Source organism: Callithrix jacchus, chromosome 19 (assembly GCF_049354715.1).
Source record: "Callithrix jacchus isolate 240 chromosome 19, calJac240_pri, whole genome shotgun sequence".
NCBI classification, from domain to species: Eukaryota; Metazoa; Chordata; class Mammalia; order Primates; family Cebidae; genus Callithrix; species Callithrix jacchus.
The window spans coordinates 48,984,082-49,230,202 of record NC_133520.1 but is presented as its reverse complement, the minus strand read 5'-3'; the positions used below and the strand labels follow the sequence as shown (position 1 = coordinate 49,230,202).

The window sequence follows — 246,121 nt, the reverse complement described above, 5'->3', positions numbered from 1 at the left end:
ATCATCCCTGTTTGACAGAGAAGGGGCATAGAGACCCAGAGAGGTTAAATCATTTTGCTAAGATCACACCGCTGGGAGCCTGTAAGTGACCCTAGGTGTCCTAGCTGCAAGGACCCCACTTATAACCACTGCATTAAGCGCCATCCGTTTACTACCTCTTACCCCTTGAAGAGTAACCAATGCTGCCTGCAATCTGTTGTCAAATACGGTGTTTTCCCTTCACTTCCCTCCCAGCAATGCAGCACTGGGAGCCCCCAGCCTGCTCCCCAGAAGCACTTCTGACTCTATGCCATCTGTGGTTCTGTTTCTGGGCTTCTGGGCCCCAGCAGTGCCCGTTCCAGCTGCTGCGAGAGCTGTGTATGGAGATTCTTCTCTATGTTCACCTGCACAAGACATGGGCTCCACGACTTCCCCACGCCTGTGGTTGAGGGAAACCCCAAGCTCAGTCCGTCTTTGTTTTGCCTGTGCCTCCAACAATCCTCCTTTGAAAACCCCCACCCCAGCCTCCGTCACACATCAGAGCTGTCTCTGAAGCTGTGGTCTGTGCCTGGAATGCTCTTACCCCTCTCACGAATTCTCTCCCTTTTTGGTACTCAGGCAGCTTCTGAAACTCCTATTGGTCTATCCATGAGACTTTGGTTGGCAAATACAGGAGGAGAGCAGTTCTCTACTTTGCTGGTTCAGCACAGCCTCCTGAGTTCAGCCTGGCTGAGGTCAGGGCTCCCCATTTACCAGCTGTATAAGAGTGGGCAGGTTTCTAAGCTTCAATATCCTTGATCACTTGTATGGGATGTTCATAATTAAAATCAAAGGATTGTCGTGAGGATTAGATAAGGTGATTCATTAAATGCTCCTAGCTGGGCACAAAGTGAGTGTTCATTAAACCATCGTTATTACCTCAATGTACAGTTTTCGTGATTCTTATTATGTCAACATTTACTGAGAGTCTACCATGAATCGGATACTATATTAGAAATTCAAAACGCCAGGACCATTAGGCACAATCCTTTCTTTGAGAAGCTCACAATCTATTAGGGAGACAGACACAATAATACAGTCTGATGCTTTAAGAAATACACAGGCCGGGCGCAGTGGCTCACACTTGTAATCCCAGCACTTTGGGAGGCCGAGGCAGGCGGATCATGTGAGGTCAGCAGTTCAAGACCAACCTGGCCAACATGGTGAAACCCTGCCTCTTAAAAAAATTTTTTTAATAAAAAAAGAAATGTGCAAGCAGCAACAAGAGATATCACTTGTTGAATGCGGCTTCTGCTGGATGCTTAATGTAGCATTCAATTTAATACTAATAACAGCTGCACAAGCTAGTAGCCCTATATGGGGAAAACAAGGTTTGCAGTGATCAGATAACTGGCCCAGTTTCACACAGGTAGTCAAAGAGCTAGGATTTGAATCCCAGTTTGTCTGACACCAAAGCTATTATTCTTTTTGCTGCACCATCCTGCCCTTCTATGGAAGGAAACATTTCTCCCTTTATTTCTGCCCACAAGATCTATTTGCTCTATTGTTTATACATAATGCCCATGATCTATTTGTGCATGCTTGTGCTCCTTTATTTCATCAGTATCTCTTGGTCTGAGTAAGTCCAGTATATACGGTAAATTCTCTGTCATATGCTATTTATAGCCCGGCACTCACCTCACATCGTCCAGTCCTTGTAGGACGTGATATTGATGCTGTGTCTCCTACTAGGACAGTGTGTCCCTGTCCCTCCTTTAGAATTTGTAGTTCCAAACACATTCATCATAGAATACTTATTTTTATATTGTGCTCTGGACATTTTCTAAGCGTATGTAATAATCTGGTCTTTTTCTCTAGTTATTGTGCTTGTTTTTCAGGGATATAAGCTTTTTGGGGCAAGCCCCATGGGCTTTGTTTTTCTGACTTCACAGAACCTATCCCAATGCTGCATACACATTAATAAAATGTACATGCTTCTTAACCGTTTAAAAATTCAGTGATATGTTTGAGAATCATCTGAAGCCGTCTGGGTGCGGTGGCTCACGCCTATAATCCCAGCACTTTGGGAGGCGGGTGGATCACGAGTTCAAGAGATCAAGACCATCCTGGTCAACAAGGTGAAACACCGTCTCTACTAAAAATACAAAAATTAGCTGGGCATGGTGACGTGTGCCTGCAGTCCCAGCTTCTCGGGAGGCTGAGGCAGAAGAATTGCTTGAACCCAGGAGGCGGAGGTTGCAGTGAGCCCAGATTGCGCCATTGCACTCCAGCCTGGGTAACAAGAGCGAAACACCATCTCAAAAAAAAAAAAAAATCATCTGAGGCCAAGTACAGTGGCTCATGCCTATAATCCCAGCACTTTGGGAGGCCAGGGTGAGCAGACCACCTGAGGTCAGGAGTTCAAGACCAGCCTGACTAACATGGAGAAACCTCATCTCTACTAAAAATACAAAATTAGCCAGGTGTGACAGCGCATGCCTGTAGTCCCAGCTACTTTGGAGGCTAAGGCAGGAGAATTGCTTGAACCCTGGAGGTGGAGATTATGGTGAGCCAGGATCGCGCCATTGCACTCCAGCCTGGGCAATAAGAGCAAAATTCCATATCAAAAAAAGAAAGAAAAAAAAAAGAATTGTCTGATATCTGCAGTAGCAATATCACCCACAATTATGTAATACACCAGCTTAAAAAAAAAAGAAACCTTGCTCTTTTGAGACTTGTCCTCTTTTCTTGACAGCTGTCATCCTGATAAGGCAGAAAAGACAAAATGTAACAAGCAGGTCTCAGGCTGCATGTCTGTAAGAAGCCATGGTAACTTTTCTTTTTTTGTTTGTTTGTTTTTTGAGATAGAGCCTCACTCTGTCACCCAGGCTCAAGTGCAAAGGCAGGATCACGGCTCACTGCAACCTCCACATGCCAGGTTCAAGTGATTCTCTTGCTTTAGCCTCCCGAGTAGCTAGGATTACAGGGTGCGCCACCACACCTGACTAATTTTTCTATTTTTAGTACAGACCACCATGTTGGCCAGGCTGGTCTCAGAGAAGGAATTCCTGACCTCAGGTGATCCTCCTGCCTCAGCCTCCCAAAGTGCTGAGATTACAGTTGTGAGCTACCACACCTGGCCCCAAGGTAACTTTTCTATCTGATAATTCAGACAGAAGTCCAGGTGGCTGAGCGGGAAAATAGTTCAATTGGCTATTTCATGGAAGGGGGCATTTGTTCTAATTTCACTCACCTGTGAGGACTGGAAACTGACCACATATGGCCATGGAACTTTCCTTTATTTCCCACATGTCATGTAGAGGCAAATGTATTAGTTTGTACATTCCAATTCCAGGGAATTCACCTAATTTGTGAATATTTTAAACAACTCACATTCAATTGTGATCTCAGATAAAAATGACATCCTGACAAAGGATGAGAATGAAGCAGGATCTGGTGCTCAGTTTATTTTGTTTTCAAAGGAGATTAGGATAAAAATTACTTTGTGAAAACACAATTATGTCCACTTTTGTGTTTGATTGGGAAGATGCCAAGCTTTTCAGGGTAAAGTTTAATTCCTATAGTTCTATATCCTGTTTTCCCATGAACACTTTCCTGGTTCATTGTCATCAGACCTCCAGCATTCGCTGCTGGGTTCTGTTTGCCTTTTGTTATTATTTTAATTTTTAATCTTGATTTATGTAATTTTAGCCTTACATAAAAATTGCAAAAAGAATACAAAAAAGTTCCATATACCCTTATATTCCCATATCCCATATACCCACATTTTCCTTAATATTAACATTTTGCCATGTTGGCTTTCTCTCTGTCACTCTCTGTCCCTGTCTCTCTCTCTTTACGCACTCACACACGCGTGCACCCACACACAGACTCATCAATACACACACACACACACACACACATATTTTTATCTGTACCATTGAGGGTAAGTTGTAAACATGATACCTCTTTATCTCCAAATGCTTAAGGATATGCTTCTTTAAAACTAGAACATTCTCTCACCTAGCCTTAACACAATTGCCAAAATAAGCAAATTACATTGATATCATACTATAATCTCATTGACAGCTCTTATTCAGAGTTCACCAGATGTCAAACTAATGTCCTGTAATAGCAAAAGAAAATACCAGATACAAATTGTATTCATTTGTCACGTGCTTTTAGTCTTCTTCAATTTGAAAGAGTTCCTCAGTCATTCTTTATCTTTCATGACCTTAACTTTTGTTGTTTTTTTTTTTTAGAGATGACATCTAGCTGTGCCCAGGATGGAGTGCAGTAGCTATTCACAGGTGTGATCATAGCATGCTCTAGCCTCAAACTTCTGGCCTCAAATCATCCTCTCACCATAACCTCTTTAATAGGTGGGACAATAGGGATAAGTCACTGAGCCTGGCCCTTCATATTTTTTAAGAGGATAGGCAAGTTATTTTATAGGCTGTCCCTCAGATTGGGTTTGTCTGGTGTTTCCTTCATAATTAGATCAGATTTTGCATACATTTTGGCAGCAGTAACATAGAAACGATATTGTGTCCTTCTTAGTGCAACATATCAGGAGGCACATGTCCATTTGCCCTAATGCTGATAGTATTTACTTTGATCGCCTGGTACATTTATACTTCCTAATTTCTCCACTGTAAAGTTACTACATTTTCTTTTCTAATTAATAAATATATTGGAAACAGATAATTTGAAACTATATAAATATTCTGTTTTTCATTAAACTGTACCCTCTAATTTTAACCCCATTGATGACTCTTACTAGAATCAATTATTATTGTAATGGGTGCAAATTTTTTTCTTTCTTTAGTTATTAAAATAGAATTTTATTAGGTAAACTACACATACATAATATCTCCCTTTTAACCATTTTTAAGTGTAGAGTTCAATAGTATTACATTCAATGTATTACAATGGTAGTACGTTAATACTATTGTGCAACCATCAACATCATCAATCTCTAGAACTCTTCTCATCTCACAAAACTGAAACTCTGTACCCGTTAAACAATACTTCCCATTCCTCCTTCCCTCAGCCTCTGGCAACCACCATTCTACTTTCTATCTCTAAGCATTTGACTACTCTACAAGTCATATTAATGGAGTAATACATTGTCTTTTTATGACTGGCTTATTTTGCTTTGCATAATATCCTCAAGGTTCATTCATACTGTAGCGTGTGTCAGAACTTCCTTTTTAAGGCTGAATAATATTTCATTGCATAAGCTGGGTGCTGTGGCTCACACCTGTAATCCCAGCATTTTGGCAGGCCAAGGCAAGTGGAGCCTAGGAGTTTGAGACTAGCCTGGGCAACATGGTGAAACCCCACCTCTACAAAAAAATAAAATATACAACATTTGCAAAATACAAAAATTAGCTGGGCGTAGTGTTATGCACCTGTTGTCCCAGCTACTGGGGAGGCTGAGATGGGAGGATCACTTGACTCTGGAAGGCTGGCATTGCAGTGAGTTGTGATCATGCCATTGCACTCCAGCCTGGGTGACAGAGCAAGAGCCTGTCTCAAAAAAAAAATCATTGCATATATGTCGTACCACATTTTGCTTATCCATTACTCTGTGTGTGGACACATGTTGTTTTCATGTTTGCCTGTTGTGTATAATGCTGTTTTGAACATGTATGGACAAATATTTCTTCAAGACCCTGTTCACAATTATTTTGGGTATATAACCAGAAGTGTAATTGCTAGATCATGTGGTAATTCTATTTTTAATTTTTTGAGGAACTGCCATACTGTTCTCCATGGCAGCTGTACCATACATTCCCACCACCAGCGTACGAGCATTCTAATTTCTCTATATACTTTGACAACACGTACTATTTTATACGTGTTAATAGTAGCCATCTACTGAATATGAGGTGTTATCTTATTGTGGTTTTGATTTGCATCCTCTAATGCCTGGTGATGTTGAACATCTTTTCATGGGCTTATTGGCCATTCATACATCTTGTTTGGAGAGATGTCTATTCTTGTCTTTGCTCATTTTGAATCAGTTTGTTTGGTGTTTTGGACGGTGGTGGTCATTTGCAAAGTTAAGCTGGCACAGTGGCTGACACCTGTAATCCCAGCACTTTGGGAGGCCAAGGCAGGTGGATCACCTGAGGTCAGGATTTCAAGATCAGCCTAGCCAAGATAGTGAAACCCTGTCTTTACTTAAATACAAAAATTAGCTGGGCATGGTGGCATGTGTTTGTAATCCCAGCTACCTGGGAGGCTGAGGCGGGAGGATCACTTGAACCCAGGAGGTGGAGGTTGCAGTGAGCCAAGATCACACCACTGCACCACAGCCTGGCAACAGAGTAAGACTGTCTCAAAAAGAGAAAAAAAATAACAAATAAAAATAAAAATTTTAAACCCTCATAAAATTTGGTAAAAAATACATCCAAAAGCACCAATTACTGGACATAGTGGTTCAGGCCTATAATCCCAGCATTTTGGGAAGAAGAGGCAGGAGGATCACTTGAGGTCAGGAGTTCAAGGCCAGCTTGGGCAACATAATGGGACCTATCTCTACAAAAAAAAAAAAAATATATTTAATTAGCCATAGATGGTGGCATGTGACTTGAGTCCCAACTACTTGGGAGGCTGAGGCAGGAGATCACTTGGATCCAGGAATTTGAGGCTGTAGTGAGCCCTTTTTGTGCTACTGCACTCTAGCCTGGGCATGAGAGCAAGACCCTGTCTCAAAAATCAAATGGAAACAAAATGCACCAATTGTTAACATCTTGCCATATTTGTTTTATCTCTTTGAACCTCTCTGTATGTTCCTCTGTGTGTTGTTATTGCTATTTGCATAACCACTTGAGAGTCCATTGCAGATATCCTGACCCTTCGTGCCTAAATACTTGTGGCTAGGCCTCCTAAGAACACAGACCTTCTCTTTAAAACCACAGTACACTAATTGTAGTTAAGAAACACAATTCTATTATCTAAATATATAATCCATATTTAAATTTTACCAATCATCCCAATTTGGTAAAAAATACATCCAAAAGCACCAATTACTGGACATAGTGTTTCCAGTTGTAACGTTTTTATTAAATGATCTATCATCCAACCCAAGATCATACATTGCATTTTGTTGTCCTCTTTCTTTTTTCTTTCTTTTCTTTTTCTTTTTTTTTTTTTTGAGACAGAGTCTTACTCTGTCGCCCAGGCTGGAGTACAGTGGTGCAATCTTAGCTCACTGTGATGCCTACCTCCCAGGTTCAAGCGATTCTCCTGCCTCAGCCTCCTGAGTAGCTGGGATTACAGGTGTGTGTCACCATGCCTGGCTAATTTTTGTATTTTTAGTAGAAATGGGTTTTCACCATGTTGGTCAGGCTGGTATCAAACCCCTGACCTCAGGTGATCCTCCAGCCTCAACCTCCTAAAGTGCTGAGCTTACAGGTGTGGGCCACTGTGCCTGGCCTGGCCCGCCTCTCTAGTCTTCATTAAATTGGAATCGTTTCTCGGCCTTTCTGTCTTGTTCATGTGGTTGACGTTTGTTGAAAGAACGGGCCAGTTGTTTTGTAGGTCTCTCAATTCAGGTGTGTCTAATTGTTCTCTTAGGACTAGATTAGGGTTATGCAATCTGGCAGGAATGCTACAAAACTCTCGGGGTGTTCTGCCCAGCACATCTCATCAGGAAGCCCATGATGTCACTGTGTCCCGTTATTGCTGAAGTTAATGTTGATTGATTGATTCAGTGGTATCTGCCAGATCTCTTTATCTCACTGTTTTAGAAAGTAAATCTATCTAGTAATAATTCTTTTAAATACAGGATTATTACTATTATTATTAACAACAAAGACATTATCTTTCATATTCATATAGTTTTAAAACATCTACATATTATTTAATTCTATTTTTGGAATAATGGAATTTTTAATTTCGTTGATATCAATTTTTTTTTTTTTTGAGACAGAGTTTCGCTCTTTTTACCCAGTCTGGAGTGTGATGGCGCGATCTCGGCTCACTGCAACCTCCACCACCTGGATTCAAGCGATTCTCCTGACTCAGCCTCCTGAGTAGTTGGAACTACAGGCATGTACCACCTCACCTGGCTAATTTTTATATTTTTAGTAGAGACAAGGTTTCACCATCTTGACCAGGCTAATCTCATACTCCTGACCTCCCCACCCACCTCGGCCTTCCAAAATGCTGGGATTACAGGTGTGAGCCATCATTTGGCTATTTTTAAAAAGCATCAGGAGTGAATATTGCTCTTTGTAGGGCTTCTTTCCTCAAATCCTCTTCTCTACAGTGGGATTGCTGGGTGAAAGGCCGTGAACATTTGGATGGCCTTTGATTGTATTGCTATTTTTGGGAGTGTGGGCAAGGGGAGTCCCGAGAGGTAGGACATGGGCAAATTACCATGAACACCAAAGATACAAGAGGCATGCCTTTCCACCCTCCTTCAGGTCCAGCTCCAAACCCCCTTCTGCAAAAATCCTTCCCCAATTCCCTGCCCCATACAATTCATTTCTCCTTTGCCTTCACCGTATTATACCAATGGTAGTAACAACACCTCATCTACTCCGCAAACAGATCTCTACAATCTCATGTAATCTTTGTCTCTCATTTTACAGATGAGGACACTGAGACTCAGAGTAATTGCCTTGCTCAAGGACACTCAGTCAGCAAGAGGCAATGCCAGCTCTTCAAATACAGAGTTCTTTCCATGGCAGAGCTATAAAACAGTGACTCAAATCCGCAGTGAACGTTCTATCTTTGTCTGAAGAGGTTGCTGCACCCAGAGTTGGAGATACTTGCATTTGAGCAAACCTGACGTCTCCTGTCCAGGCAGCCTCTTTAGCTTTCGAAAAACTCTATCAGGGCAAGGGAGGAGCTGTCTTCCAGAACATTCTTAGCGAGTAGACTGAAAGGTGGGGAGACAGAAAGGAGGAGGGAGGGGGAAATCGTGCATCAGAATTACTTTTCAAAAATTCTGATAAGCCTGAGCCTGTGCCAGGGTCTAAGGAGGGGTGAGGAGGGAAATGTAAATTGAAATTTGAAAGAGAATCTGATAAGCACCCTAGAGGGAGAGTCTTTGATGGAAGCTGAAGATCTGCTGGAGGTCAGACTGGGCTTTCTATTTCTTGGTTACAGCCCATTTAATCCTGATTACAAACTAGCCATTCCTTATCCAGGAACAAAGCTATGAGGATAAACAAAATGTAAACCCAGAAAATGCAAACAGATAAAAGAAGGGCCTTTCCACCCTCTCCTCATTCTAATGCCAGGAAGAAACTTGTACGGCACCTTGTCACAGGTCCGACTAATGGCTGAAGGGCCAAGTGGGAAAAGATCTGGTGTAGAAAACATGCCAGCAAATTTGGAACCCATCAGATGCTGTGACATAAACAGTTTGTTCGAAGATGCACCTGGAGTATCCTCTGTATTTACCTAGTGAGGGACTTCTGGGAAATTCTTCTTTTCTTCATCTGCTGCCTGGGATGCAGATGTGGTAATTGGAACTCCAGCAGCCAACATGAACCATGAGGCACACTTGGGGAAGGTGCTGCCATGATCTGCAGGGGTTCCTATGGGCAACACGAAGGTCTCCTCACTGTCCAAGCTCCTGACCACGCGGAGCTGTCCTCACTGCCTGAGCTGCTGACCTCTAGACTCTTATTCCCTGAGAGGGATTATAGTAGAAGACCAAGCTTTATACCTTCATAGGACAAATCACAGAAAGGGAGTCCCTTCCACAGAGTATAGGAAAAAAAGCAGCCAGGTGCCATGGCTCATGCTTGTAATCCCAGCACTTTGGGATGCTGAGGCAGGAGGATCGTTGAAGCCAGGAGTTCAAGATCAGCCTTGGCAACAAAACGAGACCTCATCTCTACAAACAAATAAAAATAAAATAATCAGCCAGGCACGGTGGCATGGGCCTATAACCCCAGGGACTCAGAAGGCTGAGGTGGGAGGATGCCGAGCCCAGGCATCCAAGGCTTCAGTGAGCCATGATCATGCACTGCACTCCAGCCTGGGCAACAAGTCAGACCCTGCTCTACAAAAAAAAAAAAAAAACAGTTATTTATCAGGGACAGTGGCATGTGCCTGTAGTCCCAGTCACTTAGGAGGCTGAGGCAGGAGGATGCTCAAGTCCAGGAGTTTGAGGCTGTAGTGAGCTGTGATCACACCACTATATTTTAGCCTGGGCAATAGAGCAAGACCCCATTTCTAAAAAAAAAATAATAATAAGGCAAAAACCAAAAACAATCAGCCTCTCATAGCTGATGGCACAAGCCTCCCTTGCAGGGCACATGCTGATTCTCCACTTTTCCAATGCTTGAGGGTTGACAAAATAAATATAGTAACTAAATTTTATGATCTGTAAGAAAAGCTGAGTGCTATGGGGAAAATAGAGAGGTGCAGGGGGTTCGGAATGTGGGGGTAGGTAGGAAATGTGAAATTTTAAATAAAGGGATCAGAGAAGACCTCTGAGAAGGTGGCCATAAGGGTTATTGCAGAGTTTAAAATGAGGAAACTGAGGCCAGTATAAGAAAATTAAATGCCAATTTATTCAGCTCCCAGGCGAGGTTCTCTGGTCTGGAGAAAGGGGGCCAGAGAAGTTGGCTGACTTCCTGGGGTGGGGGTTTTTATGGCTATGAGGAACGAGCAACAGCTGGGAGCTCTGATTGGCTCCAGGGGAGCAGGATTGGGATGGGGCGGGCCAGCATTGGTTGGTGGGTTGTTGGGCGGGTTTTCCTGTGCCAGAGCCGGCCAGGGTTGCATTAGCTGCAGCCTTCCGGAGAGCCATGTGGCAGAGCTGAGTGCAGAGCCTGGTGCCGGGTGCAGAGGCAGGTGCTGCGTGCAGAGGTGGGTGTGTCTGAGCTCCTGGCGAGCCAACCAGCCTTACATTCCTTCTCTTTTGATGATATATAGGACGCCGTTTCTTTCTGGCTACTTCCTGCTGAACAGGGGCGGAGTGAGGGAGAAGGGTCAGTTGGCTGGTGCCTCGGTTGGGACATGGGGTGAAGTAGTGTGACGGTTTACGGTCACCCTGGAAATTTCTCTCATGCGGGCCTGTAAAAACCTGAGGAACAGAGAGGCTAGCATTAACAGAAGACACACTACGATGATGGGAGTGATAATAGGGGTTAGCCAGGTTAGCATGGGGGATTGCCACCAGTTAAGAGGCGAGACTGATGCATTCTGCTTCTTGCGGAGGTCCTCTTGGAGGTGACAGAGAGTGTTGACATTTTCTTCTACAAGGCCTGTCATTGATGTAATAGCAGCACTGCTCCTGAAGAAACAGACAGGGCCCGTCGGTTCTGGAGAGTTACCTGGGCCAGTGACGTGATTTGTCGCTGGAGGGAGGCCAGGGATGCGGCCGGCACTTCAATAGCCACGTGAAGCTTGTCCTTTAGTTGAGTGGCTGAGGTGACACTGTAGCCTAGGACACTGCTACCCAGCCCGGCTGCCACCAGAGAGGATGCTAGAGAGAGACCAACGACCACTGGGAGGAAGACTGCTCGTCTGTCTCGGTGATTAGGGGAGGGTGGAAGGAGGGATAGAAATTCGGCCTGTCCGTACACTTCTAACTGGGGGACCAAGGTGACAGGCACGCAAGGGAAAGGGAAGGAGGCATTAATAACTTTAGTTAAGGTTCCATTACACCAGAAATATCCTCCTGATGGCGCGTAGAGGGAGGATTTTACCTTTACTGTGGTGTTACAGCTGGGACTGGAGCTGCTGGCTGTCTCATAGCAGAGAGAAAAATTTTGAGGGTGTACTTGGAACAAGCGGATATCCGTTAAGATGGTGCCGGGTCCCGTAGGTGATTGTGACAGATTGAACCCGGACCTGAGGGGAACTGCAGCTAAGGGGGGGTTGCTGAGAGCGGCACATAAAAAGCAGTTGGTGATATTCATGGCTTTAGTTAAATTTAACATGTTGGCTTCCTGCTGTACTAGAGTCAACCAAGAGAAGGACTGAGGGGTGTTATCTGAGGGTTTGAATTGGTTAGTTAAGATGGCTTCATTTTGCAGGATTGTATGGCTTACAGAACTGAGCTGTTCTATTGCTTCAGAGACGATGCCGGTATAGGACCGGAATATTAGCCATGTTCCCTGAGGGTGGCGCCAGGTATGATCTTCGTAGACTTTACCAGAAACTCCTGTATCCCAGCGGCTGTGCCAGGGGTCGCGGATGTTGAGGGCTAAGGAACCATTGCTGAAGCGAGTGAGCATGCGGTTGGGACAGCTTGGAGGCTGTGGCTTGTGAATAACACAAGAGCTGTATGGGCACCCCCCGTAGGTGGTGTTCCACCAATGACAGTAGTCCTTGGTTTGGTCATATAGAAAACACAGCCCGTGCCAAAAGTGAAACCCATGATCGTGACCAAGTACGACACTTTTACCGTGTGGGATGAGGATGGAGACAGTAGATTGGCATCTGCCTGTTTGGCAGTTTGCCTGTGCAAGATTATGGGTCCTGGTGGTGGGGCCCTCAGTCCAGGATTCCTGGGCTGCAAGGATCCTGGTTTGAGTTCTCAGAGGAGAACGCTGTCCCCCAGTTGGAGAGGCACCACTGGGTGGGAGTCCTCTGGTCCTCAAATGGTCTTTGAGGATGCCGTGAGCCCGTTCAACTTTACCTGAAGACTGAGGATGGTAAGGGATGTGTAGTTTCCAGGAGATGTTGAGGGACCTGGCGACCAGCTGGACTACTTGGGCCATAAATGCTGAACTGTTGTCTGACTGGGTGGTGGCAGGTAGGCCGAAGTGAGGGATAATTTCTTGAGTAAGAAGGGAGGCCACCATGTCTGCTGTCTCCCGGGAGGTGGGGAAGGCTTCAATCCAACATGCAAAGGTATCTACAAAAGTTAGGAGGTAGCGGAGCTTTTCATGAGCGGGCATATGAGTGAAGTCAATTTGCCAGTCTTGGGCCAATAGGTTGTTCCACATTTGGTGAGTAGGAAACTGTGGCCTTAAGCCTCCCTGAGGCGAGACTTTAGAGCAAGTAATGCATGCCTTGTGTACCTGCTCAATTGTTTGTTGCAGACCTGGTGAGAAAAAGAGGGGATGTACAAAGCGGTGTAACCCCTTAGGCCCTATATGTAAGGACTGGTGGATTTCAGCAATAATTTTAGGGGCCTGTTCCTGGGGAAGGACGATTCTGTTATTTAGGAAGATCCAGCCCTGATTAGATTCTGTTCCCCCCTTTAGTATAAGGGCCTATTTCTGATGGTGAGTATACAGGCTGTGTGGCTGTGGTAAGGAAGAGAACAGGGGTAGGGGTCAACCTGGCATTAGTTAAAGATCTTGCTGCTGTGTCTGCCCGTACATTGCCCCGGGAGATGGCATCATGCTGGGCTCGGTGTCCTCGGCAGTGTATGACTGCAACCTCCCTGGGCAGTGATAAGGCCTGTAAAAGGTTGGAGATCTGTGTAGCATTGATTATGGAGGACCCTTTTGTGGTAAGGAATCCCCACTCTCTCCAGAGGGCAGAGTGGCAATGGGTAATAAGGAAAGCATATTTTGAGTCAGTATAGGTATTTGCTTGCTTTCCCTGTGCTAGTGTGAGCTCGGGTTAGGGCAATGAGCTCCGCCTTTTGTGATGTGGTTCCATCACGGAGGCGACGTGCCTCAAGGGTGGCTGAATCTGTGACCACCGCATAGGCTGCCTTTCACCTCCCATAGGCTGTTATTACTGAACTTCCATCCACATAGAAAGTAAGGTCTGGGTTAGGCAGGGGAAGGTCGGATAGGCCCTCCCGAGGTTTGGCAAGTGCATCCATTAGATCAGGGCAGGAGTGGGCTGGGGAAGGGGGAAGGGATGGAAGAGGAAGCAGGGTAGCCAGGTTGAGTGGGGAAATAGGGTGAAGGCTGACTGAGGGATTCTCAATGAAGAGCAGGTGGAACTCCTGTAGATGGGAGAGCCCTAGGTGAGTGAGGGATTTGTGGGAGAGGAGGTCGGTAAGTCGGTGAGGAGAGAACACTGAGATGGGCTGGCCCAGGGTAAGTTTTAGGGATTCCTTGGTAAGTTCTATTGCTGCTCCCAGGGCCTGTAGGCAAGGCTGCCACCCCCAACCTTGGGGTCAAGTTGCTTTGATAAGTAGGCTACAGGGCAGAACACAGGACCCAGGGGTTGGGTTAGAACCCTGACAGCAATGTCCTGTTTTTCATCAGTGAACAGATAAAAGGGGTGATTGAGGTCCAGCAGATGAAGTGGGGGTGTGGTGGACAGAGCAGTTTAGAGGTTTTAAAAGCCCGTCTTACAACCTCAGGATGGGAGAGAGGTCCTGTGGGGGTGTCCTTAGCTGCCACATACAGAGGTTTAGCTAGAGAGGCAAAGTTAGGTATCCATTGGCGGAAGAATCCTACAAATCCTAAAAAGGAGAGAATCTGGTCAGCAGTGTCCGGGGCTGCAGTGAAAGAAGTGCCTTCTGATGATCTGTTGTTAGGCTTTTAGTTTTGGGGATGAGGCAAATGCCCAAGTAGACCACTGAGGTGACTGATAACTGTGCTTTGGAGGGAGATACTCGGTATCCGCAAGATCCAAGAAAGTTAAGGAGAGTGGCAGTATGCTGTTGGGATAGGGAGAGGGAGGGACTATGAAGTAATAGGTCATCTACGTACTGGAGAAGGAGACTAGTTTGAAGGGGGCAGGAGCCAAGGTCAGCTGCCAAGGCTTGTCCAAAAATGTGAGGGCTGTCTTGGAACCCCTGAGGCAGGACCGTCCAGGTGAGCTGTTGTGACAGGTTGGTGTCAGGATCAGTCCTGGTGAAGGCAAAGCGAAAGTAGGACTCAGGGTGAAGGGGAATGGTAAAGAAGGCGTCCTTGAGGTCAAGAACTGTAAAATGAGAGGTAGTGGAGGGAATGTTTGATAATGGGGTATGTGGGTTGGGGACTACAGGGTGGAGGGGTACCACCGCCTCGTTGATGAGGCGCAGGTCCTGAACCAGGGGGTAGCCACTGGATGGCTTTTGGACCAGCAAGATAGGAGTGTTATAAGGGGAACTGGTGGGAATAAGTAGTTCCTGGACTAGCAGGCGGGAGATGATAGGCTTCAGGCCTTGATGGTGGGCCTTTGAGATGGAGAACTAAGGACGTGAAGGAAAGTGGGTAGGATTTTTGAGAAGTATCTTAACTGGGGAATGATGCTTGGCCACTACAGGCTTGGTGGTATCCTATACCAGGGCATTAACTATATCAGAAGGGATGGGGGTTGGGGCGAGGAGTTAAGACAGGGCATGGCATTGGTTAAGAGTGGCAGTAGGAGGTGGGCGAATGATGGGCTTGAGTGTGGGGGGCCAGTGAGTTGGAGAGTGGCCCCCACAGTCTGGAGAATGTCTCATCCTAAAAGGGGGACTGGGCACGAGGGTATAATTAAAAAAGAATGGGAAAAGGGGTGTCCCTCGAGGACACAGGCTAAAGGATGGGTTTGATTAGGACAGGAAGGCTTTCTGTCAATTCCCATGACTGAAACCTGGGAAGGTATGCTAGGTCCTGAGTAGGAAGGCAATACAGAATAGGTAGCACTCGTGTCCACTAAGAAGGAAATGGACTTATCCGCTACCTGCAGTGTTACCCTGGGCTCAGCAAGGGTGAAAGGGGTCTTCAAGTCTGGGCTGCATCAGTCGTCCAGAAGGCCAAGAAGTTCAAGCGATGGGATTGCTTCCTGCAGCCCAGCCTGCCATCCACATAGAGGTGCAGGGGATGGGCCTGTAGTCTGGGATGGGTAATCACTGTGCCAATGTCCAAGCTGCTTGCAGTCTGGGCAGGGCTTGGTAGGTGGTCAGGGACATGGACACTGACATGCCCAATGTCCTGACTGCACTTGAAACAAGGCTCAGGCGGAATGCCTCCGGAGTTCTTGGCGGGTTTTGATGGACCTCCTCCACCAGGCGCCTGGTGGGCTGCTGGCCTCAGGGCTACCACAAGAGCTTGGGTTTGGAGGCTTACCTTTTGCTGTAGATGGGCCTGACAGGTGGCCTCAGCCTTTTCCTCTTGGCCATTAAAAACTTTAAATGCCATGTTTACCAGGTCTCATATGGGAGTTTGGGGGGCCCTCGTCAGCCATTTTAAGTTTCTTTCTAATATCAGCCACTGACCGAGAGATGAAATGGTTGGCTAGGACTGTAGCCCCTGGTAAAGAGGCTGGGTCCAGCCAGGTATGAAGGATCATAGCATTAGTTAATCGGTCGAGGAAGGCGGCAGGGTTTTCAGTAGAACCCTGAGTTATTTCCCTTAACTTATCATAATTAAGTACCCAAAAGGTACTTACGGCTGCACTTTGCATACCCACTAGGAGGCACTGTAGCATTTGGTCTCTGCAGCGGCAGCCATCTTGACCAGTTTGATAGTTCCAATTAGGTTCAGCCTCGGGGACCGCTGCCCCACCTACTGGCATTTGATTGTCTGTGAGATGTACCTGATCAGCGCGCACCCAGGCTGCCATACGGATGTGGTCACGTCCATCTGGGGTAAGGGTGGAGGACAGAATCACATAGGTATCATGCCAGGTGAGGTTGTAAGCCTGGGTGAGGTAGCAGAATTCTTTTGTGTAAGTGGTAGGTGGAAAATGACCCTAGGCGTTTTTCAGTGGCTGATAGATCAGAGAGGGAGAAGGAAACATGTACGCAAACAACACCTTCCACTCCGGCGACCTCGTGAAGGGGGCAAAGGAGGGAGGTTTCATCATTAGGAGCACAGTGTGAGCGGGTGTGAGCACTGACAGGAGAGGCTAGATTGGGACTAGGAAGAGGGGGTTGAGGTTTTGCATATGGTGGAGGGTTTGTGGGTCAGACGGGTGGAAAGGAGAGTTCTTTGGGCGGATTGGGGTCAGAAAAGGAGGAGGATGGTCAAGGGGCTGAGGGCGGTGAGGGAGTTTCTTTGGCCAGGAGCCCCTGAGCGGTGGTGTAAGAGGAACAGAGGGTGCGGCAGGAGTGAAGATACCAGAAGGCCTGAATGTAGGGGACCTCAGACCATTTACCATTTCCTTTACATAAATTGTCTAAATCGGTTAGAATGCCAAGATTGAAAGTTTCCTCCGGTGGCCACTTGGACTGGTTGTCCAGAGGATACTGGGGCCAGGCCATGGTGGAGAGGAAAAGCAGCCTTTTCTTTTTTATGGAGAGGCCCAGCTTGGGTAAATTTTGGACTAGACATCCCAATGGTGACTTGGGGTCTAGGTGGGACTCCTGATTACCCATAGTCCAATCTCTGTTGCAGAGCAGTCAGGAGTGAGGAACAGCATCCTAGACCTCAATGCCTGAGTACTGGAGATTATGGGGAAGGACAGGTGTATAAGGACGTCTCCACAATATTCCTGTCTTCCGGGACATCTCCACGAGACCCACAGCTCAAGACGGAAAGGAGTCCCTGACGCGGCCATGATTACAGACACAGTACCCCAAGGTTCGGAGAAAACAGAGGATGGGGTTATGGGCAATAAGAGTCTTACCAATTGATGGCTGCAGATGATCAGAGGGGTGGTGGCTCCCTGGTTTGGCTTATGGTACAGGAGTCAGTTTCCCCCAGGAGGGGGTCTTGAACTCCTCCCGGGTTTCGGCACCACTTGTAAGGGTTATTGCCGAGTTTAAAATGAGGAAACTGAGGCCAGTATAAGCAAAATTAAATGCCAATTTATTCAGCTCCTGGGCGAGGTTCTCTGGTCCAGGGAAAGGGTGCCAGAGAAGTCAGCTGACTTCCTGGGGTGGGGGGTTCTCATGGCTATGAGGAACAAGCAACAGCTGGGTGCTCTGATTGGCTCTAGGGGAGTGGGATTGGGATGAGGCGGGCCGCCATTGGTTGGCAGGTTGTTGGGCGGGTTTTCTGGTGCAAGAGCCAGCCAGGATTGCATTAGCCGGAGCCTTCCAGGGGAGCCATGCGGCAGAGCTAGGTGCCAAGTGCAGAGCCTGGTGCCGGGTGCAGAGTCAGGTGCTGAGTGCAGAGGTGGGTGTGTCCCGCCTTCTAGTGAGGCAACCAGCCTTACAGTGGCAACTAAGCAAAGTCTAAAAGGAATTGAAGGAATGAGTCATAAAGCTATGCAGGGGAAGAGTGTTCGGGGCAGAGGGAAGTCAGTGCAAAGGCCTTGGGGCAGGAGCAGGCCTGGCATGTCAAGGGGCAGGGAAAGAAGGCTAGAGTGAGAGTCATAGGAGGGTAGTAGGTGAGGTCAGTATGTGTGTACATATATGTGATGCATGTATGTGATGTGCGTGTGCATGCAAGTGATATGTGCATGTGTGTGGTGCACATGTGTACACGTGTCTGGTGTGTGCATGTGTGTGCTCTGTGTACATGGGTGCCTGCATGTGGTATATATGTGTGCTGCATGTATGTGTATATGGTATGTCCATAGTGTGGGGTGTGTGTGCATATGGGGATGTCTGGGTGTGGTGTGTATGTGTGTATGGTGTATGTATGTGAGTGTAAGTGGTACATGTATATGTATGTGTATGATATGCATGTGGTATTGGTATGTAAATATGTATATGTACATGTGAATAGTGTATGTATGTGTGTGCATGTGTGGTGTGTGCTTGGGGTGTGCATGGTGTGTGTGTGTGTGTGTGTTTACTTGGTGTTTGGGAAGTGGGAGAGGAGTGGCTGTTGGAGGGGCATACTCCTGTCATCACCTGGTCTCTGAACTCTCCCATTCCTAAGCCTCATCCCATCCTGCTCCTCCCTCTTAAGAAAGAATCTGGGCTGCACGAGGTGACACATGCCTGTAATCTGAGCACTCTGGGAGGCCAAGGTCGGTGGATCACCTGAGGTCAGGCTTCAACACCACCCTGGCCAACATGGTGAAACTCTGTCTCTACTTAAAAATACAAAAATTAGCCAGGCATGGTGGCAGAAGCCTGTAATCCCAGCTATTCGGGAGGCTAAGGCAGGGAGAATTGCTTGAACCCAGGAGGCAGAGGTTGTAGTGAGCCGAGATCACACTACTACGCTCCAGCCTGGGCGACAGAGCAGGACTCCGTCTCAAAAAAAAAAAAAAAGAAAGAAAGAATCTTGATATCAGCCCCTGTTCACGATCATTCTCTCTGATTCTCTCAGGTCTGTGCCATGACTCACACTAGGCTGGTCAGTCCTCCCGGACCATGCAGAAAAGCCAGAGGTGGGAATACGGACCAATCAGGGCATTAGGGGCCTCGGTTTAAGGAAGAGTTTAAAGTTGCATTGGATCATTCAGGCAACCTCTCTGATTTGAAATAAGAGTGGAGGAAATGAAGGATTTCTAATTCAAAATTAAAGGTTCTTGCTTTAAAAGAACCACATGGGAGAGGGTTGGGTGCTTTAGGTGGTGGTTTTTCAGGACTGGAAGTACTGGAGAAAGCAAAATTAAAAATTTCTTGAAAAAGGAAAGACACCTCCTTCACCTGCCAATCAACATCGATCAACAGGAAGAGGATGTAGGGGGCTCCTCTCTGAGCACGACCCAGGTGCTGTGTCCAGGCTGGCTGTGACTCCGCTTGCCTGAATCCAGGCTTAAGAGGATGACTTCTATGCTGAAATACAAACAGAAAGGGATGCAGGGAGCTGGGCCCCTATTCATTCTTTTTTTTTTTTTTTGACGGAGTCTTGCTGTTGCCCAGGCTAGAGTTCAGTGGTACAATCTCGGCTCACTGCAACCTCCACCTCCTGGGTTCAAGCCATTCTCCTGTCTCGGCCTCCTGAGTAGCTGGGACTACAGGTGCATGCCACCAAGCCAAGCTAATTTTTTGTATTTTTCATAGAGATGGGGTTTCACCGTGTTAGCCGGGTTGGTCTCCATCTCCTGACCTCGTGATCCGCCCACCTCGGCCTCCCAAAGTGCTGGGATTCCAGGCATGAGCCACCGCACCAGGCGGCTCCTATTCATTCTCGTCATGGTCCCCAGTTGTCTCCAGTCTGCTCATCACCACACAACCTCCATACCACTGTTGGGGGAGTTTTTAGAAATGAAAATCTTATCAATTATCCTATTTCAGTGAATCCCAGAATTTTGGACTCCCTCAACCTCTGAAAGTTTAAGCGGAAACTGAAGACACTGATGTAGAATGCCCAGCTTTTTATTGTCACATCATTTGATTAATGACCAGATGTTTAAACATCAAAATGCAGGAATGGCATAGTGTCAGAATCAAAGAGAGCCTTTTTTTTTTTTTTTTTTTGAGATGGAGTTTCGCTCTTGTTACCCAGGCTGCTGTGCAATGGCGCGATCTCGGCTCACCGCAACCTCTGCCTCCTAGGTTCAGGCAATTCTCCTGCCTCAGCCTCCTGAGTAGCTGGGATTACAGGTACGCGCCACCATGCCCAGCTAATTTTTTGTATTTTTAGTAGAGATGGGGTTTCACCATGTTGACCAGAATGGTCTCTATCTCTTGACCTCGTGATCCACCCGCCTTGGCCTCCCAAAGTGCTGGGATTACAGGCGTGGGCCACTGCGCCCAGCCCAAAGAGAGTCTTTTTAATTGAATATGGTTCATTCCAGGAAAAATTTGCTTCAGATAAATTATATACATCTATATAATTATAGATGTAATGTCCGATTATATGCATATATAATTATGTTATACAATAATATGCAATTATAATATATGTAATCTTTAACAATTTTACCACAGACGGATGAAAACTTTGTCATAGACCACAGCTGGCCCCAGGACTGTGCTTACAAGGGGCCTCTGGCCCATGGAGCAATCCTAGGAGCTCCCTAAAGGGGTTGGAGAGACCCTTGCCAGCCCTTCACTCCCCCACCTCACACTCCTGCCCCACTCACAGGTTCCTGAGCCTTGTTCTGTCTCATGCCTCCTTGTCCCAGTCTGTCCCTTCTGCCTGGGTGTCCTCCTCCTCTTAGCCTTTATAATCTCCTACTCAACTCCCAAATCTCTGCTCAGTTATTACCTCCTCTCTTGAGTTTCCTTTGTTTTTCTTCTGTGCTAAGAAGACAGAATTGCTCACTCATGCCTTAGAATGATGTCTTAGTCTGTTTTGTGTTGCTACAACAGAATACCCAAGACTGGATAATATGTAAACAACAGAAATGTATTTTTCACGATTCTGGAGGCTGGGAAGTCCAAGGTCAAGGCACTGGCATTTGGTGTGGGGCTTCTTGCTGAGTCCTCATATGGCAGAAGGTGGAAGGGCAGGAGAGGGTGAACGCTTTGTCCTCATATGATGGAAGAGCAGAAGAGAGAAAGCCCATGCCCACAAGCAACCCCCTCCTTTTTTCTTTGAGCAGAGTCTCACTCTATTGCCCAGGCTGAAGTGCAGTGGCATGATCTCAGCTCTCTGCAATCTCCACCCCTCGAGTGCAAGTGATTCTCTTGCCTCAGCCTCCTGATTAGCTGGGATTACAGGCACCTGCCACCATGCCTGGCTAAATTTTGTACTTTTAATAGAGACAGAGTTTGGCCATGTTGGCCTCAAACTCCTGGCCTCAAGCAAACCACCTGCCTCAGCCTCCCAGAGTACTAGGATTACAGGCGTGAGCCTGTGCACCCGGCCACAAGCCTTTTTTTATGGTGGCATAAATCCATTCATGAGGGCAGAGTTAAGCACCTCCACTAGGAGCCACCTCCCCACGTTATTGCATTGGGGATTACATTTTCAGTATATGGGGCACATTCAGACCATAGCAAATGGTATCACTTTCCCTTCCCCCGTTTCTTGCAATTTTAATCATTTTGATGAATTCTTCTCTGGTTTCCCCCTCTGGTTTCAGGCATCTTTGCAATCTAGACCTTGGTGCACAGCCAGAGTCCCAGGGCTCCTGGTGTGCCATTGCCAGTAGTAACCGCAGAAGCTAGGGCCTGGAATGCAGTGAGTCAAGAGTCCTGGCGTCCAGGGACCGGGTGGGAACTCAGGGTGGGCTGGGAATGGGCAGACAAACATCTTCTCTCCAGGCTGCTCGGGCTGGGGCTGGAAGGCAGTGGGCTTCCATCACAGAGTCCCCAGGCTCTGCTTCTGCCCAAAGCTTTGTGCACCACACCACTGCCCCTCAGAAAGCCTGGGGGATAAAAATGTTATTACTTTTCTATCTTCATCATTGTGTTGATTTTTAAATACCTCCTTCTTTCTTCACTAGACTCTGAGTTCCTTGTTTGCTGTAGGTCCCCGCACAAAATAAGTACACAGTAAATGCTCATGAAATGCTTACCAGGCCAGGCAAGATGACTCATGCCTGTAATCCCAGCACTTTGTGAGGCCAAGGTGGGTGGATCACCTGAGGTCAGGAGTTCAAGACCAGACTGGCCAACATGATGAAACTCTGTCTCTACTAAAAATACAAAAAATTAGTGGGGCATAACGGTGGGTACCTGTAATTCCAGCTACTCAGGAGTCTAAGGCAGGAGAATCTCTTGAACCTAGGAGGCAGAGGTTGCAGTGAGCCAAGATTGCACCACTGTACTCTAGCCTAAGCAACAAGAGCAAAACTCCATCTCAAAGAAGAAACGCTTACCAAACTGAACTGGTGTTGAAGAGAAGCCACCCTGCTCAAAGCAAAGTTTATTTCATGGAAATGACTCAGACAGGAGCCAACTCGATAACAAAACAGCTTCCCTGTGCTGTTACCATCAGGGACTTCAGGGGGCACCCAGTCATTTGTCTCAGTGTTCAGACAGTTCCTGAAAGATCAGTTCTGCAGAGATGTGTTTAAAACAAAGATCATTTCGGGAGGCTGAGGTGGGAGGAACACTTGAGCCCAGGAGGTCAAGGCTGCAGTGAGCCTGGGACTGCATTTCAACCCAGGGAACAGAGTGAAACCCCATCTCAAAAAAATTAAATAAATACATAAAACAAAGATCATTTACAATTATTTCCTGCAAAAAGTAGTCTACATTTGCCCAGATAACATTATTCCACAGACAATATCAAGGAGAAAAGACAGCTGATTATTACATTGATTAAAAAAAAAAAAAAGGCAAGTGATCACAGTGGCTCATGCCTGTATTCCCAGCACTTGAGGAGGCCCAGGCAGGAGAATCACTTGAGGCCAGCCTGGACAATGCAGTGAGACTGCTCCTCATGAAAAATAATTTTAAAAATTATCCAGGCATAATGGCGCCTGCTTGTAGTCCCACCTACATGAGAGGCTGAGGTGGGAGGATCTCCTGAGCCCAGAAAGCTGAGGCTGCAGTTTGTCTTGGTCGTGCCACTGCACTCCAGCCTGGGCGACACAGTGAGACCATATCTTAAAAAAACAAACAAAAAAAATCAGTAAAAAAATGATCATAACATCTGTACTAATACATCATTTTTTAAAAAAAAAAGGGAGCAATTATATTGTGGGTGGGCTTTTTTGTTTGTTTAACCTAAAACTTGTTCAGATCAGATCTTCTCTTCTCTCTCTCTCTTTTTTTTTTTTTTTTTTTTGAGACAGAGTCTCGCTCTGTCGCCCAGGCTGGAGTACAGTGGTGCAATCTCGGCTCACTGCAATGTCTGCCTCTCTGGTTCAAGTGATTCTTGTGCCTCAGCCTCCCGAATAGCTGGGACTACAGGCATGTGCCACCATGCCCGACTAATTTTTGTATTTTTAGTAGAGAGGAGATTTCACCATGAATGGCAAGGCTGGTCTGGAACTCTTGACCTCAGGTGATCCACCCACCTCAGCCTCCCAAAGTGCTGGGATTACAGGCATAAGCCACCGCACCTGTCTCAGATCTCATTTTCTTCAAGTAGTCTAGCTGAAGTGCAAAACACCCTTTGCCCCTTTACACTTCAAACATGCTGGCTCACAATTAGTCGGGCATGGTAGCAGGCGCCTGTAGTCCCAGCTACTTGGGAAGCTGAGGCAGGAGAATCTTGAACCTGGGAGGCAGAAGTTGCAGGGAGCCAAGACTGTGCACTGTAGCCTGAGCAACAGAGTGAGACTTCATCTCAAAACAAAACAAAACAACAATAAACCTTGCGGCCTCAGGCTGGAATACAGTTCCGTGTCATGTACGCACCTCCCTTTTCAGCCATGAAGCTTTGCAGGTTCAGAAGTGGGCAGAAACCCCTGAGTCCATGTATTCTTGTGGATGGTAACTGTATGGACCAAATATCCTTCGTTCCAGTTAAAAGATCTGAAACTAAAACAATCAGCAGTCCACTCATTTCAGACCAAATATGGTATGTTTTGGCTCAGAACGCGTGCTCCATGGGGCTGTCATCCACAGGGAAGTTTAGGAGAGACAAGCACTTATCTTCTTCCAGGAACTACAGGGCTAAATATTTACAAAAGCAAGACAGGCTGTGTGCCTGCGACCGTCTCAAGGGATGAGTGGTTGACTGAGGTATTTTTTCCCTCTTTCTGGGTTTACACTGAAGATATATTATTACCAAACAAATGATGAAAAATGAGAAACGTGTTCAACTGGTAGTGTGGCCCGTCTGCGAAGCATTTTCAGCTCTGCTCTGCTCGGCTCCACCCTTCACTCTTTCTCGTTACAGAATCAGGCTTACTGGGGAACAGCTCTCCTCTCTGAGAGGCCAGGTGAGCAACTAGGCCTGAGAGGGGAATTTTTTTCAGTTATACATATTTATTATTTTTTTTCAGGTATACTTATTTTATATATATATATATATGATTTTTTTAGACAGAATTTTGTCCTTGTTGCCCAGGCTGGAGTGCAATGGTGTGATCTCAGTTCACTGCAACCTCCCCCTCCTGGGTTCTCTGCCTCAGCCTCTCAAGTAGCTGGGATTACAGGTATGCATCATCACGCCCAGCTAATTTTTGTATTTCTAGTAGAGATGGTTTCACCAAGCTGGCCAGGCTGGTCTGGAACTCCTGACCTCAAGTGATCCACCCGCCTCAGCCTCCCAAAGTGCTGGGAATACAAGTGTGAGCCACCATACCCAGCCTCAGTTATATTTTAAACTAATATTACCACTCCCTATTACATTTATTTTCCAGTTAAATAGCTTGACTTTTACAATTTTTCCCTTTTTTAAAACTATAGAAGTAATGCATGACTTTTATAAAAAATTCAAACATTCAGAGAAGTATAATGTAAAAAAGAAAGTTTTCTCTCTCCCTTCCTTACATCCCATACTCCAGATGTAATTTGGGATCTCTATCTCCAGAATGGTTTTCTATGCAAGCAGACTCTGGGAGTCATACCACCTGGAAGCCTGCCCCAGCTCTGCCGCTTCTCCTAGCAGTGTGACCTTTCATATTACTTGACCTCCTCGTGTCTCAGTTTTCTCATCTGTAAAATGGGCACAATTACGGTACTCGCCTCCCAGGGTTGTTGTGGGGTTTAAATGAGTTATTTATGTAAAGTGCCTAGAACAGTGCTTGGCACATAACAAGCACTGTCATTATTAGCAAAGGTAATCCTATAAAGGTACATTGTATTACTTACTGTATGACAGTTCAGCTGTTAACAGTCCCCAGATTACAGTGACTCAAACAAGAGAAACGTTAATTTCTCTTTCTAGAAGCTGTTAGGGGAGTGGGACAAGGCAGGCAGTTGCCTCTGTTGCATGAAGATTCGTCCTGTAGCAGGGAGACCTTGTCTACATCCAAGAATTATCTCTGGGGTCCCACTGGACCCCCCACTGGAGAAGGGGGACAGAGAACGAGAACAACTCTCTTCCTTTTGAAGGATATGCCCCTTCGTTGCATTTATCACTCCTGCTCACATCCCTGTGGTCAGAATTGAGACCTTTTGCCAAAGCTGGCTAAAAGGGAGGTGAGGACTGCCCACTCACATGTAGGATTCAGCCATCTTGCCCCTGACCCTTTACACCCACCCAAGCCCAGCACTTAAAACGGGGCTGGAGGGGGCAGACTACTTCTACTAGATGAAAGAAAGGATCCTGGGGAACAGCTGGTGATCTCTGCCACACACTCTTTTTCTTTAGTAGGATTATTTTGTATGTGTTGATAGACACATGGGTTTTTCATTGAGCAAGGTACTGGGTGCTGTTCCCTAAGTTCCTATACACAGATCTGGTTTATGTTGTCGATCAGCTCTCTTATATTCCAGGAAATAGAATTCCCTTTGGGGAACGGAGTCTCACTCTGTCACCAGGCTGGAGTGCAGTGACATGATCTCAGCTCACTGAAACCTTTGCCTTCTGGGTTCAAGCGATTCTCCTGCCTCACAGCCTTCCGGAGTAGCTGGGACCATGTTGGGGGAAACAGCAATGGAGGGAGGGCTTACAGCGTAACTACATAAAATGGTTACAAGTACTGGAAACAGTAAACGGTGGCAAGCTGTGTTAGGCCTTTGGTGAGGCAACATTTTCTAAGCCTTTATGTTTCAGGAGCAAAGTAACCTTAACTTTGTTACAGTACATTTTATGGACTTAAAATCCCTTTTGTAGCATTACAAAGTAACCAAACTTGTAGGCTCCTTGTAAAACTTACTTCCTTCAGCTGTGCCTAAAATGCAGTTTATAGATAATCACCGCTGTCACCCAGGATGGAGTGCAGTAGCACCATCTTGGCTCACTCAACCTCCACCTACGGGGTTCAATCAATTCTCCTGCCTCAGCCGCCTGAGTAACTGGGATTACAGGCATGTGTCACCACGCCTGGCTAATTTTGTATTTTTAGTAGAGACGGGGTGTTGCCATGTTGGCTAGGCTGGTCTTGAACTCCTGACCTCAGCAGCTCTGCCCACATCAGCCTCTCAAAGTGCTGGGATTACAGGCTTGAGCCACTGCGCCCAACCAGAAAATGGAAATCTCTTAATCCACTTAGCCAAGACTTACTGATGGATGGACATTGAGGTTGTCTCCAAGTTTTGTTATTGCAAACAAAGGAGCAATGTACTTGTTTATTTATTTATTGAGTCAGAGTCATGTTCTGTTGCCCAGGCTGGAGTGCAGTGGCATGATCTCAGCTCACAGCAACATCTGCCTCCTGGGTTTAAGTGATTCTCCTTCCTCAGCCTCCTGAGTAGCTGGGATTACAGGCACCTGCCACCACACCCAGCTAATTTTGATATTTTTGGAAGAGATAGGGTTTTATCATATTGGCTAGGCTGGTCTTAAACTCCTGACCTCTTGTGATCTGCCCGCCTTATCCTCCCAAAGTGCAGGCATGAGCCACTGCACCTGGCCAAAGCAGCAATGTATTTCATTCTACATATTTTTTGCACATTTTTTTTTTGGCCAGCCTTTCTACACATGGGTTTACAGAAGCAGAAAGGGTTGGCACATTTAACATTTTGACACATATGAGAGTCTTCACATTGAGAGATTGCCCCTTTAGAGAAACATGATTTCCATCTGAAGACCTCAGGGGAGAGGTCCCTACCCATCAATGACAGTCTTGATTTATAGCTGGCTCAGACTAACAGTCTGGAGAAAAGAAAGGAAAGGAGACAGAAACTTGATATTTATTTACAGCTAGATATTGTTATCCTTATCTTACAAATGTGTGGAAATAGAACACTTACATAATCCATCCAGTTCAGATTTGGCCTTGTTCCCTTTTCTTTTCTGCTTCCCTGTGGGAGCCTTCCTTTTTGTTCTTTTTTTCTCTCTTTCTTTCTTTCCCTCCCTCCTTCCTCTCTCTCTCTCTCTCTCTCTTTTTCTTTCTTTTGAGACAGAGTTTTGCTCTTATTGCCCAGGCTGGAATGCAATGGTGCAATTTCAGCTCACCGCAACCTCTGCCTCCTGGGTTCAAGTGATTCTCCTGCCTCAGCCTCCCAAATACCTGGGATTACAGGCATATGCCACCCCACACCTGGCTATTTTGTATTTTTAGTAGAGACAGATGTCTCCATGTTGGTCAGGCTGGTCTCAAACTCCTGACCTCAGATAATCTGCCCGCCTTGGCCTCCCAAAGTGCTGGGATTGTAGGTGTGAGCCACTGCACCCAGCCTTCTTTTCTTTCTTGTCTTTTATTTATTTATTTATTTTTGAGACAGAGTCTTACTCGGTCACCTAGGCTGGAGTGCAGTGGTGTCAACTAGGCTCACTGAAACTTTCGCGTCCCAGGTTCAAGTGATTCTCCTGCCTCAGCCTCTCAAGTAGCTGGGACTGCAGGTGTGCACCACCATGCCCGGCTAATTTTTTATATTTTTAGTAGAGACAGGGTTTCACCATGTTGGCCAGGCTGGTCTCGAACTCTTGACCTCAGGTGGATCCACCTGCCTTAGCCTCCCAAAATGCTGGGATTACAGGTGTGAGCCACTGTGTCCAGCCTTCTTTCTTTTCTTAAATCAGCTTTATGGAGGTACAATTTACACACAATACCAACTTTTAGCATGTAATTTGCTACATTTTAACAAATGTGGACAGTTTTGCAGCCAGCACTAGAATCATGATAGGGAACACAGGATAAAACCCCTACAAGATCCCTCACTTACAGTCAATCCCTTTTCTCCACCTCAGCCCTGCCAGCCACGGATCCGCTTTCTGTTGCTATCATTTTGTTTCTAGAATTTCGTTATGAATGGAACCTTGTAGTATGTGGTCTTTTGTGTCTGACTTCTTTCAGTTAGTACACTGCTGAGCCCGCCCCACTTGCCAGCCTGCCCTCCTCCTTCTACCCTCCTGGCGCAGAGAATCGCACCTGCCCTGCAGGCTCCATGGTCATGGAGATCCCCGGGAGCCTGTGCAAGAAAGTCAAGCTGAGCAAGATGCAGAGAATGCAGAGAGCAACTAATGTCACCTACCAAGCCCATCATATCAGCAGGAACAAGAACGGTCAGGTTGTGGGGACCAGAGGTGGCTTTCGTGGCTGCACGTTTGGCTCACAGGCTTGTCTAGAGCCAGAAAGACTACGGTCAGCGTGGCTTTGAAGAGTACCTGGTTTGCCATGATATTGCAGGCTACACTCTGGATGGTGCCGATATTCGTCAAGGTCTCAATAAAAATCTAGGCTTTAGTCCTGAAGACAGAGAAGGGAATGTTCGACACGTGGCAGAAGTTACAGAGCTATTTGCAGGCGCTGGTTTAGTGTGCATCGCAAGTTTTATGTCACCTTATAGTCAGGATCGCCATGATGCAAGACAAATTCATGAGGGGCAAGTTCGCCGTTTTCTGAAGTATTTGTTGATGCTCCTCTGCATGTTTGTGAACAGAGGGATGTCAAAGGACTCTCCAAAAACCCCAGCCAGGAGAAATTAAAGGTTTCACTGGGATCGATTCTGAAGATGAAAAGCCAGAGGCCCCTGAATTGGTGCTGAAAACAGACTCCTGTGAAGACTGTGTCCAGCAAGTTGCGGAACTTCTACAGGAACTAGATGTTGTACCTGTAGATGCATCTCGTGAGGTAAAATAACTGTATGTGCCAGGAAATAAACTTCATTTGGCAAAAACAGATGCAGAAATGTTACCAGCACTGAAAATTAATCAAGTGGATATGCAGTGGGTGCAGGTTTTGACAGCAGGTTGGGGAACCCCACTGAGTGGCTTCATGAGAGAGAGGGAATAATCGCAGTGCCTTCATTTTGATTGTCTTCTGGATGGAGGTGTCATCAACTTGTCAGTACCTATAGTTCTGACAAGTTCTGCTACTCATGAAGTTAAACAGAGGCTGGACGGCTGGACAGCATTTACTCTGATGTATGAGGACCGCCATGTGGCCATTCTTCACAATCCAGAGTTTTATGAGCACAGGGAAGAGGAGCACTGTGCCAGACGGTGGGGAACAACATGCAAGAACCACCCCCACATCAGGATGGTTATGGAACAAGGAGATTGGTTGATTGGAGGAGATCTTCAAGTCTTGGACTGAGTTTATTGCAATGATGGTCTTGATCAGTATCGTCTTACTCCTACTGAGCTAAAGCCGATATTTAAAGATATGAATGCTGACGCTGTCTTTGCATTTCAGTTACGCAACCCAGTGCACCATGGACATGCCCTGTTAATGCAGCATACCCATAAGCAATTTCTAGAGAGCAGCTACTGGTCCCCATCCTCCTCCTTCACTCTCTGGGTGGCTGGACAAAGGATGATGATGTTCCTTTGATGTGGCATTTGAAGCAGCATGCTGCAGTGTTGGAGGAAGGAGTCCTGAATCCTGAGATGACAGTGGTGGCCATCTTCCCGTCTCCCATGAGGTATGCCAGACCAGCTGAGGTCCATTGGCATTGCAGGAGCCAACTTTTACATTGTCGGACAAGTCTCTGCGGCATGCCTCATCCAGAAACAAGGAAGGATCTTTATGAGCCAGGTCATGATGCCAAAGGGCTGACGATGGCCCCTGGTTTAATCACCTTGGAAATAGTTCCCTTTCGAGTTGCAGCTTACACAAGAAAAGGAGCATATGGACTGCTCTGACTCTGAACACCAGGAAGACTTTGAATTTATTTCAGGAACATGAATGCACAAACTTGCCCGAGAGGGCCAGAAATCACCAGAAGGTTTCATGGCTCCCAAGGCTTGGACCATGCTGATGGAATACTACAAATCCTTGGAGAAAGCTTGGACTGCTAACCCAGTCACTCCACCTTTGAAATGTTGCAGGAATGAGAAGGAACCACACAGTCTCGGTTGGCATTTTTCGTGGTGTCTGTCTGGGCATGCTTTCTAAAAACAGACCATCTCCTTAACTTGCATCAGCTTTGGTCTGCCTTATGAGATTTGTTTTGAATGAGTTCAACAAGCTGACGGTTTTAATGTATCTTTTCCATTTTAAAATTTTGTCCTATTATATTTATGCTTCTATCTCATGATTTTTTCAAGCTTTGTATTAGTTGTAACCAGTAGTACACACATTGAATCTCGCTTTTTTCCTTTTGAAAAAAGAAAAAATTACCCAACAATAAACTTGGCTAGACCTTGTTTTGGGAATTTTAAAAGACATCTGTAGCAACTAGATTTTTTTTCCTATATTGAAAATAGAAACCGCTTCCTTTCTTCTTTCCAGTCAGTTACTGAGCTTTTCAGCTGTTATAATCTGAAGTATTCTTATGATCTGTGTAAGCTCTGAACAAACTTCTTTACTCAATAAAATTAATTTTTTGGCTAAAAAAAAGCATACTGCTTTGAGATTCACCCACGTTGTTACACATATGTGCAGTTGATTCTTGTTTTTAATTGCTGATGAGCATTTAACAGCTATACAAACATTTGTTATCCAGTCACAAGTTGACGGGCGTTTGGGTTATTTCCAATTTTTAGCTATCACAAATAAAGCTGCTGTGAATGTTTATGTGAATACATATTTTCATTTCTCTTGGGTAAATATTTAGGTGTAGGATGGCTCGGCTGTATGGGTGATGTATATTGAAATATTTGAGAAATTGCCAAACTGTTTGCCAAAGTGAGTGTATCATTGTCCATTCCCAGCAGCAGTCTGTGGGAGTTCTCGTGGCCCCACATCCTTGCCAACACTATCCATCTTTTTCATTTTAGCCATTTTAGTGGATATGTAGATGTATTTCATTGTGATTTCAAATTGCATTTTCTTTTTCTTTTCTTTTCTTTCTTTTTTTTTGAGCCAGGGTCTTGCTCTGTCTCCCAGTCTCGAGTGCAGTGGTATGATCACAGCTCACTGATGTTGCCTCAACGTCCTGGGCTTAAGCTATCCTCCCACCTCAGTCTTCCATGCAGTTGGGACTACAGATGTGTGCACATCACCATGCCCAGCTAATTTCTTTGATGTGTGTTAGTTTTAGTAGAGACAAGGACTTAAACTCTCCTCCCACCTTGGTCTCCCAAAGTGCTAGGATTACAGGCATGAGCCACTGCATGCAATGTGATTTTCTTTTTTTCTTTTCTTTTATTTCTTTTTTTTTTTTTTTTTTTTTTGAGACAGAGTCTCACTCCGTCACCCAGGCTGGAGTGCAGTGGCATGATCTTGGCTCACTGTACCCTCCGCCTCCCAGGTTCAAGCAATTCTCTTGCCTCAGTCTCCCAAGTAGCTGGGATTACAGGCACCCGCCACCACACCCATCTAATTTTTGTATTTTTGGTAGAGACAGGGTTTCACCAGGTTGGCCAGGCTGGTCTCGAACTCCTGACCTCAGGTGATCCACCCAGCTCGGCCTCTCAAAGTGCTAGAATTACAGGTGTGAGTCACCACCCCTGGCCATAAATTGTATTTTCTCAATGATGAATGATGTTGATTTCCTTAGCCATTTGTGTATTTTCTTTGGTGAAGTGTCTATTCAAATATTTCACTTCCTCCCCAACACTTTTAAAGTATTTTAAAAAAAAAAATTTTTTTTTTTTTGAGACGAGAGTCTCATTCTGTTGCCAGGCACCAGGCTGGAGTGCAGCGGCACAATCTTGGCTCACTGCAACTACTGCCTCTGAGTTCAAGCAATTCTCCTGCCTCAGCCTCCTGAATAGCTGGGACTACAGGCACACACCACCACACCCAGCTAATATTTTTAGTAGAGACAGGGTTTCACCATGTTGGCCAGGATGGTCTTGATCTCTTGACCTCATGATCCACCCGCCTCAGCCTCCCAAAGTGCTGGGATTACAGGTATGAGCCACCGCGTCTAGCTTAAAAGTTTTAAAATTAGTTTGGCTTCTGATTTCTGAGTTGTAATAGTTCTTTATATATTCAGAATACAACTCCTTTAACAGATACATATTTTGCAAATATTTTCTCCCATTCTATGGCTTGCTTTTTTGTTTTCTTAACAGTGTGCTTTTTTTTTTTTTTTAAACAAAGTCTCACCCTATTGCCCAGGCTGGAGTGCAGTGGCATGATCATAGCTCACTGCAGCCTCAAACTCCTGGGCTCAAGCCATCCTCCCAACTCAGCCTCCCAGGTAGCTAGGACTACAGGCACATGCTACTTTGCCTGGCTATTTTTTTTTCTGTAGAGATTCGGGTTTTGCTATATTGCCCAGGTTGATCTCTAACTCCTGGGCTCAAGTGATCCCCCTGCCTCAGTCTCCCAAAGTGCTGGAATTACAGGAATGAGCCACTGTGCCAGGCGAACAGTGTACTTTGAAGAGCAAAAGTTTCAAAGTTTGATGATGACCCATTTGCTGATTGCTTTTTTTTAATGAATTGTGCTTTTAGAGTCATTTGTATTAACTACGGGTTCTTATTTTTGGTATTGTCGATGCTCTGACATCTGGGGCCTTTCTGAGCCAAAACGGGCTGCCCCTCCCAGGCAGAGTAAGCTAATACCCAGAGACAGCAAAGGACGTGCCTTCAGCATGCCTTTCATATGCTAACCTATCAACCCAGAGCTCACACCCCCAACCACGTCCCTTAGTGGGTTCCCACACTCTGGACCATTATCTACCTGCCCTAGTCACCCCAGAACCTGGTACCAGACCACCAGGGACAATACCTGTGGCCGAGAGCCACCAAAGTGTTCGAACTGCCCAGTACTAACCCTGACTAGCCTGCTTATCTTGCCTCATTCTATTTCCTCCTGTGAAAACCACGATAAAGGCTCCCACCCACAGCTCCCATCACCCCAGCCTGCTGTCTTGCCTGAGTACTTCTCCACGTGGGCCTGCCTGGGGACTGTGAGTATAACAAAAAACTTTTCCTTCCTAACAATTATTTTCAGATCTGTATGTCTTACCATACCCAATTAAAACAAACCTCAAGTACGATTAGAACCCATTTCCGAGAAATCTTTGCCTAATACAACCTCACAAAGATTTTCTGTATGTTTTCTTCTAGAACAGAGGTCACCAAGCTATGGCCTGCGGGCCAGCGGCTTGTTTTTCTAAATAAGGTTTTACTGGAACAAGGCCATACTCTTCATTTTTGTCATGTTTACGGCTGCTTTTGTGCCATGACAGAGTTAAGCAGACATGACAGAGACCACATGGCACAGAAGCCTAAATCTCTGCTACCTCACCCTTTAAGAAATAGTATGATCACCTCTGTTTTAAACATTTAATAGTTTTAGTTTTACACTTAAATCTAAGACCCATTCTGAGTTAAACATTTTTATGATGTGAAGTAAAAGTTAAGTTTATTTTTGTATAAATCCAGTTGTTTCTTTTTCAAACAAGACTATACTTTCCACATTGAATTATGTTGGTATTCATCAAACATTAATTGACCATATAGTTATTTCTCAACTTTTTATTCTGTTTCATTGATCTTCGTGTCTGTTCTTCGACCAATACCATCCTGTCACATTTCTAGTAAATCTTAAAATCATTCAATATAAACCCTTCAGTTTGACTCTTTTTTTCCTTCAAAATAGTCTGGCTATTTTAGATATTTGAATTTCCATGAGTTTTTAGAATTAGCTTGTCAAACTCTATTTTTTGTTGTTGTTGTTTTAAAGCCATCTCTAGTAACAAAAGAAAAAATAGGCTGGGGATGGTGGCTCACGCCTGTAATCTCAGCACTTTGGGAGGCCAAGGTGGGTGGATCACCAGAGGTCAGGAGTTAGAGACCAGCCCGGCCAACATGGGAAAACTCTAAGACCCATTTTCTATGGACTACATGTTCTTATTTTTGGTATTGTCGATGCTCTGACATCTGGGGCCTTGCTGAGCCTAAAGGGGCTGCCCCTCTTTTGTATACAAAATACTAAAGTTAGCTGGGCACTTTACAGGGATTACAGGTGGCTCATGCCTGTAATCCCAGCACTTTGGGAGGCTGAGGAGGGTGGATCACAAGGTCAGGGGTTTGAGACCAGCCTGACCAACATGGCGAAACCCGGTCTCTACTTAAAAATACAAAAATTATCTGGGCATGGTGGTGCACACCTGTAATCCCAGCTACTTGGGAGGCCGAGGCAGGAGAATTGCTTGAACCTGGGAGGTGAAGGTTGCAGTGAGCTGAGAGTGTGCCACTGCACTCCAGCCTGGGCAACAGAGTGAGACTCTGTCTCAAAATAAATAAATAAATAAATAAATAAAGCAAAATACTAAATTTTGTATTTTTAGTATCTACTAAAAATACAAAAATTTAGCCAGGCTCAGTGGTGTGCAGCTGTAGAGTCAGCTACTTGGGAGGCTGAGACAGGAGAATTGCTTGAGCCTGGGAGGCAGGGATTGCAGTGAGCTGAGATCATACCATTCCACTCCAGCCCGGGTGACAGAGCAAGACCTTGTCTCAAAAACAAAACAAAACAAACCTGCTGAGATTTTGTGTGGGTTGCTTTGAATCTATAGAGCAATTTAGAATTAACATCTAATACTACTGAGTCTTTCAATCCATTAACATGGTATTTCTGTATACTTTGGTCTTTCTAAACTTCTGTCAGCACCTTGGGAGGCCAAGGGGAGTGAATCACCTGAGGTCAGGAGTTCGAGACCAGCCTGGCCAGCATGGTGAAACCCCCATCTCTACTAAAAATACAAAAAATTAGCTGGGCGTGGTGGTGCGTGCCTGTAATCCCATCTACTCAGAAGGCTGAGACAGGAGAATCCCTTGGACCCAGGAGGCAGAGATTGCAGCGAGCCGAGATGGCACCACCACACTCCAGCCTGGGCAACAAGAGCAAAATTCTGTCTCCCTCTCTCTCCCCCAAAAAAGAAACTCAGTAGATCTAAAAGATACCTGTATCCCCATGTTTATTGCAGCAGTGTTCACAACTGCCAGGATAGGAAGTCATCCTGTGTTTATCAATGGATGAAAAGAGAAAGAAAATGTGGTATATATACACAATGAAATACTATCCAGCCATAAAAAAGAAATAAAATCCCATCATTTGTAGCAGCATGGATGGAAGTGGAGTTTATTATGCTAAGTGAAGTAAGCCAGGCACAGAAAGACAAACCTTGCATGTTCTCACTCACGTGTGGGAACGAAAAAGCAGCTCCCGTGGAGATGGAGTAGAATGATGGTTATCAGAGGTTGGGAAGAAAAGTAGTCGGGGGGAGGATAAAGAGAAGTCGGATGATAGTTACAAAAATGCAGTTAGCTAGAGGAAATACGTTCTAGTATTCTATAATACAGTAGGAAAACTACAGTTCATAATTTATAGTTAATGTATTTATGGTATATTTCAAAATAGCTCAAATAGAAGAACTGCAATGTTCCCAACACAAAGAAGAGATAAATGTTGGAATTACCCTGATTTTATCGTTACTCATCTCATACTTATATCAAAATACTACATGCATCCAAAAATATGTACAACTGTGATATATCCATTTTTTAGGTCCCCTTCAAAAAAGCAATCGCTTTTCTTTTCTTTTGAGATGGAGTTTTGCTCTTGTTGCCTAGGCTAGAGGGCAATGGCGCCATCTCGGTTCACTGCAACCTCCTCCTACCAGGTTCAAGCACAGTCTCCCAAGTAGCTGGAATTACAGGCATGCGCCATCACACCCGGCTAATTTTGTATCTTTCGTAGAGATGGTGTTTCACCTTGTTGGTCATGCTGGTCTTGAACTCCTGATCTTAGGTGATCTACCTGCTTCAGCCTTCCAAAGTGCTGGGATTACAGGTGTGAGCCCCCCACGCCTGGCCAAGAACAGCCTATCATTTCCACCTTGTCTGTGGCCTCCCAAACCAAAATACAGGTCTCAGCCCATTTCAAGGGCTTCCCACCTGGTCTTCAATCTCCTTGACTCCCCTTGGACCCAAGAAGTATGGCTTCTCTGCTTTTCCCTCTGGTGGATGGCCTTGGACAAAACCCACCTCATGCTGACAGAGACAGAAGGGGTAATCCAAGGGAGGTGAGTGAGAAGTTACCTGCAGAAGCGGGAACTTTTGAGAGAAGAAACCAGGTAGCCATGAGGCCTTTGAAAACAGAAGGCTGTCGAGGCAGACTTGAAGGGAGAATACATGTGAATTAGCAAGCGCAGGAGATAGAGCACTAAGTATTAGAAAGAAGTGAAAATGGGACCGGGCGTAGTGGCTCACACCTGTAATCCCAGCACTTTGGGAGGTTGAGACAAGTGGATCACTTGAGGCCAAGCGTTCGAGACCAGCCTGGCCAACGTGGCAAACCCCTCTGTCTCTACTAAAAATACAATAATTAGCCGGGCATGATGGCAGGCACCTGTAATCCCAGCTACTCAGGAGGCTGAGGCAGGAGACTCTCTTGAACCCAGGAGGGAGAGGCCATAGTGAGTTAAGATCACACCACTGCACTCCAGTCTGGGTGACAGAGTAAGATTCCATCTCAAAAAAAAAGGAGGGGGGGAATAGGAATAGGGAGAGGATAAAGAGATTTTTTTTTTTTTGAGACGGAGTTTCGCTCTTGTTACCCAGGCTGGAATGCAATGGCGCGATCTTGGCTCACCGCAACCTCTGCCTCCTGGGTTCAGGCAATTCTCCTGCCTCAGCCTCCCGAGTAGCTGGGATTACAGGCACGCGCCACCATGCCCAGCTAATTTTTTGCATTTTTAGTAGAGATGGGGTTTCACCATGTTGACCAGGATGGTCTCGATCTCTTGACCTCGTGATCCACCTGCCTCGGCCTCCCAAAGTGCTGGGATTACAGGCTTGAGCCACCGTGCCTGGCCTAAAGAGATTTTTAATTTTTTAAAAAGCTGTGTTAAGCTAATCGAGTTCCATGAGGACATGCAGAGATACAGCTACCATAGTATCTGAAGGCCTCTGAAGCGGGCAGCCTGCCGGGTTCGAACCCTCCCCGCCCCAACTCATTGACTGTGCAATCCTGAGTAAGTTACCCAAACTCTGTGCCTCAGTTTCCTCATTTGTGACGGTTGCTGTAGGGATCAAGTTATTGAATGTAAAGTACTTCAAACAACTCCTGGCCCTTAGGCACAAGAGACCTGTTTTTAGTTCTTCCATCCTCTTCCTCCTCATTATGTACCTATGAATTCACCCACCTGGACTTTACTGGCATTCCAAGATTTCCTTGCACGTGCCAGAAGTTACTGTTCACAGCTGTACTCACAATCTGTGCGTTCTTACTAGAATATGGGCAAGAGCTTGGATGGAGTTGCCTCCTAGAGAAAGTGGGCATACAGGGAGTATTTTAAAAATATTTGCATTGAGGTGGTCTTTCATTGCAGTGGGAGCAGAATTGGACAGGCAGTAGGGTGGGTGAGGTACAGCTCCACACTAACCAGCTGAGCCGTGTGAGCAAATATTGAGGACTCCTTTTTTATTTTTTTTTGAGACAGAGTCTCACTCTGTTGCCCAGGCTGGAGTGCAGTGGTGCGATCTCAGCTCACTACAGCTTCTGCTTCCCGGATTCAAGTGATTTTTGTGCCTCAGCCTCCTGAGTCCTGGGACTAAAGGCGTGCACTGCCATGCCCGGCTAATGTTTTCTGAATTTCAGTAGAGACAGGGTTTCACCATGTTGGACAGTCTGGTCTTGAACTCCTGACCTCTGGTGATCAGCCTGCCTCAGCCTCCCAAAGTGGTTACAGGTGGGAGCCACCGAGCCCAGCCAGCAGGCTCCTTCTAACATGTGTTACATTTAATCATTCGACTTGCATAACTCTAGCTTCCTGCCTGCCCTAGACATGTGCGGCTTTGTTGCAAAACTGACATGCTTTAAAATTAATTTGAAATGCATGCATCTTTTGCTATCCCAAAGATGGCAGTAGAGACTGCATTTCTAGAGACCACCAACACTTCCTTCCTTCCTGAGCAGAGCATTTAACTCTCTTCTCAAACTACTGACTATCTGTGGCAGTGTGCCATGATGCCCTGGGGAAGCTCTGTGGATCTGGGAGGCAACTTGGGACATCTGGTCTGGGCAGCCCACCCACGTAATGCATTCAGCAGACCTGCCACTTACACAGAGGGCCGAGCCTCTGAGCTCCCACAGGCTCTACCCTATAAGCAAAGACTGAAGATTCTTTGTTCATAAGGAAAAGAGAAGAAAGAAAAGAGGCAATTAAACAGAATGGCAGGAGCTCACAGAGTCTGTCAGTTTCTTGAGAGCCACGCCAGGGTCTCGCCTATCTTTGTAGGCTGCTCAGTAGAAGTGAGGCACCCAGTGGGTGCTGGCTGAGGTCTCCCTCCTCTCCTTCAGAAGGGTCCCTTCTGAGGGCCCCACTCCTCCATCTGCAGCAATCCCCCTCACCCCCGCGGGCTTCCTTCTTCCCGCCACCTCTGCGTGCTGGGCCCTCTGGGTTCTGTCTTCCTCCTACTGGGAGCTCCTTTCCAAATGACCTGCTGTCCTCTGTGAGCCCAGACCTCTGCTTATGTGCTGTGAATCCCCCATCTCCACCTCCAGCCCGATCTCTCTTCTCAATACCGAGTGGCCACTTCCATCCATGTCCCCCAGGCATCTTAGATTCAGCATTTCCAAGGCGGGAATTCACAGGTTTCCCAAATGCAGCTGCGCACCTGGGTTCCTCATCCGGCCCAGGACACCACCTTTCCCCGACTCGCTCTGGGTAAAACCCGAGTCTTCTTTGACTTCTCCCTCCCTTCCCTCCTGCCTAACGATAGTAATGGTGTTGCTAATATGTATTGAGTACATCCAGCGTGCTAGACAGTACACGAATCCCCAGCAGTTTCCTTTGATACACCTACTGCATGAAGTAGGTATTACTATCAGCATTTCGTAGATGAGGAAGTGGGGTGTGGAGAGCTGGCTCAAGGTGACAGAGCTGATGGAGAGCTGGGCTGAGACTGGGATCTGTTTGATTCCAGAGTCTGAGCCTTTTGTACCACTCTGCCCCACCCCTGATCGCCACATGCCCTAAAAACAAAACAAAACTCAAAACGCTCCACCACTCAGCAATTCTGGTGACAACTATCCCATTTCTGTGAGGGCCAGGAGTCCCCAGAAAACACAGAAGTAGCTCCCAGGCCTATAATTCACCCCAAGGCTTTTGGTTCTAAATCTGGTAAACAGCCACCTTGGCCCAAGCTGATGCCGCATGGCCCGGGTTCCCCTGGGCCCAGCAAGGCTGAAATCGAGTCTAGGAGGTGGAAAAAAGGGAAGGGAGGCTCCTCTGTCCTTGCTTCAGAGAAAACCTTCGCCAGTCTCAGCGTCATCAGCACACATGGGGCCTGCTCTTCAGCAGATCTCACAGGTATCGCCTTCCAGGATTTCAGGCAGAGATGGGGCCCCTGAGGCCACCCTGGGAAGCCTGAGGTGTGGAGGGGGATTCAGGATGTGCTTCTGTTTGTGTGTGTGCAAGTGTGAGTGTGAATGTGGAGGTGGCTGAGTGTATGCATGTGTGTGTGTGTGGATTTGAGTGTCATGTGGGTGTGTATGCATGTGTGTGTGTACGTGTGTGCATGTGTATATAAATATAATTTTGTGGGTGTGTGTGCATGAGTGTGTGTATCTGTGAGAGTGTCATGTAGGTATGTGTGTGTGAATGTGGACGTGCACTGGGTGGCTGTATACAAGAGAGTGTTAAGTGTATGTGTGTGGGTGAGTGCGGGTGAGTGTTGTGTAGGTGTGAGTGTGCATGTGTGTGGGTGTGAGTGCTATGTGGATGTGAGTGTGGTGTGTGTGTGCATGAGTGTGTGTGTATGTGAGCGTGTTTTCATGTGTGTGAGTGTAGATGTGCATGTGGGTGAGTATATACATGTGAGTGAGTGTTAGGTGGGTGTATGTGTATGCGGGAGGTGAGTGTGGTGTAAGTTTGTGTGCGTGGTTGTGTATGTTGTGTGTGGGCACAGAATTTATCTGATCCCAAACCATTTTCACACCCACTCTCCCATTTGAAGGCCCATTAAAGGCCCCAAGCACTCCCTGTCCCTCCCTGCCTGTGGAAGGGACACTCCTCTGCGGTCTCCTATGTGGAAGGGACGCTCCTCTGAGGTCTCCTATGTGGAAGGGACACTCCTCTGCAATCTCCTATGTGGAAGGGACGCTCCTCTGGGTCTCCAATGTGGAAGGGACGCTCCTCTGCCGTCTCCCATGTGGAAGAGACGCTCCTCTGCCGTCTCCCATGTGGAAGGGACGCTCCTCTGCGGTCTCCCGTGTGGAAGGGACGCTCCTCTGAGGTCTCGTATGTGGAAGGGACGCTCCTCTGAGGTCTCGTATGTGGAAGGGGCGCTCCTCTGAGGTCTCGTATGTGGAAGGGACGCTCCTCTGAGGTCTCGTATGTGGAAGGGACGCTCCTCTGAGGTCTCCTATGTGGAAGGGACGCTCATCTGAGGTCTCCTATGTGGAAGGGACACTCCTCTGCCATCTCTATGTGGAAGGGACACTCCTGGGCAGTCTCCTAGCACAGCCCACCTTGCCACAGTGGCCATTTCCTGCTTGCATGGGTGGTTATTTGTATCATCTTCTTTGCTCCTTCTAACTAGATGCCTCCTGAAGACACACAGCATCCAGTCTGTCATTGTCTTCCCAAAGCCACCAGCACACAGTAAGTGCTCAACAAATAGCTGGCAAAGGCCAGGCATAATGGCTCACACCTGTCATCCCAACACTTTGGGAGATCAAGATCCGAGGATCCCTTGAGCCCTCGATTTCGAGACCAGCCTGGTCAACATAGCGAAACCCATTTCGATTGAAAATGTATATAACTGGTGAGCTCGAATCAACCCAAGCCCCCACTCAATGCTCTCCACAGGGTCTTTGGGGTGTTTTCTCTCCCCTACATTTCTGCTTTCAGCCCCAGGAACACTTGACTTTTTTCAGCCCCAGGAAAAAAAAACAAAAAACAAAAAACAAATCACATCCTTTGCAGCAACATGGATCATTATTCTAGCAAATTAATACAGAAACAGAAAACCAAACACCGCATGTTCTCACTTATAAGTGGGAGTATTGAGTACGCACAGACACAAAGAAGGCAACAATAGGCACCGGGACCCACTTGAGGTTGGAGGGTGGGGGGAGAGTGAGGAATGAAAAACTACATTTTGGGTGTTAGGCTATTATCTCAGTAACAAAATTATCTGTACACCAAAGCCCCATGACATACAATTCACCCATGTAACAAAGCTGCACATATACCCCTTGAACCTAAATTAAAAGTTAGAAAAAGAAAAAAAAAAGTCACTTGACTTTTTTTTCCTGCTGCCCGCCCCAGCAGCCTGGGGTGGGTAGGTGGGTGGGTGGCACAGCAGCTCCCTGTCGGCTTTGGTGCGGGTGACCCTACCTGGAACTCCACATGACGTCAGCGTCCCTGGTCTGCAGGTCGTCACAGAGAGGCTAAGAACGCGGCTGAAGTGCTGGAGGGCGGTGCCCGGTGACTGGACGCGCTCAGCCTGCTCAGCCTCCGCCCTCTTGGCAGCACCTTCCCACCCACTTCACCTGCCTCTGCAAGATGACAGCGACGGCAGCGTTGGAACAGCTCTGAGTGGTATCAGACCCCAAGTCACAGCACTGTAAAAACTGGTCTAGTGTTTTCAGGGCCAGAAAAAGTTATTTTTCAGTGTGCTGAAATGATGTATGGCAAGTTGAAAATGGATTTGAATGAACTAAAACTCACAAGCCAAAGAGAGAAGGCAGCCTGCTGCACGGCCGACTCTGCGCTTTGATGCGGAAATGAAGCCGAGCCGCCTGGGGCCTGGCCTTTGTAAAGATCAGCCTGGGAAGATGGAACTTGCCAGTGAAGGCTTCTGCCCCCCACACCGGTGTCCCAGGCCGTGGCCCCGGCCCACAAAAAGGAGACACTGTTCAGCAAAGCTGCCGCTAGGCAGGGGCTCGGTGGTGACTGCGGCTGGTTCACCTTTTCTTGTTTCCATTTTGCTGTGGTCACTTGGCTTTAGAAGTTGCTGGAGGTATCTGTCCACCTCCTCCTCAGACCAGGGGCTGGGTTGGTTTTGCAGGTAGAATCACTTTCCCTTTTCTCTGGACTTGATTTTCAGGCCAGTGGACTTGCACAGCCTTCGTTTTGCCTGCTGTCCCTTCTCCAGGCCTTCGCTATGTTCCTGAGTATTAGGGCAGTATTGTAAGGGAGGGTGGGTTGGAGTAGAATGAAAATTCAACCATTTTTGCCTGCCATTGGATTTAATAGAGCTTTTAGTAGAGGAGCAGTTAGCATTTAACTAATGATTTATTAAATATGTTTTCCTTATGTCTTCATATAAGAGATTTTCAACATCAATCCTGTACTAAAGAACAGAATGTATGTAAAATTTCCGTTTTGTCAGTTTCACCGGATTCATCCCCATCATGCAGAAACAGAAGTTTCCAGCAGATGGCGCCAGAGGCCGTCTTTTCTCCGCCTCCCCGCGCGCTCCTCGCCGTTTCCGGATCAGCACGTTCTCTCGAGAAAACGACATTTCTCTGTCCGCGCCAGGCGCGCGCCGCAGCGGAAAACCCCAGCAAGACGCCTGGCAAGCAGCACAGCCCCAAGGGTTGCAGCCCTGGGCGTAAGACCAGCCGCCAGGAATCCCGGCTTCCAAATAGTTGATGGGTTTCGCGCCAGCTCCGCTTTGAAGCAGCGGCCCTGCAGGACCGGGGGTCAGGCTCGTCCCTCCCACGGACCCCCGTGGAAGCAGCTGCCCAGACGTCTTGAGAAGGTGAGTGCTGAAACTCCAGGGCAGGAGGAAGACTCTAATCTTGGTCTGAAAAGACCACAGAGCATGAGATCCCCCAGCCTGGGCAACGTGGTGAGGCTGCTAGACCCGGGCGAGCTGGAAGGAAAACGCCACACTCCGAGTTCCAATTGAGAGTCCTTTACTGCCGGCCACCCAGAGTCAGCTGGCGCTCAAAATCTCTCGGCCCCGAGGAAGGGGCTTGATTCCTTTCTATATCTTTCCTAAGTTAGGAGAGGGGAGAGTGTAGCTGAAGCGGAATCTACAGAAGCAGAGCAAGGAAGTTAGATAAGGAGGCTGGTCACTAGGAGGCAGGAGGTTCCCCTGATTGCTGATTACTAAGGAGAGTATACGCAAGTGGTTCCCTTGATTGCTGGTTTCCAAGGGTAATTGCCGTACAATCAATCAACGGGGTACTCAGAGTAGCGAGTGGGCCTGCTGAGCAGGATATGGCTGCAATGGTTATACGTTTCTATAGTTCTGAGTGCAGCACGACCCCCACAGCGGCATGACCCAGGTGTGCACTCAAGGGGGAAATGGTGGGAGGGGTGAGGCGGAGGTGAAGATGGAGTCTGTCAGGCTAACGTAGGGTAGGTTAGCACAAGGCCTTGTCTCTAAAACAAAATTTTAAATTAAAAAAATTAGCCAGACACGGTGGTTTGCTTGAGCCAGGGTGGTCAAAGCTGCAGTGAGCTGTGATCATGCCATTGCAGTCTAACCTGGGCAACAGAGCAAGACCCCATCTCAACAAACGAACAAATAAAAACCAATACAACACCCCGCGAGGTCCTGAGGTTCCCAAGGCCTCTCTTCTTGCATTGGGCCCATGACTCTGCCTCAGGGTGTGACCAGGACTTGAATGGAGAAGGATAGGGAAATGGTAAAGGGGACAGGATTGTCCCCAAGTAATTCCCCAGTTTTAGGGTGAGGAAACCAGAGAATGAGAAACCATGGCTGAACACATGTTGAGCCTGAACGCTGGTGTATTGCCATCTGTGTGCATAGCACAGTGTAAGCTGCAGAGAGATGTGCTTCTTGGCCTCCAGGAATTAACGATCAGGCAGAAAGAAAGTTCATTCCACCCAGGGATGCACTGGAGCCAGGTGACACCCATGAGCTGATTGCTCACATCTCTGCGCAATGACACCATGACATAGCGTCAGTAGTTTCAAATCTGCTATATAGGAGTATTCACACCACAGAAACCAGCACACTCCACAAATCAGGGCTCCCTCCTCCCCGCTCACCCAGAGCTGAATGGTAAACATTTCCCTGCACACTGGTGATTCTGCCTCACTATAGCACAAACTGCTTAAAAAAAGGTGGGATAGGACATTTTGTCACAGTCAGGAAGCAACTGAAAGCGTCATGGGCTTGTGTGTAAGGTCAAGTTCTTCCACTGATTGACTATCTGACCCTGATGATCTCCGCCTCGGCCCCTGCCTCTCTTTTATGAGACTAATGCTAGCTACCCTACTTAGTTACAGAGTGGCTGGGTGGCTCAAATGAGATCAGTCTGTGTGAATGCTATGTAAATCATAATAGATTTGATCACGGTAACAGAGGCAGCCTTAAAATTCATAAAAGTGAGAACGAGGCCTACCGAACAAATCCCAGTTTTATAAGGAATACATATAATAATGCATATTTGTTTCATTTCCCATTTATTTAATAGCACTTATTCATGCTTCGCATATACTAGACACTGCTAGTTGGGCAGTCTGAAGATGTAAAAACATTTTGTAGATTACAAAGATTTTTTTTTCTTTTTTTGAGGCAGAGTCTTACTCTCGTCACCAGGCTGGAGTGCAATGGCACAATCTCAGCTCACTGCAACATCCAATTCCCTAATTCAAGTGACTCTCCTGCCTCAGCCTCCTGAGTAGCTGGGATTACAGGTACTCGCCACCACGCCCAGCTAATTTTTGTGTTTTTAGTAGAGACAGAATTTCACCATGTTGGCTAGGATGGTCTCGATCTCCTGATCTTGTGATCCCCCTGCCTTGGGCTCTCAAACTGCTGGGATTACTGGCATGAACCACCATGCCCTGCAAGCTTTTGAGATAGAGTCTCACTCTGTCTCCCAGGCTGGAGTGCAATGTCGTGATCTTGGCTCATTTCAACCTCTGCCTCCTGGGTTCAAGTGATTCTCCTGCCTCAGCCTCCCAAGTAGCTGGGACTACAGGCATGGATCACCACGCCCAGCTAATTTTTCTATTTTTAGTAGAGATGGGGTTTCGCCATGTTGGCCAGGCTGGTCGTGAACTCCTGACCTCAAGTGATCCATCCACCTCGGCCTCCCAAAGTGCTGGGATTACAGGTGTGAGCCACGGAGCCCGGCTGACTACAAAGCTTCTATGCAAGTCTTTGGTAAAGCAGAAGGCATCATGCAAGGAAAAATATTGTTATTTTCTCAATTTTCTTCATCTCTTCCAATCTGGACACACTTGCATTTCCACTACAACACAACCTGCAGTGAATATTATACCCTGATGCTTTCACTTAGACCAAAATACTTGGCAGTGGTCACAAACAGTGGTGTAGAAATGAAACCAGTACAAGAAAACATCCTTGCAATATTTCGTTGACTGAAAAAGGCCATACCGAAATTTGTACAGCATAATTTCTATGTATGTCTATGTGAATCGAGAAGAATACACATTGAAATATTCACAGTGGCTATCTCTAGGTGGTAAGATCATTTTAATTAGCCTTTCTACATAATTAGCTCATATGTAATTTTTACTTTCTCTACAAGAATTGCCTGTGAAATTTTGGAGATAAAAACTGAGAAATAAAAGACCTCCAGGCAGCTGTTTATTTTGTAGAATTACAAACATGGCTTGAAAGGAGCTTTACAGATCGTCTGGTTTCATAAGATGGGAAACTGAGGCTGAGGAAGATGGAGAGGAAGTAACTGAGAATGTCCGGCCTTTCTCTGATTTTGCATTATCTTTTTTTCTCTCCAAATGTATGTGCAGAGCTTTCGAAATTAATCTAAACTTGTATATTCTATAATTAGATTCTCATCTTTCATTATCTTTCTGGCTTTTTGATGTATCTGCTTCCTCTAGTATGGTCATTTTTCTTTGCCTTGTTTCTAATTTTTTTTTTTTTTTTTTTTCTGAGACAGAGGTTTGCTCTTGTTGTCCAGGCTGGAGTGCAATGACATGATCTTGGCTCACCACAACCTCCGCCTCCCGGGTTCAAGAGATTCTCCTGCCTCAGCCTCCCAAGTAGCTGGGATTACAGGCATGTGCCACCACGCCCAGCTAATTTTGTATTTTTTAGTAGAGCTGAGGTTTCTCCATGTTGGCCAGGGTAGTCTCGAACTCCTGACCTCAGGTTATCCACCTACCTTGGCCTCCCAAAGTGTTGGGATTACAGGCGTGTGCCATCAAGCCCGACCTCTAATTTTTTTTTTTAAACGTTCAACTGACTGCTTGGTTTCTCTTCTTTTTGAAAGACTCTGGGTGTAAATAAGCCTTTTATTCCAATCAGTGACCTCTTTAATCATTTCTTCTCACGTTTGCCTTCTGGTCTCTACCAACTAATTTCTTAGAAATTTGCAAGGGTGAATCACAATGCCTCTGAGCCATGATACCCAGAATCAGAAAACTGCTCTTTAAATTTGATGTAGATTGAAGTGTTTGTCATCCATGTACACGATACAATGTAATATACCGGCCTTTGCTTTCTGGACCTCGGCGTTTACATTTGACAAGTCGATGTTTTCCCAACTTGTATTATGACTGCTTCTTGCTGAAAGCATCTTGGAAAATCGGAAGCCCTTTCCACCTCAACAGCACAGGCCTGGTGGGTGTGGAGGGCTCACCCCTGTAATTCCAGCAGTTTTGGGGACAGAGGCAGGAGGATTACTTGAGTTCAGGAGTCCAAGACAAGATGGCAACATAGTGAGATCCTGTCTCTATTAAAAATAAATTCGCTGGCCACAGTGGCACATGTGAGCTATGATCGTGGCACTGCACGCCAACCGTGGAGCTCAGGTGAGCCACCTGCTTCGGCTCCCAAAGAGCTGGAATTATAGGCATGAGCCACTGCACTTGGCCATTAGCAGCTTGATTTAAAAAGGTAAAAAGAAATATGGCAATAATTGTAATAATGTAATCAATATTAAAAATGATTATTGGGGGCCAGACACAGTGGCTCACACCTGTAATCCCAGCACTTTGGGAGGCCAAGATGGGTGGATCACCTGAAGTCAGGAGTTCGAGACCAGCCTGACCAACATGGAGAAACCCAGTCTCTACAAAAAAATACAAAATTAGCTAGGCATGGTAGCACATGCCTGTAATCCCAGCTTTTTGGGAGGCTGAGGCAGGAGAATCGCTTGAACCAGAGAGATGGAGGTTTCGGTGAGCCGAGAGTGCCGTTGTACTCCAGCCTAGGCAACAAGAGCGAAACTCTGTCTCAAAAAAAAAAAAAAAAAAAATTATTGTTGAAGTATTTTACATTCTTTTTCTCCTACTAAATCTTCAAAACCCAGTGTGCCTTTTACACTGAGGGCGCGTCTCTGATCCAACTAGCCACAGCGGACGTGGTCAGCAGCCGCATGAGGCTGGCGGCCTGCAGGCTGGACAGCAAGGGTCCGGGTGTATCCAGCAACGTACTGAGGATGGCAGGATGGAAAGGAGGCGCATGAAATCGTCCCCGGAATGTCCAAGCGGATTTAATGTTATTGGTTAAAATGTCCAGTAGGTGGCGCTACATTTAAGCAATGAAAATTTGCTACGTGGCTGGGATTATTAATATATCCAATTATTTGTAGATATAATTCAGCATTTCCACCATCCCTGCAAGATGAGTAAGAGGATCTTCATTTCGCAGATGAGGAAAATGAACCTGAAGTAACATCAGTGTCTAGTGAAAGGGTTTCCAGCTGGCAACCAGAGGAGGCAGGAATCGAGCCCAGTGTGTCTGGTGACGGAGCCCAGAGGCTTCCCAGATCTGCACCCTTCATACTCACCCATCTGCCAGCCACACAGAGGTCCTGGATGTCTGGTGGGTGATGAGCAAGTGACTGAGAGTCCATGTGATGAGGTTGCTCAGGCTGATGTGACAACAGTGAGAAGAGGCATCTCATCTCATCCCTGGCCAGACAGCCTTAGGGACGGCATCTTGGAGCCACCAGCTGGGGAGAGTGACATCCCTGATAAAGAGGCAGATTCACCGACCTCATCTTTTGTCAGTGCACAAAATGGTGCCCTATAGCCTACTGGTGACCCAGCTGCAGAAAGCTCTGGGTGTGTGGCAGAACCATGTGGGCTCAGTCCTGTGCCAATGGGCCAAGGTGGCAGTGAGCCACTTTGAGCCCAACAAATACATCCACTATGACCTGCTAGAGAAGAGTATTAACATTGTTCACAGGGGCCGGGCACGGTGGTTCATGCCTATAATCCCAGCACTTTGGGATGCCAAGGCAGGCAGATCACAAGGTCAGGAGTTCAAGACTAGCCTGGCCAATATGGTGAAACCCCATCTCTACAAAACAAATACAAAAATTAACCAGGCGTGGTGGTGCACGCCTGTAGTCCCAGCTACTCTCTTGGGAGGCTGAGGCAGGAGAATCACTGGAACCTGGGAGGCAAAGATTGCAGTGAGCTGAGATCACACCACAAAACAAAACAAAACAAAACAACAAACATTGATCTGGGGCTCTCAGCAGCCGTGGCCAAGCAGGCACTGGCCCATGGCCTCAAGTGCAAGTCCCAGTTCACCATCACTCCAGACGCCGAGCAGATCCACACCACTATTGAGCCGGACAGCTCTGCACAGGTCTTGAAGGATGAGGGCGGAATCGTCCTGGCCAATGCTTCTGGCCCCTGCATTGGCCAGTGGGGCAGGAAGGACATCAAGAAGGGAGAGAAGAATACAATTGTCACATCCTACAACAGGAACTTCATGGGCCACAACAACGTGAACTCTGAGAACCATGCCTTCATCATGTCCCCAGAGATTGTCACAGCCCTGGCCATTGTGGGAACCCTCAAGTTCATCCCAGAGACCAACTACCTGACAGGCAAGGATGGTGAGAAGTTCAAGCTGTAGGCTTCGGGTGCAGATGGGCTTCCCCAAGCAGAGGTTGACCCAGGGAAGGACAGCACCTCCCCCCAAGGACAGCAGCAGGCGACACATGGTCGTGAGCCCCACCAGCCAGCACCTGCAGCTCCTGGGGCCTTTTGACAAGTGGGATGGCAAGGACCTGGAGGACCTGCAGATCCTCATCATGGTCAAAGGAAAGTGTATGACTGACCACATCTCGGCTGCTGGTCCCTGGCTCAGGTTCCATGGGCAGTTGGACAGCATCTCCAACAACCTGCTCATCGGTGCCATCAACACTGAAAATGGCAAGGCCAACTCAATGCGCAATGCAGTCACCCGGGAGTTTGGCTCTGTTCTTGACACCGCCCTCTACTAAAAGAAACATGGCATAAGGTGGGTGGTGATCAGAGATGAGAACTACAGTGAGGGCTTGAGCCAGGCACACACAGTGCTGGGGTGACCTCGGGGGCCCAGCCATCATCACCAAGGGCTTTGCCAGGATCCACAAGAGCAATTATCAAGCACCCCAGTGGGACCCAGCAGACCATCCTCCTAAACCACACCTTCGGTGCCAGCAGTGCCCTCAACAGAATTAAGGAGTTGCAGCAATGAGGGTGGCACCTCCTGTTCCCACCCCCCGCACCCAGTGCTGGCATCATGTTCAAGTTCAGTTCCATGTGCCCCATCAGCAATCCGATCCATCTAGCCATGACTTTTTTTTTTTTTTTAATGGAGTCTTGCCCCATTGTCCAGGCTAGAGTGCAGTGGCACGATCTTGGCTCACTGCAACCTCCATCTCCTGGGTTCAAGCAATTCTCCTGCCACAGCCTCCTGAGTAGCTGGGATTGCAGGTGCCCACCACCATGCCCAGCTAATTTTTTGTATTCTTAATAGAGACAGGGTTTTACCCCATTAACCAGGATGGCCTCGGTCTCCTAACCTTGTGATTTGTCACCTTGGCCTCCTAAAGTGCTGGGATTACAGGCGTGAGCCACCACGCCTGGCCCCAGCATGGCTTCTTATCCCAAGATGGTGTGACCAGACATGCTTCCTGCTCCCTGCTCAGCCCACAGAGTGACTGTGGGTGGGTGGGTGAGGGAGGGTTCTTAAAATAACTTTCTTGCCCCTGCCTTCCTATTTTCAGTTTGGTTCAGATCTTAAGCAGCGCCCTGCAACTGTATTTTTGATGACAAGACTCCCATCTAAAGTTTTTCTACTGCCTGATCATTTCATTGGTGGCTGAAGGATTCTAGAGAATCTTTTGTTCTTGCAAGGAAAACAAGAATCCAAATTTAAAAAAAAAAACAAAAAAAAAGAGGCAGATTCAGCAAGCTGCTGCAGGGAGGTGTTGAGGGCAGCTCTGTGGAGACTGCACATAACCCCATGTGGCTAAAATATGGCCCCGAGTTTGCTGCAGTGTGAACGTGCAGGGTGAGAGCAGTAGAGATGTCAGTGGTGGGCACAGCAGCAAGGGTATTCGACCTCCAGGTGATTGATAGGAAGGGTTTTACTCCTTAGAGGGCTCCACACCCCGGATGCAGAGCCTTGAGCAAGTGAAGCACCCGGTCCAGGGATGATCCGGCCTTCACTCTGCCTTTACACATTCGAATGACAAGTTTAACCACACGCAGTTACCCTGCAGTGTAGGACCTGGCCCAGCCAACAGAACAGAGCAGGAGCTCTGGGAGGTGCTTGATGATTGCACCATATGATTTGGAGCCCCACAGATATAAACTCAAGCTCTGGTTTTGCCATTCACGAACTTCTGGCAACCCTCAATTTCATCGTCAAGCGGGGATAATGCTGGGATCCGTGGGTTGAGCTGCTGTGAGAGTAAATGAAGCGTTGCTTGCAAAGTCATGGTTAGCAAAGCAGTCCCACGGTGGAGCGTTCAGGGCCACGAGTGGATGGGGGCACCGGACTCTGAAATTCTCATCCAGGTCCCTTCCTGTGTCGCACACATGTCAGCATGTGGCCGGGCACGGGATACCTGCCTCATGAGCCGCGTGTTCATTCAGGAACTATTCCAACCTTACATACCAGGACCTGGGGAGGACAAGATGCTTCCCCTTAATGGAGCTGATAGCCTGGTGGGGAGATAGATGGTAGTTAAATGATACGGTGAATGTATAGATACAACGACAAGCGTCTCAGAGGGGAACTCTGTGTTCTAGTTGGGGAGGTGGAGAAAGCATTTCTTGGTGTGTTAGTTTCCCAGCACTGTCGTGACAAAGTACCACAAACTGAGGGGCTTGAACCAACAGGATTTTCTTCTTACATTTCTGGAGGCTAGAAGTTCAAGGCTGAGGTTAAGGAGGGCCATGCACCCTCTAGAGGCTCATGTCTCTAAATAAATAATCGTTCTATAGAATTGTATCAATTTAAGAAAATGTTCAGAATAGATTTACAAGCAAAAATTTGAAAAGGTATATATACGTGTGTGTTGATTTGTGTATGGAATAAGACATACAATTTTTTTTAAAAAATAGACTCAAATGCTAACAGTTATCCAGGTGGTAGGATTACGATTTTTTTTTTTTTCTTTCTTTCTATCTGAATTTTTCTATGTTTGCTGCATGGAACCATTATAATTAATTTTAAAAAGCAAATACATTTATTTCATTTTTTTCCTGAAAACTGAAAACAACTGTTCATAAGAAGGAGGCCCCTTCCTGGCCCTTCCCAGTATCTGGCTTTGCTAGACATTTCTCGGGTGGTGGACGCATCACTGCAGTCTCTGCCTTTGGTGTCACATGATTTTCTCCTCTGTGTCCCTGTCTGTGTGTCCAAACATCTCTTTCCTTAGGAGAACACCAGTCATTGGATGTATGTTCTTCCCTCCTCCAGCATGGCCTCATTTTCACCTGATTATATCTGCAAAGACCCCATTTCCAAATAAAGTCACTTTTTTTTTTTTTTTTTTTGAGATGGAGTCTTGCTCTGTTGCTGGAGGGCAATGACGCGATCTCAGCTCACTGCAACCTCCACCTCCCTGATTCAAGCAATTCTCCTGCCTCAGCTTCCTGAGTAGCTGGGATTACAGGTGCCTGCCACCACGCCTGGTTAATTTTTGTATTTTTTTCAGTAGAGATGGGGTTTCACCATTTTAGTCAGGCCTTATGGCACCTGACCATAAGGTCACTGTCATAGCTACTGGGGGGTTGGGACTTCAATGTATCTTTTGGGGGAACACAACTCAACCCACATCAGTTGGGGAAATGAAATTTGAGTCAAGATCAACAGCTTGAGAAAGGCTTATCTAGTCAAAGAGGTCAGGAAGCAGGTTCTGGGCAGGATGTGGCCTGTGCGAAGGTCCTGGGGCAGGAGGAGCACAGCACCTACAAAGCACTGAATGAGGGCAGAGAAAGGGAGGGGCTGTGGGCACTGATTATCTGTAGGAGTGAAAGAGTTGCTAGATTATGTTGTTTTTGTATAAAGGATCACACAGGACAGGTCTTGTTGCTCTGTCTGATAGGATTGTGCCATCTAAGCTGCCCAATCTGCTTTCCTGCTGTATGCCTTATACCAGTTCTTTCCCCATCACGTGTCATTCAGAGCAAGGTGCAACAGCAAATGTTTCTGAACTGGGAGAACCTGGGAGGATGATGTGGCCTGCCTTGAGCTCAGCGCACAGGCTCTGCCCCAGACACCACACCTGTGTGTCCGCATTCCCTGCAGAGCTGAGTGCCTCCTGAGGCTGGGGGGCATATTGATGTTAATATTTGTACATTCAACATTTCATGAAATGTTAGGCACATCAGAGGAGTTTTAGGTGTTCGCTAGATGTTACTGACTTAGATAATTTCAGGGCATGGCCAATTCCATCTCAGGGGCATTATTTCTCCTGTCAGTAACCACATCCTAGAGAAGTTGTTAAGCATCCGTCTAATTCAAAGAAAAATGGGTAGGTGGTAGGAGTTGGGAGGCAGGGGTGGAGGAAAGCCAGCTTGCTAATCAGAATGTCAGTGAAGGCTGGGAGTGGGGACTCATGCCTGTAATACCAGAACTTTGGAAGGCTGAGGCAGGAGGATCACTTGAAGCCAGGACTAGCCTGGGGAACACAATGAGACTGTCTCTACAAAAAAAAAAAAAATTTCTTTAATGCATTAACCAGGTGTGGCGGCGCACACCTGTAATCCCAGCACTTTGGGAAGCTAAGGTGGTCAGATTGAGCCCAGGAGTCTGAGACCAGCCTGGGGACCATGGCAAAACCCCATCTCTACAAAAAATACAAAAATTAGCCAGGTATGATGGTGTACACCTGTGGCCCAAGCTACTTAGGAAGGTGAGGTGGGAAGATCACAGGAGCCCAGGGAGGTCAAGGCTACAGTGAACTTTGATGGTGCCACTGTACTCCATTCTGGGTGACAAAGTGAGATCATGTCTCAAAATAAATAAATAAATACAAATAAAAATTGTTCTTTAGAATTTTATTGATTTAAGAAAATGTTCAGAATAGATTTATTTATTTATTTATTTAGAGAAAGATTCTCACTCTGTCACCAGACTGGAGTGCTGTGGTGTGGTCTCAGTTCTCTGCACCCTCCACCTCCCAGGTTCAAACAATTCTCCTGCCTCAGCCTCCCGAGTAGCTGGGACTACAAACGCCTGCCACCATACCCAGCTAATTTTTGTATTTTTAGTAGAGACAGGGTTTCATCATGTTGGCTAGTCTGGTCTGGGACTCCTGACCTCATGATCTGCCTGCCTCGACCTCCCAAAGTGCTGGGATTGCAAGTGTGAGCCACCGTGCCCAGCCTCAGAATAGATTCATAAGTAAAAAATTAAAAAGGTATATATACATGTGTGTTGATTTGTGTATAAAATAAGACATACAATTTTTTTTTTATAACAGACCCATATGCTAACAGTTATCTAGGTGGTAGAATTGCAAGTGGTGTTTTTTTCTATTTCTGAATTTTTCTATGTTTGCTGCATGGAATCGTTATAATTAATTTTAAAAAGCAAATATATTTCATTTTTTCTCGAAAACTGAAAACAACTGTTCATAAGAATTTTACATGTACAAGATGATATACTATGTAGTCATTAACAATAATGTTTAAAAAATATTCCATAATATGATAAAATATTCATGGTATATTTAGTGGAAGGAATAGTTTATATAAAAATATATGGGTTTTTTGTTTTGTTTTGTTTTGTTTTTTGAGACAGAATTTTGCTCTTATTGCCCAGGCTGGAGTGCAATAATATGATCTCAGCTCACTGAAACCTCTGCTTCCCAGGTTCAAGTGATTCTCCTGCCTCAGCCTCCCAAGTAGCTGGGATTACAGGTGCCCACCACCATGCCCAGCTAATTTTTTGTAGTTAGTAGAGATGGTGTTTCACCATGTTGGTCAGGCTGGTGTTGAACTCCTGACCCGAGGTGATCCACCTGCCTCAGCTTCTCAGAGTGCTGGGATTACAGGCTTGAGCCACCGTTCCTGGCCAATATACCATAATTTTTTAAAGGACATTTATGAAAAGACTATCAATAAGACTGATGTAATACTTATAAACTGTGAGATTACAGGAGATTCATATTTACTTCTTTATACTTTTCTGTATTTTCCAGATTTTTAATTATGAATATGAATATCAAGCTATAATAAGAAAATGTATTTAAAAATCAGATTATAAAATTGTTCAGGTTGTCATGGCCAGGCAGGGTGGCTCAGGCCTGTAATCCCAACACTTTTCGAGGCTGAGGTGGGCAAATCGCTTAAGCCCAGGAGTTCAAGACCAGCCTGGGCAACATGGCAGAACCTTATCTCTACAAAAACTACAAAAATTAGCCAGACATGATGGTGTACACCTGTCATACCAGCTACTAGGGAAGGCTGTGGTGGGAAGATTGCTTGAGCCCGGGAGGCAGAGGTTGCAGTGAGTCATGATTTCACCACTGCACTCCAGTGTGGGCAAAAGAACAGGACCCTGTCTCGAAAAAAAAAAAAAAAAAAGTCAGGTTGTGAGACAGTGGTTTTGTGGGGTTTTTTTTGTTGTTTTTTTTTTTAGAGACAGGGTTTCACCGAGTTAGTCAGGATGGTCTCGATCTCCTAACCTCATGATCCACCCGCCTCAGCCTCCCGAACTGCTGGGATTACAGGCGTGAGCCACCGCTCCTGGCCTGACAATGGCTATTTTACATTTTATTCCATGGTTTTCTATACTTTCCAAATTCTTCTCAATAAAAAATGATTTCATATTGTATTAATTAGTACAATGCAAAATCATAAGATCAGGGGACACTAAGGGTGGTCTACCTCGTGATCCTCTAATGCGTAGCATTTCACCCAGGGTTTTCACGTGCAGTTTCTCATTTGGTTCTTGGAGGACCCTGTGCCCAAGTGAGGATGGTGGTGCTGCTTCTGAGAAGTTGCTGCCTCCTCTTCTCCCTTTTGCCTCCCCCGCAAAAGAAGACACCTCGATTGTGGGGCTGCAGTCAGTTCTGACTCCCATATCTTACAGCACTTGGCAGGGACCAGCCTGGACCCATTACCTGAGTGGGATGTGGCCTCCTTTCTCTCTGAGCTTTCCCTACACCTCAAACTCTTGATCAATCAGCCCCTTACCTCTCCAAGCTTTCAGCACATGCCTCTCTGCCTCAACCTTCTAAATAAATAATCAACACCTGCACAAAACACTGTCGTTTTCAGTAAGCTTTTCTCCCCCTTTAATCATGCCTATAATCCCAGCACTTTGGGAGGCCAAGGAGGGTGGATCATGAGGTCAAGAGATCGAGACCATCCTGGTCAACAAGGTGAAACCCTGTCTCTACTAAAAATACAAAAATTAGCTGGGCATGGTGGTGTGTACCTGTAGTCCCAGCTACTCGGGAGGCTGAGGCAGGAGAATTGCTTGAACTCAGAAGGCGGAGGTTGCGGTGAGCCAAGATTGTGCCATTGCACTCCAGTCTGGGTAACAACAGCGAAACTCCGTCTCAAAAAAAAAAAAAAAAAAAATTATGGTAAAATATACATAAGACAAAATGTATCATTTAAATCATTTTAATTATACACTTCAGTGCCATGATATATGTAAGTCAAAAAGTATCATTTAAATCATTTTAAGCATAAAATTCAGTGCCTAATATGCATAAGGCAAAATGTATCATCTAAATCATTTCAAGTATACAATTCAGTGCTCTAATATACATAAGACAAAATGTATCCTTTCCTGTGATACACATAAGACAAAATGTATCATTTAAATCATTTTAAGCATAAAATTCAGTGCCTGACATACATAAGACAAAATGTATCATTTAAATCATTCTAAGTATACCATTCAGTGCGGTGATATACATAAGACAAAATGTACCATCTAAATCATATGAAGTATACCATTCAGTGCCGTGAAGTCCATTCATGATGTTGTTGGAACTGTCACCTCCACCCAGCTCCAGGACTTCCTAATCATCCATCTGAAAGCTTTTGAATCCAGTCTCAACGCATTTTATTGCTGTTCCCATTGTCAGGTGAGGAAACAGAGGCTTTCTTCCTGACCTCGCTTTTGTGTTTTCTGTTTAGCACTTGCAGTCTGGCTTTTGCCCATGGCTGCCTTAGAACTGATCCCCTTCAGGCTGTCAAAGACCTTCTGGGGGCTGAATTTCATGGGCTGCTTCCTGGTTTTGTCTTATTTCTGGTCTGTAGCATTTGACCATCTTGTTTTCCAGTCACTCTCAGAAATGGTCTCCTCCTGAGGTTTCCATAACACTCTCCTGAGTTTCCACTGCTACCTCTTGGGTCTTGTCTTGTTCCTTTCTTTTCATCTTTTTCTGTTTGATTGTTTTGTTTCTTTTTGGTGTTTTGAGATGGAGTCTCACTCTGTCACTCAGGCTAGAGTGCAGTGGTGTGATCTCAGCAACCTCTGCCTCCCGGGTTCAAGCGATTCTCCTGCTTCAGCCTCCCAAGTAGCTGGGATTACAGGCACCGGCCATCATGCCTGGCTAATTTTTGTATTTTTAAGAGAGATGAGATTTCACCATATTGGTCTGACTGGTCTCAAACTCCTGACCTCAGGTAATCTGCCTGCCTGGGCCTCCCAAAGTGCTGAGATCACAGGCATGAGACACTGTGCCCAGCCTCTTTTCATTTTTTAAAATCAGTCTCCCCTTTTTATTCATTTATTTTTAAATTAGAGACAGGGTCTCACTATGTTGCCCAGGCTGGTCTCGAACTCCTGGACTCAATCAGGGTCTTCTCTTCAGGCTTCTCCTTCTCCTGGCTCAGGAACTCATCCTTGCTCCCTAGAACATTTCAAGAACCACCTGCCTGGGTTCCCTGTCTCTGGCTTTGCCAATTAGACAAGTATGATCTTTCTACCAGGGAAATGTGATCCTGCCCTCAAGTCTACGAGTGCAGCCTGAGCTGACAGGATAACATCTAACCTCCTTAGTTAGGTATAGGATGTCCCTTGTCATCTGGCCCTGGTGACCTCTAACATTATCCTCACCCCACCCCTTGGCAGTCTGCAGTAGAACCATCTGCATTCCCAGTGCTGGAACCCAGGCTGCCCCATGCCTCCCTGTCTCTGCATATGTGGTCACTCTATCCTAAAATTTGTGATGTAGTCGCCTATGTGTCTGTCTATCTCCATATCAGGGCAAGGTCCTGGAAGTGGGTTGAGGAGGGAGGAAGGCGGATCTTGCTTGCCCTCTTTATGTCTCAGTGCTTAGTGTACCTTTTTTCTGGACAATAAATAAATGTGTGCTACTCTAGAAAAGAGATCAATGTCTTGATAAGGCGAAAATCAGCAAGGGGCAGAGCAAGGACTGGACATCAGGACTTGGTAATTTCTGACCCTTCCCACTATGTAAGCATCCTTTCTTTGGAGGGACCTCTCAGGGTGACAAAGCATTAGAGGAAATGCACGCAGTCTCTATATGTTCCTCAGAGTAAGTGTTGTAATCCTGGGCTGGAGTAGAGAGACTTCTTATGGGGGGCATTTTAAGGAGGGTGGAGAGTGGGGATGCTCTTCCTGCCTCCAGATCACAGACTACAAGAGCTTGCTGCTTCAGATGAGCTCACACAAGACAGAGAGGCAGGCGGAATGGTGCGGCTGAAAGACATCTCTGCATCAGAATGCTTGGGTCCTGGTTTTTTTCTAGATCTGCCACTGACTAGCCAATCTCAGAAGGCTCAGCAGCCTTCATGTGTAAAACAAAGGGGTAGTTTCCATGTCTTTCAACCTGAAAATCCAGAAAGTGGGAACATCTGTGTTTAAAGATTGTTCAACATTTTTCAGATTAAACTGATCCACACTTTCCAAGGTATCAAGGTAGTGGCTGCATCCTCTCCTGGTGCTGGGAATCATAGACTTCACCCTTCACCCTTGACCGTGACCTGATTCTAGATGATTGTTGCTGATAGAAATGTGCAAGTCATCCAAGGTGCTTCTCTAGAGGAAATAACTTTAGTTTCACTCTTGATTTTAACTATGTTTATGTTGTGAGTTGAAATAAATGGCCTTAAAGTTAATTCATTGAGGAGAGAGCGATTCTGCCTAGAGTTCTTTGAAAGCTGGCTATGCTGAGTGAGAGCCTAGGGCACTGCCGAGAGTGGGGAGGGAGGGAGGCTGGTTCCTTTCACAAACCCCGCTGGTCTCCTTAGCAGTTGTGTGTGGTTTCCACCCAACCCACCTATCACTTGGTTAGGACTGCTAATTAGGGGGCAGAGATGTGGACAGCTATCTGTAGCCCTAAAGATGGTTATTAACCAGGAGGCTGAGCCGGTGGTTGCAGCTGACACTGGAAATTCACCCAGCTCCGTCCCCGGGAGATGGGCCATCCCACATCGTAGACGGCTGTGCGCCACAGGCATTTCATTCTCCAAAAGCCTACATTCATTTAATGTTTCCAGCCACATAAGAAGTAGGAAACATATGACTTAATTTCCAGATTAGAAGACTGAGGATCGAACAGAAAAAATAACTTGCCCAATGTTACCCAGCTGGCACGCAGAGGAGCTGGGATTCAACACCGGTGTGTCTCTCTCCATAACACAGGTCTACCCACCTCGATTCCTTGCCCTGTCAGGCCTTCTCCATTTTTCCATCTGCTAAATAAGTCACACCTGGTTTCGTCTCTCCTTCTTTCTTCCCCTAACCCATGACACACTCTCTCTCTCTCTCTCTTTTTTGTTTTTGGAGATGGAGTTTCGCTCTTGTTGCCCCGGCTGGAGTGCAGTGGTATGATCTCGGCTCACTGCAACCTCTACCTCTGGAGTTCAAGCGATTCTCATGCCTCAGCCTCCCAAGTAGCTTGGATTATAGGCATGTGCCACCATGCTTGGCTAGTTTTTGTATTATTAGTAGAGATGGGGTTTTACCATGTTAGCCGGGCTGGTCTCGAACTCCTTCCCTCAGGTGATCCACCCACCTCGGCCTCCCAAAGTGCTGGGATTATAGGCGTGAGCCACGGTGCCCAGCCATATCCCATGACTCTCTAAAGCACTCTGTGGTTGTTTCTGGGTTATTTTCACTTCTCCAACTACGAGGTAAGTTTTTTGGGGTCAAAAAGCATGTTTTCTACTTTGTTTTCAACTTATCCCAAATTGACTGGTACCAAGCTGGGCACATAAGACGTGTTTGGCAGTTGATGAGCCAACAGGGAGCCCACGTTGTGTTATAAGACCACCGGCTTTGGGCTCAGGGAATGAATCCTTGTCTCATACAGTCCTGTCTACGCCTCAGCAGCCCTCTCTTAGCTCGGCAATCTCACAGAATGTCACTGAGCCAGAGCCTTCCCTGACCACCAAGCCAAGTGCTCCCCTGGCTATTCCTTCCTGTGCCATCCTTTTTCCTCTTTCATTGGACTTACTACAACGTGTACTCATAGGTTCATTTGAGTATCTACCTTATTTTCTCCACCAAAATGTGAACCCCAAGAAGCCATGTTCTTTGAGTGACTGATAATAGAAACTCCATTACCAACTTCTCAAAGGGCCAACCACAGATGCAGTGAAGAGGGTTCCGAATGAGAAATCAGGGACCTGGCCTGTGTTCAGGCGCAGTCCCCAGCTCACCGTGGGGTCGCATCCACACGCTCTCTCTTGGCCTCCGTTCTTTACTTGCAAAACACAGATGGTGGGTCTAGTCCCACGTACTCTCACAGGCTCTTGCCTGAGGAAGTGAAATCATTTAGCCTTGCCGTGTTGTTCAAATCAAGGCCTGATGCCAGCAGGACTAGTTCTAAGCCCCTTGAGGAAGGGCTCATGTCTGACAACCACTCCGTCTCTCTCTCCCTCTCAACATAATTTTTGTGAATAGGCCAAGTAGATATACAACTCAAAAATATAACAATATACAAAATGCATGCAGTGACAGTGCTCCCTTATTCGTCTGTCCTCACCTCCCCAGGTCCCACCCTTAACCATTGCTATTAGTTTCTTTCATAGGGTTCCAGAGTTTCTTTATATTTTATTTTTTTATTCTTTTTTCCCAAGATGAAGTCTTGCTTTGTCACCCAGGCTGGAGGGCAGTGGCACTATCTCAGCTCACTGCAACCTCCACCTCCCAGGTTCAACTGATTCTCCTGCCTCAGCCTCCCGAGTAGCTGGGACTACAAACGCCTGCCACCATACCCAGCTAATTGTTGTATTTTTAGTAGAGACAGGGTTTCACCATGTTGTCCAGGCTGGTCTCAAACTCCTGAACTCATGATCTGCCCACCTCGGCCTCCCAAAGTGCTGGGATTATAGGTGTGAGCCACCACACCTGGCTTTTTTTTTTTTTTTTTTTAACATTTTTGTGGGTACATAATTGAGGTACATTTATATGGGGTACATGGGATAGTTTGATACAAACATGACATGCACAATTGTATCATGGATTATTGAGTATTCATCCCCTCAAGCATCTATCTTCTCTGTTACAAACAATCCAGCCACAGTCTTTTAGCCATTTTATTTTATTTATTTATTTTTTGAGACAGAGTCTCACTCTTTTGCCCAGGCTGGAGGGCAGTGGCACGACCTTGGCTCACTGCAACCTCTGCCTCCCAGGTTCAAGCAATTCTCTTGTCTCTTATATCCCAAATAGCTGGGATTACAAACATGTGCCACCATGCCCAGCTAATTTTTGTATTTTTAGTAGAGACAGGGTTTTGCCATGTTAACCAGGCTGGTCTTGAACTTTTGACTTCAGGTGATCCACCTGCCTCAGCCTCCCAAATTGCTGGAATTACAGGCATGAGCCACCGCCCCTGGCCGCCATTTTAAAATATACAATTAAACCATCATTGACCACAGTCCCCAGTGTGTGATCAAATTCTCAGTGTTCTTCACTCTTTTTTCAATGTTCCAGAGTGTCTATATTCACCTACAAGTAATCATGAAAGCACTTCCCCCACCAGATCATGTCTTACCCTTGCAAGCTTTCCAGCTGTCTTGTTCCATGTACAACACCAAGTAAGTCTTTAGCAAATTCAATACATTTAGTAAATCTGTTGATGAATTTGATTAGCTAAATGATCTTGTAACCAACACACTGGGCAAGCAACAATGTGAGTTTGCAATGTGCCTTAAAGACAGATGAAAACGCAGGCGGAACGGGGCCTGCTCCAGCCTATCATCCTCTCCCTGCACCCTTCCTGCTCCGGTCTGAAACCAATCCGGATACCTGAGCCTTGTTTTGTTTTGCTTTTCTTGGGAAATGTCAATGTAAGGACCAATGAAGGTCCTTACAAGGATAATAGGGGTTACTTCCGGACTGCATGAAAAGTACATAGAACTGAGCCTGGCACAAAGAGAGAAGCCAGTGAGGACCAGGAATGATGGTCACAGGCAAGCTCACCTCCTGCCGCCACTCACCTCGGATGACCTGGTAAGCTTGTGTTACGGGCTGGATATTTGCCTGGGATTTACATGTCAAAGCTCTAACCTGCAGTACCCAGAATGTGACTGTGTTTGGAGGATGGATGGAGGTAATTAAGGTAAAATGAGGCTATCAGTGTGGGTCCTAATCTGATGTGACTGGTCCTGACAAGAAGTGGAGATGAGGATACTGACACGTGCAGAGGGAAGCCGGTGTGAGGACACAGGGCAGGGTGGCCGTCTGCAGCCAAGGAGAGTGGCCTCTGGAGAAAGCAGCCCTGCCAACACCTTGGCCTCGGACTTTCAGCTTCCAGAACTAGAGATCGGTGTTGTTGAAGCCTCCCAGTCTGGGGCACTTTGCCATGGCAGCTCAAGCCGACTAACACTCCTTGCTTAGCCCTGCATTTCTCAGATATATTCAACTAGAGAAGTTGTCTTGATTGTTTAGAGCCAACCCCTGGGCCATGCTGCCACAAAGGCAGAGGCTGAACCAACTGCTTGTCAAGGAGTTTCCATCTAGGAAGGGGTGAAGGAGGCTTCACTCTAGAGGGGGCCCATGGCCCTGTCCCCAGGAATTCTCCAGCTACGCCTGGGGGTGGAAGCCGCCTTCCTGCCTACTCTTTTGTTGTTGTTGTTTAAGAGCTGGGGTCTCACTCTGTCACCCAGGTTGGAGTGCAGTGGTGCAATGACAGCTCACTGTAGCCTCGAATTCCTGAGCTCAAGCGATCCTCCTGCCTAAGCCTCCTGATTCACTGGGACTGCAGGTGCATGCTACCATGCTGGCTAATGTTTTTGATTTTTTATAGAGACGAAGGTCTTGCTATGTTGCCCAGGCTGGTATCAGATTCCTGACCTCAAGCCAACCTCCCACCTCAGCCTCACAAAGTGCTGGGATTGCAGATGTGAGCCACAGACCTGCTCTCCTGGCAGGTCTTTGAAAATGCATGCAGGGCTGCAGCAGCCACAGCCCTGCGGGGGGGAGAAGCCCCACTTGGGGGTTGTCGGGGAGCAGGCATCTGCCAGAGATTCTGCCTAGTTTTGGCACATCTTAGGCCAACCTGGGCATTGATTCCTTGGCTAATCTTTCTTCCTTTCTTGCTGAAGTTAAGAGATGTGGTTTATGATGTTTGTAGCTCAGACAGCCTTGACTGATAGTCTCTACGGAGTCAGATCCTGACGTTCATCTACTCTTGATCAGTGACTCCTGCTGCGGCTCTGGCCTGCCTCTCACTCCTGCAGTAGTGCAGGGCACTGCAGGGCCACTCACATCCTCTGGTCTGGAAGACCAGACGACTTCTTCCAAGGGTGGTGACAGCTGCTCAGATTCTCACCGAGAGCCTGGGGCTCCCTCCTGTGGGCTTCTGTGGCACCATTTGCCCATGGTTATTTAACCACATGGCACAAGGGTGGATGTGTGTCTGTCTTAGGTTATGATCTGAGATACCAAAATAGACACCCCTGGCCGAGAATGGTGACTCATACCTGTAATCCCAGCACTTTGGGAGGCCAAGGTGAGAGGATCCCTTGAGCCTAGGAACTCAAGACCAGCCTGGACAAAAGAGCCAGGTGTGATGGTGCACACCTGTAGTCCCAGCTACTTGGGAGGCTGATGTGGGAGGATCACTTGAACCCAGGAGGTCAAGGCTGCAGTGAGCCATGATTGTGCGGCTGCAGTCCTGCATGGGTGGCAGAGCAAGACCCTGTCTCAAAAACAACATGAAACAAAACAACACCAAAAGAGACACCCCTTTACCACTAAGACAGACCCTAAGGTTCAGGAGCCAAGAGTTACCAACAGGTCGAGGGTTCAAAGTTTGGCTGCCGGGGCAACTTCTTAAATTTCTACAGGAAAAAACATATTCTTGCTAAACTCCCTAACCACAGGAGCTAGCAGGCACATTACCCTCACTCCGACTCACAACCCAGCCCACTACAACTCTGACTGGACAGAGGACCATCTTACAAACACTCTTTCCTGATAAGCAGCTGCACACTCCAAGCCAGTTCTAGTCACGTCTAGAGACGCCACATAAACTGTCTGTGTCCTTTAGGTTACCTTTGACATAAAGAGCCAAATTCCACCTCATTTTCATCTAGGGCCCCCCACAAAGTGAACATGGGATGTATGTTACGTATATGTTTACCTATTGCACATACACTGGGCTCCCCTCATAAATATGTATTGATTTAGCCCCAAAGTTACTGAATATGCATGACGCTATTGTGTAACACAGACCCTGTGAGGCCTAACACACATCCTGCCCTTTCTCTATTTGAAGAGACCTTCAGTCCAAAGTAGAGACCATCTCTTCCCAGTTTGTAAACTGATATCACCAACAAACCTCTCCCTCCTTTTTTTTTCTTTTTTGATGGAGTCTTGCTCTTGTCACCCAGGCTGGACGGCAGTGGTATGATCTCCACTCACTGCAACCTCTGCCTCCTGGGTTCAAGCAATTCTCCCTGCCTGAGCCTCCTGTGTAGCCTGGTTTATAGGCACCTGCCACCATGCCTGGCTAATTTTTGTATTTTTAGTAGAGACAGGGTTTTGTCATGTTGACCAGGCTGATCTTGAATTCCTGACCTCAGGTGATTTGTGGGCCTTGGCCTCCCAAAGTGCTGGGATTATAGGCTGAGCCACCACGCCTGGCCCAAAGCTCTCTCCTTTCAACCACAGAGCCATCTTGGTGGTCTTTGGATGGCAGGCTCCTTGAGGCCCAGGCTGGTGTCATAACATCTCTGGAGCCTCAGCACTTGTCACAGTGGTCACTGTGTTCTGCCTTTAACCAATTGGCGAGGTCCACGTGCTCCCAGCCTGCGGGGGCTTGTCAGTGCTGTGGCACAATCTCAGCTCACTGCAACCTCAAACTCCTGGGTTCAGCCTGGGTTCAGCCTCCTGAGTAGCTGGGATTACAGGCATGCTCCACCACACCCAGCTAATTTTTTTGTATTTTTAGTAGAGACGGAGTTTGGCCAGTTGGCCAGGCTGCTCTCGAATCCTGAGCTCAAATCCTGCCTCAGCCTCCCAAAGTGCTGGGATTACAGGTGTGAGCCACTGTGGCTGGCCAGCACTGACTCTTTCACAGCTCACTATTGCAGAGTCAGGAAGGATCCCGACCAAGATGCAACCTCCACAGCAGCTCAGAGTTCAATAAAATGCCATTACTCGAGCAGCACTTACTGGAGCGGAACAGAACCGGCTGCCCACTGGCCCTTGGCCTCGCTGCCCTCACTGGAAGGACCAGAGTCCAGAGCCTGGCTGCATATTCAAGGACACCAGCCAGACAGTTCAGCATCAGCAGGGGGTTGCAGCTCATAAGGTCATCGGGCCCAGGGCCCACTGCTGTGGTCGTGGAATCAGCTGCGATGTCATCCCAGGTTGGTGGAAGTGGTGGGTCCTCACGGGGTCTTTTAGGCCACATTACCCAGTGGCTCAGAGCTAGACAGGAGGCTTTCTGGGCCACCTCTGACCCCAATTAGCTGTGTGCCTTTAGGGAAGGTCCCTAACCCTGAGCTTCCTTTAATCATCCATTAGACAGAAAGAACAATAATTATACATTAATAAAGACAGGTTTAGGGAATGAATGAAATACTGTATGTTAAACTGTTTAATTCTAACACCTTAGAAATGATTGTTTGGGGTTTGTTTACTTGTTTGGCTGATTTAACTCCAATCTATGGTCCTCCTCCCCCTCTACGTCTTCTGGTCTGACCTCTTCAGGTCCAAAACCTGCTTGCTCTTGCTCTCATTCCTCGCAGCTCACACAGGCTGTGCTATCTGACCCCCTACTTTTCTGTGCACCAAACCTTTCTTTTTCTTTTCACTTTCCTAGCTCCTACTTGTCCTTTGAGCCCTTCCCTAATTCTACACTTCCTTCTTCCCATCTTAATCCTGTGATTCTCAGTCCCGGAGCCGGGAAATTGTGTACCTAGTAAGTGACTGCTCATTTCAGGGTCATGTGTGGCCCAGTCACTTTTTTTATTTTTTTGAGACAGAGTCTCATTTGGTTGTCCGGGCTGGAGTAGAGCGGCACAATCTCGACTCACTGCAACCTCCACCTCCAGGGTTCAAGCAATTCTCCTGCCTCAGCCTCCTGAGTAGCTGGGATATTACAGGCAGGCACCACCATGCCTGGCTAATTTTTGTATTTTTAGTAGAGATGGGGTTCCACCATGTTGGCTAGGTTGGTCTCGAACTACTAACCTCAAGTAATCCAACCTCCTTGGCCTCCCAAAGTGCTGGGATTACAGGCACTCGCCACCACGCCCAGCCTAATTTTTGTATTTTTAGTAGAGGCTCACTATGTTGGCCAGGCTGGTCTCAAACTCCTGACCTCAGGTGATCTGCCCACCTCAGCCTCCCAAAGTGCTGGCGTTACAGGCACAAGCCACCGTGCCCAGCCCCACATCCGTTGTTATAAGGGGGAGAGAGATAAAGGGCCATACAGACCAGCATCTACCTGCACCATTAAAGTAAAACAGCTCAAGGTCTTCCATCACCACCATTACACTGTCAGGATCCGCACCACTCATGGCCCCTAATTGATGAGCTCTTGTGTTTCAGATGTAGGGCCAGGCACTTACGTGCAGTATTTTATTTCATTTTCCCAATAGGTTGATGACCTAGTCTGGACAGGAAGAGCTGTGGGTATCGCCGAGGCTGTGCTTACGGTGCATCAGTGGCACAGCACCTGTGCATCCCAGCAAAGCCCAGAGTGACCCATTTCTCGCCTCAGTAGCCGGTATCAGCATGCCAGTGGCCTGTCTCCTTCTCTGGGGCCCCAGTCCTTTCCAGAAATTCACCCAGCTTGCTGACAAGAGACTGTGCAGGTGCTGCTGTTACCTGGTGGTGGGCTGTCATCGGACAGCTGCAGATGATCGCCCTGAGGCTTGGTTGTGTAGGTTGTCAAGCAGAAGGCTGGCAATATTCCCACAGCCCGGATGTGCTGAGGCAGCATACGTGAGTCAGGCCACGGCTGCTGCAGCCACAGTGTGGCTTTGTGCTGTGATCGCCTGCAGAGAGGAGCGGCCACTCACCCATCCACTGACTCCTAATTGCTTCTTATCACCTATAATTCCCTTTCTCCTGGGAAAAGCCCTGCAAGTTCCAGGCTTTCCCCTATGCTGTTCTGTGGATTCCTTTTGGTTGCTTTCCCAGTATGAGATCCAGCATTATTCCTTTTGAAATTGTAATCCCTGCTGTTTTCCCACATAGAGAGTGAAACTAAGAGGCACTTTTTTAAGAATCTGCTTCCAAGTGCTCTTGGACCAAGTTTAAGTTCCCTGTCTACTCTAGCAGGCTCTGTCTATTCCCAGGGCATCTGTCTGAAGTGGGGCCTCTTCTGGCCAAATCCTACCAACCAAGACCTGGATCTCCCAGAGCTCAGAAAGCTCCCACTAGCAGGGGCCCTGTTTTCCTTCCTGCTTCCTTTCTCTCCCCTTGTCCCCTGGTCTCCAGATGAGAAGACACAGATGGCGCTTGTCCCAAGAAGACCTTCACTTGTGCTGTGGGCAGGGAGGTCACTCTTCCCTTTCTTAGCACAAAGCAGTCACTGTGCTCTGCCTTGCAGAGGGAAAATGCAAATGGTGCTCTGGGTGTGGCCGAGTTCCTGGGGGCCCCAAGTGCCGGGGCTGCATTCTTTATGCGACAGCCTTTTTCTTCCCTTTCTGCAGGCTGGGCCTGAAATATGAAGATTACTTAAAACTCATACTATGCCAGAACATGGACATCACAACAAATTGGGTAATGAGTGTCAACTCAAAGACTATTTAAGATTAATTGTTGCACAAGAAAACCTGAAATGCCCTGGAAGCTTATGGACCATAAATGAAAGAAAAGTTCAGCACAACGTCCTCAAGCTTGAAAAGAATCCTAAGACTTCAAGACTAACAAAGAGATGTGAAGCCAAAACTCTCCTGAACTTTAATAACAAAAACAAGGTGTGATAATTGTGCAAGTGAGATGAACTATTTTTCTATTCCCTCTACAGGAAGATATTATTGCAGAATCATTATTTTTGCTGTTGTTTGTTTTATTTTTTATTTTTATTTTTAGAGACAGGGCCCCCCTCCCCCAGGCTGGAGTACACGATCATAGCTCACTATGGCCTCGAACTCATGGGCTGCAGTGACCCTCCAACCTCAGCCTCCCCAGTAGCTAGGACTATAGGGCAGGCAGAATCATTCTTCTGTGAAGAGAGATATATACAGCCCAAAAAATGCAGAGAAAGGATGTTTAGAGGTACCTCGGGCAATTTCTAAGCAAAAATATTGCATTATTCTTTTGAGTTTTATGATATTCGTAGTATTGGTCAGTTTCTGAAACTTCATAATTTGTTCCAAATAAATTTCTTGTTCTAAATAAATATTCACTTTAGTACTGAGTTTCATATATGTAATTTTATTTTTTCTTTCCTTAAAGAGGATCTCCAGTATTGAATAAGGTTTCGGGCCCCACAAGAATGGGATCTAGCCCGGCCTCTGGAACGGCATTCTCGGCACTGCTTCAAATGGGTGTCCCTCACCTTCATTGCATTTGCCCCGCCCTGGGGCCATAGGTAAAGCCTTTCTTCCATTGTTCACCAAAGCCTGGAGACTTCAGCCGCTATCAATGGCTATGCATGTTTTATGCCCAGGGACACCTGTGGTGCAACCATCATAGCTAATTTTCCCTGCAGTGCACAAATCTTACTCTCTTGAAAGCCAGATGTAGTCAGTTCTCAGTCCCTTTGATGTAATGAAGTTACGCGTGTGCAACCAGCCTCCTCTTCTTGTTTGAGCTCCTTGAAACACTGCTTTTTCTGGAAAGGAAAACGGGAACCTAATAGGAAGAACATCAACCATTATCAGGCAGCTTAAATGCCTTTGCAAGAACTCCTGGTAATAAGAACTGGATCTAATTTTCCCCTCTGAAACTTGAGCAAACCACTCACCATGACTTTCCGGAGCAGGGTATGATTTTTTGGGGGGTAGGGGGTAGGGGACACAGCCTCACTATGTCACCCAGGCTGGAGTGCAGTGGCGTGATCTCAGCTCACTGCAACATCTGTCTCCTGAGTTCAAGCAATTCTCCTGCCTCAGCCTCCTGAGTAGCTGGAATTAAAGGTGTGTGCCACCAGGCCTGGCTAATTTTTGTAGTTTTAGTAGAGATGGGGTTTCACCATGTTGGCCAGGCTGGTCTCAAACCCATGACCTCATGATCCACCCACCTGTGTTTCCCAAAGTGATGGGATTACAGGTGTGAGCCACCATGCCCTGCCAAGGATATGATGTTAACATGCCTAGGATTCCTCTATAGCAACAATTTCATTCTGTTTTCAGGCGAATAGGATAGTCTATGTTCTTGACCTTTTATACTAAATTTCCTTTTGTACCCCAGATCCACTTAATATCAAAGTTTTAATGAAATTATTGAATCATGAATAGAGCATTCTGAGCAACTCTAGGAGGGTTACACCATCTGCCTGTTTGCTTAGGTACTAGTTAAGGATTATCCTAGATTTGAAGTTTATTATAAATAATCCCACTGGAACTACCTGCTTGAATTAAAATCTGATTTTTCTTATGACTGGAGGGGTGAAAACAGCCTAAGACAGATTTATGGTGATAGTTGTACAACTTGGTGAAGTTACTGAAAATCACTGACTTGTACACTTTGAAATGAGTGAACTTTGATTCGATAATGTTTTTAAAAAATCTGACATGCTTGATGGTCTTTCAATTTAGGGATTACAAAACAAGAGCAAAAAAAAAAGACATAAAATTCATGTATATCTCACAAAAAGTACAATTTGTTAGTTAAAATAGGAACTTTTTAAACATCCTGGCTTTTACATAAGAATAATCGTAGCCTGCAAAACCCTCTTATCACTTATGCTAACCTACTCCTTGAATCTCAGCATTCCTGAAAACTTTGAAACTCTTAGCATTCAAATTTTAAGATTGTGACTTAAACCAAAAACCTCACAAGAAATGTTGACTTTGTCCTGAGTGGCTAAGAACAAGATTTCCAGCCAGTGACTCAGTTGTTTATTCAGTGATGAACCCAACACCTAATATGTGCTGATCATGGGAGTGAAGAGATAACTGTGTGTTTCTATCACTTTAGGTTTGGTAAAGCAGCACTTGTCACTGAGTAGAGCAAACAAAGTCTTTTATGGGCATTATTCAGAGACTAAGAGCCACATGACCCTCAGTTTTCAAAGCTGGAATTTTTAGAATTCTACTGTAACTGCTGGGGTAGTTTCCTCTAACAACGTACAACTCTGAATGTAAATAAGTCCAGTCTGATGATAGGATTCTCTGCTATTAGGTAAAGGTTTCCTTTCTTTTTTGAGATGGAGTCTAGCTCTGTTGCCCAGGCTGGACTGCAATGGTGCAAACTTGGCTCGGTGCAATCTCCACCTCCTGGGTTCAAGCGATTCTCATGCCTCAGCCTCCCAAGCAGCTGGGATTACAGCTGCCCGCCACCATGCCCAGCTAATTTTTAAAAATATTTTTAGTAGAGACGGGGTTTCACTGTGCTGACCAGGCTGGTCTCGAACTCCTGACCTCATGATTCGCCCGCCTCAGCCTCCCAAAGTGCTGGGACTAAAAGCGTGAACCACTGTGCCTGGCAAGCTTTTCATTTTTTAAGGAGCCTGCTCTCCTTAGTTGACTGACATTCCTTCTGGCTAGTGTGTTCTGTCTGGGAGCCTCTATTAATATTCTAGATTGAGCAGGCTATGGCTGGTTATACGGTTCCTAATGAGAATTGATTTCTATAGCTGGGACCAGCAGAACCAAACAGTACAAAGTGTTCCTTCCCAGGGAAATACTAGCATGGATTTGGTTGTTGAAACGAGCTACTCGCCACCTTGGAAATTCTAGTCCTCTGAAGTGGAACACAGACAGATATGTTTTATTGGCAGGAAGCATGGGAGGGGTCTGTTTGCTCATTTCAACTGCACAAGTCATTGATTTTCAGTAAATTCACCAAGTCATGCAACTATCACCATCAATCTGTGTTAGACTGTTTTCATCCCTGCAGTCATAAAATGGAAATCAGACCTTATTTCAAGCAGGTAGCCCCAATTAGCTTGCCTTCCTTTCCTTCCCTAAATATTTAAAAGGAAACAGAAAAGAATTCCTGATGGCAGATAATAAAAAAGATAATCTCATGCAAATGTGATATCCATTTTCCAAAAAGTTAATTTTCAACCTTTTTTTTTTTTTTGAGATGGAGTCACCTAGGCTGGAGTGCAATAGCATGATCTTGGCTCACTGCAGCTTCCACTTCTAGGGTTCATGCAATTCTCCCGCCTCAGTCTCCTGAGTAGCTGGGATTACAGGCACGTGCCATCATGCCCAGCTAATTTTTGTATTTTTGTAAAGATAGGATTTCACCATGTTGCCCAGACTGGTCTAGAACTCCAGACTTTAGGTGATCCACCTGCCTTGGTCTCCCAAAGTGCTGGGATTACAGGCGTGAGCCACCGCAGGCAGCCAATTTTCAACTTTTAATGACATGTATAAACCAGTCTGGGAAGATATATAACAGTATGGGAAGATATTCGTCCCTGTCTGGACTTCCAGGATGGGCACCCTCTTTTTCCACTTGGGAAATTCCCTTTTTGAAGGGAACAAAGTAGAAGCTCCTACCACAGAAGCAGCAGGTGCCAGGGCGTCATGCTCCTGGGATGGATGAGAGCGCACGGCCTAGGCTCTGCTAATCAAGTGCCCCTGCTCCAGACTTTGAATTGGAAGTTTGTGACTTAAGGAAGCATGGACCGCATCATCTATTCGAGTGAGGGGTTCACTTATCCAAACCCTTTATACCCTCTTCCCTTTGTCCCTACTACAGAGGCTGCACATGCCAAATGAGTGCTTTCTTGGGTTCCCTTGTAGCTCTAGAAGGCTTATGGCCCACTCTGGCCAGAGATAGAAGTGGAGGCCTGACGGAATTTTTTTGGTAAAACCTTGTCCTGATACAGGAGTCACTCCTTCTGTCTTCTTCCAATTTCTGCTTTTAATGCAAATGTAATGGCTGGAGCTAGAGCAGCCATCTTGCAACCACAAGAGGACAATTCTGAAGATGAAATGCAATATGCTAAGGATGATAGAGAGGGAGGATGGATAGAGTCAGCATCCCTGACAGATTTTTAAAATGGTTGGATCAATGCTTACAACACCTGACATCTAGATATGTAAGAAAGACAAACATTTACTCTTACTCTATTATTAGCCAGATTTTCTGTTACTTGCAACTTTCTTCTTGCCTAACTGATACAGGCAATCAGGCAATTTCCAGTGTCCAGCACTAGTATTTTCTGTGGGGCAAACTACTATCAGAGCCAGTGGTAGTGGCGAACCAGTTCTGCAGCATTGCTTTGGGTACCATTCCTCCTCCTCCTCCCCCTCCCCCTCCTCCCCCTCCCCCTCCTCCTCCTGCTCTTACTCCCCCTCCCCCATCCCCCTCCTCTTCCTCCCCCTCCTCTTCCTCCCCCTCCTCTTCCTCCCCGTCCCCCTCCTCTTCCTCCCCCTCCTCTTCCTCCCCGTCCCCCTCCTCTTCCTCCCCCTCCTCTTCCTCCCCATCCCCCTCCTCTTCCTCCCCCTCCCCCTCCTCCTCCTGCTCTTCCCCCTCCCCCTCCTCTTCCTCACCCGTCCCCCTCCTCTTCCTCACCCATCCCCCTCCTCTTCCTCCCCATCCCCCTCCTCTTCCTCCCCCTCCCCCTCCTCCTCCTGCTCTTCCCCCTCCCCCCCTTCCTCCCCCTTCCCCCTCCTCCCCCTTCACTCCCCCTCCCCCTCCTCCTCCTCCCCCTTTTCCTCCTCCTGCCCTCCTCCTCTCCTACTCCTCCTCCTCCCCCCTCCTCCCCCTCCTTCCCCTCTTCTTCCTCCTCTCTCCTCCTCCCCCCTCCTTCTCTTCCTCCTCCTCCTCCTCCTCTTTGGGATGAAGTTTCACTCTGTCACCCAGGCTGCAGTGCAGTGGTGCAATCTTGGCTCACTACAACCTCCGCCTCCTGGGTTCAAGCGATTCTCCTGCCTTAGCCTCCCGAGTAGCTGAGATTACAGGTACCTGCCACCATGCCCAGCTAATTTTATTTTTTTGTATTTTTAGTAGAGATGGGATTTCACTATGTTGGCCAGGCTGGTCTTGAACTACTGACCTCAGGTGATCCTCCTGCCTCAACCTTCCAAAGTGCTGAGATTACAGGTGTGAGCCACCATGCCTGGACTCATTCCTTCTTCTCAATCTCTAGGTTCTTCCAGCACTCAAAGATTTTGTGAACTACGTAATGTGCCTTTTAATGATTTTTTTTTTTTTTTTTTTGCTTAAATTAACCCAGTCTTACTTCTGTTGCTTACAACCAAGAACTCTGGGAAATATAGAAATGGACAGCAGGAGCATTGGCGCAACATACCCTCAGAGAATGGTGAGAATTTGAGCTTGGTTATCCAGTTTGCTTGAGCTGGAGGACAATGAAAATTCAGACGGTTCATGGCATAAATTGTCATATGTGGTCACCTGTGGTAAAGGTAACCCAGTACAATGAAGATCCCATTGAAATTAAGGTTTTCGGAAATAGAGTGGATGCTGCCAGACAACAGTATGAGGGAGGCAAATGATTTAAGAGCTGTGGGGAGAAGTGGTTGATTCTAATGGCTGGATAGCTTGAGCAGCGAAGAGCAAGGGCTGAAGTTCTAGTTCAAGGCACACAGTCTGAAAACCAAGGATTCTGGATGACTTTCAAGGGCGATGCTAAAATAATACCTTATCTTTTTCAACCATGGTCAAACCATGGCCAAAATGGAGAGCCTGTGGATTTCTGTTTTTCTTTTCTTTTCTTTTCCTCACTCTATTGCCCAGGCTGGAGTGCAGTAGCAATGATCTCAGCTCACTGCAATCTCCTCCATCAGGATTCAAGCGATTCTTCTGCCTCAGCCTCCCAAGTAACAGGGATTACAGGCACATGCTGCCACACCCAGCTCATTTTTGTATTTTTAGTGAGATGCGGTTACCATGTTGGCCAGGCTGGTTTCAACTCCTGACCTCAAGTGATCTGCCTGCCTGAGCCTCACAAAGTGCTGGGATTACAAGTGTGAGCGACCGTGCTGAGCCAGGTTTCTGACTTTCAACATCCGTTAAATGCACAGCCTCCTCTGGTCTCTGATGTGATAGTTCGGGGACGGATTGGAAAGAGCTGGAATCAGAAGATGGAGAATGGGGACAGATAGGACTGAGGACTCAGTACATAAAGCTCCCCTTATGGCAGAAAGCAGCCCTTTCTCCCAGTGTGAGGAGGCCGTTCCTGCCTGGCTGGAAGAACTGTAAGGTTCTTGCCTGAGGAAGTCAGTTCGCCTTGTGTCTCCCACTTCTCCTTGTCTTCCAAGATAGAACTAGGTACCACCATGTCCTTCATGTTATAAAGCCAACCCTGGACGGGAAATTACACGCCACAATAACAAGATTTTGCTCTTCATACTGGAAACAAGTGTTTGGAATACTTGTGGGGATGGATTTTGAGGGCGCTAAACCAGAGTAGCAGGCAAAGAACATTTATTTACTAAGATGCTCTAGTTCCATATGCTTCCTGGGGCAGAGGGAGGAATCTGTCTAGTTCATTGGTTGAATGAAACCTGGAGTTAATGGCAGCCCATATCATTCAAGAGAAGCTGAGATGCCTGAAATTATCCAGCATAACATAGAAGCAAGAATCCAAAAACAAAAAAAGGGATGTTGCTATGGATTTATCGTGCAATAAATAAATAAATAAATATTTTACTCATCAATCCCCTAACTGGTCCCCAGAGAGAGACCAGAAGACACTCCCTTTGTCAAGGCATGGAGAGAGAAGCAGATGTCAAAAGCACTGTGGTGGCTGTACTCTGTACATCCGGGATGCTATTGAGAGCTGCTGGAGATGAGTGGACTCCCTCATGTTTCCCAAGACTCCGGGTGCCAGAGGCCAACGGCGGCACAACCACCAGTAAGGGAGAGGTTATCCCAGTGCAAGGCATGGTGATCATGACCAGTCTGAGGATGGCCAGTCTGAGGATGACCAGTCTGAGGATGACCAGTCTGAGGATGGCCAGTCTGAGAATGACCAGTCTGAGGATGACCAGTCTGAGGATGGCCAGTCTGAGGATGACCAGTCTGAGAATGACCAGTCTGAGGATGGCCAGTCTGAGGATGACCAGTCTGAGGATGGCCAGTCTGAGGATGACCAGTCTGAGGATGACCAGTCTGAGGATGGCCAGTCTGAGGATGACCAGTCTGAGGATGACCAGTCTGAGGATGGCCAGTCTGAGAATGACCAGTCTGAGGATGACCAGTCTGAGGATGGCCAGTCTGAGGATGACCAGTCTGAGGATGGCCAGTCTGAGGATGGCCAGTCTGAGGATGACCAGTCTGAGGATGGCCAGTCTGAGGATGAGAATTGCCTGCACACCAAAGACCTTTGACAGAAACTAACTGAATATGAGCTCTTAGGACAAATGAGATGGGCGGTCCTCTATGGCCCTGCTTCATCTAGTTGACAAAAGCAAAATTTTTAAAACTGCCTAGGTCTGACTTACACCATCCCAACAGAGACTGTTGTGCCCACATCCAACTCTCAGACCCAAATTTGGATGCTACAGAAGTGGTAAATTCCTAATTCCAGCTATTCAGGAGGCTGAGGGAGAATTGCTTAAACCTGGGAGGTGGAGGTTGCAAGTGAGCTGAGATTACACCACTGCACTCCAGGCTGGGCAACAGAGCAAGACTCCATCAAAAAGAAGGAGGGGGAGGAGGAGGGGGAGAGGTAAATTCCCATCATTTCTTCATCTAACTGCTTAGTTGGTACACAGATGGAGGGGTGGTGAGTCTTGGAAAATAAAACAGGTGATTATAAGCTTCATACAGTGGTAACTTCAGTATAGCAAGCCCACACAGCCCCCGGAGGAAAATGTTTTTTTCTCTCATTCCCAATAAGTGAAGAACTCCAAAAGCCACTTGGTCTCATCTAGTAAGGATACTTTTTCCCATCTTGTTCGGGGTTAGGTCAACTCTGGCTCCATGGCACAATTTGGTCTTCAGAAATCTCAATCACTTTAGTGTTCTTCAGGCATCACCGTGATTACTACATTAATGACGTCATGCCATAAGGACATGCAAGGCAGGGATGGCAGTTGTTCTAGGCATGTAAGGAACATGTAAATCTCATGAGTCCACAGGGGCCTGTGGCCTCAGGGAAGCATTTCAGGGAGTCTAGGTTGAAACAGCTCCTCCAGCATGAAGGATGAGTTCCTACACTGTGCACGGCCTCCTACAGGAAACAAGCACAACGCTTTGAGGTCCTATTTATGGAAGCAACGTTTGTCACATTAGTGTGCTGGTCTCAGCCACTTACGGGGTGTCTCAAAACTGAGCTAATTTTGAGAAGGGGCCCAAGGCAGAGGAGGTGCTCCATTTGGTTCAGGCTGCAGTGCAATTTGTTTTGTCATCTGTGACTCAGTGGATCTAATGGTGCTCAAAGTGTCGATGGCAGATTGGAGATGTACATTACCAGTGACAAACCCGGTTAGGAGAATCACAGTGTCAACTACAAGGGTTTTGGAACACATACATGCCTTATTTGTCAAATAAGTATTTTTCTTTTGGGAAAAAGAGTTGGCTTGCTCCTAAGCTATGGAAGAGACTGAATGGCTCATCAAGAAGTCATATTACCACGGAGTCTGAGCTGCTCATCTTGAGCTGCATGTTATTTTGGTCCATCAAGCCAAGTCAGATTCACCAAAACACCCAGCTCCACTGGAGACGCTCAGCATTCGGGTGGATGCGTTGACCTGCCCTGGGCATGTAAGACATCTTCTGACCCCAGTTGACCCACTGCTTATTCAGTGGGCTCATGGACACAGTGACCATGCAGGCAGGGACTGTCTGCTCCATTTTTTAAACAATCTAGACATCCTTGCCAAGGATGACCTGGCTTTTCACAAGCATCACCAGCCAACTCTGAGCCTTCCAAAAGGTACCAAACTCAGGGGAAGTCCTAGACAACAGCCACCCGAGAGCAGATTACATTAGACCTCTCTCTCTCTCTTCTTTTTTTAGACCAAGTTTCACTCTTGTTGCCTAAGCTGGAGTGAAATGACGCAATCGCGGCTCACCGCAACCTCCACCTCCTTCCCAGGTTCAAGCGATTCTCCTGCCTCAGCCTCCCAAATAGTTGGGATTACAGGCATGTGCAACCATGCCTGGCTAATTTTGTATTTTTAGTAGAGATGGGGTTTCTCCATGTTGGTCAGGCTCGTCTTCAAACCCCAACCTCAGGTGATCTGCCCACCTCGGCCTTCCAAAGTGCTGGGATTACAGGCGCTCGGGCGCCTGGCCACTGTGGACATCTTTAATCATGTAGGATAACAGCATTTTGTCCTCACTGTAATAGGTAATGCTTCTGAACTTGGACTTTCTTTGACCCCCGTGCTTGCATTATTGTCCCAGGACTGTCTGAATGCCTTGCTCACCATCAAGGGATCTCATACAACATTGCTTCTGCCCAGGGACCTCACTTTACACTGAAAGAAGCAATGTGGTGGGCTAATTTCTGCCCTTGGAATAGCAGCTGGCCTTATCCAGTGCTGGAATGACCGACTGCAGACTTAACTGTTGTGCCTGCAGGACAGCCTTGCACAGAAAGGTGACACTGGTGTCCTAAAATGTACAGAGTTTCTTTCAAACTCAAAGCTGACATATGGTGCTGACTACAGGAACCAAGAGAATGGCACCTTTCACTGACACTCAGTGACTTACTTGCAAATTTTTTGTTTCCTGTTCCTTCACCTCTAGGCTTGGCTAGTTTGAAGGTCTTAATAAGCAAGAAGGAACTCTTCCACCCCAGAGGATTCAAGTGTGGTTTAATTGAAATAAAAGTTGAGACCCTGGCTGTTTCAGACTCCTCATGGCAGTGGGTGAATTGCAAAGAATAATATAATGGTGTTGGCTGTGATGGCGGTAACCATTAAGGAGAAGTAGAGTTGCTTTTACAGGATGAGCAGAAGGAGGTGAAAGACAGAATTCCATCATGGTAGTGCCTCTTGCTACTGGCATGTCCGGTGGCAAACATTAACAAGCTTAGATTCCTCAGAAATCAGGGCTATGCCTGACTAGCTGAGATGCCTGATGGAGGGAAAGGGGGATTTTGTAATGTCTATTAAGGAGAGCAGTCACAAATACCAATTACATCTTTATGACCAGTCACAAAAACAAGAACTCATATTTTTTTCTTGCTGTGTCATATATATGTATTTTATAAATTGATGCAAAAGTAATCGTGCCATTAAAAGTAATGACAAAAAAAAAAAAAAAAAGCGACCCACAATTACTTTGGCGCCAACCTAATAACGAATTGTTCTTTCCTTTACATTTTTTCCTCTACTATTTTGTATAGGACAAACTAGTGTTGGATGATTTAGTCCGTAAGATACAGAATGCTGAGATGAGATTGTGACAGAATTAGAGGAATGGCTATCACCCAGAGCTCCTGGGGTTGGACCTGGACACAGAAAATGATGATCCTTTTGGGGGTGAGAGGGAATGTGTTTTTCTTTTCTTTTCTTTTTTGAGATGGAGTCTCACTTTGTGGCTCAGCCTGGAGTGTAGTGGTTCGATCTCGGCTTACTGCAACCTCTGCCTCCTGAGTTCAAGCGAGTCTCCTGCCTCAGTTTCCCCAGTAGCTAGCTGGGATTACAGGCATGTGCCACCACACCCGGCTAATTTTTGTATTTTTAGTAGATACGTGGTTTCACCAGGTTGGTCAGCCTCATCTCGAACTCCTGACCTCAGGTGATTCGCCTGCCTTGGCCTCCCAAAATGCTGGGATTACAGGCGTGAGTGCCTGACCTGGAATATGCTTTTCAATTGTACAAGGGATATTAAGTGGGAGCATCTTTATTGTATATCATCTTTATTTTCAGAATTGTAAAGATGATAAGAAACACATTTGACATTAGGTAGTCCAAGGCGTGAGTGATTGTAGCCATCTGCCATTCTTTCTGGCTGCTTTGAAAGCATGATCAAGATAGTTTTTCCTAAATCCATTTGCCCCATTCATCTGTAATTACAGAACCATGGCTGTCAGCTGTACAATGCCATGGGGAATAAAACTACATTTCCCAATCTCTCGTGGCTAGCTTACTAGGGTAATTAAGTCCTGCCAATTAAAAGTGGATGCATTATTTGGTCTTTCTGGGAAGGCTCCAGAAACAGGAGAAAACAAATGCCCTTTAGTCTTCACCTGTTCCTCCTAACACTGGCCTGGGATGTGGACTCAATGGCTGGAGCACCAGTAGCCCTCTTGGATCATGAGATTGAATCCGTGCATACTGGAGGGAGAAATACCAGTTTGGACCTTCCGTGCATACTGGAGGGAGAAATACCAGTTTGGACCTACGTGGACAAACAATATTCCTTCAGTATAATAAAATGTATATGGATGTTTTTCCAACGTGCCAGAGGAGATAATGGTAAATAAGGCGTAGTTTCTATCCTAAGGACACATAAATGAGTAGGGTGGGGCGGGGCGGGGGTGGGGGGACGCGGCGAGGAGGGTAACAATTAGGCAAGGCGATTAGGGAAGCACACAGGTGAAACACCTAGCCTAATCCTGAGAGTATGGTGGGTGGAGAGGTCTGAAAAGGCTCTCTGCAGGAAGTAACACCCTCTTGGATAGATAGGATGGGCCAGTCGTTGGAAGAAAGGGCAGCGTTTTCTTAGTCCAGGGGAGTTAAGAAGTGTAGTTTAACACCTTGGAAGAGATAAGGCAGGGAGGTAAGCTAACGTGGGAGTTTAGACTCTATCCCCAGAAGTATGCGGAGCAAGTGAAGGGCATTTAAACACGGGAGTAAAGCGGCCGGGTGTATTCTTTGGAAAGATCATTCTGTCATTCCACTTGCTCTGTTCAGCACGGGGACCGAGAACTAGATCAGAGGCGTGGAGACCAATTCCATATTTCCTCTTGAAATAGCGATAGGGAGCGAGGGAAAGGATAGAAGAACTAGAAAAGGAGGTCCACACCAAAGGCACACTTGGCTCCGATGAACCACCTGGAATACGCTGGGAGCGCTGTAACCACGAAGTAATTCTGAGCAAAAGCCAGGGTGGATTCCGGATATGCCAGGCCCTCTTTTGGAAAAAGAACAATTAGGCACGAAGTGGAGTAAGAAATCACAATTACTGGAGCCTCGGAAATTCGGGTTTCTTTCTTCTGTTTACCCGAACCGCTTGCCCAGCAATGTTTCCAGAGGGCATCCCGGCTTTCCCATTTCCCAGAACAACACCCAGCTCTCCCAAAACCGGTGGCGTGGTGCCCCGGGGCAAAAACTAAGTCGCTGTACAGCCTGGAGGGGCAAACCGCTCAGCTAAAGCAAAAGAAAAGGGCTCTCGGCGGCAGGGACAGACCCTCATTCGGGATGGCTTGGATCGGACAAGGGAGGCTGTGTGCCGTCAGCTGTCCCACTTCGCTCTGAAGCCCCGTGGGCTCCATCCACTGCCCCGCGGCCCGCGCGCCTCCCGGCACCAGCTGCATCGCTGGGAGGTGAGGCGCTGGGAGCGCTTGAGGCTCTCCGGCTCAGCTTGCATCCGAGAGGAGGCAGCAGCCGCGGGCACCTTCTGTTTCCTCACTCTGAGTTTACAAGTTTGACCTCAAAACACAAACCCTGTCTTTGGCATTTCTGGATTTAGAAATAACCATCACTCCAGACGCCGGCCAGTTTATAGCCACAGAGTCATAAAGTTTTATTTTTAAAGGGGGGTAGGTGGGGGCGGAAAGGACTTGTAAAGGTTCTTTTAAAAAATTTTTATTTTAAAATAAAGGCATTAACTTCTGCAAGACAAGCAATCAGCAGCAGAATGCTGGAGGCCAGGAGCACGATGCCCCGAGGCGCGGGGCGCAACTGGGACGTTTTTGGGGCGCGCGGCGCGGTGCCGGGGAGGAGGCGCGGGGTTCTGGGGGCGCGCAGTGTGGGGGCGCGCGGCCCCGGGGATAGGGATAGGGATGGGGATGGGGTGGGGAAGGGGGTGGGGAGGAGGCTCGCGGATCTGGGGGCGCGCACTGCGGGAGCGCGCGGTGCCGGGGATAGGGCGGGCCGGGGCGGGGGCGCGCGGGGGCGGCGGGCGCGGCGCTGCCAATCGCAGACAAAGGCCGCCCCAGTGAATCATGTGGTAGCGGGGGAGGAAGTGCGGCTTGTTTTCTTTCCTCCAGTCTCCCGGCTGCAGGCGGAGCGCGATGCGCGGAGACCCCCGCGGGGGCGGCGGTGGCCGCGAGTCCAGATGAGGCCGGAGCGTACCCGGCCGCGCGGCAGCGCCCCCGGCCCGATGGAGACCCCGCCGTGGGACCCGGCGCGCAACGACTCGCTGCCGCCCACGCTGACCCCAGCCGTGCCCCCCTACGTGAAGCTCGGCCTCACTGTCGTCTACACCGTGTTCTACGCGCTGCTCTTCGTGTTCATCTACGTGCAGCTCTGGCTGGTGCTGCGCTACCGTCACAAGCGGCTCAGCTACCAGAGCGTCTTCCTCTTCCTCTGCCTCTTCTGGGCCTCCCTGCGGACCGTCCTCTTCTCCTTCTACTTCAAAGACTTCGTGGCGGCCAATTCGCTCAGCCCCTTCGTCTTCTGGCTCCTCTACTGCTTCCCCGTGTGCCTGCAGTTCTTCACCCTCACGCTGATGAACTTGTACTTCACGCAGGTGAGTCTCGGAGAGGCTCCGGGAGGCGCTCACCTGGCGGGGTAATCCCCGCGCGGCTCCCGAGGCAGGGGGCGAGGGCAGCCGCGGGGGCGGGTCGAGCCCTAAGGCTGAGGGTGCAGGGAGAAGGCGCCGGCTCCGGGGTGTTCCGTACCCCGTCCTACCTGCGGGCATTTCTCATAGGAAACCCCCTGCTATTCCCAAAAGGGGCGAGGAGAAGGAAGGGGAGGACTGGGGGCCGGTCACTCTCTGCCTCTAGCTCCGGATTGTGCGGTGGGTTCGGGGCGCTTCTCTGCGCAGCGTCAAGCAGCAGCGCCTGCACACACCAGTTAGGACGGATGGAAGGTGTGCCCCCCAGGGAGGCCTGAACTCCAGAATTTGCCCTCCCTCCCAAGACACCTAACTCACGACCTGGAAAGGTCTTCTGCCTGATGGCCTCCGGATTTGGGCCTGACACTGCTTTTTTGAGCGTTGGCAGGGTGGGACCGTGCTGGTTTTGATGAGATGTTTTGAACCTCCGGCCTAGGAGCTTTACTGAGCTGCGACTTACTAACTCATTCCACCGGATTGCTAAACAGCAGGCTGGAGAACACCCAGCTCCGAGCTGTTACCGCTCATCAGACTTGCTGTCTGAGCTCATCTGAAAGGCCCCAAGAAAAGGCCGTAAAAGTTGACTAGGGCCCTTTTACAGCCACGCAAAAAGCATTTTATGGGGCATATTGTTAAATAAGCTAATGGGAGAGGACGTGAATTAACGTGGCTGCTGCTTTACCGGTGATGGCTGACTTAATGAGAGAGCAGTAATTGTTGAGCACTTTGCAAATGCTTTGTAAAGCACTGCATAAAGGTTTAATAACGCGGTCGCCGTCATCACCATCATCATCATCTCTGATTCCCAATTAACTTTCCACACACTAAGACGTCCATTTTCACCAGGACTGCCAAAAGGGAAGACATTTCATTCCTTTTAAGTGTCTTTCACAAAAAAAAAAAGTTATTTTTTAGTTATTTATTAAAAAAAAATAAAAGAAACAGGAGGCCGTACTCGGGGCTCATGCCTGTAATCCCAGCACTGTGGGAGACAGAGGCTGGAGGACTGCTTGTTTCCCTGAGTTCAAGACCAGTCTGGGCAACATGGTGCTCTTCTCTACAAAACGTACAAAAATTAGCTGAGTGTGGTGGTGCCTGCCTGTAGTTCCAGCATCTCAGGAGGCTGAGGTGGGAGGCTGAGCCCAGGAGGCAGAGGATGCAGTGAGCAGAGACTGAGCCACTGCCCTCCAGCCTGGGTGACTGAGCCAGACCCTGCCTCAAAAAAAAAAAGCATATGTGATATTTAGTAGATATTATAATCTTTTAAAAATGGGTCTACTCTCAGAGCCTTCTTGTAAGTCTGGCATATCAGCATATTTTCCAGTTGGAGAGTAATGTGTATCGTCTGTCCGAGTGCTGCTTTTAAACCTGCAAACCAGTTCAGGCAGGCGGCTGCATTGCACAGACACCTGGGCTTTGTAATTGAAATGAATGGGGCGGTTCCAGCAAGATGCAAAAGACAGGTGAGGTGTTGTTACCCGAAGAACTGTGACCATGGTGGTATCGCACATGGAGCTCTTTATTTTTGTCCCGTTTTGGGGGCAGTGTGGAAAGAGGAAAATGTAGGGAACTGCCACAGCTCTCTGGTAATGACATGCAAATTCTGAACTTAGAGCTGGATTAGAGGCCGGGCTGCACATTTTCTGCACCATCTGCTGGTTGGTGAGTAAATGCTGAGTAAGGGGAAAAGTGAGCAGGCGGACAGAGCCACTCTGGCCCAGGGGGCCCAAAGTCACGGCAATGTCTTTATATCTCCCAGGTCTGCGGGCACCATAGCAAAGAGCATTTTGCCTGAGGGCACAGGGTGGCTGGCGGGAGAACATGGCACATCTGCATCTCAGTGCTGGCATCTCAGAGCCTGGCAGAACAAAGCCATTTCTTGATTGCTCACAAAACAGTGATACTTCTGGGGAGTTGTAAAGGGGTCGGCTGTTGATGCCAACCCAGCTCTGCCTCCCATCACCTCCTCACCCTGTCACTCCCTCTTTTTCTTACACAAGCCATTGCAATTACAATTAAAGCTTAAAGTGGGGAGTTTTAAGAGTGACTGCTCCTTGGGCCTCTATCTCAGATCAAGTAAATGTGATTTTAAGAGAAAGGGCTAACAGCCAACGAGAAGTATGTTTAAGAAAGTACATTTCTGGCCAGGTGCGGTGGCTCACATCTGTTAATCCCAGCACTTTCGAAGGCTGAGGTGGGAGGCTCACCTGAGGTTGGGAGTTTGAGACCAGCCTGACCAACCTGGAGAAACCCCATCTCTACTAAAAAAAAAAAATACAAAATTAGCTGGGCATGGTGGCGCATGTTTGTAATACCAGCTACTTGGGAGGCTAAGGCAGGAGAATCGCTTGAACTTGGGAGGCGGAGGTTGCGATCGCCGCCATTGTACTCCCCCCTGGGCAACAAGAGCAGAACTCTATCTACAAAAAAAAAAGCCACGCTCCTAAGCAATTGGTCATATTTATTTTTACCAGAACCCTCTGAAGAAAGTACTGATATTGTTCCCATTTTCCAGAGGAGGGAACTGAGGCTCAGAGAGGTTATAGGTGACTTGCTCAAGGTCACACTGTCAGTGCATGGTGGAGCAGGGGTTCAGTGCACCTCTGTGCCATCTGTGAGGCTTGACTTTTATGTACAGTATGTGGAATCTCTTTATTTTTGGGGGGGTGGGGTCTTGCTGTGTTGTGATCTGGGCTGTCTGCAACCTCTGCTTCCCAGATTCAATGGCTTCTACTGCCTCAGCCTCCTGAGTGTCTGGGATTACAGGAACCCACCACCGCACCTGGCTAATTTTTCTGTTTTTAATGTAGATGGGGTTTTGCCATGTTGGCCAGGGTGGTCTCAAACTCCTGACCTCAAGTGATCCGCCTGCCTCGGCCTCCCAGAGTGCTGTGATTACAGGTGTGAGCCACCACGTCCAGCTATGAAACCTCTTAGCAATGGGAAAACATACCCCACTCTAAATGTAACCTCGTGTTCTCCTGGAGTGCAAAAATCGGGTTGCAGAGAATCAAAGCATACATACAGCACAGTTAGGTCACGATTCGGGGCACTGAAGGGAGTGGATATTGAAGCATCAGGAGACTCGAGTCCTCTGAGAAAAAGCAGGTGTCTTGAGGCTGAAGCTGGGTGGGAAGGAGGAGAGGACAGTGGGAAGGAAGCAGTGGGGCAGTTTGGGAATTGGGGATGTGCTGGAAGGGGAGGTCTGAGATGGGGAGGAAGCTTTTTTTTCTGTTGTCAGTCCTTTTTCCTTTTGTGGGGTCCCTCTACCGGGGCTTACTCACCCTCCCTGGTAACCCAGAGGGTATTATTACCCCCCAGCTGAGGCTTGGAAAGGTGAGAACACTTGCCCTCACTGCTCCATCCGAGCCTCTATAACTCACACAATGCTGCTCAGTACGCAGCCTCAGCTGCCCTTGGGTACACATCTGAGGGTAATGCGATTGTGAAGCAGGCTCAATTTGATTTACTTCCCCCTAAATCACTGCTTTTAAATTCTGCCAGGTTAAGTCTTTTTCCACCCTTAATGACCTCTCAGGCATATCCTATGACTTTCTAGTCATACTCGGTTGTTATTATTATTATATTTATTTTTTGAGACAGAGTCTTGCTCTGTTGCCCAGGCTGGAGTGCAATGGCACCATCTCAGCTCACTGCAACCTCCGCCTCCTGGATTCAAGCAATTCTCCTGCCTCAGCCTCCAGAATAGCTGGGACTACAAGTGCCCACCACCACGCCTGGCTAATTTTTGTATTTTTAGTAGACATGGGTTTTCACCATGTTGGTCAGGCTGGTTTTGAACTCCTGACCTTATTTGATCCATCTGCCTTGGCCTCCCATGCCTGGGATTACAGGCATGAGCCACCGAGCCCAGCCTATACTCCTTTATTAAATCTTTACATTTGACTTAAAGCTTTTCCCACCCTGTCCAGGGCTGGCCAGGCTTCAAGCGCCAGGGCTTGGAGCAGAGGGTGTATCCCATGCTCTCAGCCTCCCCCTCCATCTTCCTGAGCTGCCCAGGGACGGGGCACACTGTCTCATGGCTGCCAGCCGCCTCTGGTCTTGCTCTGATGCTGCCTCTGTGGGTGACTCTGCCACATGGCCATGTTGACATGATGGACTTCAGCTTCTTCCTAGCCTCATCTTTGGTCTCCTTCCAACCTCATTCCTTCTTCAGGGGGCAGCCACATGGCTTTGGGCCCCTTTTCGAAAAGCCCTAGAAAGCTATGGTACCACTGAGACCCCTCCACTTGGCCACACGGGTGACAATCTGGGTGCCCGACTAGTGTCAACCCTGTACCTGGCTGCTTTTTACTCCTTGCCTGCTCAGGGGCCCTTCCACCTGCCAAAATCCCAGGTGGAAGCAACATCCCCCTCCGGTGCCTGCTGCCTCCACATCACCAGGGCACAGGTCAGGCTCCACCAGGACTCCGTCTGCGAACAGTCCCAGCTCAGCAAGCACCTGCCCAGCCCCTTCCTTCCCAGTCCCCATGAGCAGTGCCCATGTATCTTTCCCTCTCTGACCTGGGGTGAGGTGCCCTGCTGGTGGCAGGCTGGTAACTCTTTATCTTCATTTCCACTCTCTACCTTCCAGTTCAGCCTGGGAGCATGGGGAGGCAGCTGGCATGAGAGTGGAGGGCACCAGCGATCCAGCAGCCCAGCCCCTCCTTTGCAGATGAGCCGACCAGAGTCATGGAAATTGTCCCAAGCAGTCCGGCCAGGCATGCAGAGGCAGGACAAGTCCTGTGTTTCAAGACTGGTTCTGCGAACTCTCTGCAGGTCCTCTGTATGCAGTGTCTGTCTGTCTGGCGCCGAATGTTTGGAACGTGGAGTGCTCAGTACCTGTTGTTTCCAGCTGTGGCTCCTTGTGCCAGCTTTAGGGAACAGCTGAACTCCCATTCCTGGCTGCATGAGAAGTGGTAGGACCAAGGCTTTGCACCAAGGGCTTTGACTCAGAGCCTGTTCTCAGCGCTGTGTCAAATCGCCTTTTTGATGGGGGCTTTAGAGAGGGGCAGGACTCTGAAACCTAAGGCAGGCAGGGGCCTCCGCGCATGCTCCTGGGCAGACAGGTCTGTGCCCTGCAGGGGCAGAGGTTGGTGACACCTCAGCAGCCATGTGTCTCAGTCCTTCTCCCTGGGGATTTCCAGCCTGGAACTCAGACTCTCCAGGTTCTCGAGTCTGGCAGAATGGAACAGGCTGCTTCAGCTTTGTCTCGGGCGCTGTGACAAACTCCTACCATTGCCGTCACATGGTTTGCAGAAGGAAATGGAGAAGTGAGTTTTCTCCGTGGGGAGAGGTGCTATGACAAATGGACACTGATGTGGGAACAGAGACCTGAGACCTCACCATACCTCGGAGGGCAGATGGGAAGCTGACATTTACCAGGGTCTGGTCTGTTCTGTTCTGAAACTCTGCGAGGGACTCCCACGCCCTCTGTTCAGCCACAGCAGGGATGGCTTGTCAGTCATGTGCTCCTGTGGGATGGCCAGGCCTTCGTGGCGAGGGCCTGCAGCTCGTGAGGCTCATGGTTGGTGTGGGGAGCTCACCATGGGTGCTAGGCCGTAAGCCTTGTGACTCAGGAGGCAGCCCTGGGTGCAGATCTGGGCTCCAGTCCGGGCTTTGCCTCCAGTTTGGGTCCCATGGCCGGTTACCACCTCTCCGAGGCTGCTGTTTCACCAGGGAGGTGGAAACCATGATACTCATCCCACAGGATGGTGCGGGTTAGAGGAGATGCCGTGTGTCCTGAAGCCCTTTGCTCCTCTCCTCCTTTGGCTGAGATTCTCACTGTGTATTGCCTACAGCTCTGAACCCAGGCTCTCCCTGAGACACCCAGCCACTGTCCTGAAGGTCAGGTCCCAGGGCTGACCCTGCCCTTTTCCAGCCCACTGTGCCATCAACATTACTTTTCCACCAAACAGCAACTTTTCTGCTTGTAAAATGGTGGTGACTCTTAGCACACCCATAGGGAGCATGTGGCAAGCCAACAGTGCCCCATCGCAGAGCCTGGCATGAGAGCAGAAGGCACCGGGGGTCCAGCAGCCCAGCCCCTCCTTTGCAGATGAGCCAGCCAAAGTCGAGGAAATTGTCCCAGGCAGCCCAGCCAGGCGTGCAGAGGCAGGGCAAGTCCCATGTTTCAGGCTGACCAATCCTGTGCTTGCTACACACGCCACACTCTGACTTGAAATGGGTCATAGTCCTCATTCTTGCTGGTAGGAACTAAGAGGCCCCTGAAACTCTAATCCAGGATCCAGTCCTCCACACTCACCAGGAAAAGGGTTGTGGGTGATTTAGGACTCAGGGGCTCTGGCAGTCAGTTTAGTCACCTGTGTGTGCCAGGCCCTGATCTAGGAGTTGTGAAGAGGGAAGCTTCTAGGCCTGTTGGTGATTGTGAAGAAGTAAGAGGCTTAGGAAACAGGCAGGGCCGGCCAAGGGCAAGGACTGTGCTTTGCCTGGCTTCTGGGCCCCATGCGTGGCCTCAGTTCCTGGCACTGGCTCCCTGTGGAGACAGTTCAGTGGGCTGATGACCAGTCAGAGCTGTGTGTGCACCTGGGTGTGCCTGTATGTGCATGTGTGTGTGCCGGTGCATCTGTGTGTGTGGAGGTTTGTGTATGGGTGCCTGTGTGTGCGTGTCTTTATGTGTGTGCCTTGGTGTGCCTGTGTCGGTGTGAGTCTCTGTGTGTGCATATGTGTGCCCATGTGTGTTTGTTTCTGTGTATGTGCCTGTGTGCGTCTGTGCCCTTGTGTGTGTGCCTGTGTGTATGGAAAGGTTTCCTTATTCTCATTTGGTCTGCCGTCCACACCCAGTACCTCCCCAGAGGCCACTTTCTTTCTTTTTTTTTTTTTGAGACTGAATTTTGCTCTTGTTACCCAGACTGCAGTGGAATGGCATGATCTTGGCTCACTGCAACCTCTGCCTCCTGGGTTCAAGCGATTCTCCTGTCTCAGCCTCCTGAGTAGCTGGGATTACAGGCACCCACCACCATGCCCAGCTAATTTTTGTATTTTTAGTAGAGAGTTTCCGCACATAGCCCAGGTGAAACTCCTGACCTCAGGTGATTTGCTCGCCTCAGCCTCCCGAAGTGCTGGGATTCCAGGCGTGAGCCACTAGTCCCAGCCTCCAGAGGCCGCTTTCTAAATGTACAGCCCAGCCTCCAGAGGCCGCTTTCTAAATGTACAGCCCAGTTTCCATCCCGAGCCCCCCTTGAGCCTTGACATGCTCTTCTCTCTGCAGCTGAGGCTGTGGCCACATCGGTGCCTTGGTGATGCCCTGCCAGCCGAGGGGGACCAAATCCTGTTAATGCCCTCAGCACTCAACCCTTAGGCCCCTCACAGCACATCCAGCATCCAACCCCAGTGACCACGAAGGAAGCCTGGATTTCCCCATGACAGAGGCTGGGCGGAGGCTGCCGCCGCGGTCACCAGGTCACCATCAGGAGCGCCCTACTGTCGGCTCTGAACACTGTGGCACTTGCAGGCTTTGCTATTGCTTGCTCACCTGCCTTTCCATAGTCAGACAGGCAGGAACTGGTAGCGGCCAGCAGGGAAGCAGGGCCAGAGCGCTGTCTTGAGGCTACTGCAGTTTTCCAGGTGGGTTCCCGGGCCCCTCTGTGGCCCTCCCACAGCAGCTGTCTCCCACCCAAGGGCTGCTGCTGTGCCCCCTAGGCTAGCTGCTCAGCACTGAGTGACAGGGAGTGGAGGTCCGGTTCATGACAGTGAGGAAAGGGCTGCCAGGAGAAGAACATTTACAGTTCCAAGGCCGCTCAACAAAATCTCACTGCAAGCGTCTTAGGGTTTTGCAAACAACAAAGTCATGTGATCCCAAGAGCCGCTTTGGTCAGGCTGTTCCTGTTGGTCTTGTGCTTCCAGCGAGAGGAGGAAAGCCACTTCCTGGTTGGAGGTTCTGTCTGGGTCCTGACATTTTGGCCGGCCTGTTCTCTTGGTACAGAAATAGCCTCAGCAGGCGGTTTAGGCAGTACCTGGGACCACAGGCATTCCCTGGGGGCTGCAGAGACTCGTAAAGATTTCACTTTTCTGTTTCCTGCGGCTGAAGTTTAGAGTCCATTAACCTGTGAGGACAGATGAAATCCAGGTGCTTCTACCCTGCAAGTGGGTTGATGACCTCAGGCTTATGCAGGTCAGGATTTGAGGCTGGTGAGCCAGAGTGTTGCATGTTCCTTTTCTTAAAGCAATAACAGCAGCAAACGCAATGTGTTAAAATGGTAAAAAGCGTTCTTAGCTCACAGGCTTTACTGAAACAGCCTGTGGGATGAACTTGGCTCACAGGCTGTAGTTTGCTGACCCCTGGGTTAGGACAGACTCATTATTTGTCACCAAGATCCCGCTCCACCACCACCCTTTTTTTTTTTTTGAGATGGAGTTTCTTTCTGTCACCCAGGCTGGAGTGCAATGGTACTATCTCAGCTCACTACAACCTCTGCCTCCCAGGTTCAAGTGATTCTCTTGCCTCAGCCTTCCAAGTAGCTTGGATTACAGGCACCTGCCACTATGCCTGGTTAATTTTTGTATTTTTAGTAGAGACACGGTTTCACCATGTTGGTCAGGCTGGTCTTGAACTCCTGACCTCAGGTGATCCACCCACCTCAGCCTCCCAAAGTGCTGAGATTACAGGTGTGAGTGGGCCACCATACCCAGCCCCCGCCACCTTTGTTCTGTTATTTTTGCTAAGGCAAGTCAGAAACAGGCTTTGGCTTCTCTCATGGTTTAGGGAGTTTTATGCATTCAGTGAACAAACGGTAGTGAGCCCCTACACATAAGTGTCTGGGATCAGAGATACCAAGTTGAGATTTCTTCCCTGAAGGGTCCCAGTCTATTGGGAAGGACAGATGTCAGTAGAAAGGAGAGGGCCAGGAGCCACCTGCACCTGTGGCATACAGGAGTGACCCTCACCCTGGCTGTCTGGGCTGGGGAGGAAGTCTTGACATCATGAGATACCAGCTCACTCTTTCCCTCCTCGATTTTTAAATGGCATACACACTTGCAAGGCTGGGCTACACAGTCTACAAATCATAGGGTGAAAACCCCCCACACATAGTGGAGTCGGCTCCATGGGCTTCTCCCACCTCACAGGCTGCTCTCCCTGGCATCTTGGACTCTGCTGCCACAGTTCCTCATAGCTGTCAGAGGTCACATTGTCCCATCATGCCATGCGACAGTCCGTTTGTAGTGCATGACTGGTGGCAGAGAAGGAGGGAAGTGGGCAGGGTGAGAGCCATGCCCCATCAGGACCAACTCACTTTCTGGGAAGAGAGCACAGCACACATCCGTCCATGAGAGACGGCCTTGTCCTCCCAGCTTTCGCAAAGCACATACAGTTCAGCTGGAACATGCAGACTCATTTCATTTATTCAACACGTGGTTTTTTTTTTTTTTAATTAAAAAAAGTTGTATTGGCTGGGTGTGGTGACTCACACCTGTAATCCCAACACTTTAGGAGGCTGAGACAGGAGGACCCCTTGAGCCCAGGAGTTCCAGACTGTCCTTAGCAATATAATGAGAACTTGTCTCTACAGAAAATTAAAAAATTAGCCAAGCATAATGTCATACACCTGTAATCCCAGCTACTCAAGAGGGTGAGGTGGGAGGATTGCTTGAATTTGGGAAGGTCGAGGCTGCAGTGAGCAGAGATTGCAGCACTGCATTCCAGCCTGGGTGATAGAGTGAGAGGTGTCTCAAAAAAGTGTGTTGGGGCTGAGCACAGTGGCTTACACCTGTAATCCCAGCACTTTGTGAGGCTGAGATGGGTGGATCACCTGAGGTCAGTAGTTCCAGACCACCCTGGCAAACATGGTAAAACCCCATCTCTAGTAAAAATACAAAAATTAGCCAGGTATGGTGGGTGCCTATAATCCCAGCTATTCAAGAGGCTGAGATAGGAGAATTGCTTGAACCCGGGAGGCTGAGGTTGCAGTGAGCTGAGATTGCTCCATTGTACTTTATCCTGGGTGACAAGAGTGAAACTCCACCTCAGGAAAAAAAAAAAAAAACAGTATTGGGCTGCGTGCGGTGGCTCACGTCTATAATCTTGGCACTTTGGGAGGCGGAGGCAGGTGGATCATGAGGTCAGGAGTTTGACACCAGCCTGGCCAACATGGGGAAACCCCATCTCTACTAAAAATACAAAAATTAGCCAAGACTTGTGGCGGGCACCTGTAATCCCAGCTGCTCAGAATGCTGAGGCAGGAGAATCACTTGAATCTGGGAGACAAAGGATGCAGTGAGCCGAGATCTCGCCACTGCACTCCCAACCTGGGTGACAGAGCAAGATTCCATCTCAAAAACAAAAGAGAAGCAAAATTTGCACAATATGAAATTAACCATTGGATGCATGCGGCTGAGTGATATTCAGTGCACACCCAGTGTCGTGCAGGTGTCACCTCTGTCTAGTTCCAGAACATTTTTATCACCCCTAAAGGAAACTTTATGCCCATTAAGCGGTCACGCTCCAGTCCCTGTTGCTTCAGCCCCTGGCAGCCACCCATCTGCTGTCTATCTCTGTGGATTTACTTATCCTGAATATTTCGTATCACAAGAATCATACAATGTGTATCTTCATATGTCTGCTCCCTTCACCTAGCATTGTGTTTTGAGGTTCGTCACCTTTCAACACAGAACTTCATTCCTTTATAAGGTTAAGTAACGTTGCACTGCATAGAGAGAGACCACATTTTATTTATCCACTCATCCGTTGGATGTTTGGGTCATTTCATCACGCGTTTTTCAGTGTCTGTTGTGTGCCAGACAGTGTGCACTGTTTAAGGTCAAACTTAGATTCTCCCTGCGTGGAACTTAGCCTCGAGCAGGGAAAACAGACTTTATGTCGACAATTTCTCCATTGTGCGATTGACTGGCTGATACGACTTAGTGGCCATCCTTACAGTAGGGATATGAGGTGTGAGATGATTTCAATGGAAAGCTGAAGACTTAATTTATTCCCTCATCTCTGTGAGTGTCCCTCTAGGAGACATTTTTGTTTGTTTGTTTTGTGTTTTGAGACAGAGTCTCACTCTGTTGCCAGGCTGGAGGGCAGTGATGTGATCTCAACCTCAGCCTCCCCAGTTCAAGCAATTCTGCCTAAGCCTCCCGAGTAGCTGGGACTATGGGCGCACGCCTCCATGCCCAGCTAATTTTTGTATTTTTAGTAGAGATGGGGTTTCACCATCCAGGATGGTCTTGATCTCCTGACCTCACGACCCGCCTGCCTCAGCCTCCCACAGTGCTGGGATTGCAGGCCTGAGCCACCGCGCCCGGCCCAGGTGACATGTTTTAAAAAGAACCAGTGCTTTTTGCTGCTATTTAAATGAAAGTCAAATCTAATTTAAAAAATCTCACTGTAATGAAATAAAAATATTTCCCAAACACAGATATTCAGAATGAAGCGATGCCAGCATGGCTGTGGAGGGATGTTCTTGGTGAAAGCCACCAGCTATACTTGGGCTGTTGGGTTTCCACCCACCATTGTCCTGGTCTTGCTCCTAGACGGCCTTCCTTGGCTGCCACTGGGAGGTGAAGGTTTAGCTTTGGATTGACCTGGCAGGTGTGTTGTCACCAGAACCAGATTCTGGGGCAACCAAGTTGGACCCCTGGCTGGTCTTGGGTTGTGTGTGGGAAGCCCCCAGACTCAGTGTCCTCCACCCTGCTCCAGGTTAGGCTGAAATTTCTTTTCTTTCTTTCCTTCTTTCCCTTTCTCCTTCTTCCCCTTCCCCTTCCCTTTCCCCTTCTTCCCCTTCCCCTTCCCTTTCCCCTTCTTTCCCTTCTTCTCCTTCCCCTTCACCACTTCCCCTTCTTCTCTTTCCCCATCCCCTCCCCCCTTTCCCCTCTCCCCTTCTCCCTTCCCCTTCCCCTTCTTCCCCTTCCCCCTTTCCCCTTCCCTTTCTTCTCTTTCCCCTTCTTCCTCTTCTCCTCCCCCTTATCTTCTCCCCCCTTTCCCCTTCCCCTTCTTCCCCTTCCCCCTTCTCCCCTTCTCTCCCTTCTCCCCCTTCCCCTTTCCCTTCTTCTATTTCCCCTTCTTCCCCTTCTCCTCCCCCCTTTCCCCTCCCCCTTCCCCCTTCCCCTTCCCCTTCCCCTTCTTCCCCTTCCCCTTCTCCTTCTTCCCCTTCTCCTTCTTCCCCTTCTCTCCCTTCTCCCCCTTTCCCTTCTTCCCCTTCCCCTTCTTCCCCTTCTCCCCCTTCCTCTTCTTCCCCTTCCCCCTTCCCCCTTCCCCTTCTTCTCTTTCCCCTTTTTCCCCTTCCCCTCCCCCTTTCCCCTCTCCCCTTCCCTCCTTCCCCTTCTTCCCCTTCCCCCCTTCTCCCCCTTCCCCTTCCCCTTCCCCCTCCCCCTTTCCCTTCCTCCTTTCCCCCTTCCCCTTCTTCCCCTTCCCCTTCCCCTTCCCCCTTCCCCCTTCCCCTTCTCCCCCTTCCCCTTCTTCTCTTTCCCCTTTTTCCCCTTCCCCTCCCCCTTTCCCCTCTCCCCTTCCCCCCTTCCCCTTCTTCCCCTTCCCCTTCTTCCCCTTCCCCTTCCCCTTCCCCTCCCCTTCCTTTCAGACAAGTCTTGCTCTGTCACCCAGGCAGGAGTGGCACAATCTCGGCTCACTGCAACCTCCGCCTTCTGGGCTCAAGTGATCCTGCTTCAGCCTCCCGAGTAGCTGGGCCTATAGCCTCGCACCACCACACCCAGCTAATTTTATTTTTTTATTTTTAGTAGAGATAGGGTTTCACCATATTGGTCAGGCTGGTCTTGAACACCTGACCTTGTGACCTGCCCGCCTCACCTCCCAAAGTACTGGGATTACAGGCATGAGCTGTCCCACGCAGCCGCTAGGCTGGAATTTCTGGTCTACATCCGGGTTTGTTCCCAGCAAATCCTGGGGTCCAGACCAACATGAGGATGGAAGCGTGGTACTGGGTAACCCACTGCAGCCCCGGGGCCGGGCACAGCAGGCATCATCGCAGGACACATGGCCTGTCACGGCTTTGACAGCATTTATTGTGTCTTCCCCAAGTCCTCTCTGCTTGGGGTCAGCTCGTCCCAGGTTTTTTCCTTATTCCTGCAGGAATGTGGGTGTGTCCCCTGCCATCCTGGTTGCTGTTCCCGAAGGCCCCAGTGAGCTGGGGCTGCATCAGGAGCAGACCATTTCCTCACCCCTAGTGAGGAGCCTTCCGTCACCCACGTTGCTTCCCCTGGAGGAGGCTGGATGGTCATTCTCTCGGTGCAGGACCCAGAGGGTCATCTAATCCCAAACACATTCAGCAAGGACCGGGGTTCCCAGGACAGCCTAGAATTCTCCTCACTTCTGAAGCAGCAAATTACTTTGTGAGGAGGGGAAGAAACAAACTGGGGTATTTTCCCTGTGAATTTATTTTGTAATTTTTGCATAACTTGCCAAGAAGCATCAGGGTACAATGGGACAACACTGCACACTGCCACACGCAGCACAGGACCCTCCTTCACAGGGCCATAGGGCCCAGGGGGACAGTGCTTGCCACGGGGACGAACACGTCCTCCATGCTTCTAATGTGTCCCCTTCCTTAAGTACGTTTGGAACAATTACGGACAGGTCCCTGGCCAGTAAACCGTGAACTGCAATTTGTGGCTGAGCACTTAAGAAACATTAACAATGAGCCGGGCGCGGTCGCTCACGCCTGTAATCCCAGCACTTTGGGAGGCCAAGGCGGGCGGGCGGATCACGAGGTCAAGAGATCGAGACCATCCTGGTCAACATGGTGAAACCTCATCTCTACTAAAATATAAAAGCATTAGCTGGGCATGGTGGTCCGCACCTGTAGTCCCAGCTACTCGGGAGGCTAAGGCAGGAGAATCGCTTGAACCTGGGAGGCGGAGGTTGCAGTGAGCCGAGATCACACCATTGCACTCCAGTCTGGTAACAGAGCAAGACTTCATCTTAAAAAGGCAACAAAGCAATGACAATAGGCCCCGTGTGGCCATAGCCCTTGTCGTTTCCAAGGCCAAAGAGAGAGAATCCGGCCAAGGAGGCAGGTCAGAGTTATTCGCCTCCACCTCTGTGCGGGGCAGAGGGGAACTGATGCCAAGACGGGCTCCACCCAGGCAGTGGGCAGACAGGCAGGGCGGTGGCTTCTGTGGCTGAAGCGGGCTGGGGCTGCAGCTGTTCCTGCCGGGCTTCCAAGGTGGAGGACACAGGCTGCCCCTGGGAAGGAACTTCAGGTCATGGAGCTTTCAGAGTAGAAGGCAACTTAATGAATATTTGTCCTAATGCTTTCATCTTGCAGATAGACACTGAGGCCCAGAAAGGTCAACGGAGCTGACCAGGAAACGGCAAAGTAGGTTCCTGGGGGTTGACTGGCCTTGCCCCTGAATCCTGGTGCTCAGGGGATAAGAGACAATTCAGAAAAGCAGGGAGACTGAAGGATGACATTTGGCGTGGCTTTGGTTGTCTTTGAGAGCCTTTGGATGAGAGGTGTGCTCCCTAAACACTCCATCCTTCCCTCAGTCAGCCTGCTGGGCTGACTTACCAATGTGGGGGCTCAGGGTCACCCCAAGTTCTGCCTTCTGGGGCAGCCAGCCTGTGTTGGCACTGTTGGATGAGTCAAGCTCAGTTTTGAGGACAGAGGGGCTCTCGTGAGCTGCTGGAGGGGTGGAGGAGGGGAGAGCTGGGCTGGTGGGAACAGGAAGAAGAGGAGCCATTGGGAGGGTGGGCAGCAAGTGGGGATGCTCTTTGTCTATAAAGGTGGAGCCTGTTATCCCATTATCATTTATGAAATGAGGAATGCCTTGTGAGGACTGATAGTAGGGATGTTCTGGGTGGGAAGCTGAGCTCCTGCTTCGTGGGGCACACATACACACATGCACACGCACATGTGCACATACACATGCACACAGGCGCGTGTACGTACGCATGCGGACACACACACACCCTTAGGTTGGCCTCTGATCACATGGGAAGAAGCTGCTTGAAGTATGGGGGGCCCACGTTCTGAGGACCAGCACAAGGCCAGAAGCAGGCAGGACCAACTTCTTGGGTCACATGCTTGCCAAGGTCAAAGGTGGGAGGTGATGCGGTGAACACCTGACTGTGGAATCCAGTGACCCCTCTTACACCTGGCCAGCTTGGGACATGGACCAGACACACCTTGGCTTCAGGCCATCAGCCCCCAGAACTCTATGGCATGGACAGCATGCTTGTTAGCCTTTTATGGCCAGTTACTTTCACTGCCGCGGACACAGGACTAACTGTGAGTGTGGCTGTGGTAGTGGCTATCCAGGTCCTGAGTCCCAGCCCACAGCTGACATTTGGAAGAAGAGAACATCCTAATGCAGCCATAGAGGCCCTGCCCTTGTCTGCACTGTTTTGGAGACTCAGCTTCAAATCCAGATCCAACCCCCATCCCTGCCGCCTGCAGAGCTGCCTTGTGTATCTTTGGGGGAACCCTGCAGAAGGGAGAACTCCTGTGTCTGGATTTCGGGGACTCTGACTGTCCTGTCACCCTGCTCTGCTGAGTGAGGATGCTCAGCATGTGGAAACAGATGGAAACAGGTGACTGATGACTGCTGCCTGGGGAGGGCCTTCGGGTTTGCATCATTTCCCCAATATATCAGGAAGTGGGCAGCGCAGAGGGACCAGGAGAGCAAGTATCAAATGCGTCAGTGTTCTTAACCTTTTTGAATATGAAAGTTCCTTTTATGGTTAAGAAAGCATCTGTGGTCACAGTTGAGTAGTTGTGCATTTAGAATTATGGTTTGGGAACATATATAAGAACTAGTAATACCCACAGCAGGGGTTGAAGCCACTCACGTGGCACTTATTAGGTGGCAGGCATTTGTCTAAGTGCTCTACATGTTTATTAACTCACCAGATGCTTGCAGAAACCTGGTGGATGGTGTTATTAGTCTCATTTTACAGATGAGGTACTTGAGGCACAGAGAGGTCAGGTGACTTTTCCAAGGCCACACAGCTAACAATTGGTGGAGCCAGGATTCAAGCCCAGGTAAGCCAGCTCCAGATTCCACAATCTTAACTATCCTTCTGTGTCCCTCTCGCAGAGAGGCCTACACAGCTGTGGCCTGTTATATAGGAGTAGTATCATCTCTCAGTATACGTGGGTGACTGGTTCCAGGACTCCCAAATACTCTGAGATGCTGGCATACTCACATCCCGGTAGAACCTGCATATGCAAGGAGTTGGTCCTCCTTATGCTCAGGTTTTACATCCTGAGAACATTGTAGTTTTGATTCCCATTCAGTTGGAAAAAATCCATGTATAGGTGGGTCCATGCAGTTCAAAGCCAGAGCTCGAGGGTCAACTGTGCTATGCGTTAGTGAAGATGCGTGAACTAGAACTGTGTGTATCAACATAGATTCATTCCAAACATGCAACTGTGAGGAAATAAACAAGCTGCAGAAGGTTATGAAAGGTATTAATGCATTCAGATGAAGTGCAAAACCGTGCAGGGCAGTGCTCCGTGTCGTTCACGAATACAGGCATACCCAGTGAAAGCAGAAGCCTGCTTGGGCATAAAAACACCAAATTCAGCGTAGTGATTACTTTCCTGGGAGTGAATGGCACCAGGAGGGGTCAGCTGGGAGCTTCAGCTGTGTCATTTTTATTTATTAAACCACAGCTGGGGCCAGACGCGATGGCTCATGCCTGTAATCCCAGCACTTTGGGAGGTCAAGGTGGGCGAATCACCTGAGGTCAAGAGTTTGAGACTAGCCTGATCAACGTGGTGAAACCCTATCTCTACTAAAAATACAAACATTAGCTGGGTATGGTGGCAGGAGCCTGTAATCCCAGGTACTCGGGAAGCTAAGGCACAAGAATTGCTTGAACTCGGGAGGCGGAGGTTGCAGGGAGCTGAGGTAGTGCCACTGCACTCCAGCCTGGATGACAAGAGTGAAACTTAGTCTCAAAAACAAAAAACAAAGCACAGCTGGAGTAAATGTGGTGAAGTGTTAAGGATGGAGTATTTGCTGGTGTTTCTTTGTATATACAGAAGCTATTTTATAATAAAAAGTTTCAACCTGCCATGCATTTGTAACACTTTCAGATGAATTTGCATACATAGGTTTTTAAATTGTGTGTGTGACAGAAACTAGTTTCTTTAGTCTAGAGTCTGTGCTTGGTGCACTCAGGGTTTCAGACCCCCTCAGCTATTGCGAGGGTCTCCTCAGGGGTCTCAGCCCATAGGCAGCTAGGATCAGGATGCACACCTTTTTTTTTTTTTTCAAGATGGAGTTTTGCTCTTGTTGCCCAGGCTGGAGTGCAGTGGCGTGATCTCGGCTCACTGCATCCTCTGCCTCCTGGGTTCAAGTGATTATCCTGGCTCAGCCTCCTGAGCAGCCAGGATCACAGGCATGTACCACCAGGCCCAGCTAATTTTGTATTTTTAGTAGAGACAGGGTATCTCTATGTTGGTCAGGCTGGTCTTGAACTCCTGACTTCAAGTGATTTGCCTGCCTCAGCCTGCCAAAGTGCTGGGATTCTACCTTTTAAGGATAGGGGATTATGAAGGGTCCAGAGGTGGAGACACTAGGACGTGGGTCATGGTTTAGGGGAGAGGGTATAAAGTAAAATGGCTGCACAGATTCTGAACCAAGCGCAAGTTAGAAGCATAGTGCTTCGTTGTCTCGCTGCACAGGCGCTGCCTTCAGGGACGCTGAAGGTTACTGCTGAGTTGTGCTGACTGCACAGGAGACATTGTCATACCCACAAAGAATAGCAGGGGACATTTTTGCCAGAAGCAGCACCACTATGATATTAGTAAAAATGATTGTAACCCAGACACTCAGGAGGCTGAGGTGGGAGGATCACTTGAGTCCAAGTGTTCAAGACCAGCCTGGGCAACATAGGGAGGTATCTCTAAAAAATAAAATAAATTAGCCAGGCATATGGCCTACACCTGTACTTAGTCTCAGCTACTCAGGAGGTTAGGACAGGAGGATCCCTTGAACCCAGGAGGATGGAGGCTGCAGTGAGCTATGATAGCACCACTGCACTCCAGCCTGGGCAACAGAGCAAGACTCTGTCTCTTTAAAAAAAAAAAAAAAAAAAAATGGGCTTAATGGCTCATGCCTGTAATCCCACCACTTTGGGAGACTGAGGTGGGTGGATCATGAGGTCAGAGGTCCAAGACCAGCCTGGCCAGGATATCAAAACTCTGTCTCTACTAAAAATACAAAAATTAGCCAGGTATAGTGGCAGGTACCTATAATCCCAGCTACACAGGAGGCTGAGGCAGGAGAATCGCTTGAACCTGGGGGATGGAGGTTGCAGTGAGCTGAGATTGTGCCACTGCACTCCAGCCTGGGTGACAGAGTGAGACTCCGTCTAAAAAAAAAAAAAAAAAAAAAAAAATAAGACAGCAAATGTCAACTTGAGTTAGTAGTTGAAAAAATAGGCAAGCAGGAGTTCAAAGGGTGGGAACAAATCAGTGACGCGTAAACAGACCGATTTATGAGGGCAGGGGGCAGAGTCCAGCAGCTGCTCAAAGGCCTTTCTGCTTCTGTCGACACAAGTACGTCACATGCAGAGCCCTGGGCCCTCCTGTGTCGTCTGAAAGGATGGGTGAAGGCCTGGGTTACCATGGGGGCACAAGGTGCCCACAGGAGGGGGATGAGGAGACCTTGGCCCATTGTGGGAGCGGGCAGTGCGGGAGACCCCAGAGGGCTCTCGAGCATTCCCTGGTGCCTCATAGCGGCCAGCTGGGGGCATCTTCCAGCTGCAGCTCAGCCTTCAACAGTCAAAAGCCAGCATCACCAGCAGTGCCATCCCCAGATCCATCCTAGGTTCTGCTGAGGTTCTAGGTGGGACTTTCAAAAGAAGAAGAAATGACGCTGAAACTGAAAGGAGTTTGCTGTTAGGGAGAAATGCTTTATTTCACCAGATGACAAACTTCAGGGTTTCTGATGAAAGTTGCTGCAATTGCTTCTTTCTCCTCCAGGCCTGATTCTGCACCTCTCCCCTGTCCTCCATCCTTTTTGCCACAGTTGGGGAAGCCCTGAAAAACCCTGGTATTTTCAGAGGCTGTGGGGAGCCCAAGGAAGGGGAGGGAAAGGACGTGGGACTGTCATTTACCAACTGTTCAGTTCCTGATTGGGTTCCCCAAGAAGCAGCTGGGACTCTCCAACCTGACCTCACCTCCCCTGGGGTCCCTGTCTCAAGGCAGATGGCACCTCCATGGCTATCCCTGCCATACTCCCTCAGACCCCTCCCTGTTCCCTTGGTTTCTCAGCCCTCCATCCTTCACTGCCTCCTGCCTTTCCCTGTCTGCCCTCTCCGGACCCAGGCTCCTTGTGTCTGCCCACAAACATGCTCAGGTCTTTTGATCTTAGAAACAAGGTCTGGGCCAGGCACAGTGGCTCATGTCTGTAATCCCAGCAATTTGGAAGGCCAAGGCAAGCAGATCACCTGAGGTCGGGAGTTCGAAACTAGCCTGACCAATATGAAGAAACCCTGTCTGCACTAAAAACACAAAATTAGCCAGACGTGGTGGCACATGCCTATAATCCCAGCTACTCGGGAGGCTGAGGCAGGAGAATCACTTGAACCCAGGAGGCAGAAGTTGTGGTGAGCTGAGATTACACCATTGCACTCCAGCCTGGGCAACAGAGCAAAACCCCATTTCAAAAAAAAAACAAGGTCTGGGCTCCCCCGAATAACCTCTCTCTTGCATTTCACAAATGTGCATTTGGAGAGTAGTTTATGCTCTTGGATTGACTCACTGCTCCCACTTCCTCCTGTGCCATCCAGGGCCTGCCTGTTCCCCTCCAGCCTGTCCGTCGGCCAAGCCCACCCTTGGCCAGGCCCTGTGGCAGCTCCAAGTGAACTGTCCAGCCTCTCAGCCACATGGGACACCCTGCCCTGGGCAACTCTCCCCTGTAGTCTTTAAGGCCTTGACTTCTGAGGGGATAGCTCCTTGACCTCCTCTCTACTCTTAAGTTTTTTTTTGAGGTGGAGTCTCACTCTGTTGCCAGTCTGGAATGCAGTCGTGTGATATCGGCTCACTGCAACCTCTGCCTTCCAGGTTCAAGCAATTCTCCTGCCTCAGCCTCCCAAGTAGCTGAGACTACAGGTGTGTGCCACCATGCCCAGCTGATTTTTGTATTTAGTAGAGATGGAGTTTCACCATGTTGACCAGCATGGCCTCGATCTCTGGACCTCATGCCTTGGCCTCCCAAAGTGCTTGGATTACAGGTGTGAGCCACTGCACCTGGCCAGTTCCTCCCTCCCCCCCTCCCCCTCTCCCTCCCTTCCTCCCTCCCTTCCCCCTCTCTCCTCTCTCTCTCTCTCTCTCCTCTCTCTCTCTCTCTTCTCTTCTCTTCTCTTCTCTTCTCTTCTCTTCTCTTCTCTTCTCTTCTCTTCTCTTCTCTTCTCTTCTCTTCTCTTCTCTTCCCCCCCCCTTTCTATCTCGTAACAGCTTTATTGAGATGTAATTTACATTCTCTGTGCTGTCCCCATCTGGAAGTTTACCGTATTCAGAGTTGCACAGTTCCCCACAGTTGACTTTAGACCACCCCAGAAGGAACCACGTGCCTCTTAGTAGTCACCCTCCATTTCCCTGCAATGCTCTCCAGGCCCAGGCATCGTGAATCTGCGTTGGGCCTCTGATTTGCCCTCATTTTCACCTTCTCTATCAATCCACAGTGCAGCCTTTGCTCTGGTCCTTACCCCAGAAACCCCTCTCAGCACAGGTATGGATTCCAGCTGTGCTGATGCTCCCCTGAAGCCCCCTGCACCCTTACCCCAGTTGGCAGCCTCTCCTGGCTGGTCCACACCCCAGCCTGGCCTTCTGCTACCTTCCCCAGCTCCAGACTCCTGCAGCACCTTTTCTCCTAACCCCCTCACCGCTCCTCAGTCCTCATGCTGGTGTACACTGCCTCATGCTTCCCACACCTCCATGCACTTTTCACACCTCACACCTCCCACAGCTCCACACACTTTTCACCCCTCCTCACACATCCACACTTCACACTCCTTATACCTCCACACACTTTTCACACCTCCCACAGCTCCACATACTTTTCACCCCCTCACACATCCACACTTCACACTCCTTATACCTCCACACACTTTTCACACCTCCTCACACCTCCCACAGCTCCCCACACTTTCACACCTTCTCATACCTCCACACTTCACACCTCCTCACACCTCCCACAGCTCCACACACTTTTCATACCTCCTCACACCTCCCACAGCTCACATACTTTTCACACCTCACACCTCACACAGCTCCACGCCACCTCCCACTCACACCTCCTCATGTGTCCCACACCTTTACACACCTTTCATACTTCCTGTTATGGTTTGGCTGTGTCCCCATCCAAATCTCAACTTGAATTATATCTCCCAGAATTCCCACATGTTGTGGGAGGGACGCAGGAGGAGGTAACTGAATCATGGGGGTTGGTCTTTCCCATGCTATCCTTGTGATGGTGAATAAGTCTCACAAGATCTGATGGCTTCATCAGGGGTTTCCACCTTTGCTTCCTCCTCATTTTTTCTCTCTGGCCGCCACCATGGAAGAAGTGCCTTTCCCCTCCCACCATGATTCTGAGGCCCCCTCCCAGCCATGTGGAACTGTAAGTCCAATTAAACCTCTTTTTCTTCCCAGTCTTGGGTATGTCTTTATTAGCAGTGTGAAAATGTTACTAATACAGTAAATTGGTACCAGGAGTAGGTATTGCTGAAAAGATATCCAAACACATGCAACTGACTTTGGAACTGGGTAACAGACAGAGATTGCAACAGTTGAAGGGCTCAGTAGAAGACAAGAAAATGTGGGAAAGTTTGGAATTTCCTAGAGACTTGTTGAACGGTTTTGCCCACAATCCTAATAGTGATATGGACAATAAAATCCACGCTGAGATGGTCTCAGATGAAGATGAGGAACTTGTTGGGTACTGTTAAAGCCAACAGTCACCTTTGCTGACTGTTGTTATGTTTTAGCAAAGAGATTGGTGGCATTTTGTCCCCGCCCTAGAGATCTGTGGAACTCTGAACTTCAGAGAGAGGATTGAGGGTATCTGGCAGAAGAAATTTCTAAGCAGCAAAGCATTCAAGAGGTGACTTGGGTATTCTTAAAGGCATTCCATTTTAAAAGGGAAACAGAGCATAAAAATTCAGATAATTTGCAGCCTGAGTATGTAATAGAAAGGAAAAACCCATTTTCTGAGATGAAATTCAACCCGGCTACAGAAACATGCATAAGTAGCAAAGAGCCTAATGTTAGTCTCCAAGAACATGGGGAAAATGTCCCCAGGCCATGTCAGAAATGGCAGCCCCTCACATCATAGGCCCTGAGGTCCAGGAGGAAAAAGGGGTTTGGTGGGCTGGACCGGCTCCCTATGCTGTGTGCACCCTAGGGACTTGGTGCCCTGTGTCCCAGCTACTCCAGTCGTGACTGAAGGGGGCCAATGTAGAGCTCAGGCTGTGGCTTCAGAGGGTGGAAGTCCTAAGCCTTGGCAGTTTCCATGTGGTGTTGAGCCTGTGGGTGCACAGAAGTCAAGAACTGAGGTTTGGCAACCTCTGCCTAGATCTCAGAAGATGTATGGAAACACCTGGATGCCCAGGCAAAAGTTTGCTGTTGGGGTGAGGCCCTCATGGAGAACCTCTGTAGGGCAGTGCAGAAGGGAAATGTGGGGTCAGAGCCCCTACACAGAGTCCCTACTGGGGCACTGCCTAGTGGAGTTGTGAGAAGAGGGCTACTGTCCTCCAGACCCCAGAATGTTAGATCCACCAACAGCTTGCACTGTGTGCCTGGAAAAGCCACAGACACTCAATGCCAGCCTGTGAAAGCAGCCAGGAGGGAGTCTGGAAAGCCACAGGGGTGGAGCTGCCCAAGACCATGGGAGCTCACCTCTTGCATCACCATGACCCGGGTGTGAGACATGGAGTCAAAGGAGATAATTTTAGAGCTTTAAAATTTGACTGCCCTGCTGGGTTTCAGACAGACTGGCGTGAGCCCTGTAACCCCTTTGTTTTGGCTGATTTCTCCATTTGGAATGGCTGTATTTACCCAATGCCTGGACCCCCATTGTATCTAGGAGTAAGTAGCTTGCTTCTGATTTTACAGGCTCTTAGGCAGAAGGGACTTGCCTTCTCTCAGGTGAGACTCTGGACTGTGTACTTTTGGGTTAAAACGGAAATGAATGAAGACTTTGGGGTACTGTTGGGAAGGGAAGATTGGTTTTGAAATGTGAGGACATGAGATTTGGAGGGGCCAGGGTTGGAATGATATGGTTTGGCTGTGTCCCCACCCAAATCTCAATTTTAATCGTATCTCCTGGAGTTTCCATGTGTTGTGGGAGGGACCCAGGGGAAGTAATAGAATCATGGGGGCCAGTGTTTGCTGTGCTGTTCTCATGATAGTGAATAAGTCTCACGAGATCTGATGGGTTCATCAGGCATTTCCGCTTTTGCTTCTTCCTCATTTTTTTTCTCTTGCTGCTGCCATGTAAGAAGTGCCTTTTGCTTCCCGCCATGATTCTGAGGCCGCCTCAGCCATGCGGAACTGTAAATTCAGTTAAACCTCTTTTTCTTCCAAGTCTCAGATATGTCTTTATCAGCAGCATGAAAGTGGACTAATGTATCTCCTCACATCTCCCACGCCTCCACACTGTTTACACCTCCCACACCTCCACACACTTTTTATAACTCCCACGCCTCTTCACACCTCCCACACCTTCCCATGCCTTCTATAATTCCCAACACCTCCTCACACCTCCTCATACATTCCCACACCTCTCACACCTCCCACTCACACCTCCTCATGCCTCCCCACACCTCTCGTTCCTCCCATGCCTCTCCACACTTTTCAACACCTCCTCACGCCTCCCACACTTTTCGATATCTGACACCTCCTCACACCTCCCACACCTCCCACACCACTGGTGCTTATTTACTGACATGTCTGCCTGTGTGTTTCTCCAGACAGGCCCAGCTTCTCCTTCTTTCCACAATTCTTGGTCCAACCCAGTGTCTGGTGCAGACTCAGTGCTTAGTATCCGTTGACCTGAACACCACGTTGGAAAGCCAGGATGATGTGAATTTTCATCTGGCCTCATCTGTTCCTTAGCCTCTCACAGGGGACATATCTCCCTCTTTTTCATTTTTGTACATCTGAGGTCACTGAGCAGGGGGTGCCCGCGCTGTTAAAGCACCATAGAGTATGACAGGGGAATTCATGTTTGCCTCCCCACAGGAGCCACCTCCCCTCCTAACTGAGTTCCTGCCGAGGTTGGTGGGAGCCCGTGCAGACTGGCAGAGATGGCAGCCGGATATGATATTCCGGCCAGCCAGAGAGCTGGGGTGAGCCAGGAGGTTTAGCTCCGGTTCTGGACACCCATCAATCTTTAGCAAAGTCTCTCAGAACACAGAAAGGAGTGGGTGGGAAAATTTAGATTTATTTTAAAAATTTTGTAGATAATATAAGCCCATATATATATAATTTCAGTTTCACATGTCAGGAATTCAAACACAGCTTTCAGGAACTTAAGTTTAATTATTAACTTGAAGGATTAAGGAAGAGTTTCTAAGCACAGCTTGAATAGTGCCCAGATGAATTCTATATGTATATGTATATAGATAGATAGAGATATATTTTGAGATGGAGTTTCGCTCTTGTTGCCCAGGCTGGAGTGCAATGGTGTGATCTCAGCTCACTGCAACCTCCGCCTCCTGGGGTCAGGCAATTCTGCCTCAGCCTCCTGAGTAGCTGGGATTACAGGTACCTGCCACCACACCCAGCTAATTTTATATTTTTACTGGAGGGGGCGGGTGGGGCGGAGTCGGCCAAGCTAGTCTTGAGCCCTTGACCTCAGGTGATCCGCCTGCCTCAGCCTCCCAGAGTTCTGGGAGAATTCAAGATACATTGCCACAAATTTAACAAGTAGAGCTTTTCAAAACCATGGTCCAGGCTTTTATTTGGATGTTGTTAGCACCCAACTTTGAGCTTGGGAGGATCAAAATGACTGATTTGAGGTCAGATTGTGCCTTGATATGCTGATGAATTTTTCCCTCCAGGCAGGGGTGTGGACCTAATGATGAAAGGAATGAGGGTTTGTTAGTTATCCATGGCTTGGCTGGCGAAAGTCATCCTTCCCCTTTAAGGATAGAATGGTGAACTCCAGGGTGGTCTTGTAGTCAGTGCATTTCTTGATCTGTGTTCATGTTCTTGGGGCAAAGGCTGGGAGCATCTGCAAGTTGCTGTTGCTTCTCCTTTGTTCTTATTATTGTTATTATTACTCTTATTTATTTATTTATTTAGAGACAAAGTCTCGCTGTTGTCCCCCAGGCTGGAGTGCAAATGGTGCGATCTCGGCTCCCTGCAGCCTCTGCCTCCCGGGTTCAAGCGATTTTCCTGCTTCAGCCTCCCGAGTAGCTGGAATTACAGGCACCCACCACCATGCCCAGCTAATTTTTGTATTTTTAGTTGAGACAGGGTTTTACCATGTTGCCCAGGGTGGTCTTGAACTCCTGACTTCAGGTGATCCACCCGCCTCAGCCTCCCAAAGTGCTGGGATTATAGGAGTGAGCCACCACGCCTGGACTCCTATTACTCCTATTAAAGCCGCACTGAACCTTCTGTTCATACTTGGTTCCACAGGGCAGTGCTTCCCAAACTCTATTCTGGGAATGCTCATTAAGAAGACTGAAATTGGGCAAATAAATTTGGAAACCGCTGTATGCCGTCTGTTTCTCTTGAAGATTGACAATGTTTTTGCCTATGAAAGGCTCTGAGAATTCCTGCAGGGAAAAAACATTTTCCTAGCAGTTTCTAAATTTGTTTGATCACATGACATTTATTTTCAAATCTTTACCAATTTCTGGTTCTGCTGGAACACCTTGAGAAGGCCTGCTTCCGAATAAATTCTTGCAAGTGGAATTTTTGGGGCAAAGCCTCTGAGCGTTTATATATGGTGGCCAGGAGTGCTGCAATACGGCCGTGTTGCGTGTTGGGTTAAGAGCAATCCGGGCACGTGAACTGGGCTACCCACCGCTCAGCAAACCCCGCTATGTGGGAAAAATGTCAAAACAGATTTGGCTTATTTCCTTGAACAGGTCAAACACTTTAAAAAAAAATTCTCTAGTTTCTTCTCTTCACTTTGGTATTTGTGAAGTCTCAGTTATTAAAAGCAAGATTCTTCAGGACTGTTTCATGGAAAGGCATTGTTCCCCGTTTCATGAAGTCGGTAGCATATTTTGTAATGGAACTTTGGAGTCATGTCTGAATCTATTTCTTGTTTCTGAGAGAGGTTGTTTGGTAGCCTTTTTTTTTTCATGGGTATCAGAGAAATAACCAAAGGTGATGTGTCTTGCCTAAAATCCCGTGGTGGGTTGTCAGATAAAGCTGAACCAGGATTCCTTTAAAGGAAGGTCACTGTACTGAGCCATCTGTTGTTCTGTTACCAGAGGAAAATATTTTGATGTATTTATGGTACAAACCCCTGCCTCCTTCCTACTTTCAAAAAGGATTTATGACAAAGAGAAAACTCACAGCAGAACCAAATAATTTCTCTAAAAGGTTGGAAGACTTGCCTGTGATGCTCTGGGGAGGTTATAAATGGGGAAGAGGTGCCTACTTAAAAATCTTTAGGAATGGCTGGGCGCAGTGGCTCACACCTGTAATCCCAGCACTTTGGGAGGCCAAGATGGGAGGATCACTTGAGGTCAGGCGTGAGCCACCGTGCCTGGCTGACATAAGATCATTATCATTTGGGTTTTTTAAGGGGTGAGCCCTCACACTATGTTGGCGAGGGTGGTCTCGAACTCCTGGGCTCAAGTGATCCTCCCATTTCAGCCTCCTCCCTGAGAAGCAGCAGAGAGTGGATTTGACCAGGGGATTCATGAGGGACAGGAGGACCAGGTGTGGATGCAGTTGAGCACAGAGGGCTTCGGGGGCTTCAGGGGGTTGTGGGAGCAAAGGCCCCTAGGCCCAGGATAGGTGTAGGAACTCCATGAAGAGTGGTTTGCTTCGAAGTGGGGAATAAGAGTCTTCTTCCCCTAACCCCCCCAGCTTTGTTGAGGTTTAACTGACAAAGATGGAATATATCCAAAGTCTGCACCATGATGTTTTGATATACGTAAAACATGATTCCCACAATCAAGCTAGTTAACATATCCATCACCTCACAGTGTTGCTCATGCTTGTTTTGTGGTGAGAACACTTAAGATCTCTCTTAGCAGATTTCACATATACTATACATGGTTACTGACTAGTCATGCTGTAGGAGAGCTTCCCCAGGACTTACTCAACATGGCTGGAGGATGCTATGCTAAGTGCAGTAAGCCAGGCACAGAAAGACAAATAGATCCCACTTACATGTGGACTCTAAACAAGTTAGAACTCATAGAAAGAGAGAGTAGAGTGGTGGTTGCCAGGGGCTGGGTGGGGTGGCCGGAGAATGGAGAGATGTTGGTCGCACTCCAAACTTGCTGGAACGGGGGTCTTCAGATGGTCGACATACTATTTCTGAAAAGCTGTCCTCTCTCCTTCACTCTTCCACACCCTTTCTTTCCTTCTCCCAATACCGTACTGCAACGCTGCTAAACATCAGGGATCCATGCGCTCATGTGTAACTGCTCCACAGCCTACACCCAACCCCCAGAAACCCCCCACTGAGATCCCCACGAGCCTGGGCCCCGGCTTGACTCTCCAGCACGTGCTGTAGCAGTAGCAGCTGTCCTGTCTGGGCAGTGGAAGCTTGAGTGGACACCTGCTTTCTGCCGCCTCTTCACCTTCTCGAAAGGCTCCACCGGATTCTCGGCCACCCAGTGTGTGGGCACTTCAGGAATCGTGAAGACTTAGAAAAGAGCTTGAGAAATGCCAGTGTGCAATATTTCTCTTTTGGAAAACAGTCCAGTTTGAGACTTCTATAGTCCAAAGATGTTTTGTTATTTTAAATGTACTGCAAAGTTTGAGGACTGGGTAGGCAGACACTTACTAATTCTAATAAACAGAGTGGACTGTTCATCTTAAATAAAAATCTTAAGGTCGGGTGTGAGGCTCATGCCTGTAATCCCAGCATTTTGGAAGGCTGAGGTGGGCGGATCACCTGAGGTCAGGAGTTTGAGACCAGCCTGGCCAACATGGTGAAACTCCATCTCTACTAAAAATACAAAAATTAGCTGGGCGTGATGGCATCTGTAATCCCAGCTACTTGGGAGGCTGAGACAGGAGAATCGAACTGGGGAGGCAGAAGTTACAGTAAGCTGAGATGGCGCCATTGCACTCCAGTTTGGATGATGAGAATGAGACTCCATCTCAAAAAAAGAATCTTAAAAAGAAAACTACTTGGCCATGGTACACCAGTAATACATTTGCTTTTGTTTTCTTTTTAAACCCTTAAAAAGAATTAAACATTAAAGGAATGTTCAAATTCCTTTACTATTAAAATTGTAGGCCGGGTGCCATGGCTTATGCCTGTAATCCTAGCACTTTGGGAGGCTTATGTGGGTGGATCACCTGAGATCAGGAGTTCGAGACCAGCCTTACCAACATGGAGAATCCCCGTCTGTACTAAAAAGAAAAAAATACAAAATTAGTCGGGCGTGCTGGCGCACGCCTAGAATCCCAGGAAAATTGAACTGGGGAGGCAGGAGAATCACTTGAACCTGGGAGGTGGAGGTTACAGTGAGCCGAGATTGAGCTATTGCACTTCAGCCTAGACAAGAGCAAAACTTTGTCTCAAAAAAAAAACTTGTATGTGCAGCGTAAGAAATGTTTGACATAACAAATGTAGATGTTTCAATTACAAAAAATGTGCCCCAGCACCAGGGTATGAAGGGGCAGAGGAATTCCAAGTGATGGTATCAGCCTGGTTCTGCCACACATCAGACCCCGACCTGCCGTGTTTTTCTGTCGTTGCAGGTGATTTTCAAAGCCAAGTCAAAATATTCTCCAGAATTACTCAAATACCGGTAAGTACCATGCGGCGTCTGTCTCTGTGGTAGAAGGGGAACGTGCCGACACAGGAATCTCATCTCTCCATTGGGGTTTGCACACATCGCTCCTCTGTGAGCCACCGGAAACAGTCTTGCCTGTTGGCTGTTTGCCCGCAAGCATCGTGTGCATTGCCAGTGAGGGTCGGGTCATCGAATCATGACCTCATGAATCCTGGGGCTTGCATCATACTTACCCAATTCAGAAACAAAAGCCTGGTGCCTTTCCTAACAGGAGGAAATAGAGGGGAATAAAATAGATGTCTCTAAACCTTTCTGAGGCACTTGGGAAGTAAGAGCCTCAGCAGAAGGAAATGGGGTTCCTTGAAGATGCTGGTGCTTGGCCAGGTGCTTCCCCTTTCCCATCCTGCACTTCCCATGCTCTCACTGCAGGTGTGGGTGCGGGTGCAGGTACAGATGTGGTGTGAGTGTGGGTGCAGGTGCAGATGCAGATGTGGGTGCGGGTGCAGGTGCAGGTGTGGGTGCAGATGCGGGTGCAGGTACAGATGTGGGTGCTGGTGCAGGCGCCGATGTGGGTGCAGGTGCGGGTGCGGGTGTGGGTGCGGGCAGGTGCTGATGTGGGTGCAGGTGTGGATGCGGGTGCTGGTGCAGGCGCAGGCACAGGTGCAGGTGCAGCTATGGACTTGCATCGCCCTTGCAGTCCGCCACCTGGTGGCTTGACCCTGCTTGTCTCAGCTGCTAACTGCCGGTAGGCTCCAGCTATTTGTTTTCCAGAACTCCAGGGCCCATTGAACTCCAAGTGGCTACACAGCTGCATGCAGGGTATCCGTTCCCATACAGAAATACTGTTCTGACCATTCAGTACTCATTTAGGCACCATGAGGAAGACGGTATTATAGTTGAGAAGTGTACATTCTATTCGAAGGTGGCTTAACACAAAGGCTTGGAGAATCAGGCAAAGCAGAAAATGCAACATGCCGAAAGCATGGACCCGGGGAGGCATGGACATTTTCTGGAAGTAGAGAGGCTTGTGCTGGGTGTAATCTGGAAGGAAACCTCTTCAGTTATGTGAGGAGGTGGATCTGCATTTTCCTATGGAGGGGTTCATAGCTCTCCCCAGATTTTCAAAGAGGCCTGTGATGTCCGTAAGGCCAAGAGCCAGTGGCTTAAAGAATACTCAAGTTTGGCCGGGCGCGGTGGCTCACGCCTGTAACCCTAGCACTTTGGGAGGCCGAGGTGGGTGGATCACTAGAGGTCAGGAGTTTGATACCAGCCTGGCCAATATAGTGAAACCCTGTCTCTACTAAAAATTCAAAAATTAGCCGGGCGAGGTGGCACACCTCTGTTGTTTCCGCTACTTCGGAGTTTGAGCTGGGAAGATCACTTGAGCCCAGGAGGTAGATGTTGCAGTGAGCCAAGATTACACCAATGTGCTCCAGCCTGGGCAGCAGAGTGAGAATTTGTCTCAAAAAAAAGGTCAGGTTTGACTGGGGCTGGGGAGGCGAACAGGCTTCTGGAAGACACAAGGGGGTGCAGCGTGAGTACAGGGGTTCTGGAATGTCTGCCCAGGAGAATTTCACCACCACCAGCAAACATTTCTGAAAAGGTGACTCTGGCCATCGCCTCCTGGGGTCAAAATGAAAAACTGTTCTGTCACTTTTTTTGTTTTTTTTTTTTTTGAGACAGACTCACTCTGTGGCCAGGCTGGAGTGCAATGGCGCGATCTCAGCTCACTGCAACCTCAGCCTCCTGGATTCAAGCAATTCTCCTGCCTCAGCCTCGTGAATAGCTGGGACTACAGGCATGCACTACCACACCCAGCTAATTTTTGTAATTTTAGTAGAGATGGGGTTTCACCATGTTGGCCAGGATGGCCTCAACTCTTGACTGCGCTATCCACCTGCTTCCACAAAGTGCTGGGATTACAGGTATGAGCCATCACTCCTGGCCATTTTTTCACTTTTGAAAATATGTTAAATCAGATACATATTTTATTTAAATATATTTCATCTAAAAATATGTAAATACTTTTTACTTAAAATTCTGAAGGTGTAATAGTTTAATCCTGAGTTTACATCCAAGGAAACCAGTTCGGAAAGTTTCTCTGAAGTTCAGAAGGTTCTGTGAAGGATCCTGGGCCCCTGGCTTGTACCCTTACCAGACTGACCAGCCCCGGCTTTATTTTGTTTTTCGCCTGATCTTGCTGTCTCCCTTCACTACTTTCTTTTTTTTTTTTTTTTTTTTTTTTTTGAGACAGCGTTTCGCTCTTGTTACCCAGGCTGGAGTGCAATGGCGCGATCTCGGCTCACCGCGACCTCCGCCTCCTGGGTTCAGGCAATTCTCCTGCCTCAGCCTCCTGAGTAGCTGGGATTACAGGCACGCGCCACCATGCCCAGTTAATTTTTTGTATTTTTAGTAGAGACGGGGTTTCACCATGTTGACCAGGATGGTCTTGATCTCTTGACCTCGTGATCCACCCGCCTCGACCTCCCAAAGTGCTGGGATTACAGGCTTGAGCCACCGCGCCTTCACTACTTTCTGCATAGCTCAGTTCACATCTCTACCAACTCAGGTGGAACTTCAGCCTCCGCTGTGAAATGATGTTGGTTCCAAGGAGAGCGATTTAAAGAACAAGTTGAAAGTCCCTAATCTGAAATGCTTGGGACCAAAAGTGTTTCAGATTCAGAGATTTTTGGATTTTGAAATATTTGCATATAAAGGCCAGGCATGGCGGTTCATGCCTGTAATCCCAGCACTTTGGGAGGCCAAAGCAGGTGGATCATTTGAGGTCAGGAGTTTGAGACCAGTCTGGCTAACATGGTGAAACCCCGTTTCTACTAGAAATATAAAAATTAGCTGGGGTGGTGGTGCACCTGTAGTCCCAGCTACTCAGGAGGCTGAGACAGAAGAATCGCTTGAACCCGGGAGGTGGAGGTTGCAGTGAGTGGAGATCATGCCATTGCACTCCAGGCCTGGGCAACACAGCGACTCCATCTCAAAAAAAGGGAAAAAGAAATATTTCTATATACATAACAAGATATGGGGGGATGGGCGGGACACAAGTCTAACATGAAATTTATTACTGTTTCAGATATACCTTATACACATATCCTGAAGGGAGTTTTATACCATCTTTTTAATAACACTGCGTAAAAAAGTTTTAACTGTTTTGACTGCAATCTATCACATGAAGTCAGGTGTGGAATTCTCCATTTGTGGCATCATGTCGACTGATACTCAGTTTCAGATGTTGGAGCATTTCGGATTTTGAATTTTTGGGTTAGGGATGTTCGACTTGTATGAAGTACAAGTAGACAGTCCCCTCTCTTCTCCAGTAACAAAACAGTAGCCTCTCCTCTGCATCTATGGTCTTTGCTCGGCAACCCCTAACCAGAAATGTAAGTCAAAGCATGAGTGAAGATGGAGGTGAGAGGATAAATTCTGTCTGATTGGACCACAGAACTGAGTTTATCTTGGAAACAGTTGAGGCGGGGGGTAATTAGATGTCTTCTAGAGGTGATATATGAAAGCCCTGGTCAGAAAGGAAATTCTTTAAAAAGTTTTCAACCAGCTGTGCTCGGGGGCTCACGCCTGTAATCCCAACACTTTAGGAAGCCAAGGTGGGCGGATCACCTGAGGTCAGGAGTTCGAGACCAGCCTGACCAACATGGACAAACTGTGTCTCTACTAAAAATTCAAAAAAATTAGCTGGGCATGGTGATGCATGCCTGTAATCCTAGCTACTCGGGAGGCTGAGGCAGGAGAACTGCTTGAACCTGGGAGGTGGAGGTTGCAGTGAGCTGAGATGGTGCTATTGCATTCCAGCCTGGGCAACAAAAGCAAAACTCCATCTCAAAAAAAAAAGGGAAAAAAAAGCTTTCAACCTCTGAGCACAGGGACTGGGTCTTCAGGGGAGAAGATATGTGGGTGGGGCATTGCTTGATCCTTGAGCCACTGTATACCTCGAAGACAGGCTGTGCTGATGTGTGGCTGCATTTTATTGGAAAGGGATTTGCAGAAATGAAGGGAGAAGATGGGGAGAGAGATAGTTGGATCCAGATTAAAAGTGAGACGTTTGGGGGCAGGTGTGGTGGTTCACGCCTCTAGTCCCAGCACTTTGGGAGGCAGAGGTGGGTGGATCACCTGAGATCAGTCAGGAGTTTGAGACCATCCTGGCTAACAGAGTGAAATTATGTCTCTACTAAAAATAGAAAAATTAGCGGGGCATGGTGGCACGCACTTGTAGTCCCAGCTACTCAGGAGCCTGAGGCAGGAGAATCACTTGAACCCAGGAAGCCAAGGTTGTAGTGAGCCAAGATTGCGCCATTGAATACCAGCCTGGGCAACAAGAACAAAAACTCAATTAAAAAAAAGAAAATCCAATGGAAGACACTGGAAAAGAAAGAAAGAAAAAAAAAAGTGAGATGTTTGGGCCAGCGAAGTTGGAGAGTCCCTTGAAACAGGAGGGTGAGGTTTCAGCAGGAGATGCCTGTTAACCCAGTCTTTTTAGTTCTGTTGCCACAAAGAAATACCAGGAGTCACTTCTGCGTAGGCTCCTCTTCACTCTCATTTATACAGTTCCTCAGTTCTCTCAAATCGGATGCCACTAGAGACATTTCAGGCCACAGTCTCTCCCGTGAGATGCTTTGGTATGTTGGCTTCTAAATAGGATTGGCTTTCGTAATTTAATCATGACTCACCTGAAATAAAACAGGAGCCGTTAGCCTAGAACTAGTTGAAACTTTCCACTCCAATCCATTCCTGTAGCAATTCACTGGTTTTGAAGATAATTTATATTTAACTCAGCCAAGAACCACTTTTTCACTTAAAGTCACCTCTACCCTCCCACATCTGCTAGCTCAGAGTTTTGCTTGAGTAGAAGCCAGTGTGATTCAGGCTTTCTCTTTCTCAGTCTATGTATTTTAATTTACTCAGTTTAAGAAATGTGAACATTTGGCATGGAAGTGCTCAAGAGCACTTCGATTTTGATTTTAAACATTTTCAACTGTTTGGCCTCCAGCTTTGTGAGTTTTTAAATAAGTAAAAAACAGAGCGAGCCAGGTTTTTTGTTTATTTTTCTTTTTTAAGATGGAGTTTTGCTCTTGCTGCCCAGGCTGGAGTGCAATGGTGCAATCTTGGCTCACTGCAACCTCCGCCTCCCGGGTTCAAGTGATTCTCCTGTCTGTCTCCTAAGTAGCTGGGATTACAGGTGCCCACCACTAAACCTGGCTAATTTTTGCTAGAGATGGGGTTTCACCATGTTGGCCAGGCTGTTCTTGAACCCCTGACCTCAGATGATCTGCCCTCCCAAAGTGCTGGGATTAGAGGTGCCTGGCCTTTTTTTGTTGTTTTTAAGAGACAAGGTTTCACCAGTGGCAATGGTGCAATCACAGCTCACTGCAGCCTTCATCTCCTGGGCTCAAGCAATCCTCCTGCCTCAGCTTCTTGAGTAGCTGGGAATACAGATGTGTGTCACTACATCCAGCTAATTAAAAAAAAATGTAGAGATAAGGTCTTGCTGTGTTGCCCAGGCTGGCCTAGAACTCCTGGACTTAAGTGACTCTCCTCCCTCAGCCTCCCAAAGTGCTGGGATTACAGGTACATGCCACCACGCCTGGCATACTTTTCCCTTTCTTTAAGTGAAAAAGCAGTGGCTCGTGCTTGTAATCCCAGCGCTTTGGGAGGCTGAGGTGGGAACATCACTTGAGCCCAGGAGTTCAAGACCAGCCCAGGCAACAGAGCAAGATCCTGTCTCTACAAAATAAAATCAGCTGGGCATGCAGGTGCCTGCCTGTGTTCCTAGCTACTCAGAATGCCAAGGTGAGAGGCTCACTTGGACCTAGGAGGCTGAAGCTGCAGTGATCTGTGACTGCACTACTGCTCTCCAGCCTGGGCAACAGATCAAGACCCTGTCTCAAAAAAAAAAGAAAAAAAAAAAGGAAGGGAGGGAGGAAGAAAAACAAAGAGAAAGGAAGAAAGGGAGGAGGAAAGAGAAAGAGAAAGGAAGGGAGGGAGGGAAAGAGAAGGAAGAAGGAGGGAGGGAAAGAGGAAGGAAGAAAGGAAGGAAAGAATCGATGGTATTGGGAGATAATTTTTTTTTTGAGATGGAGTCTTGCTGTGTTGCCAGGCTACAGTGGCACCATGCCCAGCTAATTTTTGTATTTTTAGTAGAGATGGGGTTTCAGCATGTTGGTCAGGCTGGTCTCGAACTCCTGACCTTGCAGTCCAAGTTGCAACTCAGCCTCCCAAAGTGCTGGGATTACCGGTGTGAGCCACCGTGCCCAGCTGGGAGATAAATTTAAACAATGCTTCACAACTCCTAGCTTCTGTCCTCTCATAATAGGAGGTGGTCAGGCACTGTCGTGTTGGCTGCCTTGAAGACTCCCTCATCCCTGCATTTGCTGACCAGCAGCACTGATCTTTCTGGTCCCACAGGCAAAGTGGTCTTCCGGGATGCTGGGTCACACTGAAAGTGGTCTTCCGGGATGCTGGGTCACACTGAAAGTGGTCTTCCGGGATGCTGGGTCACACTGAAAGTGGTCTTCCCGGATGCTGGGTCACACTGAAAGTGGTCTTCCGGGATGCTGGGTCACACTGAAAGTGGTCTTCCGGGATGCTGGGTCACACTGAAAGTGGTCTTCCGGGATGTGGGTCACACTGAAAGTGGTCTTCCCGGATGCTGGGTCACACTGAAAGTGGTCTTCCGGGTGCTGGGTCACACTGAAAGTGGTCTTCCGGGATGCTGGGTCACACTGAAAGTGGTCTTCCGGGATGCTGGGTCACACTGAAAGTGGTCTTCCGGGATGCTGGGTCACTGACTGTTTTATTTCCTTGGGTCATTTCTGTCACCATGCCAGGATGAGTTATTTATCCCGGCCCTATGGTTTAGGTTAAAAAGAAGTAGTTTTGGGGGCAATGTTACAAAACTGTTGCTGTGGAAACACACTTTTTTGGTGCGGTTTATTCTGGCCACCTTTTAAAACTCTCCACACCTCACTCCCCACCACAGCTGCAGGCATAGAGGGGAGGGGAAAAAACTCGTTTTGCAAGATGGCTTTGCATTATAAAAGTGATAACAAGCTTATTAGGAAAAACATTATAAAATAGAAAGAGATAGAAATTTTGTGACTATAGACGTGGATAGAAATAAAGCAAGTCCGCTGAACTTTCCCTTCTCCCAGTGTAAACCTCCCTCCAGCCCTAAGGAGATACAAAGATGTATTCCATTGTAGGTTTTCATGCAGATTTCCCAAGACAAAGTTGATGTCTACATCACATTTCCAATTTTGCTTTATATATATATATATTTTTTTTTTTTTTTTTTTTTTGAGACGGAGTTTCACTCTTGTTGCCCAGGCTGCAGTGCAATGGTGCAATCTTGGCTCACCACAACCCCCGCCTCCCAGGTTCAAGCAATTCTGCCTCGGCCTCCCGAGTAGCTGGGATTACAGGGATGCACCACCACACCCAGCTAATTTTTTGTATTTTTAGTAGAGACAGGGTTTCACCATGTAGGCCAGGCTGGTTTCGAACTCCTGACCTCAGGTGATCCACCCACCTCGGCCTCCCAAAGTGCTGGGATTACAGGCATGAGCCACTGTGCCTGGCTCTGCATCCTGACTCTTTAACTTGATGTTGAATCACACATTTTTTTTTCATATTGTTTCAAACCTCCCAGCATAGCCTCCTCTCTTAAGATAATAACAGGCTTTTGTTTAGTAGACTAAACAAAGCCCCCTAAAGGCTCAGAGGATATGATGTGATAGATAAAAATCAAGTGGGAGGAAGATTCTAGGCAGAAAAATCAGCTTGCAGAAAGACAGGAGGTGGAGACATCTGGACACATTTAAAACGGAGAGTCGAGCAGCTTGATTAGTGTGTAGCCTCTCCATAGATTGATCTGCTTCTTGAGTGCTGGGGTCTGGAGGATACAGGGTGGGGCTTTAGGGCAAAGGTGAATTAGGAAACTATATTAGTTCTGGCCAGAGGCATGAGATGGTGTGTGAGGCTGGCACAGGAGGCATAGAGTGGGAATGAAAAATCTACTGACCTTGACAATGGAGTATATAGGGGTGAATGTAATCAAAGAAGAGCATTACAGTTTAAGAGTCTATGAGGCCAGGCACGGTGCCTTACGCCTGTAATCACAGCACTTTGGGAGGCTGAGTTGGGTGGATCACGAGGTCAGGAGTTCAAGACCAGCCTGGCCAACATAGTGAAACCCATCTCTACTAAAAATACAAAAATTAACCAGTATGGTGGCACACGCCTGTAGTCCCAGCTACTCAGGAGGCTGAGGAGGGAGAATCACTTGAACCTGGGAGGCGGAGGTTGCATGGAGCCGAGACCACACCATTGCACTCCAACTGGGTGACAGGGTAAGACTTCATCTCAAAGAAAAAAAAGTCTATGAAAAGCTATGGCACCTTTAACAGAAATAGGAACACTTACAGGCATGTTAGAAGAGGCACATTGGGGCTGAGTGTGGTGGCACGGGCCTGTAGTCCTAGCTACTTGGGAGGCTGAGGTGGGAGGACTGCTTGAGTGCAGGAGTTCAAGGCTGCAGTGAGCTAGGATAGCACCACTGCACTTGAGCCTGGGTGACAGAACAAGACCCCAACTCAAAAAAAAAAAAACATTGGGAATTGAGTTTGGGACATGCTGGCTTGAGGGAGCAGGGCCTCAGAATGTAGGCTGTTAGAGACGTGATCAGAGGCATAGCTTGAGACAAAAGATGTTTGAACTCAGTCATACAAAAGTCATGATTGAAGCTACAGAAGCAAGCATATTTTCTGAGGAAGAGTGTAGGCTGAGTGCAGTGGCTTACAGCTATAATCCCAGCACTTTGGGAGGCCGAGACAAGAGGCTCACTTGAGGCCAGGAGTTCGAGGCTGCAGTAAGCCACGATTGTGCCGCTGCATGCCAGCCTGGGTGACGCAGAGAGATGCTGTCTCTTAAAAAATACAGAAAATCAGAAGGAAGAGGAAACAAATTTTCTACTCATGTAGTAGAAGTGGATCATCATCACGGTCGTCATCCTCATCTGTTCATGTTGAGTCAGTGGAGGAGGAGGAGGAGGGAGAAGGGTTGGTCTTTCTGTCTCAAGGGTGGCAGTGGAGGAAAAGCCATGCCTAAGTGGCGCTGCGCAGTTCAGTCTGTATTGCTCAGGGGTCAGCTGTGTTTCAGACAGCACCCATGAGGAATCGTCTGGAAAACTAAGTGGCCAGACAGTGCGTTCCTCAGAGGCTGCTGCATGGCATGTGTGTACAAACCAACAAGGGTCCTAAAACAATAGGGCCGTGACCAGCGGCTTCTGGATGTTTCCAACTAGCGCTCTTGACAAAAGCACAGTAGATAAAACAAAAGCAGGGCTTTTGAGACTCCAGAATGCAGACTTTTGGTAACTCCCAAAGGGCCCTGCCTTTGTCTCTCTCCACAGTCCCTCTGGCCCATAGCCTCCTGCTCCGATTCCCCCATCACTGTGAGAACAAGGGGTGGAGCACAGGAGAACTGTAACACCTCCCTGTAAGCCAGAAGCTGCCCTGGAAGCTCCACAGGCATTATTTCTCTGTCCCACTCCACGGCCCCGAGAGACTGACATGAACACCTCCAGCTCTCGAGAAGAGGAAGCCGCGGGGCTTGCTTGGTTAGGTGACTGGCTCAAGGTTGCATGCAGATTTCAGCTTCCTGATTTTGACCTCTTACACCAAGGGCTTTACAACAGGTTTCAGGAAGAGAAGAAATACTCCCACATTGAATGCAGGGTTCCACAGTGCAAGGTGATCCTGACCGTGGAAACACAAAAATGTGAAGCAAAGAGTGTTAGAATTGAAGGATAAGGGGGCTGGGCGTGGTGGCTCATACCTGTAATCCCACCACTTTGGGAGGCCGAGATGGGTGGATCATGAGGTCAGGAGTTCAAGATCAGCCTGGTCATCATAGTGAGACCGTCTCTACTACAAATGCAAAAATTAGCCGGGTGTGGTCGCATGCACCTGTAATCCCAGCTACTCAGGAGGCTGAGCCAGGAGAATAATTTGAACCCGGGAGGCAGAGGTTGCAGTGAGCTGAGAACGCCATTGCACTCTAGCCTGAGAGACAGAGTGAGACTCTGTCTCAAAAAACAAAACAAAACAAAAAAAATTGAAGGATAGGGCACTTAGTAGGGGCCCAGCATGGCATTTTGAGGCTGGGGATGCTGGAGGGTGGTGCTGCCCATCTCATGCCCATAGTCTGGTGGGGGAGAGGCTGGAGGTGTGGAGGGAACTGCAGGGCCTGTGACGTGACTGAGGGGCTACGCTCAGTGATCAGGGCCTAGAAAAGAATCTGTCCATGGCAAATCATTAATGTTTCTTTTTTAAAAAAGAAACTTGTTTCTGTTTGAAAAGCTCTGAGTGCATCATGACACGTGAGGTTGAATCCCCAGGACTTCACAGCGCTCCCATCATCGCACGGATCTTGGGTGGCAGGGGCGCTGTTCCCTTCTCACTTCAGCCATGCTGGATGTCATGCTTTTTGGATGTCATGCTGGGGTGGTGGCTCCCCTCCTGCATGTCTCACTCCCTCGTCTCTCTGATGCGTGCACTTTCTCCCTCCTCCAGGGCATATCCATTCTTACTGTGGCACCTTCCTGCCCCCCCGAGCTGCTTGCCTTGTCTTTATCCACCTTCTCAGCACAGGCCTGATGAGTAACCAGCCCCCTGCACAGGGCTATGCAGGAAGAAGCCTGCAGTCCTTTCTCCCTCCCCAGAAAGATGTAATTCCCTTGTGACATGTTTCCTCACTAGCCAGGGCACTAGCAGCTGCTGTGCTAGAGCATTCATAGGAAATAAAAGGGCAGCCCTTGATAGCTGATGTCATGCTTTTTGGACTGATTCCTTCCTTCTTCCCTCCCTCCGTCTTAAACCTTCTTCGTGGAGACCCGTCACCTCCTGTGTGGATGGAGAGAGTGAAAATGGAGAGTCTTGGTCGGGTGCGGTGGCTCATGCCTGTAATCCCAGCGCTTCGGGAGGCCAAGGTGGGTGGATCACGAAGTCAGGAGTTCAAGACTAGCTTGGCCAAGATGGTGAAACCTCATCTCTATACTAAAAATATAAAAATTAGCCAGGACTGGTGGCAGGCACCTGTAATCCCAGCTACTGAAGAGGCTGAGGCAGAGAACTGCTTGAACCCAGGAGGCAGAGGCTTCAGTGAGTCGAGATTGTGCCACTGCACTCCAGCCTGGGTGACAGAGTGAGACTCCATCTCAAAAAGGAAAAAAAAAATGAGAGTCTCATCTTCCACAGGACTTTTCGTCTAGGGAGACACAATCATTGATCAGATGGTCACCCGTCTGTTTTGTTATAAACTATGATAAGTCTATGAGGTTAAAATACAGGGGCCAGGAGAGCAGAAGTCAGAGAACCCTGACTGCATGTGTATGTACCCACGTGTGTGTGCATGTGAGGAGGCAGCAGGAGGGTCAGGTGTGTTTGCTGCAGTGCTGTTTGAGCTAAGATCTAGAGGATGAGCAGGAGCTGGGTAGACAAAGCTCTTTGATAGAACTAGGTTCTGAAAGTTATGTGAGAGATTTTGCCAGTGGGTGGTAAATTATTAATTACAAGACATAAAGTGTCATTCGGATTAGCCTGAGTAGGTGAGGGGTTATGTCACACTGGAATGTGAGGCAGGAAATAAAATTGCAGCTAGGCATGGGCCTGGGTGGGCTGGAACCAAGGTCTCTTTGGCCCATACCCCTGCCCGCTCTGTGTCTTTTCCTCTGTCTGCCTTTTTCTCTAGCCCCTCCCTCTCCCTACCCCCCCCCGCCCCCACTCTTCATCAGTGTATGTCTGGAGCTGGGACCAGTTTCCATGTCCCGGTCTTTCTATAGATTTTACACAGGTCACTCAGGAAGTGTGTAGCTCTGAGAAACCACAGGTTAACAATGGCCAGTGAAGTAGAGTTTTGCATTTGTTGAAACTTGGGCAGTTGCTGTGGCAGATTTTTTTTTTTTTTTTTTTTTGAGACTGAGTCTCGCTGTGTCACTCACTCAGGTTAGAGTGCAGCGGCATGATCGGAGCTCACTGTAACCTCCGCCTGCCGGGTTTTAAGTGATTCTCTTGCTTCAGCCTCCCGAGTAGCTGAGATTCCGGGTGTGTGCCATCATGCCCGGCTGATTTTTGTATTTTTAGTAGAGAGAGGATTTCATCATGTTGGCCAGGCTGATCTCAAACTCCTGACCTCAAGCAATCCACCTGCCTCGGCCTCCCAAAGTATTGGGATTTTAGACGTGAGACACTGCATCTGGCCTCTGGACTCCATTAATGACTTTTGGGGGGGTAAAATGCATTATACAAATTCATCATCTCACCTACTCCCCACAAAAGACCTATAAGGTAGGTATTACATATTCTTATTTTCAAGTCATGAAACTAAGGCTCACAGAGGTTGCATTTTTGCCTGTTAATTCTAACAGCGTGGAGCTATCAGAAGGCTGTAAAACCCCGTCCCAAGCCATGCTCTCCACTCTTCGCTGTGAGTAGGGAGCACTCACTCAGTGAGTATCCACGCCAGCCAGTGTGTGTGAGCTCACAGTCCTCACAACTTCCCACAGATAGGGAGAGTGGGGTTCAGAAAGGTACAGGCCCAGCCAGAGGCACAATCTGGGGTCAGTTTGTAATTTGAATCTGGGAACATCTGCCAAAGTCCAGGTTCTTGAATGTAACCTTTGGTGTGTCTGCTTCTAGCGGTGCACCAAAACACGTCAGTTTCCTTCTAGGTTGATCTGGACGTGCCGCTGACAAGTTCCTCTTATCCTTTCCAGGTTGCCCCTCTACCTGGCCTCACTCTTCATCAGCCTTGTTTTCCTGTTGGTGAATTTAACCTGTGCCGTGCTGGTGAAGACGGGAAATTGGGAGAGGAAGGTTATCGTCTCCGTGCGAGTGGCCATTAATGACACGCTCTTCGTGCTGTGTGCCGTGTCTCTCTCCATCTGTCTCTACAAAATCTCTAAGATGTCCTTAGCCAACATTTACTTGGAGTCCAAGGTAGTTGGAAATGTGGTCGAGATCCCTCCCATGAAACATGTTCTCAAAATAAGTTTCCTGGTTTGCAAAAGTATATTTTGATGAATTTTAGACTTGATTTTTGCCTTGACTTTCTCTGTTTTATCATATCCCACACAGGGGCTGCTCAAGGCTTTTAACGACAGAAATGCAGTTTTTAATAGGAGGGGTTAAATCATAGGTTGTCAAAACACCACCGAGCTCACCCTACGGCACACGAGCTAACAAAGCACGACTGGCAAAAAAAAAAAAAATCCTGGATGTAGTTAATGATGGTTTAACACAATAATCAAAAGGCAGTTTTTGCTTTTTGGTCATGGTAACTATCTGTTTTGAGTTTTTTTGTTTGTTTGTTTTTGAGACAGAGTTTTGCCCTTGTTGCCCAGGCTGGAGTGCAGTGGTACAATCTCAGTTCACGGCAACCTCCGCCTCTTGGGTTCAAGCGATTCTCCTGCCTCAGCCTCTTGAATAGCTGGGATTACAGGGATACAGCACCACGCCTGGCTAACTTTGTATTTTTACTAGAGATGGGGTTTCTCCATGTTGGTCAGGTTAAGGTTGGTCTCAAACTCTGCCCTCCGGTGATCTACCCACCTTGGCTTCCCAAAGGGCTGGGATTATAGGCGTGAGCCACCGCGCCGGGCCTGAGTTTTAGTTTTTCGGTCATGTTAACTATCTGTTTTGAGCCAGGATCTTTTAACTGTCTGGAAATCTATAGCTTCATAATGTGGGGCACAGACCACTGATTTCCACGTAATTCCAAGCCCACAGTCACATGAGGGCTCCCATATTCCCTGCCTCAAAGACTCTGGACAGAGCCGTCCAGAGCTCTGCCCCAGCCCGGGCTCATCTGGTGCGTGTAGAAGCCAAGAAGGTCCTCTTGCAGCTGAGCAGTGGCCATTAGAGATTTGGCAAATAAGCCGTCGGACTTTCCTGCTCATACGCTCTAGGCCTCGGGCAAATGGCGCATATTTTAATCTCGCTGAAGGCATCTCCAAACCATGTCCCAGGGTCCATATGAAGACAACTTGAAATTGTAGGAAGGAGTGTGGATGAGATGAGGTTTGCAGTGGGTTTCAGGGCCTCAGGATGAAGGACTCTGGTGGAAGACCCAACGAGACCACAGTGCTCCTGAGGTCCCAAAGGGCTTCCCAGACTCACACATGTGGGGGCTGGGGAAGGGGCTGGAACCTCAGACCCGGAGTGGCCCATACCTTCTGCTTCCTTTTTTCCAGGGCTCCTCCGTGTGTCAAGTGACTGCCATCGGTGTCACCGTGATACTGCTGTATACCTCTCGGGCCTGCTACAACCTGTTCATCCTATCATTTTCTCAGAACAAGAGCGTCCATTCCTTTGATTACGACTGGTACAATGTATCAGACCAGGTCAGTGGGGGCGCTGAGGAGGTGTCACCTGACCAGGGACTACAGTTGGCCCTTGGTATCCTCAAGGCACTGGTTCTAGGACCCCAGAAAATACCAAAATCTGAATGCTCAAGTATAAAATGGTGTAGTATCTGCATATAACCTACACACATCCTTCTGTGTACTTCAATCTCTAGATGACTTACAACACCAAGTACAACGCAAATGCTATGTAAACAGTTGTTATACATTGTTTGAAAATTTCTATTATTATTATTATTTGAGATGGAGTGTAGCTCTTTTGCCCAGGTGGAGTGCAGTGGCGCCATCTTGGCTCACTGCAACCTCTGCCTCCTGAGTTCAAGCGATTCTCCTGCCTCAACCTCCCAAGTAGCTGGGATTACAGATGCCAGCCACCACGCCCAGCTATTTTTTTTTTTGTATTTTTAGTAGAGACAGGGTTTCACTATGTTGGCCAGGCTGGTCTGAAACTCCTGACGTCATGATCTGCCCGCCTTGGCCTCCCAAAGTGCTGGGATTACAAGCACGAGCCACCATGCCTGGCTGAAATTTCTATTATTTTTAATTGTTATTGTTTTTTATTTTCAAATATTTTTGATCTGCATTTGGTTGAGTCCGCAGATGTAGAACCTGCTGATATGGAGGGCCAACCGTATTTGCCTTTCAGTGGTCTACATGGCAGAGAAGTACAAGCTCCTTGTTTCTGCTGCTGAATGACTGAGTGACCTTGAGAGATCACTTCCCTCTGTGGTATCCGAACCTCACCTGTCAGATGGTATCATAGCACCTGCCGTGTTCCATTTCACATGTCTTTTGAGAAAACCAGGACATTATCTGTATGCGTGTATTTATCCACATACATGTGTACACACATACTTTTCACTCCTTTCCCCCTCTTAAGGCTCTTGTTAAGCAGTAATTTTTTTTTTTTAAGATGGAGTTTCGCTCTTGTTGCCCAGGCTGGAGTGCAGTGGTGCAACCTCTGCTCACTGCAACCTCTGCTTCCTAGGTTCAGGCAGTTCTCCTGCCTCAGCCTCCTGAGTAGCTGGGATTACAGGTGCCCACTACCACACCTGGCTAATTTTGTGTACTTTGAGTAGAGACGGGGTTTCGCCATGTTGGCCAGGCTGGTCTTGTACTCCTGTCCTGAGGTGATCCACCCACCTCGGCCTCCCAAACTGCTGGAATTACAGACATGAGCCACCACGCTGGCCAGTATACTTAATTTTTTAAAAAGTGCTTCCTTATAAATATAAGATGGTATTATTAAAGGGTGACATTCGCAAAGATTAAGCAAATTGTATTCAGATTTCAGAAAATACACAGGACCATGAAGTCATGAAGATTTTTTTTTCTTTTTGCCGTAATCATCTTCAGGGAGAAAATGTTTCTTTGATGGACCATGTACACAGCATTTGAGAACGTCTAGACGAAAGTGACTGAGGATATTAATGTTTTAGTGAAAGCTCATGGCACTAGTCACAATGATATACTCTTTCTAAAAATACATTCTATACATTTGTAAGTCAGAAAGCAAATGAACAAAGGTAGCGAAATATCATCTGGCATCCATGCTCAAGAAAATACATAAAACAATGACAATGAACTACCATTCACTCATCTGACAAACAGCACTTTGTTTTCTTATCTTGGGCGGCGTGCAAAGTGCCAGGGCTACAAAACTGAACAGACTCATTCCCTGCTCTGTGGGAGCTTTATGGTCCACTAAGGAAAAGGGACACACGGATTAGCCATTAATACAGATACATAACTTCCCTACTAGAAATGTATTAGATTGATTTGCAAAGGTTCCTTAGCTTTTCCTGGAAAAGTACTGAATACCTAACCATCTCTAAATCTGCTTCTAACATCTCGACGGTGCTCAAGCCCTGAGCTGGATTTAGACAGCTGGAAGAAAGAATAAAATGATCATGATAAGCTAAACCTGTGAGGACAAGGAAAGATTGTGTTACAGTTAGAAAGGATTAAAACAACAGCAGCAACACCATAAACACAGGATGGGAGGAAGCCGGACAAGGCACTGCGAAGCGTGTGCACTATTTTGAGGAAATCAAATATATGAAAATCTAAACTTTAAACAATGATTAGAGACTATCATGATACACAAAGTATTTGATTTTGTACTGTAGTAAAATATACGTAACATTTGCTATTCGAGCCGTGTTTTAGTATACGGTGCGGCCATCGTCACCATCTCTAGAACTTTTTCATCTTCCTAAACTGAAACTCTGTAGCCATTAAACAACAAAGATTTGGCTTTAACAAAATTTTTTCAGTTTTTATTTCAATTAAGAATTTATGGGTGCTCTGTCTATGAAGGAGTAGCCATTCTTTCTTTCCTAATAAACTTGCTTTCACTTAGAAACAAACAAACAATGTATGGGTGGGTGTGGTGACCTGTAATCCAGCATTTTGGGAGGATCACTTGAGGCCAGTTGAGACCAGCCCTGGCAACATAGCAAGACCTCATCTCTACAAAAAATTAAAAATTAAAAAATTAGCCAGGCATGTTGGTGTAGACCAGTAGTCCTAGCTGCTTGGGAGGATTACTTGAGCCCAGGGGCTGAAGGCCGCGGTAAGCTGTGATCACACCACTGTACTCCAGCCTGGATGACAGAGCAAGACCTTGTCTCAAAAAAAAAAAAAAAAAAAATTATATATATATATATATATATATATATATATATAATTACAATGGATTTAAAATATGATGATTTTTAAAATTCTTCTATTTTTATGGGCTATTTATGGTTATCTAGATCTGTGTGTTGCCACCAAAATAATCTAGGAGCAAGCAAAACAAATGACCACAGTTGTACATGTTGTTTGTGCAGAATCAAAAAAGAACACGTAATTGAGATGGAACATAGAGGAAGCATGGGGTGATCTTTCTGAAAGTAGCGTAAGTAGTTTTGGTCACCATGCTTTAAGTGGTGTTTTAGAGAAGGTGAAAGGATTGAGTTTAAGTTATTGGGCCTTTTAAGGTACATTCTGTTTTGAAAGAATGACCTGATACAGTGGCCCAAACCCAACCATGCACTTTCCTCCTGTACCTTCTGTCTGTTGTGAAGAGAACACTGCTCTACCAAGCTCTCTGGCCATCTCACTGGGCCTGACACCAAATACCTTAGGCTCTGAGGACTGGTTTTCTGGACAAGCTGGCCTACAGCAGGCTTTAAAGGGTGAAAATGGGGAAAGGCTGGGGAAAGTGACTATTTCTTTCTTCCTTTTTTTTTTTTTTTTTTTTTTTTTTGAGACAGAGTTTTGCTCTTGTTGCCCAGGCTGGAGTGTGGTGGTGTGATCTCGGCTCACTGCAACCTCTACCTCTTAGGTTCAAGCAATTCTCCTACCTCTACCTCCCAGCAGGATATGGTGTATGTGAAGAAAAGTTTGAAAGTTGATCTCTTTACCTAGGGATGAGACTATGGGGGGATAATGGAGGCGGCAACATAACCTTCTCACTGTTCATTTGTTGAAGAAAGTCAGCTTAGATTTGAGTGTTAATTTGGACTTAAGAGTTTTGGGGGCGTGAAGTAATACAACATCTGAGGTTAGAAGTTTCTGTCTTTGAATATTTTGAAGAAGAGAATCATTTATCCCGTAAGGTTTAAATAACCCTTTTCTGAGGTCCGGACCATTACTATAATCTGATTCCAATCTGCATATTTTAAGGGAGTGTACTATACTGTATTTTAATACTTCAAGTAGACATTAACAGTATATTCTACAGTACATTCTAAAATATAGGGGAGTGAACTGTGCTGTAGTATTAGAATTATCCCCTGTTCACATTGGAAAGACTCAGTCACATTTATTTTCTTTGCCCTTGGTCTAATGACTGTCCCTCTCTCTTTCTAACAGGCAGATTTGAAGAATCAGCTGGGAGATGCTGGATACGTCTTATTTGGAGTGGTGCTTTTTGTTTGGGAACTCTTACCTACCACCTTAGTAGTTTATTTCTTCCGAGTTAGAAATCCTACAAAGGACCTTGTAAGTAAACCATTTATATTTGTAAGAAAATATCTCCTAATTCTGATCACGAAACCTGCAGTTAGAACTTCTTCTTCACTTCTCAATAGAGAAGAGGGCCTCTTCCATTCTGTGCTGGTATGAAAAGTTTCCTTGACTATTTTATTGAGACATTCATTTCCCTTATCTTTTGAGGGAAAATGTTTTTCAGTTAAGTTTATTTTACAGAAGAAATGAAAGTATTATAAGTTGTATCTTAAGGCCTGGGGAAAGTGACTCTTTCTTCCTTTCTTTTTTTTTTTTTGAGACAGAGTTTTGCTCTTGTTGCCCAGGCTGGAGTGCGGTGGTGCGATCTTGGCTCATTGCAACCTCCACCTCTCAGGTTCAAGCAATTCTCCTACCTCCACCTCCCAAGTAGCTGGGATTACAGGCATGTGCCACCATGCCCGGCTAATTTTGTACTTTTAGTAGAGATGGGGTTTCACCATGTTGGTCAGGCTGGTCTCGAACTCAGGTGATCGGCCCACCTTGGCCTTCGAAAGTGCTGGGATTACAGGTGTGAGCCACTGCGCCCAGCCTCTAACTATTTCTCTTAATGCAACATTGCCTCACTAGTATTTGAGACTTGGACTTGCTGTGAACGAAATATATGAGCTTTTCTCATAGCAGAGGAAAACAGAGAATAGAGAAATAGAAAATAGAGAATACTAATAGAAAATAGTATGCCGGAGGGTGACTAGGGAATGGGAGGATAGGGCAATAAGAAACATTATTGTAAAGAATGCGAAAGCTGCTTCCCTAGTTTGGTCACGTTTCTGTACAACCAACTTTATATAAATGTCTTTATGGGGACAGGACAGAAAGTGCAAAACCAGGTTGAATGAGAAAGCACCTGGGAGCCTGGTTCTGTAAATGATTCCAACCACACAAACCAGTGGTAGCTTATTGACTTACTGATCTATGAAACCCACAGAAAAACAGTGAGTGGATTTGGGGCAATGTGAGCAGTGTGGGTGGGGAGGAAAGCATAGATGATTAATGTCCTTCCATAATTCACAGCTCACATTTCATACCCAGATGACTGTCCTGTTGTTTGATCCTGTTTTTGGAAGCTGGAGACAGAGGCAGGCTTCAAACCAAGCAGTCTGGTTCCAGAGTCCATGGTTTTATTTTTATGGTTTGTTTGTTTTGAGATGAAGTCTCACTCTGTCACCCAGGCTGGAGTGCAGTGGTGCAATCTTGGCTCACTGCAACATCTGCCCCCCAGGTTCAAACGATTCTCCTGCCTCAGCCTCCACAGTAGCTGGAACTACAGGCGTGTGCCACTAGACCCAGCTAAATTTTGTATTTTTAGTAGAGACCAGGTTTTACTATGCTGGCCAGGCTGATCTTGAACTCCTGACCTCGTGATCCACCCACCTCAGCCTCCCAAAGTGCAGGGATTACAGGCATGAGCTACTGTGCCCGGCCACGTCCATGGTTTTAATCCCTATGCTACACTGTAGCTTTCTCTGGCCTCATATGGTTTTGAGAATAAATTATATTCTTAATATATATGACCGAATAGTCCTATCTATAACTTCTGTAATTACATCAGAAAAAAGTCTAATATTCTTTTGGGGGGAAATCTATAACTTAACTCATACCCATCAACTTTTTAAAGGAATACACTGCAGGTGGGTCATTTCTTTACAATGTCATCTACCATTTGTATCCATAATTCATTTGGTACAAACAGGTCTCTAAACTTGGCATCATTATAGTCAAACTTCAGAGCCTCAGTAATGGGATACTCAAAATGCAGCTCTTTATCTGTCTCAGAATCCCTCAGGATGCTGGCTGTAAAGATTCTTAGGTCATGTTGGAGACCCAGACCAGAATCTCTAGGGTAGGTTCTGGGAATATACATTTGTAATACGCACTCCAAGTGATCTGAATGCACTGTAAAATTTGAGAATCTCTGTCCTTATCCTTTTCTGAGACTGGGTCTTGCTCTGTCACCCAGGCTGGAGTCCTGCAGCCTTGACCTCCTGGGCTCAAGCGATTCTCCGCCTCAGTCTTGCATGTAGCTGCAATTGCTGGTCTGAGCCATGTTGCCCAGGCTGGTCTCAAACCCCTGGCTGCGTTTTTCTTTTTAAAACAGCTTTATTGAGATGTAACTCACTTACCATTTAACTTACTCATTTCATGTGTATATTTCAGTGGTTTGGCGGAGATTCACATATGTGCAACCGTCATCACAGCCAATTTTAGAACACTTTCATCACCTCAAAAGGAAATCCCATACTATCACCTGTCATTCCCCATTTCCCTTCTGTCCCTGCCCTACCCTCGGGCATAAGCCACTATAGTCTCTCGTATCTATGATTTCCCTAGTCTTGACTTTCATATGAATGGAATCATACAGCATGTGGGTTTTTGTGACTGACTTCCTTCACTTAGCAGAATGTTTTCAAGATTCATCCATGTTGTAACATGTATTTGTACTTCATTCCTTATCACCAAATAAATATTGTATGGGCAGACCACATTTTGCTTACCCATTCATCCATTGATGGATGTCAACAGATTTAAGGGATTTTAAGTTTTCTTTAAATGTGTCCTTTTTATAATTTCATTTCAAGTTGCTTTAAAAAAAAATATATATATATATATATAAAAATATATATATATATGGAGTCTGGCTCTGTTGCCCAGGCTGGAGTGCAGTGGGGTGATCTCAGCTCACTGCAACCTCTGCCTCCTGGGTTCAAGTGATTCTCCTGTCTCAGCCTCCTGAGTAGATGGGATTACAGGTGCCCGCCACACCTAGCTAATTTTTGTATTTTTAGTAAAGATGGGGTTTCACTATGTTGGCCAGGCTGGTCTTGAACTCCTGACCTCAGCTGATTGGCCCACCTCAGCGTCCCAAAGTGTTGGGATTACAGGCGTGAGCCACTGTGCCGGGCCTATCATTTCAAGCTTCTTGACGACCCACATCAAGAAGCTTGAAATGATAAAGACACATTTATGGAAATGAGTGGACATTTGGGTTGTTTTCACCATTTGGCTATTATGAATAACACTGTTGTAAACATTTGTGTACACGTTTCTATGTGAACGTGTTTTCATTTCTCTTGGGTATATTCCTAGGAGTGGAATTGCTGGGTCATACGGTAATTCTGAGTGCCACTTTCCGAAAAACTGCCAGACTGTTTTCCAGAGGCAGCGCCATATTACATTCTCACCAGCAGTGTATGAAGGTTCTGATTCTTCTACGTCCTCCTAGCACTTGTTATCTGACTTTTTGATTCTAGATATCCTGAGGATTACATGAGAGCTCCTTTTGGCTTCTGATGTATTTGTCTGACGACTAAAGTTTGTGGAGGATCTTTTTGTGTGCTTATTGGTCACTTGTATACCTTCTTTGGAGAAATGTCTACTCACATCCTTTGTCCATTTTAAACTGGGTTGTCTTTTGAGTTGTAAGAGTTCTTTATTTTAGATATACTCTAAGTCCCTTGTCAGGTATATGATTTGCACGTATTTTCTCTCATTCTGTAGCTGTCTTTTTACTTTCTTGATGGTATCTTTTGAAGCACAAAAGCTTTTAATTTTGATGAAGTCCACTGTATTTATCTTTTTTTTGCTGTTTTGGCGTCATACCCAAGAACCCTTTGCCACATCCTATACTGATGGTCCCTGATTTACAGCAGTTCAAGTTATAATTTTTCAACTTTACAGATGGTGTGAAAGCAGGACACATTCCGTAGAAACCATACTTGAAATTTTGAATTTTTAAATCTTCTCCTGGGCTAACGATATGGGGTGTGATAATCCCTCAAGATGTATAGGGCAGCGAGGCACAGCTCTCAGTCAGCCATGCGATCAGAAACAACCAATATTCTACGGTGTGTATTTCTGATTTAGTTTCAACTTACAATAGGTTTATCAGAATGTAACCTCATCATAAGTTGAGAAGCATCTATTTGCCCCTGAAAACTTGCCCCTACATTTTCTTCTAAGAGTTTTGTAGTTTTTGCTCTTACATTTAGGTCTTTAATCCATTTTGAGTTGTTTTTTGTATATGGTGTGAGATCAAGATCCAAGTTCATTCTTTTGCACCTGGCTCATAGGTATTCTCAAACTGTTAAAAATAGTACATTTTAAGGCAGTCTACCTTGTGTAGTGCCACTTTGCTCCTTATGTTTGGCTTAGTTTTAGCAGAGCAGGAATTCACATATAGATAGCCATCATGTGGCTACTTCATTCATGTTCTGTTAACTTTTAAGGAGGTCACTCTTAAGTACAAGGATGTCACACCACATGCCTGATTTGGTGTGTCATATAATCTAGTCCTGATCTTATTTAAAATCTTTCCAGACAAAGACGACTTTACTTGTTGGAAGTTGCTGGCAGAAAAGGTTTTTCAAACTCCAGCAGTCATCCAAGGGCAGCTATGATCTTGAAAACTGGCGGTGACCTCTAGGGTGTACCTGAGACCAGTCATTGGAGATTTTTTGAGAGGTAAAACTCAGTTTGGGGGCAGAAACGGGATGAAATGGTTTTAGAGACAAGAGATGGAAAAGGGATGAGAAATCTCCCAAAATGATCTCACCATTGTTATGAATGTCCTCATGATTATACAGATTTATTTCCAAATTGAACTATGTAGTTTAGTCTGGCTAATTTGAGCATCACCTAGCTTTAAAAATTTTTTTTGTGGGCACATAGATAAAAGAGGTGTATATTTATGGGGTACATGAGATGTTTTGATACAGGCATGTAATGTGAAATAATCATATCACGGAGAATGGTGTCTCCATCCCAAGCATTTACCCTTTGTGTTAGAAACAATCCAGTCACACTCTTTGAGTTATTTTAAAATACACAGTTATTATTGACCATAGTCACCCTGTTGTTAGTGCTATCAAGTAGAATGTCTTGTTTATTCATTCTCTCTCTCTCTCTCTCTCTCTTTTTTTTACTCATTAACTATCCCACCCATCCTCCACTGCCCTTCCCAGCCTCTGGCAACCATCCTTCTACTCTCTATGACCATGAGTTCAATTGTTTGATTTTAGATCCCACAAACAAGTGAGAACATGTGATGTTTGTCTTTGTCTCACTTATTTCACTTAACATAATCATCTCCAGTTCATCCATGTTGTTCCAAATGACTAGATAGCATTCTTTTTTATGGCTAAATAGTATTCCATTCTGTGTATGTTCCACATTTTCTTTATCCATTCACCTGCTGATAAACACTTGGTGCTTCCAAAGCTTAGCTATTTTGAACAGTGCTGCAACAAACATCGGAGTGCTGATTTTCCTTCTTTAGGGTAGATATCAGCAGAGGAATTGCTGGATCATGTGGTAGCTCAGTTTTTAGTTTGAGGAACCTCCCAATTGTTCTCCATGGTTGTACTAGTTTACATTTCCACCAGCAGGGTTCGGGGGTTCCCTTTTCTCCACATCCTTGCCAGCTTCTGTTACTGCCTTTTAGATATAAGCCATTTTAACTGGGGTGAGGTAATATCTCACTGTAGTTTTGATTTGCATTTCTCCGATGATCATTGATGTTGAACACTTTTTCATATGCCTCTTTGCCATTTGTATGTCTTTTGAGAAATGTCTGTTCAAATCTTTTGCCCATTTTTTATTTGGATTGCTGAACCTTTTCCTATAGAGTTGTTTGAGCTCCTTTTACATTCTGGTTATTAATCCCTTGTCAGATGGGTAGTTTGCAAATGTTTTCTCTCATTCCATGGGTTGTCTCGACTTTGTTGTTTCTTTTACTGTGCAAAGCTTTTAACTTGATGTGATCCTTTTTTCCCCATTTTGCTTTGCTTGTCTGTGCTTGTAGGGTATTGCTCAATATTTTTAAAACTATTTTTTATTTTTGAGATGGAGTCTTGTTCTGTTACCCAAGCTGGAGTGCAGTGGCATTATCTTAGCTCGCTGCAATCTCTGCTTTATGGGTTCAAGCAATTCTGCTGCCTCAGCCTCTTGTGTAGCTGGGACTACAGGCATAAGCCATCACACCCAAATAATTTTTGTATTTTTAGTAGAGATGGGGTTTCACTGTGTTAGGCTGGTCTTGAATGCCTGTCCTCAAGTGATCTCCTGCCTCGGCCTCCCAAAATGCTGGGATTACAGGTGTGAGCCGCTTCGCCTAGCCAAGAGTTTTTATTTTTAATGTTAATTTCAAAGGTTTTGGGGGAACAGGTGGTGTTTGGTTGCATGGAAAAGCTGTTCAGTGGTGACTGCTTGAGGTTTAGGTGCACCTATCACCTGAACATTGTATACTGTACCCAATGTGTAGCCTTTTATCCCTCACCCCTCCACCCTTCCCCCAGGTCCCCAAGTCCATTATATTACTCTTGTCATCCCTCTGGGTCCTCATAGCTCAGCTCCTACTTCTAAGTGAAAACATACGATGTTTGGTCTTCCAGGCTGAGTGTTATTTCACTTAGAACAATGGTCTCCAGCTCCATCAAGGTTGCTGTTGATGCCTTCATTCCTTTTTATGGCTGAGTAGTATTCTATGGTATATATATGCCACATTCTCTTTATCCACTAGTTGGTTGATGGACATTTAGGCTGGGTCCATATTTTTGGAATTGTTAATTTTGCTGCTATAAACATGCCTGTCCGAGTGTCTCTTTCATATAATGACTCCTTTACCTCTGGGTAGTGGGATTGCTGGATCAAATGGTAGTTCTACTTTCAGTTCTTCAAGGAATCTCTGTACTGTTTTCCAGTTTACATTCCCACCAGCAGTATAAAAGTGTTCCTTTTTGTACTACATCCATACCAGCACCTGCTGTGTTTTTGTTTTGGAACTGTGGTCATTCTCGCAGGAGTAAGGTGGTATCTCACTGTGGTTTTGTTTTGCATTCCCCTGATAATTAGCGCTGTTGAGCATTTTCTCATGTTTGTTGGCCATTTGGATATCTTCTTTTGAGAATTCTGTATTTATGTCCTTAGCCTACTTTTTGATGGGATTATTTGATTTTTTCTTGCTGCTATGTGTGAGCTCCTTGTAGATTCTGGGTATTAGTCCTTTGTTGGAAGCATAGTCTGTGAATATTTTCTCCTACTCTAGGATTTGTCTGTTTGCTGATTATTTCTTTTGCTGTACAGAAGACTTTTTGTTTAATTAGGTCCCATCTGTTTATCTTTGTTTTTTGTTGCCTTTGCTTTTGAATTCTTGGTCATGAACTCTTTGCCTAAGATAATGTCTAGAAGAGTTTTTCTGATGTTATCTTCTAAATTTTCTTTATCTTCTAGAATTTTTATGTTTCAGGTGTTAAAGTCTTTGATCCATCTTGAGTTGAGTATAAGGTGAGAGATGAGGATCCAACTTCCTTCTTCTACATGTGGCTTGCCAGTTATCCCAGCACCGTTTGTTGAATAGGGTGTCCTTTCCCCACTTTATTTGCATTGTTGAAGATCAGTTGGCTTCAATATTTGGCTTTATTTCTGGGTTCTCTATTCTGTTGCATTAGTCTACCTGTCTATTCTCAGGCTGGAGTGCAGTGGTGCAATCCTGGCTCATCGCAATCTCCACCTCCTTGGTTCCAGTGATTCTCCTGCCTAAGCCTCCTGAGTAGCTGGGATTACAGGCACCTGCCACCATGCCCGACTAATTTTTGTATTTTTAGTAGAGATGGGGGTTTCACTATGTTGGCCAGGCTGGCCCGAACTCCTGACCTCAAGTGATCTGCCTGCCTCAGCTTCCCAAAGTGCTGGGATTACAGGTGTGAGCCACCACGCCTGGCCCTACCTGCTTCTTCTTATACCAGTTACCATGCTGTTTTAGTAGCTATAGCCTTGTAGTGTAGTTGGAAGCTGGGTAATGTGATGCCTCCAGATTTGTTCCTTTTGCTTAGTCTTACTTTGGTTATGTGGGGTCTTTTTTGGTTCCATATAAATTTTAGGATTTTTTTTTTCTATTTCTGTGAAGAATGACTTTTTGAGACAGAGTCTTGCTCTGTTGCCCAGGCTGAAGTGGTGCAATATTGGCTCACTGCAACCTCTGCCTCCCAGGTTCAAGCAATTCTCGTGCCTTCACCTTCCAAGTAGCTGGTATTACAGGTATGCACCATCACACCTGGCTAACTTTTGTATTTTTTTAGAGACAGGGTTTCACCATGTTGTCCAGGCTGGTCTCAAATTCTTGACCTAATTGATCTGCCTGTCTGGCCTCCCAAAGTCCTAGGATTACAGGGGTGAGCCACCACATCCAGCCTGATGATGGCATCTTGATGGGAACTGCATTTAATTTGTAGATTGTTTTTGGCAGTATAGTCACTTTCACAATATTGATTCTATCCATCTATGAGCATGGGGGAGGTGTTTCTATTTGTTTGTGTCATCAGTGATTTCTTTCAGCAGTGTTTTGTAGTTTTCCTTGGAGAGATCTTTCACCTCCTTGGTTAGGTATATTCCTAAGTCTTTTATTTTGTTTTTGCAGCTGTTGGAAAAGGGGTTGAGTTCCTTATTTGATTCTCAGCCTGGTCATTGTTGGTGATGAGTCATAGGAGCTTTTAGAATAAATCTTTAGGGTTTTCTCCATATACAATCATATCAGTGAACAGTGACAGTTTGACTTAACTCTTTACTGCTTTGGATGCCCTCTATTTCTTTCTGTTGTCTTATTGCTCGGGCTAAGGACTTCCAGAACTGTGATAAATAAAAGGGGTGAAAGAGGGCATCCTTGTCTTATTCCAGTTCTCAGGTGGAATGCTTTCGACTTTTCCCCATTCAGTATAACATTGGCTGTGGGTTTGTCATAGATGGCTTTTATTACCTTGATGTATGTCCCTTCTATGCCAACCTTGCTGAAGGTTTTAATCTTAAAGACATGCTGGATTTTTTTCAAATGCTTTTCCTGCATCCATTGAGATAATCATATGATTTTCCTTTTTAATTGTTTAATGTGATATATCCCATTTATTGACTCATGTATGTTAAAGCATCCCTGCACCCCTGGTGTGAAATGTGCTTGATCACAGTGGATTATCTTTTTGATACGCTGTTGGATTCAGTTAGCTATCATACCATTTTGTCGAGGATCTTTACATCTATGTTCATCAGGGATATTGTCTGTAGTTTTCTTGTGTCCTTTTCTGGTTTGGGTATTAGGGTGATACTGGTTTCGCAGAATGATTTAGGAAGGATTCCCTCTTTATCTTTTGGAACGGTTTCAGTAAGATTGGTACCAGTTCTTCTTTGAATATCTGATAGAATTTAGCTGTGAATCCACCTGGTCCTGGACTTTGTTTTTGTTGGCAATTTTTTATTGCTGTTTCAAGTTCGCTAGTTGTTATTTAGTTTCTGTTTAGTTTAGTTTCTGTTTCTTCCTGATATAATCTAGGAGGGTTGTATATTTTGATTTTCTAGTTTGTGTAAAGATGTTCATAGTAACATTGAATGATCTTTTGTATTTTTGTGGTATCGGTCGTAATATCTCCCATTTTGTTTCCAATTGAGCTTATTTGGATCTTCTCTTTTCTTGGTTAATCTGATGATCTATCAATTTTGTTTTCCTTTTCAAAGTACCAGCTTTTGTTTATCTTTTGTATTGCCTTTTTGTTTCAATTTCATTTAGTTCTGCTCTCATCTTTGGGTTTGGTTTGTTCTTGTTTCTCTAGTTCCTTGCGGTGTGACCTTAGATTTTCTATTTGTGTTCTTTCAGACTTTTTTGATGTAGGCATTTAATGCTGTGAACTTTCCTCTTAGCCCCACTTTTGCTGTCTCCCAGAGGTTTTGGTAAGTTGTGTCATTATTATCATTCAGTTCTAAGAATTTAATTTCCATCTTGATTTCATTGTTGACCCAGAGATCACTCAGGAACAGATTATTTAATTTTCATGCATTTATACAATTTTGAGGGGGTTTTTTTGGAGTTAATCTCCAACTTTATTCCACTGTGGTCTGAGAGAGTACTTGATATCTCAATTTTCTTAAATTTTAGACTCATTTTGTGGCCTATCATATGGTCTGTCTTGGAGAGTGTTCTATGTGCTGATTAAAAGAATGTATATTTTGCAGTTGTTGGATACATTGTTCTGTATCTGTTAGGTCCATTTGTTCTATGGTATAGTTTAAGTCCATTGTTTCTTTGTTGACTTTGTCTTGATGGCCTGTCCAGTGCTGTCAGTGGAAGTGAAGTCCCCCACTATTATTGCGTTGCTGTCTATCTCATTTCTTCATGTCTAATAATAGTTTAATGATAGTTTATAGATTTGGGAGCTCCCATATTGGTGCATATGTATTTAGGACTGTGATATTTTCCTGTGGGACTGATCCTTTCATTATTATTTAACGTCTTTTTAAAATTCTTGTTGCTTTAAAGTCTATTTTGTCTGATATAAGAATAGCTACTCCTGCTTGCTTTTTGTTTCCATTTACATGGAATATCTTTTTCTACCTTTTTAAGTTTATGTGAGTCCTTATGCATTAGTGGAGTCTCTTGAAGGCAGCAGACACTTGACTGGTAGATTTTTATCTGTTCTGCCATTCTGTATCTTTTAAGAGGAGCATTTAGGCCATTTACACTCAACATCAGTATTGAGATGTCGGACTGTTTTATTCATCATGCCAGTTGTTGCCTGAATACCTTGTGTTTTTTTCATTGTTTTATAGGCCCTGTGAAATTTATGCTTTAAGGAGGTTTTATTTTGGTGTATTTTGAGGTTTTGTTTCAAGATTTAGAACTCCTTTTTGCATTTCTTGTAGTGCTGGCTTGGTCATGGCAAATTTTCAGCATTTGGTTGTCTGAAGAGTTTTTACCTTTTTCTTCATTTATAAAGCTTAGTTTTGCTGGATACAGAATTAGTGACTGGCAATTATTTTGTTTGAAGAGGCTAAAGATAGGACCCCAGTCCCTTCTGGCTTGTAGGGTTTCTGCTGAAGAAATCTGCTGCTAATCTGATAGGTGATGCTTTTGCCTCACAGCTCTTAAGTTTCTTTCCTTTGTCTTGACTTTAAATAACCTGATAACTCTGTGCCTGATCATCTTTTTGCAATGGTATTTTCCCAGGTCTTCTTTGAGCTTCTTGTATCTAGTAAGGTCAGGGAAGTTTTTCTTGATTATTCCCTCAAATATATATCCCAAATTTTTAGATTTCTCTTCTTCCTCAGGAACACCAGTTGTTCTTAGGTTTGGCCATTTAGCATAATCCCAAATTTCTTGGAAGCTCTGTTCATTTTTAAAATTATTTTTTGTCTTTGTTGATTGGGTATCTTCAGAAGCCTTAAGTTCTGAAGTCCTTTCTTTCTACTTGATTCTATTGTTGAAACTTTCCAGGGAATTTGGTATCCTCCAAGTGTGTCTTTCTTTTCCAGAAGTTGTGATTGTTTTTTCTTTATGGTACCTATTTCTCTGGAGACATTTTCATCCATATCCTGTATTTTTTTTTTAACTTAAATTGATTTTCACCTTTCTCTGGTATCTCCTTGAGTACCTTAATAATCAGCCTTCTGAATGATTTATCTGGCAATTCAGATATTTCTTCTTGGTTTGGATCCATTGCTGGAGAGCTATTGTGGGCCTTGGGCAGGCGGTGTTAATATAATCTTGTTTTGTCATATTACCAGAACTGCTTTTCTGATTCCTGATTCCTTCTCATTTGGGTAGATTATTTTACTGGAAAAATCTGGAACTCAAGGGCTGATGCTCAGATTCTTTTGTCCCACAGAGGGGTCCCTTGATGTGGGTCATTTCCCCTTCCCCTAGTGATGGAGCTTCCTGTGAGCCAGAGTGCAGTGATTGTTATTGCTCTTCTGAGTCTAGTTACCCAGCAGACCTACCAGACTTTGGACTGGTGCTGGGGCATGTCTGCAAAGAATCCTGTGATGCAATCCATCTTCAGGTCTCCCAGCTGTAGATACTGGCATCTGCTCTGCTGGAGATGGCAGGGGAGTAAAGTAGACTGATAGTTCCTGGTTGTATGTTTAGCGTGCTAGCTTTCTTAAATGCTGGTTATGCTAGCAATGAAGGTGTCACATGGACAGATTCAGAACCACTGTTTAGCCAGGATGTTGCAGGCAGTAGAATTAGCTGTTGTTTTCTTCTTCCTTGGAGCAGGGGATCTGTCATGAATTGCTATAACGTCCTGAGTTGGCCTCCAAACAGCAGGTGGAACTTTCAAGAGAGCACCAGAGGGTTTCTCCTGTCTCGCAGATTTTGCGGTGGCCTGCTGCATCTTTCAGAGTATCTGTGAGTTCTTTCAGTTTTCCTGGTATGCTCCTGTGGTGGTTCCTGGAGCAAAAGTCCATAGTGTGACTCTCCACATGTGTTCTGGCTATCCATGTGGGAGCTGAATGTAAGCCCTGTCTCCTGTCCACCATCTTCCCCTCAAAGTATTTGTATGTAAATAGAATAGATGAACAGAATCTAGATCCAAATGAAAATCTGGGATCCATTCCCTGCCTGTTGCACTTTCAGTTCAGAAAACAAATTCTCTGCTCTTTAGCCCCAAACCTCTGCCATAATGGCAGTGCCCATAGGGACACTCTCAGGAAATTTTTGCCCAGACCCATGTCCTGGCGATTTCCCCCAATGTTTTCTTGTAGTAGTTTCATAGTTTAAGGTCTTAGGTTTAAGTCTTCAGTCCATTTTGATTATTTGATTTTTATATCTGGTGAGAAATAGGGGGTCTAGTTTCATTCTTCTGCATGTGGATATCTAGTTTCCCCAGCACGGTTTATTGAAGACACTGTCTTTTCCCCAGTGTATGTTCTTGGCAATTTGTTGAAAATGAGTTCACTGTAGGTGTGTGGATTTGTTTCTGGGTTCTCTATTCTGGAATAGATATTCCATTGGTTTACGTTCCATTGGTCTGTGTATCTGTTTCTATAGTAGTACTATGCTGTTTTAGTTTGAGGTCAGGTCATGTTGATTCTCCCAGTTTTGTTCTTTTTGCTTAAAATAGCTTTGGCTATTCTGGGTCTTTTGTGATTCTATATAGATTTTAGGATTCTTTTCTATTTCTGTGAAGAGTATCATTGGTATTTTGATAGGGAGATTTTAACAATATTGATTCTTCCAATCCATAAACATTTTTCATTTTTTGTGTCCGCTTCAGTTTCTCACATCAATGTTTTATAGTTTTCATTCTAGAGATCTTTCACTTCTTTGGTTAATTCCTAGGTATTTACTTGTGGCTATTGTAAGTGGAATTTGTTTTTCAGATTGTTCACTGTTGGCATATAGAAATGCTACTCATTTTTTTGTATGTTGTTCTTGTTTCCTGCAACTTTAATGAATCTATTAGTTCTTATACTTTTGTGGAGTCATTAGGTTTTTCCAAATATATCATCTGCAAACAAGGATAATTTCTTCTATTCCAATTTGGATGCTCTTTGTTTCTCTTGTCTGACTGCTCTAGCTAGGACTTCCAGTACTATATTGAATAACAGTGGTGACTGTGGGTATCCTTGTCAGTGTTCCAGATCTTAGAGGAAAGGCTTTTCGTTTTCCCCTATTCACTATGAAAGTAGCTGTGGGTCTGTTATATATGGCTTTTATTATGTTGAGGTGTTTCTTCTAGCCCCAGTTTGAGGGTTTTTATCATGAAGGAACACTGAATTTTATCAAGTGCTTTTTTTTTTTTTTAGCATCAATTGAAATGATCATATGGTTTTTATCCTTCATTCTGTTGATGTGATGTATCGCATTGATTTGTGGATGGTGAGGCATCCTTGTATCGCAGAGATAAATCCTACTTGGTCATGATGAATAATCTTTCAATATATTGTTGAATTTGGTTTGCTAGTATTTTGTTGAGAATTTTTGCATCAATATTTATCAGAGATATTAGCCTATAGTATTTTTGATGCGTCTTTGGTTTTAATATCAGGGTGATACTGGCCTCCTTCAAGAGTTTAGTAGTAGTCCCTCTTCTTCTATTTTTTTGGAATCGTTTGAGTAGGACTGGTATTACTTTTTCTTTAAATGTTTGGTAGAATTCTTTCAGTGAAGCCATTGGGTCCCAGGCTTTTCTTTACTGGGAGACTTTTATTATAGCTTTGATCTCTTGCCTTTTTACTAACATTGAAAGTCTTTAGAAGACGTTAAGAGAGCTCTGAAAAGAACCCTTGTTTTAGGGACAGGACAACTGAAGAAAAGCTGGGAGAAAACATTGCTTTCTCAGTGGATCAGGGAGCAGAAAAATCCTTGTCAGAAAAAAAGGTTTTTGGTCTGTTCAAGGTTTTATTCTGGCTTAATCTTGGTAGGCAGCATGTGTCTAGTAAGTTGCCCTTTTCTTCTAGATTTTACAGTTCGTTGGCATATAGTTGCTTATCATCTAGCTTTTCAATAAGGGATTAAAACAATGATGACTCATTGTTGCAAGACTGATAGATTTTGCCCATAGTGATAAAAGGCAAGGCTAATCCCTCTTAAACATAAGAGTAACTGAAGTGAGCATTCCTGCTGAACAGATATAGCCTACATTCAAATAAATAGAACATCTTTAATCTCCTGCAAAAAAGAGATCTTATTTTTGCCTAGTGCAAGGCGCAATGTCTAAGTATGCTGAATGATTATCTGTCTTTCTAGACCAACCCTGGAATGGTCCCCAGCCATGGATTCAGTCCCAGATCTTATTTCTTTGACAACCCTCGAAGATATGACAGTGATGATGACCTTGCCTGGAACATTGCTCCTCAGGGACTTCAGGGAGGGTAAGACCTTACTACATGTTAGACAAGCCTCATTAGGAGGGAAGGGTTACACTAATTAAATAGATTCAAGCTAAAAGAAAACTCCTCCATTACAACTGTGCAGCTGGAGGTGGTATAGGACTGGATTATCGGTAGATCATTTTACTTATGTGAAACATCCAGGAATGAGAAAGGACATCAGATTTTTTTTTAAAGCCCCATAGCATTATCATATACAGTAGTGTTTCCTAAACAATATTCCATGAAACACTTTTCTTAATAGCTGTGCCATGCAAAAGGAAATGATGGTTTAACTTTTTTTTTTTTTGAGATAGGGTCTCGCTCTGTTGCCCAGGCTGGAGTGCAGTGGCGCAATCTTGGCTTACTGCAGCCTCCCTCTCCTGGGTTCAAGGCATTCTTGTGCTTCAGGCTCCCAAGTAGCTGGGATTACAGGTGTGCACCACCACACCCAGCTAATTTTTGTGTTTTCAGTAGAGACGGGGTTTCACCATGTTGCCCCGGCTGGATTGAACTCCTGGCCTCAAGTGATCTGCCTACCTCTGCCTCCCAGAGTGCTGGGATTACAGGCGTGAACCATGTCGCCTGGCCAGAAAATGAACTTTTTAAAAAATACCAAGATTTCACAGAGCCTGTAATATACTAATATGTGCTCTGAATCTCCAAGAGGGAAATATAGCACTTGTCTATGAAATCACTCAATGGAACATATCTTTAACCACATTTTCTAAAGCAAGAGAGTAAATGCAGTAATTTATTAGAATAAGTTATAGATCATAAAGAACCAAGTTTTCAAATTTGAATGATGTCAATTCTTAATTTAAAATTTCATTAACATTAAAGGTACTTATTTTGGTCTTAATTTTCATGAATACTTATTTAATAAATACTTCTACAGCATCTACTCTGGATCAGACACTGTTCTAAGAGATTCACAAATATCAACTCATTCAGTTTTCATAGCAGTCCTGAGAGGTCAGTACTAATTAGCCTCATAATACAGATGAAGCTGAGGTATCCAGAGGGTAGGTAACTTGTCCAAGGTCACACAGCTAGTGTTAGGCTGGAATTCTAACTCAGGCAATCTTGTTCAAATCTGTTTTCTGAACCCCTATACTATATAAGTACCCTGTTTCTCAGTCTCACTTATGCTTATGTTATACTTTCATGTGAGTTTTAGTAGGAAGAATCTCCCTTCTTGAATCCACTTGCAGATTTGGCCCAGAAAATTTGGAGAGGGCAGTTAAATTACAGTTCAAACCAGCTAACATAGAGGGCGTAAGACTAGCATTCAACTGCCATCACCTAATTTTCAGTGAATTGGGAAGGCAAATAAAAAGAGGGAAGAACCTGAATACATGAGACTAATTGCAACCATAGCAGAGATTCACCCCAGGATTCCAAGTTTTGCTTACCTCGGCATGGGCGTGGTGTGCAAATAGGAAGGGGAGTAGCTATTGGGATGCCCTTCCCTTTTCCTCAGCCTGCTGCGCTCAGCCATACTCCACTGCCCGATGACTATCATGTTTCCCGTTTCAGCCTGTGACTCCGGGACTGCAAGGCCAGCAAGGGTGAGAGGAGGCAAAAGGGCTAACATAGTGCTTGCTGAGCCTGTCTTCTCTCTGCTTGTCATCCCAGGACCCCCATCCTGTTTCCTTAGAAGTGAAAGCTTGGGCTGAGTACAGTGGCTCATGCCTGTAATCCCAGCACTTTGGGAGGCTGAGGAGGGCGGATCATGAGACCATCCTGGCCAACATGGTGAAACCTTGTCTCTGCTAAAAATACAGGAGAATCACCTGAATCTGGTGGTGGAGGCTGCAGTGAACTCAGATTATGCCACCACATTCCTGGTGACAGCGAGACTTCCATCTCAAAAAAAAAAAAAAAAAAAAAGTGAAAGCTTATCTTATGTAATCTTTTGTGAGATTAAAGACTTAACAGTTAACAACTTTACAACTTTTTTCCCCCTGGGATGAAATGATAGAAGATATACTTGCCTTTTTACTCCTTGTTACTAACAGTGAAAGTCTTTAGAAAATCTAAAGTGAGATCTAAAGAGAGCTCTGAAAAGAGCCCTTGTTTTAGGGACAGGAGAACTGAAGAAAAGCTGGGAGAATATATGCTCTATTGATCGGAAAAGATAAAAGCTGGTAGCTAAGAAAAAAGCAAGCTGACCAATCCCCTGGGCTAGCAGATGTAAAGAATGTAAGCTGGAAGCCAGCCAATAAACAAGGACTTCTTGAGGTCAAATGCTGTCCTCTAGGTCACTCAGATTCTGAGCTCCACCTCTTCCCTAAAACTGCTCTTTTCCAGTTACTCCACTGCATTTCCTCCCTTTAAACTCACATTTTGCTGGAGCTGTCCTATCCTCTCATCTGCCAGAAATGACTTAGAACTGCGTGAGTCCTTACTACCTACATCAGTGAAGAACCCCTTTTCTACCATATAAACATTATTATAATAAAAATGACTCACATGTATTGAGAATTAACTGTATATTACTGTTCTAAGCACTTTACAGGTGTTAACTCAGTACCCACAATAGCCCCACGATGTAGTCAGTCACTAATATTACTCCCATTCTAAGATGAGGAAATTGAGGCAAAGGAGTTACTTGTCCAAAGACACCACAGGTAGTGAGCTATAGTGCATTTTAGGATTCAGGTAGTTTGTTGCTAAAAAAATGTCCTGTTATAATGACTGGCTGGGTTCTCTAGTAATGCTATACACTTCTGTGCTCCAAAGAGTTCAGCAGACTTGCAGGTGGGCATTTAGCACTGTTTTGTGGGAAAATGGACTTTAAGAGCCATTTTAAATAACTTTAGAGTTATCTATGGTTTATACAGAATCTCAGCTCTGTCTACCTAAACTAGACATGTCATACATACTATAATGTTTCAAGTCACTGAATTTTTTTTTTTCTTTTTAAGTTTTGCTCCAGACTACTATGATTGGGGTCAACAGACAAACAGCTTCCTGGCACAAGCAGGAACTCTGCAAGACTCAGCTTTGGATCCTGACAAACCAAGCCTGGGGTAGCATCAGTTAACAATTTTATGGAAGATTCCTCAGATGAAGAGCTTCAGAAAAGTGTAGTGACAGCTGAATTTTTAGGGCACTTTTCCTTAAGAACTAGAATTTGATTTTTGTTACAGGTTTCCAATGGCTCCATAGGACTAAGCAATAATGTAGACTGATAAACCCTTATTTTAGTACTAAACAGGAAGCCTTACTATATCAGTGGGTATAATTTAAACTTTTTAAAGAAAATCTGTACTTTTATAAAGATGTATTTTATATAACTTAAATAATGATGCTAAAGTATACTAGGTTTCTTTTTCTTAAGAATGTTACTGCAATTATGTTGTAGTTTGCACAACTTTTATGCATAATTCACTTTAAAAATATAGAATATATGGTCTAATAGTTTTTGAAAGCTTTTGGACTCAAGTATTCCTCAAATCTTACCTCTTCAGGTCACTGATGGTCACTCAGATTCTGAGTGCCACATTGGTAGACTCATAAAATACAATTGACAACTTGGAAAGCCAACTGCAACTCCAGTGTTGATAGTTAAAATGAAATGGAATAGCAGCAGACTGTAAGGCCTTTAGAGATTTTTTTAAAAAAGGTTCAGGCAGTAGGTCCCTCAAATAATCTCTTAAGTTTTGCCCAAAGACTTATTTCCTTTCATTAGGGCGCTAATGTATACACATTAATGGTAACAAGTTGATAACATTAAAAATGTAGCTGACTTATCCTATTAAACCTCCTCTGCTGTATTCACAGATTCTGCATAGTTTTTTTTCAGCCTAATGAAATCTGATATGCATTACCTCTGGGCTACAGCAGGAGCACACCCCTTTCCCAACTCACTGAATGTTCACTGCACTCAAGGAGAAAGTAAGAGGTTCCATAAAGGGCATTAATAACAAATGCCCCAAGCCCTTGAGCTAAGAGTACGTGGAATCCTAGTGGTTTTTTCTGTGATCTCCAGTTATTTTTAAATAATGCCCTTACTTCTAAATAGCTCTGTAAAGAGCCTATTGAAAGCCACACATCTGAAAATGGCAAAGCGCTGCGGTATGCTGTAGCATGCCTGCCAGCCACGTGAAGGAGATGTCCAGACAATTCACTGGAAGTCATCTTTAAGTAAAAAAACATGTTATGAAATACTGCCTCCCAGACCAGAAGCGCTATTCTTAAAACTCCATGTATCTTGGAACCATAACACTGTGTATTGGGAGGCTAAATGCTCTGCTCTTCTGTAAAACAGAGATAAGGTTCTAAAGGAAGTACTGTCATCAGAAACAAGGTCTCTTTCTGCTCTGCCTAGGAACATCTGGGGATAGAGGGAAGGTCAAATGAAAAGGAACTTATATTAACAAGTCATACTACATGACGCAACCCATTTCAAATGACTCTTCTTGTTTTGATCTGCAGGAATAACTGATCTCTGGGCATTGGTTTCACAGAGATCAAGTCTACTATTGTTGTGGTAGTATTTAAAATTGGGATCTCAAGTTTCGAATACATTATTGATTGGGGTTTTCATTTGTATAGAACATCAGCATAATCCTACATAACATTCTTTAAGTACATGAAAAAATGGGGGTAACATAGCATTTAAAATGGTTGTCAGGGAAAATTCTACACTGAGGTGAACTCTACACTGTTAATGTGTAAGTTGCCTTAACACATTATAAGCTATTATTCTAAATAGCTTTAACGAATTATTGTGGTCACACTGTATTACTAATATTTGGGAGAATTTAAAGGCAAACTCAGCATGTTTTAAACTCCTTGAACTCACATCTTTAGAAAATCTTGCAGTCAGTCCTTCAGTATTAGGTTAACTAAGAGAAGATATAGTTTTTAAAATACAGTGGTAAGAATACCACTAATATGGTATTATACTCCTATAATAGCTAAACATAGTTGTTAATGGCAGAAAAATTGGAATACCCACCATTAACTGATAGTCATAATGTACTTTTATGATGAAGCTACTAGGAGTTATCTGAACTACTTTTGTTGGAAAGGATAAAAATTCTGAGTGCCTATTTTTCTCATCCCCCTTTTAAAAAATGTTAAAAATTTTTAAAGTGTTGTAAATACACATTAGAACACAAAAAACATTGGTTACATCAAACTCTCCTCTTTTAGTAAAAAAAAAAAAAACTGAAATTCTCTTTAGCTTTCAAATTACTTGTTCTGCTAGGTACACTAACAAAACTACTACTTATGTGGAATATTAAATGCTAAGAGGAAAAGGAATGGTGATTACTGGTTGCAAAATACCCAAATGTCCTTTTGTTTTAAAGCAACACGGTGAAATTAAAGCCCTGATAATTTGAAGGTTCAAGTGTATGGGGAAGAGGCAGTCTTTTCTGGTACTGAGAATTCTGTACCATCATTTATCTAAGCCTGATGCAACACTGAAACGCTTCATGTGAATGTTTCTGGGTAAATATAGGAAATAGTTTCTCTGTGACTACTGGAACAGGTGTCTACCTCTGCAGCTAATTGTCTAAGAATATTATATAGATTTTTTTATTGGTTCTTTATCGTTTTTACAATGAACTTATTTAGTTGAGCTCATGATTAAAATGTCTAGAGCGTGTTACACAGAGCTGTGACTGTAAGAAGGTTTGACTGTTCTAATACACATATCAATCATATTTAGTTATGCCAATTCTCTCTTGAATGTATCAGGCAAATTTAAAAGCTCTGCTGGTTATATTTAGCTGCTGAGATCAGGCACACTCACTAATCCCTCCTCAGATTTCCTCTTTCACCAACATGCAAGTCACCTGCTGTTTGCTGACTTTAGTGTTGGGCCAACATCTAGTTGAACACTTAAACCTTATTAAGAAGAAAGGAATGCATATTAATAAATTCTATAACTTGGGAATCACTGTGAGATAAAGGTTTTCATTTTTATATTTACATAGTGGATATTATTAGAATAGTGCTTTTATCTTTAGCAGTAAAGAGAAACTTATATTAAAACTAAATGGGTCTAAATATTTGAAACTTTTATCGAGATTTCTAACAAGACAAACTTTATCTAAAAAAAAAAACCTTTCTTTCGCTTTAGATTGCTGCATATAGACTAGCATAGATCTGATCAGAGACACATCTAATATGCATTCCCATTCTCTTGTGTGAGAATTGTATTAAACAACATTTCTAACTGTATATAATACTACTTAAGACTATGGGTCCAGATGGAGGAGCTGCTGAAAAATACCAGGCTAAAAACAGTGGAATTCTTCTCATCAAAAAGACTCAACTAATAAACTGATTAAAGTGAGGAAACATTTAACAAGGAACAGTGGGAATAACAGAGTGGGATTCAATGTCTATTCAGCACCTATGTATGTGAGACGCTAGACTAGGCACTTGTCATACTCGGGAACACCCACATATTAACATCACCCCAGGCCCTTAGCAAGTATACATGAAGAACCCATGAATCAAGTGGTCAAAATAGTGTGAAGTCTTCTTCTGAGGATGTCCCTGTGCCCGTAACCCAGATCTGTGTCCGAGTCCCCATTTCTGTTGCCCAGATCCTATGGGCTGGGCACTGATGCTACATTCATTCAGTATGGAGTTCTGAGATTGGCTGCCTAGGTCACTAATGATAGGTTCAGGGTCTTGAGATCAAAGTCCAGTGACTCAGCCACTCCTAATGACATCTACACCTGGTTCCTCCAAATCTAGGTTCTCTACCTCTAGTCCTTGAGCTACGGCTGGGCCCTGTCTTCCATTTTCTCAGAAACTGATTAATACCTTGCTAATACCAATTCTCTAGCTACAAACCTCATCTGCCCTTTTGGACCTTGGCTGCCCTACCACTCAAAATATTACACTTTCTATGTCCAGAACAGATTTTCTGGCCCTGGACTTAAGTGGAGATCAGATTCCTATAAGATTCCCAAAATTGCTCCCTTTTTCTACTGATTTCTGTTACTATGACCTTTTCCCCATCAATCTCACTAACCTACAACAGTTCCTCCAAGTCTTTGGGCAGGCCCAAGTTAACAGTGCTCCTTGAAGGCATTCATTGAAATGTATAAAGCACCCACCTATGTTAAACAAATGGTGCTTTACCAGGACCATTAAATAATGTGTAACTTAGTATCCTTAAAGTGAATTCACTAGCCAAGAGTCTGGGCTCTAGATTTGCCGGTTTAAAGCTCATTTAAGGGAAAAGAACACTTACCCGTTTGGAGGTATATTCTATGAAGGAAAGCCAGAGTGGAAGTTAAATGATACCAGAATGTTACTTGGAATGTTAACTCCGCTCTGACCTGTGTTAGGAAAATGACTTTAATAACATCCATCTATGACAGTCTGATGGCATTGTCAAGATGACACTAAGATTCATTCACATTGAGCACCTTCTGCACTAGATAAGTGTCTAGTTGGCCATTACCCTTTGGCTGACATATTTTTTTCTTTGGGTGGATTCTCACTATAATCTAGCTAGGTTATAATGTCTAAGTTATATGATGGCAGGAATGTCTGTTTTGTTCACTGCTACATTACCAGCTCCTAGAACAGTGAATAGTCAAATTCTGTTTTTTGGTAGATGTCTTTTTTTTTTTTTCCAAGGTAACTTATTGCATTTGTACTTTTATCCACATACTGATTTGACAAATTTAGTACTCATGTAAGGGTCCCTCCCTCTTGTCTTATGACTCACTGACAGATATCCAACTTTTGGGCAAATAATTCATAATGGAATAAAAAAAAGAAACAGGGCTTTTGAATGAGAATAGTCCTTAAATCATCCCTAAAGACTATCTTAAAATAGAAGCACTGAGAAGACATTCTGTCTACACGGGCACTGGGTCCTGCCTCTATCTGCCTTCACCTGTCTGGGCACTGGCAAATAGAACACTGTAATAATTTAAAAGGAGTAAAAAGTATATCTTTATCAGGTAAAGTATCAAAAGAACAGTGACAAAATAAGTGTTTAAAAGTGCAATCCTTGGGAGAGAACTTGAGTTGGAGAGTTTTAGTATGCTCTATATGTTAAGAATTTTTTAAAAGCTCATATGGAAAAATAAGACCAGCTAGAAAAACTGCAAAAAAAAAAAAAAAAAAAAAAAAAAAAAAGGTTGGGGGAAGAATGAGGGAGGACCAATGCACTAGATTAAAAATACAGCCTGAGTAATTAAAACAATGTGGTACAGGTGCACAACTAAACAGGCCAATGAAATAGAAACAGAACCCAGACACTGAGCTGAATACATAGGGGTTCTAAGATCAGATCAGTGCAGCCTCTCTAACTCGTGAGGAAACAACAGTTCAATATACTGGAACAACTGGGTTAATCACCTGCAAAAAAAATTAGGTTAGATCCAGAATAAACTTCAAAGGTTCAAAATTTAGATGTAGAATTTAGGTGAATTATTCGATTGCTCTGGATTGAGAATTCAAAATCTGGAAACCACTGGAAAATTGTTAGTTCAGACTACATAAAAAATTTTAAAAACTCATGATATAACCATCATGAGCAAAGCAAAAGACAGATGACAAACTGGAAAGAAAATATTTCCAATGCGTTACTGTCAAAGGGTTCACGTCCCTAGCAAATAACATATCAACAATGTAAAAACTATAAAAAAAAGAGGAAGAAAGGTGGGGGGAGGAATGAGGGAGGACCAATGCACAAGACTGGATAGGAACAAAATACAGAAATAGAAATGGCTCCTAAACATATTCAAAGGTGCTCAACCTTAGGCATAAGAAGATTTACATACTGAGCAGTCAGGTGTGTGGTGTGCACCTATAATCCAGGCTATTTGGGAGGCTGAGGCTGGAGGATCACTTGAACCCAGGAGTTTGAGGCCACAGTGAACTATGATGATACCACTGCACTCCAGCCTGGGTGATAGAGTGGGACCTGATCTCTCTTGTTTTTAAGTAAAATTAAAGAATTTACACATTGATAGATATTTTCATCTATCAGAATGGCCAGAATCCAACATTTTAATAACATCTACACTGGTAAAGTTGCAGGTAAGCAAGTACTATCATAAATGTCAGATGGTATGTGAATTGATGGCTACCCCTGTGAAAGAATATGCCAGTATCTTTCAAAATTATAAATGCACATACTCTCTTTGCCCCAAAAATTCTTATCTTTGGGAATTTATCCTACAGGTACAATATTTATATAAATGTGAAATGACATATGTACAAGGTCTGGAAACAACCCAACTGCCCATTAATTGAGGACTGGTTAATTCAACATTGGCACATCCATATAACAGAATACCAAGCATCTACTTACAAAAATGAGAAATCTAGTGATATGTGAAGACTTCCAAGAAATATTAGGTGAAAAAAATGAAATCGTATGTACATGATGTCAATTTTGGGGTAAAAGTGAGAGAAGAAATAAGACTTTGCATTTGTATGTGTTTGTACATGTCTAAAACAGTGTGAATGGAAACCTAAGAAACCAAGAACAGAGGTAATTGATGGTGGGAGGTGTGGGAAGCTGGGCCAAGGATAGAAGGAAGACATTCACTGAATAACTTTATATATTGTTTGTTTCTTTTAACTATGTGAATGTATTACCCATTAAAAAAATTAAATTAAATAAGCATATTTTAAAAGCTTTATGATTCAATACAAATCAAACGATGCTTTTAAAAATTCCCACTTTGCAGTTGAATGGTAAACAGGCCAACTTACAAAACGTCACAGAGTTTCTAGAATTAGTCTTTCTCATCTCAGATTCTTGCTCCACAACCTAGAATTTGTGACCACAGACAGGCTAATTAGCCTTTTTTATCTTCAGTCTTACTTATAAAACAGAGAAGTAATTGTACCTACCTACTCGTGCCATTATGAAGATTAATGGTATATTTATTTAAAGCCAAAAGGTACATGTAGAAGCCCTTAAGACAGTGCCTGCCAGTGCTTTCCATGATGATGATAAACAACCTCAGACTACTTACAAATACATTATCTCCCTTCTCCACAAGTTACAATCAAATTCTCATGTCACAAAAAGAAACACTTAAAATAAGAGGAAAAACAAGACAGAAAAGATTGCAGAACATGTACTTTAATTCACATTTTCTAGATTCTGGTGGGTACAACAGTAAATTATTTGGAATTGTTTAAAATCAAAGCTGCACCTGTAGATATTACTTAAAATACAGTATGCATAGATTTTTGTGTGTTTTTTTTTTAGCCAAATAATTTCCATAATACCATGCACCTAATCTGTGTATTTTGGCGAATAGCTATGGTTTCTGCAGGTACCTCACTCAGTTTGCAAACTACTGAGAGGTTTACTGTGAACTGTTCCCAAATTTTCAGCTGAAGGCAATGCTGATGAAGATCAAAATAGCTGTCCTTTCTTAGATACAGTGGCACACAGGCAAAGTTGAAAACATGGCACAGAGTTTCATACACATACAGAGATTACAAATACCGAGTAATTCACAATGTTAAAAATGTCAAAATATAACGTTTTGACATCAAATTTCAAGACTGTGGAGTCTTACTATTCTGTCTGATCCTCCTCATAATCTAAGAATCAAAACAGGAGAAACAAAGTTTTACCAATTTTAATACATAGTTTGTCTAACTTACATGGATGCCACTTAAGTAAAAAATAAACTTATGCCATTGAAGGAAGGTTTTCCTTTTCTTCATTTTCATTACTTCATCAGCGGGTACAATCATTTCTGTCAGTTATATTATCAAGTGCTGGATTTTTAAACTAGGTGATGAGATAAAGACAAAATGCCAAGAGGTATTCACCAGCAGAGCATCTTTACAATGCAAACAGTACTCTCCTATGATATCACTTCACAACAAAAGATGTGAATTGGAAAAAGTTTATATCACAAGAACCATGAAATGTCACCAGGCTCACACAATCGTCTGAGAAATAAAACACACAAAAATGTAGGGTGCTCCCTACAATCTAATTTATGATAAAATAAAGTTAAAATGAATTACAGCCTAAGAATACTTTTTTGTTGTTGTGAAAAAATTAGTTAAGAATCTTAAGTTTTTACTCTAATTAGATCTTTTAATTTCCTAGAATATATACCAATATACTAGTTTTACTAAGCTTGAAACAAATCACACTACAGAAAAAAGAAATGGATATGACCAAGGATTTTCTCTAGTAGACAGTTTAAATAATAGCCTTTATCTTTAACTGAGAGAATGGTGAAATAGTATTATCAAAAAGTTCTTTACATTTATAGTAATAAAGTGCAAATTCTTCACATTTTTAAACTCTGAATGAACATCAAGAATAATTCTAACTTACTAGTTAAATTAATTGGATATTCACTTTTTAGACAGTTTGCCCTAAGGCCCCCTCCCCCACCATACAATACTTGCAACCCTCAAGAAAAAGTAGAGGGAGGGTCCACTCATGTCAGCCTTTAAACAACTTAACAAAAAATACCACTACCATCAACAACAACAAAACCCCAAATTTATAAAGGTTTGAAATTAGGTTAGAAAATAAATAACTCTGAGAACTTATTAATATCCCACCACATCCCACCAAGAGATGGTTAAGTATTTTTAAAAGAGGTGTGAGCCAACTAAATACAATTTTTTAGATGTCACTAAATCATCAATGAGCACATTTCAGACTCCGGTAGGATAAAATACGGATTTAAGAGCACTTATTCTTTAATTCAGAAAAGACTAAAGAGTCTAAGGAAAAACTCACAATCTTGTACCTGCATTACTTCTACACAGATGCACCCTTCCAAATTAATTGTATCTGCTGACATTTAAAAATATATCAAGATTTTAAATATTGTTTGAAGATTTTAAATCCCAGGTTTAGAAAATTACAGTTTAGGACTTAAGAGTCCTCTGTTGGTACGGATCACAGAAATTATCATTTATATACAGTGAAAACAAAAGGTGAAGGGAGAGGAAGCTTAAAGGAGACTTGACCTAATCTACCTTTTTATATATCCTGTCAGGGAAAATCTCGCTGAGTTAGAGGATTGCATAGATTGTATTCTAAAATAAATCCTTTAAAAATGCTTACTTTAAGTTAAAATAGCAAATTTCGCGGGTATTTTCAATTGGCATTATAAATTCGTATAGTCCCATTCAAATTTATTTCACAGAAGTAATCTGTTAAATAAATATTTATGCAATGTTTTTTCCTAAAAGTAACTGAAAATTTCCAAAATGTCTTTGCCCCTAAAATATCTAGGGGCAAAGAAAAGCAAAATCAAAAGGAGTTCTAAGTGAAAGAACACTCTTGGGCCAGCCCACTACACACATATGAAATCTGGCTGGGTAGCCTAGGAAAGAGGTCTTATTCACCTTTACCAAATCAGGTCCTTTAGGCTAGAAACAACAATAAAGGCTACTAAAAATTGCCAATAAAAATCAATGAAATTGAAGTCCTGGGGAACTTTAAGGAATTTCTGTACATTTAAAAAAAATTTTGTGTGCATTGAAAGGGCCATGCATCACGGTGACAGTTCCAGATTATAGAAATACTATATTTCTTTATATTGTAGAAGGTGATACACACAGAGTGAAGCAAGGCTAAAAACACATTAAAAAGCATTGATAAATTTTTATCACTGATACCAGCCCTAAGCAACATTTGTTCCCTAATTCTTTTTCTGTAACAGAACAGTGTTATTAGAGTGCAGACATAGCCATTTAAAGTTTGACAACTAGAAATAAAGGATAATAGAATGAAACAAAACCAATTCTAAACAAAATAGAATTTTCAACACATGAAATTAAACACAAAATGAATATAACTTACATGTTTTCAAAGTATATACTTCATTTATAAATATCTCCAGTTGATAATCTATCATTATAAATATTCAAGTGAGCATTTAAATTTTCTCTTTAAGAGTTCAAAATTCTTGAAGTCAGATTAGTCTCTTTCTGTTGAATGTCCAAAATTAAAAGGCTTTACACAGTCATTTATGTCTCTAGTTAGACACATAAAAGCCTTTATTACCTACTGTGTTGTAGTAAGACTTTAAAATTCTGTAACTCTGTTATACTTGTAGAAAGCCTACAGAGGAAAGAGAAAGCATGTATTAGTAAGGCTAACATGATGCATACATATTTCAAAGTATTGATATTGTTACAGGAACTATAATTTGAAAGCAAAATCTAAAATCAACACCAAACGCTGAAGCTTCCATGTTTAAATTAGTATTCTGCAATTTCTCCTTAAGATTGGTTTAGAAGGGGCAAGGGAAGCCTGTTACTTCATACTATTTACAGATACTAGATTAGTAATGGGAACGATGATACAATTCTTAAGAATCTCAAATCATTTATAATTGGTGTAATAAACTTATTTTGCACATTCCTCTCCAAATGATTGCTTTCTCATTGTTCCCCAAGCACACTAATTTGTCTTAAGTTGTCAGCTCCCTGAGGGTGAAGACTCTATTTTGTCTCCCGCTGAGTCTCTCTCCTGTGTCCTGTAGCCATTGATGCTTATAGTATTCAATAAATGATTAGAGACTGATTAAATGAGGTGCTTCTCAGCCCAGGCCAAAAAGTAAAACTCTGGGATAGGAAATACAAAAAAGTAATTCTAAAAGTTCAATTATCCTTACATACAATTCAGAGGTGATAGAAAAAAAGTATTTCTTTAACTACTTGATAGAAGGAAAGTTATTCATTGAGCACTTAGGAAGAGAGGCAGTGTTGTAAGTCCATCACATATATGATCTCATTATAAGGAAACAAACTAGGAAAGCAGTGTTTGCCTGAGATCATACCACTACTAAGTTTCATTCACTATCTCCTGTTTCATCTTTCTACAAGGCCTCATAAGTGGATAGACTGAATTTTTTATGAAATACCAGTTATCGATAGTCTATATCTAACCTGTGTCTGAAATCTCAACTTACATAGTCATCTTTAAATACAGGGAAGCAACAGATGAAATCCTTGCTATTAAGATGGGAAATGGGCCAGCCACAGCGGCGTATGCCTGTAATTCCAGCACTTTGGGAGGCCGAGACAGGAGGATCACTTGGAGCCAGGTGTTTGAGACCAGTCTGAACAACAGAGTGAGACCCCTATCTCTATGAAAAAAAATTTTTTTTTCATTAGCCAGGCAAAATAGTGTGTATCTGTAGTCCCAGCTATCTGGAAAGCTCAGGTGGAAGGAATGCTTGACCCCAGGATTTGGACACTGCAGTGAGCCATGATCACACCACTGCATTCCAGGCTGGATGACAGAGCAGGCCCCTTATCTCTTAAAAAACAAACAAACAAACAAACAAACAAACAACAAAGTGTGTGGGGGGGGGAACATACAAATTTATTTTTAATTTAACTGCTTTTTAACTTAAAACACATGTTAAAAAAACAAGAAATAATCTCTGTATTACTTAGTCCCTTATTATTATTTTTTTAAGTCTTCCTCAAGTTGACTTTTTTCTCTTTTTCCCCAAGGAAGCATAGTATTATTTTCTATGATTCTTTTCTTTCTGTTCTGTATTCCTCAGTTGACACTAAATGTACCTCTGTAGGCAAATTCAGATTATTTTTTAAACCACTGGTGACCGATATAAACAAGCAAATTAAATGTCTATATACAGAAGTAAATCATGTAGAAATGAGTGCAAGAAAAATGACTTCTGAGCTTAAGAAATAGAGCAAACTGCAGAAAAAAGGTGAGAAAAGAAAAAAATTGTAATAAAGATTTAAGAAAAATAAGAAGCAGATGAAGGTTTTAATCATTTTCCTTTACTACCTTCTCAATCACGTATTCCTTACTCCTGCTATTGTAGGTGAACAAGTTATAGCCAAGTAAAAAGAGTATCAGAAGAATATCTTCCTCGCAAAATTAAGGTAGTGAACTGAAAAACACTGGCAACTGGAAACTTAATTTTCCTATGACCTGCAGAGAAACTGACTTGTGAGCATTAAGGTCACTCTAAGTTAGTACAGATACAATATAAAATATCTTTTTTATTAACAAAACTAACCTTACTTTTAGCAGAGAGGAGTATTTTTGCAGTTTGTTGAAATCCAATGGGAAATAAAACATCTTCAACGTTAAAATGGTTCTTACCTTCCGAAAGCATTTAAAAGAGCAACTATTTCCTGTCGGGTGAGTTGGAAGCCTTTAGATGGACTATTCTCTGGGAGCTTTTGGATTTCTTTTTCAGAGAATAGTATCTTCAGGGCAGTTCCCAAACCCTGAGTCTAGAGAAAATCCCAACAAACTCATAATTAACTTTATAGAATAACTAGTATAAAGGTTTAAAGGAATATATAGCCACTATTATGACAGGAAATTCAAATGAACTAAGCTTTTCACAAAAATGTTACTATATAGTTTCTCCTTTCTCACAGGTCATACATATGATAACATATCTAAGCTGTTAAGGAAACCTAAATAGTCTAACACTGATTGAATACGTATCATTCTATTCCATATTATTAAAATGCCTTTTTTAACCTTCAAAATATATTACGATTACAATGTTCAATTTGTAACCAGAAAGGATTTACAGCCTTTAGCAATTCAAAACTCAGAGATTATTGATACTTACACTTAAAAATCAATTATTAGCACTATAGAAAAAGAAATATTTGATTTGAGTGTAGCTTCCATTGTAATGATTGTCTCTTAATTTTCCATAAATTTATCATCTTTGTAAGAAAGTAAGATAAAATACTAAACAATCCTTTTGACACTGACTTATGTAGAGTAACAAGCCTATCCTGCGGAGCCTTCCTATTGTGGCTAAGTGGCCTTCTTTTACTCCTTTAAACAAATTCAGTGATCAAGACCTGATATTTAAATCTTTTTATATAATTGCATTTTACCTTTCTATATACATATGTAAACTATTAATATACTCTGTTTGTAATGACCACCGACTTCACAAATGAATCTGGTATTGTAACAATAGGAACACAGAGACAGTAAAACTAAAATCACCAAAGAATAATATGCGAATCATCCTTTCACATACACATACTTTAATATTAATTTTTTCAATAAAACAGAAAAAACACTTTAGTTCAGCCTATTTCTAAATTCTAATTCAGTGAACAATGAGGACATTTTAATAAAAAGCTTGAACTCAGTGGAAAAATAAAGGTTAGTAATGGCTTTAAAAGAGAAGACAACACACATACCTGCAATTTTCCCCATAATCTGCATTTGTCACATCCAACACAGTCCATTATACGGGAGATATTCTTGAAATGTAATCGGAATTCCTCCTAGCAGGCAGAAAATATTTTCAGTCTAGTTAGACTTTTAAAATCAAACTGCATTTGGCTAAAGTATAAGTTTTGATGCTTTTTAACAAATCAGTTGTGTTTTTCGTTTGAGGAGGACTTTTACTTTGTCACCCAGGCTGGAGTGCAATGGCGCAATCTTGGCTCACTGCAACCTCCACCTCCTGGATTCAAGCGATTCTCCTGCCTCAGCCTCCCAAGTAGCTGGGATTACAAGCCCATGCCACCATGCCCAGCTAATTTTTGTATTTTTAGTAGAGACAGGTTTCGCCATGTTGGCCAGGATGGTCTTGAACTCCTGACCTCAAGCGATCCATCCACCTCGACCTCCCAAAGTGCTGGGATTACGGTGTTAGCCAACCTGATCTGACCCGAGTTGTGTTTTTCAACAGTGAAGAAAAATATTTCAACTTGTATAACATGGCACATAAAATACTGACATTAATGGAAATTAAAAAATTCACTCTGTACATTAATTCAATAGACTTTTCACTGAGGTGCTACTTTATACAAAGCATCAAAACTGCACTATGGGAGATACAAAAGTAAATAATACATGGTCTTTACTTTGAAGGAACATAACTGCCGCTTCCATTTGGTATTTACAGACAACCAATGATAAATATGTCTAGTTTGTGTTTCACTTATTTTTGAGCCTTTGCTTTGTGTAAGCCTGTATCAGAACAATGACCAATTTTTGTATTGCTCCTTAGAACCACACTATGTTTGTCAATCAACATGAATAACAGGCCTGTGTGAGACACATGGTCCCACAGTTCTCTATGTTTGCTAATGCAGATTATATGGAGATGTTTACTGGATCCCTCTATTTTGCTGTAATAGTTTCCTACACTGGCCACACACGGTGGCTCATGCCTGTAATCCCAGCACTTTGGGGAGGCTGAGGTGGGCAGATCACTGAGGTCATGCGTTCGAGGCCAGCCTGACCAACAGAGTGAAACCTCATGTCTACTAAAAATACAAAATTAGCAGGGTGTGGTGCCGCATGTCTATAATCCCAGCTACTCGGGAGGCTGAGGCAGGAGAATCGCTTGAACCGGGGAGGCGGAGGTTGCGGTGAGCTGAGATTGGGCCACTGCACTTCAGCCTGGGCATCAAGAGTGAAACTCCATGTCAAAAAAAAATAATAATTTCCTACACTGGAGAAACTCTTCTGCCTGTAAGAATCTGTGTGCAATATACCCTTAAGGTTAGTCTCACCTTATCTGGGGATAAGATTGATTAAGATAAAATGTCCTCATTTGTTTCACATGGCAACTGTAGAAAATAAAAATCATTTTATTTTGCATCGAGGGAAATATTTTATTGCATGAAGCTGGAGGCAAGTAGCCTGAAAACTGGCTACCACAAGCCCTGACCAGCTGCCCAAAGGGTTGAAAGGAATCAATATCTTGGCAAAGAAAGACAATATAAATAGAACACAAAAAACTCCTGTGCTGGTCACACTCTCATGTAATACAAGTTATTTGTAGCAGACAGAAAATGGACATAGGTTCTCCTTCATACATCCTTGAAAAGTAGCAAACAAAATCCCAGCATTGTGTAGTTAAAAGCTTGTCGTGAGACTTTAGGCCTTCCTTAGTCTCACTTTCCGCATTTACAAAATATACATAATTACAGTTGCCCTGTTACACAAGATCGTTCTGAAGATTAAAAGTAGAACACATGTATTGATACTTAGAAAACCGGAAACATTATAAAAATGAATTAACATTAAATTAAACACCAAAATGGCCCTATGTGTCTAAAGCAACTGTAAAACAATCCTCCAACACTAAAATGTAGTTGTAGCTAAATTACTTATTTCAGAAATACCAAGAAACTCTCACCAATGGAGAATCACTCAGTATTAATTTATTGGTTCCTATAGTGCATCCGCATCTAAAACATCTTGGGGTCAAATGTGTTTTAGAATTCATAAGTTTTTAGATTTTAGAAATACAGTACATGTACTATAGATTTTGAAACATCTCACCAGAGTGTAAGCAAACACCCTGCAGTCAAATCCATTAATGTTTCTGTAGCAAAATGTAAAAAATTCATACAAAGCATCAATTTGAAAAACAAAATACCCCACAAAACTGCTATATTCTTACATTGGCTTAGGTCAGATTTGGCTAAAAAATTACCTTGCACCAAACATGAGAAAATGTTTCAGTTTTTGAAACTACCTGGATTTCAGAAGTGCATATGAAAGACTGTGAAGATGCACTCAAAGTATATTTGCAGCCAGGTGCTGTGGCTCATGCCTGAAATCCTAGGGAATTGGGAAGCCGAGATGGGAAGACAGTTTGAGGCCAGGAGTTTGAGACCAGACTGGGCAACACAGTGAGACCCCATCTCAAAAAATAAATTTGAAAGTTAAAAAAAAAAGGAAAGAATATCTGCAATTTCAAATACTTTTATGAATATTCTTTATATTATGAATATAAAGAATCCCTAACATGAAGTTTGGTAATGTTTCTAAAATACATTTTCCTTCTGATACCACATGTTAACAGGTAATTTTTACCTTTTAAATTAGTCCAACAGGACAAAAACATAATAGTTTCAAAAACTAACATTCCATAAAGTACACTTTAAAAAAAATGTACTACTTATTGCCCTAAAAGTGGCTAAAATCTCATGGTATTTTGAAAGATGCATCAAACAACAATATACAATGATTTTGAACTAAGAAAACTTGCCCTCAACCAGTATCTTTTAGAAAGATACTTATAAATAGGTGTTATACTTATTGGACCATACTAATGACCAACAAGTCACTAAGCAGTTGGTCAACTGAAACTGAGAAAGAAATATGGAGAGGGCTTTTTTGTACTATTTATAGTAAAAATCCAGTCAGATGAACTTCAACAAACTGGAAAACTGGAAAAGAAAATAGTTTAGATGAACAACATTAAAACATAACCAGTAAACTGCTGTGTCCCAACCCTGTGTCCCAATCAAGAACTTTTTACCTTTAATGATTTGGCCCCTTTTTTGTCACCTGCAAACATGGATTTCTCATCAAAGTGCATGGGAAAGGACCTGATGAAATGACAGTATTGTAATAAGTTATACATGAAAAATCCACGTACTCTGTATCAGAAATCTGATAAAATTTTCTATCCTTACAAATATTTAAAATGCATTATTTACTCTGATGTAAGGTTTGGTAATGTAGAAAGGTGACAAACAGTTCACATGTAAACTATTTTACAAATGATTAAAGCAAGATACAGATGGCTGTTAAATTTGGTAAGATTGTAATGTTTTAAATAAATGACATAAGGTAACCTAAAAAATTAACTGAAAATCCATGTAAAAAACAGGCAATATTCTCTTAATGTTTTTTAAAAATTTAATACATTAAACACTTCTTAATCTAACTTTTCTCCTCCATGCTTATTTCAACAACCAGTAAACTCAAGTTTTCTATACCAAGCATTTTTTTTTTAAGGTTACATTCTAAAAAGTAAAGTTGCATAGGTACATACACCCCAGAACCTAAAGTAAAATAAAATTTAAAAAATTATATATATATATAATCAATCAATCAATCAATCAATCAATAACTTTCCTGGAGAAAAAAAGAAAAGTTATATTTTAAAAAGTAAGGCTAATGCTCCCTTATCCTTCTCAATGCAAACACACATATAATATCATCTAAATTTAAATACAGTGACTAGAGGCCTCAATGGCTCACGCCTCTAATCCCAGCACTTTGGGAGGCTGAGGAGGGTGGATCACTTGAGGTCAGGAGTTTGAGACCAGTCCATCCAACAAGATGAAACCCCATCTCTACTAAAAATACAAAAGTGAGCTGGGTGTGATGGCTCACACCTGTAATTTCAGTTACTTGGGAGGCTGAGGCACAAGAATTGCTTGAAACCAGGAGGCGGAGTCTGCAGTTAGCCAAGATTGTGCCACTGCACTCCAGCCTGGGTGACAGAATGAGACTCCATCTCAAAAATTAAAGTAAATAAAATGACTTAGAAGAATATAAAATTGGTAAGACCATGAAGTAGCATTAAATTTTCATACATTTAGTGATACTTTAAAGCACTATTCTGAAGTGTGAAAATTTCTGCCAAAAGCACCTTACTGATGCTTTTTCATCTACATTTTTAGAACTTTTTAAAAATACGGTTGTTCTATTGATCACTTTCCTTTTTGGTTCTACTCTCCCTTGGCCTAACTTTTAGGAGTCAGTTTTTGTGTACTTTAAGTGCCACCTCATGTGAATAGAGCGTGGAGAATTTCAAATCACAGATGGTCAATTCTTACTTTGTATCTTGAAAGATATTCAGCAGAAGAGCTTTTGTGTCAGCATCTTCTTCTACATTTCCAGTGTAAAGATCGACAATTGAGCGCTCAAAATATGGAGCCACCTTTGACAAAGCTCGAAGCTCAATCAAGTATAAAAAGTAAAGATTCTTGAGCCTTCTTGGACCTTCTCCCTTGGTTTCCACAGGGTCAAAGCGGCGTTTGAATTCTTTAATATTAGGTCCCCAACTGGGCTTACCCCAGGTTTCTAAAGAGAAAGAGAAATACATTATTTTAGTAAACAGGATTTTTTTTCCTGCTCTAAAAGATATGTATTCCCTACAGTAATTTTTACACTAATAGAAGGCAAAATCTCCACTTAAAAATACACTTACCTTCCAAAAGATAATTTGCACACAGATGTAAATTGATGCTAGCATGAAGTCCTGATATAAGCTTATAGAAGACTCTTTTCTCCAGACACAAACCTATTCAGAAAAATATTGAAGAAGAAATCACACCCATTTAGATATCAGAAATACTGCCTCCAGGAGGTTTGGCACATAGGCTTAATTTTAAGCAAGATTCAAGAACATTAAATCAAGGAATAACATAAACCTGATTAGGTCAAGATTCTCTCACTAGAAAGCAAAGTAAGATTTTGGCTTCAGGATGGAGTTAACTGAATATAATGAGAACTTAACGCTGAAAAAAGCAGAAAAGTTTGGGCAACTGGAGGTCAAAACACTATGGATACAGCTGGCAGGTTCCCACATTACCCAGCCAGCAACAGCACAGGTTTTCTTGTGGTTTAGGCTAAGAACTTACTAAAGTAAATGTAATTATAAAGTCATTGGATTGTTTTCTTTTCCCTTCCTTGTATGTGTTATGCTAGCAGAGAAATAAGGGTCTTATTAACTTCTGCCCTGGAATTGTCTAATTTTTTAACCATACGTTCTACTTGCAAGGAGCTGAAACTTGGAAAACAGAAATCCAGGAATTTTCACTAATTAAAAAAAAATACATGTTGACTATTTACTACTTGAGCAGAATCGTATCAGATGGAGTGCAGAAATATCACAGAACGTTATTTGATGTGGCCTTAAGCTACACAGGCTTTTTTGCTAAGAACTTAAGAGGTCAAAATAGCCCGCCATCCTATCCTAACCCCTGCCAGCATTTTAAAAGAGTTTCTCTCATAATAAGAGTAATACACATTGTGAGTGTACTTAATACCACAGAGCAGTAAACTTAAAAATGACTAAGATGTAAATTCTATGTTATATATACCTCACCACAATAAAAATATCTTCAGAAAATATTCTTTATAGAAAAATTTTAAAGTAAATAAAAATGCAGGGAAGTAAATTTTAAGAAGTGACTGGATCTGAGGCCATTAGTTTTTCCCTCCTTCAACACCCAATAGGTTTTTAACACTTTTCCCATGCAGGAAAATGGGCTGTAATACAGTAGAAAGTCTCATTTATATGCTGGCAGAATTTTTTTTTAATGTAAGAGTGTTTATGTGGCTTACTTTGTGTCTATTCAAGATTTCTTTTTTAGCAATTTACTCTCTCCTTCTGTGCTATCACAGATGATTCTGACACAAATAGCCTCTAATTGGAAAAAATAATTCTTCTGAGATCTCGTTCCCTAATGCAGAATTCTTGCTAGAATATTCAAATTGTCATGGATGGGGACCAAAAGAAATTAAATTTTATTTTGTAGTTTCGTCTTAAAAGTATATGGCAAGTTTGAAAGTTTACAATAACAACAGATACAAACAATATGAATACATTTAATACAACATTAAGTACTAACTTCTCCTCTATTAAAACTTCATCAAATCTATCATCAAGTAACAAAACATCAGATTTGAAGTTCACTTTGTTTTCTTCCCAACCTCTCTAGGCAGCGCTTATGTCCAATAAAATGGATAAAGACTAGAAAAGGGACAGTAAGCAAAGCAAAACTCACGAAAATCCATATGCCTACAAACCAGGACCTGGAAAACTGGGAGGCAGTTATAATTTGCAAAGCCCACAAAGCCCCTACACTGAAATGGGGTAGCGGATAAGGGAGGGGAGAGGAATAGAATGTATTTTCACAAACTGAAAAACAGGTAAATTCAACCAGATTAATAATAAACTATGCACCAACTAAGTACACCCAGACATACAACACACTTAGCAGGAAATTGCTGGAGAGTTTCTCCTTGCCTACAGTCTGTGCCAGGCTGGATGGTATCTTTAATTACTGAGGTCCAGGCAAAAGCCTTCTCAATCTCACTCTGCAGTAACATCCGCAAAAGCTGACTTACGAAGGCAGAATCCACCAACTTCTAACAACACAGAGCAAATTTACACAATTTAGAAAATGGTTCTCTTCTTCCACTTTCTGACTCAAATTTTGTTAAAATCCTTAAAATCCATTTTCAGTAACTGCATTCTCAGAAAGAGGTTGCATTTACTGTAACAGTAATATTTGGCATTTGGACATGGTTTAGTGGCTTCCAAAGGAAACTTCACAGGCATCATCTACATTCACAGTGTAAGTTAGTAGTATTGCTATTGCTACTCTCCAAGCTCCAGATGAGGAAACTGAATCTAAGAAAACGCTGAGTCAGTTGCCTATAAGGGAATCCTCTTTGGAACCATGTATCAATATTCAGGTACTTATAACAGTAAGACTGGAAGAATGGTTGTTGATATAGTATACATAGAGTTCAATACTGTTTCTAAATTTCATTCTCATTATTAACGCTCAGTCTGTGACTACCTCTTCTAGCCTAAATGCTACTTTCCACAATTTCTATCTTTAGAGTACAGCTTAATAATTAAACAAAGCCAAATATCTTCTACATAAGCAATTTTCCCATATGACTCCTAACAAAATTTGCACATCAATAATGTCCACTTTAATAATGGTCAACATATGTATATAGTTTATTATAAACAAAGAAATAGGCCAGGTGGTGGCTCACACCTATAATCCCAGCACTTTGGGAGGCTGAGGTGGGTGGGCAGATCACTTGAGGCCTGGAGTTCAAATCAGCCTGGCCAGCATGGTGAAATCCCATCTCTACTAAAAATGCAAAAATTAGCAGGGCATGGTGGCGGGCGCCTGTAATCTCAGCTACTTGGGAGGCTGAGGTATGAGAATCACTTGAACCTGGTGGGCAGAGGTTGCAGTGAGCCACTGCACTCCAGCCTGGGCGACAGCAAGACTCTGACTCAAGAAACAAACAAACAAAAAAGAAATAATATTACTAGGATAACATGACCAATTGACATGCATAAAATAGAATTAATTTTACTCTGTAGTATTCCTATAAGGTTATGGCTATGAAATGTCAATTTTCCTATGTCATTGAACCTGCTTATCTTTTACTAATATATTTTAATTTTTAATTTCATAAATGAATGGCAATTTGGTAAGGTAAATTTTTAAAAGCATCATATATCCAGTTATTAACCTAAGTTACTAAAATTCTACAACATTTCACCTTTCCATTAATAGCATTTGATATTTTCAACACTGGAAGTACAAGAATGCAAAAGCATCTAACACGTCAGGATCTATATTGCTTTATCTTTTAATTAGACAATGTTAGACTATATTAACATGGGCAAACATGTTTAGAACCTTTTGAATTCTTATTTATCTTCCATTAATTTTATATATATAAAGTACTCCTTTCCAAAAGGAATGCCTCCACTTTTAAAATATTTTGCATACTGGTTACTAGAGAAGTAGTTTGAATGAATATTACATATAGAACAGAAATAAGATTAGAAAACCTGATGACAGTATTTGGCCTGTGTATTTATATAAACCTGATTTTTAATTGACCATGATCTTCAAAATTTTCACATAATTTTATCCCCATATATATTAACCTAAAACACACGTTGTTTTCTTTCAAACACTGTCAAAATTAGTTGACTAGGTAATAAAATCCTAAATCTTACAAAAATATGCTAAATAAATCGTTTTTTTTTTTTTTTTTTTTTTTTACAAAAATCCAATTTAGAACAGACTGTTTACCTTCTAGCCATGTGTAGAATGATTCCCCTGAGAGAGAGAGAGAGAGAGAGAGAGAGAGAGAGAGAGAGAGAGAGACAAAATTGGATTAAAATATTATATGGCCATTTGTAAACTAGAATAATTTAGGCTTATAAAATATTTCTGCAGGGCATGGTGGCTCATGCCTGTAATCCTAGCACTTTGGGAGACTGAGGCAGGTAGATCACTTAAGGCCAGGAGTTCAAGACCATCTGGCTAACATGGCGAAACCCCATCTCTACTAAAAATACAAAAAATTAGCCAGGTATAGTGGCGCAGGCCTGTAATCCCAGCTACTTGGGAGGCTGAGACAGGAGAAGTGCTTGAACCCAGGAAGCTGAGGTTGCAGTGAGCCAAGATCATATCACTGCCTCTAGCCTGGGTGACAAAGAGAGACTCTTTCTCAAAAAACAAAAAAAATAAAAAGAGAAATGTATGACAGATTAAGTAATCTCTCTAAAATATCTACTGCTTCAAGTAAAATTAAAAAAAAAATAGGCATATGGTTCTAGGAAATAAATCCTACAAATAATTTAAGTAACTTTAAGAGTGTTTTTACAAATGATATTTTGACTATTAAATTTTTTAAGAAAACATTTCAGTCAAAATATTACGAGTTGGGCACAGTGGCTTGGACTTGTAGTCCCAGCTAACTCAGAAGGTTGAGTGGGAAGGACTACTTGAGCCTGGAGTTCAGATCCAACCTGGGAAACATAGCATGACCCTGCCTCTTTAAAAAAAAAAAAAAAAGTATATAAATTTTATTTTTTTGAAGGTTTAAGCATCTTATTCACTGAAGGTTTAAGCATGTGAAAACATGGGGGCAAACATTTTGACAATCTCAAATGTGCTTTTCATAACAACCATAGTGCTTTTTAAATATCTGAAAAATAGTGACTATAAACATCAAACTATTGATTATTCCATTTTTCCTAATTCAATAAAACTAAGTATGTTTCCTCAATTTTCTAGGATGAATAAGTTTTAAGGAACAGCTAAAAAAAATCCCTTAATTTTCAATATAATTTTTCAGGAAAGTTCATATTAATAGAATAGAGAAGGGCTTGACTAATCTGTTTACTAATGCTGTAAGAACTATTCCTGGGGTTGGAGAGATGCTGGTCAAGGGATACAAACTATCAGTTAAAAATAGTTAAAGAGATCTGTTGTAGAGCACGGTGATTATAGTTAATTACAATGTATTGTATTCTTGAAAACTGGGGAGATTTTAAGTGTTTTCGGCAAATAAAATGACGTGAGCAAATTAGCTCAATATAGCCATTCCACAATGTATACATATTTCAATACTCATGTTAAACATGATACAAATAGGTCATTTTTATTTGTTAACTTAAAGGAACCATTCCTGGCCCGACATCCTTCTTCTGAGTGGGGCGGGAAGGCGGCAGGGAAGAGTAGTCAGTAAGAATCAAAATTGTTAATGCACTTCCTGACTTACCTATCCTTGTTATTTTTTTTAATTGAGAATGATAGAAATTATAGAAAAACTGAACACACATATGAGCCGAGTAAGGCATCTAAGGGATAAATTAGATGATGGGGAATTACTTTGCCTCCTGAGAGGCTTCATACTGTACACAACAATGAAAACATCTAACAGATTAATTCATTCGATATATACTAAGGATCATTTATCACGGTATCACCTGTGATTCAAAAAACCTCAAGTGCCAACAGGAAAAGTCTAGTACCCAATGTACTAAAAAACATGGCCGCTATCAATCTTTCTAAATTTAAATTACCACCGTATAGTCTTACCTACCACTGAAAGGGTCTCTTTACTGTCTCCCTAAACATGCCTTTCTCTTTCTCAACTCCTATTAGTTCTCTTTCTCAACAGCTATTCATGCTGTTTCCTCCAACATGTACTGTCCAATTCTATTAATCTAAATCTTTCCCATTATTCAAAATTCATCTCAAACACTATCTCCTCCAGTAAGCTTTCCCGCATCACTCCTGTGAGATATTTTCTGTTTCTCCTCTAAGGAGTTCTATATTACCTACTGTTTATACCATGTGTGGAGTATTTCTTCACCTCATTACCACTGTTTGTGTATAGTGCTTATCTTTCCTACCATCCTATACATCCTCAGCTCCTACAGAGAAATGGCTATTTTGGGGGTATCTTTTACCCAACATTCATTCAGTAATCAATTGTTGATAAATAGCTCATCATCAGATTATTATATTGATAACTAAGGTTAGAAATTTCAAAGTCAATAATAAAGAGGTCACAAAACAAATTATCTGGCAAAACTACCTTAACTTCTCCCCACTTCCTCAGAACATATTCGAGTAAATTAAATAATAACCAGAAAATGGGAACTTGGAATATGAATCTGAGCTAAGCAGTTAGGTAATATGGTTTTTTTTAAACACAGGATAACTTTATATATACATATATATATAAAATCTTTTTTTGGTTACCATTCATTAGTAGCTATTTTCTTAAAAAATAGAAATACTTTCTTTTGAATTATGTAAAGGAAAAATCAAATTCTACTTGTTAAAAAATATTTCCTCCACACTTGAAGCAAACATAAACATGAGTTTTGCTCACCATCATCTTCGCCTAAAAGAGAAAATAATAAAGATTTCAGAAAATGTCTTACATAGTCAGATCCCACTACTGTTTTTTTGAGACTACAACTGTTAAACTATTAATTATATCACAAACCTTGACATCCTGCAAATGAGTCCTCTTAATTAGAATACAGGCCAAAGAGTATAAAATCTACACATTTCAAATGGGCACAGTGGCTCACGCCTGTAATCCCAGCACTTTGGGAGGCTGAAGCGGGTGGATCACCTAAGGTCAGGAGTTTGAGACCAGCCTGGCCAACATGGTGAAACCCTGTCTCTACTAAAAATACAAAAATTAGCTGGGCATGGTGGCACACACCTGTAATCCCAGCTACTTGGGAAGTTGAGGCAGGAGAATCACTTGAACCCAAGAGGCGGAGGTTGTAGTGAACCAAGATCGAGCCATTGCACTCCAGCCTGGGCAACAAGAGCAAAACTCTGTCTCAAAGAAGAAGAAGAAAAAAGATTTGCATATTTTTTAATACAATATATAAAATATCAGAAACCAACTAAAAACAGTCATAAAGACCACTATTTTTAATAATTAATTAATATATATCTAGAGTGGCTCCTTTAATCATTACGTACACAATCCTCTCTGAACGTGACTGTTTCCATCCTGGAATATGTTACTGCTCCTCAGCACAGATATGCCTTAATAAGAGTAGATCCCAAACTGTCATCAGTGAAACCCTTAGCAGGGTGCTACTTCAGGGAGGCCTGGAGGTGCGGAAGAGGCCAGAGGTTGGGGCTACCACAGCAGCTCCGCCTGTCACTATGTGGGTTCTGAAAAAAGATTTCAGCTGTGAGGCAAAAGTAGTAAAAGAGACAAAGAATAAGACGCCAGGCGTGCCTTTTAACATGGCCAACTTCCTTCTCCAGGCAGTTTCAATGTGAATTTGGGGGAAGAGAGTATTCGCCACATTGTGACAGAGTGAGCAAACCCTTCCAAGTCCATTTGGTTCTCAGAAAGGTCTAGATACCAATTTAGACCAGGAAATTATCCTTCTTAAGAATGGCAGATCAATTCCAGGGTTGCTCCCAGGGTTTGGTTCCTCACTGAGAATAGAATGAGGATGTACCCCACTGATGACAGAAATGCTGTTCCATTGAAACATAACGCCAGACACAAGTGTTAATTTAAAATGTTTCCAATAGACACCTTTTAAAAATCAAAAGTATACACACACCACAACAAAAACATGTTACATGATGCAAAGGTATAGCAGTCTTATCAAAACAATAAGGTTTTGTTCAACGGCAATACGGTTTTTACATCTAAATAAACTAAGATTAAATAAAATTTAAAATTCAGTTTCACGCTAGCTAAATTTCATGTGTTCACCAGTCCCATGTGGAAACTGGTTACTTTACTGGACAGTACAGATAGAGAGCACTGCTAAAGGCAGCCTACGCTTTAAAATTTTTGTACGTTTTTCCTACTCAGTGTGGCATGAGTCAGCACCTGGGAGCTTGCTAGACTTCTGGGCCTCACCCAAGATCTATAGAATCAGAACCTGTATGTCTACAAGGCTCCTAGGTGACTTGTATGCACCCTGAAGTCTAGAAGCACTGTTATGAAACATTGGTGTCAAACTTGGTTGCACAGTAGAACCATCTGGAGAGTTTAAAAAATACCAGTGCCTGCAGTTCTCATTCCAAGGATTCTGACTTAACTGGAATAGAGTAGGGTCTGAGTATCCAGATTTTTAAGAGGTCCCCAGGAAATCTGACGTATATTGATTACTTACGTATTCTAATTATTTTACATAAACTTCCTAGTTGATGTAAAATAATTAGAATACGTAAGTAATCAATACATGTGTCTGGCACATAGCACACACTCAGTAAGAGTAATTACATAAAACATGCCTAGAAATCTTGAGACCTGACTATGAACTAATCTTATACTTTTTGTTCATCATTCAAACTAACCAAAATATAAAAGTGAAAGCTTTTTTCAATATAAAGTTTAGTTACAAAGACATTTTATAAACAATGAAAAGCATGAAAATGTACATATGAAAAACCTACCTCGGCTAGGTGCCAGAGGATTTAAAGGACGATAAACAGATCGAGGCCTGAAAAAGAAAGCATAATACCCAAATATAAAATGGTTTGACGATTATAGTATATAATTTTATTCCAACAGAAACAAATACTACTCTCCCCACCCTCTCATTTTGTTTTTTGAGACATAGTTTTGCTCAGTCCCCCAGGTTGGAGTACAATGGCATGATCTCTGCTCACTGTAACCTCCTCCTCCCGGGTTCAAGTGATTCTCCTGCTTCAGTGTCCCAAGTAGCTGGGATTATAGTCACCTGCCATCATGCCCAGCTAATTTTTTTGTATTTTTAGTAAAGAAAGGGTTTCACCATGATGGCCAGGCTGGTTTTTAACTCCTGACCTTAGGCGATCTGTCTGCCTTGGCCTCCCAAAGTGCTAGGAGTACAGGCATGAGCCACCACACCTGGCATCTCTCCACCCTATCAGTCATTCCTTCTTCCCCCATCCCCTCCAGTTACTTGAAACAGTTCTCTTCATAGATGCTGTTCCACACTCTCCATGCAGAGGTCCCTTTATAGCCAGTGTAACGCTCTGGATTCAGCAGTAGGTCTACGTACTGAGCAGCTGGAGATCTCTCATCTGAACAACAAACAATTCATCAAAACCATCTATATTTCACCATTTATTCAAAATTTAACAGTACAAAGCAAACCAGACTACCCAAAGATAAGAGAAATACCATACTTTTCAAGTAATCTCCAACTTAAATGATAAAGTGGTTAGTATACTCGTGACTGTATTTGACTCAGGATTTGTAATGACTTGGAAAAATTCCTTGAGAAAAAAAAAACGACTCTTCCGTTTCCCTTTGATACTCAAGTGCTCTTTTAAGTAACAGCCCCTTCACCTTATTAAAGATGTGAATCATTTCTTAAGTTTTAACCACCCAGGATTGAAAAGACCAAACAAAATCACTACCTGCTTTAATATTTCATATTATTTCTTCCCTAAGAATATACTTACCTAACCACACGCTTAGTAACATTTTGTAACACATATTGTATTAAAAATGGAGATGTCCTTGCTACTCTCTGCTTGGACACATGGCTCCATAACTTTGTGATCCAAATCTGATTATTCATAAAGCTATACCAATGCTCTAGTTTTAAAAAATTATGTATTACTATTTTTACTGATATTAACATATTGAAGTGCTTTTTCCATTCTCAAACTAAAACATAGTAGGCACAACTTTCAAAAACTTGTTGAAATATTTAAAACTAAATAATCATTTTCCATATGGAAACCTAAATGAGTATTTACCAGATCTCTGCTATTTATTTATTTATTTTTTGAGACACAGTCTTGCTTTGTCGTCCAGGCTGGAGTACAGTGGCACGATCTAGGCTCACCAACGATCTAGGCTCACCACCGAGTAGCTGGAACTACAAGCATGTGCCACCAAGCCCAGCTAATTTTTATATTTTTAGTAGAGGCAGGGTTTCATTATGTTGGCCAGGCTAGTCTTGAACTCCCGGTCTTGTGATCCACCCGCCTCAGCCTCCCAAAGTGCTGGATTACAGACATGAACCACCATGACTGCCCCTATTTGGACATTTTAATTGAGATCTCTGAAGAATACAAAAGAATTAAATAATAATCTTAATTATTAAGGCTCACATTCTGAATAGAAATGGAAAACATATGCTTTTCATACCTAAAAAAAAGACTGCCTCACACATGCATGCTCATAATACATATAAGCTCAAGTGTTATATATGATGGCACAGATATATTCCTTTATGTGCCTACTAACCTTTTGTTGTCATGAATATAAACAATAGTACATAGGCAGCTGGTTTAAAACAGGGATCAAACATGGTCATTAAATGTCCCTCCATTACCTGATAGTATATTTTCTTGTCAGTAAACAATATTCCCTAGACAGTCAATAACCACTGACTGGGATTATCCATGATCATAAGGGCAAAACAGGATCTTGATCCATAACTTCCAAGAATCACCTGGTACTTTTTTTTTTTTTGAGACAGTCTTGCTCTGTCGCCCAGGCTGGAGTGTAAAGGCACACATCTCAGCTTACTGCAACCTCCATCTCCCGGTTCAAGCAATTATCCTGGCTCAGCTTCCCAAGTAGCTAGAATTATAGGCACCTGCCACCATGTCCAGCTGATGTTTTGTATTTTTAGTAGAGACAGGATTTCACCATGTTGGCCAGGTTGGTCTTGAACTCCTGACCTCAGGTGATCCACTCTCCTGGCACTTTCATGATGTAGAAAGAATACAATGATAATTAACAATTTAGTATATTTAATGGATTATATGTAATTTAGTGGGAACATGATTTTGCAGGCTGTAAGAATACTGGCTCTATTACTAGCTCTAAATTTATAAAGATATTCCACTATAAAAAAATAAGGCAAAGGAAACAATTCACAGATGGATAGAAAAAACTATCCAAGAACACAGATTGACTCAGAATTCAAAAACAATAATTTTTAGAATCTTAATTTAAAACATTCAAATTATGAAAAAAAATTAAACGTATTACGTGTACATCTATGATGTGTGTGGTATACATGTATGACACACACATGTATGCCATACATCTATGACATGTATGGCATTACATGCATGACACACACGACGTACGTCGCATACGACACGGCACGCACACTGCACATGCATGCACATGACACGGCATGCATGTCACGTGTCCTACATGCAATGCATGAATGCCACATGCATGTCACATACATGCATGTCATACCATGTATGACATACGACATACATGACACGTACTTGTAATGCATGGCACATACAAGACACGTGTAATGCATGACACAGGCCATACGATTTGTACATGTCATACATGACACACCACACAGGCCACATGTTATACATGGCACATCCATATCACACGACATACATGAAAAATGACATGCCTTGTGTGCATGTGTCATGTGCAACCTACATGTCCCCATACATAACACATAACAGCACATATACAACATATATGGCATATAAATCACACATTATCCGTGTCATGCATGGCACATGACATTGCATAAATGTTACCATTAAATTCCGGCCGAAGACCCAGTGTGTCATACATGTCATGTGTAATGTGTATGTGTGGCACACATGACACATGAATTGCATGTGTGCCGCACTGAACACACACGTGTTGCATGTGCATAACATGCATGTTACATGTGTATGGCACACGTGTATAAGATACATGCGTGTGGATATTTTTTCAAAGTTTCACTTTGTCGTCCAGGCTGGAGTGCAGTGGTGCCATCTTGGCTCACTGTAACCTCTCTGCCTCCCGGGTTCAAGTGATTCTAATACCTAGCCTCCTGAGTAGCTGGGATTACAGGCGCCTGCCACCATGCCTGGCTAATTTTTGTCTTTTTTGGTAGAGATGGAGTTTCACCATGTTGGCCAGGCTGGTGTCAAACTCCTGGCCTTAAGTGATCCACCCGCCTCAGCCTTCCAAAGTGCTGGGATTACAAGTGTGAGCCACTGTGCCCAGTCAAATTATGAAATATAAGTATGGCTTTTTTTTTTCTGAGACGGAGTTTCGCTCGTTACTCAGGCTGGAGTGCAATGGCACAATCTCGGGTCACCGCAACCTCCGCCTCCTGGTTTCAGGCAATTCTACTGCCTCAGCCTCCTCAGTAGCTGGGATTACAGGCACGCGCCACCATGCCCAGCTAATTTTTTGTATTTTTAGTATAGACGGGGTTTCACCATGTTGACCAGGATGGTCTCGATCTCTCGACCTCGTGATCCACCCGCCTCAGCCTCCCAAAGTGCTCGGATTACAGGCGTGAACCACCACACCAGGCCCATAAGTATGGCTTTTCATATGCGCTTGTTGGTGCATGCCTCTAGTCCCAGTTACTTGCAAGGCTGAAGTGGGAGAACTGCTTGAGCCCAGGAGTTGGAGGCTTCAGTCAACTATGAAGGCACCACTGCACTCCAGCCTGGGCAACACAGCAAGACCTGTCTTTAAAAAAAGAAAGTATGCCTTTTAGTAAAGAAGAAAAATCTTAAAAGTCAGTATTTAATTTCTAAGTTGTATAGTTTTAATTTTCATAAGCTGCTCTTGAATAAATTCATCTGCAAAACTGAATTACATGTTTCACAATTAAGTGTAACATCTTCTCTGATGCATATATATGTACATATTTATAAATTTCTGTGTACATTTAAGACTAAGTGTATAGTGTCCCCTACAAATGTGCAACCCCTTCGCTTAACAAAACCAACTAAATAACTAATAAAGAAGAAAAATCATGATTCAGATATTAAACCATGATGATATAAAATATACTTTAGGCTAGCCACGGTGGCTCATGCCTCTAATCCCAGCACTTTGGGAGGCCAAGCGGGTGAATCACAAGATCTGTAGATGGAGACCACCCTGGCTAACATGGTGAAACCCTATCTCTACTAAAACTACAAAAAATTAGCCAGGTGTGGTGGCATGGGCCTGTAATCCCAGCTACTCAGGAGGCCGAGGCAAGAGAATCACTTGAACCCAGGAGGCAGAGGTTGCAGTGAATTGAGATTTCGCCACTGCACTCTAGCCTGGATGACAGAGCGAGACTCCATCTAAAATAAATAAATAAATAAAATGAAATAAAATATACTTTACGGGAGCTAAAAAAAAAAATCACAAGAGAAAAATCAACTATATCTGGTTTTTCATTGTTCTTTTTTAAAAAAATGTGGTCTTACCATGTTGCCCAGGCTGGACCTGAACTCCTCAGCTCAAGCAAGCCTCCTGCCTCAGCCTCCCAAATAGCTGGGACTCTAGGTGCTCACCACAACACACAGCTCAATTATATCAGTTTTTATAACTACTTTAAGTAAAGCTTACGTTTTCAATGCTCTTAATGTTTATTCCCTTAGTTCAATCAGTAGTTTAAAAAAAATCTTGTAATACTTTTTCAAATCATGAAAAGGGTGGGTTTTGTTAACCAATACAAGGAGTTTGCAAACTACAACTCACGTACCCAATCTTGCCTGCTGCTTATTTTTGTAAATAAAGTGTTCATGGAACACAGCCATGTTCATTTGCTTATATAGTGCTTTCACACTATTATGGCAGAGATAATTGCAACAGAGATCCTACAGTCAGTCTATAAAGCTTAAAACAGTTACTATTAGTCCATTTACTTAAAAAACTTACCAACCTCTGCTCAGTATGGACAAGAATTTCATGGGACATCCAGAGTGAGCAATGTGTGTGGGAGAAAACACCTACAGGCCAAATTCTCTACACACACACTAGTTGGCATTGCCCACCCCTACCCGGGCATCTGTGACACGGATTTTAATTTCTTCCTGAACTACAGCTTGTCTCAGCTTGTTGAGATTATCTAACCATTTACTGAATTATCTAACCGTCTACTATGTCCTCCTCACAAAAGTTTTACTTCTTTCTGTCTCTACAAAGCAGCTTCATAATTCCTTGTTCTGGGAATTTATTGAGTTGAAACAGTGTTATTTCCTCCTCTTCAAGTATACTTTTTTTTTTTTTTTTTTTTTGAGATGAGTCTCACTCTGTTGCCCAGGCTGGAGTGCACTGGAACTTCGGCCTCCCGGGTTACAGTGATTCTCCCACCTCAGCCTCCTGAGTAGCTGGGACTACTTTAAGGGTACACCACTATGTCTGGCCAGTTTTTGTATTTTTAGCAGAGATAAAGTTTCGCCATGTTAGCCGAGATGGTCTCAAACTCCTAACCTCAGGCAATTCACCTGCCTCAGCCTCCCAAAGTGCTGGGATTACAGGAATGAGCCACCGTGCCTGGACCTCAAGTATATGATTTTTACTAACAGTTTCCTTCTCACTGTCCTAATTTAATAGAGTTATGAGGTCATACCACATTTTCTAGGATGTTAAACATTCCTCCCTACTTCCTAACTCATGTATCTCTTAAACAATAATGGTAGCATATATAGACAACTTAGTGTGCAGGCTCTTTGCTATGATCACAGATAAAAAAAAAAAATACTGTATTATAGACTCAGGACTGAGCTTAAAGCCCTCCATCACCAACCCTAACCCAAACTGCTACTAACTCACTGTTAAAATATGATTTACAGTTAAGGAAAAGCTACAGTTGATAAAGCTCTCAAGAAATTTTGACACACAACCAGATTTACAAACTGCTGTTTTGAACATCTATTAATGAATGTATTTTAAGGAAAAAATAAAACTAAAAATCTATCATGCTATTTAGGCTTTTTATGAACCAACTAGTTCATTCAGCAAATATTTACTAAGCATCTACCATATTCAGGCACTGTTCTAGGCACCAGGGATACATCAGTAAACCAAAAACATAGCCCTTGCCCTCAAGTAAGCTCACAATCTAGCTAGAGAAGACTGACAAGAAATCAATACACTAAATAACATGCCATATACTGTAGGGCAGTTGTTAGTGCTTGAGCAGGGTGGGGACCGGCAGTGCAAAGGGACAGAGTGAGAGTAGCTACTATCTTATATAGCAAGACGAGAGCAGGCTTTTCTGATAAAGTGACATTTGAGAAGCAACATGAACCAAAAAGCAGCAGCAAGCCGTGCATAAAGATAGTAACAACAACAGAAAGAGTGGTAGGAAAAACAGTTTACCTTAAAGGATATTAAATTACTAAATTATTTTTTAAACTATTTCATCTATAGGGATCATCTTCCATTCAAATAAAGTCATTATCAACATCAAAACAGCAGGAAATGGCGTATATGGATATATTCCCTAGCAAACTGGGTAAATATTCTTATATTTTTGTTTTAATCCACTGAATTTAGGAAACAAGAATAACTCAACAATGAGTCTAAAGCTACCCTGACGGTAATTTTAAAAACTGCTATAGGCCCGGTGATGTGGCTGACATCTGTAATCCAGGCACTGTGGGAGACCAAGGCAGGCAGATCACGTGAGGTCAGGAGTTTGAGACCAGCCTGGCCAACATGGCGAAACCCTGTATCTAATAAAAATAAACAAGTTAGCTGGGCATGGTGGCACATGCCTGTAATCCCAGCTACTAGGGAGGCTGAGGCAGGAGAATTGCTTGAACCCAGGAGGCAGAGGTTGCAGTGAGCCAAGATTGTGCCATTGCACTCCAACCTGGGCAACAAAGCAAGACTCAATCTAAAAAATAAAAAAATTTAAAAACTGCATATAAACCACTGGAATATATACAAACATTACAACTCAGAAGAGTCGTGATAATCCAATTAGTAGGTACCATGGTTTTATATGTATAAGAATATAAAAATAATTGATTTTGAATATAATCTTGAAAATCTTAAGGGATGATTTCATATAAATTCTTAAATATCTCTTACACTTTTACAATTTAAGAAACTAATACTTTTAAAAAGTTAACACTGTTTATACTGATGGCAGGTAATCTACATATCAATTTACTTATAGCAAGTAATTCCTGCAATTAAGCGTTTTTACTAAATACCTATTTACCATAAGAGTAATATATATTCACACAAATTATTAATCTGAAAATCTATTCAAGAAGCACTATTATTTATACTTTAATCAAAGAATAGGTAAATGTACAATTTAGAAATAAGTGACTGTGGGTGTTAAGCCCTCAAATACACCTGTAAGGCAACCAAAGAGCAAATGCAAGAGTAGGGAGAGGTGCAACGGCTTGCTGTGATCAAACCTTTCCCAATTCTATGTATCATAAAGGGGACGGATACTTCATTAATTACCCCTTGGTATAACCTTACTCAGATTCCTTTAAAATTTCCTTATTGAAACCATATAGACCAAGATAACATTCTGTCTCCCAGCATTATTCTCAGTTTACCATACTACAGTGGAAGCTCACTATAACTTACTCCACTATAGGCTGGCTTTATAGCACAACTATACCTGTATATCTTTTTTAAAACTTTTGGAAGCAGATCACTCTAGATTTTTGAAGAGTTCCAAGCACTGCTATTTCCAACTGTGCATACTTAATCCCCACATTATCTTCCACTATGAAAAGTATAACCTTATCAAGGGAAAAGGTGAAGAGAGGCGAAATGATGATTTACGCCTACTCAGCACAATTCTTTGGGACTATTATCATACAGATAAAAAATTTTGAGTCGCTGCAATTACCTTCTGCTAAGTGGTAGTTACTCTGGTAGAGTGTCCAGTCTTTCTACCATTCCAGGGGACTCTTGGAAAAAGGGCTGTGGAGAAGTAGAATTAGAGTCCTCCCCAGTATTCATCTGAGTTTGTTAAGACCTCTTGTTCACAGACCTATAACTAAGTGGCTTCAATTGATGGTCCATCACAGATGGTGTGTCATGATGGAAAAAATATAGGTTTTGGATTCTGATATGGGATCAAAGCCTGTCTCAGCCTCTTGCTATTGTGTGATCTTGGGCAAGTTATTTAGTCTTTTTCAGACTCAGTTTTCTCAGATATGAAATAACACACACTTATGAAGGTAGGTATAAAGACCACGAATAATGTACTTAAGGCACTGAAGACAGGGCCTGAAACATAGGCTCTCAATAAATGCCATTATGAATAGTAAGATCTACAAAGCAAAATCTAGTATTGAAGCTACAATTCAGAGTATATTTTCATTGATTAAAATGTCTTATGAAAGTTAAAATAATTATAATAGTTTATTTTATTACCATCAAGTTCACAAAAGTGATCCCGTGAATCATCATATCTTGCCCAGTCAATGAAAGCTTCTTTGCTTTGATTACTACGGGAAGGAGAAATAAAAAAGAAAAATTATTAAATTTGGAGTTGAAAATGTTAACACTGTATTCTAGTGTAATTAAAATAAGTAATTTGAGGTCAGTTAAAGATTAGGTGATGTCACATTCTGTTATTACATGAAGGAATGACAAAAAAACAAGTTATATAAAAATACGTATATTAATTTCCTTAGGTAATTCATATTTCTTAACTACATTGAATTAGGACTAGTTCAAAAATAAGTTTGACTAGAAAATAACTTATAAATAAATATCACATGTAGTTAAACACAAAACTCAAGCTAAACTTTTCAATTCACTTAAAAATTATGTTAAATATATTTTTTCCTGAAGTAGAAATTAAATATACTTTCAGAATTCTTGTAATTTAAATTACTTCTATACTGACAAGATCTAAAATACAAAGAGCTATATTTCTACAGTCTCCCCTGCAATGTGGTATTCACTGGTTACACCAATGCCACTTTTATCATGGGTATCATTCCTTTTACATCCTACTTCACATTTAACAAAATCTATGATCAAGATTTCTAACTTGAAGAACTGATAAGGAACATCTACATTTATTGAAATCAACTTTGACCTCCGTTAACTTAAACCTATATTCAGGCCTTCCCTGTATAGAATACTCATGACGGCAGGATCTATCAGAGAGGTGTAATTTTATTCATAACACAAAAGGAAAACACAAGGTACAAAACAACTGTATAAATCAGGTATATAAAGGTAAGAAATCAGGTAATTCCTAAATGTGGTACCTGTCATAATCATGAATTTGTTTCGTGTTTGAGAAACCGCAACAAAGAAGTGTATAAGGTTGGCTGAACAACAGCAACTATATCAATACATTTTTCCAGTTTAACTATGTTATTTTTTTCCCTATTGGAGTTTATAATACAAGTCAATGAAAAAATTGTACCATAATTGACTCAAATGAAGTAGTGATGCCGTAAACAATAATGCCTAATTACAGCTAAAATGACGTAACTAAAGTTGTTTAATAAGATAGAATCTATGTTGGAAACAGTGAAGAACAAATCAATAGTGACATAAATTCCTATTTTCTTGTTAACAGTATGACTTTCAGGAACTTCCTTCTTTGAGCATCCTCATTTGAGGAGACACATTCTCATTGGAAACTTTGCTGATTATTTCACCTAACCCCTGCCTAAAACCATGGTGAAGTCGCGCCTAAGTCACAAAAAAACACTGAATGTGCATCTAATGCTAACAAAACTGGCTCAGTTTGATTTATAAATGAGTTAGAAGGGACCTTAGAGGTCATCTAGTTCAGCTTTTCCAAAAGTCAGTGTGGAGATGGGTGTAACACTCTTTGCACGAGAATTTCTTGGGCTTAACTCAGCACTTTCTTTCAAGATAGTGTCCCGAGGTTAAAGCAGTAGTCTTCAAACTGGGAAGTGAGGAGCATAAAAGATGGAATAAGGAATGAGAAACTTTCTGGGTGTGATAAATTTTTTTTTTTTTTTTTGAGACAGGGTCTCACTACATCCAGACTGGAATGTAGTGATGTCATAGCTCACAGTAGCCTTAACTTTCTGGGCTCAAGTGATCCTCCCATCCTCAACCTCCCAAGTAGTTCAGATTACAGACACACGTCACCACATCCAGCTAATTTTATTTCTATTTTTTGTAAAGACGGGGTCTCACTATGTTGCCCAGGCTGGTCTCAAACTCCTAGGCTCAAGTGATCTACCTGTCTTGGCCTCCCAAAGTGCTGGGATTACAGGTGTGAGTCACCATGCCCAGTCTCTCTCTCTCTACATAGATATATAAGCGCGCGTGCGCGCGCGCACACACACACACACACACACACACACACACACACACACACAGTTTTTTTTCTGAGACACAATTTCACTCCATCACCCAGACTGGAGTGCAGTGGCACGATCTTGGCTCACTGTAACCTCTGTCTCCTGGGCTCAAGTGATTTTTCTGCTTCAGCCTCCTGAGTAGCTGAGATTACAGGCACCCACGACCATGCCTGGCTAATTTTTTTTAGTAGAGACAGGGTTTCACCATGTTGGCCAGGCTGGTCTCGAACTCCTGGCCTCACGAGCTCCCCCTGCCTCAGACTCCCAGAGTGCTGGGATTACAGGCATGAGCCACCGCACCCAGCCTATGGTGTCTTAATTGTGATGACGTTATATGGCTGGACACGTGTCAAAATCAAAGTGTATACTTTATGTGCAGTGTATTATATTTTATTAAACCTCAAAATAAAGCTGTCTAAAGATTCTAGTACCAATCGCTGGAGAAGCTGTAGAACAAGTAACTGATACGCTGCTAGTAGCAATACAATTTGGTGAAAATTTTGGAAAACAATTTGGCAGTACCTAGTACCATTCCTAGGTATATTCTCCATAGAAATGTACACATGTACCTACCACATGTATTTATTTATTTACAGATAGGGTCTCTGCCACTCAGGCTGTAGTACAGTGGCACAATCATAGCTCACTGCAGTCTCAAACTCATGACCTCAAGTGATCCTCCTGCCTCAGCCTCTTGAGTAGCTGGGACCATAGGCACATGCCAGGCTAATTTTTTAAATTTTTTTTTGTAGAGACAGGATCTCACTTTGTTGCCCAGGCTGGTCTTGAACACGCGGCTTCACGCAATCCTCCTGCCTTGCCCTCCCAAAGTACTGGGATTACAGGCATGAGCCACCATGTCCAGCTGTATCCACCAAAATATTTTTGAAATGGCCCCGAAGTATAAGCTATCAACAGCAGAATGGACAATGGGAACATGGCACATTCTTACTATAAAATACTATACCCTGATTAAAAAAAAAAAAAAGAACTAAACGTTACTATGCCCAAAACCATGAATGAGCCTCAGATACATGTTAACAAAAAGAAGCCAGATACAAAAGAATATGTTCTATATATTCTATTTATAAATAATTAGAACCAATCTCGGTCTCAAAATCATGGTTGACTTTGGAAGATGATAATGACTAGAAAGTACACATGTTAATCTTCTGGGCAGCAAGTATACTGCTCTGGATGGTGGCTATAGAGTTGGGTTCACTTTGTGAAGTTAAATTGACCTTTACACTTAAGAATTTTATCTACTGTATGTGTATTATACTTAAATATTTTAGGTTTAAAAAATAATTTCTGTTCAACTAAAAACTATAAGCGAAATGATAAGTCCTCACAACCAATACAGCCAACAAAGGACTATTACATTACATAAAGAATGCTTACAAATCAGTAATAATTTAAAAAGCCAACTCAATGGAGAAAAAAATGACAATATAAACCGGCAATTTATCCCAATATCTTGCAATGACTTAAGCCTAGTCCCTAGAGCATTCCTCTATTTACACTCTCTTCCTTGGTGACCCCATTCAGGTTTACGGCTGCTAAATACCATCTATTCACTGACTGACTTTCAGACCTCTCCCCTAATTCAGACTTGTGTATCCAACTGCCTACCTGAAATCTCCAAGTGGATGTCTCACAGGCAGCTCAAACTTAACAAATCCAAATCTGACTATAACTTTTTATCAAACTTGCTCCTCCTATAGGTGTCCACAGGTCAGTAAATGGCAACTCCATTTTTATAATTCCAAATCTTGTAGTCATCCAAAAGCTCATAACTTCTTAATACCACATACCCAACACTGCAGCAAATCCTGTTAGCTTTATCTTCAAAATACCCCCAGAACCTGGCTGCTTCTCATCACTTCCACTGCTATCCCTCGGTCTAAATCACCAGAATAGCTTATTTGGATTACTACAATAATCACGTAACAAGGCTTCTGCAACGTAACATCAGGCTCCCTCAACACATCCCCTTACTCCTCTGTTCGAAACCTCCCAGTGACTTTTTATTCTACCCAATCTAAAAGCAATATTCATTACAATTGCTTTCAAGGCTCTACAAGATCTCTACCCACCCCACCTCCTGCCCCATCCCTAGCATCTTTTGACCTTGTCTTCTGCGACTTTGCCCTTGATCACTGGGCTCCAGTTACATTGGTCGTATTGTATTTAGGTCTAGGCATGATCCTGCCAAGTGGGATTTCAACTAACATTTATATATACCTGGAATGCTCACCCCACAGGCAACCATATTATGACTCGTGCCTTCACCTTCTTCAGCAATTTGTTCAAATGTATTTATCACTTAGGTCTTCTCTGACCACCCAATTTAAAACAGTGCCACTCTCTCACTCCTAGCCCCTTTGTTCTTCCCTGCTTTATTATTTTCCCTAGCATTCATCGTTTTACTTCTCATATATTTTATGAAGTCAATAGTTAATAACATTATTATTACGTTATTTTCTCCAAAAAGGATCAAGCTACATAAGGGCAGAAGTTTTATCACGTACACTACTGTATCTCTAGTACCCTAGAACAGTGCTTGGCACATTGTAGACGTTCATTTGTTGAATAAGAAACTCAAATGTTCAATAAATTTAAAATGCTCAAATCTACTAGTAATCACAAAGTATAAATTAAAAATGAGGTAATATTTCACACGCATCAAACGTTATCAACTTTCGGCAAGGATGCAGAGAATAGTTCAAGCTCTCAGCACTGGAGTCAGTGCGTAGTCACACCAAGTACTATGGAATGCCATCAGGCAGTATCAACAATGGGTACAAAAAGACAATCCTAAGATTCAACATTTTTTTTTTTTTCAAGACTCAACATTTTTACTTCTAATGTAAAAAAAATTTTGGGAATGCTCAAGGTGGCATGTTTGTGAAATTAAATAATTGAAAATAGCTAAACATTTATCAACAGGAGAATAGCTAAGTAAAATATGGTATATTTATATGATGAAAATCATTCACCAGTTGAAAGAATAAATCTGTATTTCAACATGGACAGATCTAGAAAGCAAAATGTAATGAAAAAAGCTACAGAATGTTAAATATACTATATCATTTATATAAAAAAAAATAAAACCGTATATACAAAATAAAACTATTTTATACATATAAATACATGATAAAAACAAAACATGGACTGGATACAGACCACCAAATTCATGATAGTAGTTACCTCTACTGGATTAGGGAATAGAACATAAGAAATTTTAAATTTATTTGTGATGTTTCTTGTTCCTTAAAACATATGGCAGAAAATGTTAATATTTATTTATTTGGAATAGAGGCTTATTTATATGAAATGGAGGATATATACGTGGGTGTTTCTTTTATTTTCCTAAATAAAAAGTCTCACTCTTGTCACCAAGGCTGGAGGGCAATGGTGCCATCTGGGCTCACTGCAACCTCTGCCTCTCAGGTTCAGGCAATCCTCCTGCCTCAGCCTGCCAAGTAGTTGTGATTACAGGCACCCAGCCACCATGCCCAGCTAATATTTGTATTTTTAGTGGAGATGGGGTTTCACCATGTTCACCAGTCTAGTCTTGAATTCCTGACCTCAGGTGATCTGCTCACCTCAACCTCCCAAAGTGCTGGGATTACAGGTGTGAGCCACCATGCCCAGCTCATAAATGCAAATCTCATCAAATGGAAATGTAAAGGAATTTCTGAAATATCCCAATCCCAGCTACTGATTATTCCCAACTACTTATTATGTCTAGTCATTTTACACTGCACAATTTGAGGCCATTTGTACATTATTTATGCTGATTTCTGTTTAGAATAAGGAAAAATTAGCAGAAAAAAAAATCTATGAAATTTAACAGGCTAATCACAACTTTTATCATTCAAAATGTATCTGAATTACTACTTACAGAAAAATTAGGACTTCAAGCCCCTTCTTCCATAGTAATCAGAAAGAATGGATCCATAAACCCTGCTAGCTGAACTGTAAATTTCTACTGTTTAAAAGATTTGCTATGGATGATATATTCTAGAAACTTAAGGATAAATCAGCCAAGAAGAGGCAAAGCTATACAAAATTTATGACAAAGAATAACTTTCTTCCTTTAAAAAAATGTATTAGTTAAAACTTTAATGGTTACAAAAATGTTTTACCAAAATCATTAAAAAAACTGATTCTTGATATAAATAAATAAGGGAATATTTTCTTAATCTATCAAAATAAAACTTGCCTTAGTGTGCTGTTAACTGCTCCCAGTTTATTAGCTTGCTCACAGTCTTCTAATTCTTTGGTCTTGTTTGCCATTTTCACGTACTGCAAAGAAGTTCGTAAGTTTAGTAATAATTATTGCCTTCTTCTTTATTTCAGTTTCTACTGGCAGAATAATCAATCTGTCAACAATGATATACACTAAATACAGATCATTCCATTATAAAAATCCCTATCATAGGTAAACAATACAAATGAAAATGAGGCAGAAATTTCCACCAATTAATTATTATTTCCATCAGCAACGTATTAAAATTTAACAATTAGGCCGGGCACAGTGGCTCATGCCTGTAATTCCAGCACTTTGGGAGGCTGAGGTGGGTGGGTCACTTGAGGTCAGGAGTTCAAGATCAGCTTGGTCAACATGATGAAACCCCGTCTCTACTTAAAATATAAAAATTAGCCGGGTGTGGTGGCACATGCGTGTAATCCCAGCTATTCGGGAGGCTGAGGCAGGAGAATTGCTGGAACCTGTGAGATGGAGGTTGAAGTAAGCTGAGATCACACCACTGCACTCCAGCCTATGTGACAGAGCAAGATTGTGTCTCAAAAAAATAAATACAAATGTAAAAATAAAATTTAACAATTAGCACTGATGTGTTTGTGATAATGTCAACTCAAAAACCCTCTTGGGAGGTAAATTTGATCACACACACACACACACACACACACACACACACACGGTCACATTTAGTTCCCAAGAGGGTTTTAATATACATAGAAGATATATACACATACATATATGTATGTGTATGTATGTGTGTGTGTGTGTGTGTGTGTGTGTGTGTGTGTGTTTGCAAGATGGTTAAACCTTTGAACCTGCAGCCCCACTGAGAACACATCCCAAGGAAACCACTTTTTAAAAAAGGTACAACTGCCTTGGAAAATTATTTGGTATTATTTGTAATGTTGAGATAGGCATGCCTGTGGTTCAGCAATCCTGCCTTAACATGCAGACCTAGAAAAGCTCTTACATGCGAGCATAACGAGACAAAGGAAAAAAGCTAGTGCATTACTGTTTGAAATAGCAGAAAACTGGGAACTAAAATGTCCATTGCTAGAGGAATGGCTAATATGTGTTACAGTCATACAACTGAACACAGCTAGTAAGATGATGAACAAAACCCACATATACCAACAGAGAAAATTTCAAAAGCATAAGACAGTAAAAACACAAACTGAAAAATAAAAGTTTTTAACCTAAAGAAATACAAAAATTTTTAAATTACAAAATTTTTTTTACACACAATTACATGTTACTTGTGGATATACATGCAATAAAAGTACCAAATGCATTAGTTGTAGATATACCTGAAGAAAGACTATAAAGCCACAGAAGGATACTTCAGAAAAATGGTTAGAGCTCAAGGGAGGAAGGAAATAGAATGGACTGGGAAAGAGCTGAGGGGGTTTCAACTGCTTTTAAATGATTTGACTTATTTCAAATCTGAAGCAAATATAAACAGGATAAAATAAAAACAAAAGATTACACAGGAGAGAGCAAGAAGAAAATGGAAAGGACACACAAGAAGGGGACAGAGAAAGGGTATGATGACCTTTATTATGTATGTATAGTCCTGAAAAACTAGAAATAAACAGTTATCTAAAAATATCAATGGCAAATTATGACACTCTCATAAGAGGACAAGAACAATCATTAAACATGAATATCTTAATACCATCTGAAAGTCCTCTACTCAAAATTTCTTGGTAATTATTTACTCTATATAATTCTGAACCTGCCAGGCTGACTAGTTGAAACAAAAGACTAAAAATAGCTATGTGACAAAACACCTGCTGACTAGGGGATTTGAAGCTATAGTTACATTTAATAGTTCTTCCAGATTCCAAAAACAGTACTGAGCTAATTTCAAAAGAATCTAGGAATGTACAACCTATCTATGATTGATGCAAGAGTTAGGGATTTGGAATTCTGAGGCAAAAAGTCTCCATTCCCAACTAACCACATTATGGTTCTTTATTATACCCACTGTCAGCCAGGAAATGGCAAGTTTCATGATGTAAAGCAGAAACACTCAAGGAAGAGGTGGGACTTACCTTATTAGAATGCCCAGCTTTTATTCCAACTGGAATTTTACTCTTAAAACAAGAAAAACAAAAATTTTTAAAGTCATCTTTGTTTTTTAAAAATTTCTTCACAAATTGTCAATGCAATGCTCTAATTCATCAAGAATTTTGTTCTATGAGGGACACATACACACTCACTCAAATTCTGGTTTCACACTATCTCATAAAGTAAAAGAGTTATCCCAATATACAGACTTATAAATCAAAGTATAGAAAACTGAATGACATCCACAAAGTCAGAAAGCCAAAATCAGCTCTAATAACTCCTAATGCAGTATTTTTTATATTTACATAATTTAGGTTAAAAACACTGATAATCACTTCTTCCACAAACTTTGTTACCATAGAAAAGAAACTTTTAAAAGTTCAAAATTCTTTGCAATGTATTATGTGCAATTTTAACTTCTGCTCTAATAAAGTATAGGCAATTTTGGATTACTAGAAGGCTTTTTTGACCCACATAATTAACCTAGAGTTTACCAATCTAATCTAGGGTTTACCAATGGGAGAACTGTATGTAGATGGAACACTCTTTCTCACAAGGCCAGTGATTAGTGTTTGGTTTTAACAAATATATCAGAATTATTACAACTAGTTTATCAAATAGAACTTTAAACAAAAAAATATATATATATTTATTTATTTTTATTTATTTATTTGAGACAGTTTCGCTCTGTCACCCAAGCTGGAGTGCAATGGCTCAATCTCAGCTCATTGTAACTTCTGCCTCCTGGGTGCAAGCGATTCTCCTGCCTCAGCCGCCTGAGCAGCTGGGATTATTATAGGATTGTGCCACCATACCCATCTAATTTTTGTATTTTTAGTAAAGATGGGTTTTCACCATGTTGGTCAGGCTGGTCTTGAACTCCTGACCTCGTGATACACCCGCCTCAGCCTCCCAAAGTGTTGGGATTACAGGCGTGAGCCACCACACACAGCCACATATTTTATTCTTAATGGAAACTAAATATTATAAATTTTAAAACAATTTTCCCTGTTGGAAGGACATTGGTATAGATTTTTAAGGACAACAAACTAGACTAACTGATTAGGTAAGAAAAGCAAAAAGTGAAAGGAAAACAAAGCTGAAAACTAATTACCATTGAAGGAGAGGTATATAATTAATTATACCAGAGAACAAAAATCAAAGTCTAAAATGTAGGGTTCTCTTGGTATAAAGTATAGGTTTTTAAAAAATGTAAAGGTAACAAGGCCAAATGAAAATAATTCCAAGCCTGAAATTTCCCCAAGTAAATCACTGTAAATTTGAAGTATAGGGTCCAGTAGCTTGCTTTTGTTTTGTTTTTTACCTATGAAACAAGATGCTGATTCAATAAAGCATGAAATAAAAGACAACTGCAGATCCAATCCTAGAACAGGCTTCTGATTTTCCTTTCATTTTAGAATAAGACTGTATTTCCACATTCAATCACCAGTATCACTGGCTACAAGTATCTTCAAGCCCATTTTGGTGCCAAGTATAGAATTTTCAATAATCTGGTTATAAAGGAGAGAGCTGAGAGCATATGGATTTGCTGACATGTCCAAATCCACTGACATTAGCCTAAAACAGAGGTTATGCTTATCTAAAAGTCCAAGAGAAAACAGACTTTGCCCTATTATTTTAATTTATTTATTATACCTCTGGACAGGGCTCCACATGACAGTCTTTTATTGAACAGTGGCCATCTTCTGCCCAGAAAGGACAAGGTCGCTTCAGATTAACCTTGAGAGAAAGAATAAATTCAAGTTAGTAAACTCATAGTTATAGAATGCTGTCAAAGTGTCACTGTGCTCGGCACCAGTGACATGGTAGTGGATAAGAAGGAATGCTTCCTATCCTAGTGGCACCTATATGGTTCAGAATTTTAAATGACTGCAATGAGCTGGATCATGCCATTGCACTCCAGCCTCGGTGACAGAGAAAGCATTTATAACTACTTTAATGTCCTCCAGCCCACTAATGTGATCTTATTAACGAGAGTTCTCTCATGCACCCATTTATTCAACAAATAAGAACTGAGCATCCACTACGTGCCAGGCACTGGGTAGGCTCTGGGGGAAAAAATGAGCAGAAAAAGAACTCCCTTCTCCCTCTGGAACTTAAAAATCTATTGAATAGATTTTCTACAAACATTTAATTTGTATGTTTATTACAAGTTGTGGTCAGTGCTACAAAGAAAATCCACAGTACTATAAGTTGTTTTGGTGCATGAAGGCCTCTGAGGCGGTAATATTTTAGGATGGAGGAAGTGTGCATTTGGATAAGGCAGTAAAAAGCCTGGACAGTTGTGTGAACTAAAAAAATACCAGTTGGGCTGATGTTCAGTGTAGAAGGGGGAGGGTGGCAAAGAATGAGGATGGAGGTAAACAAGGGACAGATCATGCAGGACGTTTTAACCATAGTAAAAAGTCTAGATTTTCATATTCTACACATTATAGGAAGACAGTAATTCAGTAGGACTTGCAGATTGCCCATGCCAAAATCTAGGTTTCATTCTTTCCTCCCTTTTCTTGTTCCCCATCAAACAATTCATTTTCCACTTTCCACCACCTACCTCTTGCCTGCACTATCACAATAATCTCCCTGCTCCTACTTCTACTTTTATTTCCATATAGCAATTACAGTTATCTATTTAAAACAGATCATACCATATCAATCCTTCCTCAAAACTTTCCCGTGGCTTCCCATCACTCTGCAGCAAGTTCCACAATGCCGTCCATAACCTGGCCTCTGGCCTACGTCTCTGACCTCTTCTATCATGCTCCTCTGGCCACACTGGCCTTGCTGGGAACATACCACACTCTCTCTGTCTCAAGGTCTTCATCTTGTTTTTCTTTTTTGAGACAGTCTTGCTCTGTCACCCAGGCTGGAGTGCAGTGGCCCGATCCTGGCTCACCGCAGCCTCAAACTCCTGGGCTCAAGTGATCTTCCTACCTCAGTCTCCCAAGTAGCTGGGACAACAGATGTACCACCATGCCTGGCTAATTTTTGTTTTTAAGTAGAGAGGAGGTCTCCTATGTTTCCCAGGTTGGGACGGAATTCCTGGGCTCAGGTGATCCGTCCACCTCAGACTCCCAAAGTGTTCAGAGTATATGTGAGCCACCATGCCCAGCCTCAAGTTCTTTATATCAGCTGTCCTCTCTACCTGTTACTACAGATCTCATGTCAGCTCATTCTTTCACCTCATTCAAGCCTCTCTTATGTATCACCTCAGCAGAGAGAGCATTCCTGACCAGGCTTGCTAAAGCAGTGCTCAGTATGCAACCTCTACCCCAACGTGCTGTTTTATATTCTTTTATGGCACTTATCACTAAATGTTATCTGCTTATTTATTGTCTGTACCTCCCACCAGCATGAGGATCAGAATTTTGCATTATCTTAGTCTTAGTGCTTAGAAGAGAGCATAAAATACATAGTAGACACCTAATTCATATGGTTAAGTAAACAATATCTATATTACAGAGAAGAAGGCAAAGATAGGTAGATGGGCCACACAGAGGAGAGGGTGATCAACTCTGACTTTTCGTAATTTGCAAAATGGGTATGACAAGAAGTGTTTGAGAGAGATTTATAGGCAGCAGGGCAGGATGTGCATAGACAAAGAACCTTAAAACAGCACGGCACATTTGGGGACTGCAAGTTCTCATCCTGGACACCTCCCTTGAGCTTCTGGCCTGTATATCCACCTGCTTCCTGGATTATCTCTTCCTGGATAAGGCATTCATAGTTACCTCAAAATTAACATATCTAAAACTGCACCCCTCCTTCTAGTTATTCTCACCATCTGGGTAAACAGCAAGTCCATTATTCTAGTTCCTCAAGCCAAAATCTTGGCAGCTTTTGCAGCAATCCCTGAGGCTCTGGCCTCTGACAAGCCAGTATCTAGAAACCGATGTAGCAAATAAAGAATAAACCTCCTTGAGCCTACATAGAAGGAAGAGCACTGTGTGCCTTCCTCCCCTGGCTTACTTCAGGCAATAATGCCAGCCATACACTATCTCCTTGGAAAGAGGTTGGAGGCCTCTGCCAGCAAGAACAGGAGGAACAGCACTCCCTATGCTTTCTCTCCTCTGGTTTGCTCCTGAGCTAAGTTTCTGCAGTTTATCTTTAGAATGAGGCAGGGGGACCTCTCCATGACTAGAAAGAGAAGGGGATATTCCCAGTGTCTTCTCTAGCTTGCTTCAGGGAACTCCAGACCAAAAGGTTAATCCTACAAGGTACATCTGAGACTTCTTGCTTGAACAGAAGAGTGAGCACTCTCTGTACCTCCTTTCCTGGCTTGCTCCAGACAAAATCCCAGCCCTGAAATCTCTCCCTGGAAAGAGGCTGGAGGCCTCTGCCAGCACGAATGGAAACAGCACTTCTTATGCCTTCTGCCTCCATGTGCTCCAGAGATAAAATCCTATAGTCTCTCTCGCTCTCTTTTATTATTATACTTTAAGTTTGGGGGTACATGTGCAGAATGTGCAGGTTTGTTACATAGGTAGGCAGGGACCCTCCCATTCCTGAAAGGTAAAGTCAGCACTCCCTGTGCCTTCCTTTTGGCCTGCTTCAGTAATAACCTCAGACCAGAAGTCTCCCCCTGCTAGGAGGGCATGAGAACTGCTGGCCCAAAAAGTAGAGTGGGCACTTTCTGCACCTTCTTCCCTGCAGGCTCCAGCAATAATTCCAGGTCTTCAAACATTCCATGAAAATCATTTTTGAACACATCAAGAACCCCAACTTTTATAGCTTTCACTCAAGGGACAGGCTGCTAAATCACCTGGCTCTGGGAGCTGATGAAGCCTCTCCTGAGTCTCCTAGACCACAGAGAACACAGGTGACTTTTAAACCTGCAAACAAACATTCAGCAGTTATCTCCTCCAGGTTAAAAGTCAGCAGTCAGATCAAGAGTACAGGCATCTGCCTCAGATGCTCTCCTTGGTGCATAGCAGAATCAGTGGGAGATAAACTCTGGCTTTCAGCTTCTCTGCAAGGAGAGAAGAAACCAAAGCACACATCTAACATCCTAATATCTCTAGTCATATCCCAAGGGAATGGCTTCTATACCACTTCTCTCAAGGCAATAGTACAACCTGACTCTAATTTATTGGAGGCCACTAAGAACAAAGACGGCTGGCTGGACAAGCATAAAGTTTTGAGGAACTGGAATACTGCCCAGGCTGATTGGGAAGAAACACCTGCTACATAAGACCACTCTAACAAGACTAGATAAGGTGGTTCTTTTATATAAACACAGAAACCAATACAGAGTTGAGAAAAAAGAAGACTTACTCCTTCTAGTTATTCTCACTATCTGAGTAAACAGCAACTCCATTATTCTAGTTCCTCAAGCCAAAATCTTGGCAGCCTTTCCAGCAACTCCCTACAGCTCTGGCTTCTAACAAGCCAGTATCTAGGAGCCTATGTAGCAAACAAAGAATAAACCTCCTTGAGCGCAAACAGAAGGGACAGCACTCTATGTGCCTTAAGACAAATGAAGAAATAATGAAATGCGCTAAAAAAAGAAAAAAAAAGAACAGGACAGTCTCAATTAGAAGTCAACCCTATTGAAATGAAGATATATAATTTACCTAACAGGACATTTAAAAAGAGTCATAAAGATGCTCACTGAGGTAAGGAAGGCAATGCATGAACAAACTGAGAATGTCAACAAAGAGATAGAAACTATTTTAAAAATATCAAACAGAAATCACTGAGCTGAAGAATACAATAGCCAAACTAAAAAAAATTCAATAGAGGGTCCAACAGCAGACTAGATCAAGTGGGAGAGAGCATTAGCAAACTTGAAGACAGTTCACTGGAGATCATCCAGCTAAGGAACAAAAACGAAAAAGAGTGAAGACAGCCTAAGGGACTCAGAGGACACCACCAAGCAGAATTATACACATTATCAGAATACCAGAAGGAACAGAAAGAAAAAAAGGAAAAAAGAATTCAAAGAAAAAGTGGCAGAACACTTCCCAAGTCTGGGGAAGGAAATAGAAAGCCAGATCCCTCCTCTGTTAGCTTGCTTATGATGAAAGAAAGAAAGAATAGAAAGAAAGAAAGAAAAAGAAATGAAACCCAGCCAGATCCAGGAAGTTCAATGAAAATTTGATAGGATGAATCCAAAGAGACTCATACAGCAAGAGACATTATCATCAAATTGGCAAAGTTAAAGACAGAAAATATTGAAAGCTGTGAAGGAAAAGTGAGTTGTTATAAAAAAAGGGAACTTCCAGGAAATTATAGGACAATTTTCAACAGAAACCTTGTAGCCCAGAAAAGAGTGGAATGTTAGATTCAAAAAGCTAAAAGAGAAGAAAGGGGGAAAAAACCTGTTAACCAAAAATATTATATCCATTTTGAAGATTCTATTCTTCAAAAACAAAGGGAAAATAAAAACTTTCTCAGACAATAGGTAAGGGAATTTATCACCACTATGCCTGCCTTACGAGAAATGCTAAAAGGATCCTTTAAGCTAAAGAAAAATGTTGCCAACTAGCAACATGAAAATGGCTGGGTGCAGTGGCTCACACCTATAATCCCAGCCCTTTGGAGGCTGAGGCAGGTGGATCACTAGAGGTCAGGAGTTCAAGACCAGCCTGGCCAACATGATGAAACCCTGTCTCTACTAAAAAAACGTATAAAAATTAGCCGGGCATGGTAGGTGACATGTGCCAAGATTGTGCCACTGAACCCCAGCCTGGTGACATCTCAAAAAAACATAAAACTCACTAGGAAAAGTAAGCATACAGCCAAATTCAGAACACTATTATACTGTAATGGTGGTATAAATATCAATTACATCTCTAATAGAAAAGTTAAAAGACAATCTTAAAAATAAATAACTATAGCTATAACACACTATGCAAACTATAAAAGATATAAAATATGTCCTTAAAAACAAATTGGAGGGGAGGGGAGTAAAAGTATGGATAGCATTTATGCAGTGATCAAAGTTAAGTCACTATCGGCTGAAAACAGCCTGCTACTAATATAAGATGTACATAAGTCTCATGGTAATCGGAAAGCAAAAACTCTCAGTAGTTGCAGAAAAGATAAAAGATTCAAGCATACCACTAAAAAAAAAACAATCACCAAAACCACAAAAGAAGACAGCAAGAGATGAGAAGAACAGAGGAATCAGAGATCAACAAGAAAATAATTAACAGAATGGCAACAGTATGTCCTTACCTATCAATTATTACTCTGAATGCAAATTGATTAAATTATCAATTCAAAAGACATCAAGTGGCCAAATGGGTTAAAAAAAATAAGACCTAACTATATGCTACTTATAAAAGACTTGCTTCCCCTCTAAGGACACACACAGACTGAAAAGATAGAAAAAGATGTTCTATGCAAATGAAAACCAAAAGAGCAGGGATAGCTATCCATGTCAGACAAAATAGACTTTAAGCCAAACATGTAAAAAGAGACAAAGAAGACCATTACAAATGATGAAGGGGTCAATTTATCAAGAAGTTATAAAAACTATGCATGAACTCAACTTCAGAAAATGTAAATATATAAAGCAAATATTAATAGCTCTGAAGAGATAGACTGCAATACAATAAGACTTCAATAGTCTAATGTTGAAAGCGGAAGCTTTCAACATTAGATTATCTAGACAGAAAAAAAAAAAAATCAATGAGGAAACACTGGACTTGAACTACGCTTTAGCGCAAATGGCCCTACCAGATATTTATAGAATATTCCACATAACAGTAACAGAATATACATTCTTCTCAGTGCATATGGAACATTCTCCAGGATAGGTTTGTTAGGCCACAAAACAAGTCTTAACAAATTTAAGAACACTGAAATCATACCAAATATCTTTTCTGATCACAATACACAAAACTAGAAATCAGTAATCAATGAAACCAAAGGTTTTTTTAAAAAAGATAAAATAGACAAACCTTTAGCTAGACTAACAGAGAGAAAATGCAAACAAAATCAGAATTAAAGAGGAGACACTACAACTGATATCAAAGAAAAAGAGTCTACTGCTCACAACTATATTCCAATAAATTGCATAACCCAGAAGATGAATAGATGCCTAGAAACATGCAGCCTGCCAAAGCTTGAGTAAAGAGGTCAATGAAAATCTGAATAGGCCAATAAGAATTAAGGAGATTGAGTCAATAAAAAGTATTTATCAAAGAAAGACCAGTAAACCCAGCATTTTGGGAGGAAAAGGCAGGTACATCACCTGAGTCAGGTCAGGAGTTCGAAACCAGCCCGGACAATATGGCGAAACCCCGTCTCTACTAAAAATACAAAAATTAGCTGAGTGTGGTGGCGCAGGTCTGTAATCGCAGCTACTCAGGAGGCTGAGGCAGGAGGATCACCTGAACCCAGGAGACAGAGGTTGCAATGAGCCAAGGAGGCACCACTGTACTCCAGCCTGGATGACAGAACAAGACTCTTGTCTGTTCTGGGAGGGTGAAGGGGGAAGACAGGACCTCATGGCTTCACTGCTGAATTCTACCAAACATATAAAGAATACTAAGCCTTACTTTTCAAAAAAATTGAAGAGAAGGTAATAATTCTGACTCATTTCAGAAAGCCAGCATTTACCCTGATATTGGACCAAAAAAAGGAAACTGCAGACCAATATCCCTGATGAACAAAAATGCAAAAATCCTCAATAAAATATTAGTGAACCAAATCGAACAGCATGTTCAAAAGATCGTTTACCATGATCAAGTGAGATTTATCCCAGAGACACAAGGATAGTTCAACATACATAAATCAATAAAAATGATACACATTAATAATATTAAAGACAAAAACCACATGATTATTTTTATAGATGCAGAAAAAGCATATGACAAAATTCAACATCCCCATGATAAAAACTTCCCCCAAAAATAAGGCATAGAGAAAATGTACCCCACCATAATAAAGGTCACATATGACAAACCCACAGCTAACATCCTACTCTATAGCGAAAAGTTAAAACGTTTTCCTCTAAGATTAGAAACAACAAGAATGCTCACTCTCGCCGCTTCTATTCAACATAGTACTGGAAATTCTGGTCAGAGCAATATAAGGCAAGGAAAAAAAAGACATTCATATAGAAAAAGAAACGAAAATGTCTGTTTGCTGATGACATGATCTCACAGAGAGAAAACTTTAAAGACTCCACCAAAAAATGTAGTAATAAACTGGTGATAAACAAATTCTACAAAGTTGCTAGTTACAATGTCAACATACAAAAGCCCATAGCATTTCTATACACTAACAATGAACAATCAAAAAACACTGAGAAAACAATCATATTTTAAATCACATCAAGAAATAAAATAGTTGTAACTTTAACCAAGGAGGTGAAAGATCTATGCGCTAAAAACTAAAACACTAAAGAAAGAAACTGAAGACACAAATAAGTGGAAAGATATCCCATATTCACTGATTGGAAGAATTAAATTGTTAAAATGTCCGTACTACCCAAAGTGATCTACAGACTCAATGCAATTCCTGCCTAAATTCTTATATCATTACTTTACAGATACATAAAAAACAATCCAGCCAGGCACAGCAGCTCACATCTGTAATCCCAGCACTTTAGGAAGGAGAGGTGGGAGAATCAGTTGAGGTCAGTTCAAAGTTTTAAAGGTTACAGTGAGCTATGATTATGCCACTGCACTCCAGCCCAGGCAACAGAGCAAGACCCTGTCTCAAAAAAAAAAAAAAAAATCACCTGAGGTCAGGAGTTAGAGACCAGTGTGGTGATAGAAGCCTGTAGTCCCAGCTACTCAGGAGGCTGAGGTGGGAGAATCACTTGAACCTAGAAGGTGGAGGTTGCAGTGAGCCAAGGTCACTCCACTGCACTCTAGCCTGGGCAACAAAGCAAGACTTCATCTCAAAAATAAAAATAAAAATAAAGAAGGAAATTCTGTCATATGCAACAACATGAATGAACTGGAGGGCATTATGCAAAGCGAAATCAGCTCGGCACAGAAAGACAAATACTGTACAATTTCACTTATATGCAGAATCTAAAAAATCTATTTCACAGAAACAGTAGAAAAGTGGTTAACAGAAGCTAGTGGGGAGAAGGGGCGATGTCAAGAAAGAGAGGATGTTGATCTGAGTATGAAGTCTTCAGACTGGAGGAATGAGTTTCGGTGATCTAGTGCACTGCATGGGTCACAGTTAATAATATTGCTTTATATTTCAAAACTGCTAAAAGACTTTTAACATATCACCAAACATAAATTCATGAGATGATAAATATGTTAATGTAGAGTGACTCTACAATTTAAACATAGATCAAAATGTCACATTATACCCTCAAAATCTATACAATACATATTAATTAAAAATAAATAATTATTTAAAAAATAAAATACTCAGAATTCAACACTTTATGAATTCCACTGTTACAGCCATGGTCCAAGCCACCCCCACTTCTCTCTCCTGGATCACTGCCATTGCCCTTTCAGTCTCACTCTGTCACCTAGGCTGGAGTGCAGTGGTGCGATCTCGGCTCACTGCAACCTCCATCCCCAAGGTTCAAGCAATTCTCCTGCCTCAGCCTCCCAAAGCTGGGATTATAGGCATGCACCACCATATCCAGCTAATTTTTGTATTTTTAGTAGAGACAGGACTTCACCATGTTGGCCAGGCTGGTCTTGAACTCCTGACTCCAGGTGATACACCTGCCTCGGCCTCCCAAAGTGCTGGGATTACAGGTGTGAGCCACAGCACCTGACCTACCATTGCCTTTTAATGTTCTCCCCACCTAGCCCTTATAGGCATGTGGTCTATTTTCAACATAACAGCCAGAGTGATCCTTTTAAAAATGCTCAAAATTGGTCAGGTGCAGTGGCTCACGCCTGTAATCCCAGTACTTTGGGAGGCAGAGGCAGGTGGCTCATGAGGTCAGGAGTTCGAGACCAGCCTGGCCAACATGGTGAAACCCCTTTTCTACTAAAAATACAAAAATAAGCCAGGTGTGGTGGTGCATGCCTGTAATCCCAGCTCCTTGGGAGGCTGAGGCAGGAGAATTGCTTGAATCCGGGAGGTGGAGGTTTCAGTGAGCCAAGACTGCACCACTGCACTCCAGCCTGGGTGGCTGAGCAAACACTGTCTCAAAAAAAAAAAAAAAAAAATTAAAAAGCTCAAAATCCTCCAACTCATCTCACAATAGCTATAATGCCTTACATGATCCCCTTGCTCTCCTCCCCGTGTTCACTGACCTCACCTCCTGTTGTTCCTCAAACACAAGGCTTCACTGTTACCTGTGCCTGGAATGCTCTTTCCCCAGATATCCACATCCCTTTAGGTCTTTCTCAAATGGTATCTTTTCAGTCTGCCTTTTTTTTTTTTTTTTTTTTTGAGACAGGGTCGTACTCTGTTGCCCAGGCTAGAATGCAGTGGCACGATCTCAGCTCACTGAAACCTCTGCCTCCCAGGCTCAAGCGATGCTCCTGCCTCAGCCTCCTGAGTAGTTGGGATTACAGGTGCACGCCACTACTGCCTGGCTAATTTTTTTGTATTTTTAGTAGAGATGGGGTTTCACCATGTTGGCCAGGCTGGTCTTGAAGGGACCTCAAATGATCCACTAGCCTTGGCTTCCCAAAGTGTTGGGATTATAGGAGTGAACTGCCGCACCCGGCCCTGCTGTTTTAAGCTGCTAAATTTAAAGCTAATTTTTCATTCAGCAACAGAAATACACGGTGCAAGGAGTAGACTGTGGCAGACACTCCTTGCACCGTGTTACTCAGATCACCCTTCACGAATAAAGGGGTTATAATTAGCCCAACTGTGGAAATGTCGCAGGTAGATAACCTCAGTTAAAAAGAGCCACCTTACCCAAGATTGGATCCCCAATTCCTAATGGCCTTCATCCAATGACCAACTGATGTATGGATATAAAGGTCTAGACCTCTCACCCCAAATGGGGACAACTCTGAAGGCTTATTCCATCTTAAGAATTCCCCACGGGCTTCCCTGAGGTTTCCACCGAGGCTGCATCACAGCTTGACTTCTCCCTTTGCCCAATCCTGATTTATTGCCTTCCCCAAACTGTTGGTCCTAAGAGTGGTCTCTAATTAAGCTCTTGTACACTTATCACTGTCTCAGAATATGCTTCCCAGAGAACCTAACCTGTGGCAACTTGTCTAGCTCCAGGAAAAAAAAATAAAAAGTTCCATTTTTTGTTTTGTTTTGAGATGAAGTCTCGCTCTGTCACCCAGGCTGGAGTGCAGTTCTGCCTGTAATCCTGGCACTTCAGGAGGCTGCGGCAGGTGGCTTACTTAAGGCCAGGAGTTCCAGACCAGCCTGGCCAACATGGTGAAACCCCGTCTCTACTATAAATACAAAAATTAGCAAGGCATGGTGGCAGACACTTGTAGTCCCAGCTACTTGGGAGGCCTGAAACAGGAGAATCGCTTGAACCCAGGAGGCAGAGATTGCAGTGAGCCAAGATCATGCCACAGCACTCTAGCTTGGGTGACAAAAGTGAGACTCTGTCTCAAAAAAAAAAAGGGTGGGAGGGGAGTAAGGGATGAGAAATTACATAAGGGATACAATCAATGCACACTATTTGGGTGATGGTTCCATTAAAAGCCCAGGCTTCATCACTAGGCAATATTTCCATGCAAAAAAACTGCACTTACACTTCTTAAATTTATACAAAAAAAGTAAAATAAAATTTTATGGCTCTAGTTATTTTTTCTTTCTTTTTTTAAATCACAGCCATCACACTGGATAGTTGTGTTTTCTTGTTTGACTGTGCTGGGTAGTATATCCAGCAGTTAATGGAAATAGTGGGTATCCTTGTCTTGATTCTTAAGTGAGAATTCCTCTAGTGTTTCTCCATGTACCAGATGTTAGCTAAGCTAACGTCAGAACTGAAATCATCATGTTAAGGAATATACATGATTCTTATTTGTTAAATTATTTTAAAAATCAGGAGCATATATTTAATTTTGTAGATAATCTAAAAGAGACATCCTTCCATTCTTGGAATAAAATCTACTTGGTCATGATTTTACATATACATATATTGGCACTCATATATTTGTGCTCAAAACTTAGATATCATCCTTGATTTCATTCCTATCATCATACTCCACATTCAATCCACCAGAAAAGCTTGCTGGTGTTACCTTTGTCTACAACCCTAATTTGATCAATGTCTACATCTTTCAGCTCTAGCATTCTATTCCAAATCTGTATTGTTTTTACATGAACTAACGCAATAGTCTCCTAGATGGATCCCGTTTCTTGTATTATACCCTTACAGTCTTTTTTGCACAAAAATCCCTTCAGAAGTTTCTTAATCCTGCTTAAAATAAAATCCAGCATCCTTACATGGTCAAAATCCTGTTTTTTTAATCTGGTCCCTACCTATTTTCCAGCTCTCCCTTCTCATTCACTTACTCACTTTCCTCCAGCTAGGCCAGCTTTCTGCCTATTCAACACACCAAGTTTATTCCTATCTCAAGACCGTTTACTTGGTATTCTACATCTTTTCCCTGGAATGTTCTTTCCCCAAACCTTCACATGGCTCTTTCATATTAGGTAGGACTTTCCTCAAATGTCAAGTTAGCATAAATACCTTATTTTCCCAACTACCTTTTTTAAAGTAGGACTACCTACCTCCCTGACCCTCCAATTCCCCAACATTCATTCTCTCCTACTTTACTTTTCTCCATAAAACTTACCTTATAACATCTGAAATAATATTTTATTGTTTACCTATCATTTGTCGCTCTTCTCAGAGCAAAAGTTTTGTCTTACTCTCTACTGTATCCATAGTACCCGATATAAACTAATCATTCAATAAATATTTAGTGCATAAAGGAATGGACTGAGAAGTAGAAAAGAGAAGTTAGAAATACCAGCTACAGCAGCCAACTGCCCGACAGCATAAAGGCATACCGTTACCTATACCTGAATAGTAAGTGTGTATGTGGTATGTGTTTAAAATTAACCTCTTTTTGGCCAGGCGTGGTGGCTCATGCCTGTAATCCCAACACTTTGGGAGCCCAAGGTGGGTAGATGACCTGAGGTCAGGAGTTCTGGACAGCCTGGTCAACATGGTGAAACCCCATATCTACTAAAAATATAAAAATTAGCCAGGTATGGTGGTGTGGGCCTGTAATCCCAGCTACTCAGGAGGCTGAGGCAAGAGAACTGCTTGAATCCAGGAGGCTGAGGTTGCAGTGAACCAAGACTGCACCACTGCACTCCCGCCTGGGCGACAGAGCGAGACTGTCTCAAAAATAATAAAATTAAAAATTAAATTAACCTCCTCTCTTAGTTTCTTTTTAAAGCTTTCCTTTTTTGCCACTATTATAGCAGAGTATATTGGGTAGAGTATATTCCTTTTATTTCATAGGTTGACAGAACAAAAAGAGGAGGGGATATCACCCAAATATCCTCAAGTTAGAGCTGAATATTAACTAGATCATGGCATTAACCCTCTGCTGTGAGAGCATATGAGGACATTTTGGTTTCCTATGGAATAATTTCACCGTGTTGATCAGAACATTTTTAAACCGCATGTGTAAGAGGAAGAATGAGATTGCATGTTGAGTAGCCAAGAGCCACATTGTCATTTTTGCCTATCCAACTTCCATTTTACCTTCTTTTGTAATAGGTCCCTAATTTACCTTTTGGAAACAATGACTCCACTTTTGTTCATACAAATGAGACCGTCAACCAAAACGTCCTTCCTTCTTTTGGTCACATATTCTGACCCTACCAGGACAGAAATATAACTCTTGGCATAAAGTTTACAAAATATCAGAAAATAGTCAATTTGATACAAATTGGAGAATGGTCATTAGTTCCAGCTTTGGTTTTATGTTTTCTGAAGTATGCGTCCTCATCTTATCTTTCAATTTTGTTAGCTACCCCATATCTTTTCTTAATAAAACGTCTGTTTTGTTTGTTAGCCAACAAAAATGCCCTATCTGGGATACCTAAACTATTACTTCTTCATTTGAAAAATGTGGCTAATACTGAGAATATTGTAGTGTAAAGATTAAATGAGATACTCATCCAAACATTCAAATATTTGAGTACTTCTACTGACCAAGCCTGCTAGGGATAAAGAAAAAGAGCCGCAATCCCAAAGTGAAGGAGTGAAGGACTGAGGGACATGCCATCATGTAGAGGTGTGAACAGGACCTCTTGTGAAGAGATGTTCTTGGATGCAAGAAACGCTTCCTCAGTTGTATTACACTGAACCATATGAAACTGGCATATTCAACCATTTTTGAAACATAAAAGTAAACATTTCATACAGTTCAATGTAATAGTAGAAAAGAAGCAAGAGAAAGCAGCTACAAATGCATTTAGATTTATCAATTTAGTGGTGGAAATTTAAAGCAGCACTGGTCTTATTTGTATGTAAAATAAGACACTCAGTATTAGACACTAGAATAATAGACACTCAATAGTTTAGGTATAAATTACTCTTTGAAATAAATTCATGAAATATGCATCCCTAAAGGATTTTGTACAGAAGAAAAACATTCATCACCTTTTTTGGATATTCCTGGTGCTGACAGAAAAGAGGGATGGGTTCCCAAATCTTTAATTCTCTTATTTGTTATACGAGAATTTCTGTACAAGATACTAAATTTTTTTATCCTCAAAATATTTAATTTAGCTAACCTAAACCTAGAAAACAAAAATAAAATATATATTAATTTGTATAGATCATTTGAAGCCAGGAATTCAGGAGTATCTTGGCAAACATGGCAAGACCCTATCTCTAAAACAAAAACATATATATATTATTAAATAATAAAATATATATATTTAGGCCAGGTGCAGTAGCTTATGCCTATAATCCGAGCACTTTGGGAGGCCGAGGCAAGTGGATACACCTGAGGTCAGGAGTGCAAAACCTGCCTGGCCAACATGGCAAAACCCCATCTCTATTAAAAATACAAAAACTAGCTAGGTGTGGTGGTGGGTGCCTATAATCTCAGCTACTCAGAAGGCTGACGCAGATGAATCGCTTGAACCCAGGAGGTGGAGGTTTCAGTGAGCTAAGATCGTGGCACTGCACTCCAGCCTGGGCAACAAAGCGAGACTCTGTCTCAAAAATCGTAAGAATAATAAAAAATAAAATGTTGTTCTAAAATTTCAAATGCTGTTCTTTTGAAAATTGCCTTACTGCCGTATTTAAAGATTGCTGCCATCTTTAAACTATCACTCGTTATTTTGTAAAGGTCTACAGTAGACTATTACTGGATTTAAGAACCAATTCTGGAGCATTACTGTGTGTAGTGGTCTACTTGAAGCCTCGGCCTGTTTTGCCAGCCCTCCCAGAAGGAGGTCCAACAAAGGTGCTGCTGTAGTACTTTGTACTGCTAACAATGCTAGCACTGCCATCAGCACCACTCAAAGGATGAGTAGGCGTGTCCAGATGGCAGAGCTATGTTATAAAGGAGTCTGACAAAATAAGTCTGTGGCATTTTCAGCTTCTGTAGAGAGAGGAATCTCTGCCTCAAAACCAAAACTGAAAAATGAGAAACTCCTCAAACAAAGGAAGGGGGCTAAGATTCGTATTGTTTAAAATGATCGACAGCTTTTCACTGCAACACGTAATAAATTCAATGACGAAAGATACACACAGGGTGCTGAGAGGAACTGAAATGAGTTTTCTTTCAAAAGGATCATAAAGGTCACATCTGCAGACGGCTATACAGAAACCTTTGATATCAGTAGAATAAAAAATTACAACCTTACCTTGTAATAACGAAAATAGTCTCGCTCTTGCAATTTTTTTATTTTGGGGAAGATTTTGTAGGTATTGAAGGTATCGATGCTGCCAATATCACACAAGCAATCATCCAGAACTCCAGTGACCTAGAATTCAATTTAAAATGCGTAAATTACTGATGTTTCAGCCTTAACAAATCTATACTATTATATAAAATATAATTTATTTATTCAAATTAGCTAGTATTTACTTATTAAGATATAACATTAATGCAGTCAACTTACCTTTTACTGTGGTCAATAAAATAAAAAACAGTAGAAAGATTAGCTATATCCATTTGGAAGAACATTTTTTTTTTAGTGCTTGAAGAGTACTGAATTCTCCTTCCTCTACCTAAACATACATGAAATCCAAGTAGTCACTGGAATATGAAAGCACTATCTTCCCAAACTAGAAGTTACAGACTGTAGTAACACTGCTGTTACTACCATCTCTTTCATCTCTTTCCTTTAGGTTGATATTCATGGAACATTTATGTGATAGACACAGTATCAAGAGCTTTATGTTACCTCATTTACTCTTCAAAAGTATTCCATTAATGAGGTATTATTATCTTCATATTACAAATAAGAAAATTAAGGTTTAGCAGCCTTGGCTGGGCACGGTGGCTCACGCCTGTAATCGCAGCACTTTGGGAGTCTGAGGTGGGTGGATCACCTGAGGTCAGGAGTTCGAGACAAGCCTGACCAATGTGGTGAAACCCTGTCTCTACTAAAAATACAAAAATTAGCCAGACATGGTGGCATGTGCCTGTAATCCCAGCTACTCAGGAGGCTGAGGCAGGAGAATTGCTTGAACCTGGGAGGCGGAGGTTGCAGTAAGCCGAGATCGCGCCATTGTATTTCAGCCTGGGTGACAGACCGAGACTTTGTCTCAAAAAAAAAAAAAAAAAAAAAGGTTTAGCAGTCTTAAAGTAATTTTTCCAAAGGAGAAATGGAACTTACTCCCAATCTATCAGACTTCAAAATCTGTGATCTTATCCACTATTCAAAGATTATCCACTAATCCAAGAAGAGAAATTGGTATTTACAAAGTGAATTTAGAGTCCCAAAATTCCATAAAACATTCTTCAACTAATTTAAAAATGGAACTCATTGACTGATATGCACGACCTGGATTTATCTTCCATGAATTATCCTGTATGAAAAAGCCAAGCCAAAAGGTTACATACTCTATGATTCCATTTACAGAACACTTTTTAAATTAAAAAAAAAAATTTTAGAAATGAAAAGCATATTACTGGTTTCCAGGGATTAGGAACTGGGGTAGGAGATGGAAGGTGGAGCAGGTAGGGTGGGAAGGAAGTAGTGTGGTTATAAAAGGGCAACAGGAGGAATATTTGTGGTGATGAAACTGTTCAGTATTTTGACAGTGATAGTGAATACATGAACCTGTATGTGTGATAAGATTGTATGGAACTAATACATACACACAAACAAAACAAGTAATATTGGGAGAATCTGAATAGGATCAGTAGATTCTATCACTGTCAATATCCTAGTTACAACACTGCACTACATGTTTACAAGGTGTTACCCTTGGGATAAATAAAGAGTACATGGGATTTCTCTGTGTTATTTCTTGCAACTGCATATGAACTTACAACTAAAATTTTCAAGAAAACAAAAAAAATGGGGCTCAGCCTGTTAAAAGTTATTTATGTGGGCCATAGGAGGAATATATGCAAGTATCAGAAAATGGAAACCAGTCCTTGCAAGCTGTTTCATTCTCATTCTCTCCCCCAAGGACCATAAATGTGTCTCCAAACTCCCTTCAACAGAGTTAGAGCTGTATTCTCTTGAGATAAGTGATCATTATCAAGAATTCTGGCTCTAGAGTTATATATACTTTGCTGTCTCATTCACCGGGTCACTAACTCACAAATTTCATTCCATTGCTCTCACTATCTACCAGACTTCAAATTCTATTTTGTTCTTTTTTTTTCCTCCAGTCTGAAATATGTTTGTAAGGGCTTCAAATGCTAGTCCTAAATAACAATAGGAAAAAAAAAATACAAACCAAAAAGTTTTCCAGGTTTTAAAAATATTTTATCTAGGGATTGTTCTTAAAAATTTTTATGAAATTGCTGACTTCTAGTTTATAAAGCACCATATTTTACTTCTTTAAAGCATTTTAATTGTGGTAAGGGATGGGTTAAGGTATACAAAGTTGCCATGTACATAGTTGTAACCTTTAAGGGCTACTTAAGGGTTACCTGTGCATCACCAAAAACTTTTTAAATACTTCCAGTATTGTATTATTAAAAAGTAAAACACAGAAATAGGCAAGGATGTGGAAAAAGGGAATGCTTACACACTGTTAGTGGGAATGTAAATTAGTTCAACCCCTTTGAAAAACAGTATGGAGATTAATTAAAGAACTAAAAGTAGAACCATCATTTGACCCAGCAATCCCACTATCTACCCAAAGGAAATCATTATATCAAAGACACCTGCACTTGAACATTTATGACAGCACTATTCACAGTAGGGAAGTCATGTAATCACCACGTAGTCAAGTGCCCATCAACAGTGGATGGAATAAAGAAAATGTGGTCCATGTAGACCATGGAATACTAAGTAGCCATAAAAAAGAATGAAATCATGTTCTTTGCAGCAACATGGGTGCAGCTGGAGGCCATTATCCTAAGTGAATTAATGCAAAAACAGAAAATCTAACACTGCATGTTCTCACTTATAAGTGGAGCTAACAATGAGTATACATGAACATGAAGAGGAAAACAACAAACACTGGGGATCCCAAAAGGTGAGCAGGAGAGAGGGGAACAAGAGCTGAAAAACTGCCTACCCCCATGTAACAACAAACCTGCACATGTACCCCCTGAATCTTAGAAAAAAATACTACTACCAGTATCCTTTAAGGTCCTCCTTAATTACATCTACCACCTCCTCCCTAATGGTAAAAAATAGATCTTGTTTTTCTTTATCTGGTAATGCATCCCTAAACAATATGCTTGGGGTTTTTTTCCCGGTTTTGAACTTTGCAGCCAAGTTCAAAAAGTATTAATGGAATGTAATGTATGAATTTTTCTGTAACCCGCTTCTTTTGCTAACACTGTATTATGGCATCTATCTGTGATGATGAGGTTTGTAGCACCTCACTCATTTTCCCTGTTGCAAGTGTTACATTTCATTAGAATGTCATAGTTTATTCATTCTCCTCTTGATGTGTACAGTAGGCAAAATACCCACCCCCAAGATGTCCCTGATTCCTGAAATATGCAAATATATTATTTTCGCATGGCAAAGGGGACTTGAAAGATGTGATCAAGTCAAGGTTCTTGAGATGAAAAACTATACGGGATTATTTAGGTGAGACAAGTGTAGTTACAAAATTCCTAATCAGAGAGGACGATGGGAGTGTCAGAGTCAGAGACTGGAAGATGCTATTCTGCTGGGCTTTGAAGATGAAGGAATTAAGAGGTCATAGCCAAAAATCACGGAAACATCTAGAAGCTTGAAAAGGCGCCTCCAGAAGGAAATGCAACCTTGCTGACACCTTGATTTTAACCCTGTCAATCCCATTTTCAGAATTCCGGCCCCCAGAACTACAACACAATGAAAATACTTATGTTGCTTTAAGTCATTGTATTTGCTGCAGTTTGTCACAACAGCAATTGAAAATTACCACATTCCATATTTAGACTGTTTTCAGATTGGGCTAAAGAACATTGCTATACAAACGTTTTTGCTTACATATCCCGGTATAAAAACACACGTAAGAGTTTCTCCAGGCTAGGCCAGGCCAGGCACAATGACTCACACCTGGAACCTCAGCACTTTGGGAGGTGGACACAGGAGAACTGAGACCAGCCTGGGCAACATGGCAAAACCTCGTCTCTACAGAAGTACAAAAATTAGGCAGGCCTGGTGGTGGGCACATCTGCAGTCCCAGCTACTCAAGAGGCTGAGGTGGGAGGATCACCTGAGTCAGGAGGTCAAGGTTGCAGTGAGCCAAAAATCACACCACTGCACTCCAGCCTGTGTAAAAGAGTGAGACTTTGTCTCGAAAGAAAAAAAAGTTTCTCCAGGTTACATGCTTAGGAGTGGAATGGCTACATGTTCAGCTCTTCCAGAAAATGGCAAAATGATTTCCAAAACAAGTGCACCAATTTAAATGGGAATTGTTGAGCCATATCCTCAATAATTTTTTTGGGGGGGAGATAGTCTTACTCTGTTGCCCAGGCAAGAGTGCAGGGGCATAATCTTGACTCAATACAACCTCCGCTTTCTGGGTTCAAATGATTCTCACACCTGAGACTCCCGAGTAGCTAGGACTACAGGCCTATGCCACCATGCCCAGCTAATTTTTGCATTTTTAGCAGAGACAGGGTTTCACCAGTTGGCCAGGCTGGACTCAAAACTCCTGGCCTCCAGTGATCTGCCTGCCTCAGCCTCCCAAAGTGCTGGGATTACAGGTGTGAGCCACTGTGCCAGCCCATATCCTCACCCATATCTAATATTAATTTATGCTTTAATTTTTGCCAATCTGGTTAGCATGAAATGTTATCTTTTTTCTTACTTGCACTATTAAGGTACAATGTTCATATGTTTCACAAGACATTTGTATTTCTTGTGTAAAATGTCTGTCTATATCTTTAATTCACTCTTCTATTTGGTTTTCTACTCCATACTCATCTGCAGAAATCAATACTGCTTCCTCCCTATTCTATTATATTCTTCCAGAACTCCAACTAGATGTACCAGACATCCTCACTCTATTCTCCAGGTATCTTAAGTTCTCTTTAATGGTGATTATCCCATTGTCTCTCTAGATTTCATTCTGAATAATTTATTTGCATCTATCTTCCATTCACTTAATAAGTCAGCCTATTTCACTGAGGCCCAGCATAAGAATTGCATTTCTCTAAGTGCTGGGAATATAAAATTAGAAGGAAAAAAAAAGACAAAAATCTCTGCCCTCAAGGAGTTGACATTCTCACAGGGAGAAGGGAATGCAAAATCAATGAACAAAGTAAAGAATGTCAGATGGTAATAAAGTGATACAGAACCAGAAAACAAGGGACTGGAAACAGACTGCAGAATTGGGGCTGCTAACCATTTAAAATGGGATAGTCACAGAAGGTGTCAATGAAATTTTGGCAAACCTTGAAGGAGAAAAAGGAGCAGGGAGCAAGACATGCAGATATCTGGGGGGACAGCATTCCAGGCATTGGGAGGTGTGTAATCCCAGCACCTTGGGAGGCTCAGGCAGGTGGATCACGAGGTCAGGAATTCAAGATCCTAATGTAGTAAGCTTGCTCACTGTTTTTGAGGAATAAGGAGGACTTGCCCAGTGTTTTTGAGGACTTCTTGCAAGAGGCAAGAAGGAGAATTAGACCACCATAAGATTTTGCCTTTTACTGAATCTGGGTTATTTTCTCACACCAACCAATTCTCCAACTCTGAGACCAACTGGGTGGTGTCCAACAATTCAGTTCTGACACTCTCCACCATTAGTGCAGAGCTAAAAACGAAGGGCTGAGTCCCACAAGATGTCCCTCGCTGCTGACACAAATCTCAGGTCCAGTTCTTTTGACTGGCTATCAATTGAGGGTTCCTAGCACTTCCACTGCAGGTTTGAAAATTTGCCAGACTGGCTCGCAGAACTCAGAAAGACACTTTATGTACCGTTAGCAGTTATTATAAAGGATACAACTCAGTAGCAATCAAATGAAAGAGATGCACTGGGCAAGCTACTAACGGAGAGAGATGCACAGAGCCTCCATGCCTCTCCCAGTAACTGTGTGTTCCCTAACCCTGAAGCTCATCAAATCTAGTTGTTCAAGAGTTCTCACAGAGCTAAATCTCCAGCACCCACCTCTCCCCTTCCTGGAGGTTGGTGGGTGGGGCTAAAACTTCCAACTTCCTAATCTCTTGGGTCTTTCTGGTGACCAGCCCCATCCTAAGGCTATGTAAGGTCCCCATCTTAAGTCATTTCATTACTATAAACACAAGTGTGATTGAAAGGGTCTCATTATGAGTAACAAAAGGTACTGCTATGTCTCAAGATATTTCAAGTGTTTTAAAGGGTTCTGTGTCAGGAATCAGATATAAAGACCAAATATATTTTTGGATTACACCATGTGAGACAGGAAGCCATTGGGAGTTTTCAGCAAAAGGGTGACAGGAATTTGGTGAGAATAGGTTTCTCTTTAATATTTGTATGGTCAGAGAAAGGGACATTTAAGATAAAAGACATGTCAGATAAAGTGACACTTTAGCAGAAATCTAAGAGCGAATCATATGAATATACGAGAAAAGAGTGTGCTAGGTAGAAGAAACAGTACAGCTGGGCACGGTGGCTCATGCCTGTAATCCCAGCACCTTGGGAGGCTCAGGCGGGTGGATCACGAGGTCAGGAGTTCAAGACCAGCCTGGCCAACACGGTGAAACCCCCCTCTACTAAAAATACAATAATTAGCTGGGCGTGGTGGTGGGTTCCTATAATCCCAGCTACTTGGAAGGCTGAGGCAGGAGAATCGTTTTATCCCGGGAGACGGAAGTTGCAGTGAGCCAAGATCATACCATTGCACTCCACAGAGTGAGTCTCCATCTCAAAGGAAAAAAAAAGAAAAAGAAACAGTACAAAGACTTTGAGGCAAGAATGTATCTGCCAAGCTTAAGAACAGGGAGGCCAAACTGGCTGGAGCTTATGTATAAGGGGGAGAAAAAGCAGATTAGGGAGAAAAGATCAGAAATGTGGTTTCTATGTCAAGTTTGAGATACCTATTAATCATCAAAGTAGAGATGTTAAGAAAAAGTTGGACATACAGATCTAGAGCTGGGATTTCTAGTCTTAGAGACTAACACTGAGAGTCACCTGTACATTTGGTATTTAAAGCTGAGAGACCAGATGAGATGACTAAGATAAAGAGAAGAAATAATTTAAGATTTGAACCCTGAGGTTCAAATGATTATCGGTCAAGGGCAGAGGATGAACAAAGAATGCTAAGACAGACTGGTCCACTAGACAGGAAGACAATCAGAACAGTTAGAATCCTGGATGGCAGAATAAAAAATTATTTTGAGGAGAGTGATGAGTTGTGAAGAAATGCCACCAACAGGTAAAGCTGAGGTTTAAGAGCAAACCATTGGCCTTAGCAACAAGGAGGACATTGGTGACCTTGTCAAAAGCAGTGTCAGAGGTGTGGTAGGAGCAAAGTCTATTAAAATGGGCTGAAGGAAGAATAGAATAACCAGAATACGAAGAATAAATTAAATCTAACTCTGGAATTTTTCTAGAGGGAACAGAAAAAATAGGCAAAGGCAGAAGGAATGAGTGGATCAAAAGAGAGCTTTAGTAGAATTAGCAGCATATTTTATGATGTATAATCTGGCTTTGTTTCCCCACCGAAATTTCATGCCAAATTGCAATCCCCAGTGTCGGAGAGGGGTCTGTCTGGTGGGAGGTGTCTGAATCATGGGGGCGGACTTCCCCCTTGCTCTTAGTGAATCCTCATGAGATCTGGTTGTTTAAAAGTGTGCACTGGTCAGGCGCGGTGGCTCAAGCCTGTAATCCCAGCACTTTGGGAGGCTGCGGCGGATGGATCACGAGGTCAAGAGATCGAGACCATCCTGGTCAAAATGGTGAAACCCCGTCTCTACTAAAGATAAAAAAAAAAATTAGCTGGGCATGGTGGCGCGTGCCTGTAATCCCAGCTACTCGGGAAGCTGAGGCAGGAGAATTGCCTGAACCCAGAAGGCGGAGGTTGCGGTAAGCCGAGATCGTGCCATCGCACTCTAGCTCGGATAACAAAAGCGAAACTCCGTCTCAAAAAATAAATAAATAGAAATAAAAAAATAAAAGTGTGCACCACTTCCCCTTGATTGTAAGTTTCCTGAGGCCTTCTCAGCCATGCTTCCTGTACAACCCATGGAAACTGAGTCGATTAAACCTTTTTTCTTTAAAAATTGCCCAGTCTCAAGGAGTTCTTAACAGCAATACAAGAATGGACTAACCCAGGTGCAGTGGCTCAGGCCTGTAATCACAGCACTTTGGGAGGCCGAAGCAGGTGGATCACTTGAAGTCAGGAATTTGAGACCGGCCTGGCCAATGTGGCAAAACCTCTCCTCTACTAAAAATACAAAAATTAGCCAGGCATTGTGATGGGCACCTGTAATCTGAGCTACTCGGGAGGCTGTGGCATAAGAATTGCTTGAACCTGGGAGGCAGCGGTTGCAGTGAGCCGAGATCGAGCCACCGCTCTACAGCCTGGGCAATAGAGCAAGACTCTGCTCCAAAAAAAAAAAAAAAAATGAAAAGAATGGACTAATAAATCATGACAGTAAAATTCCATTTGAGAAGGAAAAACAGACAATCCAGGAAAGAAAGAGAAGATTGCTAGAGCCACGTCTGTGAGTGGGAAAGAAGGAATGAGACCTAATATGCAAATAGAGGAACTGTCTTTGATAAAAAGCACACAGTTCATCAATGGTAACCAATAGGAAGTCAAAATATGTGGGTACAACGACTAGTCAATGGATAGATGTGGATTGCCCTGTGGAATTTCTCTTCTGATTTCTCCAATTTTAGTAAGGTTTGAAGCTGAGAGTAAGGATTGATGAGGAGGTGATGGGCGATTAAGGAGAAAGAAAAAAAGACATGATTGTCTAATTCAATAATCATTTCTCCAGCTGGATATAATCTGTTTTAATCTATCCATTGAGTTTTTAATTTCAGCTGTAGAACTACTCCATTATTTTTTAAACCTTTTTAGCCAGTCTTTAAAATCTTTTCTTTTATACTCCCTTTTTTATTTGAACACATTAAACATAGTGATATTAAATTATCTATCTGATAATTTTAGAACCTAAGGTCATTGTTTCTGTTGTCTGTGTCTAATATCCAATTTGTGATACCCTGTTTGTGTGTTTTGTGGTATTTTACTGCTGCTTATTCTTCTTGGCACTTTATCTTCAATGATTTTTCAAGGTCTGAGTTGAAAATAAATTCCTCAAGAGGGGATGGATATTTGCTTTTATTGGTAACCTGGGACATACAAATCGAACTGCTATAAATTTTACCTGCATATATATTTGGCTTGCAAACCTGTGTGAGGGTTGGCTCATGGTTACAAATTCTCAAAGTTTCTTCCCCCAAACCTAGCAAGTTTCTTTACAGTCCCCTTGCTTAGAATGGGTTTCGTCTCTCATTTACCCTTATATTGAGGATGTAGCTGTTTGAAGTCCAGGCTCCAAAACAGCTACATCCTCAATATAAGGGTAAATGAGAAATGAATTATGGTGAGCCTCCTGTTAGTTTCCTCTCACTGGGCAGACACGGGGTTATTTCTTGCCCACTCCACTCCATGCAATTGTTAAAGTAGCTTAAGATCTTCAGGGTTTAGGAGAAGCCCTCAGAGTAATGGACTGGTACAGCACTATTTGAGTTCCAAGTTTCTGGCTTTTCATTTGTTGAGGGGCTCTGTGTATTCCTTGATTTCATGCCACCTCAGAAATGCATTTAGAAAAACATATATATCTATATGAAATTACTTTTTATAGGAAGAGTGTTACATCACTTGTATGCAGTATGCCTTTAGTTTCCAGTGCTTTACCACACTGCAAAGTATATTTACATTTCATTTATAAGAAAATGGGGCGTGAGATATACAAATGCATATCATTTTATGTGCTCCAAAACATTTTTTTGCTTTTATTTTGGAAGGAGATACATTCAAAATATGTATCTCCGTAAATGACTTTGATTTCCTGTGAACAGAGGTAGTTTTCAAAAATTCTAATTGTTCCCTTTATCAATTTTCTATCATTTGGATGAAGTCAAAGAACTGACTGAATTCCACTATTTGATTTTCCTGTTTTCCTTCGCTTTTCTATACTACAGAGAACTGAAGATACCAATATTCTGTATAGACCAGAAGGGGTTCCAATTAGGGCTCCACTTTCATGTCACTTACTCGTTTAAGACATTTAAATTCTTTGAACTTCAATTACCTCAATGATCCCACTTCTGAGAGATGTATCTAATAAAATGAGATCATATACAGGAAACCATGTTACAGACTAAAGTACTATCTAAAAGATTATCAGGCTGGGCGTGGTGGTTCACACCTGTAATCCCAGCACTTTGGGAGGCTGAGGCAGGTGGATCACCTGAGGTCCGGAGTTCGAGACCAGCCTGGCCAACATGAGGAAACCTGTCTCTACTAAAAAATATAAAATTAGCCAGGTATGCTGGTAGACACCTGTACTCCCAGCTACTCAGGAGGCTGAGACAGGAGAATCACTTGAACCCGGGAAGCAGAGGCTGCGGTGAGCCGAGATTGCGCCACTGCACTCCAGTCTGGTCGAAACACAGCAAGACTACATCTCAAAAAAAAAAGATCAAACACTACAGTAGAAAGTACTGCTGGCAGCCAGGGACCATAGCTCATACCTATAATCCCAACAATCTGGGAGGCCAAGGCACATAGCAAAACCCCGTCTCCACTGAAAAAATAAAATTAGCTGAGCATGGTGGCAGCCACCTGTAATCCCAGCTACCTGGGAGGCTGAGGCAGGGAGAACTGCTTGAACCCTCGAGGTGGAGGTTGCAGCGAGCCAAGATGTGCCATTGCACTCCAGCCTGGACAACAGAGCGAGACTGAGCTTCAAAAAAAAAAGTACTGCTGGCAACAAAAACCAAATATATTCACTTTGAAGACTATTTGGCACAATGCTACTTCAAATAATCACACATCTTTGACAGCTGAACTATATATTCATTTGGATATAATGAAATTAAAAGTACAGGTGCAGGCCAGGCACAGTGACTCACACCTGTAATCTCAGCACTCTGGGAAGCCAAAGAAAGAGGATAGCTGGAAGCCAGGAGTTGAAGATCAGCCTAACAATATAGTAAATCCCCATCTCTACACAAAAATTTTAAAAATACAGGTGAAATTACAAAACATTAATTACACAATTAGTGGTAAATGAAAAAATCTAAAATGAAGTTTCTAGACAGATAAGCATAAAGTAACATATGCTACTTAAAAAGAGAAGATGAGAAATCTCATTTTAGGAAAATATCTAATTGTAAGTTTCACTCAAAAGCACAACTAGTGAGTAGAAAATAATTTGCCAGAGACAATTTGGAAAATTTACATTTTGTAAATCTGCCCAAATTACCACTATCTATTCTATTTCAGAGTTTTCCGAGTGAGGTCCAAGAGGTAGTCAAAAGATAACTTTGCTACTGTTACTGTACTGGCAATGTTTGTTTAAAACGCTGCTATCAGGCCAGGCGCAGGTGGCTCACGTCTGTAATTTCAGCACTTTGAAAGGCTGAGGCAAGTGAATCACCTGAGGTCAGGAGTTTGAAACCAGCCTGGCCAACATGGTGAAACCCCGTCTCTACTAAAAACACAAAAATTAGCCAGGCGTGGTGGTGCATGCCTGTAATCCCAGCTACTCCCGCGGCTGAGGTAGGAGAATCACTTGAACCCAGCAGGCAGAGGTTGCAGTGAGCCAAGATTGCGCCATTGCACTCCAGCCTGGGAAACAAGAGCGAGACTGTCTCAAAAATAAATTAAACAAACAAAATGCTGATATCTGGGACACATTCCAGATCCATTCAATCAGTACATCTGTAGGTAGGGCCAGAGAATTTGCATTTTAACATGTTCCCCAATACCAAAAGTTGCCCCTTTTGTTTTTATGGTTCAAACACTGACACAAATGGACTATTTGGGCACTCTGGGATTTAGTGCAGGGCACCGTAAAACCAAAAAAAAAAAGTGTCTAAATTCAGAAAAACAGGTTTTCACGGTTACACTCATAGTCACCTTCAGTTTTTTCTTAGATAAGCATTAATTGCTTCAAATGACATCTCCCCTTATTATCAGGCCACCTGAGACTTTGGTTTTATTTTTTAGCTCTTAGCAGTGCTGCCACTTTGCAGCAGGTGCAGAAAACAGGCAGCAGCACCTGGCAATCAATTCAAATTCTACTGAAAAAAACAGACGCAAACACCTCTCTGAAGAACTGATCTGGTCAGCTCACCCTCAGATTTCTAGCACACTGAGAACACTTCTGTAATCATCGCTTCACTTCAACAACCAGCCGGCACCTCCCTCCTGCAGAGCCAGAGCCGCCATCCACGAGCCACCAGGCCAGGCTCAGACCCCCCAGTCTCTGGGACTTACCTGGTGATGCCACTTGGCAGACACAGCTCAGCTGGGTAAAAATAAAGCAATCTTGAGCAAGGGAAGATGCTCGAGCGAGGGTAAAAGCCCAGAAAGCTGTAGTCCAAAAGTTCAAGTGTGTGAAATCTTGTCCCCTTTCCATCTCCTGCGCCTGGCGGGGCCTCGGGGGTCTGCGGAGAGTGCCCCCTACAATCAGTCTCCCTCCCTCGCTGACTCCTGAAGGGAAGGACGTCACCGTTTCTCTGGGCGCCCCCTTCGCAAGACAGCCGAGGAGTTCGTGCCCGTCCCATCTCCCGCCACACTCCCAGACGCTTAAAACATCCAAGAGAAAACAACGCAAACAGCTCAGGGGGCCGTCACCATCTTCCTCTTTGACTGCCATTACCCGGAGTGTCGCCATCCCCCCAGCCCGCGGGCGGTTAGCAGATGTTTCCCGCACTGGACGGTCAGGTCCCTACTCCCGGGTTTTCCGCTCGCCAGAAATCACCTCGGGCCGGGCCCGGCCCTCTCCGCGCTACAGCCGCGGGCGTTCGGCAGGGGGTTCCCGGCCCGCCATGGCTCGGGCTTACCTGGGCCTCGACGACGCTCGGGAGGAAGCTCAGGGTGACCAGCAGCTGCACCGCGGCCGCCGCCCCATGCCCGGCGCCTGCCCGGCGGACCCCCTTGCTCATGCTGACCTCTCCCCGTGCCGCGGCCAGCCGGGCCCCTGGGGGCCGGGGAACAGCGGGCGGCCCGGGCGATGACCCGAGGGGACGGTTCCCGGCGGCCAAGCGACCCCAGGTCAGAGGTCTGCACGCCGGCGCGGAAGCAGAGGACGCTCTCTCCGACGCCAGGCAAGCTGCGAGTGAGGCAGGAGAGGCGAGCGCCCCCACTTCATCCCCCGGGCGGCCCCGCCCCCGGCTCTCTCCGCTGCCACGCCCCCCGAGCGCGAGGCCTTGTGGGACTTGTGGTCCCGGGCGGCCGCCTGGGCGCCGCGGCCAGAAGGCGGAGCCGGTGAACCGGAGAACTCGGGAACTACAATTGCGAAGGCCGTCCCGCCTCCCCTGGGCCTCGGGCTCCACTGCGGCCAATGAGGCGGGACCACGCGGGCCTCCAAAACACCGGGAGGTGCGGGCGGGGAAAGCTGGGCGCCCTCTACTCTGGGAACGAGGGTCGGGACCTCTCTGCGTCGGTCCCTGAGCTAACGGTGCACGATCTTAGGCTTTCGGTCTGAAGCGTATTCTTTGTCTCGTTCAGTTTTCAGTAGCCTCCCATCTACCGCGGATGTCTATGTAAGCCACCTGTGACATGTAGAGGTGGCTTGGGCTCCTTTGTAACTTCAGGCACCCTAGATAGGGATGCCAGCTCCTGCCCCGCTCCAGCCTGACTCCTAGGTTGACACGTGCAAGTATAATGCATGCTAAAGCGTGATCACAGACAATCCCAAAGGTGTATGATGAAATACGGGGATGGGGTAAAACTCACAGAAAAACTGAGTGACACAGACTGGGCTCAGATCCCAACTCTAAAACATTCTAGTTAGTTATCAGGCCTTAATTCCAACCTCATATCTTGTTCTAGGACTACATAAGATTAGATACAGAAAGAGCTGAGTATAGTGCCTACCTCATGGGAAGTACTGAATAAATGGTAACTGCTATTAGTTTTATTACTGTCTTTGATGTCTACAAAACGAGTAATACATTCCCCTTGTGTTTATGTAGCATGTATTAGCTTCTCATGGATGCTATAACAAATTATCACAAATTTAATTGCTTACGACAAAAGAAATGTACTATCTTATAGTTCTGGAGATCAGAAGTCCCAAAATGGACCTGTAGGGCTGTGTTCCTTTTGGAGGTTCTAGGGGACAATGTGTTTCCTTACCCTGTCCAGCTTCCAGAGGCCACCTGCATTCATGGCCTCATGACCTCACATTATCGTCACATCTTCACTCCCTCTGCCTCCCTCATCACATGCCTTCTCTTGATGACCCTAACTCTTTCTTGTATAAGGACAATTGTGATTACACTGGGCCCACCCAGACAATCCTATCTCAAAATCCTTAACTTAAATCACACATGCAAAGTCCCTTTAGCCTACAGGATAACATATTCACAGGTTCCAGAGATTAGGATGAGGATCTATAAATAGAGGGTCATGCCAGGCATGTAATCCCAGCACTTTGGGAGACTGAGGCAAGTGGGCCATCTGAGATCAGCAATTCGAGACCAGCCTGGCCAACGTGGTGAAACACCCATCTCTACTAAAAACACAAAAATTAGCCAGGTGTGGTGCCAGGCGCCTGTAATCCCAGCTACTCAGGAGGCTGAAGCAGGAGAATTGCTTGAACCTGGGAGGCAGAGGTTGCAGTGGGCTGACATCATGCCACTACACTCTACAGCCTGGGCGACAGAGCAAGACTCCATCTCAAAAAAAAAAAAAAAAAAAAGAGGGTCATTAATGAGTTTACCACATAGTGTTTGTACCTTTCAAAACCAGCAGACCATTAAACCAAATGCAGGATCCTGGGGTGGGTGACTGCACAGGCCACATGTTCATGAAGCCAGCCCTGCCTGTCCTTTTCCTGTCTAGCAACTCTTTCCCTTCTGCCTCCAAACCATCCAGATCTTCCCTAGCTTAAAAACAAAACAATTGTTGCTTGATTTTTCCAGCTACTTTTTCACGTCTTCTTTTCTCTGCCAAACCTATACTTTCTATCTGCTCATACCCTTCTTCCTCTCATATAAACGTGCTTTTGTAGGAGAAACATTTGATCAAGTCTGGTAGACTTTTTAAAAGAGTCCTTGATGTTAATAACACATACTTCCTGGAATTTTGTTATGCAAAACTTTTTTTTAAATTGTGGGTTATAAATTTTCCTATTATAAAATCTCAGGTTCTTTAAGGACTAGTGCCTGGATATCAAAGGCAGAATTCATGGCCTTTGAGAGGCTTGAAATATTTGTTATTAAAGAACAAAGGAAGAAAGTGGGTTCAGGGGTGGAGTAAAAAAAGAAAGAGAGAGAGAGAGACAAAGTGGATAGAGAACTCTAATGCAGAAAGGGCTCAGGTAGCTTTTGTCTTCTTAGTTACCTAATCCAGAAAGTTGCAGCAACAAACCTCATTTGCTTTTGTTTTCAGGTCAGAAGCCTGACACATAACTTCTAGGGACAAATGAGATTTTTCTTGGTGAGTGAAACTGGAAATAGCAGGTGTTCATCATGAGATATGGGTGTGCCAGTGTACCAAAATTCACTTCGAGTGGTGTCTGTCATGATCTGTTTTAGTGCACATTATTATGAGTGCTATGCGGGGATTGTTCCTTTGTGGACAGACGGTCCGCCTCTTTGTTCTCTCATTTCTGGCTGATTTACCTCTGCTTTCCCTAAAATCAACTACTCTGAAACCAGCATTGTGAGAGGCCCCAAGGATGTGCTATCATCCATGCTTCCTGCAGATGAAGGTCAGTTAGAACCTTTCCATCCCTAATACTGTGGTTGGAAGTTGAACCAGAAGAAAGTGCATACACTAAATCCCTTTGATTGTGCGCCACAAAAATCAGCTCTAGTTAATTTCTTCTTTTGAGACAGTCTCGCCCTGTCGCCCAGGCTGGAGTGCAGTGGCATGATCGTGGCTTACTGCAACCTCCATCTCCTGGGTTCAAGCGATTATCCTGCCTCAGTCTCCCTAGTAGCTGGGATTACAGGCGCACACCACCATGCCCAGCTAATTTTGTGTACTTTTAGTAGAGACGGGGTTTCACCATCTCTACTAAAAATGGTGAGGCTGTTCTCAAATTCCTGACCTCATGATCTGCCCACTAATTTAATAGCAAATGAAAAGCATGTCAAATTCCTTGTGGTACTGAGGCAGATTTCACCACGCACCTCTAGAAAGGCAAGTCCATCGGGACAGAATTCAAGGACTCTAAAGAATTCAACTAATGACTGAACAGTCTCTTCTAGGGCATTGCCATTATACTTATCAATTCCTATCACTTTTAGTTTTGTGTTCCTCCTGTCAAAATTCACATTCTTTCTAGAGTTTAGCTTGGGGGTAGAAAGTGAGCACCTTGATTCGCAGTCCTACAGACCACAAGAAATGAGCCAGAGGTAGTTACACAAACCACTACTTTCTTTCTTTTTTTTTTTGAGATGGAGTCTCACTCTGTCCCCCAGGCTGGAGTACAGTGATGTGGTCTCACTGCAACCTCCACCTCCCAGATTCAAGCAATTCTCATGCCTCAGCCTCCAGAGTAACTGGAATTACAGATGTGTATCACCACACCTGGCTAATTTTTGTATTTTTAGTAGAGATGGGGTTTCACCATGTTGGCCAGGCTGGCTTCAAACAGCTTTCTATTTTATAGAGGGGAAAGGGATTGCTGGTCAGGCAAAGGCAACAGATGTCTCCTACAGAGGTTGAGTTTTTACCGAGTACTCCTTTCGAATTCACTTCTTTTACCTCAGCTTGTATTCACACAGTCATTAAATTCTCACAGATGTCTTTCCATTATCTCCCTCCCACCCCACCCAGTGGATATGTTTTTATTCAGCCATTTACTTTACAGCATTAAGTGAAAGGAAAAAGTTCCCCTTGACCAGTATTTTACATAGTTGGAGTGTAAAACATTTTAGACTTCAGGGATTTATAAGGGATTACATTTCTCAAAAGTTGGGATCAGGTTAAGCAAGTTTTAACTCTGAATTGTCCAGGTGACTCTTCTCTTCCAATAGTAACAAGCTCTAGTTAGTTCAGTAAGTTTCTTCAAAGCCAAGTTTTAGGCTTCTTCAAAGCAACATTGTTGCTGATGTCCTTAGAGCTGAAGCACTGCTGTTTCAATCAGGATCCACTCATTCCACTTCAGAAAACAGCTTTGCATTCCGTGGGGTTTTGGCAGCAGGCTGCCCTTTCTTTCCATAAGCCTGTTCCGCTTCACTCTTCAGTTGAGGCTTTTCTCCTTTACCCAGTCAAGAGTGCTCCATTCCCTCCTGTAATAACTTTGCCCAATCCAACCTTAAAACTTAAAGGCTTGGCATTTTTCTTTTTTGAACTTGTTTGAATGTTAGTATCAAAAACAGTTCCGTCTTGTAGAGTTCCTGTATACCAGCAGTCAACAACGTCTACCATCTACCAAAAAGGAGAGATTTGTTCACTGCTGTTTATCTCCCTATTTTATTTACTGATTGATTAATTGAGATAGAGTTTCACTCTTGTTGCCCAGGCTGGAGTGCAATGATGCGATCTCAGCTCACTGCATCAGCCAGTGTCCTGACACATGCTAATCGAGACATCTGTGGGAACTGTGGCGGGCTGGCTCAGTGGGGCACAGGCAGCGGGGTATGATGGCAGCAGCCGTCCCACTGCAGGCGTGAACCCTGGAGCAGCTGTTCAGTAAGCAGCTGCCCGAGGAGAACGTTATCAAGTTTCTAAAGGACCACAATTCAGATTCGTTTCTTACAGAATGTAAATTATTGGAAACATTTTTAATGTGGGCAAGACAGCTAACAAGGACCATTTGGTTACAGCCTATAACCATCTTTTTGAAACTGAGTGTTTTGAGGGTACTGATAGTATAAGTGTTTGCAAGTGAAAAATGTGAAGTTAATAAAGATAAACCCAAAGAAACCAAGTCTGAAGAGACTCTGGCTGAGGGTCCACCAAAATATGCAAGATCTGTTCTTAAAAAGGGAGATGGGGCTGGGCATGGTGGCTCATGCCTGTAATCCCAGCACTTTGGGAGGCTGAGGTGGGTGGATCACCTGAGGTGGGGACTTCCAGATCAGCCTGACTAACATGGAGAAACCCCGTCTCTACTAAAAATACAAAATTAGCCGGGCATGGCAGTGCATGTCTGTAATCCCAGCTACTTGGGAGGCTAAGGCAATAGTATGCCTATTGTAGCTTATATAATTTATGATTTACTACCACACCTAGGTTAGATGAACCTAATTACCTGGAAGTGAGGTACAGGAAAACTGACCGAATTTTTGGATGGAAGAATTCATGAGCCCCTTATATTTATTAATCTGAAATGGATCAGGGCTAGCTATGTCAATCACCGAAACCCCCTCATTGTAAGCAATGATAATATATATTTGATTCGGCCTAGATCAATTATGAGAGTGGGTTGCAGGGGTGTCCGAGAGAGAATAGTCATGGGTTCCTAGTTTTTGTTTCTGGTTGGGCCACTAAAGCCTATTAGGTTTAGCCTCAAGCTGCCTCCTCACATATTTAATTTCAGCCTAAAGGTATTTCTGTACATCATGAGCTGGAGGTATAAACCAACCTGTTGCCCAGGCTGGAGTGCAGTGGCATAATCTCGGCTCACTGTAACCTCTGCCTCCTGGGCTCAAGTAATTCTCCTGCCTCAGCCTCCCAAGAAGCTGGGATTAGAGGTACGCACAACCACACCTGGCTAATTTTTGTATTTTTAGTAGAGACAGGGTTTCACCAAGTTGGCCAGGCTAGGCTTGAACTCCTGACCTCAGGTGATCCTCCTTCCTCGGCCTCCCAAAGTGCTGGGATTACAGGTGTGAGCCACCACACCTGACCCTCTCCTTTCTCTTTCTCTTGCCTATTCAACCTCTGCTCCTAAACTCCTCATGTGTGTCCCTGTCTTAAACCTTGGAGCAAGACGACAAATCCTGGGTATTTACCCCAGACGATGAAGCTTCTTCAAAGAGTGTTTCAATGAAGATTAACCTTATTTGTATTGGAAATGTAGTCACACTGACACTGTGTACAAAACCAGATTTATGCTGAGAAGCCAGAAGAACAGAAAAAAAAAATAAAACAAAAACAGATTTACACTGATTACAGATTGACTCTGTTTTACTCTCAAATAGAAAAGAGTCCCCTCATCTCTCTATTTCTGTGCCTCCCTTCCTCTCCTTCCTGTTCCATGTTCCCCTCTTCTGTGGAAGGATGGCTAATCATCTCATCTCTGCAGTCCAGAGTGAATCACTGGAGTCCTGTGGAGTTCCTACACACAGTATTCACACAGCACTAACAATCTGTCACTCTGTATGAGAGCTAGCCTTTCTGTGTACCGTGTATGTGTATTATGTCCCACCTAGAGTGTGAAGTTTAGTTAGTGGACTCTATCTTTTTGTACTACATTCTCTTTAGTGGCCACTGTTTCTAAGAACAGTAGTCAGTAAATACTTGTTGATGGACTAGATAATAATATTGTTTACTATCTCAATTTATCTTAGAAGATAATATCGCAGAACCAATCCTGAATGTGGAGGCCCCTGAACATTTCCTGTGGAGAGCTGGGAAGTGGCTTTGTTAGAAAGGAATATCCCTGGAGAATGCAGTAAAATGAAACTGGCAGTCTTCCATTAAAGCAAAGGCTTACAGTTTTTAAACAGGCATGCATTTGGGGACTATGAAAAAGACTGAAGGAGTAACAGCCTCCTCAGACTGGTGAGGCCCCTTACTGGAAACTATTACTGCAGGAGAATGCCTCAGGCAGTACCTGAAATGTCTGTAGCTAATGGATTCTGAAGCAAAGGCTTGAGAATTACCTTGAATAGATTGCCCTAATACTGAAGAAACTTTGGGAATTAACAAAATTGCACTAAGCATTTACGTTTTCAAGATATCATCAAGTGTACTGTGTTCCTTCCATGACTGTATGGCTTGGTTAACTTGTGACTTCTCATGAAGGAGGAAATCGCTGATGAATGGCTCTAAATAAAAGTCAAGGTAATGGGATGGATTTAATAACACCAGTAATTTTCTCCCCTAATAGCAAGCTGAATTGTGATTAATGAACCTGCTGAGTAATGGCAATCCGTGGTGTCTAAACAACTGTTCGCAGATGGTGTGTTAATAACTGACCACGGCAGTTTCTTAAAACTGGGTTTCCATCTGTCACTTAGTTATAGGGGAATTTTTGCTTGCTGATTGGATTTCTGAATTTTACTGAGGGGATTTCTTCCCCTTGTCTTTTAGACAATTAACAGGGATTAAAAGTTGTTAAAAATCAAAGACATTGTCTGGCCTGCGGCTTGTTATGAGTTATTCCACCTTAAGTATTCCTTGTTTTTCTTTAATATTTGCTCAGCTGTGTCACTCTCAAGTATTTTCGCTTAAGAGCATTAAAGCTGATAAACTTGAATGAGTTAGAATTAACTCTGCTTCTAGAGGAGTTTACATGGTGATACAGATAAAATCTTTTATATAACAAACATGATGCTACACTAGAAGTTAACATATGATGTGACGAGGAATCTGAATTGAAAAAACTAGAAATATAATTCTATAATTTCCACCTCCCTTGTAACTTCTCCAATGCAAAAAAAAAAAAAAAAAAGGCCTTCACATAAGCACAAATTGTGAGGTACATTGGGACCACCTGATCTCTACCCATTCGCCTTATCCACTCATTCCACATAGGGTCCGGGGTAAGTCACAGTGACAACAAATACCATGAACATCAAGGAAGTAGAAAAGACCAAGGTCATAGAGATCGTGCAGCACATAGGGAAAGGTTGACTGCAGAGCGCAGCTGGGCATGGTGGCCAGTGAGTGGTTCTATGCTGACACTAAGTTCTTTCCCCCGTCCTCTGTACCCCAACTCATTGGGTCCTAATTAGTTTCTCTACATTCAGCTGCTTTTTTGAGAGTTCAGTTGAGCATGTAAATGGATTATAGTCAGATGAGTCGTTGGTGCCTTGCGCGGCTGCTCCTTCTCCGCCTCCTTGGCCTTGCTGTCCCCTTTTCCCACCCACCTGCCAGAGAGTCTAGTTTTTATTGTGCAGCCTCAGTGGGCTAAGACCCTGACTCCTGTGTGTTATGCTCTCTTACTTGTCCACATCTGGACTCAGATTTGGATTCCATTTGGCCTTATCACAATCACCTGCTTGCTGGTTTTATTTTACACAATTTCCATTGTTCCTGTAGGAAATAAAGGTTCCTCTTCAAAGCTTTCCTCTTAGGTCATTACAAATAAATATCAGTTTCTTCAAAGGTTAATTTACTTTAAAGCTTTTGCTAATAATCTTTTTTTTTTTTTTTAGAAACTCGATGTTTATTTTCCATGAATCTTATATGTTGTTTAAGAGCCCACACAAGAACAGCTTAAGACCATTCAGTGGTTGCTCCTACCCATCCAGTCGCCTGAACAGTGGGAGCAGCAGACCAGGCTTCCGTGGCAGGCTGAGTGCTTCAGGCTTCAGTAGGAACTGCTGCATAGGCACAGAGGGAACCTGCATGCCTCAGACCAGTGTGCGACCTCAGGCTGAGTAGCAGTGAACTCAGGAGCCGCAGGAGTCCATTCGCCCTGAAATTCCTCCTTGGTCACAGCCTTTTCAGCAGCAGCCTGCTCTTCTTTTTCAATCTCTTCAGGATCTCTGTAGAAGTAGACATCAGGCATGACCTCCCCAGGTGTTCACAGGAAATGGTGCCAGGCATGCACAAAACTTCCCCAGCCAGCATCCACCACATCAAACCCACTGAGTGAGCTCCCTTGTTGTTGCATGGGATGGCAATGTTCACATAGCGCAGAGGAGAATCTGTGTTGCACAGAGCAATGGTAGGTAGGTTAACATAAGACGCCTCTGTTAGAGGCTGGTGATCAGCCCTTGGGTCAGTAACCACAAGCAGCCGTGGTTCCCAGAAGGCTGCCTGGATCTGGCTGGTGAAGGTTGCAGGAGTGAAGTGGCCAGCAACTGGGGTGGCTCCAGTGGCAGGAGCGAACTTCAGCACGGCCCTCTGGCCAGTATTCCTAGAGGATGTAACACTGACATCAGCAGGGTTTTCAGTGGCAACGATGGCACGAGCTGCCAGCAGAAGCTTCTCCCAGGTCCTCTTCAGATTTATGATGTAGGTGCCATCACTTTTCCTTTTACAGATACACTGTTCCAGCTGGAAGCCAAGGTTGGTGCCACCTAAGTGGGTTCATTCTGCCAGGAACTTAAGGACATCCTCCTCCTTCATTTGCAGGACATCAAGGGCTCCAGACATGGTGAAAGTTTCCCTTTAAGTTACAACGGGAATCCAGAACAATGCCGTATGGAGCCCTTGGCAGGTAGCGCAGAAAGCGCTTTTGCTAATAATCTTAAAGTAGCTATTAGTCATAATAAAGAAATAAACACATCCCGTGTTCTTATTTCTTACACTTTAACCTAAAGTTGCCCTGACATGCCTGGACAAGCCCAGGCAAGTCTTAGGTCATAGCTTATTCCCATTCCTTATTTGGAAATGTTATCGCTTCTCTAAGCATGCCTCAAGTTACTTCCTCTTTTCCTTTGTTCTCCTCTGCTTTTACCTCTTTAGAAAATTTCCAAGTTTTTAGCCAATCAGGTCAAGCATAGAATGTGAGGTCCACTTCTAGCCAATGGAAACTGGACACAGCAGTAGGATAATTGCATCAGGTTATGAAAGTTACAAATGTCCTTGTCTCCCTTGTTCAGGTGTGCTCTCGTGGCAAGACTGCTGGTGAGTTGCACCCTTCCTGCAGGAAGTAAACTAGCCTTGCTGAGTGATCCATTGTCTCTGTGTGGATTTTCCCGATGTTGTAAGCCCATTCCATTTAGGGACTTTTGATGATCTCTCATAGATACACAACCTTTTCAAGGATCTCTTTCTTCTGCTTGAGCAGGATGGCCTTGCATTTAGAATTGTATTTAAACATGCTGTGCTCTTTTTCTGGAAAAAAAAAACAAGCTTAGAATATAATCCGCAAGGCACTAAAATGCCTCTTACCTAATACTTCTCAAGTTTGGAATCCCAGTGGAATTCTTGTTTGTGATTGTCCACAGTCACCCACAGGAGCAGGATGAGCCACCATAGTAAACTAACATTAGAGAATCATTCTAGTCCCCAAGAATGAAAAAGGCCATTTTATGTGTCTCCTTTTTCCCATGATTCCAGGGATGCACCTTCTATTCTGGCATCCAATGACATCATCTGGCTATTTCTTAGGAATATTTTCACCAGTCAGCATTGCCACCAGATTACAAAACAATCAGAAAACAGAGAGAAAATGTCTAATTATTTCATAGATTATAATTATTTGGAAGTATCTTCTCCCCAATTTTCAGATACTGTTTTAATGATGTTTTAAAGTCTGACGTTCCTGGTGGTGCTTTTTATTTTATTTTATTTATTTGTTTATTTATTTTGAGATGGAGTCTGGCTCTGTCACCCAGGCTGGAGGGCAGTGGCCCAATCTCAGCTCATTGCAACCTCCGCCTCCCAGGTTCAAGCAATTCTCCTATCTCAGTCTCCCAAGTAGCTGGGATTACAGGCATGTGCCACCACACCCAGCTAATTTTTGTATTTTTAGTGGAGACAAGGTTTCATCATGTTGGCAAAGCTGGTCTCAAACCCTGACCTCAAGTGATCCACCTGCCTCAGTCTCCCAAAGTGCTAGAATTACAGGTGTGAGCCACTGAGCCTGGACCCTGGTGGTGCTTTTTAAAGGGATCCCTGGATTTATCATACAACCACATTAGAGTGATTCTTCACCATACAAAATAACTTATCAAAGAAGTTTTCCTGCCAAATGACTTCATTGTACTTTTGAAATCACCATGCATAAAAATTTACTAATTTATTTTTAAAAAGGTTCTAAGAGTTTAATAATGGGAAAACATTTTTTGAAAATCAGAAGGTGTACTTATTCAAAACCATATGTTTATATCTGAAAACATTGTTAAGTCATTTTTTAAAAATAGACTTTATCTTTCAGAGCAGTTTTAGACTCAGCAAAGTTAAGTGGAAAGTAGAGAGTTCCTGTATAACCCCACCCTGTGCACACTGCCTCCCTGCGGTCAACATCACCGCCACAGTGGTACATTTGTTACAATCAATTAAGCAACATTGACAAATCATTATCAAGTTCATAGTTTACGTTAGGGTTCACTCTTTGTATTATACATCCTGTCAGTTTTTGTTTGTTTTGAGATGGAGTCTGGCTCTGTAACCCAGGAGGGGAGTGCAATGGCGCGATCTCGGCTCACTGCAACCTCCGCCTCCTGGGTTCAAGCAATTCTCCTGCCTCATCTTCCCAAATAGCTGGGATCCCAGGTGCCTGCCACCACACCCAGCCAATTTTTGTATCTGTGGTAGAGACGGGGTTTCACCATGTTGGCCAGGCTGGTCTCAAACTCCTGACCTCATGATCTGCCCACCTCGGCCTCCCAAAGTGCTGGTATTACAGGTGTGAGCCACCGCACCCAGCCCAGTCTTGATCATTTAGAAGGCTATTGATGTAGAATTACCTCTGTTGATTTCTGTAATATACTGGATTCAGATGCAACCAAGATTTGCAGCAAAACATGGTTATATATAAACTTACATAGAACTTATAAGTTATATTGAACAGGATGGGTGTGGTGGCTCACACTTGTAATACCAGCACTTTGGGAGGCTGAGGCTGGCAGATCACTTGAAGTCAGGATTTTGAAACCAGCCTGGCCAAGATGATGAAACCCGTCTCTATTAAAAACACAGAAATTAGGCATGGTGGTGGGTGCCTGTAATCCCAGCTACTCGGGAAGCTGAGGCAGGAGAATTGCTTGAGCCTGGGAGGTGGAGGTTGCAGTGAGCAAAGATTGTGCCATTGTACTCCAGCTTGGACTACAGAGTGTGATTCCATCTCAAAAAAAAAAAAAAGTTATATTGAGCAATCAGACAAACCCAACATTATATAAGAACATTTGGGGTGGAGGAACGGACCAGAACACTATAATACTATATTTGGAATTCAACAAACTAGAGTTCAAATGTCAGCACCTACTATTTTTTTTCAGTTAGTGTGACTTTAGATAAGCCTGTTCGCTTCTCTGAGCACTAGTTTCCTCAGCTGTTCAAAATAATATTTTCTCCCTAATAACAAACAACTATATGGTGCCCTGTTCTAAGTATTAACTAGTTCAATCCTCAGAACATCCACATAGGTAGATATTTTATTATCCCCAGTTCTGCTGATGGGTTATATGACTTGCCTAAGTTCACTTACTAAGTGGTGGAGACAGAATTTGAGCCAGGCAGTTGGCTCCAGGGGACATGTTCTTAAACACCGCAGAACCCTAACTCACTCAGTAGTGTATGTAACACCAACTCCCACCTCCCAATTCTGACTTTCACATTGCAAGCTCCCAGTAACTTGTCATTGAATACTGTACTATGTGTGGAAGTACTGTACGGTATATACAATATATGGAAGGAAAGCTGAACAAGGTAAATATCTCACAACTTTTATGCTCTTAAATCCCTGGTAGAAGTAGCAGCAGGATTTCCCATGGTTTTACTAACTCAAAAGATGGACCTGTAACTTCCAGGCAAGGATAAGGTCTCTGCTTGTCCTGAAAATGTTGACAGAGCTGAATATTGGCTTTGAACTTCATCTTCAAGCCTAGTTCATAGAAGCGTTTCTTAGGCAAAGCTCAATCATGGAATCATGGATAGTTCACAAAGAATAAAGATGAGAATTCCTTTTGTCATTAGCTCTAGGTTTAGCTGAGAAGAAGGCATCTTTTTTTTTTTTTTTGAGATGGAGTCTTCTTCTCTTGCCCAGGCTGGAGTGCAATGGTACAATCTTGGCTCACTGCAACCTCCACCTCCCAGGTTCAAGCGATTCTCCTGCATCAGCCTCCTGAGTAGCTGGGATTACAGGTCCCTGCCACCATGCCTGGCTAATTGTTATATTTTTAGTAGAGATGGATTTCAACACGTTGGCCAGGCTGGGCTCAAACTCCTGACCTCAGATGATGCACCCATCTCGGCCTCCCAAAGTGCTGGGATTAAGGTGCAAGCCACAGCACCCGGCCAGAAGATGGCAACTTTTGTCTTCAACATTCTTCAGCTTCCTTTGGGAAATGTCTTATCCTTAGGGTTTCAAACTGGTAGTCTGAAATTAGTGGCACCACATGACTCACAAAACTATCCTGTTTGGCTTGCAAAGTGCTGACATACAGATTTTGCTGAAATTGAATGTTATTAACATTTAACAAGAAGGGCAGTTCACATTTATATTCAAGCCACAATTAGATACATTTTAAGGCTATAGTTTCTTTTTAAATTTTCATTTTACCAGTTCACATTTATATTCAAGCCAGTATACTGGCCCACTGAAAAATCTGTAGGCATCAGGCACAGTGGCTCTAGCTTGTATTCCCAGCATGTTTGGAGGCCAAGGCAGGAGGATCATGAGGCCAGGAGATCGAGACCAGCCTGGGCAACACAGTGAAACCCTGTCTCTATAAATAAATAAATAAAAATGGAAAGATTTTTAAAAAGAAAAATCAGAATATCTGACAACAGTCCACCATGTCATTCATCATTTGGAGCTTAGCAGACGACACCGCTACTGGAATGGGCATGCACCACACTTCCCCACCGCCCCCTCACTGATGTCATTTCACTTATGTCCTATTTTGCTAATGTCCATACTTCCTGGCTCCTAATGGCAACTGAAATGGCCATGATGATTTCTGCCTCCTGGGGTCTTTCCCTGACGTCAGCCCTTTTCACCAAATGCCTAGCACTTTTCTGGTTGAAGTCTGCCCGCTTCATTAAGTCAATTAGAGACTCTTTCCAGGTTTCAAAAAACGCAGAAACATCGCCTTGCTAAAATGCAAACATCTCCCTAGAGGCCATTAAGGGAATGGCTTTAATAAGATTTCAGGCGTCCAGAAGACCCATGTTATAAATGGCCTTTTAGCAGGACTTGCTTGATAATAAATCATCTTCAGGACACATATTAGATACATTTTAAGGCTATAGTTTCTTTATAAAGTTTTTATTTTACCAGTAGTCGCTTTTGAGAAGTGACTCATTTTGAGAAATGGATAAGTCAAGATCCAGAATTATGTAGATAATATACTCCAAATATTATGTTTAAAGAAATCTGTAGTGATGACCTACTTATTGGTAACTTATTTAGGGATTGTTTCTCAAGAACTCCTAAAATAATATGTACGCAAGTGAATAAAACAAAATCCTTCATAGAGAGAAGTTCCTTGATGATAATTCTTCATGGAAAAATTTTCAGCTTCCAAATTGTGGCCTTTTTCCTAATTTGATACTTTCTAATATAGTATCTTACTCTGGAAATTTTTGTAATAGATATACTAGACAACCAATTATTTTTGACAATAAACCATATTTAATAAAGATCTCTGGAAAATCTAGATCTATAGTCCCATATATAATGAAAATCCATTCAGATTTAAGTGAATACGAACCAAGATGGCAGTATCATCAAAGCCATAATTGAGAAATCACCTCTCCCATAAGTAATTAGTAATTATAGATTTGTTATATTTAGCATCTCTTAGAGCAGGTACTATACAGTATAAAAAGCGTCACAGTTTATCATTTCGCAACTAGAAATGAGAAAACATTGCTGACAAATAGATGTGCTATCCAGAAAGAGCAAGGAGTGTACATAGCAGTTCAAAGTCTTATATTTGCAAGCCGAGTCCCTGTTGAACTTTATTTATGACACAATTAAAATTACTTTATGTCTTTTTAAATATTTACAGGACAACTCACAGTTTTGTTTACTTTTAATTTTCATAAAATATTGTAACCACAATTCCCTTAGAAAGAAAGAAGGCAGCCATCTGCTTACTGTATTTTTAGGGCACCCAAAGTTCTCTGCCATTCAGCATCGGCAGACTTCGACGGCCTCTGAAATCACATCTGTTGGTGACACACAATGCTGCCAATGAAATCTGCTCCCTCTCTGATCTTGGTATCATTTTGATTCATAATATCCTGTCTGCAAATCTACCTGGACCTTGGTCACATCTAATTTTACTTAAAAAAAAAAATCCCAACTCCAAGTTGTACTCATGACAACCCCTGGCAGTATTATTGGTTCAGATGTAGCATAAGTGATCAAAGTTGGTCCAGTGGGACATAAGGGAAGGGCTTTCATTTTATGGCTGGGATAGATGTAAGTGAAAAAGTGTCTTGTTCTAGAAGCTACTAGCAGCTATCTTGTGACTAGATCACAAGATGCCATCTGCAGTCTTCTCTGCTACATTGCCTAAATGTTTAATCAGGGTTACTACACCCTTATTCCTATGCTTAATCAAATCATTTCTAATTTATTAATCTTCCTTTTTTTTTTTTTGACAGAGTCTCCTTCTGTGGCCTAGGCTGGAGTGAGGTGGGCCGATCTCAACTCACTGCAACCTCTGCCTCCCGGGTTCAAGTGATTCTCCTGCCTCAGCCTCCTGAATAACAGATTACTTGTACTCACCACCACAGCTATTTTTTTTTTTTTTTTTTTGAGACGGAGTCTTGCACTACTGGAGTCTCTTTGTTTTCAACCTGGGCTTGATGCAGTGGCACAACCTCTGCTCACTGCAACCTCTGCCTCCCAAGTTCAAGCAATTCTCCTGCCTCAGCCTCCTGAGTAGCTGGGATTACAGGTGCTTCCCACCATACCCAGCTAATTTTTATATTTTTAGTACAGACGGGGTTTCATCATGTTGACCAGGGTGGTCTCTATCTCTTGACGTCGTGATCCAGCTGCCTCTGCCTCCCAAAGTGCTGGGATTACAGGCATGAGCCACTGTGCCTGGCCAATTTTTGAATTTTTAGTAGAGACTGCCTTTTGCCATGTTGGCCAGGCTGATCTCAAACTCCTGATCTTAGATGATCCACCCGCCTCGGCCTCCCAAAGTGCTGGAATTACAGGCAGCAGGCACCGCATCCGGTCCTAATTTATTGTAAAAACACACTGATCGAAGCAGAATTCTGTTTTTCCAAATTACTAAAAAGAAAGAAATTTCTTTGCTATATGATATTTCAACTGCTAATCAAACGCCGGTGTAAGCAATGTAACAGATCTCTTGCAATTTTATAATATTTCTCTTTTCATAGGTAACCAAGTTTTAGCTGTCACAAAACAAGTTTGATCAGGTTTGGGATCTTTAAAAGTCTTTTTATTATTATTACTAATGTGTTCCACCGTGTTTCACAGCCCCAGATAACTTGCTGACCCACTGCTTCATTCTTGATCATTGCCGAACGCAGAAGACAATGCACAGATAATGATGTTGGCAGAGTCAAGGCAGACAGAGAAGGCAAATCCAAATGCAGAATGGGTATGTCCTGGGGAAGGGAAAATTGCTGCCCTTTCGAAGAAGAAAGAAGTCCAAAGTCACTGGCATACCACCAGGTAGCTGGCTGGTCACCAAGAGATAGGGTGCCAGAGTAGGTGTTCAGTGTGAATTATGGTGCCCAGAAAAAAATCAGAAAATTAGGCACTCAGAGGTCAAAGCTTTGACAATGGAAAGTCCATATTAATGAGCTTTCACGTAACTTGAAGCCTTGCCACTAATGATACATTCATGGCCAGGCACAGTGGCTCATGCTTGTAATCCCAGAACTTTGGGAGGCTGAGGTGGGCAGATCACCTGAGATCAGGAGTTCGAGACCAACATGGTGAAATGCTGTCTCTACTAAAAACACAAAAATTAACTGGGTGTGGTGGGCACCTATAATCCCAGCTACTTGGGAGGCTGAGGCAGAATTGCTTGAACCCGGGAGGTGGAGGTTGCAGTGAGCTAAGACTGTGCCACTGCACTCCAGCCTGAGCAACAGAGTGAGACACCATCAGAAAAAAAAAAAAGATATATTCATGAACACCCTGGGTTGGCAAGGGGAAAAGGAGACTAACATTTAGGCCTCAGGTTGCCTCGCTTCCTTCTTTTAAAACTTTGTAATGGGGTCTAAATAACCTTCTTGGCCTTTTGGGGATGTAGTGAGGGGACATGGATGAGTTTGACATACATATGACCCAGAGCCAGCATTTTTACTGTCCCAAATCTTGGCATTCCTTCCCCTACATCAGGGATTCTCAACCTTGGCACTATGGTAATTTGGGGGGCCTCATAGAGTGTTTGACGTCACCTCTGACTGTAGCACCCTGCTGGTTGTGAAAGTCACAACTGTCTGTGGACACGGCCCGGTTGTAAGAACCACTGCTCTACAGCATGCCAAGGGGTTTCTTTTCCTTTTTTATTTTTTTGAGATGGAGTCTAGCTCTGTTGCCCAGGATGAAATGCAGTGGCACGATCTCGGCTCACTGCAACCTCCGTCTCCAGGGTTCAAGCGATTCTCCTGCCTCAGCCTCCTGAGTAGCTGGGATTACAGGTGCCCACCACCACACCCAGCTAATTTTTTTGGATTTTTAGTAGAGATGGGATTTCACCATGTTAGCCAGGCTGGTCTTGAACTCCTGACCAAGCGATCTGCCCACCTTGGCCTTCCAAACTGCTGGGATTACAGGCGTGAGCCACTATGCCTGGCCACCAAAGTGTTTCTTATCCTTACCCTGTGGTACAGCCAACCTCACAATCACAGGCTAAAGCAACTTGTCTCTTCTTTGAAGTCCAGTGGCAACTGTAGCCCATTACAATCTATTTACTACTCACTGCCAGCTGCTCTGTATAATGAGCTGTCTTTTTTTTTTTTTGCCAATCAGTTTGAGCTTATAAGGTTGCTCAGGTTAGCCTTGAACTCATGACCTCGCCTTCGCAAGCGCCACGACCTCCGGCGGGAGCCACTTTGGACCCCGGAGCTGTCTTTTTTGTGTGTTTGTATCATAGCCTGTCCAGAATGTAACATCCTTGAAGAGAGAATTCCTCATCCATGCAATAGCTTTCTATTTCTCACAGCACCTATACACAATTGCCAGTAAACATTAGTTGCTTGAATCACTGATAATGTTTCAATGTTCCATTTGATGTCAAAGGATACCTCAGATGACCCTCCTAGAATCGGAGCCCTTTGTGCAAAGAGAAAAGTATAAACCCTAGACTTCAACTTAGCTCTTACTAAATGTGAAACCATAGGAGGAAAAACATCAGGATAGTATTTCTTTGAGAGGGTAAGACGACCCATGATGCAAACACTTTTGAAAAGGAACTCAACTTGTTACCCTTGGACAGAGAAGAGGGAGAAGGCTGAGAAATAATTACTTGTCCTTCACCATAATGACATAAGGAGAAAAGAGCATTAGCCAAGTGGGGTAAAGGTCTGAACTTACTGTGATTTTTAGTATCATAAAGTTAAGTTTCTGGCTAATTTTTTTAATGAAGGGCAAAACATCCTCTTGTAATAATCAATTTTTAAGTGCTAAATTTTTTTGCCTACTCTTATGGAATTTAATCCTTAACTTTGAGTCTAAGGTTACAAGTTTATTGTAGGATATCATATTTATTATATGTTTATTATAAGGAAATTCAACTTTTTAACTCATTTATTGTAAAAATTTAGCTTATCCATCTAAGTTTCAATGTATCAAATTGGCCCTCCATATGACATCTGCTGATTGAACCACCCATGGATCAAAAATGTTTAGAGGCCGGGTTGTGGTGGCTCATGCCAGTAATCCTAGCACTTTGGGAGGTAAAGGAGGGAGAATCATTTGAATCCAGGAGTTTGAGACCAACTTGGGCAATATGACTGGATCTCTACTCTACAAAAAATTAAAATATTAGCCAGGCGTGGTGGTGTGCACCTGTAGTTTTGGCTACTTGGGAGGCTGAGGTGGGAGGATTGTTTGAACCTGGGAAGTTGAGACTGCAGTAAGCTTGATGGTGCTACTGCACTCCATCTGGGGTAATGGAGTGAGCCCCTATCTCAAAAAAAAGCCCGTAATTTTGGGAGGAAAAACAAAACAAGGATGGCTGTGTTGTACTGACCATTTACAGACTTTTTTTCTTATCATTATTTCTTAAACAATACAGAATAACAGCTATTTACATAGCATTTACATTGTATTAGGTACTATAAGCAATCTAGAGATGATTTAAAATATAGGGGTGGATGTGCATAACTATACCATTTTATGTAAGGTACTTGAGCTCCTATGAATTTTGGTATCCAGGGAGGGCACTGGAACCAATTCCCCATGGATACATAGGAACAATGAATACCATCTCTATAATTGGTTCACCCTCTGTGGACTTACGGCATTGCTCTATAACTTCACCAGTATACATTAGCGCAAATCCACTTTCCAGGTAGAAAGCACTAAGACATCTAGTCTTTACAGTCTTTCTCATGCCTGTTTTGAAAAAATACATTTTATGATTTTTAACAGACTTATTTCTAAGTAAAATGATTCTTGTTTCTCCAATATCTTGAATATTTCTTTTAAATGACTTAAATATGGCCTTTCTGGAAAAGGCTGCAAGATGGAAAGTGATCTTTCACTAACAAAGAAAATTATAGCCTGGCCGCAATGGCTCACACTTGTAATCTACCACTTTGGGCGGCCCAGGTGGGTGGATCACCTGAGGTCAGGAGTTTGAGACCAGCCTGGCCGACATGGTGAAACGCCAACTCTACTAAAAATACAAAAATTAGCTGGGTGTGGTGGCACACGCCTGTAATCCCAGCTACACAGGAGACTGAGGCAGTAGAATCACTTGAACCCAGAAGGCAGAGGTTGCAGTGAGCTGAGATGGCGCCACTAGCCACTATACTCCAGTTTGGATGACAGAGCCAGACTCCGTCTCACAAAAAAAAAAAAAAGGGTATTATAGCTTCTTCCAAAAAGGTCATCAGTGTATCAGTGTCAAAATGTCTTAATGCTTATCCTGTATGTGGTAGGAGTGCATGGGATTCCATTAGCTCCAGGTTTTCGCTGAAGTACTATTTTAAATGACCGACAATATTTTTTGGTAACAAAGCTTTCAGAGCAGCTAGTGAGATTACTATAATGCATAAGAGAGTGTGTGAATTAAATAGCGCTGAGTGTTTGCATTTCCATGACACTAGCAAATGTATTACCATTCTACTATGACTGTGTTTTGGTTGACTTGTCATTTTAATGAATGAGGAAACTGTTGGGGAACAGTTCTATTTCAATGCAAAGGTGTTAGCATAAAACTGTAATAACTTAATTTGCATATTAATAGCAAGGCGAGGCCGGGCGTGGTGGCTCAAACCTGTAATCCCAGCACTTTGGGAGGCCGAGGTGGGTGGATCACAAGGTCAAGAGATCAAGACCATCCTGGTCAACATGGTGAAACCCCGTCTCTACTAAAGATACAAAAAATTAGCTGGGCCTGGTGGCGCGTGCCTGTAATCCCAGCTACTCAGGAGGCTGAGGCAGGAGAATTGCCTGAACCCAGGAGGCGGAGGTTGCGGTGAGCCGAGATCGTGCCATTGCACTCCAGCCTGGGTAACAAGAGCGAAACTCTGTCTCAAAAAAAAAAAAAAATAGCAAGGCTAATTTGTATTAATAAAGCAGCTGGATATTGGTGTTTATAAATACTGTTATGGTGTCCTGGGGAGACTAGTGATTTGTTTCTTGGATTTATATGAGTGAATTTTTGCTTGACCTTAGATTTTCTGGCCTTTTTGGAGGACACTTCTCTTTCTTTTGAAAAATGAAAGGAATAAAAAGTTACCAAAGTGAAAGACATCCTTTTCCCCTGAAATATTTGTTGAGTCTAAAACGTTCTTCTCTTTACTGTATGACATTAACAAACAAAAAAACATGGGCCAGGTGCGATGGCTCACGCCTGTAATCACTGACCTTTGGGAGGTGGAGCCAGAAGGATCACGAGGTCAGGATTTGAGACCACCCTGGACAACATGGTGAAACCTCATCTCCACTAAAAATACAAAAATTAGCCAGGTGTGGTGGCGCATGCCTGTAGCCCCAGCTACTCGGGAGGCTGAGACAGGAGAATTGCTTGAACCCAGAAGGCAGAGGCTGCAGTGAGCCAAGATCGTGCCACTGCACTCCAGCCTGGGTGACAGAGCAAGACTCCATCTCAACAATAAATAAATAAATAAAAATTTTTTAAAAAATGAAATAACTCAAAATCATTAAAGACTCTGAGTTTGTGCATGAAAAATGTTGTGTGGAAAAAGACCTTTTTATTATTTTTATTTTTCAAGACAAGGACTTGTTCTGTCGTCCAAACTAGAGTACATGATCACAGCTTACTGCATCCTCCACCTCCCAGGCTCAAGCAATCCTCCTGTCAGAGGCATGTGAACCAGAGCAACTCCATCTTGAATGGGGCTAAGTAAAATGAGGGTGAAATCTACTGGGCTGCATTCTAGTAGATTTCTACTGGAATGTAAGTTAGATCTCTAACTTACAGAACGAGATGGGAAGTTGGCACAAGATACAGGTCATAAAGACCTTGCTGATAAAACAGTTTACAGTAAAGAAGCCAGCTAAACCCCACCAAAACCAAGATGGTCACAAGAGTGGCCTCTGGTCATCCTCACTGCTACACTCCCACTAGCTCCATGACAGTTAATGGATGCCTTGGCAACATCAGGAAGTTACCCTATATGGTCTAAAAAGGGCAGGCATAAATATTCCACCCCTTGTTTAGCATATCATCAAGAAATAACCATAAAAATGGACAACCAGCTGTCCTTGGGGGCTGCTCTGTCTACGGAATAGCCATTCTCTTATTCCTTTACTTTCTTTATAAACTTTGTTTTGCTTTACTCTATGGACTTGTCCTGAATTCTTTCTTTTTCTTTTTCTTTTTCTGGGATGGAGTTTCGCTCTTGTTGCCCAGGCTGGAGTGCAATGGTGCCATCTTGGCTCACTGCTACCTCTGCCTCCTGGATTCAAGAGATTCTCCTGCTTCAGCCTCCCAAGTAGCTTGAATTACAGGCAGACACCATCATGCCCGGCCAATTTTGTATTTTTAGTAGAGATAGGGTTTCACCACGTTGGCCAAGCTGGTCTCGAACTCCAGACCTCAGGTGATCTGCCCACCTCGGCCTCCCATAGTGCTGGGATTATAGGTGTGAGCCACCGTGCTTGGCCTGAATTCTTTCTTGTGCCAGATCCAAGAACCCTCTCTCTTTGGGTCTGGATCAGACCCCTTTCCTGTATGCTTCCACCTCAGCCTCCCAAGTAGTTGGAACCACATGCAGGTGCACAACTGGCTAATTTTTAAATTTTATTTTGAAGAGATGGGATCTCCTTATATTGCCCAGACTTGTCTCAGACTCCTGGGCTCAAGGAATGTTCTTGCCTCAGCCTTCCAAAATGCTGGGACTATGGGTATGAGCTGCAGTGCCTGGCAAGAGAAAGACCTTTTTTAAATAACTAACATGGCTGGGTACAGTGGCTCACTCCTGTAATTCCAGCACTTTGGGAGGCTGAGGGAGGTGGATCACCTGAGGTCAGGAGTTTGAGACCAGCCTACCTAACATGGCAAAATCCCGTTTCTACTAAAAAAAAAAAAAAAAAAATACAAAAATTAGCCAGGCATGTTGGCACAGGCCTGTAATACCAGCTACTTGGGAGGCTGAAGCAGGAGAATCACTTGAACCTGGGAGGCGGAGGTTGCAGTGATCTGAGATTATGCTATAGTACTCTAGCCTGGGCAACAAGAGTGAAACTCCTTCTAAAAAATAAATAAATAAAGTAAAATAGCCAACATATTGTACTAGGGTACAGTTTAACGTGCTAAACATGTTTAGGAGACTGTAATATTCAAAACATGGGTAAAAGTCATGTCATAATTCTGCACCATTTCTTCACACACTAACTTCTAACTGCAAATTGCAGGGTGTAGTGGCTCATGCCTGTAATCCCAGCACTTCGGGAGGCAGAGGCAGGCAGATTGCTCGAGCTCAGAAACTCCACCTCTACAAGAAATACAAAAATTAGCTAGGTGTGGTGGCACATGCCTGTGGTCCCAGCTACTAGAGAAGCTGAGGTGGGATTGAAACTGCCTTTGCTAACTGAAAACTAACTGAGAAACTAACTGAGAAAGTTATGACAGTGAAATAGATCTGACCTACCCAACTCCATCTTGCTTCCAACCTCCAAGCTGCCCTTGTTCATTCCTGGGATGAGGCTGAACTAACTTTGAGAGAAAATAGATATCTTTTTTTTTTTGGAGAGGGAGTTTGGCTCTGTCACCCAGGCTGGAGTGCAGTGGCATGATCTTGGCTCACTGAAACCTCTGCCTCCCGAGTTCAAGTGATTCTTCTGCCTTAGCCTCCCAAGCTGGGATTACAGGCATATGCCACCCACCATGCCCAGCTAAGTTTTGTATTTTTAGTAGAGACAGGGTTTCGCCATGTTGGCCGGGCTGATCTTGAATTTCTGACTTCAAGTGATTCACCTGCCTCAGCCTCCCAAAGTGCTGAAATTACAGGCAGGAGCCACCACACCTGGTCCAGGTTTCTTGTTTCTTGGTATTGCTAATGACTGTCACAGTGAATCACATGGCTGGGACATTCATATCCCCAGCATGTAATCAGCTATTTATGCCATCTCCTTTTCTTTTAGGTTCTCACCAAACATCAGCTAGTCTGCATAGTCAGTGGATGAGTTCTTTTTAAAAATGAAATTTAAAATTTTATTTTAGTAGAGACAGGGTCTTGCTATGTTGCCCAGGCTGGTCTCGAACTCCTGGGCTCAAGTAATCCTCCCACTTTGACATCTCCCAAAGTGCTGGCATTACAGGCATGAGCCACTGCATTTGGCCAGTCAGTGGATGATTTCTAATTTTATTATCTAACTTATTTAACATATTTAAAGTATGGAGTTTTAAAACTAATTTTTTAGTTCTTTAATATTGTGTGGAAAACAAAATATCATCAAAAAATAGAGATTAACCAAACACTGCATGTTTTCACTCATAGGCGGGTGATGAACAATGAGAACACTTGGGCACAGGGAAGAGAACAACACTCACTAGGCTAGGTTGGGGGGGTGGAGGGGAGGGGAGGGGAGGGACAGTGCAGGGGTGGAGAGGATGGGGAGGGATAACACCGGAAGAAACGCCTGATGTGGGCAGGAGGGATGGAGACAGCAAACCACCGTGGCATGTATATACCTATGCAACAATCTTGCAGGATGCAGGATGTGCTCATGTACCCCAGAGCCCAAAGTACAATAAAAAAATAGAGATTATACTCATTAAATAGGAATGTTCTATAATGCTTGGTGACAGAAATAGGCTCCTGGAAAGTGAGTGTAAAATGAGAGAGTAAAGTTGTTTTCAAGATATTTATTTTTGTTGTTTTTTTGAGACAGAGTTTTGCTGTTGTTGCCCAGGCTGGAGTGCAATGGTGTGATCTCAGCTCACTGCAATCTCCACCTCCCAGGTTCAAGAGATTCTCCTGCCTCAGCCTCCCGAGTAGCTGGGATTACAGGTGCCCACCACCACACCTGGCTAACTTTTTGTATTATTCGTAGAGATGGGGTTTCACCATGTTGGTCATCTCAAACTCCTGACCTTATGTGATTCACCTGCCTAGGCCTCACAAAGTACTGGGATTACAGGCATGAGCCACCGCACCTGGCCTTCAAGATATTTCTAACACTGCTGGTTCTGATTCAAATAGCACTCAACTGGAATTCTGACCAATGACTGCCAGGTTCCTGTGTGTCGAGCAATTATTCTGGGGAGAGGAAATGATCTATATTGCCCCTCATGCTGTCCTCTAGCCACTGTGAGAACAAGGAACTACTTGGTCCATGGGAGCTGTCATTTATTCAGTATTTTCTGTGTGCCAGGCAATGGTCTTAGTGCCTTATGTATATTGAAAATGTTTAATTATTCTAGCAACCCTCAGAGTTCTTTTTTCTTGGAAAAGTTAAGTAACTTGTCAAAGGTTACATATCTGGTAAGTGATAGATCTGGGATTTATACCGCTGAGTGTGGATTCAGGGTCTGGGCCTTATGTTTCTGTTGTTTAAGTTGGCTCGGGCAAACGAGGACTAGGAAGGTGTCTAATTTCAGAAACAAACTGGAAATGGGCAACATAACACTTCCAGGATATTCTCTGTCTCACACACACACACACACACACACACTCACACACACACCCCTCCATTCCTCCCTGAACATCTATTTTACTCTCATATGTCATTGCAGACCAGACTTTTCTGCTTCTCAGTCTATGTGGCAGGACATGGATAACCCCAGTACCCCGGCTTCTACAGCCTTTCTTTGAAAACCGCCTAGTCTGTAAGGGGAATACCTTGGTAATAATTCCTAATTCTCTGCAAAAGGACTTTGATTGGCTCAGCAGGGTTTAAATGTTAACTCTTAGAACAGCAACTGGGGCTGAGGCAAGGACATGTGGTACAATTGTGGCTGCTGCTTCTGCAAACCTACAGGTATGAATGGACAGTTTTCTTTCTTTCTTTATTTTTTTGAGACGGAGTTTCGCTCTTGTTACCCAGGCTGGAGTGCAATGGCGTGATCTCGGCTCACCGCAACCTCCGCCTCCTGGGTTCAGGCAATTCTCCTGCCTCAGCCTCCCTAGTAGCTGGGATTACAGGCGTGCGCCACCATGCCCAGCTAATTTTTTGTATTTTTAGTAGAGACGGGGTTTCACCATGTTGACCAGGATGGTCTCGATCTCTTGACCTCGTGATCCACCTGCCTCGGCCTCCCAAAGTGCTGGGATTACAGGGGTGAGCCACTGCACCCGGCCCGAATGGTCAGTTTTCTGAAAAGGGGAAAGGTAAAGGATTGCCGCAGAGAAGGACGAACGGGCCACCCAATAAGTATCTACTACATTTAGATTATACTGAAACTCAAATGAGAAATAATTTTTGGACTCCTGTTTCTTCTTGAGCCCGTCAACTTAGATATAGCTTTGTTTTTCTTTTTCTTTCTTTCTTTCTTTCCTTTTTTTTTTTTTTTTTTTTTTTGAGACAGAGTCTCACTCTGTCACCCAGGCTGGAGTACAGTGGTGCAATATTGACTCACTGCAACCTCTGCCTCCTGGGTTCAAGCGATTCTCCTTCCTCAGCCTCTTGAGTAGCTGGGATTACAGGCACACGCCACCATGCCCGGCTAATTTTTGCATTTTAGTTGGCCAGGCTGGTGTCGAACTCCTGACCTCAGGTGATATACCTGCCTTGGCCTCCCAGAGTGCTGGGATTACAGGTGTGAGCCACCACACCCAGCCAACTTAGGTATAGCTTTATGAATTCATGAAATAAGAAACAGGATCAGTAGCTGCTTTTAAACCTGAAGGCACTCAGTGCCATTAAGTAATGCCCATAAGGAAGTAAAAAGGACAGAGACAAGAATGAGCTTTAACAGGTTTCCTTAAATGGAAATGTTAGTCATATTCCATTAGAGCCACAGCTTGTGAGTCCTCCTTGACACAGAGGAAACATTCACATTAGTTGCTATTTTAATTTTTGGAGCAGTCACAGAGTTAATAGTATTAAAAATCGCTGGCTGGGAGCGGTGGCTCACGCCTGTAATCCCAGCACTTTGGGAGGCTGAGGTTGGCAGATCATGAGGTCAGGAGATCAAGACCATCCTG

General features: G+C 43.7%; 2 protein-coding genes, 1 long non-coding RNA gene and 3 pseudogenes across 7 annotated transcripts; 4 read left to right on the top strand and 2 right to left on the bottom strand.

The window, feature by feature from the left end:
- Positions 1-28,380: 28,380 nt before the first annotated feature.
- On the top strand, positions 28,381-31,018 carry LOC100411860 (bifunctional 3'-phosphoadenosine 5'-phosphosulfate synthase 1 pseudogene; annotated as a pseudogene).
- Positions 31,019-42,863: 11,845 nt separating this feature from the next.
- LOC144580446 (uncharacterized) lies at positions 42,864-68,391 on the top strand. Its single transcript, XR_013529962.1, has 2 exons — positions 42,864-43,121; positions 67,682-68,391. It is a non-coding gene; the product is annotated as an uncharacterized LOC144580446 (long non-coding RNA).
- On the top strand, positions 47,108-68,391 carry LOC128930211 (aconitate hydratase, mitochondrial pseudogene; annotated as a pseudogene). Its single transcript, XR_013530026.1, has 5 exons — positions 47,108-47,143; positions 47,644-47,763; positions 48,663-61,606; positions 61,864-65,386; positions 66,623-68,391. The product of XR_013530026.1 is annotated as an aconitate hydratase, mitochondrial pseudogene (transcript).
- Positions 68,392-81,212: 12,821 nt separating this feature from the next.
- On the top strand, positions 81,213-147,543 carry GPR137B (G protein-coupled receptor 137B). 2 transcript variants are annotated; one of them, XM_002760885.6, is made up of 7 exons: positions 81,213-81,710; positions 110,639-110,688; positions 123,473-123,695; positions 124,949-125,098; positions 128,981-129,109; positions 143,640-143,764; positions 146,692-147,543. In XM_002760885.6, the coding sequence occupies exons 1-7, from the start codon at positions 81,297-81,299 to the stop codon at positions 146,798-146,800; spliced, it is 1,200 nt and encodes a 399-aa protein (XP_002760931.1). In that variant the 5' UTR covers positions 81,213-81,296; the 3' UTR covers positions 146,801-147,543. The 2 variants fall into 2 exon arrangements, with proteins under 2 accessions (XP_002760931.1, XP_035136971.1); XM_035281080.3 differs by lacking the exon at positions 143,640-143,764.
- Positions 113,727-219,712, bottom strand: ERO1B (endoplasmic reticulum oxidoreductase 1 beta). 3 transcript variants are annotated; one of them, XR_013529961.1, is made up of 17 exons: positions 219,436-219,712; positions 206,664-206,783; positions 191,592-191,675; positions 189,920-189,961; positions 187,824-187,906; positions 181,671-181,744; positions 173,491-173,611; positions 173,000-173,046; positions 170,943-170,954; positions 168,344-168,370; positions 164,692-164,784; positions 164,318-164,564; positions 163,009-163,078; positions 159,923-160,009; positions 158,847-158,980; positions 156,561-156,821; positions 113,727-115,370 (listed from the first exon to the last, which is right to left on the bottom strand). XR_013529961.1 is itself a non-coding variant. In XM_008985774.5 (17 exons), exons 1-17 carry the CDS (start codon positions 219,535-219,537, stop codon positions 115,367-115,369), a joined length of 1,404 nt encoding a protein of 467 aa, XP_008984022.1. In that variant the 5' UTR covers positions 219,538-219,712; the 3' UTR covers positions 113,727-115,366. The 3 variants fall into 3 exon arrangements, 2 of the variants coding, with proteins under 2 accessions (XP_008984022.1, XP_002760933.1); XM_008985774.5 differs by having other exon boundaries at positions 156,765-156,821; XM_002760887.6 differs by lacking the exon at positions 113,727-115,370 and having other exon boundaries at positions 153,836-156,821.
- An 8,218-nt stretch (positions 219,713-227,930) lies between these two features.
- LOC118149531 (small ribosomal subunit protein uS2B pseudogene) lies at positions 227,931-228,823 on the bottom strand (annotated as a pseudogene).
- Positions 228,824-246,121: the final 17,298 nt, after the last annotated feature.

Coding starts and splice junctions, on each gene's coding strand:
- ERO1B (XM_008985774.5), bottom strand. CDS start 219,537: ATGAGCAAGGGGGTCCGCCGGGCAGGCGCCGGGCATGGGGCGGCGGCC. Junction 181,745..187,823: donor GCAGTTAACAGCACACTAAG/GCAAGTTTTATT, acceptor TCCTTCCCGTAG/TAATCAAAGCAAAGAAGCTT. Junction 173,047..173,490: donor TATGAAGAGAACTGTTTCAA/GTAACTGGAGGG, acceptor TTTCTTTTTCAG/GCCTCGATCTGTTTATCGTC.
- GPR137B (XM_002760885.6), top strand. CDS start 81,297: ATGAGGCCGGAGCGTACCCGGCCGCGCGGCAGCGCCCCCGGCCCGATG. Junction 125,099..128,980: donor GGTACAATGTATCAGACCAG/GTCAGTGGGGGC, acceptor TCTTTCTAACAG/GCAGATTTGAAGAATCAGCT. Junction 129,110..143,639: donor GAAATCCTACAAAGGACCTT/GTAAGTAAACCA, acceptor CTGTCTTTCTAG/ACCAACCCTGGAATGGTCCC.